The sequence below is a fragment of the Cydia splendana genome, chromosome 8 (genome assembly GCF_910591565.1).
Source record: "Cydia splendana chromosome 8, ilCydSple1.2, whole genome shotgun sequence".
NCBI classification, from domain to species: Eukaryota; Metazoa; Arthropoda; class Insecta; order Lepidoptera; family Tortricidae; genus Cydia; species Cydia splendana.
The window spans coordinates 15,971,374-16,259,731 of record NC_085967.1 but is presented as its reverse complement, the minus strand read 5'-3'; the positions used below and the strand labels follow the sequence as shown (position 1 = coordinate 16,259,731).

Here is a 288,358-nt window from a genome sequence, read left to right as displayed (position 1 = left end):
ACGTGTTCGCAAGAAAAGTTAACCGTTCTTCTGAATTACTTTCAATTGTACAGAATTTTCCAGTTTAAAAATGTTAGAGCTAAGCTGAAAATTAATACTTATAAGAGTTTCCCATCGAGTGCTATTCAAGATTATGCTAATTCTCCAAGGACGTCGGATAAGCGTTTTTTGAAACTTCCTACTTATTTTCTCTATTGTGTCCTGCTGAATTACGTAAGTGTATGATGTCGTAATGTTAGCGGGGTTTTGAACGTGCCCTAACTGACAGCGTATGTCATCGCCCCACTTTATCAAGATGTATTCCCGCGAAAAGGACGGTAGCGTCAGTCTCAGCATTGTCGTATATTCAGTCCAAGAATAAATCGTTTACTCAAGACCTAGTGCGTTTCCCTGTTAGTAATTACATTATACAATACAATACTCTTTATTGCACACCTTACATGGTTTACAATAATGTACAGTAACATAAAATGACTGTTTGGATAGGGGTAACAACAGGCTGTCTTATCGCTTAAGAGCGATCTCCTTCTCCAGACAACCTTTGACTATAATGAAAAGAAGATGCAAAACATTTCAATGCGTCTGCGCGTGCGCTACATGTAAAATTTAATCAAATTCCGTTCGCGCGCAAGTTGAAACGAACAAACGTCTTCTTCAACGGTCAAGTAAGGTAACTGCACTAATTTTGGTAATTTTATATATACCTACCTATATTTAAAATCCATTACTACTATTAATATCTATTTAGTACCTAATTTAATGTCAACATATCTTGTCACAAAAAAGCATTTTGTTGTAACGTGCATATCTAAATATATATTTATTTATTTGCGTAGGTATATCTAAAAGTTATACATTATCCACTAAAATTCTTATTTCTTATTTACTTGCATAATCTACTATATAAGGAACTAGGAAATCTATTAGTTACCTAATGCTCTAAGAATAAACTACAGGTTCATATCTCCACGTGAACTAACCACAAAGGATACGAAGGCTGCGGTAAGTGTATATATATATATATATAGGTATGCAATAGAAATTAGAAACATATCTCATAATCTAAAAACAGATATTACTGCTCCCATGACACTTGTCTTATTTTATATTGGATAGATTCCCTAGTCTTTGCAAGGTTGTTAAAAATCAACTACACCTTATAAAACAAAGTCCCCCGCCGCGTCTGTCTGTGTGTTTGTATGTTCGCGATAAACTACTACTGAACGGATTTTCATGCGGTTTTCACTTATCAATAGAGTGATTCTTGAGGAAGGTTTAGGTGTATAATTTGTTAACCCGTGCGAAGCCGGGGCGGGTCGCTAGTAAGTATAATAAAATTGAGTGACTTTTTGACCTTACCGATTCATAAAGGCAAGCGAGATTTTTACGATAACATGCGTTCATAAAATATTTGCCTTAAACAAACGTCTCCCTTTGCGGCAATCAGCGGGCCTACCGCGAACCACGTTTGACGTGCTGCCTCTCTATCGCACTTGTGAATTCGTACGTAAGTGTGATAGGCAACACATCGAACGTGGTTCGCGGTGGGCCCTCAGCTACTGTTTAGTTCTCACATTTATAGCTGTTCACTATTAACCGACTTTCGTAAAAGGAGGAAATTCTCAATTCATGCGGGTTCTCAGAGAGCCAGATTCAGATTCAACGATTTGTTACGATTTTAATACGACGTTGAATATCACTCACGCTGATTAGTGCATGAGAAATGAAGTGAAAGTCGTGCGTGAGATGCGCGCCAATCACCAAGATGTACTTCATGGTCGTATCAAAACCAGCTCTCAAAACATAACAATTTGTTAAACTAGAATGGACCTCCTGATCAACTAAGTATATAGGTAAACCAGAAAGTTTTAACACATTCAGCGCCAAGAACCCGACTGTCGGGTACACTGTTCGTAGCGACTACGCGCTCCATACGGCGAAACCGTGGCTACGCGCTACGAGCGTAACCCATAGCACTTAGTGGCAATGAATGTGTTAAGTCGTGGAATGGGGTTCAATTAAAATGTAGGTTAAAAGATTAGCTGCTATGTAAAAGTTATAAGGATTTAAATGAGTTTTTTTGTAATTAAAACCAGTTATGACTTAGTTATTAAATTAAGTAATATATTGTACCTACGCTCGAAATAGGCAAGATTGTTGATATATACCTTGTACATATTTATAGACTCTGTTCGGAAAGATAAGAGTCGTGGAATGTATTGGGCCCCAATACTTACATTCCACGATTCTTCCCTTTCCGCACAGACCCTAACATGTTATAACTTTTTACATCATTTAGACAATAAATATTATCTTATTTAAAGAAATGTTTTCTTAAAAGGACCTAAATCTAATTGAATTTAAATTTTAATTGTTTTTTGGTTGTTAGTAGACATTGGACATTGATTAGTAGTAGTACTAGTAGTAGTAAACACTTTATTACACAAAACAAGTACATAACACAGAGAGAATACAGTAAATGTGTACAAAGGCGAACTTATCCCGTTAAGGGATCTCTTCCAGCTAACCTTTAAGTATCTTTTTTTGGTTAAATAATTATATTATTTTTATAATTAAGTACTTACTACGCAATCTACGCATCCATGAGCGTACTAAAATGCCATATAATTCCCGCCATCGCATAAATGATGTAGCGCACGTACAATACCTACTCGTGATTTGGAAATTACAAGCACATTGGCACCTTTTACGACGCTATTAAATTAGCATTTACTTTTACCGGCCAACAGCTTTTCTAATAGCGGCGTCAATTACGGTTATTTAAAACACATACATTTGCGTACACGCAAGCATCGGCATAGTTCAGAGGGGCTACCGCGAAAACCGAAATTCGCAAATTGCGGGGATCTTTCTCTTTTACTCCAATGAAGGCGTAATTAGAGTGACAGAGAAAAATGCTCGCAATTTGCGAACTTCGATTTTCGCGGTTATAGCCCAGTTCAGTTCAAATATACTTTATTCATGTAGACCAACAAGCACTTATGAATGGTTATTACATATATATTATCTTAAGCTAATCATCGGAGCATTTTATTGATGTTAATATTATTCCATAGTAATATTGGATTATTATACAGATCAAATTTAATACTAAGAATTTAAGAAAACGATATGAGTCGTCATGTATAAAAACCGGCCATATGTGTGCCGAGCCACGCATAATGCAGTATCAATAGCTTCCTATATGTATAAAAAAAAACAAATAACAATAAATAAACGATTTTATTAAAAGATACATTTCTCGCCTTTTAAAAAAGATACAAAATTTAGTTTTTTTAAAAAAACGTCACCACACTTTTTTACAGAGTATACTTGAATTGGCTTACTATTGGCAAAAAGAATAGATAGTATAGAGGGGTCCTGTCATTGTAAATTTTGTAGTCACTGTAAATTTACTGCCATCTATCGACACACGACTAAAACTCAAAATGAAAACGTATAAAGTTATCAAAAAATCTATATATATAAATGCAAGTGTCCTGACTGACTGACTGACTGACTGACTGATTCATCAACGCAGAGCCGAAACTACAAAAGATAGAAAGTTGAAATTTGCACACCAGATTACATTTATAAAGTGTACAAGAGATAAGAAGCGATTTTGAGAAATTCATCCCCTAAGGGGGTTAAAAAGGGGATGAAAGTTTGTATGGGGTTAAAGTTTTATTTTAAGCTAGGAATTTGAAACTTCGTAAAAAGATATATTATTAAAATACAAGAAAACTAATTTCAGCATTTTTGAAAATTCATCCCCTAAGGTGGTGAAAAAGGGGTTGAAAGTTTGTATGGATATCAAATATTTTGTGTGGGTAAGTGCGGGACTTGAATCTTTGTATTTAGGGATATTATTAGAAGACAGGAAAAGTGATTTCAGCGTTTTGTAAAATTCATCCCCTAACAGGGGTAAAAAGGGGTTGAAAGTTTGAATCCATTACAAATGCTTTGAAACTTCTTAGAAAGGCATAATAGCCGATTACAAAAAAAAGTAATTGCAACGTTTTTGGACATTCAACCCCTAAGGGGGTTAAAAAGGGGATGAAAGTTCGTCTTGAGGTGCAAATTTTATTTTTAGCTAGGATTCTGAAACTTTGCAAAAAGGTATTAAATTAAATTACAAGAAAACTAATTTCAGCGTTTTTGAAAATTCATCCCCTAACGTGGTGAAAAAGGAGTTGAAAGTTTGTATGAATATCAAACATTTTTTTTTTCCAGCTTTCAAGCTAGGATCTTCAAACTTGGTAAAAGGGCATTAACATTATATTAAAAGTTTGTATTATAAAGTTTGCATCGTTGAAAATTATAGGTACTCAATATGTAAAATGTTCAAGATTAGAGTCCACGCGGACGAAGTCGCGGGCAACAGCTAGTGTTTATATATGATAAATGATTTTATTATTTTTATATCATTTTGATCCATGTTCATTCACTGATATCTAGGTGTTAAAATTGTTAAATATGAAACGGTGTCGTCACGCCATCTAGCCGAGGATAGGCTAAAGGTGTGTGCGGCATCTATTCGAGAATGACTTTTACTTGAATTCCGAGGCACGTGTTTTCCTTAGACTTTATTCGTCTTTTGCTATTGGTAATAAATGTAATAATATCGATTTTTTGCCGGGTGGTACTTCATATGAGAAAGCAGGAAGATATCCTCCATACCTAAAGAACGTGAATTTCAGAGCACTAGGTGCTTATATTGCAAACTGCTGTAAATTACTAACTGAAATAAAAGAAAACATATAAGTCCTTATACATACTAAGTAAAAGGACTTAGTTAACTGGGTATTTGCACAGTTAAGTGTTTATTTTATTCAGGTACCTACCTAGTTTTAAGAATCCACGGTCATTAAAGGGAAACTTTAATTAAGTGGGCATTCCTTTGCAGATTCGCTGAGAAGTAACCTTTTAAAGTAAGGAGATTCCAAAAAGGACTCCTTTAGCGACCTAAAGTTTGTTCACATTTGCCCTGTACGATCGTAAAGTTAACAGTTTGACTTGTATACAACTCAACTCGACTTAAAACATTACTCATAAAACTCATTAAGCTTGAACGTGGCGAAATTGAGTTTACAGAACATTAAAAGGAGAACAGAAAATTAGAAGGATACCGTAAAATGGGGTGATTAGGGTCAAAACTGAAATTCAAACCTCGATAAAATTTTATTTTTACATATGAAAACTGAATGGTGTATATAATAAGTGTTCCGGACGTTTGTATTTTAGTTTTTATTTTATTTTGGGTAGTTCCATTTCATAACTTTGACGATAAAGAGGAAAACCCACCTCACCCCGTACTGCCTCGTATTTGGGGTGAGAGGGCCCATACAACCAAATCCAGTCGCCGTTACGACGCGGTGTTGACACATCTTGTGTCGACACCGTCTGTTTCGGTCACAATTCCAGTCGCAGAGTCGTCGCCGTGTCGACACAGTTACCAGAAATGGGGAAGGGTCGACACATGACACAAAGTGACATAAAGTGTGGTCGCCGTGTGCACACATTGTTTCGGGTTTGCGACTACTTTATGCCAAAAACATTCGTTCATTCGTTCATTTTGTTCCTGTCAAATGGAAACTGTCAGATGGAAAAATACTTAAATAAAAATAAGTGACATTAATACGCCATCTCTAAAACGGATTACAAGACGTAATTATATATTGTTTGCATTTATATTACAATATGACTTAAATTATTATGGGGAATTAAACTGCTCGAGTGATTTGATAAAATAAGTGTAATATAATCAACGCGCCACCACATTGTTTTAGTTTAGCCGGAAATGAAATTGTTTACTTCTCAGTGCCTGTGTTCATAACTATATTATTTGAAGCATTTTTAGTACTTCGATGCGTATACTATACTTAAATAACAGAAATAACGCTTTACATACTACGAAACTTGTTAATTATGATGTATAAATATGGTTTAAGGCTGAGAAATATTGCAGTCACAAAGTAGTTGCAATGTTTCGACTTTGTGTCGACTCTGTGTTGACACATGACACGCGCTGTCAAAAGTAATAACAAAGTTACTGGTATGTTACTGGATTTGCAAAATGGCTCCTTGTGTTGATTTGTTTTCAGATATTCTCAAAGTGTAAAAATGCCGTGGTCAGAGATGGGCATTAATCGATTAACTGTTTATTCGACTAATTAATGGAATAAAAAAAGTTAATTCTCAAATTTTAATCGCGATTAGTTTAGTCGACCTAACATAGATTGAAATTGAATTAATCTGAATATTAATCGAATAAATTATCGATTAAATCTCGATTGAAAGTTGACAGGGGGCCATTTTTGTACGTAAAAATAATAGAAATGTCTTGCATGCAGATGGTAGCAAAACACTTTGTCATAAAAGTCGAGATGGGTGTCGATATATAGGTTTTAGGGAGTGCCGATTTCGAAAATAATGACCATTTTGGAATCCGAAATGGCGGCCATGCACTGTGTCATAAAAGTCGTCATGGGTGTCGTTTTATACGTTTTAGGGGGCCCCAATTTTGAAAATGATGACCATTTTGGAATCCAAAATGGCGGCCATGCACTATGCCATAAAAGTCGTCATGGGTGTCCTTTTATAGGTTTTAGGGGGCGCAGATTTCGAAAATGATGACCATTTTGGATTCCAAGATGGCGGCCATGCACTATGTCATAAAAGTCGTCATGGATGTCGTTTTATAGGTTTTAGGGGGCCCCGATTTAGAAAATGATGACCATTTTGAAATCGAAAATGGCGGCCATGCACTATGTCATAAAAGTCGTCATGGGTGTCGTTTTATAGGCTTTGGGGGGCGCAGATTTAGAAAATGATAACCATTTTGGATTCCAAAATGGCGGCCATGCACTATGTCATAAAAGTCGTCATGGGTGTCGTTTTATAGGTTTTAGGGGGCGCAGATTTCGAAAATGATGACCATTTTGGATTCCAAGATGCCGGCCATGCACTATGTCATAAAAGTCGTCATGTATGTCGTTTTATAGGTTTTAGGGGGCCCGCTTTCGAAAATGATGACCATTTTGGAATCCAAAATGGCGGCCATGCACTATGTCATAAAAGTCGTCATGGGTGTCGTTTTATAGGTTTTGGGGGGCGCAGATTTCGAAAATGATAACATTTTCAATTTAAAAATGGCGGCAATGCACTATGTCATAAAAGTCGTCATGGATATCGTTTTAAAGGTTTTAGGGGGCGCAGATTTCGAAAATGATGACTATTTTGGATTCCAAGATGGCGGCCATGCACTATGTCATAAAAGTCGTCATGGATGTCGTTTTATAGGTTTTAGGGGGCGCAGATTTCGAAAATGATAATATTTTCAATTTCAAAATGGCGGCAATGCACTATGTCATAAAAGTCGTCATGGATATCGTTTTATAGGTTTTAGGGGGCGCAGATTTCGAAAATGATGACTATTTTGGATTCCACTTTTATGACAAAATACGTAGCCGCCATCTTGGATTATAAAATGATCATCGTTTTCGAATTCTGCACTCCCTAAAACCTATAAATCGACATCCGTGACGACGCAAGTTATCTTTATTTTCAGATCTAACAAATTGCTACAGAATACAAAGGACAAAAAAGAAGCGAGGAGGTAATGAAACAAGCAAAAATACAGATGATTCCTCGACGCAATTGGGTGATTCTTAAATTGTGTCCAGATTTTTTTTGTCATAAAAGTTTATATTTTTCACATATTACTCTCACAAGTTCCGTGACATTTCGACCTTGTAATTTTTTAAGTAAATGTTTTTGTTTATCTATGAGGATCTCACTAGAATAGTATAATCAAGGTATGTTTATATTTGATGAATGAAATAGTAACGCAAAAAAAATATATATTTGTGTCTTATATTCCTGCCGAAGACTTTTATTTTACCTTTTCCTTCTACACAAGTTTGGCCAAGTAATAAGAATTTAGGGCTCTCAATTTTATTTTGACTTCTACAACAGTAAAGCTATGAGGCCATGTTTGGTATCGTTTTCGTATAAATTCGCAGTACCAAATTTAGTTAAGGTATCACATTGACACCATTCCGTAGTAAAAACATATAAACTTATTAAAATACTTTCTTTTAAACTCCTCTTCACGCTTAAACTGTTGAACAGTTTTAATTTAAATTTGGTACACATATATTTTGATTCCCGAGACAGGATATAATAAGTTATCTCAAAAATCATCCTTTAAAGGTGTGAAATGAGGTGTAGGGGGGAATTCAGAATTGACTTCTTGAAGTTAATACTGTTTAAGTTTAGGTTTGAAGTCATGTTTTTTCATCATTTTTAACTAAATCAAAGATGTAGACCATCCCAAATTTCATATAAATCGGTTCAGCGGTTATTGATTTCCCGTACAAATTTCCACGCCACTTTTCACACCTTCAAAAGATGATTTTGGTTATAAGATCTATCCTATGTCCTGTCCCGGGACGCAAACTATTTCTATACCAAATTTCAACGAAATCGGTTCAGCGGTTAAGCGTCAAGAAGAGTTTCAAAAAAACCGGCCAAGTGCGAGTCGGACTCGCGTATTAAGGGTTCCGTACATTAAGTCCGACTCGCGCTTGACTGCAAATTTCTAATAGGTTTTCCTGTCATCTATAGGTAAAGAACTATTTTGTGTATTCAGACGGACATACATACAGACGCACGAGTGATCCTATAAGGGTTCCGTTTTTTCCTTTTGAGGTACGGAACCCTAAAAAGATTTATTTTTATTTTGTGGAATGGTGTCAATGTGATATCTTAAATGGATTCAGCACCCCAGATTTATACGAAAACGATACCAAACACGGCCTAGCACCTTCACTGATATAGATATAACAAGATAAAATTGAGAGCCCTAAATAAACTTTCAAGAGCGGATATCTCAAAAACTATTCAACATATCGAAAAAATTGACTGAATAAACTTGTAACAAATTAAATTAACTTTCATTTTGTATAAGTGGCCATGTCGCTGAGATGCATAGTTTCCGAGATATAATCGAAAAACGGGAAAATGGGACCTTTAAAGCCCCCTCTCTCCTCCCCGCTCAAGGGCTACGGCCGGGGACTTTTGATATGTTCACGTCCTAACTTGTCAAACCGAGTTACGTAGTCAAAAATTGTGTTCCGAGCATTTCCCTCTACAACTTTTGGAGCATTCGTTGCCTGACCTAAGTAGCTTATTGAATTTCTTTAAAAACTTTTCTGTAAAAGGTTGACGGGTGTTGGGTGTTTATATGGTTTTGGTCGATTATTATCATTTGCATTGCCCATGATGACTTACTAGAATTACGAGCACACGAGACACTAATAGTAGTTTGACAAACCTTGGTTTTCAAGAGGTATTTTATATTGACATTTGCTGTCACAAATTTGCTGTCAGATTTAGTCGCAAACCGCACGCAAAGTGCACACAAATGTGTCGACACCTTGTTACGGAAAAGTGTAGACACGGCGACGACACTTTGTTTCGAAACAATTCTAGACACATTGTGTGGACTCTGTTACGACACATCTGACATTTAGTTACCACTTTGTGATTCTGCGACTGGAATGGTTATATGGGGGGTTTTCATACAAAGGTGATTTTGGATGATTAATCGTTTTTTTTTTATTATGCGTATTACTATAGCTCCATTTTAAATTGGAATACATTATTTTTTAGCAGTAGCCTTAAAATCATACTCACCCCGTTTTACGGTATAGATTCTTTCATTTTTTTAGTCCGTTAGCTTATTTTTATCTAGTGACTTTGATTGACAGGATTCCATCAAACAAAACTGTTTAAAATTTAATAATACCTCTTCTGCAGCTTCCGAGCTGCTGAAAACGAAAAAACTTAAGTAAAAGCATAATGAAATCCATAAATCTTGAGGCTTACTTAAATATTCTAATACTTCACCATTTGATCTGAATTCCTTTTTTATGTGATCTGTCAAAAAATCTAGATCAAATTCATAACCTGATTACAATCAGAACACATTAAGCCTCCGTTTTTTAGGGTTCCGTAACTCAAAAGAAAAAAACGGAGCCCTTATAGGATCACTCGTGCGTCTGTCTGTCCGTCTGTCACAGCCTATTTGCTCAAAAACTACTGGACCAATGAAGTTTAAATTTTGTACACATATGGAAGTCTGTGACCCAAAGACGGACATGTAATAAAAACAAATGAATTTTAAGCATAGGGGGCACTCCATATCGTGTTACATATTAAATGAAAGGGCTTAATTTGAGGATCTCAAATATATTTTTTCTATAATTTTATATGAAATAGTTTAGAAGTTATTTAAGAAAATAGGCAAAAAATTACCATTCCTCCCCCTTAACTCCGATACTACTGGGTATAAAATTTTGAAAATTAAAATTTAAAAAATTATTTTAATTAATTTTTAAATTAATTTAATTTTTAATTATTTATTTTAATTTTATTAATTTTTAAAATTTTGAAATTTTGTCACCTGTAGATGACAGGAAAAGCTATTAGAAATCTACAGTCAAGCGTGAGTCGGACTTAAGAAAAAAAACGCGGTTCGGCTGTTTTAGGGACACAGCCGTAATGGTTTACGTGAAACGTGGTGTAACGTCGTGAAACAGCTTTTGCGAAGGCCGAAGGCCGAGCTACGCGTAGGGCCTCTGTAGGGACTCTTTGAAACGCACGGCCGAAGGCCGTGTTGCGGGAGAGTAGTGCTCAAATACAGAACAATTATATACCTATAGTAAATACAAGTGTCTGCGAACAATGCGAAGGTGGAAGGCCCTGAAGGCCCGGAGCCTCTGACATGTGCATGCTTCCTGCAAAGAAGATCGTCGATTTTGTTCTATCTTTTGTTAAGCGATTGGGCCCGATACCTATAGATTACTGGAAAAACGTATAAGTCTGCAATTAAGCGTGAGCCGGACTTAAGAATAAGAATTGCGGGTAAGCTCTATCAGGGCCACAACCGCAATTGTTTACGTGAAACGTGGTGTGGACAGATAGCTAGTGCGAAGGTCAAAGGCCAAGCTCTGCGTTGGGCCGAAGGCCTGAAGCATCCGAGAGAGGTGCGCCTCCCACGTAAGGTCGATGGATGAGCTGTAGGAGGTTAGTGCTCAAACAGAACAAATAATAATAACAAATAATTGGTTTAAGTACGAGTAGCTAAATGAGAATCAGAGGGTATACCGAAGTTCGCAAATTACGGAGATTTCTCTTTTACTCCAATGAAACCGTAATTAGTGTGACAGAGAGAAATGCCAGCAATTTGCGAACTTCGATTTTCGCGGTTATAGCCATAGCCCTGTTATATTGAAATAACAGAGATCCGCCTAACCAATGCAAAAAAATGTATGCACTATTTAACACAATACTTGAACAAAATTAAAAAAAATATTGCGTAACTATCCTCTGATACATATTTATAGATTATTAACTATAAGATATATTAACTCAGATTTATAGACGGGTCTAACGCAAAATTTATTCAAAAATGTATTTATTTATGTGTTCAAAACGCGGAAGTTTTAAATATTATATCCTCTGATAGCTCAGTTAAAAAACACGGAAAAGCCGTGGCGTGCCCCTAGCCAGCCGTGTGTGGAACAATTGAATGAACAGTTGAATGTACTTAAGAACTTCGCTTTGCTCGCTCGTTCGAAAATGTGTGCAGTACGGAACCCTTGGAACGCGAGTTCGACTCGCACTTGACCGGTTTTTTCTCTTACAGGGCAGATAATGCCTCTAATGGGTGTGATAAATTCCAATAGACACATTGGTACAATGCCTCAAGGGCCTATTTTAGATTTAAGATAGTTATTAATTTAGTTTAGTAGTACCACTGTTAATAGGCATTAAGTCAGCCATTGGTACTTATAATTTTAAGTGCAATAAAGTTTAAATAAAAAAATACATATCATAGTGTCATAATAACACTGTTTTAAAAAATGTATTTATACCAAAAAATTGGTACTTATCTCAATATTGTGTTAAGGAACAGTACAATCATGTACAATACAATCCCAAATGACCCCACTCTTTGACCTGGATCGCAGACCTCATTCCGGGCGTTGATTTGACGCCCGACGCCGCTTCATCAAATCGAAACCCGATGACGAGGGATCAAAGGGACACTCAATCCAATTTGTATGGTTTTCTATAACTCGAAAGAGCTAAAATGATTTAGGTGGAGTAGACTGGATAAAGTGTCGACAGATTTTCTCCATTGGATAGAAAAAATATTGAGACTGGAAGTTATTTTATGGTATGGGTTTGGGTAATAGGTACTATATTCAATACTTTTAATTACAGTTTAAAAGCCCTAACATATTTTAATAGCGATTAAATTGTAATTTGAGACAAGAATATCTTTGAAGTTCAGGCATTCGCTGGATAAAATCAAAAACTTACGCAAACTCACGAAAACTTACGAAAATTTATGTCGCATATTTTATATTATGTAGGTTATGATATGAACAGTGATCGTACATGTTCCAGCAGAGTGGCGTTAACGGGATTGGTATAGATAAATTCAACTGAAATGGTAAATTACGGTTAATATTAACGTAATTAACGCTAATTAATCATTAGGGTTGAAATTATTTATACCAAGTCGGTTAACACCACTCCGCTGCACCAAATCGATTCGCGTGGTGTTAACGGAATTGGTAGGTATAGATAATTTCAACTGAAATGGTAAATTAAGGTTAATATATATATCAACGTAATAAACGCTAATTAATCATTAGGGTTGAAATTATTTATACCAATTCCGTTAACAACACTTCGTGCACCAAAAATGCTGGAAGATGTACGGTTATGAATATTTCTGGTTTAAATTAAACATTTTCTTGGTTATTGTATTGTTTGTACAAACTAGCGTAGAGACTTCCAATCCCTATCGTCTATGAGACAAGGTCTGTGCCTAGCGAAAGGAAATATTTAGACTGATGATGATGATACTGACATTGACTATATAAAATTTAGTTTATAAGCTATAAATAAATAGTTGGCGACCGAATACCGTGGAAGCGACATGAGGCCCCACTTTCAACCCAGGGGTCCACCGTCCACGCTTTAATTCATCCTCATATCTTTCATCTATAAGGTAATATTTCTACGCATCATTGAAGGACATGGACATCAAAAACTTGGGCAATAAAACGAACGATATAACATGATTGTGAATGTTTGTAACTTTATCAATATTGCCGTTTAACGCCCACAATGGCCGCTGTTCCAGAATTGCTATGCGTCATAAACTAAATTTGATACATCTCTAATAACCCCTGAATCTAAAACGCTGCGTAGGATCATAAATGTTGTTTTGAACATGAGGTGATTGCGTCAGTTGTGTCAGAGTAGGACCATTAGGAACTCTTGAAAAAATGTACGATTCTCCCCTTATTACATATTTTAGTGGAACTTACAATTTTCACCCCCAAGTGGATACCTGTAGAATATACGAGTATAAAACTTGATTACTTTTACTGTATAAAGATGCGCATTAACACCGCTTGGTTGTTCGCATCGTAAGAAAAAGGTAAAAACTGCCCGCATTGGTCACAATAAGTAGGCACAGTTTGCTTACGAAGGCATAGAAATCGTAAGGTAATCCCGCACACCCTACACCCGACATCAATCTCGTCTGCTTGACGCAAAGAACGACGAAACCACAAAAATCACGCTCTAACGATAGCTAATGTATTCCTTCCGAATCAAAATACCTACAACCTCACCAGTAGTATAGAAGATCAAAATAGGCAGTTAATAACGGGAAACGTACTAAAAACGAGGAAATATTAATATAATAATAATTTATTTCAATTTCAGAAACAAGTTTGTATTATCTTTCGAAATTCTGCATACGCCCCATCAAAACATGTGCGACATTTCGCTACGGAGAGTGCTACGCCGTAGCAGCTGATTTGCATGATCATGTCATATTTCGCACTGCAATATGCATGATCCTTGACCTACGTCATGATTGCGACATGTGTATGTTCCAAGGATTGCATGCTACACTGAACCGTAGCCGAATTAACGGTATGAACGTTGTTAGCTGATACAATGTTTATTTATGTCAACCAAACCGAGTTTCTTCCACCGCGAATGACGTGATATTTTAGAAGTATTTAGATTTAAAAATATGATATCACTTCAATATGTGTCAAGTTTTGTTATAAGTATCCACCGCACGAATTATCGCTTCTTCTTGGTCGCATCCATCATGACTGATGATCGTGGTTGGTGGGTTTTGTTCGGGCACGAACACACTCTCGCCATCGATTCCGGTCCATCGCTTTCCTCACCACGTCATAGAATTTCTGAGATGGTTCCTCGCCTTTGAGTTGGTCAGTCCATCGTGCTGGTGAACGGCCCCGTGACCTTTTGCCATCAGTATTACCAACAACGATTAACCTTTCCAAACTTTCGTCTCCCTTTCTCATTATATGGCCAAAGTAACTTAGGAAGCGTTGTTCACAGATTGTGGACAATCGCACTTTCACGTCGAGTTCCAACAGTATGGAGTGATTCGTGCGCTTAGCTGTCCATGGTATTCTCAGCATACGCCTCCAACACCACATCTCAAAGGCATCGATCCGTTGTTTTTCTCTGCTTTTGATTGTCCACGTTTCGGCTCCATACATAAATATTGAATTATCGCTACATAGCTGAAAATACCTTCTACGCAGTGTTGCCAGGGCTCTGGAGTCATAAGTTACGTTTCGTTTCCCTAAAAGTCACGTTTTTGCTGCTAAAGTCACATTTTTATATTATTGTATTGTATGGGTAGAGTAAGACCAAGAAAAGTCTGCAGCGGATTTGATAGCCCACGCAGTGCAAGTGTCATTTATACGTCATAATTTCAAGAAGTTTGACGTTTAAAATAACACGTGCACTGAGTGGGCTATCAAATCCGCTGCAGATTTTTCATGGACTGACTCTAGGTAAAGTTGGTCAAGCAAATCATGTCAGTAGAAAAAGGCGGCAAATTTGAAAAATGTAGACGCGAAGGGATATCGTCTCATACTTAGAAAATTTGAATTTCGCGCCTTTTTCAACTGACAAGATTTGCTTGACCATCTATAAATCGATTTTGTCAGAAGAAATTCAGAAAATAATATATTTCAAAAAAACCTAATAAACTTATATGATTTTTAGGGTCCCGTTCCTCAAAAGGAAAAAAACGGAACCCTTATAGGATCACTCATGCGTCTGTCTGACTGTCCGTCTGTCACAACCTATTTTCACGGAAACTACTGGACCAATTTAGTTGAAATTTGGTAAACATATGTAAATTAGTGACCCAAAGACGAACATGTAACGTAAACAAATGAATTCTAGGCATGGGGACTATTTTTGGGGGGTCAATGAAAAAGTTAAAAAATAAATATTTCAAACTATATCGTGTTATATATATATAACAAAAGAAAGAGCTAATTTTGAGAATTTCAAATATATATTTATTATAATTTAAAAATAAATAGGTTAGAAGTTATTTAAGAAAATAGCCAAAAAAATACCATTCCCCTTTATCTCCGAAACTACTGGGTGGGTCTAAAATTTTGAAAAAAATACACAAAATAGTTATTTACATATAAATGACAGGCAAACCTATTATAAATGTGAAGTCAAGCGTGAGTCGGACTTAATGTAGGTACGGAACCCTTGGAATGCCAGTCCGACTCGCACTTGGCCGGGTTTCTTTTTGAAAGCACTCATTTAACACATTTATATCATTTAACACAAAAATAATAAATTCTACCGGCAAACATAAGAAAACAACTCAAAATTTGTATTTGATTACTTTGCCTCACATGTGGATAAAATGCAACTCTCTTATCAGTTTTTGAAGAATCAAGAGAGCCTTTACCAGCTTATGTGGTGTGAAATAGCCGACCGCAGATTTGTTTTGCAGTAACAGACAAAGAAAAATTTAATTGAACGTATGGTCGACGATATGTTCCAAACATTTACGTTGATACGAAATCTTAATAAAAAACAATTATTTTATTAATCAAAGTTTACTTACCTATCTATCGAATCGTGAACGAATTCGGAAAAAATATTGTTATCTTCACAGGTAAATAAATAAAAGCGCGAAGCGTGAATTCACCGGACCCAGTCACATGAGTCACAGTCAGTCAGTGCGAAAGAAAAGTTTACACTGTTTACATTGTTCACCGCTCGCGCCACTGTACGACCGTGCTAGTGCAAGCAGCGGTTCATTTAATGGCGTTTCTACTCAACTTGCGGTATTCATTATTCATTAAACTTAATCAAAAGAAAATAAAAAAGTATATGCGTAAATAATTTACCTCCGGTCCCACCGGATAAAAATAACAGTTTTTAAGCGCTCAAAAATCTCAAAATAGATGCAGTGAAATGAGTAGTATAGATGTCGCAGTCAAAAGTGTGAACTGGTCAAAAGAACTTTTAACCGACAAAAACAGGCAAAACTGCTTTTGACTGAGCATGTTGGTCAAAAGTAGTTTTACCTGAAAATCATTGGTTAATAGTAATTGTGACTGTTACTATCAGTCAAAAGTACTCGCAGAGATAGGTAGGTTAGGGTTATTTTTTTTTGCACGCCCAAAAAACGAAGCTGTTCCCAGAGATAGGTAGGTTAGGGTTATTTTTTTTTGCTACGCCCTAAAAACGAAACTGCTGCCAGAAATAGGTATGATTTTCAGTTAAATAGTTATTTGTACAACAAGAGATCAAAGTTTGATATTTCTTCGAGTGCTTATTTTGAGTCCCGTGCAGGCGAAAGATTCTATAATAGATTCACGAGCGTAGCGAGTGAATCTAATTTAGAATCTTGAGCGTAGTAAGGGATTCAAAAGCGCACGAGATGTAAATTACTTTGATCTCGTGTAGTACACAAAATTTTTCACCCTAAGCAGTGAGAACATACCTAGAGGGACAGAGATAATAGAACCCAAGTATATCGAACTTGTATTAGACCCCGCATGTTGAAATGACATTTGACTATAAAGGTCACTTGAATGTCATTTTGTCTCACTCAGTGAGCAAAATCGCATTTTGCTCACTGAGCGAGACACACCCAGTGAGCAAAATGCGATTTTGCTCACTGAGTGAGACAAAATGACTCAGTGAGCAAAATCGCATTTTGCTCACTGTTTTTAAGAAGCAAAGTACCCTTGTTCGAGCTGCTGAGGTGAAAACTACTTTTGACCAACATGCTCAGTCAAAAGCAGTTATGCCTGTTTTTGTCGGTTAAAAGTTCTTTTGACCAGTTCACACTTTTGACTGCAACATAGATACAGACTAAAAGAAATGAATCATTACACTGAAAAAAAAATAACTACTACTATCAAACTAAATGACACCGTCATGTCAAGGTAACAAGTCTCATTTTGCCACGACTATTATAATACGAGTAAACATGATGGTGGAAGTAACGTCAAGGTGTCCGTGCAAGTGTCAACTTGGGTGCGTTCACTGCGTTCCTAAATAATACGAATTGCAGAACTAAACTTGTCAAAAATTCGACTAGTTTAAAAAGTCACAAAAATTGCCTCAAAATCGTAGGTCACGCACATGTCACACGAGAAGGCGAAAAGTCACGAAAAATGTGACTTTTGTGACCATCTGGCAACACTGCTTCTACGCGATATGACGTAGCGCTACGTGAATACGCGCAGTAAAAGTTGACTATCAGGCCTATTCGGATTTCGAGATAATCACAAGATCTTGAGACGATTTAGAGATCAACTAGATCTACATTAGATATCGACTAGATGTGACTTGGATATCTAAGTCATAACTTGTGGAAATCGTTCAAGAGGACCTCCAGAATCGCGGAAACGTCAAATTTGACATATTTACTTACAAATATCTTTAAATTATCCGTATCGTAACTTGTTGAAGTCTAGTAGAAATCTAATTCATTTTCCGAATCGAGCCGTATGCTTGATGTGTAATGTAGTTTAACATTTTCGACGCCGTGTCAAACACAAAAGCTGTCACTCGGACGCCTCCGCGACCGAAGTGTCAAAACTGAAATTGAACATTATGCATATGCACGTAGGTCTATGTTGTTCTGTGGTCTGTGACCGATTAATCGGTCTTTGGCGTTGGACCTGTGGTGCGGATATATCGGTCATTAGCGTCCAAAAGGTTAAGGTCAAGTCGTTCAGTGACAGATCCAGGTGGTTATGTATTTGGTTGGTTAATCAATAAATATTATAACTACCCAAAAATGTACGAATTATTTGTTTACTTTTATTTAAGTACCTTAAGATACAGAGTATAATTATATTACCCCACCCCTAGGCCCCACCTATTCAGATAGTAATTTCTTGTTATCAATTTGTTATATTACATAGATATGATCTGTCAGCTGTTAACAGAAATTGAAGAAAAATAAATATAAAATACCTAAGATATTATGGTCCACGTGAAACCTCGGCCACACTACCTAAGTGACTAGTTCGAAGGTAGATGTTAATCACATTATAGCAATGTAATTAGTACAATTATACTCTAGAGAATCGTTTTCGTAGATAAATTATCCCTTCGTTTGAAAAGGAAGAAACCCCCGAGGGATCCACGCTTTATCGAGTTCGGTTGGGGCCCTTAAATCTTAATGATATTACCCATGAATTCCAAATACATTCCGGATATTTTTAGAACCGCGTAGCAAAAATAATCTGTTGTAATTAATCTTACGATGTTGACTGTATTTCGATTTGATTTGTTATTAAATATTTCCACCTAACTTAAAACGTAACTTTGTTAGACTTAAACATACAAGTTAAAATAAAGATGAAATGAAAATTCTGCTCAAATCAAACCTTTCGAAACATTGAGAACATATACTTACTGAACTAGACTTGTTAGAAACTTTAGTGTATTGTATTGTATATGTATATTTATGTACCATACTAGCTCTGTTTAGCTGCCTTCCTAAGTCTGGTGTAAGCTCACGTATTACAATATCTTACAATTTACCTCAGGTGCCGGTGAAATAGGGCAAATTAAAAGTCTCTGGCGAGCTGATTGTTCCATAAAATGTTGTTTTTATTTTTATTTAATTAATTCTATACATATTTATAAATTGTTATTCATAAAGAGCGCTAAATAACTCAACGCAAACGCAAATACATGTATTTTTTGTAACTTTTTTTATATTGTCAACAACGAATATTTCTATGAATTTACATAATACCCTTCTCTAGCGATAGAGCAGCAAATAGCCAATTTCCAGATTTCTATTTTCTCGGTAGACCCCCTGGGCCTTGGCCGCTGGGAAGAATATCTCGGTAGCTTATTATCACTTTGATGATTCGCTACTTCCTATCATAAAGCGGCAGTTTTATGGCTACTTTATAACCCTATAAACTTAGTCCTTATCCGTAACAATTACGATGCATTGTCACTCTATATGATGACACATATAATCTTCGTATCATAACTGCGATGTAACTCTAGATATTAATGCAATCTTAGTAGTACCAACTACCAACTGAGTGATCGCCTCAGATCAACCAAAACAATTGTGATCTCTGATTGATTACACATAGTTTTCAATAACCGTTTCAATAACATCTGCGTTCGGTGAAATTGAACATCTGTCAGTGCCGACAGGGTAGATTGGAAGCGATGAAATGCGTAGTGAAACTTTGAAACTTTTTACCAGTATAGTGAAGCTGATCTGACCGAAAATGCGTAGCGAAGCAGTACAACTGTGCGCAGCTGAGCGGAGCGAGAATGCGTAGAAAAATGCTTTTAGACGAATGAGGGCTGAGCGACAGATGCGAAGCAGAAATAACACATCTACAGATTATAAAAATTGCTTGTCCACATAATGGATGTGAGCAAGCAATTTTTACGCACGCATTTTTACTGTTTTGTGTTTAAACAAAAGACACCGCATACTCCCCTAAGCCCATCCACGTGAGCTGTGCAGAGCATGGCTAGAAAAATAAAGTAGATATACGAGTATGTACCTACACTACCTACATATAATGTCCAAGAGCACGGCCAGCAATCTTCGCCATTGAGGTTTTTCTAGCGTAATTCCAAAATGATAAATCCAAAATTACAGACATATTTACACGTTTGTACGAGTAGGTGTATATTTTATTAGATTAGGTACCTACCATATTATAACATAGTAAGTAGGCAAAAACAAGAGGAGGCCTTGCAGAAAAAGTTCTAGGTAGTTTTAGAAATTCCCAAATATTGATATCTAACATAGCTACTTACAATTAGTTATATGCTTCATTATTAATGGAATGTATCTTTTTACTCCACGAATGATAATATTGCTAATCAATATCCCTCCCTATCCTACCCTATGACATATATGTAACTATGCATTTAATTTGTAATACTCATGGTTATACCTATGAACATAGTGGACATTGCGGTTGTTTCAATTGGAAAACCACAAATCATATAGGTACACGTATGTTCGTTTGTAGTCATATCACTAGTACCTAATGTTAATCTAATTCATGAACAGATTGCTGTACCTACGTCAGTAACCGGCGTCGATTAGTTTTAATCAAATTGCTAGGCGTTGGCAGCTTGGCACAAGGACGATACATCCTTAGCTGACCCGCCTTAGCTCTGTGTATTGTGTCATTTTATGTTCGCCATGAATGCATACATTAACAATTATGAGCAGTAAATGGGTATGAAGCAGAAAGTAAGTACAAAAACTAAAGCAATTTTTGTGTAATAATGAATAGTTACGTAAACTTGTACGGGGTGGGGATAGTTTGGAGCTATTGTTACAAATAAGGAAAAATGCCTACTTCAAATCAAAAAGCCTCATGTTACGTGAATATAGGTACACGTTTTTCTCAGCTTGTTTTTATATAGGTGCCTAAGGTAAACGTACTAGTGCTCGACATGCTAATGCCCAATAGATGACACTTTGCTGTCACCTCTATTGGCAATGACTTTAGTTTCAAGATGACATGTACTTAGGGTTAGCAGATGACAGGAATTTTCCTGACATGTTAGGAATTTTGGCCGTTTGTCAGGAATGCGGCCGGAATACGAAAATGTCAGGAATTTGAGTAAATCAGCAGACTTTTCTAGTATGTACCTAAAAGGGACATTATTCAAATTTACTTACATAAATCCAGACTTAATAGACAGAATTTACTTACATGTATCAAGCATACATAGATATCGCTTACGGCTAGACCCCCCCGTCGCTGATATGAGCGTCAGGAAAAATATTCGCAAATCAGGAATTTTGTCAGGAAATCCCAAATTTGTATCTGGTAACCCTACATGTACTGGAACCGCGTCGAGCACCAGTACGTTTACCTTACCCCGGCTACACACGTTAACTATAAATCGTAGCGATTAATCTGTGCAGTCCGATTTGCGCAGTTTTATCTACCGTGTGTACCTATGACAAATCTTTACGATAATCGACAATGATTTGTCATACACACGGTAGATAAAACTGCGCAAATCGGACTGCACAGATTAATCGCTACGATTTATAGTTACGTGTGTAGCCGGCATTATACGTCCCTTTGTCGTTTATCTTTTATCGTAATACATGCCATCGTGCAGTATCCAAAAGAATATTTGACTTCCAAGTCATGACCGCCTACGGCATATATTTAAATGTTGTTAACATTTGATTTAACAAATGGGTCACTTTTGTTACAAATCACACGCTGAATAAAAAAGTAAATCTTTATGGAATCGGACAGTATTGTATTCTAATGACTATTCGTTAGGTACAGTCAACGGTAAAAATATGGATGTACAAATCATCTCAAAAATATGTCCCATAACTCTTATGTCAGTGAATTAAGAACGGGACATATTTTATGAGTTTGTCTACACCCATATTTTTACCGTTGACTGTAAGTACATGTTCTTTAGTGGGTAGGTACAGTGGCGGATTTCCCCTAAGGCACAGTAGGCCCGGGCCTAGGGCGGCAAGATATTGTGGGGCGGCAGCAAGGAGACAGTCTATATGTTGGTGCTGAGACAGTTACTACAAGGCCTGGGGCCTAGGGCGGCCAACACTGCAAATCCGCCACTGGGTAGGTACCTATTAACAAATAGTTAAGCATAGACCACTATTTTCAGGGATCGTATCATTTCCTACATGTCCTACTGCTGGGCAAAGGCCTCCCCTCCGGTTAAAATAAATTAAATTAAAGATTTAATTTCCATATAACAACATCAAAATCAAGAATATCAGAACTCCATAGGAATAGAGTAAGGTGCAGTTTTGTAACTTCGAAATCGGGGTTCCTAATTTTGAAAATAGCGATTGCAGTAGGTAAGTGTTGCCGAAGCGTGAAGTGATTTTAGATTAGTAGATAACGATTTTGAAAATTACCCCGCCTTCGAATTTATCCCAACCATATGCGACCATATGCACCTAAGCATATGGTACCTAGACAAGACATATTTATGAAGTCGATTTAATATTTAAATATGGGAATCCCAAAGTAAAGTAGGTGTATTTTTATAGGACAAAAAACGGCATTCCCAGAACGTGAACGGACTTTATTTGGAACTTAGTAAAAGCATGGCCTAGCTGTAATTCTTGTCAATTCATGATGTTCACCACAAGCTGCTCTAGCCATTATCCATTAAATGTATGTTTAATTTTCAGAAATTAAGAATTTCATCTCGGATAGATCTCGGGTAAAAAACTTAGGAGATTCAGAAGACTTAGGACTCAACGTTCCAGGGATAGGTAACTACTACAGAGAAGTCAAGCCATTTACAGTGCGATATATATCATTTGCTTTTTATTTACTAGCCATCCGGGATCCTAACCAAGATGACAATCTTTGATAGAAAACGCTGTCAAAATTTTACATGTGATAGCCATGTTACTTTTCGTAGCATCTGTCATACTTACATCGACGAAACGAAAAAATGGATCAGTTTTTCACTAGCTCTTTTATTTTAGTTTAAGTGCGTCAACGGTATTCTACGACCTACGTTGCCATGAGTAAGAGAGAATAAACACAGTAGGTATTTCGATTTTCAATTTTCACTTAAACAGCAAAAATATGTATCATCAACATCTTGATGCATAACTTACGTCCAAATTCTAGTATTTAATAAAACGTCGTATAGGCCTATAATAGCGAAACAACTGACGCACGATCGGAAGTCGGTAACCGATAACACGCCATAGAATGCTTAAAAGATACTTAATTTCGAAAACAAAGATAAACCAAGATAATTCCTAATCATAGTACTCACTTATAGCTGTTTTGGTGCGCACGTTCCGCGAGTAGCACATAGGGTGAAGGATGGCCCAGTACCGGTCCACTGATACAGCTACCAGGCAGAAGATGCTGATGGTGCAGAGCATCACTAGAAGCGACACCGTGAAGAGGCAGGCATGCAGGTTCCGTGGAAGCCCCACGGAAGCTAAGATCGCGAAAGGGATCCCCAACAGGCCCACTAATAAATCCGCCACTGCCAAAGAAACTATGTAATAGTTAGTGCGACGTCTCAATCTCCTGTCCCTTCTAAACACATGTATCACCATAGCATTTCCGATTATCGCCACTAAAGCTACCAGGATCTCTAAAGTCGTGTAGGCCGCGTACAGCTCCGGGGTGGGAGACCGGTGCCCAGGCGCTGCGGTTGTCGCTTCAGGAAACTCTGTCACCGCTTCTGCCATACCGTCAACTTTTTGGATTTAACCCATAATTTCACTGCTTGCGAAACAAGTCGCAACTTTAAAAACTACACTGAACTATTTAATCACGAATGTACAGTTTCACAATAGGTTTATATAGTGGAATGTATATTTTCATCGTAAACTTTCGCCGACTTATCGTGCGGTTATCGTGGATCACGAAGCGCGGAGCGCGTGTCCCGCCCGCAAGTCTTCCCGCCACTGCGGCAAGCGCGAACACGCGCCCGCCGGGACGCACGCCCGAGATCACTTGTTGCCATTGCAACCGTGGATGTTGCTTACGAAATTACTAATGTTATAGGAACATGGTTTAGAAAAGGGACATTGTTATTTTAGCAATTGGCAACGAAAATCAATATGAAAGGTAACAGATATTGGTAGATTCAATAATTTCAGGCCGTCATTTCCTCGGTAGCTCTTTACAAGCGGAAAAGAAAAGTTCATAGTAAATTCAATAATCTCGACTTTGAAATAAATTTTATAAAATTATGCCTTGCCTATGGACATATTAGGGGTTATCTATGATTTAAACATGTATCGCCTGCCTACTTATACCTACCCTACCTACGTCGTCAGCATCAGCAGATAATTATTCTGAGTAGAAACGAAAAAACAAATTAAGGTGCAGTTTCTGAGAAAGACCCAGCCACCATTTAGGCAGCTGGGGAGCTGCCTATGTAAGGACATAAACGCACCAAATACACGCAAAAGCGGCATGATGTAGCCGCTTGCACAGTCGTGTATCAATTTCAAACAAAAGACAAAGAATCCTTTAGGTACGAAGTAATTACGCCGCCCAGGACTTTTCCGTGTAAAAATAACTGTCCTGTAAAAATAACTAAAAACCACACAAACACAACATCATCTTTTACGTAGACAGTTATAAATAGAAACTAAAACAAATATATTGCTCGGCGACAAAGTACCTGCGGCCACGTAAAATCATAAATTCGAAAGAAAGCGGCCAGAATTCCAACTCGTATTAAGCGCAGGCGGGGTACTTGTAAATAGAATCTAGGTACTGAGAACAAAATATGGAACACAAGAAAGATGTATCTACATACGTCAAAAGCACCGTAGATAATATGTTCCAGTAACTGATAACCTGACAATCCCTCATCTTTTATTTATCATTTTTAAGGTCGGCGCAGTAACCCCGCGACCGTGATTTGATTTGACGCCGACAACGATATTTGATGGGTCTCGACGCCGATGACGCATACAGATGAGCGCGAGGCTAGCAAAAGCATAAAAAATCGGTTTCCGATATTAGGTAAGAAATCACAATATTAAAAATAATATTTCAGGAGAATTAAAATTGTGGGCTTTGTACTCCAATGTACTTTTGTATGTGTAATGTACTTTTATACAGAAAAGACAAATGTGAACAATATGACTGTAAATACATAATATACCTACATGTCATAGTTATGATGCATAGTCGAAGTACGTAATACGCATTGCAAGTGTTATTTTATACGTCATAATTTCATAGAAAATTTATAATTTCATTAAAATAACACTTGCACTGCGTGTGCTATCAAAATCGTTGCAGCTTTTCTCAGTAACTTACGTGAACTAAATTACACGCAAGTTCTTGCTAATAGTCTACGCCTTGCGTAAGGCCCGTCTTTACGTATAGCTGGTTTATTAGTGCACACCGTTGTATGGGGACCTTGCACTTTGAGACTATGCGCTGAAACTTGGCACAGTTGGTTCTTAGCTGGTCTTGAGCAGATACAGACCGGGAGACATCGAGAGCCACCTCTCATTTAGTGGGGGGGAGGGGGCGAGTTCGACGCTGCCGCGCTTCACTTGGAGCAACATTTCTCTAAAACTATACCTATTAGGGCATTTGATATATCATTTTCGGATAAATTAAGGATGAGGAATCAATTTTTTGAACAAAAACAATGCACTTTCTAACAAAAAAAAAGCATAAAGTAGAAAAGACTAAAACACGTATTTTTTTTTTATAATTACCAATTTTTTTTAAAGCGTTGCAGAAATCTGAAATAAAAAATATAGTCGTAAAGCTACACTTATTACGTTTAAAAAAATATATGGTTTATTGTACAAATCTGTTGGTAAATGGGAGATCAAAAATAATATTAAGCGTGGGTCAGAGTGATCTCATATGAAGGTGGGAAAGTTTCTTATAATTTGTTCTACAATCGTTTATTTTTTTTTAGTTTTTCGTAAATAACTCGTAAACGTTAGCCCACAGCAAAAAATATCTTTTACGTAAATCATCTGTTTCAGATTTCTTATAATATAATTGCTACTCTTTTTCGCTAGGATCAATATTAAAAAAAATATTGAGGGGAGAAAATAAATTCTAGGGTCCCCTTTTTTAGTCATTCGTAAATAACTCGTAAACGATGGCCAATATCAAAAAATGTTTTATTACATGAATAATTTACATAAAATTTCCTACACAAAAGGTCATTCAAACTTTTTCGCTAGGATCAATATTAAAAACGATATTAAAAAGCGAAAATAAATTCTAAGGTCCCCTTTTTAAATATTGATCCAAGCGAAAAAGTTTGAATAACCTTTTTGTAGGAAATTTTATGCTAATTATTCATGTATAGAAATATGTTTTGCTATTAGCCATCATTTACGAGTTATTTACGAATGACTAAAAAAGGGGACCTTAGTATTTATTTTCTTCCTTTAATATCTTTTTTTAATATTGATCCTAGCGAAAAAAAGTAGCACTTTTTTATGACAAATCTGAAATAGATTATTTACGTAAAAGGTATTTTTTGCTATGGGCTACCGTTTACGAGTTATTTACGAAAAACTAAAAAAAATAATCGATTGTAGAACAAATTATAAGTAACCTTCCCACCTTCATATGAGATCACTCGATCTGACCCACGCTTAATATTATTTTTTATCTCCCATTTATCAACAGATTTGTATAATAAACTATATATTTTTTTAAACGTAATAAGTGTAGCTTTACGACTATATTTTTTGTTTTCAGATTCCTGCAACACTTTTTTTTAAATTGGTAATTATAAAAAAATCAAAAATACGTTTTTTAGTCTTTTCTACTTTATTCTTTTTTTTGTTAGTAAGTGCATCGTTTTTGTTCTAAAAACAGATTCCTCATCCTTAATTTATCGGAAAATGATATATCACATGCCCTGATAGGTATAGTTTTAGAGAAATGTTGCTCCAAGTGAAGCGCGGCAGCGTCGAACTTCGCCCCCTCCCCCCCCCCCACTAAATGAGAGGTGGCTCTCGACGGCTCCCGGTCTGCATCTGCTCAAGACCAGCTAAGAATCAACTGTGCCAAGTTTCAGCGCATAGTCTCAAGGTGTCGTGCACTAACAAACCAGCTAGTAGTAATATAGACAATGTCAATGAGTCTAGAACCAAGCAATTTCTTATTAACTTTAAGATGTCTACATGATATCAGATAGATTCAAACAGGATAACGAGCCGAGACCTATAGAGCATAGCACATTCGCACAATAATAGGACGTCACGTAGGGAATTCGAGGTGGATGAAAAAGACATTTCAGTAGGTACCAAAAATGGTATATTTCTGGAATATTATGCATGGGTACATTTTAAACAAGATAGACCTCACAATCACCAAAATATATTCTCTGTAATAAATAATCCAGCATTAAGTTCACAATGTTCACATGAGCCTTAGGTATGTACTTTGAGTTCAACTCATATTTAACGTAAATATAAAAAACCGGCCAAGTGCGAGTCGGACTCGCGCACGAAGGGTTCCGTACCGTTACGCAAAAAACGGCAGAAAAATCACGTTAGTTGTATGGGAGCCCCACTTAAATACTTAATATCTAGGAGACCGAGCTTTGCTCGGAAAACATACAAAGGTTCCGTCACACAGGCGCGTTTACCGGGCGGGGCGTGAGCGCGACGTGAGCGTTTTATATGTAAAAGCGGCACGCCCCGCTCATGCGCCGCCCGCAAAACGCGCCTGTGTGACGGAGCCTTAAAAGCTCAAAAATGCGCGTTTTCCAAGAGATAAGTCTCCCAGTAAGTAAGTAAGAGAGTGGTCGGAGTAAGACCTAGCTAGATCGATTTATCGCCCCCGAAAACCCCCATATAGCAAATTTCATCGTATCGTTAGAGCCGTTTCCGAGATCCCCGAAATAAATCGTCAGGTGACAAGCAAAAGGCACTAATTACTAAAAAAAAATAAACAAAAATCGACCTTCTTTTAGTACTAATATGGCTATGAACTTGTGGTGGTACCAGGGGTGCGAAACTCCTGACTTCGGTCAAACTCGGCTCCGCTCGGCTCAGCATTGCTCCGATCAATTATTAGGGTTGGCACCACTTGACTTCCTTTTGCGTGCACGACCACAGATAAGATAATCACTTGATTTTTGACAACCCTAAATAGCCGAAAGGGATAGTGCCATATATTACAAAGGGACAGCATGATTCGACCCTGAACCGCTGTCAAACTTCGTTTTTGTAGGAAGTTTCCTTTCTGTACGGTAGTACTATTAATTATTCTGTGGTGGTACTTAGTGACTTTTGCTTGTCACCCGACGATATATATAAATGAATAAATAAATATACAAGAATTGCTCGTTTAAAGGTATTAGATTTCATTTTGTTTTTAGTATTTGTTGTTATAGCGGCAACAGAAATAAATCATCTGTGAAAATTTCAACTATCTAGCTACCACGGTCTATGAGTTACAGCCTGGTGACAGACAGACGGACGGACAGCGGAGTCTTAGTAATAGCGTCCCGTTTTTACCCTTTGGGTACGGAACTCTAAAAAGCATTATTATTATTTTATTATGATAGACAGAACAGGTACAATATTAATTTATCATTAACATATTCATCAATCGCCGAGGAAGTTGTCAGAATTTAAAGGAAATTCCATTATAAATTAATATGTTGTAAACCTTTTAAATGCTACGACAAAATGCAAAATAAAAATTAAATGGGTGTTTTCTTACATTCAGAACGATCAAGGGATTAAAGGGGTTTCTATATAAAGTGACCTATTTTCATTTATTGTGTTTACCTAAAACAAGGGATTAAAAGGGGTTTCTATATAAAGTGACCTATTTTCATTTATTGTATTTACCTAAAAACGGCTGTTTAGCAGTCGTCACAAAACTATTAAGATCACTATTCATCAAAATATCGCCATCATCAAAAAATTTAAAATCTTTATTCTACCTCTCCATCGCTCTTGCATTCGACCAACAGAGAGGCAGATAACGTTTTTCGCTTTTCAATGTTGGAAGTCCGCCCTCTGATGGCTCTGATGCGTGGTCGTCAATGTTAAACATCGGCTGCTATTTAACTGATCACAAGATTTAGTAAAATTTAATACCAAAAAAATATATTTTAGCACCCTAAAATAATGAATGATCACCAAAATTATAACACCATTTTAATGTGAAATGATTACCAATTTTATTACATTTTAGTATCCTTTTAAAGGAAATGACACCAAACTAATCATTATTAACCCAAAAATTGTAAATGATTACCAAATTTCAAACCCCATTTTAATGTGAAATGATAACCAAATTTTTACATCTTGCTATCCTATTAAAGAAAATGACACAAAAATAATCATTGTAAACCCATAAATAGTAAATGACCACCAAAATTAGAACTCCATTTTAATGTAAAATTATAACCAAATTTTTAAATCTTGCTATCCTATTAAAGCAAATTACTCCAAAATAATCATTGTAAACCCAAAAATAGTTTATGACCACCAAAATTTTAACCACATTTTTATTAAAAATGTGCAAATATTTCAAATAATACTATTAAATTAATTAATCCACTTCGTCACCTTTTTCTAGTAGCATTTTATTTCTGTAACAGTCGCAGTTCTAACCTAACCTAACCTACTTTTCTAGTAGCATTTCGTTTCTGTAAGGGTCGCAGTTCAAACCTAATCTAACCCACTTTTCTAGTAGCATTTCTTTTCTGCAAGGGTCGCAGTTCAAACCTAACCTAACCCAGTTTTCTAGTAGTATTTCTTTTCTGTATGGGTCGCAGTTCATACCTAACCTAACCTACTTTTCTAGTAGCATTTATTTTCTGTATGGGTCGAGTTCAAACCTAACCTAACCCACTTTACCAGTAGCATTTTTTTTCTGTAAGGGTCGCAGTTCAAACCTAATCTAACCCACTTTTCTAGTAGCATTTCTTTTCTGCAAGGGTCGCAGTTCATACCTAACCTAACCCAGTTTTCTAGTAGTATTTCTTTTCTGTATGGGTCGCAGTTCTAACCTAACCTAACCTACTTTTCTAGTAGCATTTATTTTTTGTATGGGTCGAGTTCAAACCTAACCTAACCCACTTTACCAGTAGCATTTTTTTTCTGTAAGGGTCGCAGTTCAAACCTAACATAACCCATTTTTCTAGTAGCATTTGGTTTCTATAAGGGTCGCAATTCAAACCTAACCTAGCCCACTTTTCTGATAGCAGTTTGGTTCTGTAAGGGTCGCAGTTCAAACCTAACCTAACTCACTTTTCTAGTAGCATTTTGTTTCTGTATGGGTCGCAGTTGAAACCTAACCTAACCCACTTTTCTAGTAGCATTTCGGTTCTGTGAGGATCGCAGTTCTAACCTAACCTAACCTACTATTATAGTACCATTTCGTTTCTGTAAGGGTCGCAGTGCTAACCTAACCTAACCCACTTAACTGATAGCAGTTTAACTTACTTTTCTAATAGCATAATATAGAATGGCGCAAACGTGTTGTGGAGGGTCGCAAGTTTTGTGATGAGACCTGGTTCGCCACACTCGCTGACAAGAGACAAAGACGACAACAAGGTGTCTCAGTACCGGTATCCGCAAACTTCTCTTGTCAGACCTGTGGTAGACCATGTCGGTCTCGCATCGGTCTATTCGGCCACCAAAAACGGTGTTTCTCCGGTGTTACACCATAAATCGTCTGCTATAGACGAAAAGGCCTATGAACGAAATGCTACTAGAAAAGTAGGTTAGGTTAGGTAGGTATGCGGTGCGGGGTATGGGGGGTTGAGCGGGAGGGGCTAATTTTGGCATCAGTTTACTTTATTTGGTAATATGTATACATTTTTTGGTAATCATAGTGGTTTATTTAGGTGAAAATATCGCATTAATTTGGTCTTCAAGATTTGGTGATCATTAATGATTTTTGGTGGTCATTCAATATATTTGGTATTTGAATACAATTTGAAGGGCAGTCGTAATTAAAACGGTGGTACTTTTGTATTTTTAGGCCTTATTTTTATGGTGTTCAATATTTTTTTTTTGGTAAGCATGTTTTTTTTATTTAGGGGCTGTCCATAAATTACGTCATCGATTTTTGACCCCCCCCCCCCCCCCCTATAATCATCCAAAAATCATGCTTCAAATGACCCCATTTCCTCCTACTTCATGCTACCGTCATCCGATGTCCAGACCCCCCCCCCCTAATTTGAAATGACGTAATTTATGAATAGCCCCTTAGGGTACCAAAGTATTTTTTGGTGGTCATTATATTTGTAGCCTTAAACATCATACCATACCTACATACATTTTTCACAAAAGTGACAGTCTGACAGGCATGGTCTAATTAAAGTAATTAACATAACTTCAAGTTAAAATTAAAATGCTCTGTCAAAGGATGCAAAATAATTTAATACTATGGGCATAACCTATCCACCAGGTGCACAGGTATCCCCATGTCTAGTAGCCTTGCCCTAGGCATTGAATCTAGAGTGGGATATAAATGTAACATAGCCTCCCAACAAATCTCACTCAATTTTGGTATACAAAGCCAAACTTTATACAAAATATTATTTCTACTAGCCGCATCCTCTTTAGGCTCAATACCTCCGAATACATACATGCAACCCTGTGAAGTCACTGTAGACGAATGAAAATATAGAGGGTTTGGTAACACAGTCTTATGCATTTTATACCATTGCATTTCCGACAAATTAAGCTTCCATATATCTTCGAACACAGAATTACCATCAGATCCTCCTGCTACAAATATTTGAACACCAGTCGGTGTGTCTATCTGGACAGCACTGTGGCATTTTCGTGGTAATGGGGCCACAGCAACTCCCTGGGTGTCATCAGCTTTCGGTGTTAACATAGACCATGTTCTAGTTTGTAGGTCAAACACTGGTAGCTCCATAAGTTCAAAGGCCCATTCACCTGTCCCACCCCCTATTATGTATAATTTGTCATCAACTCTAGCAACTTCATGTCTGTACCTTCCTATAGGCTCTTCTTCATCTCCGGTGCCTACAAAAACTGACTCCCAGACCAATGTTCGGAGATCTAACCTGAAAATAAAATAGTAATATTAATTAAACCTGAAGAAAACCAGACTAATCCCAATAAGGCCTGGTTTGCCTTCTGGTGTGGAATTTTGGATGGTCAAATGCACCAAATGGCTGTCGCTTTCGTATAAACTAGTGCCTATGCCAATTCTGGGCTTAATTGCCAAGTGAACCTCTGGCCCCATGAGCCGTGGCAAAAAGCTGAGATAGACTATAATGAACACTAGGAAGATGACAATGGTATAATAACATAACTAATTGCTTTAATATTATCAAAATGCGCAAAGCAGTTAAAGACATAATCAGTTATATTAACAATATTTACCTGTATATGTCACTGTTGTAAGCAAAGCCGTTGGTGCCGCCAATAGTATAAAAATGTCCATCATGACATAATATGGCCTGCCCATATTGTCCCGGTGGCTTTGTACCTGTTGCTTCCAACACTACCAGCTTAGCATCACCTGGACTCGCCTTCCATGCAATCACATCATTACTACACTTGTTACCAAATGGTGCACCAGTACCTCCAAATATCTAAAAAATAAATGTTACTTTCAGTCAAAATCTGGCACCTTGTCAGTAGAAAATACCTTGACGTATAATATCTAAGGACTGGCCTTACAGGCAATAAGAATGGGGAATGAATGGTGCCAGTACAGCAGTGTGACACCGCTACAATGCAATTGGTTGATGAGTTCGCATCACGCACGCGATTGGTCGCAACTAATTGTGTTAGGCTGCACGATTGGCTCGAATTCGTGAGTGAGTGACACCGCTGAACTAGTACAATTTTTAGTGCCCGTAAGGCCAGTCCTTAGATATAAGATGTCAATGAGAAAATAAGGTATCATGATCTGATTGATCTGGCATCAAGACGCAAGTAAAAACTATCCTTATTGGTCAACCGACAAACTGAGATTTTTCACATATGGTAGAAATAATTTTAGCTATGATACAAACCATCAAGTATCGGCCATTCATACACATAGCGTTAGATGCTAACTCTTCCGGCATATTCTCCACGACTTCATGTTCCGTCCATCTGCGGGTTGCTATCGAATAACTCCAGAGCTCTTTAAAAAGCGGTCGCTCCGGTGTCCAAGTCGGATTTTCTCTCTGTATACTTGTTCGAGGGAGTGAAGGGTTATAACCGCCAAAACAGTAGATATTTACGTCATCGCATGCTATTCTATGTCCACTTCGGGGTCTGGGACACTCTGCACTGCGAAACTTTACTTCAATAACCTTAAAAGGTTTGAAAACAAAGTCTCTCCTTGATGAAGTCATTACGCCGACTGTAACAGCATGTAGATGGCTATTTTGGCTTATAGAAATATCGAATATACCTAGTAAAGAATTAGTAGAACTAATTCAATCTATAAGATCGTCAATCACAATATTTTATCGGATAGGTTTACGATATTATAACAGCAATCAGCAATAATGAAAATTCCGATTTCACAAATATGAACATGAACATGACATTTGAAAAGGAGTTGATGTTTTCAAAAATTTGCAGAAGCTTTTCATTCATGGATTGTTTCAAATTTAGCACTTATGACTACCCATTAAAGCACATATTTGGAAGTCAAGTTAACTAGAACATTAATTAAAATAGCGCAATAAGACAATATGTATTTCTAACTTATTGCGTATTGCCAAGTTTTGTTTAAGCTGACACAAAAAAAAAATACATTAAATGATTATCTTTAGAATTTTATTAGCTACGTGCACGACTGGCCTTAAAACTTACAACAAATCGCATGCGATTTTGACACATTGCAGACAGCCGAGAGGACCGCGAACCACTTCGTTTGGCTCTAGGGTTGCCAGATGGTCGGGATTTAGCGGGATTCTCCCGATTTTTAGCATGTGTTCCCGATTCCCGACAAAGTGAAAATTGTCCCGAAAAACGGCTTCACGTTATAAAACAATAATTTCATGTTCCAAACTGTCCTCGAGCGAGCGAGCGACCCGCGTTGATAGTTAGGTTTTTTTGTTTGTTCAAGATCTCAAAGAATTTATACTATTTTTATATAAAAAAGTCTATGGGCAGAGCAGCAGACGTAGTGCCAATAATATAAAATATCGTTGTTTTTAATACAATTACTTTAAATTGAATGTCTTTTTTTCTCGACTTAAGTCCCAAAATCCCGAAAAATTCATATTTTTTCCCGATAATAGCGCCTTTCGATCTGGCAACCCTATTTGGCTCTCTATCGCTCGAACTTGTAAGAGCAGAAGACAAGGAAAAGAGTTGGTAAAGAAATTTTGATTTTTGCGATAGGCCTCATAAGCGTCATAAGCCCTCTACTTTTAAATAAGGTCTTCAATCTACAAATGAGGCGAGGGCATCCATTCAATACTGCGCCAGTGTTATAATTAGTCTAGGGATTATCACCCCATTACCCTTCCATGACCCCACCAAAAGTGATGAGTATAGAATGCTACAGCTACTGACAAAATTGGTTTGCCAGGCTATAGAAAGAAAGGCAAACAGCGAACTTGTAAGCTTAGTTATCGCCTGATATGCCTAAATTTAGGAAACGTTGACAGTGAAGGACTAATCGTAAGCCGCAAACAGCTTTCAGGTAGTTTTAATAAAATGAAACAATAGCATATGCAGTCACATTTTTATTTCAATAAACATCACGATACATGTATGTGTTTTTTAAAAGTACAAATATAATGTAAACATATCACTACGTAACTTTGTTAAAATTCCAGTTCACTAATTCGACAGGAAAATAAATTAACTTTTAGTTAATTCGTTGCATAAGCCTTTGGTTCTTGTCGTTTTAGCAAGCTACACACAAAAAAAACCACAAACATTATAACACAATTTATTACCGACCTAACAAAATAAGTATTACACCAATTGTTACTAAAGAATCTTTATTTATTTTTGAAGCAAAAATTAAGATTTTACTTATTTACTTGAAAAAAAAGCGGGAAATGCTCACCAATGAAGGGTCCCAAGAAACAGCTAATTGTTCTATTTTTTTATACATATACATTATGTAAGCATGTTATTATTGTAAGTGAATAATAGAGAATCTATGCAGCGCGGTGCATACCGGTGGCAAACAAAATTTTATGCTTAGACTTCTTGTTTTTCTTCCCAGAGGACGGAGCCACGATGTTGGACTGCAGGGCGGCCTCGATGGCGTCGCTCAGCACCAGCGCGCGGGGGGCGGAGCCCTCCTCCTCCGGAGGCGGCGCCGGCGGAGGAGTCGACACGCGCCGTACTCGCCACGTACCGGAGGTGCCTGCCATCTGAAAAATACAAAGGAAATATAAATATGGTGTGATTGGTAAATCATACACTATTTATTTAGTTATCACGAAAAGCAGTTATGGTATGAATATGATGTATTCTAGTACACGTTGACTAAACGAACACTTAATTTTTTAAATTTTTACTTATTCATGATAAAGTGCGACCATAATACGCTGTCTCATAATAAAAAAGAAGTTGCGGCCTAAGGGTGGTATTTCATTTGTTCAATATCTCGGTCCAATGTCATTGCGTCTCGCTCTCTCGTTGAAAAAAATGCGAGACAAAATACACATCGGACAAAGAAATTGGACAGGTAGAATACAACCCTAAGATAAAAATATGTCAATTGATAACGCTAGGGCCGTTCCGTACTCGTTAGATTATCAATTTATTTAATCATATGGCATTATTATAAATCTCGATCGACAATACTAATCTACAACAGATTATCAATCGATGTATTTGTAATAAGTGAGAAATACTCGTACCTTAGCAAATGATAAACCCGACGAAGCCGTCCCGCCGCTCGGCGACGGAGTGGGGTCCGGCGTCGGCGTCGGCGTCGGCGTCGGCGGCAGCAGCACGGCGTCGGCGGCGGGCGGGCTGGCTCGCGGCGGCGGGAAGTGCTCGGAGGAGGAGAAGTCGGGGCGCGGCGGGCCCTCGGCGGCGCGGCGCCCCGCGCGCTCGCGGCGCCGCTCCTCCCGCGCCTGACGAGCGCGCACACGGGCACGACGGTCTAGCTCCTCTGCAACATTCAACAGCTCAAATTCATTGCCTTCCTTCGCATACCCATGAACGGCACGGATTAGGATCTATTATAGTGTAGATAATTTTAAAGGAAGTCAATAAATATTGTAAAATTTATTTATAATAAACAGTTTAAATTTTAATTTTTTTTTAGTCCCTTGGTCCCGGCGGCAATGTCGAAACTGTGCGCGCGGCATCTAAACTGTCATCGCCTCCCATTTCTGACAAAGTATGAAATGGGAGGCGATGACTAAATTTGATTTATTTTTTACATGTTTCAGTAGCTGCCATTCCTCAACCCACCAATAGAGCGGCAGCTGACGTCTATGAGGGTTCATCATACATAGTCGTTAACCACTATACGAGTTATCACCCGGGAGGCGATTGGTCATGGAACTCTGTTCCTGGCTGGCGGTCAGTTCCTTCTTAGATTTAATATGAACCGAAGGGAAAGTGAAACCAAAATGTGTTAGCTACACTAGACTCAAAAAAGCATGTTTTTGATTTACAATAAGTAATCAATAAAGGATTAAAACATACCTGAGAAGTTTTTGATCGCAGCTTCAGTGACATACGGTGGATTGAGATCTATTTCCACCATGTCAAAAGAGCAATTGAGTGGCAAGTGGGCAGCGTACGGCATATGTTTTCTGGTCTGAAAGGAAAAAAAAAAACAATTACATGATGGATTATTTTTTAATATTACCTCGCATTATATCACAAACCCTCTGTTAATCGTTTCTAATATATTTCGTACATTTATTCCTTCAGGTCCTTATTGTTGAAATGAAAACTCTTGTTACTTACCTAATTCATTAAAATTAAAGTAGAAAATGTGAAAATTCCTACCGTGAGAGTTTTTCACGCGAAGGGTTACTTTTTATTAAATTATTTACAAGAATAACTATTTCTATGGTAAAAATTTCATTGTTGTGACAAGAAAACTTTTAATTCAATTTTATAGCCGGTCAAACAAATTCGTCAGTAGAAAAAGGCGCGAAATTTAAAGTTTCTACATGGGACGATAAAGGCTGGCGTCCATTAAAGTCGAATCGAGCCACGTTGAATCGAGTCGCATTTTTTCCGTGTGCGTTCATCACAGACGAATCGAAGCGAGTCGAAGTCACGGGAGCCAGAGGGCTTACCGTGAACCACGTTCGACGTGTTGCCTCCCTGTCACACTTACGTACGAATTTACAAGTGCGACAGAGAGGCAACACGTCGAACGTGGATCGCGGTAGGCCCTCTGTGCTGAGGTCGTGTTTGTACAGTTTGTCGATGATGGATAGTTCGGACGAAGAAATGCTATTGTTTCAAATTCTTTTTGAAGAAGAAGAGTGCGAGAGAACAAGTAAGCGACGAGTGCACACTGGGTACACGATATAAACAAGAAGCGGAATATCTTCGGCGAATTTCACCATTTATATTTGGATCTCATAAACGACCCTGCTAAATTTTTAAATATTTAATATTTTTTAATAATTCTTCGTTCATTTTGAACCTAGATCCGAAAGTACCTAAACTCAAAAACGAAACCACCCGTCATCAGTCATCCGCTACCCCGCGTCCACTGAGGCGCGCCGAGTCGAGTCGAGTCGCAGAAATTCGCCTGACGAGCAATGCGCGCGGTAGATTCGAATCGGCGCGCCGCGGCTCTTCGTCAATGGACGCAGTTGCATATAAAATATAGGAGGCGAATTATTGCGATTCGATTCGATTCGCCTCGGCGAGTCTAGTGGACGCCAGCCTTAACCCTTCACGCCTAATTTTTTTTTTATTTACCGCTATTTTCTAGTGACGGAAATGGCTTGACAGAGTATATTTAATTTCTTATCTCGTTGTTGTCTTACCTGTTCAACAAGTGATAATGTTTCGCGATGCAGAACGCGACCGACGATGGTTGTCGGGGCGGCCGCTAGCGCACCCCACGCCGCGTTGAGCATCCGCACGTTCAGACTGTTCAGAAACACTTGTTGGCCGTCGGCAGCTGTTAACATAACAAATATTCTACAAAACAACCTTACCACTAACTTGGGTGGCTCATGAACCGTGAAAAACTTGGGGTTTTTAACCTTTTGAACGCTAAACGGCGCATCCATTTGCCGTACCACTTTCGCCACGGGGGTAAAATTTAGTTTTGTGAATAAATAATGCCTACCTAAAAGTGGGGTGTTTTTCAGTAGATTTTCATCAAAAAACGATCGACGTCAAAAGCAGTCTTTGGCGTCGTTGTCACGATTTTGCGTTGACGTCAATTGCCATCTGTGGCGTTCAAAAGGCTAATGATACATTAGTTAGGAAAAGTTTTAATTTTCAACTAACTGAGCATAGCATAAATCTGTTGCACACTGCTTAGCCATCAACATCTATACCATATAGATACTATAGATTCTATAGTAATTACAATAAATTAAGCTTCTGTACAGTTATTTGAAGCCTATTTAATATTTAGAGAGCAAAGCTGTTTGTCAGATGACGAAACGGTTCACGATTGGTTGACCACTACTAGAAAATGTATCCTACAGTTGCACATAAATTCATTGTAAAAATTGTACAAGGTATAAGTTTGCTTACCTTGATAAAAGTAGAAGTATTTAGCTTGATTCTGCTTGTCAGCATCAGTTAAAGAGGTATCTTTGAACTCTTCAGGATCCTCAGTGCAATCAATCAATGGGAACTCTTCAGGTTGATTTTCATTTATGTTATCTATATTGAACTCAGGTGCGTCTGGATTTAAGTTGGACCCAACATCAGTCACCTCTAAATGCTGCATTTGTTCTTGTACAATATCTATACAGGCTGCACCTTCTTCAGTCACATCAAACCAATCCACCCTGTTTTGATTAATTTCTTGTTTCTCGTATACTGTTGGAGCTTCGTCTAAGACCTCTTCTTTAATTTTAGTGACATCACATTGTAAATTAATTGACTCTTCTTTCACCTTTAGCAACTCTAATGCTTGTTCCATAAATACAATTTCAGTTGTATCTATCTCTGCTAATATTTGGTTTTCTATTTCTTTCCTTTCCCTCTTCAATATGTCACGCACCTAAAATTGAATTTTAATATTAAAAATAAAATTTAGAACTGGCAAATCTACCATCTTGTTACAGATATTTATTTAGTTTAACATTTCGACACCTTTTTCAGTAGCATAGAAACATGAACTGATTTCAAATTTTCTAACTAAACACTTGCATAATATTCAAAACGTCAAAATCCGTATAAGGAAATGAAAAACTGGCTACACCAGCTAACTTTTTTATTCGCAGCAAGATGTAACCAACCATTGTATCACAAGAAATGAAAGGGTATTTACCTGTTGTTTATTAGCAGCAAAGAACTTGGCATATGGTGCATCATTGATACAATCAAGAGGCAGCACTGCTGCCGCCGCGTCCTGCGCCTGCCCGCGCGGCGGCGCCACTTCCACCACCGTGGAACCCCGCAGGCGCCGCACCAAACGCATGCTTATCTGGAAGGGACATTAGACATTACGTAACAGATATTAACAATTGGACATAAGTAAATTAGGAATGTTGATGGATGAAGTACAACATACTTTTGTTTTAAGTAGTCAAAAGTGAGGTTGAAAAAAATGGGTTTGTAATCTCTCAATTCTTAAGTCACTCAACCCAAGTGTCAAGTATGTACTAGTTAGGTTCATTTTGTGTTTGAAATGAGCTACATGGCACTGAAACTGAAACTTGGTAACTGATAATATGTCGATGAGATCATAGTAAGATAATGTAATCAAAGAGTAAGAAATTATTCTACAACCAAATACCTATTATCTAATAAACGAATAACCACAACATCAAGTACTAAATCTTAAATACATAACTAAAAAATAAAATAAATAACAAAAGATATTAAAAAATTTCAAAACAAATTAAGTACAGTCGACGTCAAAAATATGTTTACATTTTTTGCCTTATTACAAAGGAGTAAGGTGCAAAAGTGTAAACATATCTTTGACCTCAACTGTACTTAATTTTTTTAGGTTTTGAGCTAAAAAAACTAACTAAATCCCACTCCCACTCCTACCCCCACTCCCACGCCCACGCCCACTCCCACTCCCACGCCCGCCCCCACTACCAACTCAAAATTTCATTTAAATCGGTTTCAGCAAATCAAATTTGACGATATACCGATAGCAGCGCCACCTATCGGGTCCAATTGGTACCATCCATGTATACTAAAACCTTCTCTGCATCAAAATCGGTTAAGCCTAACGCGAGATAATCGAGGCCAAACATACATGCATACGGGTATTCTATTCTATAAAAGCATTAGTACCTCCTCTGCAGGTGATTCCCATTGCACCACCCTTGTTGGCTTCATATCTTTGACCTGAAGAGGAGCATGACAGACTGGGCATGGCGGAGGTTGCTTCTCATGAGTCTCAGCGTAATGCATGACGCAGGGCCAGCAGTAGACATGGCCACAGAGACCGGTGCGGCCCGCCACTGGAGCTCCGAGGCAGATAGGGCACTCGGTGCTCCCAGTGCTTCTAACCACCTGTAAAATAAAATCATGAATAAAGATAACCTACCTATAGATTAAAGTAGCAAAATCATCACAAAATGTAATAAATAAAATTTAAATGTTACAAACCATGTTTGTAAGTGATTTTAAAAATGTATTTATAGCAGTCAGTGGCTTCACCCAAATAATTAAAATTTGTATATCAAGGACAAAGAGGTATAAACAAATGCTTACAATTTCTTCAATTTGCTCCCACTTGATAGGCACATCAGGGTCCAGTATGTTAGCCCTGTAGTCTCCATCCTCTTTCACAACAAACTGGCAACTAGAAAAAGATTTACATTGAAATAGATTTTTCTGACCTGCTAGCATGAGTTGCATTCTTGCAGGCAACTCCATACATCTTGTGCGACTTCAAGTATGGACTCGCATGCGAGAACGCAACTCATGCTAAAATATTTTGGGAAAATATTTTTTTTATTCATATTTTTATGTCTTAAATATTTTGGGAACTCCAGCATTTATTTTATATCAAAAATAATAATGTTTTGAATATTGTATAACTTACTAAGCACGCAGATAAAGATCATGACTATGCCTTTGAGCAGTTCTCTGGACACCATGACGTCGTGGCACTGGATCTCTTCTGTCTGTACCCCCGCGGGGAGTATACATGAAGTTCAGCAAATGGTTCCAATTTTGCTTCTTGCTTCCAGGTGCATACACAGACCCTATTTCAGGGTCTTCGTCGTCTCCTAACCTGTATCAACAAATAAGAAACATTTAGAAAAGCATACAATAAAGTTCATGGTATAGATCCCACACATTTTATAAACTATACAAGCCTGAACATACTAAATCTCAGAAACTACTTTGAGCATGTGAGGGTGTCAAGCTCTGGTAGCAACTGAAAATGATGGAATAAGAATTGGTTGTGTAAAAAGCACTTTTTGACTGATAATGTCACTTATGTGCTGACAATGCAATAACAAAGCACCGTTATCAAACAAAGCACCTATAAAATGCAGCTTTTACACAGCATATAGGTATTACAAATTTACAATACAATTTATGCATACTGCATATAATTGTTTGAATGTTTACCTGGCGATCTCCGCTCCACCCAAAGCGTAGTTGGGGGCCCCGCGAGCCCGAGGTCTCCGGTCAATTTGACCCCGACCCCTCTGCGCTGGTACATTCTTCCGATTAGGCTCATTTTTAGGAGCGCTACCAGGACCTTCGCGTTTTTTGTTGTTTTTTGGCCAAGGTTTGTGCGTCAATTCTGAGATCAAACATAAATAATCAAGTCACCTGACACAACATGACATAAGAAAACATAACAAAATGTCATCGTATTAGAACCTGTGTGACCTTCATCTTTTGTACTCACCCGTACTTTTTTTACCATCGACGGCCGAAGCCCTCGATTGTAGCTGAGAAGAGCGATTGATAGATTTCTTGTCCATTTTGGATTCTTCCAACATCCACAAAAACAGCTGAGCGGGATGCTCCCCGGGGAGATGACGATTTTACGTAAAAGGGCGACATTTTAGAAAGCCATGTTTATAATCCGACACAAGGAAAAAAAATAATCCTTTGTAGAAATACACTTTACCTAGCGGTAATGGGTTGCTGCAAAACTCTTTACGCAAAAAAGGGAGTAGATTCTACTCCCTTTCGTCGATTCCGACGAAAATATTATAAGAAACTGCGGTTCACCGCGTGCCGCTAATATGGCGACTACACCAAAATTGGGAGGGCCGTGTAGTATGATTGCGCACTTCCTTAAAAATATTTAATTATTTTTAAAGTCCCGCAAATCTATTACTACATTTATTTTTATAATAACTTTTATTTATTCCTAATATTAATATATTTTAGTGACACATGTTCTTTCAATTTTAAAAAGTAATACAATTGACTACATTTCTACAAGAAAAGTTTTTGTTTTGAATTTGTTGTGTTGGCAATATGTTGGTAAAAAGTGCGATCCGGCTGACGCAACTAGGAACAAAAAAAGGTTTTGTATGGACTTCAGTGACCTAGCCATAGCCAAAAAAAAACAAAATAAAACGTCAGTGCTATTCATCTGTCAAGTCAACTGTCAGCCACATTGCTTTGTTGCTTGTCATGGCGGTTCGTAAGTTTTACTTACGTATTTCTTGCAATTTCTTTTTTAAAAGCCTTCGTTATTTTCCAAAACAGTCAAACGTGATAAGAACATACAGTGAGTCAATAGATTTTGTTTAAATGCCACCGAAAACTAAGTTGTTTCAGTGCGAAATATGTGGCAATTGATACGCTCGCGAAAATCGCAAAAAAGGAAGTTTATGGCGAAATTTCCATTAGATGAAGACCGGTAAGTATTGCTTTAGATAGTTTTAGGCTTATTTTGGTGTAGCAGGCTATAAACACATCGAAAATAGAACATACAGTGAGTCAATAGATTTTGTTTAAATGCCACCGAAAACTAAGTTGTTTCAGTGCGAAATATGTGGCAATTGATACGCTCGCGAAAATCGCAAAAAAGGAAGTTTATGGCGAAATTTCCATTAGATGAAGACCGGTAAGTATTGCTTTAGATAGTTTTAGGCTTATTTTGGTGTAGCAGGCTATAAACACATCGAAAATTATATATTTCATATCCACTTTCATTGTGAACTAGTGATAAGACAACAACAAGTGACAAGTATCGATAATGACTGCAGCCTAATTTTTTATCAATGTAAATAAAATAAAATGAGTGAATTTCCTGGTATACAACATGACTATAATTATTTCTCCGAATATTTTTAGTGGAAAATTATTTATCATCTGTGCATTAATGGAATGGACATTATATTATATATTTTTGGAATCCAGTAATAGGGGATATTACTGCAATGTTCTGCCGCCAGAGTGCAGTACTACCGACTCCAGTAAATTCATAGACTTATACATACTCTGCCTGCCTTAAACTGTTATTTGACAAGTGTTCGCAGACAATAAATTATTATGACATTGATGCATCAAGGCGGTTTGTTAACAAGGTCCTAAGTACTGGTAAGCGCGAAAATCGAAATTTAGTTATCTGCCTTTTTATAGTAAGTAAGTAAGTAAGTAAATCTTTATTGCAAACCATGGTATTATCGCTCGAATATGCAAGAGTGATAGAGAGGATAACGAAATTTCGGTTTTCTTGTTTCGCGGTAGACCCCCAGATTGTGACAGATAGTGGTAGTGGCGCTACCTACGCAGAGTTTTGCGTGATATTCTCTATTATTTAAGATTTTAACCTAAAATATAAGAAAAAGTATGTGTCTCTGTTTTAATTATTAAATGTTTTCAGATGCAGGCAGTGGCGCAAATAAGTTGTAAAGGAAGACTTAATTTTATTATTCAAGAATATTATATGTATATAGAAAAAAAATCATTTAATCAGGTGAACACACATTTTCCCCTGTTACCTGTGGACCTTCGGACCGTCGGGATGTATTTTAAATTAATTATATTAAATTAAAAAAAAAAATCATTTTACATATTTTCATTTTAACAAATAAAAATCGTGTTCACATTTAAGTCCAACCATGTATTAGTCCACTAAAAGTCCACACTATATATAACATACGACTTAAATGTGGACTCGATTCTAACCTGATTTACAGTACGAAATTTGTTGACAGGGGCCCATGTCCCATGGGACCCTCCCCAATTTATCGATATCGATAAAATACGCAAGCGTGTGGCATACTACACTATTTAAGTCTGTTATGTTGGTATTATTGTTCTTTGACAGTTCTTTGTCATACATGTTGGTAATGATTGGAACACCAAACATACACAGACTAATCAAATCGCTAGTATGGAAGTCCCGTCTCTTAAAACGTAGTGATTATATTCTCTTTTGTGCGGTCCAAATCGAATCAAATTGATTTGTATCAGTGGTGTTATAGCCGGTCTAACAACTTTGTTACTAGAAATAGGCGCGAAATTCAAATTTTCTATAGGAGGATTACTCTTCACGCCTACCTTTTTTTTAAATTTGCCGCTTTTTCAACGGACGGAAATGGCTTGACAGACTATAGCTGAATATTGCTGGAGACAATAGACTTTTTTAAGATTTTTTTTATTCGGACAGCGAATTGGCGGGAAATTCACATTCCACGATTTCATTCTTTCACGTACGTTGAAGAAGTTTAAGTTACCTTAAAAACAATATCTTTATCATCATTATTTTGTCTCAGTTTATTGAAAAAAGTCATACGATATGGAAAACGCAAAATTACCAATTGAAAACGCTCATGAACCGACTGAAGAAGCTCATCAACCGGTGGTAAGAAATATATATTTCTAAGAAAGATTTTTCTAAGATCAATTTTTTATATGAATAAAACACTTCGTACAGTTATCTATAATAGCTATTGTCATCACTGTCAATTTTGTCAAATTGAATTGGGTAAACTACCACACGTTTGCTATAAAAATCCTATCATACCCACATTGCTACTTTTATGCCTTGTTGTTGTTGTAGTGCATTAGCGGTAGCACCATGAGTTCCCAAGAGGAGGCAAACAAACCGAAAAAACGGCATGCAACGTTTGCAGATAACACGATGACTGAAAAAGAGCTTTCTCAAACTAGCAGGTACCAATTGAGTTATTATTATTTCATAATTATAGAGAAGTCAAACAATTAAATTGTAGCAATCGCAACATGCAGGCGTGGGGAGCGGGGCGTGAACTACGCGACCAAAACATAGTAAATATAGTTCAATAGATCATTATGGCTGCAATGTTAAGACGAAACGGGAGCTGAGCTAAAAGTCAATTTTGAGATTTCAAGCTGAATATACCCGTCGCTCTGACGGGGCGTGAGAGACTGTATTTGTGTGTGTAATGCACGCACACAGATGCGTACGCTTGCACCCGCGCGCGCCTCATTGCCGACAATTTGCAATGTTATTTTTCGTGCGTTACTGCCACGAGGCGTTCACTTATTACTTACTGTGTTGCGATTGAATTTTTTGACCCGGCTTACGTTTACGGAACTCGATAATCTTTCTACTACTGTGACTTGGCTTTGTTTACTTGACTTTGCTGATCAGCTTATTGTTTTGGACTCCGTGAGTTGTGGTTACCTATTGGACCGCACGCAATTCATCTACCTTTATTCAAGTAATTAAGCGTAATTAGCCGAAACCTTTATAAGAGTGTAATTCATAAGAAGTACATAAGATATAATTTATGTACTGGTTTGCTGTTAGCTTTTAATTGTATCACTTTACATATATGTTACTCAAATAACTAACACGGTTACACTGTTGTAAGAACATTATTTTTCAGGTAGGCCTTATTATACCTACTATAGGCCTTATTACCTCCTAGTACCTTAGTAGTAGTAGTACTACTACGGAAATTGATTCAAAGACTCAAGACTGACTTAAGTGGCAGTAGGGTGTAGGGTTTTTTCTAGGCTTAATGAGTTCGCTGAAGCTTATTTTTTATACTTAGCGCACAGAACCACTAGTTTAACAGTATCAGCTCTAACCACATGTCACCATTTTGTCCTTTACGTAACAAACTCAGGGGCCCAGAATATCCGATGTACCTATCAAATCAAGGTTCTGTACCAAATAAGGCCCGGTTATTATAGTTCGTTATTTTTTAGCATTAGAAAGAAGGTAAACAATCATGACGTGTCTTTTTATTAATAATTATTGAAAAACGCTTTCAAAAATTAGTTTATATTACTTATGAAAGCAAAAGAATATAAAAAAGTATATGATTAATACATACATACATACATACATACAATCACGCCTATTTCCCGGAGGGGTAGGCAGAGACCACGGATTTCCACTTGCTACGATCCTGACATACCACTTTCGCTTCCTTCACATTCATAACATTCCTCATACACGCTCGCCGGTTTAGGGTGCTCTTGCTCATTAATATGATTTATAATTCTAACATATTTGCTATGACTTATTTTTCAATGGTAATTTTTAATAAGACATGTCAAAATCTGTTACCTTAATGCAAAAAAAAACGAACTTTAAGCGTGCTAACTTTCAAAATTTCATTTTTTATAAGATAGTATAAGTAGATGGGCAAAAATTTTGCGTCCATGTCCACCAGTGAGTAAGTGATTGAGATACCTAAACATTTAACTTTATAATGTAAAATGATATAATCTACTAACCTACTCGTTTAATTTCAGGTAGGTTGAATAAGGAACCAAGTAACCATGGGGAGGAGCAGTATTTACTAACATTTTCTTTTTGGGTCTTCAGAGTGTATCGTTTCCTTTTTTTGCACATATTACACTTAAATATATATTTTCTGTGTAAACCCTTACGTCTTTCAATGACAAGGGCAAGATCAGCAAATGTACAATTTGTATGATCGTGCCTGATATTTGAGATCACAGAAAATAAATATTTTAAATCCACTATTCTGCGACCTTCTAAAATTTTGTTTTATCATGATTCATGATCAAAAAGCTCGGATTCAATAGTCATATCAAACGTCGATTATGCAGTTGATGATGAGCTTGCATTTTCTACCATTGGTGCTGCAAATGCATCAACCGGTGGCGATAAACTTTGCCCTCTTGTAAAACAAATTACTATTGTGATTGTGTCCAGCAAAAGGCCAAAATTCGGTTTACTTTCCTGTTTAAAATATTACTAATTTATTCATATTTCAGATTAGGTACATAGGTAACTGTCTGAATGTTACAATGCCAGCTGGCAAATTCTATCACATTTGTTTGTTTGGTAGTCATGGTAACATTCACTTACATTGATATCCTTATTAAGATCTGTATCTTATTATCCAGACCTTAAAATATTGCCACCGTTGCCCTTTAAAAAAATTCTGTTTAAATAATTGGCTACTCAAACAATGCTTCTATAGTATAAATAATGACTACACAAAAATGGGTAGTATTGTATATAATGCACGAAATAAGGCCCGATTCTTAAGCGGGTTTAAATTTTGAGGCCATGTCCGCTAATACTATAGACAAAATATCAAGTTTAATAAACACAAAAAAAAAACATTGATGGGCCTTATTTTATAATTTAGGCCTTACTTTGTAATTTAAAGTAGAGTTAGGCCAAGAAAAATCTATAGCGATTTTGATAGAACACGCAGTGCAAGTATTATTTCAAACGTCGCTTCTATGAAATTATGACATATAAATAACACTTGCACTGCGTGTGCTATCAAAATTGCTGTAGACTTTTCTTGGTCTTACTCTAAAATATTCTTTATTACACCACAAACATAAAAACAAATTTAAAAAAAACCGGCGAAGTGCAAGTCGGACTCGCACACGAAGGGTTCCGTACCATTATTTATAAAAACGGTCACCCATCCAAGTACTGACCCCGCCCGACGTTGCTTAACACGTTCACTGCGTTACGGGGACTTTTGAACCCCGTACGATGTCATCATTCAGTGCGGAGGCTAAAAATCGTGTCTACTCGCTGGTGCGGAAGCTGTATCTTGGATATTTTTATGACTACGATAAAAACAAATATACATTTGAGTTTCTTGTCAAAAGTATAACCAAGTGGTATATTCAGAATATACGAGGTCTCAGGAACCCCGTACCGACCAGGGAACAAATTTTGCCTTCTAGTGCGATACGGGTTCCAGTGCACCCCGTATAGATTTTAGCTGGCCCGTACGGGGTTATGACCACAAAATTACTAGTGCAGTCAGCATTGCAAGACTTCTTATCGGTAAATTAAAAATAATGCGTTTGGGAAGCATGCTAGAATGGTGTTATTGCAAATGTAATGTAGTTAACAATTGATATAATTTAGAACAAGTAATTATACTTCACGACATAATCATATCACTGAATGTTACGTATTTTTGACTGCTGCTCAGTAATCAATTTTGACACCAGTCAGTGCCAAACATGTTGTGTCCGAAAGTGACGTTTTTAATATTAAAACTTTAGCTTTCAATCTGAAAAACGATATCTAGTTATTAGGTACTATAGTAAGCGCTAACATATCGTTTGTTTTATTTCCCATCACTATTGATTTATGGACATAAATAAGGTATGTGCGTTACGGGGTTTGCTAAGCCCCGTAGTTTTTCAATTTTAGTGCGATACGGGGATAAAATAACCCCGTCCTTTCATTTCTCTATAATTTCATACGTTTTTATCGTATCTACGTGCGAAGGGAACATGACGTAGGTAATTTCATAATCTTTAAGTTTGTCAGAAAAAAAATTAAATAATAAAATATTTCAGGACTTTATAGGAGTTTTAAGATACTTGGGTGTACGGGGCACTTTTATACCCGTAACGCACCAAGGTGTAAACCACTACGGGGCGGATTAGGCCTCGTAACGCACTACATTTTAGGTAAAGGATTTGGCTTGCCGCAGTGAACGTGTTAACTTCGGTCAAAAATCACGTTTGTTGTATGGGTATGTATAAAATATTTATTTTATCCTGTTTTTAGTATTTGTTGTTATAGCGGCAGCAGAAATAAATCATCTGTGAAAATTTCAACTGTCTAGCTATCACGGTTCGTGAGATACAGAGATACAGACGGACGGACGGACAGCGGAATCTTAGTAATAGGGTCCCGTGTTTTACCCTTTGGGTACGGAACCCTAAAACCGATTTACAATGTAGATAAAGGTAGCAACAGGCGGTCTTATCGCTGTTAGTTCTTATTCTTCGTTTGTTTAGCATTACAGTGAAGGTGACGTGTCTTTTTTAAGCATGCAATCGTATAATTATTTATTAGCTTTTTTTGTAATAGTTATGTACTTAGTGGTTAATATTAGTATTTACTATTTTTTTTTTCAATAATGCTTAAAAACGAAGTATAGACATGACAACCAAATATTAACGCCATTGTAGGGCAGGATATACAGAACATGAATCATTTGTACTGTCACGCTCCGTGATTGTTGAGCCATTTAGGGTTCTAGCTAAATTGGACATTCCATAGAGCACGAGTAAGTATGGAACAACCAATTCAGCTAGGACCCTAAATTGCTCGACAATTACGAAGCGTGCCTGTAGGTACCTAAAAATTTTGTTAACCCATTTTAACCATGCAATAAAATATTTTTGATTTTGATTTCTAATTTGAAATATTAGAATCAAAAAGTTCATAATAGATTGTATATCATAACTACAAAAATGTGTTCCCTACTCTCAACCCAAAACCCCTTGTATCTTAGGATCTAGATATTTTCACACAAGACGGTTTATCGATAACTTCTTACATCACTAGATTATCGACATTAAATGTCGACTATTGCCCATCACTTTTCTGGCTGTGTACGTATTTAGAAACTTGACTCCGCCCCTAAAATTAGTGCGATAGGGACAACTGCAGCTGAGGCGAAAAATCCTGCGTAAAAATGACAAAAATCGAGGTTTCGTAGTCCTCTTTTTCCTCCCCCAAAACTTAACCAATCGTAACCAAATTTGGAAATCTAAATGATTATGAAATTATCTGTGTCGGACCGTTTTGCTTTTTTGGCTAATTGATATCAGTTTTGAATACCACGCCTCTCATTGCGGCATAGTCTATTAGGCCATTTTGGCCGTTTTTGAAGGGCTCTAGCGCCTTAAAAAACAAAAATATCAAAAAAAGCAAAACGGTCCGACACAGATATTGACAATATTAATCTGTGTTGAAAAAATCATTGCTCTAGCTTCAAAAACCACGGAGGAAAACGAGGACTACGTTTGTATGGAGGAATGACCACTCCTGTTGGCTCTTAATTAGGGAATAATAGGTAGGTAGGTGGCAGTCTCTCACAAAAGGTAACCTTTTTTGTGTACGAAAACCTAAGTTATCAGATGCCTGACGTGCACACTTACCCTGATCTTTTGGTTGAGTATGACGCGATAATGTTATTTATTGTATTACAGCTCTTACAAAGAAGCTCTGAGTCAGCCCGCGCCAGGGATCTCCCACCAGCAACGTCTGGCGTGGTTGCAGAAGCGACGCGGCCCCGGTTTATGGGTACGTAGTAAATCAAACTAAAATAGTTAAGGGTTAATCTGCACAGTCGCCATCAGATATATCGGAGCGGCCAAGGCGCTCACAAATATCTGAACACGCCTCTATTGTCAAGGCGTTAGAGCGCGTGTTCAGATATTATGAACACCTTGGCCTCTCCGATATATCTGACGACGTCTACCTACTTGTCGAATATGTGCTACACAATGATAGATATTATATCAAAAGATTTTTGACAATTAAACTAGCTCATATGAACTGATGAAGGCTTTAGGGCTTATTCATTTATTACGTAAGAAACAACTTTTGTATACCATCGCCCCTTAATGTAAGAATAACTTTGTGTAAAAAACATTTCTAATACAAGCTTGAATATTAGAAAGTCTTTTACAGTACATGTGGTCCTATTTTCCCGCACTAGTGCGTAAAATAGCACTTTTCGTGCGTATGTCAAAAGTATAAAGGGCCATATGTACAGTCGCCATCAGATATATAGGAGCGGCCAAGGTGTTCACAATATCTGAACACGCGCTCTAACGCCCTGACAATAGAGGCGTGTTCCGATATTTGTGAGCACCTTGGCCGCTCCGATATATCTGATGGCGACTGTACTGTAAAACGTTGTACGATTCACGTGCGAATAGGTAATTCGCTCTTTTCCGCATTGTATCGTAAATAACTATTATTTACCAAGACGATGCTGACGAGAACAACTCAATAGGTTGCGGTATTTTATTACCTACAGAGTTTCTCTTTTGTAATCCAGGTTTCAGCTCAATCAGCCATATGTGATATAAATTAAAACAGTTTAGAAGACCTTCATAGCCGGTTTAGACTCTCGGCTCGCGGCTCGCCTCGCGGCGCGTCTCGTGGCTCGCCTCGAGTGGCCTTGAGCGCATGAGCCCGTCGAGCTAATGATTACACTCTCGCCTCGTGGCTCGGCTCGAGGCTCGTCTCATGGCGCGTAATCTCGTCGAGCTAATATATTTTAAACACTAACGGCACGGCATAAGGTTTATAATCGAGTGACAAGTCGAACGCTAGTGTGAACGCAAGCGCGCGTCCCGCGCGAGCCCTTTTGACTCGTGCCCAAAAAACCGCTCCTCCACGCGAGCCAGGCGAGCGCGAGCCGAGCCGCGAGACGAGTCTCGAGCCTACCGTTCACACTCACGTCTCGTGGCGCGGCTCGCGGCTCGTCTCGTGGCTCGCGCGAGAGTCTAAACCGAGTATCATAAGAATATTACAAATCAAATAAAAGCTCGTAAAAACTAAAATTGCCAACATTGTCGCAACCGCAACTTTGACTGTACTTGAGGGTTTCTTTTATTTTTTGCCATTTTATATTTTGTCACCTTTTTTGCCACATTTGTGTTATTTCTAATCAGGATGATTCACGAGCCCTTTTCATCCTTATAGAAGAAAAAAAGTGTTCTAAAATTTCCATATATTTTTCACACTTTCCTTTTTGTTACCGCCATACAAAGTGTATGGGGAAAAAGTAACACAATAGGAAAAAACTCTAGGATATTTTTTTATCCCATTAGGATCGAAAGAGCTCGTGATTCTGAGTAGAAATAACAAAAAAGTGGGAAAAAATATTCATAATAAATAAAAATGGTAAACAATAAAAGAAACGCTCACTTAGACATGTAGCTATAAATTACTTTGATCCGTAGTCAACCATTACCGAATACATAATAATAAAATGAATGGTTTACTCTTAGACAATAATCACAAAAACATTGTATTCACAGGTACAATGCGACGCGTGTAACTCCTGGCGTCGTCTGCCGCATGTTGTTGACTCCCATCAGCTGCCGCCTAAGTGGTATTGCTCTATGAATCCAGGTAAGTCAGAGTATTAAACAGGGCTTTTTTCCCCCAATTACGCGTCTGAAGGGGTTATTACATTCGTCTGTTTTTGTTAAGATCCGTATTCACTAAACTTATATTGACCGGGATATGGACCCTGAAGACCGGCCGGGTGACCGGGGTGATGGGAGCTCGAAAACAATACAAAAGGTCATCACGGTTTATATCCCGGTCCATAGAAGTCTAGTGAAACTAACCGTGTATCATTCAAAACTGTTAAGATCCGTATTAACAGAAAAAAGTATAAGTACATATACGTTGTAATTTATAAATACATGTAAGTATGATGTTTCCCTGTCCCTCTCAGTAGTAAGATAGCTATAGTAGCAAATAGTTTTACGACGGTTTAAGGTCTACTTACACGCAACCAGGGATCAGTTTAATCAAATAGAGGCATCTGGGTGACGCATGTTTTGAAGTTTCTGACCTAAGAGTCCTACTAGAATGGCTCTTCGTCTACTCGGTGATAATAAGTTTGGTAGCATTATTATAAGCATGCTATTAAAGCTTTATGAGATATTTTTTTATAGAATTCATTATGTTGTTTTGTTTACTTCTCAGTTTACGACGAAGTTACTTAAAATGCTTATGGTTTGTAAGACATAACTAATTTTAATTAAAAACTTTCGCAACTTTCAGATAAATCTGTAGCAGACTGCTCCGCCCCGGAAACTCCCCTGCGTATATCAGACGAAGAAGACCTCATCCACAGCGAGTACTCGGCTGGCTCGCTGGTGTGGGCGCGGCTGCCCGGCTGGCCGTGGTGGCCCGCCATGGTCGACGACGAGCCTGACACCGAGCAGTTCTACTGGCTCGACGGTTTCTCCGATATACCGGTAATGAACCACTTACACCCTAGACCTGATCATAGCGTGTAAGCTCGCTGGTGTGGGCGCGGCTTCCCGGCTGGCCGTGGTGGCCCGCCATGGTCGACGACGAGCCTGACACCGAGTAGTTCTACTGGCTCGACGGCTTCTCCGATATACCGGTAATTAACCACTTACACCCTAGACCTGATCATAGCGTGTAAGCTCGCTGGTGTGGTCGCGGCTTCCCGGCTGGCCGTGGTGGCCCGCCATGGTCGACACCGAGCAGTTCTACTGGCTCGACGGCTTCTCCGATATACCGGTAATGTTACGCCACTTACACCCTAGACCTGATCATAGCGTGTAAGCTCGCTGGTGTGGGCGCGGCTTCCCGGTTGGCCGTGGTGGCCCGCCATGGTGGATGACGAATGACGAACCTGATACTGAGCAGTTCTACTGGCTCGACGGCTTCTCCGATATACCGGTACTGTTGCACCTTAGACCTAATAACAGCAAGCACTTAGTTCGCTGGTATGAATGCGGCTGATCGTGGTAGATGGTGGCCCGCCATAGTATATCACGAGCCCGACACCGAGCAGTTGTATTGAGTAATGGCCAAAAAAACTGGTGTACTTACATTTAATTGAACATGAACACCGCTACCAAATATATAATATTGTACCCTGATCACAAGTTACATTGTTTATTAATTTAATATACACACCTATATTTATATTATATGTGTATAAATTTAATAAGATTTGTATTTTATTCAGACACATTACAACGTCGTGTTCTTCGAAGAGAAGGGCGCCACACGGGCTTGGATATCTCCAGAAAATTTGGAGCCTTACACTCAAAATAAAAAGAGGTTCCGAGGTCCTTTAAACTCCAAGCAATACAAGAAGCGACTAGAACGGGCTATACAGAAGGCCGACAAAGCTGAAAAACTTCCTGTGGCCGATCGTTTAGCCAAATTCAGCTTCATAAATACCTACAAAGGGCCAATAGTCAGTCCGAAGAAAGTAACCAAAACAGAGTTAGAGATGTTCCAAAAGAAGTTGAAACGTAAATTCAATGTTGACTTTCCTATTGAAGCTACTTCGGACTCTGAGGACGAGGAATCTATTCAAGCGCTAAGGGAAATAAACAAAAAGAAAAATGTTATCCTGATTGGTACACCTCGAAGTAAAAAGGCTAAACAATATAATACTTCTAATAAAGATAATGATAATGCAGCCATGAAAGCTGTTTTAGAAAAGCAGGATAATGAGTATCTTAAGCATAATGAGGAAAATAATACTAACGGGGAAGAAAACGGACGAAAGCCTCCAACGGAACAAGACATTGAAAAGAAACCTAAAAAGATAATTGACTTTAAAACTCCTAAAAAAGGGTCAGATGTTGTGAAAAATACCACCAATATCAGCTTTCCAAGTGCAGCAACAACTAATTCTCAAGAGCAATCGTTTAAGATACCAGATTCTATGGCTACTGAAATCGGAAGCACACCGACATTAAACTTGGGATCGCAGAATGGTTTTGATAATGGTGAGAAACATAAGTACATTTTTGTTGGTAAATCGCAAATGTAAAGCATGGTGAGACACTTAAAACATAGTAAGGTTTTGGCGTTTTATTGAGTTAGGGGCTATTCATAAATTACGTCATTTCAAATAGGAAACTGGGTCATTCGAAGCATGATTTTTGGATGATTTTAGGGGGGGTCAAAAATCGTCAAAAATAGATGACGTGATTTATGGACAACCCCTTATTGATATTATAGGTGATATTAGGATTATAGGCGGTTCCGCGGCCAGCTTCCTGACACTGCGGGGCTGCCAAAATGCATCGCCAAAAATCGAAAAAATCGTCAAAAATAGATGACATAATTTTTGGACAGCCCCTTATTGATATTATAGGTGATATTAGGATTATGGGCGGTTCCGCGGCCAGCTTCCTGACACTGCGGGGCTACCAAAATGCATCGCAGCCATAATTAGTTTTTTTAAATATATATTTCATAATATTTGATAATATGTACCCAGGGCCGGATTAACCCTAAGACAAAGTAGGCCTACGGCGGGGCGGCGGGGGCCTCGGCTAGGGGGCCCCGGCGGCTCAGAGCGCACCAAAAATTTTTTTTTTTCATACGGTCAAAATTCACGCGTAATTTTTTTATTCTTAATAATAATGAGTATGCTTTGTTATTGTTATTTTTTCCATCCATTCTTTAATTCAATGAAACTGTAATAAAATTGAAGCAATACGTTTACGGGGCGTATATGCGTACCTGGGGCCCGTTTCTCAAAAGCTTGTAACTTGTAATACAAGTGGAAGTCCCTTTCTAACAAAAGCTGTCAAAAAGTGATATCCGCTTTTGAGAAACGGACCCTGTTGTAAAGGTTTCCTGATAAAATGTTAACATTTACTTTTTTTCGAACAACCAACAACTTCTGGGTTATTTCGAATTACGAGGACTATTAAAGCAAAGAAAAGTGTCCCCAGTTTTTCATACGAATTTTGGGTGTCAGTTTAGTGACGGTCCATACAAAATGTATGTATGTAAAAATGCGTCACAAAAGTGACCTTTTTTCGACGATTGGTTCATGTCAGAGCGCTGCTTGCTTACAGCTCGGCCTTCGGCGTCGCTTTTTAAGAAATATCAACATTGATTTCAGTAGCTTGGCCTTTTGCCTCGCATGAAAGCTCACTTCGCTAAAAGACGCTTCGGGCTTGTAGAGCAATGCGGAGATTGCTGAGCTCGACCTTTACTTCAGCCTCACTTTTTACCTCAATTTACCATTGGTTTGTGTTCCTCATCTCCTCTACTTCAGCTTAGCCTTTGGCCTCGCTGCGCCTAGCTCGGCCTACGGTCTCGCTTTTTAATACAATGGACATTGGTTCGTGTCTGTGCTCAACTATTTACCTATCCTGTAGCCTGAAGCACGGTTTGAGTTCGCATGAAAGCTCGCCTCACTGGGGCACTTCGGACTTTTAGGCCCAGGTGAAGATCGGTACCCGGCCTGGCCTTTTAACAGGCTTTCACAAATTGCGATATTGTTAAAAAATTTCGCGCTCGCTACGCTCGCTTTTTTGGTAGGTTTTTTGGTTGACCCTCTATCTACATGTTAGCTTGACTGGTGAATGAATACAGTTAGACCAAGAAAAGTCTGCAATGATTTTGATAGGATACGCAGTGCAAGTGTTATTTATACGTCATAATTTCATAGAAGTTTGACGTTTAAAATAACACTTGCGCTGCGTGTGCTATCAAAATCGTTGCAGACTTATCTTGGTCTAACTCTAATAATTTTAACATATGGAAATTCTTTATTACTAAATTGATTCTAATCATGTGGCTCGGCGTTTTGTCTTATGGTCGGACACGCTGTTCAGCCTCGCAAAATATTAACTATTGAGAATATCAACTTTGCGGCACTAATTGAGCGTAGCCTCGCTTAAATTTTTCCATTAGAAGTACTTAGATAGGAAAGCGACGCGAAAGGGCTCTCCCCATACTTGACGCAACGCGCAATCGGCAAAAACCGATGGAAAAAAGCTTTATGTCCAAGCAATAAGAGCGAAAAAGATATCGTTCTGACTAGACTCGGATCGTCTCGGCTGAAGATTTAAATTAAAAACGCAAACTTATTTCACTGTACTGAACAACTGAACATGCTGTATGCAGAATTGACTGTAAGGGGGCCCCGAGCCTTGCACTGCCTAGGGGCCCCGACCAGTGTTGGCCGAAAGTTAATGCAAATTGAAAATGCTGGCCATTAACCATTATAAATTGAATCGTAAACTGTAATCGTCCGTTACGGTTTAAGGTTCAATTTATAATGGTTAATGGCCAACATTTTCAATTCGCATTAACTTTCGGCCAACACTGGCCCCGACATGCTTAATCCGGCCCTGTATGTACTTATGCTAGTTTATTTGTAGGCAATAGTTGCCTAAAAATAAAGATTTTTCATTTGATTTAAATATATATGTTTTTATTTCAGATTCTTCAAAAACGTACGTACCTGAAGATGAATCAGATCCTGTAGTTATTACTCAGGATTTCCAGATTCGCGTGGATACTCCAAGCAGTGACGATTTTGACTTTTAGTACCTACAGTTTTTCAAGGAATTTCTGTAATATTATCGATTTACTATTGCTTGATTATTGTTCAAAAACCATATCTTGCTCTATGTAGATTGATTTTTAAACTTATTTTTTACCATTAAGTTGTACAATGTTAAACTTCACGAATAAGTAATAGTCGGAGAACTATATCATTCTTAAATGAAATATCTGCCTTTAATATTTAAGTAACAACCGCACTGGCGGTACAAATGATTGTCGATGTCGCTGACATTTTGCAATAATTTACTTAAATAGGGTCACTACATTAGAAATACATATAGACTAGACTAGAAGCTTTATTGTATACAGTGAGTACCTAATTTAGGCGAGTTCAGGTCTATATAGGTATTATACCTTTTTTTGCGTGTTACATGATGCAAATGTAAGCATTAAGTTATTTCTTGATAAGTTTTACTTTTTATCTCTAGATATAAATATTAAAACTATATAAAACATTTATTTACATACAATATATATACAGTGGTACTACTAAACGAAATTAATAACTAGCTTAAATCTAAAATAGGCCCTTGAGGCATTGTACCAAGGATGCTGGCGGCATTTCCTCGCTGTATCGCAATGCTGATACGTTGTGCGAGGTAGCCGCCAGCTCTTCGGTCACCAGTTACGTCAACCAGACGCTTCGCGATTTCTGCGAACAACTTATGCGCGCTGGGACCCCATGGACCTAGAGTTTCAACACCAAATGGTACAAAATGGTACTCTCTACCGAGGCTCTTATATTTAAACTTAAATATTAAAACTTAAATTGGCAATTTGATAAATAAAAACACGTGGTGAAATTGAGACTTGCAGTACTTATCTATTACTTGTTAGTTGTTAGTAAATTGAAACCCAACGTAATTTGTGAGTGACCCCTTAGTTGCATCTGCTAATGCCTCGGCCGGTCTTAGTGCTAATTATTGTGTACCTAAACATTGATAATTTTGTAAAATTCGCTATTATTATTATTTGTTTATTTTTTCCGTTTTGGATGATGAAAAACTGATAAATTTAATAATAAATATCTGATGATATGATGCACGTGAAGTATTCTAAGTATATTTAAAAATATTATTTAGTAATTTAAGATACGTAAGTATCTTGAAATATATTAAAGATTGTTATTAATTCAGCATAAACTTATTTTAATTAAAGATGCTCGGGGTAGTTCTTTTATTAGTGTGACAAGCGATTTACATTCTCGCGCGAGCCACGAGACGCGAGTGTAAGCGGTGGGCTCGCGCCTCGTCTCGTGGCTCGCAAGCTCGTCGAGCCACGGACCTAGAGAGTAAACCGGACAGAGTACATTAGCCAAAAAGTGTGTCCACATGAGAAGTCAAGGTGGGCCGTTGCATCTCTTTCTAATTAGGGTGACCATAAGTCATATGTATGTGGGATATTAGGATAACATTGAATATATAGTTTGGCCAGGATCTTAAGGATCTTTTCTTATTCGTGCATAGTTATAGAGAATCATACTGTATTTTCGCTGCACTAGTATTATGGCCTGAAAAGGGATGGATATAGTTTTTTTTCTCTTCTGTAAAACGCTTCACACAACCTTAGGCACTTAATTTAGTTGTTCTAAAAGCTGTTGCTAATAGGCGCACTGGACCACGAACATGGTGGATCGTCAGGAATGTGGTCCGCCGTAACGTCTGTCAAGAACACGGGTATGAGTGAGAGAGATAGAGAGACAGATATGGTGACAGAACCAGAGGGTCTACCGCGAACCAAGTTTGACGTGTTGCCTCTCTGTCACACTTACGTACGAATTTACAAGTGCGACAGAGAGACAAAATGTCGAAAGTGGTTTGGGGTAGGCCCTCAGGGCAGTGGGGGATTTACAGTATTTGCCGTCCTAGGCCCCAGGCCCTGTAGCAAGCACTAGACGCCCCTTTCTCAGCACCCATCATATAGACTGCCACCCTAGGCCCGGGCCTACTCGGCCTTAGGCTAAGCGCGCACCACGACTTTTTGTCGCGCGATAATTTAGTCGCAGAAATGTAACGTATGAGTTTATATGGCAGTGCGCGCATATGCGACAAAAAAATCGCAGCGATTTTAAAATTGTGATTTGTCACATTTTTCCGCGACTGCTCGCGACGCGATTGTCGCAAAGTGAATTGCAGCATACGGAGTTGTATGGCCCCGCGCGCACTGCGATAATAAAATCGCACCCGGACCTCAGTCGGCATTTCGCTCTCCAAGCGTCAACATGTCGGAACCTGCTGCTGAAGACGCTAGATGTTGACCATTTAATTATGGAAATAGAAGGAGATCACCTTTGTGGTATAAATACTCAAAGTCATACAGCGATCGCATATTAAAGGGGCTATTCATAAATTACGTCATTTCAAATTAGGGGGGGGGGGGTCTGGACATCGGATGACGGTAGCATGAAGTAGGAGGAAATGGGGTCATTTGAAGCATGATTTTTGGATGATTATAGGGGGGGGGGGGTCCAAAATCGTCAAAAATCGATGACGTAATTTATGGACAGCCCCAAAGACAACGTTTCATGACAAACGACTGGTACGAAATCCATGTTGAGAATGAACAAATCGTCGACTTTTTCATCGCAGTGCGCGCAGAAAATTCACTGCGCGCACTGCGATGAAAAAGTCGCGTTTGTCATGAAACGTTGTCTTTAATATGTGATCGCTGTATGACTTTGAGTATTTATACCACAAAGGTGATCTCCTTCTATTTCCATAATTAAATGGTCAACATCTAGCGTCTTCAGCAGCAGGTTCCGACATGTTGACGCTTGGAGAGCGATATGCCGACTGAGGTCCGGGTGCGATTTTATTATCGCAGTGCGCGCGGGGCTATACAACTCCGTATGCCGCAATTCACTTTGCGACAATCGCGTCGCGAGCAGTCGCGGAAAAATGTGACAAATCACAATTTTAAAATCGCTGCGATTTTTTTGTCGCATATGCGTGCACTGCCATATAAACACATACGTTACATTTCTGCGACTAAATTATCGCGCGACAAAAAGTCGTGGTGCGCGCTTGGCCTTAGAGCAAATCCGCCACTGCCTCAGGGTCGCGTGGATCCGCTACGCCCGTTTGTTATAGTTTTTAACTAGGACGCTTATCACTGAAGCATAAATTAAATTAAAAAAATAAATATCATTTATTATCAGGCGACTAAGGCCCATAGATACATACCTTACAAACTAACATACGTACAATAGTAAAAATCTTACAAGCTAAAAATTATTTCGGCGTCACCGAAAACCATAAACACCGAAGTTCGCAAATTGCGAGCATCTTTCTCTGTCACTGTAATTACTCCTTTATAGGAGTAAAAGAGAAAGATGCCCGTAATTAGCGAACTTCGGTGTTCACGGTGGTAGGCCATCTGTGCGAAAAGAGAAGAGTCGTGAAATGTAAAGAAACTAGTGATGTGCCGTTCCCAGTAAATTTTCCAAAGAGGGTAAGCCCTCATTCGCACGATCGCTTTTTCAACGCGCGTTAAAAAAGCGCGTTAGAATGAAACAAATGGAAACATGTGTATTTGTTCACACGATGGTGGTGGCGCTTTTTATCAAGCCTTGTTTTTTTTTTCGACTTTAAGCGTTGGTCGTTAAATCGAATTTAGCGTGTGAACGGATTCAACCCCTTTTGTAACGCGCGTTGAAAAAGCGCTCGTGCTTATGAGGGCTAAATTCCCAGTAACGTTTCTGGTATCGTCCCAAAAGTCAGTAAATTACGATAAACTTCTATTTTTCTTTTATTATCTATGTGTTTTTTTATTATTATAACTATTTATAAATGTGTCTGTAATGTTTAAGGACTTTGGATTTCAATTTTTGCAATTATTTATTCTGTATTGGCTCTCATTTCACCAATTTAAACATGCCGAAATAAATACATACCTATTTATGAAGACTTACGTTTAAGTACGTAATAAGAATTGTGTAAAACCATAAAGGAAGTGGTAAAACTGGTTCTCATCGTGCCGACATCATGGTCACCCTAATGAGTTTGACAGTGTCTAACTTGTATTTTTATCGTAAAATGTAATAATTGTGGCTTCCTTGTGAAACGATATTACACAATTAGAAATTATTTCACTCCCACAACCTTTAACACAACATTTCTTCACCATTTTTAAGAAATTTTGCATTCACGTGTTTTGTAAATATGTCATCAGGTTAGGGATACCAATTAATATTCAAACTTACTACTACAATGTCTACCATATCAAAATTAGTGTTTTTTATTGTTGTGCACATGCTTGGTTAAATCAGTTAATAATATTGACATCATAATTATTTACAAATTTCCTAAAAGATATCAGAACCGTACTCTGAATATAGCACACATTGGCAACATGTGCGAGTGAGACACCGCGGCCCACCTTTGCTATCTCAAGTGGACCGTTTTCTCTGTACTGGTACGAACGTCTTTCTGGCTCTGTGATAAGGTTCAATTTAGTATGGCAAAAAAAGTGACAGTTCACTCCTTCTTATAACTCCATGCGTCGAGCTAATATATACTTGGTCAAGCAGATCTTGTCAGTAGAAAAAGGCGGCAAATTTGAAAAATGTAGGCGCGCGCGAAGGGATATCGTCCCATAGAAAATTTGATATTCGCACCTTTTTTTACTGACAAGGTTTACTTGACCAGCTATAATTTAAACACTAACGGCACGGCATAAGGTTTATAACCGAATGACAAGCCGAACGCGAGTGTGTCGAGGAGAGCCACGAGATGCGCCGCGAGCCGCGAGTCTAAACCGGCTATGACAGATATAGTTGCTCGAAATTAACGAACTTCGATTTTCGCGGTTATAGCCCTCGCCTTCGGACTTTGTTAGTACTATTATTTATGATGTGCTTTGGTGTCCGTCCGTATGCAAACTGGCGTACCGGACTGCGACCTTGGTCCAGTCCGCTTTTTCTCTCAGTCTCTTCTCTATTCTCTGCTTTTCTCTATTCCTTATCTCTGTAAATTTTGTCCTTGGCACTTTCGGCCACGACACCAATCCCTTCACAAGCAGTCGCTGGTCACTGTGGCGACCAAACTGTGTAATTACTTTAAAAAAAATCGTCTTAGTAAAAAAGGCGGCAAGTTTGAAAAACCGGCCAAGTACGAGTCGGACTCGCGCACGTAGGTTTCCGTACCATTACGCAAAAAACGGCAAAAAAAAAATCACGTTTATTGTATGGGAGCTCCACTTAAATATTTATTATATTCTGTTTTTAGTATTTGTTGTTTATTATTGCGGCAACAGAAATAAAATATCATCTGTGAAAATTTCAACTGTCTAGCTAGAGTCAGACCGTGAAAAGTCTGCAGCGATTTTGATAGCCCACGCAGTGCAAGTGCCATTTTAAACGTCAAACTTCTATGAAATTATGACGTATAAATAACACTTACACTGCGTGGGCTATCAAATCCGCTGCAGACTTTTCTTAATGCAACTATCACGGTTCATGAGATACTAGGCAGACGGACAGACGGACAGTGAAGTCTTAGCAATAGGGTTCCGTTTTTACCCTTTGAGTACGGAACACTAAAAATGTAGGCGGGAAGGCTCGATCTCCCATTCAAAATTTGTATTTCGCGCCTTTTTCTACTGACTTGCGAACTTTTTTATAAAGCCCCTTCACACTCATACGCGAATCGCGACGCGAAGCCGCGAATGCGAGTGTGGAATCGATGGAGCGGGATTAAAAGTCGCACCCATAAGTGAGAGCGAGAAACAGATATCTCTTTCTCGCTCTCACTTATGGGTGCGACGCACCAAGGTCGCGGTGCGGTGCGATAGTGTGTTACGGCCTTAAGGTGAGTGGAGCCCTTAAATCCGTAAGAGACTACCGCACCGCACCGTATTTATTTCTTTCTCGCTCTCACCACAGATTAATGACATGTAGCTGCTGTCACTTACGGGTGCGGCGCACCAAGGTTGCGATGCGGTGCGGTAGTCAGTAATGGCTTTAAAATTGAATCGTAAGTCCAATTTAAATTTAAAAAAGATTAACCGTGAAATATAGTCTATAATCCAAGTCTATAATATCTATGGATACTCTTTTTTTCAGTCGGAAAAGTCAGATGGAATAGGTATTGGAAAATTGAACAAACTTTTCTTTATTACCGGGCTTTTACAATAAAAGTCTGTGAATAGTGTTTCGATAAATACCAGCTATTTAATTATTAGACTCATACCGGTGTCCAATATATAATGGCGACTCTCTCTTTTGCCAAAAGTTTGGTTAGCCCAGGTAAGATAGTGTTATAATTCTTTAAATTTACCATTTCAGTAGCTTATATCATTAATTTATCGATCTTAGGACTTAACTAATGCTACTTGCTCAATACTTGTAATATTAATTTATTTAAAACAACATTTCTATCTATATCAGAGTAATGGCTAAGGTTGTGATTATTATGTAAAACATCAATCAACCTGAGTGTTCTTTAAGGCATTGCAGTATTATAATATATAAGTATCTTAATTAGCGACTATATTTTTGTTTTTTCCATTGTTTTCGGACTATTTGTGAGGCTAGATAATTTTTAGGTTAGGATTATTGATTTTATATTAACTGCACTTCACTGAAATCTGTATACATTTTCAGCATTAAAGATAGTTCTAAAGCAAGGGCAATGTTCTCATCTCAGAAATACAGGGTTTCCCGGCCTTAGCCCTTTGAGTATTGTGCTAAGAAGAAACTATGCAGAGAAGCAGGTCTTTGAGAGAACCAAACCTCATTGTAATGTTGGCACAATTGGTCATGTTGACCATGGAAAAACTACCCTAACAGCTGCCATTACCAAAGGTATGTTCCTTTTCATATGTACATATGTACACCCAAGGCCAAAAGTATGGAAACAAGCTTATACTTTGATAGAAAAGTGTGATTTTATATTATTCATTGACGATTTGAAAACGATATGGTAAAATGAATAATAGAACATTTGAATAGTAAATTACTCAAATGCTGGCTATGATAGAGAGGAGGATTTTTGTATGGTGTCCATAGAGAAATTAGCCCTTTTGAAAAGACTGTCCTCAACTATCATCTTTGTCCTAACTTTTTTTTATCTTTTCAACAATATTTTAGGATATTTTGATATGTAGTGGGAATTTTTAATATTTTGGGGTTGCCCAATGCAAATTTTAGGATACAAATATACAACACAGATAGATACATGAGACATTAAATAAAACAACATTGTTTCCATACTTTTGGCCTTGGGTGTATAAAGGTGCACCTATTACATTCTTTTAGCTAACCCACACATTTGCTTCTTACGCTTCAACTTTACTCAGCTTATCGGAGATAGGCCAACTTGACCCATTATATTATTGCATTAGGCCACTATGGGGCAAATAGCTTTAAAAGCCCAGCCAAATCTTAAAAAATGTTACTGGTGGCAAACATATACATGTTATTGTTCAGAAGTGGAATTACTTTTTGTAATAATAGTATTACTAAATTAATTTTCTCAAAATGGGCTAGCTGGTTTGATTCACCATTGCTAGGTGCACTTTACACAGCCTAACTTAAAAACTTAAGCTTAAAAATGATTAAAAACCTTTTTATTTATGTTGGTTTAAACCAACTCAAATAATAGTGATGATGGTGGTAACTTGTCATCCCATCATCAAGAAATGTTTATTATGTTACAGTATTATCCGATCTCAATTTGGCCCAAAAGAAAGGTTACTCCGACATTGACAATGCTCCAGAGGAGAAAGCTAGAGGCATTACTATCAATGTGGCCCATGTGGAGTATCAGACTGAAACCAGGCATTATGGCCACACAGACTGCCCTGGGCATGCTGACTACATTAAGGTTTGTGTTTGTAAAAGACTTTTTTATTTAAATACTAGATCCTACAGGAGTATAATCAATCTTGTTAACAAAAGTCTCTAATAAAATACAAAAACTATAAAATAATAATAAAATGTATGCAGCTTTTTCAAAGATTGTCTAAACCAAAAATGTTGTTACATATCTTCGCTCATGTTATTGTCTTCAGTTACTGCGATAGTTACTCATGAAATAAAACTATTGAAACGGACTATCCGTTTTAATCTTTCTTCTTTGAAAATCTTTGAAATGGATAGTCCGTTTCAATAGTTTTATTTCACACATGTTATTTTTAATACTTTTTTTTCTTTAAATAGCTTACTTTGTTTAGCACTAACACAAAAGAAAGTGTGAAAATTGAATGGAAATATTCATGACATCCAAAACATGACCATGACATGCTAAAATCCAAATCAAATACTAAAAATAAAAATAAATCATCAATCTTTTCATTTCAGAACATGATCACAGGCACAGCTCAAATGGACGGCGCCATCCTCGTAGTAGCCGCCACTGACGGCGTTATGCCCCAGACCCGCGAGCACTTGTTGTTAGCCAAGCAGATTGGCATCCAGCATGTAGTGGTGTTCATCAATAAAGTGGACGCGGCTGATCAGGAGATGGTTGAGCTGGTCGAGATGGAGATTAGAGAGCTGATGACCGAAATGGGATATGACGGTGATAAGATTCCAGTTATTAAAGGTTGGTATTTTCTTAGGTTCAGATTAAGATAGTACACTCTTTTCCTACAAATTCTGTACAGATCATTGACTATTCTGTGTCAAGCAATTATTTTAAATGACTTATCAATAGGAAAAATTCAAAAGGTCTTTGCCAAGCACTAGTCTAAATGAACCACTGTGCTGATTAGAGACATGAAATTGACTAGCCCCCATTTATTCCTAAAATTGACCTGGAAATGTCACAGCCTACAGTGAGCCTAGCTAGCCCTTTTTATTGACAATAAATTAACCTAATCACCATTAACTTACTGTAAAACTCTAAAAAACGCATCATCTTCATACAACCAGCAAATAAAAGCTCTCAAACTGTAGTGTCCTAAGTAGCCTATCTATATCAATCTCTCTAATTTCAGGATCAGCCCTCTGCGCCCTCGAAGGCAAGAGCCCCGAAATCGGCGCCGAAGCCATCACAAGTCTGCTGAAAGAAGTGGACTCCTTCATCCCCACACCCGTCAGAGAGCTGGACAAGCCATTCCTCTTGCCTGTCGAGTCCGTGCACACGATTCCTGGACGAGGCACTGTTGTTACTGGACGTCTGCATAGAGGTAAGACTCCCAGCAAAGAGGCCTCTGAAGTCATAATAACAACACACTGACTAATCCTAGCCATTTTAATTTGATTGAATTATATCTCAATATCGGTGATAATGATAAGCAATGTAACATGTGAAATCTGAGCCATACTGTTCCTTCCAATAAGTTGAGCAAATGCAGTTCCCTTCTAATTCTAATGGTGTTGTTAAAGTCTGATATAACAACTAGTACAATACAATAATAAAGCGGTTTACACAGCACACACAGATGACAGAGTTGTAAAACGCTATAGATAAACCGTGAGCATTTTTTACACAGGGCTCTTTTTTGTAGTGTGTTTATAGTTGATAAAGTTTTATCCACCTCAAATATACTCCAAATCATATGGCATATGTATGATATGAAATATTTATATACTATATAGACAACCTTTTGAAACCCATGTAAATTATATTTTCAGGAGTATTGAAGAAGGGTACCGAATGCGAAATCGTAGGCCACGGCAAAGTCATGAAATCGACTGTCACTGGCGTCGAAATGTTCCACAAAACCCTTGAAGAGGCTCAGGCCGGTGACCAACTCGGTGCCTTAGTGCGTTCCATCAAGAGAGAGCAGATCAAACGCGGTATGGTCATGGCTAAGCCCGGAACCGTGAAAGCGCACGACAATATCGAAGCAGCGGTATATATCCTCAGCAAGGATGAAGGTGGCCGGTCGAAACCATTCACCTCGTTCATTCAATTGCAAATGTTCTCTATGACTTGGGATTGTGCGTCGCAAGTTACGATTCCTGATAAGGAGATGGTTATGCCTGGGGAAGATGCGACGTAAGTTTTCTTATTTTATTAAAAAGAAAATATTAGTCTTATCTTATTTTATTAAAGGGTAAAAATCCGTCGGAAGTTGCAATTGAGTTGAAATGTCTATACACTTACATCTTTTCTGTGATAGCGCCAAGCATGTTGACAACATGGTGTATGCTTATAACTAATAATATTCAAAATTCTTAGACAATTTGACTTAATATGTGATTTCATAGACTTATCGTATCTAACAGGAAAATAATATTTAAAAATACGGTGCGTCCAGAGGGCCTACCGCGAACAGTTATCTTCCTCTTTATCGCACTTGCATTATTCAAGCGAAATAGACGCAGACAACGAATTTTCGATATCTGCGCCAGGCCCCCAGATCTGGCAAATGCGCCACTGGCGTGCCATTTGTGATTTCAGCATTCTTCTTCATTTCAACATTTGCGTAGACTAGAGTAACTAATTAATTTAAACTTTCAGCTTACAGTTGCGCCTGGTAAAGCCCATGGTATGCGAGACCGGACAACGCTTCACCCTGCGTTTAGGCGACATGACTCTCGGCACCGGTGTCATCACGAAGATCAACAAGAACATGTCAGAAGACGACCGACTCAAACTGATGGAGGGCAAGAAGGCCAGGGAAAAGGCCGCTGCCAAGAAGTAATCAGCGATATTATAAGTTATAGTAGTTGTTAAAATTATATGCTATGCATTTAAAAGTGTAAAAATGTAGTCAATAAACATTCAATATGGCTATTCAATATTTTTTTCTACGTCAACATTTGACCTATTTAATCCCGTATATACATATCTGAATGTCGAGTAATTTTCAAAATAGACTGATGTGTGATAGACTGATTTCGGAATTACCTGTATACCTTATGTAATGTAATCAATGTAATCATCTGTATGTAGACGAGACAAAAAAAAACGGGGATAGGATAGTTAGCAAAAGATAAATACTTATTAGTTTTATTATTCACTAGAATCTCGAGACCCAACATGGAAAGAAACTGGAGGTTCTGCATTTCTAGATGTCTAATAAATGTAGCCTTCCTTCTGTCTCAAGAATGAATACGTCCGATCTTAGAGAAGCGTCCGATAGACACCTCTATCCCCAAAATCAGTTTAGTTGTTTTGTCGCTCCGGTGGAACACACTACGCACAGTCTGCTAAATTCGTATTATGCCGGCTACATACGTAACGATAAATCGTAGCGATTAAACTGTGCCGTCCGAACTGCGCAGTTTTATCTACCGTGTGTATGACAAATCGTTACGATAATCGACAACGATTTGTCATACACACGGTAGATAAAACTGTGCAGTTCGGACTGCACAGTTTAATCGCTACGATTTATAGTTACGTCTGTAGCCGGGGTTAGCCCTTCCTGTAGTCTGGTCTGGGAAAACGATTGTGTGGAAAACTCTCGGAAAACTACTCAAAATTATACATGGATATACCCTGAGAATTTTGTGCAGGAAGTCTCAGTACATTTTACCATCGAAACTTTCGCTTTCAAAATATGACATCATTGTTCCAAGAACAAACGCAACTCAATAACGCGATTCAGATTTTTTACTACACGGAACAGCACCATCTACTGTTTGATTTTTGAACTACATGTATGTGGGCGTCATTACCTCAAGAATAATGTTAATAGCGCGATTTAGGATTTTTACTTCACGGAACAACGCCATCTAGCGAGTGATTTGTGACCAATACAACTTCAAGTTAAGAGCCCATCAACGTGCACACTAGCGCCACTGCTAAATAATCGTGATTATTTAACGAGTTATTTAAAAACCGGGCAAGTGCGAGTCGGACTCGCGCACGAAGGGTTCCGTACCATAATGCAAAAAAAAAAAACGAAAAAAAAAACGGTCACCCATCCAAGTACTGACCACTCCCGACGTTGCTTAACTTTGGTCAAAAATCACGTTTGTTGTATGGGAGCCCCATTTAAATCTTTATTTTATTCTGTTTTTAGTATTTGTTGTTATAGCGGCAACAGAAATACATCATCTGTGAAAATTTCAACTGTCTAGCTATCACGGTTCGTGAGATACAGCCTGGTGACAGACGGACGGACGGACGGACAGCGAAGTCTTAGTAATAGGGTCCCGTTTTACCCTTTGGGTACGGAACCCTAAAAAGGGGGCCGCTACGTACTGTATTGTGTATTTAAGTACCTTTTGAATACATCAAACTAGTTTTTATGTTGCTGGATTCGTCAATCTATGCGTCCAAAGTTAAAACGGCCGTTTTTGTTTTGAGGTCCTAGTTCGACGAATTCAGCAACATAAAACCTAGATTGATGTATTCAAAAGGTACTTAAATACACAATACAGTAACGTAGCGGCCCCCTTTTTTAAATACCTGTCGTTAAATTTAAATAATCATAATTATTTAGCATTGGTGTGCACGTTGAAGGGTTGAAGGGCTCTTAAGGAAAATTTTACCCAAAGTTGATCGATTGTGTTCATTTTGTATTGCAATAAGCCTATTTTTGTATTGCAATAAGCGGAATCGATGGCGAGAGTGTTCGTGCCCGAACAAAACCCACCAACCACGATCATCAGTCATGATGGATGCGACCAAGAAGAAGCCTTTTTTGGTCACAAACCTCCCCTTTGATGGTACGGTAAAAAAAAACTTGTTTCTTTTCAAAAGTTTATTCTCAAAAATTCTCCACAATTACAGTGAAATATTGTCAATCCTCAGAGCAAACAAAGCATCTGAGATTTCAAGATTAGTAAAGGATCCTGACCACTCCAAGATACTCCTAACCAATACAATAATTTATGATATCAAATATTTCACATGTGTTAACGGCCTGCAACATACTTATGGCATGTACTTATTGAAACTTATACATTAAGATTTAGAGTGGTTTACTGTCACAATAAAGATCACAAACAAGAAAAATACATATGGTACAATTAATGATGGTTAATTTGTTTCAATTAACACAATAAAAGCACTGTGTATTTAGATAATTATAATCAGCAGAAAACTAATGGAATGAAAATTTTATGACAAAATTGTCTTTGAAACAGTCCTGTTTATTCATCCAATCACATCATTTAGAGGGCATTTCATTTAACAATCTTCGATATTTACAAATCTTCATCTTCATCCGGCAGGGCAGTGTCTTGAGCTTCTTTGAGATCCTTTTCGATCTGGTTCTGCCATTGTGGGTCCATGGTGACTTCTGGGGGCACGAGCGCAGGCATAGCCACAAATTCTAGGTTGCCGTCACCGATCAGTTTGCGCGCCAGCCAAAGGAAGGGCTTCTCGAAGTTGTAGTTTGACTTTGCTGAGATGTCATAATACTGGAAGAAAAATAAATTTGTTACACCCTTCCCTTAACACCTTCACTCCGGGATCAAATCTATTCGACCTGATGGGGATATGGTTGATTGCGATGTCAACTAATGCCATAGCGAACACGTTAATCAGTCAATGTCTTAAGAATGATGAATATAACTGACTTGACAATTGTCCACAATAGTTGTGCCATTCTCAAGAACATTTTCTGTTTTATATGGGGAATGTTCAGCACAACTATATCCACAATATTCTGCAAAGAACCTACACCTAAGAAAGAAGTCTTATAATCCAAACTATACTAAGATATTATCTTTAAAATGTGTATACAAACAAAGATCACTGCATAACTATGGTACCTACTACCATTGGAATAATATTGTCAACAATGCACTAATATTCTAAACCAATTTAAATGTGTTTAACAAAACATGAAGCTTACCTGAAGATTCTTTTTCCTGTGGAAAACAATAGTTTTCGCTTTGACCTTCCTGTCTTTAATGTCAACTTTGTTTCCACATAAAACAATGGGGATGCCTTCACATACGCGCACCAAGTCTCTGTGCCAGTTGGGGACGTTTTTGTAAGTGACGCGAGACGTTACGTCGAACATAATTATGGCGCATTGTCCTTGAATATAGTAGCCGTCTCGAAGACCTCCGAACTTCTCTTGGCCGGCTGTATCCCATACATTGAATCTAATAGGGCCGCGGTTCGTGTGAAAAACAAGAGGGTGCACTTCGACTCCAAGCGTTGCGACGTATCGCTTCTCGAACTCTCCAGTCAAATGTCGTTTGACGAATGTTGTTTTGCCAGTGCCGCCGTCGCCAACCAGCACGCATTTGAATGTGGGCATATCATCAGCCATTTTGATTAATTTATTATTTCCTAGTCCTGAAAACAGTAAAAACTTAGCATGAGTCGGATAAGAAGATTCATACGATGACTACACAATGGCCAGCCAAGCTTACACCACTATTTTATTACTCACTGTGTCGTTATTAAACAATAGCTATTATAAAACAGACTTTAATTCGTTTAGAGTATTGAGTTTTAATTAGAACTTATTACACGGTTAATCTTCCAAATTTAAAATTGTTTCAAGTTTTCCACCAAATGGCGCTCAACTATCCGCACAGGAATTTAGCCTAATGGTACCGAACACTTGAACAAATTACACATAAACTACATATCATGGGTCACAAATAAATATCAGAATAAAAAGCTTGGCACTAACTGATTATAAATAAGTAAAATAAAAACACAATTTACCGAGATTGTGTAAGAAAACTGCGATTTAACTTAACACTGGCAAAAGTCGTTACGGCTCACAATGGCGTCACTGAACTAGACGGAAGAATACTTTGACACCGACAGGCGCAATGACACTTGTAGTCATTTGAATGTCCCTCAAAATAGTGCAACACTAAAAGAATATTAATAAATGCCATAAAAAAAAATCCTAATCCATCTTTAAAATAATACTAAATTTATGGAAGTAAATTGTTTTAGCGTTTTTCATTTGATTGCAAGAATAAATTCAACAAGTATTTTGCCTGATACGCCTCTTCCCTTCTGTGACGTCAGAAATTAAGCGCCATCATCGTGCATACGGTCCAACTACAACTTATGGAAAAATGAGTTTACCTATTAATATAATTAGAAAAAAATTCAAGTAGTGCGAAGGTAAGACAGAAAAATGGAAAAATTACGTAGAAAATGATAACCTGTACATTTTGTTATATGCTGGATACTAATGATACTATACAGAGATTAGTACTAATGTAGTACTTAATGCTTAGCTTAATGTGAACAAATCACTTAGAGGTTGTTATCGCGTTATATTGCTATCACTTTCGGTTGCCGCATTTACTACATGAATATTAATTAAATGTATGGCATTGAATCCTATAGTTTCGATTGATAGGTCACAATAATAAATTGTAACATCTGGGTACCGATATAATATAAGACTTTATATTAATAATCTAAGATATTTATCCTAAAAGTGTTGCTTGCCTCTTTTTCTAACAAATAGGCATATGGCAGACCCAAAGACTAGTGATAGCCTAAGCGCGCACCACGATTTTAGTTTTTGCGACACGATTTTAGAATCGCGCTGTAATATATCGCAGAAAATTCACTGCGCGCACTGCGATGAAAAAGTCGCGGTTTGTTCATTCTCAACATGGATTTCGTACCAGTCGTTTGTCATGAAACGTTGTCTTTAATATGTGATCGCTGTATGACTTTGAGTATTTATACCACAAAGGTGATCTCCTTCTATTTCCATAATTAAATGGTCAACATCTAGCGTCTTCAGCAGCAGGTTCCGACATGTTGGCGCTTGGAGAGCGATATGCCGACTGAGGTCCGGGTGCGATTTTATTATCGCAGTGCGCGCGGGGCCATACAACTCCGTATGCCGCAATTCACTTTGCGACAATCGCGTCGCGAGCAGTCGCGGAAAAATGTGACAAATCACAATTTTAAAATCGCTGCGATTTTTTTGTCGCATATGCGCGCACTGCCATATAAACACATACGTTACATTTCTGCGACTAAATTATCGCGCGACAAAAAGTCGTGGTGCGCGCTTGGCCTTAGTCCCTACCTATTCTTAAGGCCAAGCGCGCACCACGACTTTTTGTCGCGCGATAATTTAGTCGCAGAAATGTAACGTATGTGTTTATATGGCAGTGCGCGCATATGCGACAAAAAAATCGCAGCGATTTTAAAATTGTGATTTGTCACATTTTTCCGCGACTGCTCGCGACGCGATTGTCGCAAAGTGAATTGCGGCATACGAAGTTGTATGGCCCCGCGCGCACTGCGATAATAAAATCGCACCCGGACCTCAGTCGGCATATCGCTCTCCAAGCGCCAACATGTCGGAACCTGCTGCTGAAGACGCTAGATGTTGACCATTTAATTATGGAAATAGAAGGAGATCACCTTTGTGGTATAAATACTCAAAGTCATACAGCGATCACATATTAAAGACAACGTTTCATGACAAACGACTGGTACGAAATCCATGTTGAGAATGAACAAACCGCGACTTTTTCATCGCAGTGCGCGCAGTGAATTTTCTGCGATATATTACAGCGCGATTCTAAAATCGTGTCGCAAAAACTAAAATCGTGGTGCGCGCTTAGGCTATTACCGCGGATTGTGCGGGTCGACCAATCGGACCATGGGCGGACCGGAAGTGAGGACTTGATCACATTCACACACACATCACATTGACATTGACAGATTGGTGACATCTATAGATGACATTGACGTATATCAAGCGTATTTGCGTTTAAAAAATATCAAATATTACAATATAATAAATCTATTGCTTTTTTATGGCCCACTGGGTAAATGTATAGCAATAATAAAGAAATAACAATACACAGACGAAGACCTTCTGAAGGCATTGGCGACAAGACTCGGCAAAGCAAGCCCCTTTCAATTGCTTGAGACAAAAGAGGACGACACTTTATCGAATAATCTCAGCAAGTATGTTTATGTTCATGTAAGAGCGCTAAGTATCGGCATGTATATTTTATTTATACCAAAGTATTATTTCTAAAAATCAGATAATTTATTGAACTATTTAAAAAAATGTTGTATTTTCCTGTATTTTCCATGCATTTTCGCCAGATTCTTTTTTCATCTTTTGTCTATAATGTTGCCGCACTAAAAAATTAAGTTTCGTTTGGTTCTTGCGTGGTGGCGTATCGATTTTTGTTGAGTGAAGTCAGTGAAGTGATCGTAGTGTTCGTGTCCTTTAATTCCTTTATTTTAGTGACGTTTTTAGAAAAATATCTGTGAATGGGATTGTGTAACAAGATAAAACGTTTATTTGGTGTGTGATTTTCCATTAAGGATGACGAAGGACAGGTTAGCGGCGCTTCAAGCGGTAAGTTTTTCGTCTGCTTAATATAACCAAAGGTCTTCCTCATTGGCCATGAATTCGCGAAAGAATAGCATTGAATATGGCATTTATGATAGCGTTTTTGTGGGTCATAGTTTCTTATACTCCTGCATAACATTGTTTGTAGGATATTATGCAGAAATATATCAAATTCTTATTGGATTCTTTATTCTATTCGCCCCACCCCTAAGATTTATAATACTGGTGATATTAGAGTGATAAAATGTACCGAAATAATACATTTTTCGGTTATTACTAGGGCAATAACTTATTGATTCTTCATAAACTTGGCATGAAGATGTTCAGGTTGGTAACCTTTGACAGGACTTGGACAAGATATATGGGAACTTGGAAACATGCCTTAAATTCTTTTAAATAAAGTTTAAATCATGCTAATATGACATTAGTATCCCGGATTTATAATACATGTTTCTGAATATTTTGGCGTACTACTCTCCAGGTTTTCCTGTACAACAACTAAAACTAACAGCTAAGTCCATTACTCTGATTGAATAACATTTAATTGGATTATCACCCATGATGCTAGCGTTTATTAGCATAGAAAGCTTTTCATATTTAAACATTGTAATATTAGATATCCAATCATTATACTATGCTACCTAAAAATTAACAATACAAATTATTCAACTCTAAACAATATTTTAATCCTCTCTAAAATACTGTACCTAAATCATAAGCTGCTGATGGGGTTTTTATGTTTGTTTTTAGTTCTTTACTTTTGTAAGTACTTACCTGCTATTAGAGTCCGTTCAGAAATAGAAGAGTCGTGGATTATGTGAGAACCAATACATTCCTCAACTCTTCTCTTTCTGCACAGACTTGCAATATATTTATTAGGCAACATTGATCAGATGGCAAATAATAAAGTTATAATTTGTAACTGGTAAAATTTTTGCCATGCATGCAATACTAGTTCCTAGATTGCCTGGTGATGCAAAAAGAAAAAGTATATACAAAACAAAAACATGCACAGTTCCGGTCGCTGATGGATCATCCGCAACTCCGATACTGATTTGCATTAAAATCATAGAATTTTAGCCAAACACAAGGCCTAGTTAGTGACATAATAACCGAAAGTTTGCTATTTAAAGGTTCCGTCACACAGGCGCGTTTTCCGGGCGTGGCGTGAGTGTTTTATATGTAAAAGCGGCGCGCTCCGCTCACGCACCGCCCGCAAAGCGCGCCTGTGTGACAGAGCCTTAAAGCATCTTTGTACACCTTTACAAATACCGTGTTTTTATCAGTGCTACAAATACCATTTAGGAAAATATACTTGAAAGGACTTTCTTTGTCTCTCTAAAAAATAAATGATTGTGAAACTGTGATAAAAACATTCAATATTATCAGTACTTATAAAATTAATTTCATTTATCACAATTATTTTAATTAATCGATTTCGTAAAGCGAGTACATAAAACATTCTTTACTGTAATTGCTGTGAATAATTGAGCCATTTTTCCTAATTTCAAAAACTCGTAGTTAATTAAAATGACGTGTTTTAGATATAAAACCAATTTTTTTTATAAAAAGCATTATTTACACGATTCAGTTCGTTGTTTTGCACTAGTTGTTACGACCATGGGCACCAGATGACAACAGTTCAATTATTTTTAATACAGTAATCACTCTTAATATGATCATGTTTAAAACGTTTTCCCACGTAGGTAATACATACATCTTTTTACCCTGGCCACACTTCTTTGGAGCATTCCACGGGCTGTACCGTAAAAACGCATTTTATTTGCTGTATTGCGACTTTTTTTTCGGCATTTAAAGCAGGCGATTATTTTTCTGTGCATATTTTTGACCATTTGTCATAGAAAAGGAAACTCTTACACCTACAAATCTTCAGAAAATTCGCGTTTGTACGGGACAAGCGGTAGACAATTTCATGGAATACTTCCCTTTACATCCTTTATTTCGCAGTCAATATTTCAGCATGTTTGTTGCGGTCCCTTCAGATTCTTAAGTGGGGTTTTACTGTAATATGCTGATTTGTAAGTTTATTATGAACTGCAAATAGAAATCTACGACAAATGATTATACAAAATCAACATATCGTTGTAGTGGCATTGTTGACTCGGTTATCAGTTTACGCGCCATCCGGCGGCTATCAATGCTGACTCATTGAAAATTTGCATCATCAAAGGCTGCATCACCTTACATCGTACCTACTTGGGACATCGTTAACGAAGCTGTCTACGCTGAAAAATCCGTTGACGTCATTACGCTTTACCTTGTGAGGTCATCTTAAATAGATCTAAGTATGATTTTTGTCCTTGTCGGGCTTAATGTGCCTACTTAAAGTGAAATAAAGAGCATAGCTGTGTAAACAAGCTATTACTGTTGTAAAAATGCGGGAGAAAAAGTTCTTGCCTTTTCCGGAAGTTAAGGACACGCTAATGGATTCATATTTTACAACTTACCTATTTGGGAGTAGAAATATTGTAATATTGTGTGTAACGCCGAGAAAACATGAAAAATAATAGTATCATTTAACATGTTCTATAAAATGTGTTGTTGCAAAGTAAAGTATTTACACGGGTGAAAGCAACTATTTCACCCTTGAACACTTCACTTTCTCTTCGTTCAAGCGCAAAAATATTTTGGGTTCAATGGGTCACTTTCAACCACTGATTAACAATTTACTAGTTGACCTCATATAAATCCGTCCACAAACTATATAGGTATAGCTGCTTAAGCTCGACGTAGTACCTATACAATAGTACCTACCTATTCAGCGGTAATCACGACACTTTGTCGTTTAGTTTTTCGCTACATAACTACCTGGAAACCCATGTTATTATCGGCTACGACGTAGCACTACGACCGTAGCTTGGCGGTGAATTAGATTTTTTTTTTTTAGCCGGTAGAATAGTTGTTTCCTACCGCCCGTGGAGTTACCAAATCTTGACATTTCCCGACAGTTATTACTTCAAAAATCCGCCCATAGATCCTTTATTCTAAAACCTTTCCTGGGCCATTATCTCCTTAACTATAGTGTTTAATGTGGACCCCCATCACAACTCGCCACAATACTCTGTTTCTAAAAAACCCTGACACTCGCCACGTCCGACTGACAAAGGACCCAAAAATCCTGACGTATTGCAACCCTACCCTACCCCTACGGTAGTACCCGAGATTAGAAATTTTAAATCCCTTAAGAGAGAGATTTTAAAATCCCTTCCAATAATTTATTCGGTTGGTTGAACTAGTGACGAATATACGTAACGTAACTAACGTACCGGCCTTAGTTGGCGCTAACAATCTCCTAATTGGACTACTCGCCGCCTAATTAACTATGTAGGTACTTACAACTTGATTACGCGGAGCGGAGGAGAGGCCATAGGCTGAAACTGAAATCCTTAAAGGGTCTGAGTTTTGACTCACTTTATAATTTATATAAGTTAAGTTTGTTAATTTATATACTCAATTATAATAGGAAGACAGAGGCTGGTTGATGGCTAAGCTCAATATTCTGTTTATGCCCGTAAAAAATTGCTTAAACTTGCTGAACGCTCACTAGCAAAAGTGGACCAGTATCTTTACCACGAGTTTGACACTGACATATTCATTAGCGACTGCGTAAACTAACTCACAATGCATCTCCTTGTGTTTAAGAGATTTGAAAACTATTGTCAACAAAATACGAGTAGGGCGTGTGCAGAAATTTTGAAATTCACCTCTCTCCCTTAGCTTCTGCTGCTGAGAGTAAGACGCAACTGAAACTCATCATCATTCGCTTGCCCCAATCCCAGGATTCACTTGAGGTCGGCGCAGCATGTCTTTTTCTTCCATACTTCTTTGCCGCCCGTCATCTCATCATTCACTAGTGTTCTGTCTTATCTTCACTAGTAGGAAACGGTCCATCCAACTTTTCCTTGGTTTTCCTTTCCTCTTACTTCCTTCTACATTCATTCGTAATACCTGTCTCGTCCCATGCCTTTCATCCCTCCGCATCACATGCCAGTACCACGCTAGGCGATTCGTACTTTTCTACTCAACTGAAACTTACTAACTTGTTAATAAAATAACGCCATTCATTGCAGAGCGTCTATGAGTATTTACAGTAAAAATATGTATGAAGTAAGTTTCCTAATTGAGGTGACGCATAGTAATGACCTTCCTTAGTGTTACATGCAATGCAACGTGTCCGAAAGAGGTTAAAATGTTTTACAAACTCATTACGTATGGTATGGATGGCTATTGCAATTTGCTTATCTCCAAATATGTATTTTGAAACAAAATGTAACTTGCACAAAAATGACAAAAATTCGTGAGCAGTAATACGAGTACTTGTCAGTAGACTCGCTATAGCCCAAACGGCGTTATTATACAATACACATGAACAAATCTTATCAATTTGGTGTAACATTTTTAATTTGTTAGAGTAAACTGATGTTTCCGGGTTGTATTTAATGAGATTATAACGTTGGCGCACACTCGCGTATAGGTACTATAGCGTGTATCAATTAAAGATACTCTGATTTCCAAGGTTCTACTCCTTTTTGCAGAATAATCTTTGAATGGCAAGATATTTATTTAGAGCCAGCTCTAAACTTACGTACCATAATCTTTCTATTGCTATTAATTTGTTACTATGCCAAACACAAACGAACACAAATATAATACCTAATAAGGTGACAATTGTGATAAATGATCAATAACTTTAATATTACCTATGTAATAATTTTTGGTAATAACTGCTTTGGGGCTGCATTTACTTACATATAAAAATACAAAAAATTGGTTATCAGGACTATGTTAGTTTTTGTAGTGATTTGATGTAGGCACAAACTCAGATAAGTGAATTTTATAATTCGATATTATCTAGTTTGCAATTCTTCCATGTTTTTTTTATATCTATATTCGTTTACCATCGTCGAGTAAGCAGAGTACAAGCAAGCGAGTAGTTCGGAGCCAGGTCGATTTGTTTTGTGTAAGATGACACGATATTTGGAAAATCCCTGTAGACATCCTCGGAAAGCTAAATGACACGAGAAACATAAAAAAATGTGACAAGGAAAATGAGACTATAATTTGCTAGAGTTTACTTATTCAAATATAATTTGCTATGTAAATATAGCAACTTCGGCCAGAATTAATTTCATGTTTAATATTAATATATGCAAATCCCTATAAGGTGCAACAGAGAGGATATGCTGAAAGCTGTTCCCTTGTTTTGTTCAAGGATTTTATATGTGTTATCGTTACATCGGTGAGTTGATTGTCCGATAGTGACAGATGATAAGACAGTTGACAGTTGTATAGAATCCCGAGGTTGCATTACACAGGAATCACCAAAAACTCGACTTTACTGTGTTTGTACAAAAGATAAGACTTTCGGCCTGAACCGAGTAATGTCACTTCTGATCTGACGAGGTTTTCGATATTTTTCGAACACAATTTTCTTATCGCCAGTTTGGTCGGTTACAAATTGAAAAAACATTCAAATTACGCAATATTTGGAGGGTTTCTCCCGTTAAAGCTACTAATACCTAGTTTTGGGGATTTTTCATCGTAAAACCTGAGTCATAACTTTCTAACCGCTTAAAACTTAACAAATATGATTATATTTTTTATATCCAGCACAGTAGATGCAACGTATAATATGATAGGTATGTAATAATAGTAATAACAGTATCAATTCAGATTACAATATTTTTTTTTAATAAGATTTACTAGCGACCCGCCCCGGCTTCCCACGGGTTAACAAATTATACACCTAAACCTTCCTCAAGAATCACTCTTTTGATATGTGAAAACCGCATGAAAATCCGTAGAAGTTTTTGAGTTTATCGCGAACATACAAACAAACACACAGACTTACGCGACTTTGTTTTATAAGATGTAGTGATATAAGTACCTGTATCCCCAAAAGTGTAGGTATTATACTGTATTTAAAATAAATTATTTTCTACCACGTATGAAATAAAGCACCAGATAATTATTAGAAAAACACAGATAGGAGTTATTTTTACACACAAGTTCTATTTAATAAATCGGATAGAAATATAAAAAGTAGGTGAGTTGACCGTGACGTCACGATCACGATGTAATGTTTCATATAAATTCCATATTCGCAAATCGTTTTGACAGTTCTAAAAAAGTAACTGATTTGACTAGTAGGAAAATACCTTATTGCCTAACTACCCTATTTTACGATTATCCCAAAGTTCGGCTGTATGACATTTCACGGTTACATATCAGAATACCGAAAATCGATTTACCTAATGTTGAATCACCTATGCTCGTTTCACCTATTTTTTTAAATACCTAATGACCAATTAACCTAAGCTCATAACACCTAATGAACGAATTACCTATTGCACGTTTCACCTACAATTGGTTTACCTAAGCTCAGAATACCTATGCTCGATTTACCTAAAGTTGAAACACCTAATACTCGAAATACCTAAAGCTAATATACCTAATACATGAAACACCTAATGTTGATATACCTAATGCACGAAATACCTAAACTCGGTATTCCTAATGATCGAATTGCCTAAAGTTAACATACCTACTGCACGAATTACCTAAAGTCGGTATACCTAATGATCAAATTACCTAAAGTTAACATATCTAATGAACGAAATACCTAAATTCGATACACCTAATGCACGAAATACCTGAACTCGATGCACTTAGTGAACAAAATATGTACCTAAAATCAAAAATATAATTATTGTTTAGTAGAATATTATTAGGACATAAGTACTTACAACATTTGGTATAAATTTTTTAGCCAAATCATTCAATTGACTTACTATTTTTTATTATAATATAAGGGCTAGTCATTTGCCAGAGTCGAGATAGGTGCGACGACGAGCAAAGCGAGGAGGAGCGTGTTAGGTTAACTGCGACCAAACAGTGCCAAAACCGACTTTTATTTCATCGTCATGATGTTAACTTACAAAAATTAAGTTTTTGATAAGATAACTAATTTTGTATTAGTCTTCAGAAATCATTCTACTACCTAAAAAGTAGCGTTTCAAAAAGTGTATTTTTAAGTTGTTATCCAAACAAACAGTTTCTACTGTAAGGTTGGGAAATCATACGATTTATTGGGTGGAGTTGCCACTTGATCATTCGGCACAATGATATGAATTTTGTACTAGGTATATAGACTTTAGGTATTCCGTGCATTAGGCATATCGACATTAGGTAATGCGTGCAGGAAGTATATCAACTTTAGGTATTTCGTGCGATAGGTTTAACAGTTTTAGGTATTTCGTCCATTAGAGAAATCAAATTTAGGTACATCGTTCATTAGGTATATCAGCTTTAGGTGTATCGTCCATTAGGTATATCAGCTATAGGTGATTCGTGCATTAGGTACAATAGCTTTAGGTGAAACGTGCAGTAGGTAAAACGTGCATTAGGTATATCGTGCATTAGGTATTTCGTCCATTAGGTTATTTAAGCTTAGGTATTATAAACTTAGGTCAGTCAATGTTTAGGTAAAATGATTGATAGGTAATTTAAAAATAGGTGAATCAAGCATAGGTGATTCAACATTAGGTAAATCAGTTTACGGTATTCTGATATGTAACCCATTTCACCGATCGCCGTTATAAAAGAAAGGGCAGCGGTATCAAGGTTGCTGGGGAAGGTTCAAGTGCTCGTCTCACCTGACGTGACGTCACCGGACGTCCCTGCTCATGTAATGCAACAGCTGATTCACATTGTGTCTATATTTAGCTCGCGTTTACTCTCTAGGGGAGGAAGAATTACATTTCCGCCTGCATTAGACGCGTATGAGAGAGATGTTACTAGGGGCACAGTATACACAGTACTGTCAACGCCGTGGTTAAATAACTTTTTTTTTAATGTTTTAAATAATATGTGTGGTTAATGTTGAACTCCTCTTTTGACCAATAGAAGATCGTCGTATATGACATATGTATGACAATTATTTCAGATTTGGTTGTCTTGTCCTGAACACTATGAAGATTGATTTTGATCCGGCAGACACATTCGCCATAGGTTTACGTATCTTCTTGTTACTCTTGTTCTTTTGTTAATTTTACATCTGTCCTCTATTTGGTCAGACCGCATAACACCCCTGAGGCCACAAACATTAACCATGTAAATCTCGTAGCGTTTCTTTCTTAATTTCTAATGTTTTTTAACTTTAACCCCTTATTCATAAAACTTAGCATCCTTTTTAAAAACTTCTGTAATTTTTTGTATTTTTCTAACAAACAGAAATGTAAAAATGACGGATTATCAACGGTTTTTTACATTTGCCAGACGCCATAACACTAATCTAAATGTACTTATAGGTATTTGTACTCTTGAGAACCCAAAAAAAGCTTGAAAACAACATGCATAAAGACCAATAATTTGAAAAGTATGATAAAAGTGTTTCACGAACGCGGAGCTGAAGCGTATCGTATTCAGTTCACGAGCCTGAACGACGCGCCCCGCAGCGAAATCTATAATAATTCAATTTATTCCTCTTGATGTTGCTATCGTGCGTTCTATGCATTATTACTCTTCGGTTAGTTAGTGAACTATCCCAATACCCAACTTTATTGATATTTGCCAAAGGATTTCTTGTAGTTGTAAATTGCCGACTTTTATTTACTTGTACGTAGGTACCTAAGCGCAAAATAAAATGTGAGGAGTTTATATATTACTGATTGTCAGAGACGACATTATAAGATTTAATTATTCAATGCAATATGTGTGTGTATAAGCGTGTGTGAGAATAGAATCGGCGGTAACTTGTGTGCATTGCTAGGCTCATGTATCTGTGCTAATGTTTCTGGCATGAGTCCAAGTCGAGCCTACTCGACGGGGTCGCTCGTGGTGGCTGCAAAACTATGGGACTAGCTTATCTATGCCAAATTGGATCTGGGTGTTTAAAATTGTACCATCAAGTACCTAATGTTGGCAATTTACGGATAAACCTCAAGCTCATTCAAGCGTCTGTCTATTGCAATATTCAGAAACTAGTTTCCGTATGACCTAGTAAAGTAAACTGAATTTTGGTATTACAGTGGCAACCAAAACTCAATTGCAACAGCGAGTACTTTAAATATTGAAACGCCTGAATAGAGCGGAGATGGATTTTCTAAATCCCCAGCGGGGTTAAGCGCTTTTGAATAAATTTAGTGATCCGCTGAAACAACACTCAACGTTGCGTTTAAAAATGCATTCATTTTTTGTAAACTTGCCATGACACTTTTTCTGAGAACCGCTTAGTTATTTTAACGAAATTACCTGAGTAAAGGTGGTTTTACCAGGAATTTCCTCAATGCTCTTTGCTCTTCCACTCTACTCGTACGTACCCGCATAGTTTCGCGAACAAATCAGAAGAAATAGTAACAACTAACAAGTAACAAGAGTACCTTACCTTTTTGTATCGTAGCAATAGGAAATCCATGATCTCTTCATCACCCCTCCGGGAAACGGGCTTCCATGATTGTTCTCGAATTTACCGTGTTTAATTAAATGCATCAATGTTGACATCGTTGGAATTGGAAACGTATATACGTATCCCCGTTCCGTGTCGTGTAAACCGATACTATTAGTCAAACCCGATGGCACATGTCGATATCCGGTGAGACCCAGTTCTGGGACGCGACGGCTGGTGCTCATCTGCTTGTAGTTTGTACATGTATTTATGACGAATCGTAAAATAGGGCTTGGATTAAACGATGGCTGGTGAATTGATAGGAAAACTTCTGCTTGAATATGATAGCGTTTTTAATTATAACATGACTGTTTAATGAATTACTAACTTCTGAATTGATACAGAATCTCTTTCCAGTTATCATTTGTACTTGCTATTAATCATTAAAGATTTAACTAACCTATCAAATAAGTCTGCATGCTTGCTTATCTTATCTTATCTTATTGTTTTCGGGGGCCCTTGCGGATACACTTCGACCCATAGGGATCTTTTGTGCAGTTACCCCCTAGAAGAGATAGTGCATGCTTGCTTACTGCTAATACGATATGTATTGTTAATGTATAGTTATTAATTGTTGTCCTATAAGTGAATTTTTGTAATTTCTTTAGACAATAAATACTCTTTAAGCCGAGTTCTCAAGTTCGATGTGTTGTTGTTGCTCTCAATTTACAGTAGGTATTCCATATTCATTTGATGCCATATACCTATCTAGATACAACTAATACTTTCTACTTCTTAACATATGCCAATAATAACAAAACCATTCACTTCTAATAATCTTACAGCGAAATGTTTCATATATTTAAAGTAGGTATTTTATAAAATATTCCGACACTAGGACATTGTTTGTTTTCTTATCGTGAATGAAATCATCTCAACTGTTTAGGATAAGGTGATAACAAACCAATAACTCGAGTGTAAGGCAATAAATTCAGGTACAACGTATCAAAATGCCATCTACATTGCGTCCCGATCCTATCGCAATAACGCGGTCGCGATGGGCATTTTACTGTCGAATATTATATTGTTAATGGTTACACCCCCACGACGTATCGAGAGATCTAAAAAGTCAACATTTTAGGGTCATATTGCACATCACAGTCAGGAGAGCAAAGTTTCCATTGACTTCTTTAAGGATTTTCAAGCGTTTCTGCTAATCTAGAGACGTAATGTGGGGCTTAAAACGAGATCATAAATTAATTTAGTTTATCGTCAGTCTAGCGAGAAACTTGGCATGTTTTCAGATACCACAACTTTTTGTGTCACATAAGAACTTGGCCTAGTTAAAACATTTATGTTTTTGGTTTAGAAAGCTCAGTTTTAGGGAAAAATATAAGGAAAAAATTGTTATACGTTTATATTGTACTCTATAAAGTCATTTTTACGTAATAGGTATAAGTTTCTCTTTCCCAAGTGACTTAAGTTAAGTAGTATAGTTTTTTATTAATATAATTGTTTTCAGATGATGGAATGTCCCAAGAAAACCTTTTCTCTTTCGAGGATAAAGCGGAGTAGGCTCTCACAGTTTTGCTTTGTTACTGAAGTTTTTCGAAGTGGTTTCCAGTGAAGACGCTTTGTCTTTTCACAGTTAGCTAGCTGTTAATCGTATTTTCTGGAACATACTTACCTACTTCAATTAGCTGTATTATTGCAATTCAAAGGTTTTAAACAGTTTATCAAAACTATGGTCAAATGCAATTGTTACGTACTCTAGAAATACAAGAAGCGGCTAATAGTAGGCCATTGTAACCATGCATAATGTAGCTTCGCTCGTTAGATGAAAAAGTGCACCCACAGTAATTATGTCACTACCTGACTATCTGACTTCTCTTGCCTGTTGGAACCTATCTTATCCTATTTCTAGAGTACCTATATCACACGTTTTTATTCAGGATTAGTAGTAGAAAATAAACTTTCATAAGCTTAACAAAATTAACCTTTGCTCATGAAAGCCTTTGTTGCAGGAAACGCTTACCTAACCGAATCCTGAAAATTAATGTTAAACATCATCCCTCTGTATCATGTTGTGCTAATGGATAATCAATCAACATTCGATCAAAAGCTAATGAAACATAATGTACGTAGCCAGTAATAATATAAGCGAGAGGTGTTACTCGCAGTTACGGGAAAATTTATTTCGGTACGGGTGCGCAAAATAATGTTTTGAGGAGCGGTTCAGTGGAATAGTGAACTGCAGTGTCTAACTATACAGGGTGATTTCGGGGTCGTGGAGCAAGAGAGCCAGACGTCATACAGAATCCAAAGATGAGCAGATGACAAGTAGGAAAAAACATTTTTGCATACAATTTGGTGACCCTACTCAATGTGACGTCTTGTCGCTTTCCATACAGCGTATGTCAAAAAAGTCATAGGGTGACCATAATTACTTAGTATAACATTGATTTTACTTGAAAAATAAGAATAATTCAAGTACTTATCTTTTAATCAAACACTACCATATGATAATGTGGATCATTTACAGAGTCAGAAAAAGTGGTTCTGGATCACGACCCCGAAATCACCCTGTATTAGTTCAACTCTGTGTTTAATTTTCGCTTCGGGAGTATTCATTGCCGCGCACCGGGACTACCGAGTCATTTACATGCGGTTATATTTTGAGTAGTTTATGACCTAAAAAGCGCTATAATTTCACTGAAAAGTTTTCACAAAATCCAAATCGTTTATGGCGTGCCATTGTGTGCACTTGGTGACACATAATAGCACTTAGCAACTGACAGTTAAATTGATCGGGCTGAATTTATTTAATTATTAAGACCAGCTCGTTTTTGCCTTTGCATGCCTTTTCAATTTCCAAATACTATAGATACCTACATATCATAAAACCCTCATAATTCTGTCCTACTGTATTCTTGATATCGGAAATCGACAAAGCTATTTCCATATTCTATTTTCGCGGATCGTATATATATCTAGCTCGAGAATGAATCTGTTGTCGTGGTTGGATATATTTTTTCTCTACATTCATCTGATAAGGATTACCACGGCCGTGTTTTATAAAGGCTTTTAATCTGTATTCTCTGTTTGTATCTCTTTCTAACTACCATATTTGTAAGAAAAAGACACAACAGCGATTTAAAGTTTATATTATAAAACGCGATTTTCCCTCTGAGATTTTTGGTAATTTGTTGGGCATACTGAAATGTCAGGAGTTTTCAACGATTTTATTAATTAGGTACTGAAGTATATACAGGATGTTTGGTACATCGTTTGCCAAATTAAAACGGCAGATAGGTTGAGTCATTTGCTATCTACTCATGCCTAGAAAAAAAAATTGGCCATGGTTTTTTTTACTACTGCGCAAGTAAAAAATTGAAATTTACGAAAAACTGGCATAGAGCTGAAAAAAAACGTGCGCAGAATTAAAAATTTCTAGGTCTGGGAGGATAGCAATTGACTTAACCTATTTGCCGTTTTAATTTGGCAAACGATGTTCCAAACACCCTGTATACAAAGTAATTGTTACAGTAAATAATTTTAGAAATGGTTGAAGTGCTTACTTTATTTTGATCTCATTCTCTATATTGTATGTAGATAGTAGACCTATGAATCTTATGAGACGTATTTTCCTCAAGATTCCCTCCCTAATAACGTTACATGGAATACTAAGAATTATGTTAGGGTTTTGATAGATTTATTTAACTATTAAGATTTTTCCTATAACTTTCAGAATTTACTTAGGTATATGCGCCAACTCTACTTGTACTGTACTCGTATTCCATTATTCAGAGCGGGTAGGAGACGCGGCGGAGTAGCAGACAGGTGATAAAGGGACCGATTCGTTGTCAGGGACAATTTCATAAACGTGCCATACGTATATACTGCCAATGAGGACTGGGAAATATAGGGGCTTTCAAGCCGAAGGGTTTGGTTTTAGAATCTGCGGATTTACTGTTGACGTCCCCAGAGTTTTTTTTAACCTATTGACGTTTCTTTTATTAATTTTTTAGTCTTCGTTTAAGTTGTTTATTATATGAAATGAATGTACAAGTTTTATACTTTTTGTACATTAAAAAACGATAGAAAATACATACACATGCAAATGGTCACCGAATTAGCCTGACGACAGAGACGGAAGTTAGTTATATTAGCATACCTACTCACACTCGAACACTATCGATATACTCATTGGCAAAAAATATAAGTACTGAGCAAAACAAGTGTAGGTAGCAAGTAGGAAGTTCGCATTAAAAACGAAACGTCTGACACTTCTGTTCTGACAGAAACATTCCTTTCCTTGCAAACGAAATTACCTTCATAAAGTTTCCAGTTTCGTTCTTCTGCAAACCGCACAGACCATTATTACGTGTAAACGTCGTTACGCCCGTTGCACTGCTCATTTGTAATTCACTGACGTACAAATTCGGTGCTAGCGCCACACCAGCCACTGTATTAGGTTACAAGTGGGGCGACTTGTGTTCGCGGAAGAACCAATGTAAGGCTACCTTGAGGTCCCCAACAACTACGCGTAATCAGAGAGTTTACTGATACTGGCGCATCGGAACTTTCGACTCACCCGTAGTCGGTAAGGGGCTAGAATGATACCCCAGTTGCAAAATATACGTCCGGCAGTGTCTCGGAAGTGTCAAGCGGGCGGGGTGGCTCCGGGCATAGTAGACGTGCATAGAGTATTCCATCTTCCGACAACAACGGGGGTTGCTGCCAAAAACAAATTTCGCTACCCGTTACAAAGGCACCCCTAGATTTGACTGGGACTAGTAGAGACATGCATTGTGTCTGCTCGTCATATGATACGTGACGTTAACAGGAATTCCTAAAGGTCAGAGATAGGTTACTGACATTGTCCCTACACTGTGCCTCAGCTCCGCTTACGTAAGTTCTGCGGCAGCGCGCCGGCCGCGGCCTATCAATGCTCCACGTCCACGTTCATTCCATTGTCGTACTTAGGTACATGCTACATTTCTTCGTTTCGTCCCATTTTCATTGAGATCTTATGTGGTTTAGTGACATAGTTTTGCCACACATGACGACGTCATTATTAGTAGTTATTAGTTACTGATGAATCATATATTTCTTTATAGCACCGTAAATATTTTGTAAGAAAAGTGACGCTACTTAATATTTAATTAAAAATACGGAGATATAACCTAATATAAATATTAGGTTAAAACGCTCGAGCATGTTAGGTATAGGTTCCACATTGAAAAATGATCGAGCAATTTATCAATACGATAGTTTCCAAAACGTTACTTGATTCTATGATATTCAAATTGGCACACGACGTATTTAATCATAATCATAATCATTTATTCAATGCATCCATGGTAAAATAGGTACTTGCATTTAATAAGTTGGATCTTAGGTTTTTCCGTTGAAAGTTCCTTGGTTTTCCACGGCCATGGCCCCACCTATTTACGCGTGTTTTGGGTTATGCAACTCCTTTGGTTCGGTCCCTTGATTAAGATTATTCCGTTCACGCAAACGGGGTCTACCGGCAAAATAATGTGCTAAAGGCTTGGGCCTCAGGCAAAACGGTGCTCGGGTTAGAGAAAGTTTTTGTCGATTTTTTCGATTACGAAAATTTGCTCTCGACCTTGTGTGGGCTGATAATATAGTCATGTTCTTGTTATCACAATACAAACGCGCCGAAATTCCAGAGGGCCTATCGCGAAATACAAAAATCTAAATATCGTGATCTGCCATATCTTTCTTGCATATTCGAGCGATATAGAGGCGGATAAAGAAAATTCGATTCACGTTTTTCACTGCAGTGCCTTAGGTTACGTCTAGTCCCGAAAGCGAAAATTTTGAAGGCTGATTGCAAGGGGGTAAAATAATAGTACTAATAACTTTGACACAGTTATTTAGTTAGTAGGTGAGATTCAATAAAAATGTGAATGTTATGTTTAGTTTCGCACTTCGCACGGCAACAAAGCCATTAAGTTGTTTGTTTTTGTAGCACTATCTTTTTGTTCTGGTCCAACGCTTTTGTTTGAATTTTATGAAGCGTTATTTTGCTGCACCGTTTACACTGCTGCTATAATAGCATTTCCTTGTATTACCTAGGTCGTGATCCCGGTATAAGCTGCTTAAAGTATCAGAAGCGTTGAGTTTTCTTCCAGTCTGAGGTGGACACGAAAATAGCGTTCACGCGAGATTAAATCTCGTTGACATTTTTAGCTGTATATGTATTAGGTACTTTGTATTGTATTTTACTAGACTATGAAATACAGATTTCAAAGTAGAAAGCTCTAGGTACTGGTATATTTACCGAGGTAAAACGAAAAATTAACCGGGTGGTGTTACAGTCGAGTACCTACATCAAATGTTTGAAGATGGACTTCATACTTCATACTAATAAAGGTGTGGTAGATAACTAGATATACATAGTATTATAACTAGATATAGTATTGTAATATTTTGCGGACGAACCGGTATAAGTAGCACTCAGACTAGATATAGTTTTTAAGTAGCTCTATAGGCCACAGTTAAAGTAGTTTGCCTGAGTGCTTGGCTAGTTATGTTAGTAGGTACAGGGCCAAAGCTCCTGTAATGCGTCTGACACCAGACAGAGGAACATAATTCTTAGCAGTGGCCGGGTTTAAGGGGCCGTAAACAAGCGCTCGTGCGGCTACGTCAGCGCCGGGCTGCCCCTCGTCGGCTTTATGACTACCCGTAAACCGCGACCCGCGTGAAACCGCTTCGTTAAGGTCGCTCGTTCGGCTAGCGACACGCAATCAAATACCCTTAATATCGATGTCTTCAAGCTGAGAAGAGCCTAATAATAACCCTCCCACATATACTCAAGACAACACGTAGGCCGCCATTACTCGCGAGAGTTTAGTCAGATGGGTTTAATATGTTTTCGCAAGTAAACTCATAAATTTTATTGCTACTCGCACCCGCACGTTCGGCAGCAAAGTTTGGAACCCTTTCATCGATTTATTTAGGCTTTTATCTACGCATGTATCACAGACCTTATCTATGATAAACATTATTTTTGTTCTTTGGATAGGGTTGAAAAATAAATTTTTATTGAGCCTACGGATCCTCATGAAATAGGCAAATTAATAAAAACCCTGAAGAATACGAGATCCGCTGGAATCGACAACATTAATGTTAAGGCGCTTAAAACTATAGCCAATGAAATAGCGGTGCCGTTAGCTCATGTTGTAAATCTGTCATTAGAACAAGGCCATTTTCCTAGCAAGCTCAAGTTAGCAATTATAAAGCCTTTATTCAAGAAAGGGAAAACGACAGATAAAAACAACTATAGACCGGTAGCGCTTTTGCCAGTTATATTAAAAGTTTATGAAAAGGTCATGTACGGAAGGGTTTTAAAATACTTAAATAAAAATCGCATCCTCTGCTCAGAACAAAGTGGTTTCCGTAAAGGGAAATCAACTACACATGCTGCATTTAATTTAGTTTGCAATGTACTGGATTCATTAGAAGCAAACGACATGGTTGTAGGCTTATTCTTGGATTTAAGTAAAGCTTTCGATTTCGTAGATCATTCAATTATACTTAAAAAAATAGAAAAATATGGCATAAGAGGGCCCGCATTGAGATGGCTTCATAGCTATTTATCAGACCGTCACCAAATAACTAGGGTTCAATATACATCTTCGACCGATAATTCTAAGTTAACTGTCGACTCTGCTTCACGTATGAACCACAGTGGAGTACCGCAGGGCAGCATATTAGGGCCACTCCTATTCTTGCTCTATATAAACGATTTTCCTACCTGTATTAAACACCGCTGCCTTTTGTTTGCAGATGATACAACGATAGTTATTAGAGGTAAAAACGACAATGACCTGAAAGAGAACATAAATTCTACTCTGATTGATGTAGGTGATTGGTTAAATCGGAATGGTCTATGTATGAATGCTTCAAAAACTAAACTAGTTCGATTTGCTACAAGAAATAGTAAAATGATGCCATTAAATATAAAAATGGGCACTGAGCAAATCGAAGAAGTAGCACATACAATTTTCCTAGGCATTGATGTAGACCAGTATTTAAATTGGAAACAACAAATCGACGTAGTTTCCACTAAAATTAATAAATTTATTTATGCCATAAAAAAACTGAAGCGAATGACTTCAGACAAAACTGCGCTACTCGTTTATCATAGCTATGTTGCTTCTGCACTTCGTTATGGAATAGTATTATGGGGTAATGGCACAAATGTAAAACAAGCTTTCATAGCACAAAAAAAATGTGTTAGGGCTATAGCGGGGGTCAAGTGGTCAGAGTCATGTAGGCAGTTGTTTAAACAGTATGGAATCCTGACAGTTCCGAGCTTATACATCTTAGAGATATGTAAATTCGTTAAATGCAATTTAGAATTATTTGATCAGAAATGTAACATTGGAAAGCGCACAGTCACACATAAAGCTTTAGTAGTCCCAAAATGTAAATTAGAAGTGAGTAAGAAAAATTGCTACTACATGGCTGTTCGTATTTATAATGCACTTCCTATGTCATGGACAGAGTTGCCAAACAACAAATTTTTCTCCAAGTTAAGATCCTTTCTCCTAACTGAATGTTTTTACAATACGAGTATCAATGATTTTTTTCTCAAGATAGAACAATTCTAACGCTTGACATGTGAATGATACCTATCTTATGAATATTGACCTTAATAACAATGTAAATTATAATAATATTTAATTGACATAGTAATTAATAATATAGCTAGTAGGTAATAAACAATAATGTTGCTTTATAATATTATGATTGTAGGGTTGAATAGCTTTTTTTTTTTTTATATTATATGTATTTTGTACCTTAGACATTTTTTAGTTTAATCTTAAGGTTATTTGAACTGTACTATATGTATTTTAGGAATAAGGACATTGTATACCGTAAACCGGTTGATTGTGACACTCTCTAATCAAATAATATTGTAACATCTGTATACTGACATTGCACAATCTGACAATAAATGATTACTTACTACTTACTTACTATGGTGGCCAACGAAAAGTAGAGTGCCCTCCATTTGCTGCCTTACATCTTAACTAATCACTCATCGCGTTTAGAAGTCAACATATTTCCATATTTTTATCTGCAAAGTTATAACTTTGCCGGAGAGGATTTTATATCAATTTTGTTTGCCAATGTTTTATCGGTTCTGACTAGTCGGGTAAATAATTTATAATGATTTCCCAGAGGGCAGCACAAGAATACCTTATTTGTCTTCAGTACTCGAGGAAAGATATATGGAATATCAATATCGAGCGGCCAGTTGCCTAATGATATAAAAATACTTACGTAACTTGGGAAGAAACTGAAACATCTATTAGGAACTTCAGTCTTAGTTAGATAACTTAGCTTAGAAGGTACCTAGTTACACAAAGAATTTCCGTAGTAATTTTATAATAGAAGGTAGCTTAGTGTATAACTTAGATTAGTTTAAATAGTCACAAATCAGGCACGCTCAGCCAAAAGTTCAACGACATCGTAGTCTTGTAATTCATTTTGCCTGTAATCACAATATAACTACTCATAGTATTTTTTCCAAGCATGCTTACGGGTAACAGCCACTCTTAATAAACTTCCCTCCAAGCTTGATGAACGCCTCCCATGAGGCGATAAATATATATCTACTGGCCGTGCTTTCCCGAAAAGGTCTACAGACCCGACGCTTTATCCAACTAAATTATGTAAGGCCTGAGACTATTCCAGGTTGGTTTTAGCCGTCAGACATCACGTAAGGGTATGACGTTAAGCCAAGTCGGGATTACTTTGCTTAATATCGTTAGACGACATCAAAACGATGCCTGTATTCGCCAAACAAATTATTTACTGGTGCGTGGAGTAAAAAGCACCCGGGCACCTGTTGGGACTGGGTAAACCGGGCACAGATTTGAGGGAACAGTCGAGTAGGGGTCGAGTTGACCCAGATCCGCGTAATTTCTGCCCGTTTAGTGCGCGCCCTCCATATTACGCTTTATATTGTTTCCAAACTTTCGCTTTCGTTTCGCTATCTCTACCTCGAATTGGATAAAAATAATGTCGAGTGTTTACTTTTCTTACACAAAGAAGTCATTTCCTGCCTACTTTTAGTTTCAAATTAAAGAACAATAGTGAATACAAAAGCGGCCGACGCTGTAGTGAATTGTGTACCGAAGGTCGACTTGCAATATCGATTTCGTTTTCTATTCCATGAATTTGCGTCATTAACTAGATTTTATTCAATTAAGTCTACTAATTTCGTGGTATTATATCTGCTGCGTTTCGTTTCAATAAACGTAGTTTTAAATCAAAACATAGGTAAGTACATATTCTGCATGCAGCAACATAAGTCTAAACTGATGTTATATTAGTTTGTTAAACATAATAGTTAAATATTTAACTATTTGTGATTTTTTACCATTTTGAAACCTAATTTCACCATGAATAAAATGTCGACAGATGTTGCGATTTCTCGCAACATTTACGCCCATCCATCAATCGCGAGTACGGTCTTTAAAGCTTCTTGCTTCTGATTTTATCTTCCTGTGGTAAACATTCAAAGTATATTCAAACAGATATATTTTACGATGTCAAGTGCTTTTCATAAAGAGTATAAATGCGGAGTTAGCATTTGCTGCTATATAATTGTGACATAAATCGACGTACGGTTCAGGGATTTAAAAAATCTCCGCAAGGCTATTTCCGCTTTAATTGAAACACACGTCCCCGGCTTAAATGCTGAATCCGGTTTTGCGTATGAAGCCAGCTCCCGGGTTGCTGGTTGTTTAATAAGTTTTCGTTAATTTACAAGGTAAATAACCAGAAGTCGTTAAAATTTTCCTGAAATGAAAATTCATTTAATTAATCTCACTGCTCAAGTCGGGGGTTGCGAAATTTCCGCCGTATTTCCCGGTTGTTGTAGAATCTTCTATTGTAGAAATTGACTAACTTTTACAAGGTCGAACACGTGCTTGAAGTATTTTTGTGATAACATTATAATTTCAAATTTGCGCGACATTAATTGTATCTCGGTAGCTCTCGGATACTGGGAAGTGATAAGAGAGTTGCTATTCCTGTCGCTTATTTGCCAGAACGCCATATCAGCGAGTCGACGTCATAGAATCTGGCTCAATTGAAATACGTGACGTGACTCCCAATTTGTTAGATAGCTACCCGCTTTAACTGTAGATGAAAATAGTCCCGAGCTCTATGCGATTTTAATTAAGGAATTACCTACGGTTTAGACAGTTGGAAATTGTTACAATTGTGTGTTGTGTACTTTTAATGTGATAGGTTTCCTAGTAGCTATTACAGAACTTTCAGCACTGATATCAATGGCGTACATACATCTAGAATAAGGAGAGTTGCTGTATAAGAACTTATCCTAACAACAGGAAACACTTTCATCTTATTATTTTCTGTTTACATTTTAGGTCATGTACCTACTTTTTCTTCAATCTGATGCTCTGATCTTTAATAATTGCTTATTAAAGTAACAAGAGAATGCGAGTAATTAAGCTCCACAATATGTCTCCTTAAATGCTTTATTATCATAATTAATCCGTTTAATAACACCAGAGTACAACGGGGTGTCCTTTTAATGGCTTCAATTGAGTATAATGACTCATTTAAAAGATAGTCTGTGTGGTGTTTTGATTGACAATGTGGGCAGCCACTGGGCAATATCACTTGCTCATAAAATGTAGCCGGACCCCACAATTAGATTACTCGTAGCTATGGAGAGATCAGTGAAGTGGTAATGTAATCGTTGCCAGTGGCAGCGCCTTTGTCTGGCCCTGCGGCCGTGACCTCCTCCAAATTACACCGCCTCGGGATACCTACAACTGAATGGCTCCTTGGTGAATTCGTAAATTCCTAACAAGGTTTGACGTGAAATTACATTTACCGCACAATATTTGCGAAATAACTAAAGACGACAGTTGACGACCGCGCGAAATCGCCGTACTACAAACGTAGCCCTCATTTTTCTCTCTGGATATAAACATTATTGAAAATATTTTGACACAATTTACACGTCCCATCCCATTTGTACATACCGCAAGTTTGTCTATCTGACCTGACCGGAGTTTTCCTCTCATATACTCGAAGGTTAGCTGGAAGAGATCCCTTATAGGAATAAGTTCGCCTTTGTACTTCCATTACTGTAATTTATTTTTGTAAACCTGTGTTGTGTACAATAAAGTGAGTACTTACTACTACTATTCGAATTTGATGTATATCAATCATAGCTATGACACCCGCCCTACGTTTGATTTTATTTGGAATTTTTATTATTATAATAGGAGCATTAAAAAATTATAAAAATAACTATGGTTAATATATATCAAAATATGTAAAAATATTTTCCATAATGTCAATATATGGAGAAGCGGTAGTCCCGCTTTCCTCTTAAAACTTGATTCATAGCGTGATACATAAAAATATGCTTTTGCTTTAGCTACCGCTGAGATATTTTTATGGACGCGTACATTGATATAAATGTAAATCGTTGTCTACCTTTTATACCAAGATGTACGAAAATATCTCTACCCTCCTTTATAAGGACAGACGTCCTGTTTAATTTATTGTTTTAGGAATACGGGCAGATAAAGCAATCTGATTTAGTGAGCTTTGTAGGTCCGTATAACTCCCGAAGGGATCAGGTACAAATGTTTCAGGCGCTTGTGGTTACGTATTTATAGTGTCCGCAGTTACAGTAACGTGGGACTATTAACAACCTTGAGCAGTTGACTGACCGGTATTAAGCTAGATATCTTGCTACCTGTGAAACTGTCAGTAATTTAACCATGACGATGAATTAATTTACCAATGTTGGGTTGGGTTTCACCACGTTACAAAATGAACGAGAAATAAGTTCACGGCTGTCACCTCTGAAGACTTTAGGAATTTAGGGCTGTTAAGAAGAGACTGTAGTTTTTTAAAGCATGTCCATAGGCTACAAGGGGGTTGTATTGTATGCCATTCGGCGTGGTATAAATGTAGACGTTATTCAAGTAACACACGTTGCTCCCTCTAAAGGTTATCAGTAAAAAAAATGATACAATGTCGCGGCAGTAAAAACAAGGGCTTTATCTACATGCCCTCGTTGTTTGCTCTTGAATTTCCGTGTGTGCTGATAACGGCGAATATAAATGCGTTTTTCCTTCCGAAAAAAGCTCCTACGCAATCTTCCTCTGTTGTTCCAGTAATCCTTGGTAAAAGTGTAGTAATGCTTTACAAGTATATATTCAATCTATTTTATTACACTACAAGAATTAGACTAATATTATTATGACAAATTCAGAAGTGGGATTTACATTGTATAGGTAAAAATAATAATGGTTTACACAGTAAAAAATATATATATTTTAACTGCGAATGCTAGTTTTAAAATCCGATAAAGTGCCAGATTCTAATACTGTAAATCAAAAACTATTGATGTAATATTTAATTTAATAAATTCCCAAATGTGTAATTCGTTTACAAAACACGTACTTAAGTCATATTAACACCCATAAATTTCTCTAACAGCCCAAATTAATATAATATTGTCTCCACCCCACTATTGATTTGACTGGATCAGCCTAACCAGAGCCGTGGCACAAAGCGCTTTGGCCGAATTGGTCGCTTCACCTCCCTTATTCAAGGAACAACAATGGCCTGTGTTAATTAGCTGCTATCAAGTGCTAGTAATTGGGTCCGTTAATGGAACTCACGGTATTTAATTTGGAAAGCCCTCCATTATCGTGACACTGTTGATGTGCCCTTGACCTGTTCTTTCGATTGCTCTCTAACATGACAGTTTTATTTTGCCGCGGCTTATTATCGACCGTGTTAGTTTGTTAATAAATTATGATGTGGATACAATATTTCTTACTACCGGTTGGCGTATTAAAGAAAAACAACCTTTCCGGTTGAGCTGATGTCGTACAATTAATTTCAATACGACAATTTTGGTTTTCTGCATACAAACGCCTGAAACGCTACTTTACAAGTAGTAACATGTTACCATTGTAATGCTGAACACCCCCTTAAACGTAAAATCTTTACAGCAAGTACTGTGATTATAAAAAGTTCGTGTCTATTATAGAATTTTTCAAACAGCTGGGGAACAGTGATGTATAGTGGTATACAGTGATGACATCTCAAAAATTTGACGAGATTTTGCGTTTCAAGACTTTCAAGATTATAAATTGCACGATTCTGAAATTCACTTGCAAGTGATTCTGATTTTTTGCGCACGATTTGAGCTAGTTTGTAATAACATACTTGTCGACTACGAGGATGTACCTATCTACGTGAGAATGAGGTATAATCAATTTTAGCATTCTAATTCAGAACATACAATGCCAACTATTTTAGGTCTCTAGTGCACTGATTAAAGACAGGATATTCGTTCCGTCCGAGCCTCGTCGTCGAGTCGCTTTATATCCGCACCGGAGACCTCTGTGGGGGACGCGGTCGGTCCGCACAAATTGAATAATGGCCACCTCTCTTGTAGTACTAAGTGGGTTCTATTTTGTTGTACGTGCCACCCGTGTTGGGCCGTGCCTACGTTCTTAAAATAGCACATATTTTTGCGAAGTTAAGCTGTACTTTATATGTGCCCTAATTGAGTACAACACATTAGCTGCTGTCTATAAAGTAAATGTGTAAACAGGATAACAATAGATGGATAATGCGTTGTATTGATTTCTGGTTATCAAAGGCTGTGATGACTTGCATACTTTTTCAATGGGATTAATGTGAAGTTATTAAAGTTATAGTTACATATATATTAAAGTTGTTACAGTATTAATGTTGTTTACAAACACTAGAATATTTGACGATGAACTTATTGCCAAGATTCAACTGTCCGCCGAAATAAGTATTTTTTAGAAACCGTCAGTCTAATAAGTATCTCTTTCCCATAAGCTCCACGCCCTTTAACTGGTTATAAAATAAATGATGATGTATCCACAAAATCTGGATTGATTCTTAAGAGTTAATTTTTTTAAGGATTTTTTGCTTTATATTTAAACTGTTTGTAATCCGACACTAGCCGTCGATATCATATTTCACGTTAACCGATCCGTCAAACATAATCGATGTAAACCCACCTTTAACGTATGTTTTCCCTCTCCAGGCGCAAAGCGACGATGACGACGTCGGCCCCGACGACGTCAACGTCGCGGTTGAAGAGAGCCCCATGACCGAATTCTTCGGTGAGGTAAGTTTATACAATACACATAACATGACACAAATAAGAGTATCTACGTGCAAGGAATTGCGAACGGGGGCCGTAGCTAAGATGAAAATCGTTAATCAACAAACGCCAATCGAAAGGTAAAAATCTGTCGGGATGCGACGAAAAGTCACGTCATTATTTCCATACATTATTAAGTTTCGATTGGCGTTATCTTTATGTAGTGTTAATATAACTTTATTGGGACATATCTGTTATAGGTGTAATACCTACCTTCATAGTACAACATCAGATGTGGTGAACCACGTTAATACCTTTTTGACCGACAAGGGGATGTGACCGTATTCAATGCATATTTCAGGGATATTCCATATTTCCATAATCTGTCATACAGAATGTTGTGTTAAATTTTTATGTTGTGTTAAAATAACTTTTTTGGGACATAAGAACATATGTGTTATAGGTGTAATACCTAGCTTCATAGTACAATATAAGGTGTGGTGATGGTTCACCGTTAATACCTTTTTTTTCCGACAAGGGGATGTGACCGTATTTAATGCTTATTTCAGGGATATTCCATATTTCCATAATCTGTCATACAGAATGTTGACATATTGATTTAAACTAACACAATTTTCACAAATAATTTATGAAACTGAATCGGGACTTAAACGCAGTGAATGTTGATATCATTGGTTAGTTATTTTTTATGTACTCAGCTCAACAAAGTGTGCAAAATGTGTGTCAGAATTTGTACGCGCTTCTTTATTCAATATATTATTATACTTGAATGACTATTGTATACATTATCTACCATCTGCTTTTGCTATGTCATTGATAATAAAGTAGCAACCTATGTCATATCCTGTTTCTGTAAGAAGTTTCCATAGGATTTATCTTTGACATTAAGACACAATCAAGTTACTTTCACCTTGAGTTTATTTTATCTCAAGGCTCGGGTAATGGGTAACGAAGTAGGTTTTCACTCTTAAGTACATTCTTTCTTTTTTCCTGTTCGGTCTATATGCAGCCAACAAATTAACTCAATGTCTATGACAAGTACAAAAGTTTCGTAATAAATTACGAAACTCTCAAAGTAATTCAAGTTGTTGACAAGAGTGTCATTAATGTAATAAAGCGCTGACAAGTAGAACGGTCGCTCCCCGAGTAAGTAGAAAGATGAGATTAATATAGAAAATAATATCTTAGGGAGCGCACATTGCACACGGCGACTTATCGTAGGGAAACAGTGTACCTACTTACTTTTTCATTGCATCGCTAAGTAGCTACTGAATAAGATAAACTATCTTTTTTGGGACAATCTTACACATGTCGGCCTAGTCCCGAACATAAAGCTATGCTGAATCGAATCTTCGTCTCTGCGAACATTTTTAAGTTACATTTTAAGCCTAACAGTAATAACATGTCTACAATACAACCTCTCAAGCACAACACAACCTACAAGCCTCTTATTGCTTCCGAAAATAAATGTTAGATATCATTCTCTGACGTACGATATCATATCGCTGGCCCAATATTACAGGGTTCTATGTTTCACTTTTATCGAACTGAAATTTGAACATTGTCATAGTGACATTAAGTCGAATTTCAACTATCTTGAAAATGTAACATACACTGAGAGAAAAATCACCACCAGGAATTAATAAACAGTTCTGTACTGGGGGAAAAAATGAAGTTTTAGTAGTAATCATGGAAGTTTCACTATTTCTGTAAAATTTATTTATTTCTACACACAGCTCAGTAATACTAAATCTAATTTCAGCAAACAGACTTTAGTAATGGAGCATTAAACAAAGTTCAGTATTTGTTACAATCCATTTTTATTACTACTAAAATTCTCCGATTTTTACTAGTAAAGTTTGTGATTTTTGGAAAAAAGCATGTGTGATTTCAAGTTATGATTTTAGTAAATGTCTCACTTACATAGTTTTGTAATATCTAAAAAACGAGTTCGCGGGAATAACATTACCCCATTTAAAATAACAATTCAGTTGTTACTATAGCGACATTACAAAGTTTACTGGTATTTAGTAGATAGACTTGTTGTGTTTATGTTCATTGTTGTACCAATCACTAAACGAGTTTTGTAATACCAACACAGCTACTTGCTACGTTCATTTGGTTAGAGTTAGTATTGTGTCGGATGTCGGGCGGGCGTGTCTCGTGTCTTCTTTGTTTAAAACATACTTAAGTTAAATAATAAATTTAGGATATATTGTGGGCCATGGACATATTAACCCGCGACCTACTGTGTAGTTGGGGTCTACAGGAATATATTGTTCTGCAACTTCGAGCTAGCTGTTGTTATTCTAGTGATAATGACATCAAAGGTAAATCTAAACTGTTTGCAATTCCAACCTCCCTAGCACAGGTGCGCCGCGAGAGCATGTTGCGCGCGTAATAACTACTAGTCTCTTTCTGACTGTATGAATAAGAAAGGAATGGGTAGAATATCTCGACAGGCTTTTATAGTGCCTCTTTAGTACAGAGATATACTACCAAATGCTTTTTTATTCATAGAGGAGGAATTGCAAACAGTTTAGTTTTTGCCTGTGACGTCATTATCTCTAGAATAACAACAGCTAGCTTGGAATCGCAGTACAGTTTAGTAAAACCTATGACGTCATCGTCTCCGATATTGCTAAAGCACGCTTAGAATTACAAAACGGTTAGTTTTCACCCATGACGTCATCACCTCCGATATTGCTAAAGCACCTCTCGGAATAACAAAACCAAATTTCTGAAATTACTCTAGCATACTTCAAATTACAAATATAGAAGTTGTATTTCCTACTAAATGGAAATTGCAAAAGTCAATTTGTTCCTATTAGTTGACTCTCCTTGTCCCCGGATTAAGTTTTATTTTTGTAATTCTAAGTGTGTTTTTGTTAGTTTTTTCTCTCAGTGTAGAACCCTGTAATATTGGGCCAGCGAATATGTCTACCTACATGGAACTTTAAGTGTTATAGATATTCAGTAAGCGTTACAATACGGATACACTTAATTGAACTTGACCTCGCATTGGCTTTGTGGGATGCCCGTTCTTTTCTTTTTTTTTTCTTTTTCAGACTGAAAATCCTGACCGTCAGAATTTATTTTCTTCATTTATGCATTGGATGTATCAACGTGGCAAGAGAGATACTCGTAGCATTGCCGAGTTCTCAAATTTTGTAACCAATGTATGTAACCATAACCAAGTTGTATTATTAACAATGTGCCGCTTTCATTCTAACATGTGTTCAGTGCAGGGTTTTATACGTTGAGTCAAGGATAATAACTTAGAGAAGAGTTGTATAAGATAACTTGTCAGGCGCAATGCATGCTCTACATGTAGCCACAAAGGCTCTTGTGCCCAAGTTCTACTCTATGAGTGAACTAGTTTCTACTGCCTTTTTTCTACTTTGTGTTTGGTTATATAAGTTATATTATATCAGGATTATATAATAGAGCGCGCGACTTTTGAACTTAAACGACACTGTCGTTATCATGGTTTACCAAAAGTAGGTAGAATTATTGAACATCTTTTGCAGATTCACACCAAAGTATGTTTCTGACTATTTATAATTACATTAGTGTTTCTTTGGTACGAATTTACGAATATTACTGATTTACTGACTAAAATTTATGATTTAGTTTTAGATTAGGTACTTATTAAAATTGTTTTACTTGTGGGTATTGAATTTTCTTTGATTTTCCGACTAGATTCTTATAATCCTTTCGCTGAGCATGTCCATTTCCATTTAATATATACATGGTGAAGGGGATTTATTTACATATATGATTTAGGTAGATATGCTGTATTTTATAAAGTACATATTTTTAACTTTGATGAATCTCAAAAACATATGCAATTGTTCTAGGTCATGTTATGAAACTTATAAAGGTTGTACATATATGTAAAAACAGCACATAGTTACAAAGCAATAAATAGTGCAGAAATGATTTGGACGCTCTCTGTTATAAACAACGAGACAGCTCAATAGCCGCACTACGGCATTTGGACAATTGGGTCGCAACGGCTATAGTAATCCTCTTACGGGACAAGGATCCGGAAAATCCAACAAACTTCCTTATTTGACAAAATAGTCCCTGTTTGCAATATAAATGTTTATTACCTACTCCGCATTCGCGGTTACTATTTGTCAACATCAAATATTTTCATTCAACTCCACAGACCGTAAAATAGCGTCCCACCAACGCTTTCGAGAGGCGTTACGTTTTACTTGGCAACAAAGCCCGCGGACAGGAAACAGGAACTATCGAGAGCCTCCGATACCGGCAGTAAACACATGTTTTTGCAATCCGTGAATATCGGCAGCACCACACGGCACTTTTATAAAAGTTGCAGCTTGTTGCTCGCCATTGTTTCACCGTTGTTCTATTGGACAACATGTTTATTGTTCGTTAGCGTTGTATTTTGTATTACGTGAGCTCGTCCACCAAGTTATACATTTAACGTCTAACTCAGCCGCATTCGCGTGCCGAGCACGTGTCGTGTCGATGTTTTGAAACAGAAAAAAAGCAATAAGGGTCCGTTTTCGTCCCGCCGTTCCATCTGATTAATGGGTGTGGCCGCAAGAATTTTAGCTGGCTGATGTTGATATCGGTTGCTACATTTAAATAGGCACTCAAAACTCCTTTATTAGCTCGATCCATTAAGATTTCTCGCGATTCAGCTTCTCGCTAACTCATTTCTCAATTTTGACAATTATTATTATCGGATCCATTTTTAGCAACGTAAAAGAAAATGATTTTCTAGTGACTTCTTTTTATGATCCTTTGAAAAGCGTTCCTTTTCATAAATCTGCTTGGTGGTGTGTGAATGGGGGACATAATAAATGAGCAAAATGGGTGGGGTTGTCAGCGGGGGTGGCGAGCCAGATTCTATTGCGACATTCAAACAATACGTGGCCCTCAATTAGTGTTAGATGGATGATCATACATGCTCTTTTCGCGCCATTTATTTTAACAATACCTGTTAAAGGTCATAAAAACTGTTTCAAAGTATCTAACTACAAAATTTTATTTGTATATTGAAGAATTGATTCGTTCATAAAAAGTAAGGGCTTTGTTATTTTTGTTACAAAACACTCGAAAGTTTCGTGGCGAAAAATTTATAAAAGTGCCGAAACTTGAGCACAAAAGAAAGTTTTCCTTCTCGTCTACAGATACTCTGTGATTCGTCATACTGTTTTTTATTTGGGATATAGAAATTGTTATGTTTTGTGATAACTTAACAGTTACATCTTTGATTACTTTGAACAATATTACTCCACAATCTCGCAATATTATTTTATTTCGTGACAAACATTTCATTTCAATTATTCACACCCATCAAATTCTTGTCTAAACATACATTGCTAAGCTCCCCCATACGTATAAAGTGTATACCCGCGTATTGTTAATATTATAAACGGCCCCGGAATTTTCTTGACAAATTGTAATATGACACGTTGTAAGAAAAGTCGATAAAATTCAACGTCCGCCTTTCTCGTATCAAAATTCGCCATGAAATTTCCGGACCCAGGTTGTAAAACTGACTTATTCTCATGAAACAGCGTGCAAACATAATGTAATCCTGTTTAACTTGTAGATTTTGTTTACATATTGTTTGCTATTTTCGTGCATGAGCTGCGGACTAGGATTTACATTAATTTCAACATTCACCAACCAAAGTTAACTAGTTACGCTAAGTAATGAAACGATTGCCCACTACATATGAAATAAATGCACCAATGCAACTAACCATAAACATCAGTTGCTATTTGACAGAACTTATCGGATAAAAAACCTGACTAATATAAATTAACTAATCCTGAAATTAATTTAGGTGGTTAAAGGTAATAAAAAAATGTGTGCAGAGGTATAGACTGTTCTAGACTGACTATATATATAAATATAGCACGTACTTACTGGATACCAACATGCAACAGATAGTTATCTACGTCACGCTATAATTAAAATTGAGGACATACGGACGAATCAATGAGTCGTCCATCAATTAGATAAGCTTGCTAAAAATTCGGGTACTGTTCAACCCAGTTTCGCCGGCACATTTGTAACTTTGTAAAGTTTGTAACAACCTTGCCGTAACCTCCTCTTCAGTCAACCTGTCTTGCCTCGCGACAGGCCTTCGCTATATCGTTCCTCGTTCCAATCTATGCAAAGGACGGCGCTTGTTCTTGTATTGAAGCTAGGCCTTGTTAAACACTTTAAATAAACTGCTATGCAGCATGATTACAAGATCTCGATAGTTACGTGGCTTCTGCGTGAAATTTTCAGTCCGGGGACGAAATAACATTTGATATTTAACTTTTAAGAAAACTGGCCTAATCCCAACAAGGCATAGTTTCTCAATCTTAAGTTGAAGTGAAAAGTCAGATGGCAGTTGTAAAACATTATCATAATATTGCGAGAGATTAGGCCTGAAATAGTTTATAATTACGCGAAACGTTTCATTTTAATAACAAAACTTCCGTGAGACACAACGAACGTCATTATTCATAAATTGTATATACAGATGTCAATCACAATAAAAAAATCGGGCAAGTGCGAGTCGGACTCGCGCACGAAGGGTTCCGTACCATATAAAAAAAAAAAAACAAAAAAAAGCAAAAAAAAAACGGTCACCCATCCAAGTACTGACCACTCCCGACGTTGCTTAACTTTGGTCAAAACTCAGTTTGTTGTATGGGAGCCCCATTTAAATATTTATTTTATTCTGTTTTTAGTATTTGTTGTTATAGCGGCAACAGAAATACATCATCTGTGAAAATTTCAACTGTCTAGCTATCACGGTTCGTGAGATACAGCCTGGTGACAGACGGACGGACGGACGGACGGACGGACGGACGGACAGCGAAGTCTTAGTAATAGGGTCCCGTTTTACCCTTTGGGTACGCAACCCTAAAAATCAACGAAGTTCAAGTGAGACTGTAACCCACATCTTTGGATTGTCGGATCTTTGGATTGGAATAAAATATTTAACAATTAAGTGAAAGGTCATTATTGATATCACGGAGGTAAAAATCTAACAATTCGTATGTACGCAGTCCAGGAAATGTAGAGTATGTCTAATAATTAGTCAAGTGTGATTTGCTTTTGGGCGTTAATGTTTACCAGCCCTATTACTTTGATGAGGTAATTCAGTAGGTACAAAACGTGACGGAAAATTTGATAAACGGCAACATTCAACTAACTGAAAATGTAGGAAGATAAAACTCGTACAGCGAAACTAGCTGGGCAAAATCAACTGATTGCATTACGCTGCGCTGCCGTTGGCTCTTACCAAGACATGAATCCATTTCTCTAAAGAATAAAAACGTAATTCATTTCATTCACAATCATATAGTAGTAAAATGATTTATGTGGATTTGCTTTCTGCATTTTATAACAAACAAATATGCGCAATTATCTGGTTGCGTTCTCAATTATGAATCATTATGAGATGTAAAAAGTTTTGGGCCTATGTATTTATTTAGGAATGTAGAGATTGTAGAGTCATACCAAGCTAGATATCCATAAACAAAAAATATCAATATAATGAAGAAAATTCCACTATTCCAGTACATATTACTAAAAAGTCAAACTCTGAGAGTCACAAGGCTCCGGGCGGTTGACATAAATAGTATTCCTTTTATATGATGGATGATCTACGAGATGGGAATATCGTCACGTCACAGAGAAATAACGTAGCAGAATACGACCTTCACACACCGCACTAGTTTTTTGTAGCGTATAGAAATGTTTTGTTATCGCCTTGGATTATACTGGAAGATGCTGTTTTTAAAACTATCCACCTGAAAATGGAATTTGAATTCATTAAATATTCAATTAAACGTTGGTACCTTCTATAGATGTAAGTACATAATTTGACAGTTTATGTGCACTGGTCACGCGAATTAATGCAACAACAGGTATATTATCAAGCGTAACAAAACTCAAAGTAGCTAATTATTAGCATTTTTTTTGTAACTTTACTCATGACTATGCAAAGATGAACCTGAAGACACAACGATAGCGAAGGACAGGCGAGAAACTTAATATTTGCAGCTCTCTCGTGGAAAGTACTGGTTGATTATGTAATCTATTTAAAATTACTTACTGGTTTAATAGGATATTTTGTAATACCTACACTGAGAAAAAAAACTAACAAAAACACACTTAGAATTACAAAAATAAAACTTAATCCGGGGACAAGGAGAGTCAACTAATAGGAACAAATTGACTTTTGCAATTTCCATTTAGTAGGAAATACAACTTCTATATTTGTAATTTGAAGTATGCTAGAGTAATTTCAGAAATTTGGTTTTGTTATCCCGAGAGGTGCTTTAGCAATATCGGAGGTGATGACGTCATGGGTGAAAACTAACCGTTTTGTAATTCTAAGCGTGCTTTAGCAATATCGGAGACGATGACGTCATAGGTTTTACTAAACTGTACTGCGATTCCAAGCTAGCTGTTGTTATTCTAGAGATAATGACGTCACAGGCAAAAACTAAACTGTTTGCAATTCCTCCGCCCCTAGCAAACGGGCGCCGCGAGAGCATGTCGCGCGCGTGGTAGCTACCCGTCTCTATTTCTGTCTGTATGAATAAAAAAGCGTTTGGTAGTATATCTCTGTACTAAAGAGGCACTATAAAAGCCTGTCGAGATATTCTACCCATTCCTTTCTTATTCATACAGTCAGAAAGAGACTAGTATTTATTACGCGCGCAACATGCTCTCGCGGCGCACCTGTGCTAGGGAGGTTGGAATTGCAAACAGTTTAGATTTACCTATGATGTCATTATCACTAGAATAACAACAGCTAGCTCGAAGTTGCAGAACAATATATTCCTGTAGACACCAACTACACAGTAGGTCGCGGGTTAATATGTCCATGGCCCACAATATATCCTAAATTTATTATTTAACTTAAGTATGTTTTAAACAAAGAAGACACGAGACACGCCCGCCCGACATCCGACACAATACTAACTCTAACCAAATGAACGTAGCAAGTAGCTGTGTTGGTATTACAAAACTCGTTTAGTGATTGGTACAACAATGAACATAAACACAACAAGTCTATCTACTAAATACCAGTAAACTTTGTAATGTCGCTATAGTAACAACTGAATTGTTATTTTAAATGGGGTAATGTTATTCCCGCGAACTCGTTTTTTAGATATTACAAAACTATGTAAGTGAGACATTTACTAAAATCATAACTTGAAATCACAGATGCTTTTTTCCAAAAATCACAAACTTTACTAGTAAAAATCGGAGAATTTTAGTAGTAATAAAAATGGATTGTAACAAATACTGAACTTTGTTTAATGCTCCATTTACTAAAGTCTGTTTGCTGAAATTAGATTTAGTATTACTGAGCTGTTTGTAGAAATAAATAAATTTTACAGAAATAGTGAAACTTCCATGATTACTACTAAAACTTCATTTTTTCCCCCAGTACAGAACTGTTTATTAATTCCTGGTGATGATTTTTCTCTCAGTGTACTCGTACTTAGAAATTATTTCATAATATATCGTCAGGTGCACGAGTACACTGTTACTTGACTGGTCCCGTTTCTGAGTCGCAAGTGTAACTTATAGACTAAAGGTAACATTCCATTTCTGACCGCAGCTGCTATGTCAATTTCCATAGTAAAATGAATGACAAGACAATGAATGACAGTAACGTCGCAACAGTAGTGAGCTGTCGTTGGAAATGGACTGTCACGTTAAGTCTGCATTATTATATACATTGCCTGTGACAGCGGCACATTCGGCAGCGATTCCTTAACCCCGTACACGACACGCCTTTTTCTTGTTGTCCCGCAACTTTGTCAGTCACCTGCCATAATACATTACACAATGAAGGCCGCAAAAATATCTGACTCGATCTTATTTGTAGAGCCATAACAGCGTGTCACATACTTTTGCGGCCTACGAAGAGTAACATACTATTGCAGGTACTTTGCTTTTCATTTCATCCACTTGTTCAGAGGTTTTAAGAATAATTGCCAGTAGGGTGCCATGCGATCCTTTTCCATTGTAACATCTATTGTGTATTGTACCATGGTTTGCAATAAACGATACTATACTATACTATGAAAAAATACTGTTAAGTACTATAAAAAATTATAATGTTCAGGATATTACGGCCTGCAAAAGCGAACGATGTACGGCTAGCAGACGACAACTTTGGACTTAGCTTCAATGGCTTGATTGTCAGTATTACTATAGTCAGATTTCTGCACTATTATGTCCTCTACCTACGCTAAAGATGTAGTAGACATTCGTCGCGTCAACGTGATTTCTTATGCGCGTTCCCCTAACCCCAAACACTTCGCGTCGGTCTCCTTTCGTGCCGCGAATACGCCGTGCGTTTGCGTTTTCATTTAATCCACAACTACTTTGCGACATAAATATTCACGGCGTGGCGGGTATTCATCGTAATCGTGCAGTTCATTTACATGTTATTATGTGTGATGAGCTAACGTGGACTTACTGTCGTATCCTCATTTGACCATCAGTCTCGATGTGGGCAGATTTCTTTACATATGAATATCATTTTCTATAAGCTTCCGCCTCATAGTACCTAAGCGGGTTCTGTAGACTCAAAGAGATACATACATTATTTATCATAAAAACCTTCAATTACAATTTTTTTTCCACTATGTCATTTGTAAACAAAAGTGATCTACACCACACAGGTCAAGAGCCAAATTCCGATATAGGTATTGAGAACTGATAGCACAGTAATCATTATTTTGGGATATACAGAATGATGGAAACCGGCCTATCGCAAAGAAAACCAATTCATACTTACAAGGGAGTCCCCCGATTATTTATGCATGTTCCCAGTAAAGGTTGGAGGGATTATATGCTACACTTGAAGTTAACATTCAACTCAACCAAACTTGCAGGTATTTAAATACTTTAACTTACAAAACCGATGCTCAAATGGGCCCACAGCCTATGAGCGTACGCCACGAACACTGGATGGAGCTTTGAATAGAGCGTAACGCTTATGCGGGGCGAGGACAGCCCACTGAAATGTAAAGGCCATGTATTCCCATAATTCTCCGGCCATCCAATGTAACAAGACCTCTAAGTCCGTGACAACTGTGGATAATCAGAGAGCACGCGTGTACTGGTTCCTTTGAGCCTCCGACTCGTCCGAGCTAGATAAGGAATGGCATCAAAGTTCTGTGGAGATTAGTCCCAAGCGTTGCAGAACAGGTTAATTACAGAGTCGAGCTCGCTTGGTTGAGGACCGGGACCGCTCTGTTTAAGGAAATGTCAACTGGAGTTCCGTTCATACAAAAACGTTGATTTTACGGCTTTTGCGATTCATAAAATGTACATGCCGGAAAATGTAAATTGATATTTGCTTAAGAGAACTCTTCTTTCACGTCTTTATTTTATTATCTTCATACTTGCTTTTTTGACTGGGTGCCGAAATTTGGGTGTAACCCAGGGGACTGTTTGAGAGAACCTTTAAACATACAATCATGACTATTTTTACTTAGATAATAATAATGCCATTTTCTGTGATCACGTCTTTTGTTTTGTTTGTAAATGTTAGTTTTTAAGCAGGCCACTGACGAGCCTTTACAATGGATGCCGTTACAATGGATTCATCCAAATGGACGGCATCCTAATATTAAACATTGTACGTTTTTGACATTCACGGACTGATTTTGGAGTGCAGCCACGCTATTTGGACTGTTGGAAGGCTCGTCAGTGGCCACCTTTAGGGTTCCGTACCCAAAGAGTAAAAACGGGACCCTATTACTAAGACTCTGCTGTCCGTCCGTCCGTCCGTCCGTCTGTCACCAGGCTGTATCTCATGAATCGTGATAGCTAGGCAGTTGAAATTTTCACAGATGTGGGCGAGTCCGACTCGCACTTGTCCGGTTTTTTTTAATGTATGAACTAATTCCCTAAGGCCCACTTGCACCATTCCACTAACCCGGGGTTAACCGATTAAACCTGGAGTTTCCATGGTTACCCATACAATTTAACACTAGGTTAACAGTTTAACCGCTTTACCCCAGGTTAATGGGATGGTGCAAGTGGGCCTTAAATCTTATAATAAGAATAACAACAAGAACAAATCCACCAGAACCAATCCCCATATTTCTGCACTGAGAGAAAAACCAACAAAAATACACTTATAATTACAAAAATAAAACTTAATCCGGGGACAAGGAGAGTCAACTAATAGGAACAAATTGACTTTTGCAATTTCTATTAGTAGGATATACAACTTCTATATTTGTAATTTGAAGTATGCAAGAGTAATATCAGAAACTATGAAATTGTAATCAGAAGTATGCATTTGTGATACCCGCAACTGCTGGTTTTGTTATTCCGAGAGGTGCTTTAGCAATATCGGAGGTGATGACGTCATGGGTGAAAACTAACCGTTTTGTAATTCTAAGAGTGCTTTAGCAATATCGGAGGCGATGACGTCACAGGTTTTACTAAACTGTACTGCGATTCCAAGCTAGCTGTTGTTATTCTAGAGATAATGACATCACAGGCAAAAACTAAACTGTTTGCAATTCCACCGCCCCTAGCACAGGTGCGCCGCGAGAGCATGTCGCGCGCGTGGTAGCTACCCGTCTCTATTTCTGTCTGTATGAATAAAAAAGCAATTGGTAGTATATCTCTGTGCTAAAGAAGCACTATAAAAGTCTGTCGAGATATTCTGCCCATTCCTTTCTTATTCATACAGTCAGAAAGAGACTAGTAGTTATTACGCGCGAAACATGCTCTCGCCTCGCACCTGTGCTAGGGAGGTTGGAATTGCAAACAGTTTAGATTTACCTATGATGTCACTATCACTAGAATAACAACAGCTAGCTCGAAATAGCAGAACAATATATTCCTGTAGACCCCAACTACACAGTAGGTCGAGGGTTAATATGTTCATGGCGCACAATATATATATCCTAAATTTATTATTGAACTTAAGTATAATTTAAACAAAGAAGACACGAGACACGCCCGCCCGACATGCGACACAGTACTAACTCTAACCAAATGAACGTAACAATTCAGTTGTTTAAATAACGAATGTTAGTGATTTTAGTAAAATTTTCTAACCTCATTTAGCAATTGCAGTCAAAATAAATGTAAACACAACAATTTTGTTTTGTATGAATCAAAACGTTCGTTGTGTTGGTATTACAAAACTCGTTTGGTGATTGGTACAACAATGAACATAAACACAACAAATCTATCTACTAAATACCAGTAAACTTTGTAATGTCGCTATAGTAACAACTGAATTGTTATTTTAAATGGGGTAATGTTATTCCCGCGAACTCGTTTTTTAAATATTACAAAACTATGTAATTGAGACATTTACTAAAATCATAACTTGAAATCACAGATGCTTTTTCCAAAAATCGAAATCTTAATTCGTAAAATTCGGAGAACTTTAGTAGTGATGAAAATGGATTGTAACAAATACTGAACTTTGTTTAATGCTCCATTTACTAAAGTCTGTTTGTTGAAATTAGATTTTGGATTACTGAGCTGTTTGTAGAAATAAATAAATTATACAGAAACAGTGAAACTTTCATAATTATTACTAAAACTTCATTTTTTCCCCCAGTACAGAACTGTTTTTTTTTAATTCCTGGTGATGATTTTTCTCTCAGTGTGATATTAATATGACGAATTATTTACTTATATGTCTTACATGTATTGGAAGTTCCGTTCCTCCGTCGCTCAATATCTATTTTTATATGGACGAAACGCCAGCTCAGCATCTCCTTCGGCTATTTTCTTCGTCTAAACAACGTGAGAACGTGACCTATATCCGCTCTTTGACTAGGTTTATATCAGAGTGCATTATACGCGGAGTCGGTTCCCACGCACTGCCTCAGTAGTGATTACGTTATACGTTGCTTTATTGCGCGAAAATTGCTGTAAACTGTTGAGTGTTAACCATTCATGTGTTTACGTCATTCTCGTCTGGCTTTGCTGAGTCAATACTGAATAATCTTGTTTTTGTACATTACGGCCAGTCCGGGCGAATAATATGCTCCCACTTTTAACTAATTTTCAAGACTATGTATGCATATGTATATTTACGTTTTTTTTAGAAGAGTCGATATGTCACCTACCTACTTATATTTTTTAGTGCTATTAGCATACAATAGGTTGTTTAGTACAATTGAAATGTTTTAAAGTAATAATTAACTAACTTTCGTTTCTGGTTTTCTTTTTTATACTTGTAAGGTATTTAATGAAAATAAATCTCTTCCTTTAAGAATCAGTCAGAAGGAAGCATTTCAACAATTTTGTTACAGACACTAACCACGCCCTCGTCTAATTCCCGTCTTCCCCGGGGTTTTCCTTAACGGGATACAGGGTTTTTTAGTGATGTTAACAAACCTTTAACGCGCCCGGGATTCACGCGGCGCACATAAACGAAGACTTATGATATATTTATTTAAAACACGTTCAGAATACACAGGAAAATTCTCAAAATTCCTACGGGGCTAAATAACGGCTGGTGAAATTAAAATATGCTTTTTGTTTCGGTTTATTTCCGCAAAGCCTTTTAGCGCTCTACGTGTGTTAAAAAGGACGCGAGGTAACGAAGCTCTGTTTATAGCAAAATGTTAATGTTTTTGATTATAGGATGTTGTCGTCTCTCACCGTCATCGTTTTACGTTGTACTTAATTAAAGTTAAGATGCTATGAAAAGGCTAATGAGTAATGGTGTGCCCTCAGCTGAGCTCACGAATGAAAATATCGTTACATAAATCATCGTCATACATTTCGCAACTCATGAATAGTATAAACATTGCCTGACTTAATTAGAACACATAAGAATGTCGTTAAAAGAAATATACTCTGGTCACACTAACTTTGCACAAACTTGGTGGTAAGAATGCATACAATATCCCTATTAGCACAGAATAAATAATAGTACCTACTAGCTACAGAAGACTCACTCTCTAACAAAACGCGTCTGTTACGATCAGGACAGATATGGCCGCTAGGTGGCGACAGCGCCATGCGCGGCTTATGGCTAGCCACCAAAATTGGTGTGGAACGGATGTACTTTTAGCTACCTGTAGCAAAGCGACGAAATCGCGGAGTGAGCCACGCCTGCTATAAGCTCCATACTTGACGTAGCAGTTGGCATGAAAACTTACCGTGGTCCGACTCTAACGCTTGTACTGAAACCGCTGACGCAACGCGTAAACGCCTCGCACCAAAGGTACGGAAAAACATGATTCATATCATAAGTAAGTTTTGGTGTGGTCAGCTCAACCCTTTATTGTATTTTGTTTCGTTTATGTAGCTTTGGAATATTTCACAATGTAATTGCTCGATATAATCCCTAGACTACGAAGCGCCAATTTAATACAGCTAGGCGTGAATACCCGCCGCTACAAAACATTATGGTCATTATGTGACTGAGCAAATCGTGCGGTAATTCCTTTGAACATTGGGTAATACATTGCTTGTTGCGGACTTGTTCTTTATCAGTTTTAACTCAAGTAAATAAGATAAAATCGTTTTGACGCAACATGTCACTGGTATCTTCTGAACAAATGTTTACCTACTATAAGTGCACATCCTTGAGTGTTCCCTATCTATATATTCTACTATTTAGCTATCTATGAGTTACTTCACATAATACTCATGCATTACTCTCAAATAAGTCATATTCATAGAATCTTGTCTTGCAAAACTGAAATAAAACTGGAACTGGAATAAACTGGAGGCCTTGGTCACTTTTTCTTAGTATATGACATTTATTTCAGTTTATAATTTATATAGTAGTGTTTCTACTTGATAAAAACAAATTAAAATATTTTCTGAAAAATAATTTAATTTGTTCAAATACTTCATAGTATCTTGTCTTGCGTCTGAACTCTCTAACTTTCACTGACTTTACGAAACCTACGACCTAGGGTCCTAATCCTAATCAAAGTTTTCAAAGCACATATAAAAAAACGCTGCGTGTGCTACGGCGTAGCGCGTAGCAGCATTTTTCATATCGTCGGGCGACAAGCAAAACTCACTAAGTACTATCAAACAATTTAAGTAACAATGCACTTTATTGCACTTGTAACACGGTTTATTGTCCAATAATTTCAATGATGTTAGTTAGTGACATTTGCTCACCCGACGATATTTGAAACTAAAGTCCCTCTTAGACTCGCCCGTGACGCAGGTGTTTCGTGATACATATTTGATCAAAATAAATATGAGTGTAGATCTGTTGGATTATTTCAGTTAGCGTTAATATGTTTTTATAGTGGTCACGAACAGCGTCTGAATCTAAAATTGGTGAAACGATTGCAAGCGTATAAAAGAAAACTTTTATTAAGCGGCAAAGATTTTTTCAATGCGTACCAACTCCCGGACTTCTGAACCGGATATTGGATCGGGCGTTTTTCCTCCTAATGCGAAAAAAGTGCTAGGATCAAACACAGGTTCAATCTTTCCAATCAAATTGTTACAGTGGTTCCTTATTGCGATCGACTTGTTAAGACACGACTCCATTTCAAAAAACTGTTTCTAGTCATCAATTTCCTCTAGTTACACGTCTGTGAGTTGCAAACATACAGACTTAGAATATAACGGTGTTGTTTCTTATATTCGAAAGTGTATGAAAGAGAAACTAACCGGTCTATCATGAAAATTCGATTATTGTCAATTAACTCTCCAGTCTCCACACATTTACTGCCGTCTTTACATTTATATTGTAACTTTAATAGTCCCCTGCGATTCCTTCACTTACGGGCGTAGTTGCTTTGAGCGATGATGTTCATCGCAGTTTTTAGAACTCATTTGATTTGGACTAAATTTTACAAACTATGTTTCGGGCTAAGTGGGTTTCTCTCTCCCTCTCCCTTTCATAGTCGGAGAATTCAGTCTCTGCTCTTTCTTTCTCCGCATTCAAACATGATAAGCTCTTCAGTTGGCCGGGTTTTGGAAGCCGTATAGTAAAACTCATTATAAAACGCTATTGATGCTGCATGCCGCTCTCGCACTTATAACAATAGCGGCGAGGTTATCGCGCGGCGTCCGATAGCGACTATCGCAGTAATCTCATTAATTGGTGAATCACGCGCAGAACCGACTTATCAACACGGAATGTACACTCTGCGTCAGATAAATAACTTGAAAGATCCAGTAAACAAAAGATAACCCATTTAGTAAATAGAATCCTGCTATTATCCATGATGTAATAAGTTTTATCTACACACATATCATAAACTCTCTATGATGCCTTCAAAATTCGTAAATAATGGCCCACATTACGATAAACTGTTTTGTTACAGCAAATTTCTTATCTGTGAAAATGTGGTAATAGCTTCAGTACTATATCAAAATCGATTTGGTAATGCATTCAAATTTCGAACATCTCTGAAAAAAAAGCAATTTGATTTGACCCCTATTCTAATATCAGTCGAGATGACGTTTTATTCGAAATCAAATGACAATTGCATACAATATTGACAAATCTCGCATGTAAGTTGCTATCGGACGATATGGTAATCGACCCCGACTCTAGTTTGTCTCTGAATTTAAAAAAAACTACGGATGCGTGACATGCGTGAAAAAAGTTTTCATTTGCCGCCATTTGACGTACAGTTTATCTTTTAATTAGTTTGTAAGTATAAATAATTTGTTTTGTTGTTTTTAAAGTAACTATAACAAAAGTTTCGTGTAAAATGTGCGATAAAGATATTTCGGAGACGCCACCTCATATCCGCGAGTTCCGCCAGAGAGGAAAGTGCCCCAATGTCGGCTGTAATATGAGGTTAGTGAATATATCATAGAAAGTTTATAATATGTGTGTAGATAAAGCAGTGTATGTAACTGTACATAATTAGGCATTAAAACACTCGTGTGATACTATTATGAAACTCATTTCATTCGTTTCATAAACCCACACTCGTATTTTAATGCCTTTCATTATGTAGCAGTCACATAAACTACTATTAACACGGACGCGAATATAACTCATGATAACGGGGTCTTCTGGCAGTGCGAGTTGCGCCAAACTAATGTGACAAGTGGAGTGCTTATAGACCGTCGATTTATTACGGATACCATCTTCAGATCTAAGCTCTTACAAACACAAAACCATTCAGACGTAAGACATCAGTTAATAAATTCCAGAGATATAAGTGTGAATCAGCATTCAAAATACAATAGAACTGGGAATCTCTAAGAAATTTTGCAGTGAATAAGTTAATGATCTACTTCCGTCTTTATTTTAACTGGCATACCAGTTCTAAGGACCGACATAAGTTGACTTCATGTGTCATAAATAGTCATAATTTAAATCGCATGACTACGTTGGGTCTAGTTTATCCTCATGTTCTGTGATGAACATTGATAATGATAATTAACCTATCTTAACATCTGAATTGAACACTGACTGTACAAAATGACTTAAATAAAAAATATAAGATCATTAACCCGACTAAGGTTGTTTCCACAAGCATAGACTGCTAAAGTCAAACCCTTTTCGTCCATACATAGTCGGATATAAGAACAGGCGCATGAGGAAAATTTGAGGAAAGAAAAGATAAGGTCGCATGTTCGGCAGCACAAGTGTTGCACGGAAGAAACTTGAGCGAAATTGCGTTATCTTGGAACGTAATTTTCTTATTTACTTGTCGCTAAGTAAGTAAGAGTAGGTATGAAGCAGGATATTGTGCGTGCCCTGTCGATCCAGGTTATCGTGTAAATTACTATTATAGATGTAGCTATAGTCTCTCTCATTTATTTCTTGCATAGAACATGTCTGGTGTAGTAAATTATTGTTAAAAAAAATAGATTATAGTACTTTTTATGATCACTTGATCTGACATCGTTATCGCGGTTGCAAAATATTATACCGTAAAAATTCCACTACGAATTCGACCACATTGATTATATAAATTGCCAGATCTGAAATTGGCTTCACGGAATTTTAGCTCGGTATTATTTGAGTCATAGACATTTCCATGTAACGTCTGTTACTATGTGGCTGGTTAAAACATTGCCGTGAAGGGATTGGTTTTCAAAAACCCATGAAAGATCGGCACAATCTTCCACTTTTCTGACGTTTTCTAATTTCGGGTACTTCCAATTCGTTTCAGAGAACTGTAAAATAAAAAAAATATAGATACTTATACCTATTCAAATAGTATCGGTTAAATATAATTTAATTATAGTATAAGTAGAATACATACTGATTTCTTGTCTGTGCAACCGTTTCGCTACCAACTAAACTTGGTATAGTTTAGTAGGTATATTAAAGCCCTAAAATAGGCTTCGCTTCGCCGCAGAACTTGAGATACCAAACAACTGTTGCTCTTTTTAAGTGAAATATACTTAAAAGTTACCAAACGTAGAAAGTTCCGAATTTACAATACGCAATACGTACCTAAAACAAAGCGACCGTGAACTAAGTTTCACGGACTTAGACTGTTTGTTTGACAAATTGGCAAAATAAATTATCAATTTAAATCTAGCAGGAGATCTAAGGTCCCGTTTTCTAAGGGGACCTTGCATTTTGGAGACAAAGCAAACCGCTTGGAACAGGTGTTTCTGGGGGTGGCCTGAGCTGATTAAGCCCGGTTGCCAAGAGGTTCCCCCCAGCAGGTGGGCAGGGGAGGGGGGAGAAAAGTGCCTCCGGCGCGCCTCACTCTAAGCTTAATATCTGCATACATCTCGCAAATATATCAAGTTTGGTGTCATTTTCGTATAATTCGAGGATTTAGAATTCATTTCTGTGATTATGTTTTCACTCACCCATACAAAAAAATCGAAAAATTCAAAATTCCAAAAAAATCTTTAGATTTTTTTTTCCAAAATTCTCTACAAAATGTATACTATGAGGATTTGCTCTAGAAAAAAAATACCTGTGAATAGCCCAGTTATCCTACTATACAGAATAGTAAACTTGTCAAACATTTTTTTTCATAACTCTGTTCAAAAAAAATGTTTTGTGTCGCGCGGCGTACCTGCATTGTAAGAGCGGTATGCAACGTTTAGGATTTTTAAGTATGTTTAGATGATTTCTGATAAGTTGTTATTCTTCTGGTGGTAGATTACATTAATAAATGACTTCTGGACGTGATATATATATACATATATAAATTAAATATATAAATAAAGATGTTGGGAAAACTTTCGCTAATAGAGTTAAGTATTATAAATGTGATAAAATTAACATAGGAGATGTTTGACAAAAAATGCGGGTTAAAATAATATATATATTGTTCTTAATTGCCATTACATGCCCATGGGACTGTGCATTTTAGGTTTTTTTAACGCAGTTGCACCTCCTTACGCATTTTGTTTTGCAGCGGCAACGATTAAGCTCTAAACAAGCAGCAGCCGCCGCAGGTAGGCTTGTCCATATGGGCTCCCAATAACCATGTTGTTTGGACCAGCCCCAGTGAGCAGGGCATGGTGGCTGTTGCTGAGGAGCTATAATCTGTCCCCAAACATAGACCAAATCCTACACCGGAACATGCGACACAACTGAAAACCGCCGTGTCGCCGAAATAGTTTTCAACCAGGTTGACAAGGTGCAGAAAACCCTAGAGGAAAAGCAAACCGCTCTATGTGCGTTCCTTGATGTTGAAGGTGCTTTCGACAATACGCACAAAGACCATACTCAATGGTATGAAATTAGAGGGAGTAGACGAAACCACCAGATGGGTACATAGCATGCTCTCGAACAGAGTAGCCACTCTGACCATCAATACTATATATAGAGCATGAATTTTATACCACTAAAGGGTGCCTACAAGGAGGCGTTTTATCCCCACTATTATGGACCCTAGCAGTGGACCAACTTCTTACAATCATGTCAGGCCAAGACTTTGATACACAAGGATATGCCGACGACCTTGTAGTCATCGTCAAAGGCCCTTGCCTCAACACAATATCCAACCTAATGCAAGGAGCTCTAAACACAATATTCAAATGGTGTAGAGAAAATGACTTGTCCATTAATCCGAGCAAGACTGTAATAGCCATTTAACCATTCACAAGGAAACGGAAGCTCGATAAACTCACAAAACCAAGACTTAATGGACAAATAATACCGTTCTCGGCAGAGGTCAAGTATCTAGGGGTCACCTTCGACCAAAAGTTAACTTGGAACCCTCACCTGAGAAACATTATACAAAAAGCGAAAATGGCCATGTGGTCATGCTGTCGAATGGCAGGAGCAAGATGGGGCTTAAGACCCAAATTGCTATGTGGTTATACACAGCGGTAGTGAGGCCAATTGTCACCTACGCCTCCGCAGTCTGGTGTAACAAAACCAGCCAAAAGACAGCAATAGACACTCTAAACAGCCTGCAACGCACGGCTTGTTTAACAGTAACAGGCGCCTACTCCTCGACACCGGGAGCGGCCCTAGATGCACTGCTGGACATCATACCACTCCACTTGCAGGTGCAAAAGGAGGCCAAGCAATGCGTCTACAGAATATACACGCTAAACAGGCAAAAATGGCGCTTTCAGGCATTAACCAATCTAAAGGCCTGGGTTTTCGCGAATATAACCCCTAGCATGCCCACTGATGACACGCACACCAAATGTCATCTCACCAAACTGTACACAGTAGAAATACCTCCTAGAGACAAATGGGTCAACAACCAAATGTACGTCGAAGAGGGAAGCCACATCTGGTATACAGATGGTTCCAAGAAAGGCAATGATGTAGGATGTGGGATCTATGGTGAGAGATCTAAGCTCAGAGCTAGCGTCAGCATGGGCACACTGGCCTCAATCTTCCAGGCAGAAGTCTTCGCCATCAACAAATGTGCGGAGATCAACCTGGATAGAAACCTAAGACACCAGCATATCTACATCAACTCAGAGAGCCAGGCTGCTCCGCTGGCACTAGAATCCCTTGAGTCAAACTCAAAACTAGTCCAGAACTGTAAAACAAACCTAAATGCACTGGCTTACTCCAACAAAGTTACACTTAGATGGGTACCAGGGCACTCCGATATTAACGGAAACTAAGAAGCGGACGAACTTGCTAGAAAGGGCGCAGACACACCCCTGGTTGGCCCAGAACCGTTCTGTGGAAGCACAAAACGAGATGCATATTCTCTGCTCAGCAACTTAGAAAAAACGAGAGCAATCGATTGGTGGAAGTTCGTTAAAGGACAAGAACACTCGAAAGCTCTGATCAAAGGGTTCAACAGCAAAACTGCTAAGGAGCTTTTAAGACTCAAAAGGCACAAAACCTGCGCGGTGACCAGAATGCTGACTGGACACTGCAAGTTGAACAAACATATGTTTCAAATTGGCAAGAAACAAGATGCAAGATGCAGGTTCTGTCAGGAGTCAGAGGAGACTGCAATGCACATTCTCTGTTCTCGTGGACTACTAATGTCAACAAGAAGTACCTATCTATACTCTGTATCTTTAGGTATTTAAATAAAAGTAAACAAACAATTTGTAAATTTTCGGGTAGTTATAACATTTATTGGTTAACCAACCAAATACAAAACCACCTGGATCAGTCACTGAACGACCTGACTTTAACCTACATTATTTAATCATGTAATGTTTTCATCTACCCTCAACTGGCTTAAGGAGCCATTTGAGGGTAGATTTTGTTTACTTTTATTTAAATACCTAAAGATACAGAGTATAGGGCGACACGTAGTGCAACCCTATGAGGTACAAAACATTACGGCCCAAAGAAATTGGAACTTTCTGGATGCAACGGGCATTAGTAATGAACTTAAAGGGCCGTCACAATAGATCAATGCTGGTCAATGCGACACTCAAAGGCCCACAACACCACAATAATAATAATAATGTCCCGCGGGGGCAGCTTGTGGCGAGCTGACGGTGAGTGGCGACACCGCGGACCCCTATTCCAGAGGGCCCTGTCATCTGGCCCTCGCCTCTGTGCTTGCCTTGATTGGCCGGCCAGAATGGAGAAGCAAAAGCGGGACCTATGCTCCAGGTTGGAAGTGTAAAATGTCATAACGCCGGCGGCCTGCTGAACGGATTACCGGGATCTGGCTACCGCAGACTCACCTCTCGACAACCTCACAGCCACTCCAAAGTGTTGCCCAGTTGTCGCACTGTGCGTGCGGCCATTGCGGGGCCCACTCAATGAGTTGGCGAGTCACCACCTGTCATTTACAATTTTGAGACTGATTGTCACGGCAGATGTCCGCTAGTCTCTCCCATAGCCCATTATCCAGTCCATCCAACTTTCAAATCTATAGCCCATGACCTTAGTTCCCATCGCAGCACAAAAGTGCTGCACTGCAATAGTCTTTGCACCTGGCGGGGACCATCTCCGGATGTATCACATTGTGCGTTCGGGGATAGTATCCACCACATGTATCCCTTGCTTTTAGATTAAAGTGCCTTAAAGGGCCTCTGCGCTGTTGGCTTTGGCCCCACGTACGCCTCCCAAAGGTCCGGGACCCCATGGTCCCGAGATATGGAAAAGACATACAAATAATAATGTTAATTTTATCACATTTATAATACTTAACTCTGTTGGCGAAAGTTTTCCCAACATCTTTATTTATATATTTAATTTATATTTGTATATATATCACGTCCAGAAGTAATTTATTAATGTAATCTACAACCAGAAGAATAACAACTTATCAGAAATCATCTAAACATACTTAAAAATCCTAAACGCTGCATACCGCTCTTACAATGCAGGTACGCCGCGCGACACAAAACATTTTTTTTTAACAGAGTTATGAAAAAAAATGTTTGACAAGTTTACTATTCTGTATAGTAGGATAACTGGGCTATTCACAGGTATTTTTTTTCTAGAGCAAATCCTCATAGTTTAAATTTTTTAGAGGATTTACGAAAAAAAAAATTAAAAGATTTTTTTTGAATTTTGAATTTCTCGATTTTTTTGTATGGGTGAGTGAAAATTTAGTCACAGAAATGAATTCTTCATCCTCGAATTACACGAAAAAGACACCAAACTTGATATAGTTGCGAGATGTATGCAGATATAAAGCTTAGAGTGAGGCGCGCCGGAGGCACTATTTCCCCCCCTCCCCTGCCCACCAGCTGGGGGGAACCTCTTGGCAACCGGGCTTAATCAGCTCAGATCACCCCCAGGAACACCTGTTCCAAGAGGTTTGCTTTGTCTCCAAAATGCAAGGTGGTGGACCTTAGATCTCCTGCTAATCAGCTTGTTCCTACTTTGATGAATTTATCAGTACTTACCTACTCAATCAATGATTGTTTTGATTTGAGCCTACGACTTGGGACTTTGTGAGCACACATTGATAAGGTGAATATGAATAAAGGCAGTTTTATATATGCTAAGATTTGCTATGCTCGATGTACTGAATGACTCTTCTGTGATGGATCTTGTGGGTCGGGGGCTACACGCAATTGATAGCATCGTCAATTAGATGAATTCTTACCTCCTGACTAGCCGTGCTAGATTTCATTTAAAAATTAACAATGAAAATCTGCTAGTGTTGAATGACTTTTGCATACGTTGTTCCGACATGGCTTAGGCTCCTTTCGCCGGCTCCTATATTTGGCATGCTGCCAGGCAAGGTTTGCAACCAAATTTAATGCTAAATTGAGCCTCAAAAGCACTAGTTGACTCGTGGAATTTCGCTACATTTAGCGTAATTAATGTTATGACTGGATATCGAGTGCTTGCCAACGGTCGCACTGTTTTAATGTGCAAATGTGCAATGTGTGTTTTAATGCCAATGTGTGCTAGTATAATTGCTGTTCTCTGTGAACTCATATTATTAAACACCCATAATGCAAAAACCATAAACAGAATGACCGCAAACAGCGTAAAGCCTGCGTTATACATGTTAATTTTAGTTAAGGCGTGTCCAGACGAGTCTATTTTTCGCCAATCTGGTTAAATTGTCCGATAAAAGGATCCGCAGGCCGTGCGGATGCAAACGCCAATTTGGCTCGCCGATTATGACCGATATTACCGATAAAATGGGGTCCAGACGCAAGAATACCAATTTGTGACGCCAGTATTTTCGTCATCTTAAATGTAAAATTGGTGATTAAGTTGGAAATTGACGCCAATTTCATTTCTGATCAAATCGGTGGATTTGATCACCCCGTCTGGACTCCACTTTTATGCTCGATAGTTAGTAGTGGTCTGCGGCTAAAAAATAGCATGCTTACCACGCAACTGCTTAACATATACGACGTCGCCACACGGTCACCCCATAAAGAACAGTTTTACTTTCCACAATATATGTATTAATACGGTGTCAGATGGTTTGGTGCATGCAGCCTAGCCCTTAATACTCTTTTTAACACGTTTAACTCAGGCTTTTGGTTTTCAAAAGGCGTCACTAGATTTTCACATTATGTTGCTTTTGATTTATATACTCTTTATTCATTTCTCATCTTAAGTTAGGTTATTTATAATATGAATATAAAAGTTAAATATAAAAACACTTACAAAACATTAAAAATTAATATAAACACATTATAAAAAACCTAACCTAGGGTGCCGCCAGCAGCGGGGCGGGGCCCAAGCTACCGGTGGTCAGGGCCGCAGAGAGAGGAACCGGCGGACTATCCGCGCCGTGTCCAAGATCACCGCCTTCTGCATCTGACCCTTGATCCAACCACCTAGCAAGAGTCTCTCAAGATGTTGGTCGAGACTCTTCGCTATTAGACCGTTCACTGAAACGACTATCGGGACAATGATCGTCGAATCAACATCCCACATGGCGGTTATCTCGTGAGCCAAGTCTAGGTACTTACTGGACTTGTCCTTCTCGGCTTTCACGAGATTCTCATCATGGGGGATGGTGATGTCAACGAGCACGGCCCGACGTTGCGATCGATCTATTATCACGATGTCAGGCTTATTGGCTACAATAGTCCTGTCAGTGATGATAGATCGATCCCAATAGAGCGTGGCACGACCATTCTCGAGAACAGGCGCAGGTAAGTACTTGTAGTACGGTACTTCGCGGTCCACAAGGCCGTATAGAAGAGCAAGTTGCTGGTGAATAATCCTGGCTACGAGATTATGTCTGTGCAAGTACTCGCCGTTAGCAAGATGAGAACAACCGGAAATGATATGCCTGAGTGACTCTCCGGGACGGCGGCATGCCCGACAAATGTCGACCGTACCGTCCTTCAGGATATATTTCCGATAGTTGTTCGTCATCATCACTTCGTCCGCAATTGCACAGGCAAAACCCTCGGTTTCTCCGAAGAGGTCCCCGAATCGTAACCAGTTCACCGACGCGAGCAGGTCCACGTCGGGTCCCGTGAGGGCCTTGTAGAACCGCCCGTGTAGCACCTTACTCTCCCATGCCGCCTTGCGATCCGCAGTACTTAGTACCACAGGTTTGCGCCAGTTCTCGTTTGCCAAGGAGAGCGGCGTTAGGTTCCTGTCTACTGCCACCACATCACGATGCATCCCACACTCGTTGTTAAGGAAATAATTCCTGAGATTGTACACCTCGCGGTTGTGGAGATCCTTGGCATTTAGGAAGCCTCGGCCTCCACACTTCCGTGGGATGTACAATCTCATAACTGACGAGCGTGGGTGTAGCATGCGATGTGTGGTGAGCAGTGATCGGACCCTCCGATCCAGGGCGTCCAGCTCGGTCTGAGTCCACCTTAGTATGCCAAAGGAGTATGTGAGTAGGGGCATTACCCAGGCGTTGAAGGCGCGCACTTTGTTGCCTCCTGACAAAAGACTGTTAAGGACTTTTGTAAGCCGACTGAAAAAGCGCTCCTTCACCGACCGTCTAATACCCTCGTCCTCAATACCCAACGACTGTGACATACCAAGGTATTTATAGGTTTCTGATTCAGAGATAGATCTGAAAGACATTGTCTCAGAGAGTTGTAAATTTCTTGAATTTACAACCCTCCCCCGCTGTACATGCATAACCGCACATTTATCGACACCAAATTCCATGTTGATGGCACTACTGAAGACTTCGGTGGTTTTCAGTAGCTCCAACAAGTCTTGGCTATTTGGTGCAAATAATTTGAGGTCATCCATGTACAGGAGGTGAGAAATGACTTCACCCTCTCTCTGAAGCCGGCAACCTAGTCCCAAATCCTTCAGCAGGGTGCTGAGGGGATTCAGAGCTAGGCAGAACCACAGGGGACTCAGACTGTCGCCCTGAAAGATTCCTCGCTCAATCCTTATAAAATCCTGCGGGCCAAGGCGGTCATCCCCGCCTCCTGGTTGACGAAGGACTGTGGTCCACTGCCCCATACACGTGCTTAGGAAGGCTCTCAAAGCTGCATCAACTTTATACAACTCTAAGACCCTCCCCAACCATGAATGAGGCACCGAATCATAGGCCTTCTTGTAGTCAATCCAAGCGGCTGAGAGGGCCCCCTTGTTCCGCCGGATTTGTTGGCAGATGGTCATGTCTATGAGGAGGAGCTCTTTAGTACCACGGGACCCAACCCTACATCCATTTTGAGCGGAAGCCAGAATATTGTTTGCAACAATGTGCGCGTTGATTTTGCTCTCAAGATGGATGTAAGGAGCTTGTATAGTGTAGGCAAGCATGTGATGGGTCTGTAGTTCTTCGCTTCCGTGGTACTACCGGACTTATAGAGCAGGAAGGTGACACCAGTTGTTAAGGAAGGTGGGAGAGAACCAAGCTCGAGGGCTTGTTGAAATTGTGCTGCCAAGCGCGAGTGCGAGCATCGGAACCACTTTAGCCAGAAGTTGTGCAATCCATCCGGCCCAGGACTTTTCCAGTTCTGGGCCGTGCGGATGGCACAACTCACGTCATCGGGGCTGATGGTGACTGCCCCCATAGGTTCGATGGTCTCGCACTCACGCTCGACAACACTCATCCAACTCCCCTCGGTGTGTCCGACAGGCACCGACCAGATGCTACGCCAGAACTCAGTCATGGCAGTAGCATCCGGCGGCTGCGTGTCGGGCGTACGAAGGTTGGTTTCCTCCCACTTTCGGTACACCTTCCTTTGGTCACTTTGAAAAAGGCGATTCTGCTGGAATCGATCCACACGCTCTCTGTAGCGGCGAATACGGTTTGCCCATGCATAGACTTTCTGCTTTAGAAAGTCGATGCGCTCTGTGACATTGGCCATGTAGTCGCGGGGCCTGATATCCGTCCCCGCGAACGCCTGATTCACAAAGCGCATTACTCGGGGGCGATTGTTGCCCCCCCTGAAGCAGATCAGCTTTGCGATGAGAGTCCTAAACGAGCTGATACGTCGCTCGATCCGCGCTTGCCATGCAGGGACACCTCCGACGATCCTAGGTGCACGTTCAGCGTCCGGAAACTTGACGCGAGCAACACGGCACGCCGCGATGGCTCCGCAGTACATGATCGAGTGCGTATCATCTAAATCTTTACTAGTCCGTAAATATGGCTCTAGTAAAGCGTTTAGGGCTCCCATTAGCGCTAGATTGCGTCTATTCATAGGCAGACGTGGTAATCGTGGCCTAGAGTTGGTTGTGGCGCGATACTGCGTAATCGCCTCTTCCAAAGTCCTCCTCAGTTGCTCATTAGCAGTCGTACTCACATTCTGACTCGCGAAGTCCCCCTCGTCGGTACAGAAATCAACCCGTGGCGCCGCCGGTGCCAGGTCGGGTGCGGGCACCGGATCCGGCGACGTGGCGGGTAGATCTCGCACCGAGGTGGAGTCCGCGCGAGCAGAGAGAGCCTCCTGGCGAAGCCGATCAAGTGTCGCGTCATCCAAGCGCTTTAGCCGCTGAATGACGCGCACCTGATCCGATAATCGCTGCTCCGACACGGTGATGGTGGGTTCAAGAGCCTGAAACAGAGGCAGTATTCTTGAACGATAGGCGGATAGCTGTGTTCCCCCCTCTGTAGCCCCATAATAGGCGCGCATGACATTCTCGTTCATGGTTCGAGTCCATCGCATGCGTCGCACTATACCACCGGTAGCGGGAGCCGTGGGCGGGGCAGGATGTCCCGCAGGCCCCAAGCGTGCCGGCAGCGGTGGCCGCCCTCGTCGCGCAGGTGGTCGTGGCGGCGGCGGCGGCGGCCCGCCCTCGTCACTGAACCCGTCAGTGTCAGGCGGCGTTGCGAACTCGTCGCCTGACGACGATGTGGACGAGGAACTGGACGGGGCGGGCGGGGGTGGTGGTCGTGCGTTGTTAGTCGACTCCGCTGCACGTCTTTGACTCCTCGTAATCATTGTTTTCATACGTTATACGTTTTACCGTAATATTGTGTTGACCGTTTTGTCAAACAAACGTCATGTCCGTGGCGTGTGTATAAAATTTGAGTTACACGTATTATACTCCGATATTTTATGTTTCCACATATTCAGCCAGGTCGAAGGTTCATTTGATGGCAAAATACACAATAGTTTTAACAATAAAAACGTATAAAAATATAATTATAACAAATAAAATTTACGAGACGTCTGTCATTGTCAGAGCGGTTTTTTTTTTTTTTTTTTTTTTTTTTGATTTATATTATTAATAATGTCAAGATTGTCAGCAAGTTATTAGTAAACATCACGTATTCCAATAGTTGTGTAAAATCAGACATATTCCAACCATCAATTAAACACACTTATTATTAAAACCAATAAACTATGCACTGGTGGAAAACTGGTTCGTAATATTTGATATGGCTGGCTGAGTGCCAATTTGTATATATATTTTTATATATATACCACACAAGTCGTCATAGTATTTGCTGGGCTGAAAGATAAAAGTCCGTACCAAACACCAAACCCCATCTGCATTAAAAAACTTTTGAGCTCGATGAGTAATTAACTTCATTCATCGCGTTTTCATCGTATGCACGAGAACCGGCCAGCGTGCGTCATGTTTTCAGGCGAACTAGGGTAAAACAGCCGTACGATCAGTTATGATATGATGCACATTTCACGTGATTGACAATTACTATTGACCGTTTTCAACACCGATTAAAGCTGTGAATCGGAGTTACTTGATTTTCTGATTGAACAAATTGACAGGCGCCATTGAAGCAATCGATTGATTATTGTTTCAGTACGTCATTGACAATTATTTCTTATTATTGTTTCATTTTTGTAGAATATGGCCCTACTGATAAAAGATAAGAATGCTAAAATTAACGGACAGTTTGAATTTTATGTATTTTATACATATTTTTATTATCAGTTCTATCTTTCTGTACACTTACTTTTAAGCGAAATTTTTATACATATTTTTATTATCAGTTCTATATTTCTGTACACTTACTTTTAAGCGAAATTTCATAAATGATTACTTTTTTTACATACGTGACAATCATAATCGTCTGGCATTCGCAATTGATCCACTCGAAATCCGTCGCAACATTGGAAAGCGCACTGAACATTCGATTTGCCCAAATCATCCAGGTTCATTTAGTGATTGGAACCCGGGTGTTCCAATCCAATCTTAACTATGCTACATAATACTTTTGTACATAAACTCGCTGACCTAATTTCAGCTTTTTACGCTCTGTAAGAGCACAGGTTTTCAATGGGAAAACAAAATTGATTAGCACCCACGTTGTTAATGAAAGTTTAATGAAGCTTGAGAACTGAAAGTGATTTCTTAAGGCCGATTTTAATGCGTCTTAATTAACAAAATACTTTTACTTGATTGATTATACGCTATTTATTTATCTTTGATTTTAGGTAAGGCTTTTTATAAATTGAATATTCAAAAAAATTACAAAATATGTACGCATTACAATAAAAAATCAAGGTTTCCTTCTGGCTTTGGCAAAGAGTGTAAAGACGGATTTTAGCTGCTTATGATAATTTTAAGCTTTTAACCCTTTAACCGCCGCTTGCGCAGACATATGTATATGTCGGTTATAATATTCAACTCTACACGACAGCTATTAAAGTTCAAAATTAAACAAAAATGTTTTATGACATGCAGTAAGGGGTTCAAAAGGCTTGTATACAAGATTTTATATTGTTTAGCTGTCTCCCTGTCTCTATTAAAATTAATCAAATATTTAAAGTTTAATTAGACCAACTTACCGTTTTCCAATCGAGCAGAAATTTAGCATACCCAACGTTTACAATGTATTCTTATGGTACCATCAACCTGATATGATGAAGGCCGAAAATGGTCAACTGGTCATAGAGCCTTTCAAACGGGTCCATATTGGGTTGCATACAAGTTTAAGTCATATCTTTGATGCGCATAACAACTTGTGTCATAATCATCATTGCGCATATAAATAAAAAGTCATATTATATTGTGTCATACATTTTTAGCCATAATATTTGATGACATACTCAGCAGTTGTCATATATTTTTTGTGCATTTAGGTTTTAATTGTAATGAATCAAATGTCATACCAACTAAAAGCATTTTTGTCGATACTTTTAATGTTTTTTACGTATAACGTTTTGTTACTTTTGTAGCATAATAATTATCAACCATAATGGTTTAAGGCATACTTAGTTATTGATAGCCCTAATCTCCGTCCAAACACTTAATTCGACGGAGCCCCGCTCACCCGGGGCTCCTATTTCTGCGTAGTTTGCCCTTCGGGCATCTAAAGAAACCTAACGAACCTAACCTACCTACTATTTGAATAAATCTATATCTATGATTAATTTCTTTTATAAAACCGTTTCTCCTAGTGGAGGGGGGGGCTCCTCTCCTTGGGTCTCCTCTTTTATACGGTCTTTCTGTGGTTATGATTATGACTAAAGTAATATTTGCTTCACAACCATACATATTTATTGTTCATGCTTGTAACATTTACGAAAAAACATATTATGACCACTAAAAATATGACTTATTTTTTTATGTCTATATTAATACTTTGCACTGCAATACTTCGACCGAAAAACAATTATGGATATCAAGCAGATGACTTAAAATTTTATGCGAATTAAATTAATGACCATAAAAAATATGTCATAACTCATTTATGACAAAAACCCAGTTATGCTCAGGAATAATTCTGACTAAAGATTTTTATGACTTACAATTTTATGCATAAAGTGTTATGATAATTAAAAATATGACAAAAGTTGTTATGCGACCAGAGGGAGTCCCCTTTCAAACAAGGCGACTTTATTGAGTTTGGACTCGGTGTATTAGAACCTTGTACCTAGTTGAAGAGAAAAGTTACAGTCTGAAAACCTGTATGAGAAATAAAACTATTGCGCTCAAATATTTCCGTAAGTAAGGTAAACGATAAGATACAGCGTTTTATTTAAAATACGTGTTTGTTAACAGGTGGAAGAGATACGGGAGATGATAGACAAGATTCAAGCAAACGTGGAGGAGGTGAAGAAGAAGCACAGCGCCATCCTATCAGCACCGCAATCAGATGAAAGTACGTACCTATATCTTCTTCTTTATATTTAAGAGCTGTGCTCTTGTCGGTGGAGCAATCTCCAACTCGTCCGTTGGCAGAGCCAAATCCTTAACCTTCTGGTACGACACGACCTGAACCTTTTCTTTTATTTGGTTGAATTAATTTATTCTCGGTCTTCCTCATCCTCTCTTTTCTTCTATTTTTCCTTCTATTATGTTCTTTAGGAACACATCGTGTCGTAGCAGATGTCCAATTAGTACTCCTCTTCTATTTTCTATTGTCTTTATTATCGTTAATCCTATCTAGAACCTATATAACAATCTGCAAATACTGCAAAGGGTACTTTTTAGAGTTGTTTTTAATCAAGCGCTTCGGTAAAATATAATATAAATAAATAGAGTAAACGTCGATAAAACCTCTTTGGATAGACCAGGGCTAGTTGCACCTCGCACACTACCAACGAACTGATCAAATTCAAAGTAGGTACCTAAGTAGTTCAAACTGTTCAAAGCTGGCGGCATCGGCTGCCATCCCATAGAGACCTGTTAAACTTTTCATACATGCATATTTGGTGCAACCGTCTTGCATTAAAAAACACACGAAATAACATGGTATAATAATATACTCCGCCTGGTACTCTATTCCGAGATTCGCGTATGACCTAACTGACACGACACGGGCCTACGTCATCATGCTGTTTACAGGTTCTCAAACTTTAAAATGTGGGAGAATTTTAACCAACGGTGAAAATTATTTTAACGGCATTAATTTTAAGTTATTCATGTAGAAACATAGTAAAATAAAACAAATCTAATGTATTAAATTAAACTTTATTTATCTATACAAGACAAACGTTTGAAAAACTAATTCACAGTTACACATTAATTACCAAGCTTACGGCGTGAAAAGTTTGGAAAACACTGCGACTGCTGACACTGAGCGAGAAGGAAATAACAATTAACACGCGTTCGACAAGGATGACGGTTAGGGCATGAAGTTATCTAGATCCGAATTGTCAAATGTGACAGCGCTATCCTGTGTTGTCAGTAGTGTAAACAGAATTACCCGAACGTCTGAAATTTCTGTCGTGAATCGGAAGATATTGCTAACGAATAATTAAAAATGACGTGTTATTGTAAAATTTAAGATAAAATACATATAAATGAAAATTATAAAATTATAAAGAAATATTTTAACTTATTAACCATGGGTATAATGTACCCATGTAACATGTTATCTTGAAATAAAGTGGCAATGTTATTGTGACGTAGGCCCGTGTCACTCTGGGAATAGAAGACCATGTTTTATTAGACCATGCGAAATAAGACACTTTTTCTATGTAGGTATTTCGTGAAATTATCAACATGAAAATACCACAAAAGGAAATTATGCAGGCGAGGATTACATGATTTGATTACTTAACACTCTCCTTCTAAAGTTGCCGTTTTGGGGCCGACTGAGTATGCTAATTATAATTAAGTATCTTAGACTGTTTTTGAGATACATGTGGTTCGTATACGTTACGTGTAGGGAAATTTAAGGTTTTATTTATAATGGTTTTGCTTTTACCCGAGAAAATTCATCTCTAATAAATCCTTTAGATATGTAATTTACTCACACACATCACACTGTTGAAAGTTTCAGAAAATAATATTTTTTTATGTAAGTACCTAGTGTACCTATATATACGAGTTATCTGTTGACGCGACGTCACGACCTAGGTGGCCTAAGTTAGTTGATCGGGATAGATCGAAGTTGGTGGCATTTGCAGTGCGGGGGCGTTCGTATATCTGCGCCGTGGGAAGACGTGGGAGTTAGCGGGATCGTGCCATTCCATGGAATACTTCGTTAGACTCCATTAACTGTCCTTGTTGATCAGTTTGGAGGACGAAACTATAGTAAAATTTCCAACTACTTTAGTCATTAAAACTAAGTTTTGTGTGAGTTTTTAACGGCAATGGTGAATTACCACAGTGCTTAAAGGGCAACAGCTATCTTAAGAATAAATAAATGAATAAATATTAAATTTATACATACATTTTACGCAAATCGAGATTTATACAAATAAAAGTGTGCTGTACTATGTTATTAACTACCTTGTTTACGAAATGACGTACCTAACTTACAATGTTAACAACATTTCATAATTTTAATGAAATATGTAGATGGGTATCATGCAGCGTAAGAGTTCGTGTAACGCTAGAACGCTACTATAATTACATATGCTAATGCCTCTATTGAAAAACTACGGCGGTAAATCTACGTAAGGTCAGACGACAAAGATGTGCAAATAATAAAATAAAAACTATATATAATAGAATACACATAAAACTTTAGTTTCTATTGTTCTACACTATTAAGTGAAACAGATATCATGTCAAGATTTTGTGGCTCTCACGATAACACGGCGGCTAGTAAACGAGATGTAGCTGCCATAGATAAAGGACATATTGTCTGGGAATTTGATGTGAACAGGAATCCAAGCAGCCACTCGTTATTTTCAATTTTAATTGTTCCAACGACGTTTGATGACTTGACACACCTTTTAATGTCGTCGCATTCACACTTTTGACTTGTGATAGTTGACATGTACGGTAGTTATAATAGCTTCTTGGTCTGTGTTTGCTGTGAGTAAGTTTTCTGATCAATACTAGACAATTTGGAAGAGTATTAAACATATACGAGAAGAAGGCGGGGGCGGCGTCTCGGCGTCGGAGCTGGCGAAGGCAGCTCACCGATGACGCATCGCTGACTCAAACCACATGTCGATTACCGAATCAAACTAAATAAAACGGCCATTCATGCTCTACGAGTACGCTCCGTCCCGTAGCACATTAGCGCATGTTGCGTGTACCTATATATGTATGTTTATAGTTATAGCAATTAGCAACTATTCACATAGTATGTATTACAATGAAACGAGCTTTTGGAGTCGGCGGGCATCGGCATCGCCCTCCCATGCAAACCTCTACTCCCCATTTTACCCCCATTGGGGATTAGGTACTTCCGGGGTAAAATAAAAAGTGTCGTATTTATATGTTAAACCGTAACTGGGTTAATTGCGTGACCATTTTATCCAAATCCGTATATTCGTTGTGCCCTCTAATTAATTGTCATAATATTAATATTAATATTTCGTGTAAAATCACCCGATCGACTTTAAGCTTGAATAAACTTGGTAACGTCCAGCATGAAACGTCGGGCACAATATTAATATAGGCATAACTCATATTCTATTGTGTAGACAAAAATAGATATATAAATCTTACCCGGGTTCCATATGTATAAAAGATCCCTTGTATCATCATTTATAAACAACCTAATAAATATATAATGTGATATCCCTCGACCCATTTCACGAATAAGTGTACCTAATAAGTCCTAATCTAATTTTGTTGCTTATACACGAATTCGCCTGTTTTACGGTTGACGATAAACTTAGCCAAATTTAACGCTGTTGTATTTGTACTCGTTTTATGACTAATGAGTGAAGGTTTTGTTGGGGCTGATTCTGACGCAAGATTAGCTGGAATTAACGAAAGCCCCACGGCGATGAGGGCGATCGCCCCACGCCCTTGCGCCCACCTCTTCTTTTTAAGGGCCTTTATTCTCATGGTTACCAACGCGAACCAATCTAAGCATGACCTCGAGTACTTACTAGGTATGCGAAATCGGAAATTATACTTGTACTGGTTACCCTGGGACGAATGCTCGGGTAGTGGTTTCAAGCAAGTTCGTAACGCGCTGGGAACGCTTACCTACCTGACTTTGAATTTTCTCACCTAAAGTACGAGTTAGTAGGCAATAACTTTGACTTTCGCACATAAATTTGACGCATCGCTCGGAAGTTTAAAAGTTATTCAGTTGTATATGTATGTAGGTGATTTAAGTTTAATTGTGGTTTAATTGTTTGGATCTTCAACAAAAACACAAAAGTTAGAAGCGAGAAGAATTTCGCATATTTGTTACGGCTTAATCTTACTCGTGTTATAACTGCACTTCAGCCACTCCCCTAAAACCACCGCAGTTTACTATTAAACTGGGCGACTGATGTCAGAGCTCAGAGGAGTGGTCAATGGCCAACAAATTATTGAATTCCTATTTCAAAAGCTTGAAGAAATATATGACAGTAAATTAGTTCTGGCTTGCCCAACTGCCTTGTTTTGCGTCACACCACTGACCGTAATCGCCGGTCAGTTTATAATAAAAAAAAATGTATACCGCATGTTCTGATACATTAATGAAGGTGCGAGATCGTGATCTTGAAGCGCTTCGCGACAATAGCGCGGTCCCTCCAGCAGTGTCACGATCACCAATTGACCCGACCTAAATTGCCTCGAACAAGCCATCGTTGCCTGTCGTTATATCGAACAAGCTGACGATAACTTTTTACACACTTATTATAACCGACCTCATTCCCCGCTATGCATTTTACGTATCAAACTAATATCGCTGTCGGATCAACTATATGTACCCAACAAACAAAAATTCCTCCTGTAGTGGCTTAAAATGCCAAAAATAATATTCTTATATGAGCCATATTATCACTAATAAGGGTGCATTTGGGCACAAATTATAAGGACAATTACCTTATATCCCCCTTGTAGTTGCTTTATTGTAAGCTTTCTTAATCTTGTACGTGCTTTATTATGACACGCAACAAGGAAGTCCAACTTATAATAGCAAGGAAAGTGCTCTTAAAAAGCTAATATACTTGTACAAATCATATTGAAAGCATTAATAAGGGCAATAGCCCTTATACACGTTTTGTTATCATCAGATTTAAGGGAGTAAAACTCATAACGGCAAAACAGAGGCTCTTAAAAAGTCTTTGGGATTTATAACTGTGCGTTTATGACTCTGCAATAGGTATTTTTTTCTTAGTGGTTTACTTTTTTTGTAACAGTTTGACAATAAATTAACAAGGGTCATCCATTTTGCTGAAATGAAATTGAATTTTTATATATAGAAATATAGATTACCCGAATATTTGCATATTTATTATGAAAACTGTGTGGGAATTTAATTTCATGATAAAATGTGATATGCAGTGTGTTGTATTATCAACGCGCCCTTGTATTTAAGCGGTTTTGTGCTAAAAGTGTGGTTAATTATTTTGTCATGTTTTGAGCAAGGCCATTATAAGAGCAAAAGGAATTAGCACATCGTCTACAAATACTCTATGAGAGTTAAAACTTTATAATAGCAACAGATGTTGCTTATGATTCGCCATTTTACATATAGTTAGGGTTCCTTTCTCACAAGTGAAATTCCATGCCTATCTATGTACTCATGTAAATTTTCCATGTCTGCATATTATACAATGGTAGTATTTCGCGGAAGTTGTCAAATTTTTAAAATCAAGAGGTCTCAATTTACATAACATGAGATGGCCATGGAACTGGACACATTTTATACAAAGAAAAAGTTATAATTATTGTAGACATCCAACTCATCCAAATTTACCATTACACGTTGTGATTGGTCGTGAATACATAAAAATTTAGCAACAATTGCAACAAGACGACCGGTCTGGCCTAGTGGGTAGTAACCCTGCCTGCGAAGCCGATGGTCCTGGGTTCGAATCCCGCTAAGGGCATTTATTTGTGTGAAGAATACATTTATTTGTTTCTGAGTCATGGTTGTTTTCTATGTACATATAAGTATGTTTATATCGTCGCTTAGTACCCATAGCTAGCTATGGGTATAAGCTATGCTTAGTTTGGGGCTGGGTCAATCTGTGTAAAATGTCCCATATATATTTATATTTAACTTACTTTCATATTCTGTCAAAATTGTAAAGAGAAACAAAATACTCATGTTCCATAACATGATCCTCTACGGAACCACTGCTGATAATTTGATATCAGATTGTTCTAGATTTTTTTTTTGTCGGATAGGTATCTAATAACATGCTCCTATGAGTCAAAAAGCGTCATAGTTATCTTGTGCATTACCTTTATAAGAATAATTGGCCACATTAAAAGCCTTTACACTGCTTTGAATATTATACAGCTAAAAAGCAATGTAACCAGCCTCTATAAGAACAAAACATTTTGAACCCTTATTGTAGCCATATTAATTGGATTTATTAACGTGTACAAGGCCAAATTATAAGAATAAAAGTAGTATTAGCCAAATCTTCTTATAATGAGCCTCTATAAGAACAAAATATTATGCACCCTTATTGTAGCCATATTAATTGGATATATTAACGTGTACATGGCCAAATTATAAGAATAAAGGTAATATTAGCCAAATCTTCTTATAATGAGCCTCTATAAGAACAAAACATTTTGAACCCTTATTGTAGCCATATTAATTGGATTTATTAACGTGTACATGGCCAAATTATAAGAATAAAGGTAATATTAGCCAAATCTTCTTATAATGAGCCGTTAAAAGGTACCTTGACATAATGAATACTATTTTAAAACAACTATGAGTGTTTAACCCTTATAGATTTAATTTTATAAGGATATTTTGTTTGTTGGGTAGGTACTTGCTTTCTCCTTGAGCAAAAGTTTTATGCGTTCCCACAAACTCAATTTACATGAAATATAATTGGTATTAATGGTATTGTATTTTCATTTCTAAGTGGGATTCGTACCACCCTCTTAAGCTAGCACGCTACCGTATATTCTTGGTATTAGGTTACATTATATTTCTACTGAAAGGGGTCATCCATTAATTACGTCACACGAATTTCTAGGTTTTTTGACCCCCCCCCCCCCCCTGTCACATTTGGTCACATTTGGCAAACCCCTCCCCCCTAGTGTGACGTCACATTTTTTCTACGAAATCGCCAAATCGAATTAAGTAAGTACCTAAGTATTATTAATATTTTATCAAAATATTTTTGACGATATAAATATTAGTAATTTTATAACCCAAAACTGCTTAGGAAAGAAAATTAAAAGAATAAAAACGATTATCGTTTTAAAAACTTGTTATTTAAATGTACAGCGAATAAAATGATTAAAAAAAAAAATTTCGGTTACTGATGAAGTTAAAGTGACGTCACAAAGTTTGTGTCTCCCCCCTCCCCCATGTCACAATATGTCACATTTTCTTGACCCCCTCCCTCCCCCTAAACGTGTGACGTAATTAATGGATGACCCCAAAGTACAGAATATAGTCATTATAATGATTATCACGAAATAATGACTATTATTATAGTCATTATTTCGTCGATTACTCTATTAATAACGCAGTTGGGTGCGTGGGAGGGTGGATATTTATTTCCATTTATAAAAGGGCGATGAATATCTCTTGGAGATGTTTGACAGTTATTGATGTTATATTTACCTACTAAGTTGCTGAGTTTGTTTTAATATTGATATATTTGTTTTTGCTACAAGATTTCAACTCTATTCTCACTTCATAGAGGTTGAAATTCGCTGAAAAAAAGGAGCGCTGGTAGCCTGGCGGTAATAGCGTGCGACTTTCAGTCCGAAGGTTGCGGGTTCAAACCCCAACTCGTACCAATGAGTTTTTCGGAACTTGTGTACGATATACTCGTATCATTTGATATTTACCAGTCGCTTTTCGGTGAAGGAAAACATCGTAAGACCTAGTTTCCCCTCTGGGTTGAAGGGTCAGATGGCATTGGCAGTCGCTTTCGTAAAAACTAGTGCCTACGCCAATTCTTAGGATAAGTTGCCAAGCGGACCCCAGGCTCCCATGAGCTGTGGCGAGACAACGCAAGGAGGAAGAGAGAGGTTGAAATTCAAAAGAACCTTTCCGACTAGAACTCTTATTTTTAAAGACTACCTACCTGTCTTTCAATTCAAAGTATTCTTTTCAAATTTAGATATCTAATTTGTATAGTATGTTGTTATTACTTACTGCTTAGTGAGAGCGACACATTTTTCGGTAAGCAATCGCAAGTAACCTTTGTGAAATGCAAGGGTATAGAAAACTAGGTTTACGTCAACCGTTCGAGAATTTTACTACGGAAATAGCGATTCAATTTCGTATATGGGCATCTCTGAAATGCCTGGGCACATGCTAACTTCAGCTCAATCCCGTACCATAGAGAAAAAAATACATGGAGTGCTCACTCCATACATCAGTTTTGGTACCAAAACGACTATTATTTTCGTAGTCGACATCTAGCATCGAGTAGCGGAATTATCAGTACTGCTACTTGACAATAGATGTTGTGACGACCGAAAAGTCTAATGTCCAACAATTTTCAGCTAATATTATAACCTGATTAAGCGGAACTCTATTTTCAACTCCTTCTGCTTTTAATATTAGTTGTAAATTGTTGTTCGATACAATTTTCGTGAGTCGCGACGCTTAGACATCTTATCAAGTAGCGGAATTATCAGTACCGCTGCTATGCTAGATGTCGACTACGAAAATAATAGTCGTTTTGGGACCAAAACTGATCTATAGAGTGAGCATGAAGCACTCTATGTTTACTATATTTCTCTATGCCCGTACTGTGGGAAAATGGCGTGCTAACGTTCCGCGAGGGAGTCCTGAAACAACAACGTTACTTCTCGTGAATGCTTTCTATACTTGATAGTTTATTGTTGAGTTAGTGGCTTTTGTCAGAGTTTTCAATCTGCTCTTCGTGTACATTCAGCGTTAAATAGTGTCGGCCATAGAATTAACATCACTGTCTATTCGACGTGGACTGACGTTGTAATTTTCCTATGTAAGTAGTAGAGTGGGTCTCTAGGGGGCATATTTTGAACGCGTTGTTCTATTAGATAGTATTGCAGCTGACTGTAGTTTATTATTATTATAATATCAAGTACCTATCAAGCAACAGTAGTAAAACAAACCTAGATTGACATAAAAAAAAGAATCGTATTAACAAAGGAAAATGAACTACGTATTCCTGCAGTTTATTAGTTCAAAAGTTCCTAAGGGTGGTATTCGACCTGTCCAATTTCTTTGTCCACTGGGTATTTGCGTCTCACATTTTGCTTAGTGAGAGCACGAGCACTCAAATTGGTCAGGTGAAATACCAACCTAACGAACACATGTTTATGATTTGCTGCCCGTTTTATACGGAAAGCAACAGTCTTAATCCGATTAAGTTAATTAATGTGTGTAAATTAAAATAACTTCGTTATTAAAATAGTTAATTTCAGTAGTGAATCCATTTCATTAAGTCCATTCCATCCATTAAATTCTGGCTTTATTTTATTTGCTAGGCTGATGAGCAACCGCAAGCGTCGTTAATACGTTTACAGAGTTGTGAATATACATTAACGTGCGAGTAAATAATGCTTATGTTTCACGGGATTTGCAATGCTGTGTCAAAAGCTTCACCGAGTGTGGTTAATAATCTTTTTATATTTTACAACTGGGTTCAGTTCTGTTTACAAGTAGCAAAATTTACATATGCGAAAAATATCATCATCATAGTAAAGGTTTACTGGCCGGTTCACATTATTCCAGTAGCATTCCAGTCCAGCAATCCAATCCAGTGCTGGAATGCTACTGGAATAATGTGAACCGACACTGGAATGTACCCATTCCAGTGACTGGAGAGACCGTCAACTTTTCATTTCAGCTCACCCAATTCGGCGCGTATATTGTAAACGATCCCAGACTGGAATAATGTAAACGATATGCTCCAGTCCAGCACTGGACTGGATTAGCCCGCTGGATCACTGGACTGGAATAAGTCGTCGGGTCGAAATAGCTTACTTGGCTACAGTGAATGTAGTATTTATCTTGATTGTGGATCGGTACTAAGGCGATTCTGCTTTCTCAGCGGACAACTGTCTACGAGATATAGCTGCGTATTTCTCCAAGTTTCAAACAAACGTACCTACCGTCCGACTAGCACAAAGTAACAGCCGTCTGCATAATGTTTTTGAACCGACTCATAATTCTTATGGAAATTGCACCCCAATCTGAAGATTTAGGTAACTCTCAGACATAAACAAACTTTGCTGTATACATGACAGCAAGTACAATATAGTCTGTCTATTAGGGTTTTTAATGCCAGCTTCGAGTGGATTGATGTAACCTATTCATGTCCAAAAATAAAAAAAATTTATGCTACTTTATAAAACTCGCAAACGGACTTGACGTTACTTTTACTGGCAAATTTTCACGAATATAAAGTACCTCACGTAATTTTCACATTTAATTGTGCTACTTTATGTTTTTAATGAGCCACGTAAAGGTAATTCGGCTCATTACTATCTACTATTTATTTGTAACGTACCAGTACTGACAATCGTATATTATTTGGTTTGAAATAAAGATAAAATATACATATAAGGTTAAGAACAAAGGTCCTCAGATTCACAGTCCTAAGATTAATAGTCTGCGTAAGCTATCAAAGAATCAGCATTACTTTTAATGACCTCGTGAAACACAAATGGTAAATTCATTTCATCTGTTATCATTATTAAATTAGATCGTGATTAAACGGATTCGTTATATCGAAAGAGATGTATTTATAGTAACACGTTTTATTTTCGGCGGGCTGGCGGTGAAAAGGAGATCCATATAAATCAGCAAATATTTGGGATGATTCTCTATAAATAGACAGTTTACCTAGTAGAAATGTATTATTCAGAGGTTTTAGGCGTGATAGGTATACCTACTCGTATACCTGTTGTGATGACGTTACCGACGCCTGTCAATGGCTGATCGTATTTTGTCATGCGATCGTTTACTTGGAGAGGAAATGCGATTTCCGTGTCCTCCATATGAAAGCGGTTGAGTTTGAGTTTAGGCAGTAATAGACACTTAATGAAATCGTGAGCTGTGTTGGTAGGGGCAGTATTCGAGGTTTCCATTTCAAAAGGAAAAATAAGACTCGAAGTAATCATGCCCGAATTGCAAATATAGCCATATATGTATATGTTATCTATACTGGTCATTTTATGCTCTCTAGTTTGTTGTGTTGTTGTTTTTGTGTTTCGAATAAATAAATCATTCGATCTTTTCATTCATGTCATTATTATCAATAGCGGAGAATTTCGCTTTTGGAGTGATGAATCGCCAATACAAATGCAAAGTAGGATTGTTTGCGATTATATAGGCTAATATTATATACTAAGCTCACAATTCACAAAAATAAAAAAAATAAAAAGGAGCTATGAATAAATAACTAATTGCATTATATTGTAATCTGTAGATCTCTATACTTATCGGTCATTTTCTCCTCAAAAAGCTACGGTTCTTTGTTCGGGTGTGTTTGCGTCAATCTTGAATCAGATAGGCTTTTCAAATTATAAAGCCGGCTTAGGGTTCTGCAGTGATTGAGGGTCTGGTCTCCCTCGGGTCGCGGCGGAATATATTGCGTGACGCTGGTGCGGCATTCCATGAAATTGTCTACCGTTTGTCCCGTACAAACGCGAATTTTCTGAAGATTTGCAGGTATAAGAGTTTCCCTTTCTATGACAATTGGTCAAAAATATGCACAGAAAAATTATCGCCTGCTTTAAATGCCGAAAAAAAAGTCGCAACACAGGAAATAAAATGCATTTGTACGGGACAGCCCGTGGAATGCTCCTGGTGCGGTGCGTGATGAGTGGAAAAATCCCATTATCGTTAGCCGCCATCCACACCTGCTCACTGAATAAATAACAGATGGATTCACTATTAGGCCAAAATGATTTACAACAGTACTTAGGTTCGTTGTTCATTGGGGCTCTTAAAAAATGGGGTGTCTTTAGCGTAATTATTTACAGTAGAATAGTAAATAAGCATGCTGCTTTAAATTCTAGTCCACAATGAAAATTTTTATGAATGCGAGGTGTTCAAATATTTTTTTTATTATAATGGTTACTGGAACAAAGTACAAAGTGGCTCAGAATTCAAGTACCTAATGCAGAATATAGAGAACTGTCTAGTTGCTGCCAGCTCCAATAAACTAGTTGCGCGCGTTCTGAATATTGCATATTCCTAACAAGGAAACTTTTGCCTTAGCTCTATTGTTCATTTGAGACAGCAATATTGTTGATAAATTGCTCGGGATATACTGATACTTTTTCATTATTGTCGATTCTGAGCGTTCTTACGTAAAACTCGTAAATTTAAGCATAAATCCTGGATCAATTGTGGTCGTGTCGATGAGTTAAGTTAAGACGTCCATATTTCGAGAGCTGAGCGCCCGGAGTTCATCCGAGTCTACAGCTTTGGCGTTAATATGAGGATGAGTCAAATCTTTTATATAAGCCGATAACTTCGGCCCGGAATCCACAGCCGCTGGGAGTCGGCGATGTCGGTAATTTTTCTCTCATTTGCCGTTATCGACGTCGAGCTTGCCTGCCGGTGACAGCGGGATTTATCTTATTGCGGAAATAAACAGTTATCCATTTATCAGCTGTATCTAATATACTTGACACCTAAAAATGATTTAAAATGTCTTCAATATTATCTCCGTTATTTTTTCAATTTACTTCCTTGTGGGACTACGGCGTTTGCGAAACCGATTACCGATGTTACACAAAGTTTGGCCCCGAGGCGAAGGTTCCGACCTGTCTGGACGACGCGTAATGACTGAAGTTTCTTATCGCCGAACGTGCACTGAAGCGCTCTTGTAGTTATTTGTGATTACTTGTTTGTTGCGATATTGTCAACTTGTCACCAAGTACAGTACATAAGCGGAATAGGTTAAGACACTTACGAAGTATTCAGGATCGAAATACTACTCCTAGCTCAACTTATTCATACTAAATCAATTTATTTTGCTAACGTACGAATTAAGTAGTGGTCTGAAACTTCTGATAAACTTTAACCCTAACATTTCGTGTCTCATTTCAGAAACAAAGAACGAATTAGAAGATCTCATGGCTGATATTAAGAAAACTGCCAACAAAGTCAGAGGAAAGTTAAAACGTAAGTTGGATTCACACGTACAAATTTCCATTGTCACTTTCACACATTCTCAAGCGAGAATGTACTTAACCTTGTTCCTGGGAAACTTTCAGCAAGGCTGTTTTAGCCTTGTGAGAGGTTATGCTTCCCTTTATTAATTAGTTCAATGTTTTCCTGGCGCGCTGAATTCTGTGGAAGCGTGTCATAAGTAAGATTAAAATAGCTAGCGTGGAAAAGCTTGGAAGCTTTTCGTTAAATGTCTGGAAACATTCCTCCACAATGTGAGGTATTATTGTTTAAATGCTGTTAAATCCAATTGACCAGAGTTATACCTAATTGGATTTGCCTGAAAATACACATTCTCCACAGACAAAGAAACTTCCTCTACACAGAAATTGCCAAATAGGTGTACATGCACCACTTACTTCCTTTGTGTACAACAGCGAAACTTAAAATTTGACATTCAACGCGGGCATCGCAGCTTATTGAAAACTTTTAGAGTACGTTGCTCAATGTTTTCGTGCCCTGAATGCTTTTTAATCTTGACCAAAATTTTCATTTTGTTTTTTTCATCTGGTCTGTGATTCTCCCCCAGCTTCGCACAATAATTGGTAGTTATTTGTATGTATTTTGTATACAAGAAAGAATTGTACTACTTCTACATTGACTACAATCCACAGACATAGAGCAGAACATCGAACAGGAGGAGCACTCTAACAAATCATCGGCGGATCTCAGGATAAGAAAGACACAGCACTCGACCCTGTCTCGCAAATTCGTCGAAGTGATGACCGAGTACAACCGCACGCAGACGGACTACCGGGACCGGTGCAAAAACCGGATACTGCGGCAGCTGGAGATCACTGGCCGGAACACCACGGACGAGGAGCTGGAAACTATGCTGGAGCAGGACAACCCCGCGGTCTTCACGCAAGGGGTCAGTACTTCTTATAGTTTTAGTACCAACTCTAATCTAGCGTTAAGTAACTTTTGGCTTCAACTTCGGGCTTTAAGTAACCCATCCAAGTGTTGATCAAGTACGTCGCCCTCAGATATATCGGAGCGGCCAAGGTACTCAAAAATATCTGAATACGCACTCTAACGCAATAGAGGCGTGTTCAGATATTTATGAGCACTTTGGCCGCTCCGATATATCTGATGGCGACTGTACAACCCGACGCTGACGAACTTTAGAGACAGACAAGAACAGCATTCAGGAGGCATCTGGGGCCTATGTCACCACGGTGACACTTGACACTGACAATTTTCTGTCAATTTATGATAAGTACGAGTAATAACGGTACTTAGCGTCAATATTTACTTGTTGGACCAGCAATGTACGGCGAATTGCCACTGTCAGGTGACAAATGACACCGTGGTGAAACAGGGGCCTGGAGAGACAGATGATAGAGGTCAAGATAATTCTTTCCCTTTATTCACTTTAATAGCGACAGCGACCCGCCCCGGCTTCGCACGGGTTAACAAATTATACACCTAAACCTTCCTCAAGAATCACTCTATTGATAGGTGAAAACCGCATGAAATTTCGTTCAGAAGTTTATCGCGAACAAACATACAAACACACAAACAGGTACGCGGCGGGGGACTTTGTTTTATAAGGTGTAATGATAGTGATGACATTCTACACACATGTACCTACGTCAATTTAGGGTAGGTAATGTTGAACTCCCTTTTACCAAACATGATCGCAGTACCTTCGTCGAGACGAGATCTCCCTTTTCCAACCTCATCCACTTTGTGCGTTTTTAGTTATTTAGATAGATTTACTGCATCGAATCGTCAGTTTTTCACATAACATTATTTTTTTATTTACGCTTTGGTCAGTTGTATTTCTCCGAGCCGTAAAGACTAATGGACTTTGATATAAAGGGCCGTAAGCGCAAGTCACCTTCGTTAAAATAAGTGTATTGGGGAAATGTCGCTTTTCCACGTCTACAAAAAGCGGCCAGCCCCATTTTTAACGTAGCTTTTTACTCCAAATATTTAGAGCTAAATTTCTTCTTCATTCATAACATCATTAATGTCCTTATTAGATTGTATAATAGTTCTCCAGGACCATCCATTGACGCAGGATAGTCAAATTAAACATAAATAACTAATCTTGAGCATCATATTCATTGAATTTAAACTGTTGTGAGACATACTAACATTGAATAATTTTACGATACACGGCCGTCGTGAACGCTGCTCGCACTGTTAGTGCTTGAGAAAGGAGACATAGGCTCTCCGAAACACGTCGCGCGAGTGACTTAAAACAAGTGAGTCTAAACCGTAAAATTATTCAATCATATTCATTGTTAAAACATCTAAAATTACACTTCAAAGTAAAATTGATGAACAAAGGCACAGAACAGAATTTGTGTGCACGTCTCGTAACGGCATTGTTGACTGGATTCCCAGTACTTTACTGCTTGCCGGCAAAATAAATATCCACCGCCCGTTACTAATATTTAATGTTGGCTCTTTACAAGTGGAAACGAAACTAACGACGAAGCTCCGCGCCGCACGAAAATTCGTACGGAAGTAGAAATCGATGAGTCAAGCCTTTAGAGCCTCTGGGAATGTCGCCAGAACACTACATTGTGCCCTTGAAAAATATGCGGATAAGTTGTAGGTTCGAATCCTGGCTTGTATGTTTGTAATGTTTATATTACAATAAAATGAGTACCATACAATTAGGTACTCTTCATTGTACACCTCAATACAGAAAACAATACAAAGAATACGGAAAATTAAGAAGAGTAAACAACAGGCCGTCTTATCGCTAAAAAGCGATCTCTTCCAGGCAACCAAGTTTATATGCCAAATATCATTATATATTTTTTGAAGAATAACTTTGTCATAATTAAATCACACTATTGGAATGCTTGCCATCCGCAGTTGAATTCTTTTTTTTATATTAGCCTGTTTTAGTGTCCCACTGCTGGGCAAAGGCCTCTCCCCCTGATTTCCACAACTCCCGTTGTAGTGCCTTCTCCGGCCAGCCACTGATGAAGGCGTCTATGTCGCGCAGTTGAATTCATGAAAATAAAAAAAGTTAGACCAAAAAGCTCGGGGCTTTGGTAAATGAGCAGATCACGGCATCATTCAGAATGCAATGGATGCAGTCGGGAAAACGTAAATTGTGGTGGATAGATGATATTCAGTCCTCTTAAAACACAATATTTCAACGTCATTTCCATTTCCACGCGTACCAACTGACCCACATGCACGACGGATAATCTCTAAATGGCCTTAGCTGCAGATTGCAGTACACAATGCATAATGGCTGTTCATTAAAAATGTTCCCAGGTGCAGGCCGTCAATGTAGGTCGGGCTTTAGCTTTTAATAAAACATACTTTCTGAATCAGAGTTCTGCAACTAGCAAAACTGGCAAATTACCTTTTGCGGAACAAATACAAGGTTCGATTGAAATTTCCTCGCTGCAATTCCGAAGCGTGATAAATTGGACACACGCTTTTATTGAATTACTAGCAATCTGTTGGAGCTTAAAATACTCACGACGAATTTATATGAAATATATGTATTTCACGCGTGTATAAACTAGGTTGCTGTGTTACGTGTGCTATGAAGTAATACATAACAATTACGCAAATTGACTGCAGCTACTTTGTAATTAGTTTAGATCGATAAAATACCTGTATCGAACGGCATCACAGTTGAAACGGGGAATCATGCATGAAACACATTTGTGCTAGCATAATACAATATTCATGATATAGTTAAGTCACCCTGTTAAGTATCTGATACAGTTTTTGTTGACGTTTTTACGTTCAGGAATAATGCTTACAATGAAAAACTTATAGGTACTTACTAGTAACGGGGAAATGATAATGATACCTACCTATTTTGCTTGATAATTGAATCGTTATCTATTTATATTACATTCTAATAAGTCTAATAACAATAAGGTACAATTGTAAACTAAACAATAACACACATCTCATATTGAACAAAAATAATCGTCCTTTAATTGGATGGTGTTTAGCAAAAATGAGTCATCCCACATCCATTTTGCAATAAAATGTCAACTTTAAGCGTCAATTTATTGAGTTGACATCTTATTGAGAAATTAATGTGGGTTGACACATTATTGCTTAACAGCATCCAATTAGCCTTTAACAAAATTCTATTGCGGTTTTGCACTACCGATATTGACTTTTTTTATTAATTGATTTGTTCATTTACTTTTTTATTTTACTACCTATTTTTGCTAAAGGTAGCACAATCTTTCACCCCTTTGTCAACTACCAACAAGTAGTACGATCTCGTCATTTATATTATGATCCCGTTTATCGGGCAAGACATGATACTCGAACAATATACCTGCACTTTCTGACATCGCTCGTTACTAACAGAAGAGCGCATTAAATCAATTCTGCTCGGCAACCTCAACTCTGGCTTAACACAGCGGTTCTGAAACTTTTTTTGGCGACGGAACCTTTTTAGAAAGCATAATATTTGACGGAGCCCCAAATTAAAAAATGTCGTTTGACAAAAAAGAAACTATAAACTAACTGAACTAACTGTGGACCAAAGATGTAGGAGAGCTGGTTATTGATTCGTTTTCGCATTTTCTCGCGGAGCCCCCACAGAGGTTTTGGAGAGCCCTATAGGGGTCCGCGGAGCACACTTTGAGAATGACTCTTAACATATTTAAATCCCGTTTCCAGATAATAATGGAGACGCAGCAGGCCAAGCAGACGCTGGCCGACATCGAGGCGCGGCACGCCGACATCATCAAGCTGGAGACGTCCATCCGCGAGCTGCACGACATGTTCATGGACATGGCGATGCTTGTCGAGAGCCAGGTCAATCACACACACATACACACTAATAAACAGATAGCGGCAGTTGGAATAGCTATACTCTGTATGTGTATTTAAATAAAAGTAAACAGAATGTACCCTCAAATGGCTCTTTAAGCCAGTTGAGGGCAGATGAAAACATTACATGATCAAATAATGTAGGTTAAAGTCGGGTGTTTCAGTGACAGATCCAGGCGGTTTTGTATTTGGTTGGTTAACTATTATTAGTTACGTTTATACGTACAAATATATAATAACTACCCGAAAATGTACAAATTATTTGTTTACTTTTATTTAAATACCTAAATATACAGACTATAATGGTATTGGAGCAAGACTGAGTGTGTTTGTCGAAAGATTTAGATATTTATAGATCAAATTGAATCAAATTGAAATTGAATTGCATACTTGAGGTAGTTTTAACACGGAATACTGTGGCTAGTTTGTTGATAATCTTGAAACCATTATTTTGAGCTACTGGAAACGTAAATTACTAATTATATTAATTAAAACAATTTTTTATGACACTTGCATGAAAACAGGACCATATCATGACATGGCAATGATGCAACTTTCAATGTCAAATATTACGTAATAGAGTTTAACTAGCTATAAGAAGAATAAGATAACTCTTTCCGCCATAAAAATAATTACAAACATCCGGCCATCAGAGCCATCATATTCTCTACGGGTTTTAGTACGCCCCTTGCAATACCTTGCTTACTGAATACTTATGTCTTGCTGTAATACTGTAAGGGTCGGTTGTACCATCCGCACTTGACATACTGATTAACGTCACCCGGCGCGCCGCGGCGGTTTACTATGAAACTTTCCATATAATAAAGAGTTCGCTAAATTTTTATGTATGGAAAGTTTCATAGTAAAGCGCCGGGGGGCGCCGGCTGACGTTGATCAATCTGTCAAATGTGGTTGGTGCAACTGGCCCTTAGTCTAATAAGTTCCTGATCAGGACCCAGAGTCATTACTTCGACACATACCTAAGTACGTGAAGTGGCAAAGGGACTACAACTATATTTATACCACCCATGATGTCACTGACTATTGAAGGTGCAATGGTATTATAATAGCTTATTAGAAAAGGAATGGATGTCCTGTCATGTATATGGATATACATGACAGGACGCGATTAAAAGAAATGCTCTTGACCTGAGAATTACCTTTATTCTCTTAAGAGTTGCACACAAAATCTACTGCTTCGTTTAAATTAACTTGTTTGCTACATTGTCTGGAATTATAACTGATCGTGGATGCTTTTTGCTCAGTCACTTTGTATGGATGTTGGAGGTATCCTCAGTTGACTCGTCGTCAACATTGCACTGCCGAAACATCAAAGTTTCGTTGCATATATGGTTTTGTACATCGTAAACTTCACTATTCAAGAAAACGTTTACTATTGTTCAAAATGACAAAGTACTGAGTAAGAGAGATTCCTCAACTATGAAATAAATACCGCAGCATACAACACCGGTAATTGACATCAGCATATAAATTGTGTAGTACACGCAAGTAAACGATGGACATGTATGTTATGTTTATGTATGTTTCTACAATTCATTGCCGATTAACATGATATCTGCTGACACGACAATGTTAAGCACATGCCTAGATTAAAAGCAACTGTTTTTTATGGGTACATTAGTATTTATGAATAATCAAATAAACAAGTTCCTCTGGGTGCAGGGAGAGATGATCGACCGCATTGAGTATCATGTAGAGCACGCTGTGGACTATGTCCAAACTGCTACCCAAGACACAAAGAAGGCCCTAAAATATCAGAGCAAAGCTCGACGGGTGAGTTGTCATCATTCCAGTACCAGCCATTCGTTGCTAATGCGTTTTTTTGTTTTGTTTGTCCCCCGTCTCCCCCTCCGATCCCTTTCCCCTGTTATGTTGCGATATGTTTTGTGAATGGTTCAACTCCCACGTTACCTCGCATTTTGTTTTCGTTACATCAATCGGTGATTGGTTCAAACACCCCCGCTTTAACTGTTGTGTGACAATAACTGTTCTACTCGCTGTCTCTAACACTGGATGGAAACGGGCTAACCTCGATTACTAACTGTTCTTTTGTCATCGGTGTGTGCGTAATTTGCCTTCGGTATTTGGTATATATTATTCTTGTTATATAATAACCACTACTAATATTTACTTCTCACATTTCATCTTAACGTGTTATTATGTAACAATATTTTCGATGTGTTGCAAGTTTTTATTTGTCTCGCCTCGTGTACGGTTACGGATTAACTTGTTTATATGGCAAAAATAAAAACTTGCACAAAAACGTTTCTAACTATTAACAAATTTTCTTACATATAAAATTAATATTAACTCTTATATCTACTAATGTAACACTAAATGTCTATTGTGGTATCACGCGTTTTGGGTGTCGTGTCATGTCTGTGGTATTCTCCAGGGTGTATTTTATTTCTGGCTATTCATTTTATTTACTACCTGAACTGGACTAATTATTCTAGCTAAAATTCGGTTGGTTCCTGTAATAAAACTCACACTGGGTCATATAACGCACGTTTGAACCAATCCGCGAGCCCAGTCCCCCTCCCCGCCGCCGCGGCTGCCCTTAGCGCGCGCAGGGCGAGCTCGTGGACCGCATCGAGCACCACGTCACGCAGACGCAGGACTACGTGGACACGGGCAACGTCGAGCTCAAGAGTGCCCACAAGTGGGCCGTCAAGGCGAGGAAGGTAAACACCGAGCCTTACACACAACGGACGCCTAACGGGGACCCAGGGGCCAACTAACGCGACCGCTATGAGGATCTAATGACATCTCCCCTTTCTCATTTTTCTAATCTCATTTTGCACGTGCATGGAACCACACGTTTGGACGAGAAAAATTGTCTCGTGTCGCAAGCACGATTTTATAGTTTTAATTTTTAACAAGCAGAAACGTCTGCGAACGATGCTATTAAGCTTAGAATAAATTTAAAAGTGGAAAATTACTGTCTTGGGTGAGACCCACCCAAGACAGTAATTTTCCACTTTTAAATTTACGATTTTATAGTATTTTGTGAATACGTTTGCCGATAGCCAGAATATTTTAAAGGTTCATTTTATTTGGCAATTTTTCATTTAATGTTAATTATTGAAGGTATTAACAATTACAATTGTTTTTCATGTAGCTTGCTTATAGAATCAGTGTTTTAGATGCAAAATTTAATCGGACACAAATTTGTTTATCAAAGAATGTTGTTGACGGAATGAGATAAAACAAAGAGTTAAAAACAATCAATTACTAAGTAAAACTCTACTAGAACTGATAGAATTTAATGAGGTATATTTTTATTAGCCCTTTCAGTTCTACTTATGGTATTTTTTTACGTGTTTAACAGAACGTAAAGTGTAAACTTAACCCTCCTGACTCGGTCATGTTGGCCAATCAGATACATAATACCATAGATTCTGCCATGTTTTTAATCTTTTGTATCTCATCACATGACATTATATCATTGATTGAATGACTGAGTCATCGTACGGTTTTATTTATTTACATTTTCTTAAATATGCAAGAATACCCTAGAATTCCTAGATGAAAAAACTGGAAAAATATAGTCTATGAAAATTTACTATAGTTTGAAACAAAATTGTGTTTGATTTTAAATTTATGTCGCAATGTGGTTGCAGCGGTGACGGTTATATACGTACAATGAGCTTATTATCTATAAATATTTATGAATAAATAACGACCGAATAGGTACAATCTTTATTTTCATGTTAAAAAGCATGATTAAAAATGTTACTGCTTAAATAATATAATATTAGGTACTCACTTTCGGACACAGGCATATTCATATGCGTATTAGTTTTGCACGGCTCCAATTATTTACTTTTTCTTGGAAATCGACAAGAAAAACGTCAATTTACATACTTGAGTTCAAGCAAATGTCGATTTAAGGCAGCATTAGTTTAAATAATACATATTAGTATTTTAAAGTCCATATTTTAAAATATTTTCGGATTCATTTTTATTTAGTAGTTAAAATTGTTATTTTTATCATTGTAATAAATGCTAATCAACAAATCCCTAACCTTATCGTGAATTACGAAACGTGTCAATGGACTATTATTTCAACTATTGCTGCCAATACCAGCCCAAGAATCCAAACATTTATTTGCCCGACGCCCTTCAGCTTTTCGCAGTTACACTGATTTTATTTTCTTTTGTTTTTCCCTTGTCATTGCAGAAAAAGATCTTCATCATGATATGCCTCGCTGTTACGCTGGTTATCCTAATAATTATCCTCGCTGTCACATTGAGTTAGACAAAAGAAGTGAACCACGGGCCATGGACACACGCGTTGTCATCACGAGGCGATGATATTCGCCTGTATACTGTTTAATTTTATCATCTTAAGTCATTAAGGTAACGTTCATGTTACTTGTGTCGGGTGACGGTAGATGGTGCAAGGGTAGACAAATGATGAGTTAGTAAATTTACGGGTTGATTAGAATATTTACCTTTATTGTTTAAATTGTAGCTACCCAAAATAATCCGTTTGGGTTAGTTTTCAAGTATTTTCGACAATTTCAATTACAAAGTCTGCCCTATTGTCATCTACAAAGACATCTATGGAGATGTCAATGTTATTTTCATCACACTTGCTGAAAGGGTGACATTTCACACTGTGGTGTAGTAAGTACCTCTTGTAGGAATTATTACTCCCAAGGCAGTACATTTTTTTAGTTATATCACTAAGCATTGCACCAAACGGTTTGTCATCTTTAAAGAGTTCGTAAAATTTTATGTATGGAAAGTTTCATAGTAAACCGCCGCGAATGGTGCAACTGGTACTAAGTCATGAGACCCAAGGAGGTTTAATAATATCTTAATTGTTTCATAAATTCTTGTACAATGCGTTCTGCCAGCTACGATGGTTAAGAAAAGTGTTTATTTCTAGCAAATGTGATGAAAAACATTGTGTGTAACACGGACGATCTTTAAATTGTAAACTTAAGTCTTGATTGACTTTCGTTAACAATTTTTGTAATATCGCCCTTATTCCACAATGTATTTATTACTCATAATGAACGGTGCTACCTGAGTAGGTTATTCAAAATAATCTGATCGATCAGATGCGCTTTTTTCAGTTCTACCACTTTTCCAAAAAAAAATATTATGTACTGGAAATTTCTCATGGATGTCTTGTCGTTTCCGTCTGTCACAAAAGTACCTATAAATTCACAGACTATGTAAATGTAATTTACTTTTCAGAAGGCAGGTTTATTTTGTGATATTCCACCAAGAAAAGGCCGCAATGTGATTAATAACTTCTAATACTTTTATGATGCCAATATCGTACTTGTAAAACGAATAACAATTCATATGGCGCAAATCCTGTTAAATATACGATAATATATATATTATACCGTTCACATTGTGGCTGAAATTAGTAGTTATTATATCTTGTTTACTACTGCCTCTTACTCGAATTGTCATTGCTAAAAATTGATGTTCGGTACCTAATAAACAATTTTAAGACAATATAATGCGAAGTGCAATAATATTAAATTGTGCTTTAGGTTAATCGTCGTTATAGCTTTGCTATGTTGCCAAGGATGTCATTCTGCAAAATATAGACAGCGAAGGGTTTGTTGGAACAGATTAATTTCTTACGAATAACGCTGTCAAGAATAATTGTAGTGACAAAAAAAACCATGTTTTAATTTCTCAGCCTGTCAATGCGGTAGAAAAATATTGTCCAACAAACACTTTGCTGATAGTAGCTTGCAGAATAAGGACCGGTTGACATCAGGCGCTTTTGTACCTAATGATGTTAATATAGGCACATTTCGTTAGACAAAAAATACGATTTTAATCGGCTAACAATAAAAAAAAACTATGTAAATACAATCGTATACTTGTTAGATTTTGTTAGTTAAACATAAAAACATCACAATTTGTGACCGGGAGTATTTTAAGTAGGTACATTAACTTAATAATTATTCATGCTTCCTGCTGTTGATTTGTGAACAAGCTAAAATAATTTATTTAATATATTAATGTAATCACGCACAAATCTAATAAGTAGATCAAGTTAGGTATTTATTCGGTATTCCTTAATGAAAATTGTTTTTTCTCATTGTCTCTTTTTTTTTCACTAAAAGTACATTGTTGTACTGTTATGAGGGATATTGAGATTTAGTGATTAGTCAATATGTTTAGATTTTGTTGAGTCAATCACTATGAGATCGACACCAGTATTGTCTTATATTAATAATTTTAATGTTTTGCATATCCTTCTATTGATTTAAGGAATAATAAAAAAGCAAACGAATTTAAATAAGTGTGGTTTCAGCTTATTTGTTAAAAGATTATTATACTTACGTGGCACAAGTCACTTGTGTAAATAGGTTAGAAGATCTGTTTTATTTGGTCTTATATTCACAATTGCTAAAAATAAATTATTTCATTACTTATATTTTATATTCTATTATATTTTTTAATTGCCGATTGAGTTGTAGTGTAGGTTTTACATACATGTTTAGCCCTGTTTTACCAACGTATTCTGTTATTAATTTGATAGATATTTAAAGTACTGTTTCATATAAACGTATTGTCTTGCTAAACTGCATTTAATTAAACAGCATTTTTTCTTAAAATATATTTAAACAAAGTATAATTTCTATGTAGGAGAATACAGTTTATTTCTTCTTTTCTTGAATATCTTGTATTATTATTGTTAACTTGTGATTAACAAATAAATTATGGTATATTGTTTAGCTGATAACTTATTTGTAGCTTTACAAAGGGCTTGATAAAGGGGCCCACTGATTAACAGTCCGCCGGACGATATCGGCCTGTCAGTTGTTCGGAGCTGTTAAATTTTTGTTCTAACTGACAGGCCGATAGCGTCCGGCGGCCTGTTAGTCAGTGGTAGGCTTAAAACATATTCACGTACAGCTTGTCACGCATTATAAATAATTAATCGAAAGACTGTGAAATATAATTTAATGCCATTCAACATTATTGTTTATTATTAGTTACTTAATAATAACGTTAAATTTTTATTAAGAGGTTACGTCTTAATTTCGCTAATATTATTGCCCGTGCAACGGGCGCGGCGACCCAAATTGTTTATACAAATTATAAATAAAGAAACGTTTTTAATGTTTACTCAAGATGTAAATAATTATGGTAAGAACTTTTGAGAATAACATTATATTTATTTTATTTCTTTTTTATTTTATTTTAACTCTCCCGTTTCTAATACGATACCTAATTGTAAGACCGAGGCAAAGGACGCACCCACTTCTGATCATTCATAGTAGATAGCGGTTTTTATTAGTTTCCACCGTTTAATTATTTATAATATTACGGAGAGGGCGGCGCGCGGCGCTCGCCCCGGACATGTCTAAAGCGTAATGTTGCATGCTCGCCGCCGGCCGTCTACAGAAGAAGATAATGATCCTAGTGTGCTTGCTGATACTGGGGCTGGTGGTCGTCGGCTACGTCTCCAGCTACTTCTACTAGCTCCTCCGACAAATGCTCAAAGGTAACTCGCCGCCGCGAGCGCCCGCGGCCGCGGTGGCGGTGCGCCGTCCGCCGCGGCCGCGCCCGCTCGCTCCCACTACTAGATATCTAATAAGTGTTGTGTTTGTTCAATGTGCAGAAGAAGATAATGATTCTGCTGTGTCTGCTCGTGCTCGCCCTACTCGCGACCGGCTACGTGTATAAAACCTTCTTCCTTTAAACGGTCGAACGGGGCCCGGGGGCAGGTTTGCGAATATTTACTTGGGCTTCATAGACGGCATTCATAATTAGAGTTTTTGATAATGAATGAGTAGAGGCTGTGCTGACATCGTCAGATTAAACGTTCATTATAGTTACATTATAGCAAACTTAGAATCTGTCTTGATGCGGCGCTCATATTGGATCAAAAATTGTATTTGGTCCAGATTAGATATATGTTCTTATAAATAAATAATTGGGGTTGAAATTAATGAAACAAAAATCCGTTTTAAATTAATAATTGGAAGACCAATTGACGTTACAAAAGAATACTACGCTGAACGTAAAACCACCAATAAATCATGTATCTACACTGTGACAGCATATTCACATTCAAGTCACGGCTCACTGATTTTTTTATTTATATAAAGTCCGCTTATCTTCTGAGTTCTGGTGTCTTCCGAGTTGATTAGATCATATTATGACCGGGTTCAAGTTTTGGAACGTAAATATGAAATTGAGTAATAATATGTGAGCCTTGATTTATTAATTCGGCGCAATACATCTGAGCTTTAATTTTCATTGCGAATATTTTTATTTTTCTAATACTGTCATTTACTATGTATACTTCACATTCGATTATTACAACTAACACGATACTTAACGTTTAAAGAGATGTAAAGCGCCGAGTGAAAATATGTAAACACGCCTATCGAGTCTTAACTGTATCCCATACAGTATCATACAGCAGACAAGCATGAACATACACGAGTGCTTTTAGTTTTTTTTTTACTTTAGATTAGGGATTGACAGACTAACGCCTCAATATTCAGTGTGGGAGAGACGTGCAGTGGTAACTTTGCCTACATGATTGGCGACTGCGCTCTCATCTCAACATGTAAATAGCTTCACTTAGATGTACAAATCTACCTCCTTTAAATTAACTCTTGTTTTTAACTTTTATGTATAATGAAGTATGTACAATGTAGAAATAGAAATTATGACAACCAAATTGAATCATTTACGTATGATATCATGTGGGCAAGTAATTAAATGAGCAGATTTTATTACTACGACGATTAGTATGATTATATTGGACAATTTCACAAACACCACAAGCAAGAAGATGTTTTTTTTTTGAGTTTACAAAATATTAGTAACTGTATATAAACTAATTCGCCTGACATGAGAACAAACCACACTGAGTTATATTTGTGCATGTTTTCGTGCATTTTTTACCAATCATTAGATTTTTTTTTGTAAAATTTTAAAACAAAATTTAGACTCTTTATTTTACTGCTCATATTTAACTGCCCAGTCTATTACTAGACACTAACTACGCAGTCTTAATTACTTTGCTGCAAAATATTCCTTCTATAGCTATAGTAGTTAATTATGTACCTATCCGTATTTTGGATTTTTACTCTGGCTGACTTTTCAAATCCATGCACTTTTCTTATCCCGCACCGTATTTAAGTACTACATATACCAACATATCTGAGTCTCTGGAGATCGGGTTATTTTATTTGTCCGAGTAGCGTTGAATGTGTTAAATCTTGAGAACTTTCATTTTGTTAATTACTCTTCACATGTCGTCGCATGGCGACCGTGCCATTTATTCAGTTAAGCTTTACACGACAATAGAAAAACCCGCTCTGAAATGAAATAATATTTCTCTTTATGTTATGTTAAATGTTTTCTGTCCTTATAACTTACACAACCGAAGCGGTCGCATTATACATTCTACTTTTCACAGAAACATCCATCGATATCGATGGTCCGTCTGGTCTATATAAATTATAAATCAGTTTGAGTTCCATTAATCTCTACATTTTTAGTCAAAATTAACTTGATCTGAAAGGGTAATTCAACTTAACCGGTTTTACTTATTTTTAGGGTTCCGTACCTCAAAAGGAAAAAACGGAACCCTTATAGGATCACTCGTGCGTCTGTCTGTCTGTCTGTCCGTCTGTCACAGCCGATTTTCTCCGGAACTACTGGACCAATCAAGTTGAAATTTGGTACACATATGTAAGTTTGTGACCCGAATACGGACATGTAACGTAAACAAATGAATTTTAAACATGGGGGCCACTTTTGGGGGGTAAATGAAAAAATGAAAAAAAAAATTGTTCAAACTATATCATGTTACATATCAAATGAAAGAGCTTATTGTAAGGATTTCAAATAATTTTTTTTTATAATTTTCGAATCAACAGTTTAGAAGTTATTCAAGAAAATAGACAAAAAATGACCATTCCCCCCCCCCCCTTATCTCCGAAACTACTAGGTCTACAATTTTGAAAAAAATACATAAAATAGGTCTATACCTATAAATGACAGGAAAACCTATTAGAAATGTACAGTCAAGCGTGAGTCGGACTTAATTACAGTTTTTAATCCGACCGCTACGGATTTTTTAAAGAGATTTCACTCACGTTTTACATAAAAAATACATTGTTAACAGTGCCGGATTACTTAGAGTAGTAGTTTTCTTAGAGTAATTGGTGATAATTTTCTGATAAGATAATCATATTAAATATTTAACGGTCTTACCTACTTACGAGTAATTGTAAGGTCAAATTAAAAAAAATGTTAAATTGAGAGCTAGCTTAAAGTTTTTTGTACTCGTCGACTTTAATGGTTGAATTAATAAAGACTTTGTAACCAATAAGCAAAACAAGCACGTGCTTAGGGCACCACGTTCAGGAGGGGCACCAAAATGCCAGGTTGAAAAAGGTGAACAAATTTTAAAATTAGGGACAGACATCGTTTTTACCACACGATTTTTTTTAGCTGTCCAAAAGCTAATTTGCAAAAATAATGGCGCGTAATTCTTTGGGAAACAATCGGTAGCAGTAGAAGAGTCGTGATTACATGCATAGATTCGATTTCAACCCACTCTTTTGCGGTTCGGCGTTAGGTCTTATGCGAGGCCTTATGCCTTAATTACACTTGGGCGTGGATCCAAATCCAAGCTTTCCTCTTTCGCAGCTAGGCCTACTGCCTTTCTCACACTTCGCCAATTCAATTCCAAGCTCTGCTTTCTTGCATATTTTATGCATGAAAACAACCTCGAATATCGAAGCCTAAGAAATATCGAGCCCTATGCGAAGCTAGGCTGATAGAAAACTGTCCCATCCCTTCTCTGTATGAAATCCTGGATTCGCGCCTGGTTGGGACTAAAAGTAAAATTGCGTTTGTATATCGAAAAATTTTCGCGCTCGCTTCGCTCGCGTTTTCAATTACTTTATAAGGTATGATAAAGGTGACATTCGGGTGGCGACTGCAGCAACATTACTCTGTTGCAACGTTACTGCTGCAGTACTGTCAACTTCCGTGATAAAATGATGTGACTGATTTCCATACTAAAAGTAAAAATTTACAACTGTCTATCATATTGCGTTTTTATATCGAAAAATTTCGGCGCTCGCTTCGCTCGCGTTTCTATTACTTTCTAAGCTATGGTAAAGGTGACATTCGGGTGGCGACTGCAACAGCATTAGGTACTCTGTTGCAACATTACTGCTGCGGCACTGTCAATTTTCGTGATAAAATGATGTGACTGATTTCCATTCTCAGCTGTAACGCGGCAATGAACTTCTCTCAATTTACCATAAAATCAATGTAATCTTGATGACCCTAGGGAGAGGGGGCACCTAGAAATCCTTAGGGCATCAACATACCTTAATCCGGCACTGATTGTTAAAAATTGTGTAATATACGGAACCCTTGGAACGCGAGTCCGACTCGCACTTGGCCGGTTTTTATAAGATCAGTTACCCGAACTTGTTGCACGAAGACTAAAATTTAAGATATTTAAATAATAAATTAGTTAGGTATATTGGCTATTGCATCGTTCTTACAACCATATTCAATGGATGTTTCCGTGTTATTGAACTACATATTAATCTACAAACTGTTATTATAGTTTAGTCTTCATGACATATTGTGTTTGTTAGCCATCAGTTCAATGTATGGTGGTAATGGGACGGCCATGCTTATTTTAATGTGCCATTATAAGGACTATCTTATCTCCACTCTTTCTTAAACCTGTGGAAACTCTGATTCTATTTACTAGATAACATTTGAAAGACTTAACCCGTTCCTTTTGCCGCACATGCAATTTTTTTTAATCATTTTTGTTTGTAATCTGTCTGTTTTTTGTGTGGCAATAAATGGTTTCTTATTCTTAATTAATAGTTTTAGATCCACCAACGTACGTTGAATTGGTGGCTTAAATCGATATATTTTCTTCGTGTCTTAAATACTTTTCTAATACTATACTGTACTTACATCTATAACTAACACTTCCACGAAAGTTTTCCCATGCTGTTCAATTTCCACCACCCAAACTATTTATCTAAATGCACTTACTTTTTTTACATTCGGTGAGATAACATGATTAATTGATAGGGTATTTCTTGTAAAATATGATATATTGCGTATAACATTACGCCCCGACGTGTGTGTCTTACCGCGTGTGTACGCTTGCAGGATCGCCATGCAAAGGATCATCGTCGCGTGTGCCGGCGCCTGCGACCCGCCCGCCTGTCGCTGCTTCGCGGCGCTCGTCAGTAACCATCGTAACGTTTCATTTGTTGCCACTAGTAACGTTCAAATGTATTCTTATCTATAAACACATGTTAGTAATCAGCAAATCATTGTGGCTTCTAACACTTGCGACAATGCTACGCGATGCGAGTTTTGGCTCTAATGTCAAACCAGCCATATTTATTTACATCCCCAGTTGCCCAAACGTTTATAATGCGAATGTTTCATACGCAAAATTATAAGGTTGAAGCACGGAACATAATTAAGCATTTTATTGGAACGTTTGTGTAATGGGGCAATAGTTATATGTATAATTAACAGTTAATCCACAAGTTGCATACATTCTTTACATGTAAAATTTATATAGGTACTCAAAATAGGATTTGACTGGACATGTTAAGATTTAAGAAACGTCACACAGTGATTTCTGTATCCATTGCTGTGATTGTCAGAGGCTATTTTGTGTGCATACTGAATCGTTCATAAAATGCATAAATTAGAAAGTATTACTCCACTTGAATATAGTTATAACGTATACTTATAGTTCATAACATTATCAGAAAAGGAAATATTTAGGCAGTCTATTTTTGAATGTCCACTGCAGGCTTCATGTTAAAGAATTATAAAAGTAAACACCATTCTGTGGAATAAGTTTAAAACGTTGGCTGACTTGAAGCTTAAAAGCTTCAGTTACGATGTTCGTAAACTTGCCATGAAGATAGTTATGATTTAATATCGTAATCGTATCTAAGATAATAGTAATCAGATATTTCTACAAACATAAAATCAAAAGAATGGCAGTATAACAAGCGGCGATGCCAATCGAAAAATGTAATCAGTATTTTTAACCGAAGATTTGTAATAACCACAAAACGGACGATGTTCAAGCATTAGGTGTAGATATTGATACTTCGCCAAATAAGGCTCGATTAGGCCGAGGGCCGAATATTGTAGGAGGAAATCGTGTCGTCAGGAGGAGGATGTTAGTGGTGGTGTCGATCGCGCAAGTGGCCTAGTCCAGCTTGGTTGCTTGGAGAGGAGGGTAGGCCACGGCGCACAGTACAAACAGAGGTGGTGCGGCCGCGCCGGTCCGCTGGCACAGCCCGGTCGCTGGCGGAGCCCGGCGCCGCCGCGCCTCATCAGAGCATATCGCGCCGGCGTGCCGTCGCCGTAGCAATAATGATATTCGATTACAATTGTAAAATTGTTTTTAACTTTCGAATGTGTGATAGTAGATGCAGTTGTTGTTTAGTTAACTTTAACATTATAAATTATAATTAATGAATTGTTATTGTGGATGTAACTTTTAATAAACCGTAAGAGTAAGTAAACTTCATAAATAGACACTCGTTTAAATTGTCTCGACGCTTTCAAATCAGAATCGTAGTTGAAAATTAAATTTGGTTTCTTTCTTACTCTTAAGACCCCTTCATTGTACAGTAATCCATAATGTATCTACGTAGCTGGTGTAGCTAGGATATACATTTTAATAAATTCGAAGTACCAGTCTTCAGCGATGCAAGTAGGTACTTATAGGTATTGAAACAGTATTTTGTGTTCGTAACGTTACTTATATTTTCCTAGAAAAGAAAACACTCGAAAATATTAAGCACCAACACGTATTAGCATTCTCCTAAGAAAATAAGTGTAATGTTAAAGAAACCTGATGGTTACAAAAAATGTGAGAGTGAAGGTGACCACTGAGCAGTGCTTGATCGTCGCGGTTGACAGAGAGCGTCTAACGGCCCTAAGTCCGCCGCCGGCGGCGCCAAGCCCTCTAGCTCGACGACCAAGCAAAATTCTTGAAGTGCAGTTGCGTATGGAACAACGTAAAGCAATGTTAATTTATAACTAGTTAACATAATTAGATTTTTATCCTTAAGAGTAGGATTTCATCTAGTTGCCTTCGTAACCGTAGAGAAATTAGGTAATTCCTTTTCTCTCAGTAGTTTCATTATAAAGTGAGGTCAGTCGCATGTTTCCACTCGCCAGTCAATTGTCCCGCTTGTCTTCCCCGCGAGCCGGCTCCGACACGGCCCCCGACCTTACATCGCGCTGACACTAGCTAGATGCATCTCAACTCATCGTATCTTAGGCTAAGTATATTATATTATTGGCCTCGTCGGGCCCCCTCGCCGAGGCCGCGTACCTGACACCAAAGTAAAGTTAATGGTAGTGACTAGCGGTGCGCTAGCCCTGAGCCCTGAGCCCGGAGCTGAGCCTCGAGCCCGCCGAACACATCGCACAAGTCACGCGGAGACGCTCCCGCCGCGGGACGAGGGGCTTTGCGGCGCAAGCGGCAAACCTCTTCGCTCCCGAGTAGTGTTTTGTAAAATAAAATGTTAGAGTAGGCATAACCAAACTTCTAGTCGGCTTTCAATGATCTTAATAATCTGATAATATTAATCGTAATATTGCAGTTGTATTCTTCGGTTACTAGTGTACATAATGTGGCGTTCTCGTGTTCAATCAGCCGCGCGCCTCGCGGAACCGCACCGTCCGATTGTCGCACGACTATCGCGCGTTTATTGCTCGGTTCGGACGCTTGTGAGGCACGGCGGCGAGCGTTCTAACAAAATCTCAATCTTATCGTAAAGCATAGATATTTTCATAATCAATAGTATGCATTGTTGATTGGATTGCTAATTTTGTATAAGTACACAATTAGTATAGTTTATATACTTATGTGTCAATTCATATAGCATTTTATTACATTAACAGACGATAGCTAGTAAGTGTTAAAGGTAATCCAGACGTAATTACAGTACTATGTTTATTAGGCTTCTTTGGAGTTTTTGTTCCAATGTGACGTTTTGGGAGCGTTTCTGTTGCGTTTGTTATAGAGGCGGGAACGCGCCGGCCGCCCGCGCGGGTCCCGCCCGCGACAGAGGCGCTCCACAGTTTATTAAATGTACCTACTACAGTACTACATATTTATGGGAAACAATGTACACGTCTGTAGCGATCGTAAACAGGATTTAACCTACAAACCAGTCCTCTAAACATATTTGTATTTTATCTTCTCCATAATTGTATAAAAGGAATTTAAAGAGCAACGAAGATGATGAATAATATTAGGTATCCTGATGCATTTCCAAAAGGTTACTCTAGTATGATATTTATTATTTATCTACTCCTCATAGAAATATGACTATTTTAATACGAGGTCAACAAATTTATCGCGGCTCTTGTTATGCTCCGAGAAGCTTGATTCCTTGTCAAGTTTTAAGACTAAGTAAATCAACCCCATTCATACTCTTTTTCTTTATAATTAAAAGTCCATATAGAAAAATGGCGCCCATTTCGCGCGCTTTTTATTAGGTACCTTATACTACCCCTTTTACGAACTGAAAGAGGTTTCAAATGTTCAATAATGTTACCAAATCGAATTTTTCGGAGTTTTTGCAACTCAGCCAGGAAAGTCTAGAAATCATTCAAATTATAGGGCCGCTATTTATTGACTAGTCTAGCTACAAACAATTCACTAACTACCATCAGTTTTGGCCTGAAGGTCCCTTTTATTAAGTACATAAGTTATACACCCGCTCAACTGCATAAACATCCTTTTGCGATAATACCACATTAAGGCACATCTCAGGCACATCGCTTGAACGTGACTTAATGTGACATTTTCAATACCTAATGAAATGAGTTTATGCAATTGGGCCATAATATCGCGTTGTAGGTAGGTACCTATTCGACATTCACCTGCAAGTGTTCTAAACGACGCTATAGTCTAGATTCCAATTTCATTTCATTATTATACGCTGCTCTAAACACAAATTAAAAAAATCACTCATTGGCAGTGTTAGAAGTTTTACCCAGTATTATAAAAGCAATGTTATATCCACTTACAGTGCGGTTAAGGTGCTCTTCTATTAGGCAGCGACTTTTATATTACTTAGTAGGACATGCAAATTTATGGTACCAACTTTAGTATAAATCGCATTTGACAAAAAATAATTAATTGTCGTGTGCAAAGGTGTCCACGATAAAGATAAAGAACCCGCTGAAGGATAATTGAAAAAAAAAATATCGTTTACCTTACAAAAATCATAACATAATGCAACTTACCCATTACTCCCGTTGCAACACTAGGCGCATATACATATTTTGATACAATACCCTAGATTGATTTGAACCCTGGTCCTAACTCAGTTGTATAAAAGTCTGTGTTTAGCTGTAGTGCATATTCACAGTCTGCTCCGCTTTTGGCGCGAGCTATTCGGTTAGGGATGGGTACGAAATATAGCCAGTTTGCCTGCTGGGCAAATAACCGGTAAGAAAGTTAATGCCCAGTGGGTAGAGTGTGTGTGACGGCCTGCCTCTACCCCGACTGCTACGACTCCCGCAGTCCTTCAAGAGTTAACGTAGAGTCGCTAGACTTCAATTCGTAGGTAAATGTTTATAAAACTTTCAACGTTCTCTCGATTTGTGCTTTATTTCCGACTATTTGATGTTGCTTCGCGTTAAATGATGTGAGACATTAAAAATATATTAGAGTTTATATTTATTTTAAAACATGTTATTTTTTATACTTAGTTTAATCAAAAATGTTGAAATAGCATAGTTCCGTTTTACGGAAGTTTCTTGTACTTATATAAGTATTTCAAAATTTATATCAAAATTGTATTCCTCTTAATGATAAAAAATCGTCTTGTAATCTTGTAAAGGAACACTAAACCTCCTGAAATTGTAACAGTTATAAAGTATTGTATTATGAAATTAACAGTGAGATTCTGGACACATGTAAAATTCAAGTTAGATTGGTTTTTATAGTCATATTCTGTACGTAGGTTATCAATCTGAAGTTCTCTCATAATTATAAAATAAACGGTGTTTTCTGCTGTAATACTTGTTTTATTTCAAAGCTCATTAATGCTTAGTGCCATTGCATTAACCACAATTAAGTAGCGGACTGATCTACGTCATGAGCAGTTAGCTATGAAACTTATCATATAATAAAAGTTAGCGATCACTTTTGTTAAATATTTAAATATATATAAATATTTATATATTTAATATTATTCAGCCCTATCATCAAATCATCATAATCTTAAATCACGTGCATCTAATGATAACGGTAGCAACAGCTATTATCATGCCGATATCGATTTAATCCATGCCACAAGTCGTAACATTACATTCTTAGAAATACAATTGATATAATGCATCTATTAGCATTCATTTGTCGAGATTTCCAACAGAATTGATGATAGCGTAACGTAAGGTAATCCCATAGAAGTTTGTATGCAAAGGAGCTAAGCGTATAGTATTGCTGAATGTACCTACGTCAAAATTTAAATCTATTGAGGCTAGGTAGAGTTAGACCAAGAAAACTCTGCAGCGAATTTGATAGCCCACGCAGTGCAAGTGTTATTTTTAACGTCAAATTTCTATGAAATTATGACATAAATAACACTTGCACTGCGTGGGCTATCGAAATCGCTGCAGACTTTTCTTGATCTAACTCTATAATGGTTACCAGGCGGAGTTATAATTATATAGGCATAGACAAATCTACTATACTTAATTCTCTTTGATATAGGTATGTAATTAATTTAATCGAGGACCTTTTCGAACTTAGAGGAATTACTCCGAGTTTTCGAACGGTATTTGCTTCCTAATTTGTGTGAAGTGAAAAGGCGAGATACCAAAAAAAAAACTTTATACTCTGGCAAACCCATTTAAGTCAGTAGAAAAAGGTGCGAAATTCAAATTTTTTCTCTAGGAAGTAACCCCTTCGCGCCTACATTTTTAGTCGCCCTTTTCTACAGGCCGTAAGGCCCCATTCGCACGACAGCTTAAAAAGCGTTGCGTTAAAACCCGACGTTGGCTTTTTTTTACCGTTTCCAATATTTGTGTTCATATGAACGCTTAAAAATCACTTGTGAGTCGTAATGTCACGTACGCATCTCAGCAAAGCCATACTTTATTTGCTATTACGACGTATTATTTGAATATAGCTTGAATATTTCAGGAATTTGTAAGCATAAGTTGACATTTTTAAGGTGAAACTAATAATAATCTTGACGATTGACACCAAAAATTGACACTTGACAGCCAACTGACAGCAGCGCCGGCGCTTTTTTAACGCTTGTGAGAACAGATACACGGAGTTCCGTATGCTCTATTAAATTTGACGCCAACGCTCAACGCCGAAAATCGAACAGTGCTCGATAAAAAAGCGCCGCGCTTAAAAACCGCCTTCGTGTGAATACATACATGGTTATCCATTGGTGTCATTCAAACGCTTTTTTAACGCGCGTTGAAAAAGCTGCCGTGCGAGCGTTCGGCGTTAAAAAAGCGTTTGAATGACACCAATGGATAACCATGTATGTATTCACACGAAGGCGGTTTTTAAGCGCGGCGCTTTTTTATCGAGCACTGTTCGATTTTCGGCGTTGAGCATTGGCCGTTAATTGAATTGATCATACGGAACTCCGTGTATCTGTTCTCACAAACGTTAAAAAAGCGCCCGCGCTGCTGTCAGTTGGCTGTCAAGTGTCAATTTTTGGTGTCAATCGTCAAAATTATTATTAGTTTCACCTTAAAAATGTCAACTATGCTTATTAATTCCTGAAATATACGTCGTAATAGCAAATAAAGTATGGCTTTGCTGAGATGCGTACGTGGCAGTACGACTCACAAGTGATTTTTAAGCGTTCATATGAACACAAATATTGAAAACGGTAAAAAAGCGCCAACGTCGGGTTTTAACGCAACGCTTTTTAAGCTGTCGTGCGAATGGGGCCTTACTGACGGAAATGGGTAACCATAGTTTTTGAATTTACCGTTTTTTTTTTCTTACTCTATTCTTAAAGTGGTAACACAGTATTACACCGCACCGTGACCTTGGTGCGTCGCACCCATAAGTGAAAGAGAGAAACCTCTTTCTCGCTCTCACTTATGGGTGCGAGAAAGAGATATCTGTTTCTCTCTCTCACTTATGGGTGCGACGCACCAAGGTCGCGGTGCGGTGCGATAGTGTGTTACGGCCTTTAGTGAGATAAATCGAGTAGTGTCAAGTCGCCTTAAGATATAATGTTACCAGAAAACAATTTGTCACAGAGATGTCAATGTCACTTAGTTATCTGTGGTAAGTTCATGTTTAGAATGCGTGTATGCATCATTTCGGTGCCTAAATCATTTTTCTTGGACAAAGTTGCTTTTACGATCTTCTAAAACGACTAGCAAATAATATATAACCATGAACGCACCACCAACATTCGAATCCTTCCTTTTATACGAAGGAGAACAAAAGTAAGTATCATCAGTTTATATAGTATAAATGCTCAGGAATTTAATGCTTTTACGATGTATATAACATATTCTCGTGTTTATTCTAGAGTTCAAAAAGAAGAAGATACGAAGGTAACAAATGCCGCAATATTTACTGTCAACAAAGAGGACCATACTCTTGGAAACATGATTAGACAGTAAGTGCTTAAAACATTTTATTATATTTATAAATTAGTTGGTACTCTACTACACTAAACCCAATGTGCAAACCAAATTGGGATGATTATTACTGTATATTGTATCATATACAAATGACATTCTCAATCTAAAGGTACCATATTGTCCACATTATAGATAATATTGATTGTTGCTTTACAAGCAAAGTTGTGTTTCACACCAACACTGTGTGTGTGTTGTGTTGTGTCAACATGTTCTAAGAAGTGTAATGTTGAGATCTCTAAACATCAACTATGTTTTGTTTACAGTCAACTGTTAAAAGACCCGAAAGTGCTGTTTGCGGGTTACAAGGTGCCCCATCCCCTGGAGCACAAGTTTGTGCTGCGCATCCAGACCACCTCCGATTACACGCCGCAGGAGGCCTTCATGAACGCCATCACCGACCTAACATCAGAATTGTCTTTATTCGAAGAGAGATTTAAAGTGAGTAATAAGTAGGCTTAGGACTTTTCGTATCATACCATGGTTCTAAAATCCTTGGAGCCGCTAATGAAACATTTTTAGGTCAACTCTATCAAAAAAGCGTCTCTAAGTGTCAACTAATTATGTCAATATTTTTTAATTTTAAATTGCGAATGAATTTGCACTACTCACTCACACGGGCATTAAAGAGGATGTATATAACTAGATAAATAATATTGTAGCATCACATGTGACCAGTAATTAGTATTATTATATCTCTTCTTCTTCAGTTGGTCCCTCAATACTGAGGATCATGACATCATATCCTTCTGTTGTAGACCAGGTTCCTCCATAGGGTTCTGTTCCCCGCTAATCGCATGGCCTCGTGCAATTTTATTTTTTAGTATTATTATATAGGTTTATGATAAAATTAATTACGTTTGATTAAAATGAACTCAGTAACGATGTGACAGTATGTATAAATCATTATATTTAATATGACATCATACTTTTTGACTTTGACTTCGATAATTTCACATATGGCGGCTCCAAGGATTTTAGCTAGCATGGTATGCTATGAAAAGTCCTAAGCCTAGTATTAAGATAAATCTGTTGTTTTATTTTTCTTTTCCAACTTTTCATTTGGGTTATTCCAACCCCAAATTCCAATTCATGACCCCCATGGACCCCCCTGGTTCCGCCCTTATGCATATTGTGCTTAACTTGCAAGAAGTGACTAAAATAACGTTATGGTTAATTGTTACAGGAAGCCATTAAGGAGAAGAAGGATGGATTAGATTAAAAATATAGAAATTAATATCTTTTATACCTATTGTAAGTTTTAAATATATTTCATGAATTAAGAAATAATATGTGTATACTCTAACACACCCACTTTGTAAGTAGAAAAAGGTACGAAATTCAAATTTTCTATGGGAAGTTAATTGTTCGCGCCTACATTTTTTTAATTTGCCGCCTTATTCTACTGACAAGGTTGGTGTGCCAGAGTATATTTTTAATTTAAACATCCAACCCAACACTGAACTTGGTGAATAATGATTAGTCAGATAAATAATTAATTTATATAACAATTTTTAACAACATTTACTAGTACATACACTATGCCAAGTGTATCACTACCTATATAAATGTATGTATGTCTAAATTTCATCTAATTTAAGATTGACCCTGAGGTAATGAAGCTCTTGAGCTTTTAAGGTAGTTGGGCAGGCATTTGTTTGTAACTCCAGGTATAACCGGTTAACCCTGGGTTAGTGGGATGGTAAGTGGCCCTCACAAGCATAAACCCTGAATACATTACACTTTTTTTTTTTGGGAGGCGTGTATTAAGGATAACGTATTCAGATGTTACTGCCATTTATTGACCAATTATATTGAATAAAACAATAGAAATAAAATTCAATATTAATTTATTGCTTATACAAAATCTTAAATTTGGTGTTTCTTTTCTATATCTCCATAAAACAACAATAAAAGTTATTAGGCTATGAAGAATATTATAATAATCATGATTGTGATGGAAATGATTTAAAATGTGCCATGAACATATCTCTATGTGCATTATAAACCAGATAACGCACACGAAAAAGTACCATTCACCTTGTAATATTAAAATAAAATATCATGCAAATGTAGCTTAAACATTAAAGATCAATGCTTTATTTACAAATATTAGTTAAAGATTTAACAAGTAAACAAGTCGTACCAAAAAAGTTGGTAAACGATAATGAATAAATAATTCCCAAGTAAGGATTAACAACAACGGTAACATTAAAGCTAGGTGCAATAAATTATGTGTTAAAACGTCTCCTCCTCATCACAGTTCTCCGTCGCGTGCCCGAACACTGTAACAAACAAATATGTAAGTGTTATAAATGTTTCATATCTAGATGGAATAATAATGCCTTGGAATTTCAGAGATAAAATTTGAACCAGTTGCACCGATCACACTTGATAGACTGATCAACATCACTCAAGAGTAAATTATAGAACATTAGGATAAATTTAGCGAACATTATAACAGTGATAGATTGTTTAGTGCAACCAAACCTAAATATAATAATTATTTAACTTGCAATGTATGTATGTTCGGGTCAAATCTTGCAAGCTAAATTAGACCCACTTCGGAGTATTCGCTTGATTTACATAAATACATATATTTCCTAAATTGGGTGACAAAGCAATAATATGGCACCATCGAGCTGATCTGATCATGGACACAGGACCTCCTACTTTATAGGAAGTGTGTGATAAAACAACGCAACTGATTGTGTTTGTTAGCATTATCTCGATGACTATTATTTGTCTGTTGAAAGAAAAGTACAGTCAGCGATAAAAGATTATATCAAAAATGAAATAATTGTCAATAAACGTGCGCGTCGAATACGTAGCAGATGTAGTAGGACCTAGTAGGACTAGTAGTTACCTTCACAGATGTCGCAATAGGGTCGGGGTGGCGGAGGCGGTTTCTTGCCGGCGGCGGCGGCCGGGGCGTCGGGCGGCGCGCCGGCGGCCTGGCGCGGGCACTCCTCGGTGTCGTGCGCGTCGAACACGTCGCAGATGTCGCACCACAGCCGCGGCGCTACTGCTCGCGGCTTGCGACCGTTGCTGTCACATACAAATCATACAATATAACAAATGACTATCTTGAAGTAATCACTGCGCAACTCCAAGAGAGCAAGAGTAGTTGGGAGGAGACAAATTTTAAAATTATAACATTTTTTTGATCCTTTACAATGCTGATCATGGATTTTATAAACAAGTAAATCGTAAATCTTAAGGGGCTACCTCACGCCAATGACCTTCGATCTGAATCCCTTAGTTTTCTTATGTTTTTTGTAGCTTATTATATTAACAGCAACGGCTTTAAGCAATATAGTATCCCATATTTACTTCAAATGTAATTAATTGTCTTTGAGATATTTGGCATCAAAGTTGAACAATTTTAGGCAAAAAAACTGGTTTTCACGTTTTTCGAGACGTCAAGGACGAACCCAAATATGTAGATTTCGTACATGTAAGATTCTTCACAGCAAACTAGATACGAAAAAAGTGTTTTTTTAGACAATGTTTAAAAAATACATAAAAAGATAAGTATACATTTCTTTCCCGGAGATAAAAAAATGGAAGAACCGATAGCCATTTGTATTATAATTCTATCTGTAGTGCAAAAAAAGGAGATACGATTCAAAACTTGTTAAAAATCGATGAAAACTTCGGGTAGCCCCTTAAAGTGAAAAATACTTTTTTTGCCGTCCGTCATCGTATAAAAGGGGTGTTATAAAACTTATAAATTTAACTTCATAATTCATTTTTTTAGAATTTTTAATACATTTTTACATACACAACGGCAGACAGGATTAACTTTTCTGTATGTGCCTAAAACGGTGCATTTATGTCTAACAATGTTACTAAAGAAGAATGTCACTCACAAGACAGGCTCATCGGGTGCTCCGCCTTCGAGCACCTGCACTCGCGCCAGCAGCATCTCGTTCTTGCGCTGCATGTCCACTATCACAGAGTTCAGGAACGACACCTGGCCCTCCATTTCAGCCTGCTGTTCCACGCTGTTGGAACACATTTAAGGTTAAAAATGTTGGTCTTCAAACAATACTTTAGAATGTAAATGTGGAAAAGACCGTCTACAAGCTCTTTCAACGCTTGTAACTTTTGCTTTTGTACACATACTCCACTTTCAGAAGGTCAGAAAAGCAGAATAATCTCTTCCGTTCTGACTGCGTCTGAGCGAAGTACGTATAGTATACAAATACGTTCTTGCCTTATGGCGGTCTTTCGGACCGGAAATGTTATACGCCGGTCTGCTCCGCATTGACCTCACAACTGGAAATTTATAGCCTGGATCGCATTCTTTACAAGGATGTTTAAATACTTAGTTAAATAACTCTGACGAATAAGTTTCAAGTTGAAATGTTGAAAAAATGTAGGTTATAAACGAAATAAAATGCGTTTGTCCGGGATAGCTCATGGACTGCCCTTATGCCTGGGCCACACTAACGGGAAACGCCGTTGATTATCGCGATAAATTCAGTGTGGCCGTATGAAAGACGTCCATTATCGCGATAACGAACGGCGTTTCCCGTTAGTGTGGCCCAGGTAAAAGACAGACTCTCAAGGCCCCTGTACACAATGGGCCAGCGTGGGCCAGTCTGGGGGACGCATTTATGCGTTAGAGGGAGCACGTGATATTGCTATCTCATTCTACCGCATGGCTGCGTCCCTTGGACTGGCCGGCGCTGGCCCATTGTGTACAGGGGCCTTCACAGTTGTGGCATCCTAGAATGCTTACTTTTGTGCAGGGACGTCGCCGGCTCCGTGCAGCCCTATAGCGTTGTTATCGTTCTTGTCTCGAATGTCCTTTTTCGACGCCATGTTTTTCATCATTAATACCTTCTCTCTCTCAGCGATCTCGGCTTTGGCTTTAAGATTCTGAAATGTAAAAAGTACCATTAATTACAGTGTTTCTTCTGTGAATGATAAATTATTTAATTAAATAATAATTTTGCGAGTACCTTCACATCTTCTTGGAGTTTTGTAATGAGCTCTTGCTTTTGTTTCAATTCTATCTTTCTTTGTTCCACCTCATTCTTCAACGCGTTGATAGTGGTCTCGTTCTTCGATAAGGCTTCAGAGGTAGTTTTCCTAATAGCTTGCAACTCTAATGTCAGTTTCTCTAACTTATCATCCTTCTCTACACTAGCACTCTGCTGAACTGTCACTAACTCTAACTTATTGTTTAATTCTACTATATTATTCTCTGCGTCACTTAGTTTTTTTTGCAATGCATATTGCTTTTCCATCTCCACTTTAACTTTCTCTTTGGATTCCTTCAATTCTTTGTCATACATTTCTACTTGAGCTTTTAGGTCGTGTTTTGCACGTTTGGCCTCCTTCTTGTATTCCTCGTACTGTTTTTGCAGTTGCTTATTCAAATCTTCATAATTCGTCTTTTGGCCTTCATTTATACTTGTTAGTTGCTTAATATCACTTTCCGATTTGGCAATGATTTGTTGCAATTCAGTCACCCTTTCTTTGGCATGTTGTAACTCTTCTAATTGTTTATCTTGTTCTTCTACACGATTTTGTAAAGGTTTAACGGTATTTTTTAGAGATTCTGTTTCTACTTTATATTTTTCATTTAATTCTTCATTTTGGATTTTCAATTCAGCAATTGCTTTATTTAGGTTTTCATTTAATGAATTCAATTCGTTTTCTTTTGCTGCACAGGTTTGGATTTCTTGACTCAGTCGAGAGATTTCGTCTTCTAAATGTTTAACCTTGGTGGAATTATTTTCACTCTTCTGATTTTCATTTTGAATTACACTCTTTTGTTCTTCTAAGGCTTTGTTAAGGTTGGCGTTAGCTGTAATGTTTTCATTTAATTTCTTTAAAGTTTCTTCATGTTCTGTTCTTAATTTTTCTAACTGGGCTGATCCTTCTTGATATTTGGTTTCAATAGTGTTTTTGTCTTGGTTTAAAACAGCCATTTCTTTTCGTAAAGATTCTAACTGGTTGAGTTGTTCCCTTAAAACGGATTCTTCGGCGGAAGAATTACTAGCAAAGGCTTCATATTGCTGCTTCAAAGTAGAGTACTCTAGGGTACTTGCATTAAGTTTTTCTTCTAGCTGTTTTTTACTTTCTAAAGCACCGTTGAGTTCCCCGTTAATTTGTGCAATTTGGCGTTCTTTTTCAGTCACTATTTCTAAGTTAGACTTCAGGTCTACATCTAGCATTTCCAATTTGCGCGAAAGTTCCTTAATGCTGTTTTCTTTTTCTTGTAGAGATTGCTTTAACTGTTCACCCTCGCCCCTACTTGTTTTTAATTCATCACTCACAGCACTTAACTGGATATGAACTTGTTCTAATTCTTTCTCATATTGGCTCTTTTGATTGCCCAGTTGCAAGTTCATGTCGTTTATAACTTTTTGTAATGAATCTTCATTCTTTCTAGCTTCTTCTAGTTTATTATTCAACTCATTCTGGGCTTCAGTTAATTGGTCTACTTTTTCCATTAACGTGACTTGTGATGTAGCCCCGTCAGCTTTCAAAATTGCAATCTCTTCCTTATACTTCTCAATATCTACGTCTACCTTTTTGCACATGATTTCGTATTCGTTGTTTAGCTCTTGTTCTCTAGTTTTCAGAATAACGATCTCTTGCCTTAAATTAGTATTTTCGTCCATCAATTGATCAGCCTTAGATTCCAATTCTTTCATATGATTAGAGATCTCATTGGATTGATTTTCAAGTTCTTTAATTTTACTGTCTGCCAATTTCAGTTCTTCTATCCGTTCATCATTTGATTTTACTAATTGACCACGTTCTAACGAAAAATCTTCTTGAAGCTTAAATAGTTGTTGTTTCAATTCTTGTTCCATTCTACCGTGAATATTAGCTGCCTCGCGCGCTTTATCTTTGAATTCTTCCAACGCCTTTTCTGATTCTTTAAGATGCTGCGACAGTTTGTTAAATTGTTCATTAGAGTCAGTCGCCTGTCCTGTAAGATTCATATATTCACCTTCGATTTTATCTTTAGATTTCTGCAAGTCTTCACACTTTTCCAAAGTACTGGCAAGCTGTCGTTTAAGTTCACCGATCTCTAATATCAATGCAGACATTTTATCTTTTAACTCGTTATTGACTTGAGTTAGTTCATTTATTTGTTGTTTAAGACGTTCGTTCTCTTCTTTCGCTGCCTTCAATTCATCTGCGTTGTGCGTAAATTGCGAGTTGAGAGTATCGAGCTCCACTTTGTTCTGATCTAAAGTTTGCTTATGATTCTCTATTTCTTTCATGAGCTCTTCTATTTTTGAATTACGATTATCGATTTCTTTCTTATGTTCTTCTGCAATTTTGCTATGCTTGATATTAAAGTTTGCCGTAGCCTGTTCATAATCGTCTTTTAATTTTATAATTTCCTTGTCTCTTTCGTGAATGTTTTGTTTGTATTCGTTTATAAGTTGTTCAGTAGAACTGGAGGAGTCACTTGATTCGTGAAGTAATTTTTCATATTCCCTAGTTTTGGCGGCTAAGCTTTGCTGTAATTCTGCAATATCTGATTTGCTCTTTTCATTTTGTTGCGTGATTTCGTTTAATAGGCTTTCATACTCGTTGACTTTTGCTGCGTGCTCTTCCCGGACTTTAGCGATCTCTTCTTGCAAGACTTTACAGCCCGAATCTTGTTTTGTCTTCGCTTCTTCTAATTGCTCCAAATCTAATATTTTTGAGCTGAGTTCCATTTTGAGCTTAGTTATTTCCTTATTCAGGTTCAGTTCGTGCTCTTTGCTTGCCCCGATAACTGAAAAATGCAAGATAATTTAATTAAATACATGCGCACAGCAGTGCCAATCACTACGGTTGAAACTAAAGTGACGATAAAGATCTCAAGATTCGAAATCCAGACTGCTACTAAGAACCTAATTCTAGTTATCACTTCTGCAATGACTAAAGAAGGGACGAAAATGTATAAACCAAATCGTACCAGGTAGGGGCTAGTAAAGTACCTAATAAGGAATTTAATGCCCGGCTGAGAGAAAACATACCTTTATTCAACTCATGCGTCTTATCATCGACAGAAGCCTGGAGTTGCGCTAGTTTTGCATTCAAGTCAATGACAGTCTGACTGTTCTCCTTATTCAGCCTTTCCAAGTTCTGTTTCTCTGATTCCAGTTTGGACTCAGCCAGTTGCAGTTTAGCGGTGAGGACGGATATTTGAGTGTCGAATTCTGTTTGTGCGATGGAGATTTTAGACTTGGCCTCGGCCAAGGCCTTTTCAGCCTCGGCCTTGACTTTGGAGAGCTCCTCGGACATGCTCTTGCCGATGGAGTCCTTCTCGCTGTCTTTTTCTTTGAGCAGGGCGTAGGCTTCGTCCAGGAGTTTTTGAAGCTCGGAAGACAATGCTGTGGAAAAAAACAAATTAATAAAATATTATATTGATAAAAAATATTATGTTGATTGTAAACGGGTAGTGCATTCATTAAATAACCGTCTAACATTGCGGAATTTATTTTGTATCACTTAAGCCGTCGTATGCCGGAGCGCGGATCCGCGTACGAGGAAAATATTAGAAAAAAAAAATCACGGCACACGAGAGGTTAATTCACCGATATAGGGTCTGTGCGGAAAGAGAAGAGTCGTAGAATGTACACCCCCTCCCCTACATTTCACGACTCTTCTGTTTCCGCACAGACTACCTACACTCACAGGGCTTACAAATTGAGACTCATTAGGATTAGCGACCAGAAATCTAAACGTAAATTCAGAGTAGCACTCACTGTGGGCAGCGGCGAGCTCCTCGCGGTGCTGGTCGGCGAGCGCGGCCAGCTCGGCGGCGCGCTGCTGGTCGCCGGCGCGTAGAGTGGTCGCGGCCGCGTCTGCCCGCGCAGCTTGCAGCGCCACCTCTGCCTCCAGCTCGCGGATTCGCTGGTCGCGAGCGAATTTCTCGGCCTGCAAATATTATAATTTTATATTATTTACTATAATAATAATAGCTATTGCCCGCAGCTTCATCCGCGTATATGTAAGTCACTGAATTGCTTCTCCCTCTCCCCCTGTTAGTCTCGTATTAACTTGCAAAGCGGTTTTGTTTTAGGAGTATGATACAAAATGCAGGGTGGCCACTTTCTGGAAAACCGGGAAAAGTCAGGGAATTTCGCTAGTCATGGAAAAGTCAGGGAATTGTCAGGGAAATTTAATGGAGGTCAGGGAATAAAAATTGTCTCTGTATGTACATAATATAAGTACATAATAAAAAAATAAAAAAATATTAATTTTACCATCTGCAAACATTATATTATATCTACTATAATTAGTCTAACGCATTCACTGCCAGGGGGCGCGGCCTAGGAACAAACTTGTATGACGGTGGACGCACATTTGCGTCGGGGGCAGTGAATGTGCTAACCTGTTCACTTTAAAAACCCGCAAACGATGTACAGATAAGCCGTTTGGCACACGCATACCTACTAGAGGTCAAAACAAAATTTTTGACCCGCAGTTCCTAAAAATATTTCCCTTAGGAGGGGAGTGCTGAGTCATTGTTTTTTTGTATGGGAAAGAAAATATTTTTTTTTTCAGAAACTTATTGTGTGTGGTATCATATGAAAGAGCTTTTTGAGGCGATTCTAAAACTATACCACATCATTACATTTCAGCCATTTTTTTATGATTAAAACAAAAATAATTTTCAAAACATACCAAGTTTGAGCTTCTCCAGATACGATACGATATGGCTGATTTTTTATTTGTATAATATACCACAAATGATACGTGATATCCTCACATCTAACCCTAATAAAGCAATTTTGAAAATAATTTCATTTAGTTTTTTTTTAATTTTTCAATAATACTAAGTGAATACAGTCCTACTTCAGTACCTATTTTACGAAACTTAATGGAACTGTACTGCAGATACGGTGCATATTAATCATAAAATGATACGTAATATCCATATATCCAACGGGAAATACCTCTTTACTACAGTTCCATAAGTCTCGTAAAATAGGTACTGAAGTAGTACTGTGTCACTGTAATAATGAAAAATTAAAAACAAAACTAAATGAAATTATTTTTAAAATTGGTTTTTTGGGGTTAGATATGAGGATATCGATATCACGTATCAGTGGTATATTGTACAAAAAAATAATAAGCCATATCGTATCTGTTTCTAAATTTTTTTTTATCCCATAAAAAAAACAATGACTCAGCAAATTATTTTAGGAACTGCGGGTCAAAAATTTTATTTTTACCTCTAGTATGCGTGTGCCAAACGGCTAACCTGTACATCGATTTGCGGTTTTCTATGATATTGGGGTCGTACGTCTGACGCTAAATAGGTTAATAATAGGTAACGCTATATCCTACCACGGCAGTATAGACAAAATAAATATTTAAAAAAAATGATCCACGCGGCTCGTAATGCTCACTCCTTGTACACGGAGCAGCTACACAAAAGGATGGAAGATTTAAGTCCAGAGGCGAAAATCAGAGCAGAAAAAAGAAAAACTGCGGAAATGGTCAGAGAACTAGAAACAAAAAGGCGAAAAATTCTCGAAGGAGCTGCCAAAGAAGCGTTATTGGAAAAACAGATTACCAAGTTGCAATAGATTTTGTTATTATTTTATATCAAAAAATTGTTTCAGGCCTTGTATGTATAAGTTACGCTTATGGTTTAGTATGTGCAGTTGTGCACTAGTGCTGCACTCTGGCGGCAAAACATTGCAGTAATAAGTACTCCCTATTATTTTTTATCGGGCTATTCGTTCAATCATGTATCGAGTACGACCACGGTCTTTAATATATAATGAATTTTAATTTCTTTTTTATTTTGCTTTATTAAAACAAATAGTTTTTCTTAATAAACTGCTTAAGTATTAAGTAACATCAATTTCCAGGACATTGGGTGTTGAAAGCCCCTTAATTTGTGTATAAAAGCGGTTTTATTTCATTTTTTCCACGATTTTAACAAGTCTACAAAATTTTCGGTTTCGACAAAAAAACATGTTTCGGTCGGACACTAAAGATTTTTAACCGACTTCAAAAGATTAGGTTTCTCAATTCGTCGCTTTGGTACCATAATACGCAAAACGTTGAAGTCTAGTACTTACTAATACGATTAAGGTCGGTATAAAGTGTTCCCTTTAGTATTTCTCGCTGAATTATATTATATGATACATTTAATATCCAATAAATTCAGTAGTCCTCTGTACTGTTTCAATTGGTTTTTCCTGTACAGCTTTCAACAAAAATAAATAAATTATTGGGTAATTGTATGAACTGTTGTATGAACTGTGATAGCAAATTACAATTTATAAATACAATGAAACAGTACAAAAACGTCACCTGACGTAGGATGTGAACCCACGACTTCCGTCTAACTATGCTTTCGCTCTTACCAACTGAGCTATTCAGAGTACCTAGGTACTTCTTATTATTTCCGTTTTTGTATTATTTCATTGTATTGATAAATTGTAATTTGCTATCAGATAATTCTGCAAAAACTCAAAAATGTATTCCAATTATATATTTTATATTTATTACATTTAAGATTATGGTCAGGGAAAAACTTGAAAAAACGCCTGGAAAACCGGGAAAAGTCAGGGAATTTTGGTTATAGTAAAGAGTGGTCACCCTGAAAATGTTACTTTTAGACATTAAAAACTGACCGAAGTGATCCCATAAGTGTTCCGTGAACCGGAACACTAATAACTAAAATTAAAGTTTTCTTACCTCCATAGCATCTTTGTATTTCTGTAACAAATAAATGGACACCGGTTAAATAAAATCCTTCTACAACAGAGAACAATCGCACTCCAATGGCATACGAAGCTAATTTCGGTCTTGTACCTAATCTCACGACTTTATATTATCGTAAACAATATACTAATTACACTAGTACCTAATTACACTCAGAAAGTGACTTCGTTATAGTTAGAATGAGTTATAGTTACGTTGTAGTCCTCCTTGTTGATGTTTTCCTCTTCGTGTTTGAAGAGCAGATCCTCTACCCTCTGTTTCTCGTCTTCTAGCTGCTGCGTCAGACGGTCCAGCTCCGCTTTCAATTTGCCGTTTTCAGTGCTTGTCTGGAACAACAAAATAAACTATAAGCTTTTGGAAACGATGCGAATACGTGTAAGTTCTTCAAAATAATAATAATGTGAAACTTGAAGGCACAAGTATCTACTATATTTGACGACCGGTCTGGCCTAGTCGGTAGTGACCCTGCCTATGAAGCCGATGGTCCCGGGTTCGAATCCTGGTAAGGGCATTTATTTGTATGATGAGATGATACAGATATTTGTTCCTGAGTCATGGTTGTTTTCTATGTATTTATATATTATATATATCGTTGTCTGAGTACCCACAACACAAGCCTTTTTGAGCTTAGTCAATTTGTGTAAAAATGTCCTATAATAATAAAAAAAAAAATTGTACAGTCAACTGTAAAAATATGGGTGCACAAATCATCTCAAAAATATGTCCCACAGCTCTTATGTCAGCGAATTAATAACTATGGGACATATTTTGTAACGATGCACGTTACTATAGGTACCTATTTAAATTAAAAGTATTATTTAATTAACACTTAACATATTAAATAATTATAAGCTTAACATTTTGATTTAACAATATTATTATGTTAATTTATGAAATGAACGTAACGTTTCTGTGCGCGAGTGTACTTTCGGCCGAACGACCGGTGTCAGCAGTTTTGCCCTTCTTAAACGACCGGCGAATAATTAGAATAATTCGTCTTAGAGAATGGCCGTGCCGGCTGCGTTCACGAGCCTCGCGACGTGACCCTACACGCGCCGGACGGTCCTCATCTTATTTAAAACTAATTTGCGATCTAAGTTTTATCGAGAAATTTTTTAATCGGTACAAGTAAAACATAAGCAATTATGCAATTGCGTAAATTAAAACGTATATAAGTTCCGTCTTGCACCCCGAGTAAAGGGGTGCAAGTTCCGGACTCAAAACCTGGGCGGCGCGGTATCTTTGCTCCCGGCCGGCCGCAGAGTACCCCAGGACGCAGAGGCCTCCGTCCACTCCAGCACCAGCGGGTCACGGCATCTTCCCACCGTTCCCCGACAACCCGGAGCGGTCCAGGCGCGACCAGCTAGCGCGACAGGGGAGTACCGTCCCTGCCACGGAACCAGACGGCCATTTTTAATAAAATAACGGACCTTTACCACGGCCCTCGCTCGGCAAAGTTTCCTTAATTTTTTAGAATAAATTATTTATTTGAAAGCGACTGGGTGTTTTCCTTGACCACTCAGCCCTAACCGCTACGGACTACCTCAAGCATCAGGAAAAGGGCTGATATTCTAATCTAGTATCACTAACGGACCATTTACTTACGTAGGTATTGGTCATTCCTGAACATACGATTAAACGATTATGTTGACTGTTGTCGATAATCTCATACAAATTTTCGCCCAAACTCAGCCGGGAAACCGGTTTACGAGTAAATGCGCCTTTAAGCTGTCTCTACCTGTGCGGCTTCCTTCTTCAGCTGCTCGAGCGCGGTCTCAGCGCGGTTGGCCTGCAGAGACACCTTGGCCACCTCCGATCGCTCTAATTCCCGCTCTCGCATTAGCCGCTCCAAGTGATGTTGTTTTTCGCGAAGCATCTCCTGTTATGAATAGTTAAACATGATAAGAAAAACTTCAACTGAAAATTAAAAGCTTTGGGGTCGTTTTTTCTACAGTCGCCAATGAAGATCAATTTACGTAGGTACCTTAATTTTTATAGGCATTGCATGAGCATTAAATTATTAATGTCGCTCACATAGAAAATAAGAGATATACCTACTTAAATAATGCAGTGACCTTCATCATAAAGATCTATAACAAATTACACACATCGGTATACTTAATAAGTACTACATATTTTTATAAATACAGCCATTTTTACATCAAATCTTATCCAAAGAGAGAACAACTTAAATTAATTTCGCGGCTTGAAATCGTGAGTACGGGTCGTAAGGGTCACAGCGACTCATTTATCTCAAATTCATGTTTTCGTATTTCTAAAAGGTTCAATTAGTCTTATCATTTCATCCGTATTCACGATTTAAGCCGATCATTATCCTAAGCCCCAAACAGGATATTGTTCGTTCGGCAGTTCTTGATTGTTATTTTCCTCCCGATGACGCACCTGGTGACCTCAAAACAAATTGGTCCTTCACACACTTTCCTGACTGCATCTGTTAAATAAACCATCGAAGACACACATTAGTAGAAACTATTCCCCGATTCTGGCCCCACCTCTCAGTGGTCACCGATCCTGACCCCAGGGCCGATCCACCGCCCCCGGTGAACCTAAAAAAAAAAAAAAAAAAAAAAAAAAAAAAAAAAAAAAAATAAAAAAAAAAAAAATAGCCCCCCATTTGAATTGATTGCGCTAGGTCTCAGCAGTGCCCGGCGCCTCCTTCAGGTACTTACGAAATACGCTAATTAAACAATACACCTTGCTCACCACGGTAACAATAGGCTTATCGACCCTTTTCTATTGTTCGATCTCGACTCGGGCGCGTTATTGTGTTACCGAGAATACTACCTGGACCCTTCACCCACCGACGTCTTCATTCATGCCTTCTTTATGTGTGTATTATACTGTAGGTGTTTGTGATAGGTATTAGCGATAGGTATTTGCAATAGGTATTAGCGATAGGTATTTGCAAAAGGTACTTATTTGCGATGCATTATCTTATTATCTTACAACCTCTTGGAGCTATTTCGATTTATAAGGAATACAGTTCTAACCTAACCTAACCTAATTAGATTTTAAGATGTAGCCTAAACTAACCTAAACCTTCTTTTACCAAACCTAACTTGACCAAACCTAACTAAAATCAACCTAACTTCTCATTTCAAACTAACCTGCTTTCACCTAGTCTTCGTTCAAGTTATGTTTTAACCTAAATACCTAAACTTCTTACCTATCCAAACTAAAGCATCCTACATATCGTATACATACTTACCTATATTGTACATATTGTATTGTGTTATTTTATTTAGTTTTACCTATTTCTAACTCATTATTTTTGTCTGCGATAAATGCAATTCAACCTAATGTAGCCTTTTTTATTCTTAAACTATTCTATCTTCTTAAACTTAGTATGTAAGTATGTCTCATTATCTAATACTATATGTTTATTTTCACATACATTTTTATGTTCTTTGTAACACGATAGAAAGTAAACTCGTAGCTACTTGTTTCTTTGTATTATTAAAATAATAACTAGGCGTGTGAGGCATTTCTTGTGCACTTGTTTTCATTGTTATAACAGCTTAATTGCTTTATTGATAGACGTCTATTATATTTTATGCTGACAATGGATTATTATGTGGATATAATTTGGGTTTGAGTACAGGGAGCGTCTGTTTAGATGAACTTGTTGAGACATGTTACTTTGTATGATTTAAAAAAAATAACGAGACGTGTCAACTGGTTTCAACATGATTTAGTCTAATACGTCGGCATTTCTTGTGTGTTGGTATTCATTGTTATAACAGCATAATTGCTTTATTGGTAGACATCTATTATATTTTATACTGACAATGGATTTATTGTTTCCTATTATGCTTTTGAATTTGGGTTTTAGTAAAGAGAGCGTCTGTATTAGATGAACCTGTTGAGACATGATTTGAACGATACTGTATCCTGCTCACTATCACAGTATAAAAGCCGAAGAGAAATGGCTTTGAGTAAGTATTACTGTCGTGGCAGTCCTCTGTATCAGAGCTCCTTGTATCTACTGCAGTATATAGAAATATAGTGTTAATTCAACAGTGAAGTGTTTAAGTGTTTATAGAAAGACCCAACAATGGATGTAAGTATGTCTTTTATTACCGTAACTTACTTTGTTTTGTTTTCACTTGTGTTCTTTGTGTTTTAATTATCAAGATTGTAGACAGTGTGTAAATTATTGTTTTATATTGTTTCAGTTCACTGAAAATACTTTCAAGAACTATTACTACCCGGATGATAATAAAGACGAATCAAGCGATGAAGAGGGTACGCTTGGTCTCAAAGTTAAACAAGCCATCGCAAAGAAACGTTCAGGAAACAATATCGATAGCTTCTTTGAACGACCTAAAAAGCAGTCTAAAGTTGTGAAACGGTCTTCAAATGTGAGCAAAAGTTCACCAGACGGTGTTGCAAACTTGTCATCCGGACAAGACGACGGGGCCTATGCATCACATTTGATTAAAATCGAGATATATGATATGCATAAAATCAAAAACGTCCCACCCATGGAACACTGGAAGCATGCGGACTTCAGATTGAAATATTTTGCGTTGGAAGACGATTTGGAGCTACAAAATACGCGAAATATTATTTATAACATAACAAAGCAATTAGCTTCTAAGGACAGTAGTGTGAAATATTTTATAGATAATAAGAAACAGTGATAGTTATAATTATTAATGATAGTAGTAGCTTAATGATTGTGTTAACGTATTTCTCATTTTTTACCTCTCCTTAAGTACATTTTCCATGTAACAGATTATTTTTATTGTATCACATTACAACAAGTTTTAATTTAATACTTCTCATTTGTAAAGATTACAGTCCCCACTCTTAGAAATCTTATACCTGTAGTCAACTATTTAAATGAAAGAAAGCACTGTATGATTTCTCATTTCATAATGGACTCTTTGAGTTGTGATGTCTACGATCTTGAACTTATCAGACTCTGTGAAGAAATAGAAGAAAATGAAGATCTATGCGAGGCTGCCCGTCTTGTGAGCCAACTACATCGCGAGGCGTAAGTAAAAGTATTCCTGTTCATACATGTTTATAACTCTTAACCAGTACCTGTTTAACAAAGGATGGGTTCCTCATAACTTGTTGTGACCAGAACTTATTGTTAGGATAAACGTGGGGTGGGAGAGTGCTGGTTATATAAGCGGGGTATCTCGAGTTCATATCATTCAGTGTTTTGGTGCCGTGCTTGTACTGTGATATCCTTTTCCTTATTATCATATAATGGTGTTTACTTACTATCATATTGGTCTCACTTTGCCTCGTGATAAGATTGAGGAATTAAGTAAAGAATTTATTTTAGCATATTTTCATAGAAATATAAGAATGTGGTATATATCAAACAAATTACCTCACTCGTTACTGGAAGATTCTGATATTATACCGTATTATACACCATGTGATGGGCATATCAAAAATTCCAAGGGGAATACTCAGTCATCAGATGTGATTGATGGAGTTTTGATGATGCGGGCCTATTGTCAGCAGTGTCGAAAAGACTTACGTTAGTATATACAACCAACCGTTTTAGTAAATATTTTTATTTTATCTGACATTAAGATATTTATGTTTATTATGTATTGTTATAGATCTTCTCAAATAGGACGGGGAGTAAAAAGGACAGCTGCAGTTTTGGAGACCGAAGAATTCTTGGTCAAGAAAAACCGTTCAGCAGCTGCTGAACCTGTAGCATCAACATCATCCGAACCAGTTCCCGATGTCATTGTGAGTGCAAATAATAATCATGAAATTGAATGTTCTGTGTGTAATAAGTTTGTTTCTAAAAGATATTTTAAAAATCATTTAAATAGTAATCTTCACAAAAATAATGTTTTAAGGGCTGACATTGAATGGGTTAATGTTCAGTTAATTGAAAATGCTTTTAAGAATAGGGTGGCCACTTACAGAATACTATTAAATGAAAATGTTCACCAACCATTTACTCCCGAATCCATTTTACTAGGAAATAAAGATAAAATCTTTGCATTATTGGATCGTTCCCTCACTGATCACCATGCTTTAAAAGTAAACTTTATTTTGAATGCGGATTTTACCCAAGAGAGCAAACAAGTAAATAATACATTTGATTTCCAATTATGTAACAATGTAGTTGATGTTAGCAGCGACAAAGATGATATTTTCGAGTCAGTTGTTAAAGATATATTAACAAAATTATTTAACTTTGAGAGAAAAGACAGTGGATGGAGTTTAGTAAAATTTAATTATCTAGATGTCAATGTAAACAAATTTAATCCATTGCGTGGTTCTTCCTATATCGAATTACCACGTGATATTCAGAACAGAAAAGCAGTTATTAATGTAAAAAATAATGATCATGAATGTTTTAGATGGGCTGTATTGTCAGGCTTGTATCCACCTACAAGTCATCGTTCAAACACTACGAAATCGTATATAGCGCATAAAAATAAATTAAATTTTAGAAATTTAACTTTCCCACTTAAGGTTGGAGATATTCAGAAATTTGAAAAAATGAATGATATAAGTATAAACGTTTTTGGTCTTGAATACAATTCGAAAAGTAAAAAACATGACGTAGTAGGCCCATTACACTTAACAAAGTGCAAAAAAGCTACCCACTTGAATTTATTGTACATATCCAAAGACAGTAAGGGGCATTATTGCTATATCAAAAATTTATCTAGGTTAGTATCTAAACAATTATCAAATACACAGCATGCTGCACATATTTGTGATGGTTGTTTGTCGAACTTTACAACTCGCGACAATTTAATGAATCATCAAAGAAACGATTGTTTCCATGTTTGTACACATTTACCTTCAGAACAGGATAAAAAGAAAAACTGGTTCAATGAAAACGTTTCCTCCAATATACTTACTTTCGATAATTATGAACGTAAATTAAGGGTACCTTTTGTTATTTATGCTGATTTCGAGGCCTTTCTAAACCCGATTCAAACAGGTACAATTAATCCTACTACATCCTCAACAACAAATGTACAAAAACATGAGGTATATAGTTTTGGATACTACATTAAATGTTCTTATAATGATAAATTGTCAGTGTACAGAACATATAAAGGCAAAAATTGCACCCAGGAATTTATGAAGTATATGGAACAAGACTTAAAGGCTATTTGTAGGAGAAATACTTTTGTAAAAACTCCATTGCCTTTATCTAATGCAAATAATGTGCATATTGCTCAGAGTAGTACATGTTATATTTGTGATAAAAATTTAAACGAGGATTCAGTCATTTCCTATAATTACCATACTGGTCTTTATGAAGGAGTGGCACATAAATTTTGTTCTGAAAAATACAGGGCACCTAATTTTGTACCTGTATTTTTCCATAATTTGTGTAACTATGATAGTCATTTTATAGTGCATGGGCTTGGTTTGGCGGAAGGCGACATTGAACTGATTCCAGAGAACAAAGAGAAATACATTTCATTTTCTAAGAGCTTACAAATAAATAATCGCACAATTAAATTGAGATTTGTCGATTCACTTAAATTTATGTCCAGTAGTCTTGACAAATTGGCAAAAAACTTGTTGCCTGAACAATTTCATGAATTAAAATTGAATTTTTCATGCGAGGAGGATTTTAAACGCTTATTACGAAAGGGTGTCTATCCCTATGAACACATGTCATCATACGATTCTTTAAACTTAACAGCTCTTCCCTCTAAAGATGATTTCTTTAGTTCCTTGTCTGATAGTCACATCTCAGAAGAGGATTATGATCACGCAAAAGATGTTTGGTCTCATTTTCAATGCATAAATATGGGTGATTATTCTGATTTATATTTAAAAACTGATGTTCTATTACTAACTGATATATTTGAAAATTTTAGAAACCTTTGTCTTAAGACGTATGGATTAGACCCCGCTCATTATTATACTGCTCCGGGATTAAGTTGGGATGCAATGTTAAGAACTACAAAAATAAAACTAGAACTCCTAACTGATATCGATAAAATAGCTTTTATATCAAAAAATATTCGAGGTGGCATATCACAATGTAGTAATAGATACGCGAAGGCTAATAATATTTTTTTGGAAGATTATAATCAAAATATCCCATCGTCATTTCTTATGTACTTTGATGCAAATAACCTTTACGGGTGGGCTATGTCTCAATGTCTTCCTACCGGTAAATTTGAATGGGTAAATACAGATACTGACTTTAATATATCTGATGACGCTGATCATGGTTTAATTTTAGAAGTTGATCTCGAATACCCTAACGAGTTGCATGACTCTCATTCAGATTTGCCATTTTGTCCTGAAAACGTTTGTTTGGGTAATTCCAAAGAAAAAAAATTAATTCCTAATTTAAATAAAAAAACGAATTATGTCATTCATTATAGAAATCTAAAACAGTGTTTGAAGAATGGTTTGAAATTGAGTAAAATCCATCGCATTCTTAAATTTCAGCAGTCTATGTGGTTAAAAAGTTACATAGATTTGAACACCCACATGCGATCACAGGCATCATCCGATTTTGAAAAAGATTTCTTTAAACTAATGAATAATTCAGTGTTCGGTAAAACCATGGAAAATGTTGCAAAACGCGTAAATGTCAAATTATTAAATCACTGGGAAAATCGAGGAAAAACGCAGGGGGTTCAATCTTTGATAGCGAAACCTGAGTTCCATAGTTTATCCATATTCTCTGAGAATTTAGTGGCCGTTCAATTGAATAAAACTAAAATATTTTATAATAAACCGATTTATCTGGGATTTTGCGTATTAGATATATCGAAAACTTTGATGTATGACTTTCACTACAGCTACATGAAAACCAAATATCCAGACAACCTTAAGCTTCTTTATACAGATACTGATAGCTTAGTATATCAAATTTTCACGGAAAATTATTACGCAGATATAAAATCAGATCTTAATTTATATTTTGATACATCTGACTATCCTCCTAACAATAAATATGATTTGCCGTTAATAAATAAAAAGCGATTAGGGTTTTTCAAAGATGAAAATAATGGTAGAATTTTAAAAGAGTTCGTAGGTCTGAGATCTAAAATGTATACCTTAGATGTTGAAAAATATGACGAGAATGATGAGAAAACTGAAAAATACGGTGTTTTATCAAAAGCCAAAGGAGTCAATAAATGTGTTACAAAAAAATTTACTCTTGACAATTACAAAACGTGTTTATTTAATAAAAATATGCAACGCGCTCAAATGCTAAGATTTAAGTCTATAAAACATATAATATTCACTCAAAAAATAAATAAAATATCATTATCGCATGAAGATACAAAACGGTACTTATTAGAAAACTCTTCTGACACTCTAGCGTGGGGTCATTATAAAATACCGCAATAATGAAAAAGTTTCAAAGTTGTAATATAATCACACAGAACATTCGAATTCCAAATTATTGTTTGTACATTGTATATTTTTAAGGTATTACTTGTAAACATGTAAAAAAATGTATGAATTTTATTTTATTGTATCTTTTAAGGTATTTTTGTAAATATGAAACAAAAAAATAATGATAAAAGTGTGATCATAAATAATAAAAAAAAATTTACGTAATCATTTTGTTTTGTTTTTTTGTCTACTATATCTGAGTTGTTTAAATAGTAATCATCTTTCTGAATATTACCATTTAAAGTCCATCCGTTAACATATCAACACTCACCCACACACATACACACATAGACATAGATTACGATATTTAATAATGATTCACTTTTATCATCCTTTCACCACCATTGTCGCAGGTCCTAGTGGGTGTGGTAAAACGCAATTTGTTACAAACTTTTTGAATAACTCCAAAGAGATATGTAATGTTGAATTTGATGAAATTATTTGGTGTTATGATGAAATGCAACCTCTCTACAATCTGGAAAATATAAATTATAGTCAAGGAATACCAGATTTTTCAATTTTTGATGGGAAGAAACCTAAACTTCTTATTATAGATGATTTGATGAGAGAATCGGATGGACGAATCGTTGACATTTTTACGAAAGGTAGTCATCATAGAAACTTAAGTGTTTTTTATATTACACAAAACGTATTTCATCAAGGTAGAGGTCAACGTGATATTTCATTGAATACAAGCTACATTGTATTTTTTAAAAATCCCAGGGATAAAACTCAAATACGCTACCTGTCACGACAAGTTTACCCAGAAAACTCAAAGTTTGTGGACGAAGCCTACAAAGATGCTACAAAGGAGGCTCATGGTTACCTCATGATTGACCTGAAACAAAATACAAATGACATATGCCGTTTTAAAACAAAAATATTTCCGTTTGATGGGCATTGCACAGTGTATGTACCTAAAAAGGGGTTTAAATATGATAAAAATCACCATATTTTAGTCAGTTCTACATGATGCATGCAAGAGTAAACACATATAAACATTTACTTGAAGCATTGCAGTTGCTTAAACCCAAATATCGTACTGCATTACTTAAATCTTGTGACGATGAAGAGATCAACATTATTTGTGAGTGCATTTATAACGTCCTAAATGGGAAAATTCCATTAGAAAAAAAAGAAAAGACGAAACTAAAAAAATATAAAGATATTTTAAGAAAATTAGTTTCGAAAGGGAAACATAAAATAAGAAAAACTGTTATAGTTCAAAAAGGAGGTGCATTTCTACCTATTATTTTAGGTGCAGTTTTAAGTGCTTTAGTGAACTCTTTATCATAAACAAAATGGAAAACACAAAAAAAATGTTATTAGTTGAATCAGATTTTATTGAAAGGCTGAAACGGAATGAGAGTCCACCCGAAAATTCCTCATCTCGGCTAGATGGAGAGATGCAAAAAATCCTTAAAAGTAAAATGAATGATCGCGAAAAGTGGACGTTATATTCTCAAGCATTACAAAGATTTCTACATTTTATTGAAACAGATCGAAAACCGTTTAGAATACCCATCGTGATGGAGGGGGTAGATCAAGTCATCAACGAAAGTAATGATATTATAAAAACAAAAGTGAACAAAAAGGAGGAGATTGAAAATAATGAGTCAGTTACAGATAATGTAACTGAAGCAGCCACACCGTCATCGTTTAATACACCACCTGGCGAAATAAATCAAGAACTAATGCCAATTAGTCCGTCAAAAATTATAAACATATTACCTAAATCTTATGAAAAAAAAGCTCGAACGTTGTTAGATTACATTGTTTCAAGTAAACCGAAAATTTGGTGGAAACAGACTGGTGAAGTTGTTATAAATAACCAAACCATTCAAAATAGTAATATTACTGATTTGGTAAGCGACACCGTTAGATGTCTTAAACGTCCTAAGCCAATTGGATGGGAAGTGTTTGCTTTACTTTTAAAAGATATCGAAGTTCCTAGGTCATGCATAGGTAATCCTACAAATTTAGCATTTATTAATGGTACTCCTTTGATTGAACCCTTTACCCCCTCCACATCTGTGAAGACGAGAGCCTCAACAGATAAAGATAATAACACTTCTACGCCTCTTGCTACACGGGAGCAAAAGCGATCCGGAAAGAAAATAGAGTGGGAAAGATGGACTCCTTATTAGATATTAACAGAATCTATTATGACGTCTCTAATCCAGCTGGCTATAGCAGTTTAAATAATTTATCAAAGGAAATGAAAGGTCAAATGAACAAAGAGGAAGTGAAAAAATGGTTACAATCTCAAGATACGCACACGCTGCATAAACCTATTCATAGACGATTTACTAGAAATAAATACATTCTCTCGAACTTTAATGAACTTTGGCAAGCTGATTTAAGTGATATGAGTACTTATAGTCAATATAATGATGGGTACAAATATATTCTTTGTGTTATTGATGTGTTCAGTAAATATGCTTTTGCAAGAGCCATGAAGAAGAAGGATTCAGCAACTGTTAAACAATGTTTTGAAAGCATATTTACTGAAGCCAACTCTGTTCCCCGTCACATCCAATCTGATAAAGGTACAGAATTTGTTTCAAAGGCGGTTAGAGATTACTTTAAGAGCAAAAATATTAATTATTATACCACTAATAACCCCGACATTAAAGCAAGTATAGTAGAAAGATTTCAAAGAACACTTAAAATGAAAATGTGGCGTTACTTCACTCATAAGAATACATATAACTACACAAATATATTACAAGATCTTCTACATTCTTACAACCATAGCTATCATTCTAGCATTAAAATGCGCCCAGTTGATGTTAGCTCTAATAATATTATGACTGTTTGGTGTAATTTATATGATCGCAAAAAAGATAGGCAAATTTCATTAGAAACTAAAAAACTAAATGTAGGTGATCATGTTAGAATCACTAAATATAAGCATGTGTTTCAAAAAGGTTATGAAAGTAATTGGAGTGATGAAATATTTATTATTGATTCGATTATTAACAGATCGCCACGAGTTGTTTATACAATAAAGGATTTAGAAGGTGAACCCATCATTGGTACATTTTATTCTAAAGAATTACAAAAGGTAACTTACCTCCCCTCCAACGAGTATAAAATTGATAAAATAATACGCTCGCGTCGAGTTGCTGGCAGAAAGGAAATACTAGTTAAGTGGCAAGGTTATCCTAATAAATTTAATTCTTGGATACCTGAATCAAACTTAAAGAAAATATGAGTGAAAATAGTTTTTATCTAACTTTGTTAAGTAATAGTTCATCAGATTACTACACGGATAACACGACTGCACATTTCTTAACTAAATTACCAAAGACCATTAAATTGGATGGAGAATGGGTAGTTGGGTTGGTGGAATTTCAATATCCTTGTTCCATGTATAATGTTCAAGAGCACGAAAACATCATTTATTTAAAGAAAAAGGTGTTATCACCCACCGACAAAACTACAAAAATAGTAGATATAAAAACTCATATACCAGCCACTACATATGATAATATAGATCATTTTCTTCAAGCGTTTAATGAAAACCCACAGTTAAAAAATAACGTGAAATTTCGATATGATGGATTAACAAAACTGGTTGGAATAGCAACAACAAATAAAGAAATAACATCTATCATTACAACTCCGATACTAAGTCTGCAATTGGGTTTTAAACCGAAAACAAATTTAAAACAAAATACATTAGGAAAAAGCCCTGCAAATTTATATTTAGGTTTACCATCTCAAATATTTGTTTATACTGATATAATACACCCACAAGTAGTCGGAGATGTTATTACTTCATTACTCAGAATAATACCTTTAGATCCAACTAAGTTCATTTATGGAGCTTATAAAACTCACATCTTCTCACCCGCTCATTATGTACCAGTTTTACGAAGAGAGTTCGATACCATTGAAATAGATATAAGAACAACGACTGGTGTCAGAGTACCATTTCAATTTGGATCTTCTTGCGTGAAGCTACACTTTCAACGAGTAAAATGATTTACAACAGATCGTCAGTCTCTTGTCCTTACGAACATTATTATTCACACCAAGCCGGCTCTGGGATAGGTATTGTCTATAAGGGAGTTCCATATCAACGAGGACATGGTATAGGCAGTTTTTTGGGTGGACTATTTAGATCAGTGCTCCCTTTGTTATCTAGCGGTTTAAAAACCATTGGAAAAGAAACCTTAGGGGCAGGGGTTGGTTTGTTAACTGATATGGTAAATTCTCGTCCTATGGATAGTTCCATTCGATCACGATTTAAGGAAGCGAGCGCTAACCTAAAAAGAAAGGCTGATGAAAAAATTGATTCTCTCATGTCAGGATCTGGGTATAAAATGTCGAATAAAAGAAGAGAACCGCTCATTACTCGAAAAGCATCGCGACGAAGAGGAAGTAGAAATAATAATAAAAATAACGATATATTTTCAAGTTAAATAATGTCATTTCTACACAGTCATTCATGTGAATGTGCAAAATCTGAATTAGATATATTTGCCCTTCCATCAACTCAAACAAGTATTGAAAGCGGACATTGGATTCATTACAAACCAATTTCATCTTTAAGTGATGATGGCCCCATTGAATTTCAAGTACCTGGATCAGGAGATGACTACATTGATCTATCACACACAATGTTACATATTACTGCTAAAGTATTGAATCAAGATGGGACAAAATTAAAAGCAGATGCCGGAGTTGGACCCACCAATAACTGGCTACATTCCCTTTTCAACCAACTTGATGTATATTTAAATCAAAAACTCATATCACCCCCAAACAATACATATGCTTACCGTGCTTATATGGAAAATCTTCTCAACTATGGACCGGCAGCCAAAAAAACCCATCTTACTTGTGGGTTATGGTATGAGGATACCCCAGGTTTTATGGATACCGTTGATGCCAACAACAAAGGATTTCAGAAAAGACTAGAATTTATCAAAGAGAGTAAGGAAGTGGAAATGATTGGACATTTGCATGGCGATATATTTAACCAAGAGAAATTCTTGATAAATGGTGTTGAATTGCGTATTAAGTTAGTCCGATCAAAAGAATCATTTAATTTAATTTGTCATCAAGATAAAAAACTTAAAGTACAAATAACAGATGCTAGTCTCATTGTTAGAAGAACAAAAATCAATCCTAGCGTTTTGTTAGCCCATCAAAAAGTATTGGCAACAACGACTGCGAAGTACCCCATTACGAGAGCAGAAGTTAAGGTTCTCACAATACCAACAGGGGTCCAGGGTAAAACATTGGATAATATATTTCTCGGACAAATTCCTAAACGCTGTATTATTGGATTTGTATCAAATTCAGGTTTTAATGGAAATTTAGCTTTGAATCCATTTAATTTTCAAAATTATAATATGAATTCATTTAGCTTGTTTGTAGATGGTCATGAAATTCCTTCTAAAACATTACAACCGTCATTTAGTTCTGGTTTAATAGCGGCGGCATATCACACCTTATTTTCTGGAACTGGTATTCATTTTCACAACGAAGGTAATGGAATAAGTAGAACAGATTATGGTGGAGGATATTGTTTGTTATGTTTTGATTTAACCCCTGATTTATCTGCTAGTTCAACTTCACACTGGAATCTTGTTAGACATGGAAGTGTTCTGATAGAAGTACGCTTTGATTCGGCTCTAACTAGCACCATTAATTGTATCGTGTATGCAGAATTTGACAACATTATTGAAATAAACAAAAACCGTGATGTATCTGTAGATTATAATAGTTGAAAAACATAATTATATAAATACAATGTTTTCTTTCGTTTACTTTATTTTGTTGTAGTCATTGTTTGCAGCATCATCAAGACATAAATTGTTATTAATTAAGTAATTATGGATACTAATGAGATTCAATTTTGTATGAAGAAATTAAACCCACTTTTTGAATCAAATGTTTTTGCTGCTAACAAAATACCTATTTGGGTCGATCTACCTGTCTTTATTGTTAGTAATTTGGACCCTGACACGAAACCAGGCTCCCACTGGGTTGCCATACACATTGATGTTACTGGTATAGGAGAATATTTTGATTCCTTCGGACGGAAACCTTCAGGTTACCATAACTTATTTTTAAAAAGAAACACCAGACAGTGGTTTTATAACAATAAACCTCTTCAAAACCATTTTACTTCAGTTTGTGGTGAATATTGTCTAGTTTATTTGTATTTTAAATATCATGGAAAAACTATGACAGATATGCTAAGTTTGTTTTCTGATAATTCTGTATGTAATGACCTTATATTAAGGAATATGTTTAAAACATTTTTTGTGAAATAAAATAATACGTGTACTTAAATAAGATTTTTTTTATTTTTTCATATAAAATACCTAGACCTTTTAAACCACACATTTTTTTTTAAATTTTATTATTTACAAAATATTTCTTAACATTCTTTGTTACTTAAAAAACGAGACGACACAAAAAAATCTGTTACATGGAAAATGTACTTAAGGAGAGGTAAAAAATGAGAAATACGTTAACACAATCATTAAGCTACTACTATCATTAATAATTATAACTATCACTGTTTCTTATTATCTATAAAATATTTCACACTACTGTCCTTAGAAGCTAATTGCTTTGTTATGTTATAAATAATATTTCGCGTATTTTGTAGCTCCAAATCGTCTTCCAACGCAAAATATTTCAATCTGAAGTCCGCATGCTTCCAGTGTTCCATGGGTGGGACGTTTTTGATTTTATGCATATCATATATCTCGATTTTAATCAAATGTGATGCATAGGCCCCGTCGTCTTGTCCGGATGACAAGTTTGCAACACCGTCTGGTGAACTTTTGCTCACATTTGAAGACCGTTTCACAACTTTAGACTGCTTTTTAGGTCGTTCAAAGAAGCTATCGATATTGTTTCCTGAACGTTTCTTTGCGATGGCTTGTTTAACTTTGAGACCAAGCGTACCCTCTTCATCGCTTGATTCGTCTTTATTATCATCCGGGTAGTAATAGTTCTTGAAAGTATTTTCAGTGAACTGAAACAATATAAAACAATAATTTACACACTGTCTACAATCTTGATAATTAAAACACAAAGAACACAAGTGAAAACAAAACAAAGTAAGTTACGGTAATAAAAGACATACTTACATCCATTGTTGGGTCTTTCTATAAACACTTAAACACTTCACTGTTGAATTAACACTATATTTCTATATACTGCAGTAGATACAAGGAGCTCTGATACAGAGGACTGCCACGACAGTAATACTTACTCAAAGCCATTTCTCTTCGGCTTTTATACTGTGATAGTGAGCAGGATACAGTATCGTTCAAATCATGTCTCAACAGGTTCATCTAATACAGACGCTCTCTTTACTAAAACCCAAATTCAAAAGCATAATAGGAAACAATAAATCCATTGTCAGTATAAAATATAATAGATGTCTACCAATAAAGCAATTATGCTGTTATAACAATGAATACCAACACCAAAAAAATGCGGCACGTGACAAACAGACACTTTCTGTTTTTAGGGTTCCGTACCTCAAAAGGAAGAAACGGAACCCTTATAGGATCACTCGTGCGTCTGTCTGTCTGTCCGTCTGTCACAGGCTATTTTCTCGGAAACTACTGGACCAATTAAGTTGAAATTTGGTACACATATCTAAATTAGTGATTCAAAGATGGACATGTTCTTTTTAAAATTTTAAAATACATAAGTTCGAAGTTATTTTAGAAAATAGCCAAATAATTACCATTCCCATTCCTTTATCTCCGAAACTACTGGGTCTAAAATTTTGAAAAAAAAAATACACAAAATAGTTCTTTACCTATAGATGGCAGGAAAACCTATTAGAAATGTGCAGTCAAGCGTGAGTCGGACTTATGTACGGAACCCTAGAAAAGCGAGTCCGACTCGCACTTGGCCGGTTTGTTTGCCTTCCGTCTCTTTGTTAAAACATTATTTTCGAGATTCATACTGAATTCGGGTCATGCGTTACTTCAGCGAGTAAGATAATCCTGTCACTGTCGAGCCATTATATTTTAGCCTTTGTTATAAGTATTACCTTACCTTACCTGATTATAGAAGCATATATTACCTTACCTGATGAAGTTACGTAATGAACTGGTTTACATTATTTACATAATATTAAAGTAACGTTTGCTAGATGTTATCTAAGCAATAAATAGATAATTTGTCCCATTGAACAGCTTTAGATAACATTGATAGGATAATGGACCATTAAAAGCGATACCGAATGAGTCGTAAAATCTATTTAATATACAAAGCTTTGATGTTGCTTGAACGTATTTGTTAGGTACATTGAGAATCATAAGCGGAGTTTGGAGTGAACTCTATTAAATTAGTATTATATGTATTTGTAAGTATAGCGAGTACCCCCCCTTACTATCAGACGGCCTCTATACTTTTTTACCACCGACGTGGTTTTCCAAAAGTCTCAGTGCATACCTCACTTTATGAATGGAATTCATTCACTAAAACCTACGGCAGTTTAGCAGCTGGGTGTACCCAAACGTGTAATATTACGTTCACCCCAGTGCGAACACCAGTACCCGACATTCCGTCCCCTACCGGTGTCGGTATAGGTACGGATAGGGTAACGGGGGTGATACCTTTTGATAGGAGTAGACTATATAGTTAGTAGTCTGGAGACGTTTTCGGATCAATAAGCCTGCACTCGGCGGTGCGCTCAGAGCTTGCCAACTTAGAGCTTATCTCACTCGAAATTCGCTACGTTATGTTACTTTATTTTTGATTCGCTTCTGTCTGTAGATAAAAAATTAATAAATGTAATAGCTAAAAAGCTTTATAGCATCAAACACACATACCATATTTGTAGGTTGTGATGTCTGTTAAATGAAATACGACCTTTTAATATATATTTTGAAAAGTAAGGTAGACAAGCGAATCCGAAAACTTTTAGTACCTTTAAGAATCAACCGGCGAAATCATAAGATGACGCGACATAATGTATTCTGTATGATTCATAAAGAACAAATTAAATTATGAGAGCTGAAGGAACACCTAGCATACCTTTTCCAGGCTTAGGCTTAAAGTATCTCAGGTTTACAAAACGATACTGGCAAACCACACCAGCAGGCATTCGCAATAAAATGCCAGGTTCAAACCGGTCAATGATTTCATATACTTAAGGTTCACACGTGCGCTCGTAAAATTCAGAATCTTGTCGATATCTATGTAGGTACTAAACCCTTGCTAATATTATGAATAGGAAAGTAACTCTTGTCTGTCTGTCACCTTTTCACGCCTAATCTATCCAAATCCATCCATCCATCTGGGCTATCCAAATCGGTGCCAACATAGCTTGGTCTGACTCTATCTATTTTATAGCTTTAGCTATTTACAGTCACTGTGGACTGCACAATGGAAAGGGGAATGCACAAGCACAATGCACATAGTAGACCGAATCTTACGCGGGTGGAGCTGTGCACTCAGCAAATGTTGTTATACCTATGGTTTAGTAATAGAAAACTTTGCCAACCTATTAATGCTCGGTTAGGTTCTCATAAAACTTGACGGCAAGTTCGTGAGTGCTCATATTCCTTTATGGCGGTAATATATTATTTAAGACGGTTCGTTACTGCTATGTTGGGTTCATAATGTATGTACAAAGTATCACGGTATGCTTTTGATAAGTTCACACAATCAATCATGATTTAGGTAATTTTAGCTTTATTATTAAGGCTCTTATTTTCCGTTCGTTATCGGCTCGGCAATTTCTACCAGCTTATTTAGAGTCAGACCGTGAAAAGTCTGCAGCGATTTTGATAGCCCACGCAGTGCAAGTGTCATTTTAAACGTCAAAATATTCTATGAAATTATGACGTATAAATAACACTTACACTGCGTGGACTATCAAATCCGCTGCAGACTTTTCTTGGTGCGACTCTAGCAATTTTAGATTTTATTACTTGAGTGAGAGATGTTATGTTATGTACAGTCAACTGTAAAAATGGGTGTACAAATCATCTCAAAAATATGTCCCATAACTCTTAGGTATGTCAGTGAATAAGTAGAGTAAGAACTATGGGACATATTTTCTGGGGGTCTGTTGTCGTTATCCCCGTTAGAAGAAGTTCCTTTGGCTCTAGATTCATCTCACACGGGAGGTCTAGACCTAGCCAGTCAAGATCAATCGGCTGTTGTGTCCACTCAGATGGCCGCATGGCGAGTGTCCTGGGGTGTAGGGGTCTGTAATCGGCGGAGCACGACTCCCATGTCGGCTGTGGAGCTGACTAGGGTTTTGGCACCGTGCGGATTCATGGGCAACGCACTTTGGGACGCTATATCAGCTTGGTATCCCTGATGTGTCAAAGCATCCCAAATGTGAGGCTCCGAGGAGGGTGGGGAGCCAAGCTGCTGAAAATTTCACTGGTGGTTTATGGACAACATAATACCAAAAACGACGGAAGGAGGAAAAGCCGGACCCGTACGGGATGAGGCAAAGGCGCATAGCGCAAAGGTTGCTGCACCAGCACTTAGTGGGCCTGTCCCTGACAGGAACGCGAGAGTAGGTAGCGGTAAGGTTTGGCGGTCCGCGAGGACGGAGGACGCGCACGGCGCGAAAGGCAGAGGCCATGGTGGAGCAGGCCACTCCAAAGGTACCACTCGCGCCGAGCAAGTTCCCCCAGGGGGACCGACTAGCGCAGGTGCCGGAGGAGTAGGCAGCGGAACGATGGCCTACTGCAAGAGGCAAACGGGAGCACCGCTTCCAAATCCTGCTGGCGTTGCTCCGGGCGCCCTCGACAGCGCGGCCATGCCTAAGGGCGTGGACGTGCAGTCGGGTGGAGGAGCCGCTAAATCCAGGAGGCAGAAGAGGCGTGCGAAGGCGCGACTTAGAACGGACGCGGAATCGGTGGCCGGACCCTCCACAAGTGGAGCGGGAAGGCCACAGAATAAGAGGCCACTGGGGGCCAGTGGCGATTCATCTCTGCTCGCTGGTGACTCCAAGAGAGCGAAGGTAGGGGGATCGTTCGCGGAAGTCACGGCGAGCGAGAAGATGGCCATCGTCCCAGTGGCCTTTCCTGCCGAGAAAGTGGTGCAGGAGCATATGCCGGCCATCGTAGGAGCTCTGCTACGATCTCTTGACGAGGCCGAAGAACCAATGCCCGACATCACACTCGGCAATCTCGTGGGGGGCGCGCTCAACGTCACCTGCAAGGGGAGGGAATCCGCGGCATGGCTCAGCACGGTAATCGGAGATGGAGAGATTGCCGGGCTGCGCCTGAAGGTCGTGAGTGCCAAAGATCTGCCGAAACCGGTCAAGATGGCCTGGAGAACGGTGGTCGATGGCACTCAGGACATGGCGAGAGCCCTCAGGGTGCTGCAGAGGAGGAACCCTAGGCTGCGCACGAGCGAGTGGAAGGTAGTCGACACCGTGGGGTCGGGGCCGAGCACCAGGCGAATCGTACTGATGGACCGGGTGTCGGCCGCCGTCATCAAGGAGGCCGACTACGTTCTGCACACAGGGCTCGACACCAGCCACTTCAAGCTTCTGGAGGAAGCGCGGGAGCAGGGGCCTGGGGGGGCTGAGGTCGAGCCGTGTAGGGAGGGGGGAGAGGGGGGGGGAGGTAGCCCAGAAGGCTACGGTCGCTGTGGCGACAGGGGGGGCCCCGGAACGGGAGGCGCCACCAGCCGGTGACGCACCTGTGGAGGTGGCGGAGGATCAGTCGGAGGAGGCCGGGGGCATGGTGCAGCTAGGAGAGGACCATGCTGGACCGCGCATGTCTCGAGCATCGTCACCGATTTCATCGATGGCGGGCTCAGAGGATCTGCGTGGTCTGGCGGAACTCTACCTGGAGGGTACCATGTCACCCATGTCCTTCGACGACACGGTCCAGGAGGTGGCTGCTGATCTCAGCACCACCAAACAATAAACGCCGCAATGGAGGGCTTAAGGTGCGTACAGATTAATCTCCAGCACAATAAAGCAGCCACTGCCCTTCTGGCTAAGCTGTTAAAAAGCGATAAATTCGATATTGCTCTTATTCAAGAACCATACATTTACAAAGGCGAGATAAGAGGCTTAAACGGTACTGGCGGGACATTGTTATATGTTTGTCCTGAGAGTACTATGAGGACATGTATCTATGTTAAAAATGGCATTGACGCTCTGCTTCTACATGCTTTCTGTTCCAGGGATCTGACTACGGTCAAGATCCAAAACAAGGGGGGGGGGGTAAGGCACTAATCATCTCATCAGCCTACCTTCCCTACGAGGCAGCGGATCCAATCACTGGGCAACTGAGGGATCTCGCTGCTTACGGCAGCCAGGCGAACACCGACCTGATCATCGGCTGCGATGCAAATGCTCACCACGTCATCTGGGGGAGCTCGGATATCAACAGAAGAGGAGAGAAGGTACTGGATTTTCTGGTAAGCTCTACTTTACAACTATTAAATAAAGGCAATGAACCGACATTCGTCAATGCAAGGCGGGGGGAGGTTATTGATATAACGCTAGCGTCCAACAACGCGAGTAATAAGATTAGCTCATGGCATGTCTCTGGGGAGATTTCTTTATCGGACCACAGATATATATGCTTCAGGTATAAGACTAAAATCCAATTAGAAATTATACGCAAACGGAATCCCAGGAACACCAACTGGTTAGCGTTCAAAAGCGACCTGGAGGTGGAACTGGGAGACCCTAAAGGCAAGTTAAACTCTATTATTGACATAGAACTTGAAACAGACAGAATAGCACAAGCTGTCTATACAGCTTGGACAAACAACTGCCCGGAAAAGAAAATCCTGGCGAAGAAGGTGCCCTGGTGGAACCCGGAGATTGCAAAACTCCGGAAGGAAACCAGGGCTGTCTTCAATGATGCTAAAAGGACCAACGACTTCGAGCATTACGCGCGAAAACTCACGGAATACAGCAAAGCTGTGAGGAAAGCAAAAAGGAAAGCATGGATGAACCATTGCGATCAAATCAGGTCCATACCGGAAGGCATGAGACTTACAAAGGCACTAGCTGCAACGAAGTCAGTTCCACTCACTTCCATTAGAAGAAGTGACGGAAGAATGACTGAAACGGGGCTAGAAACCCTCAAAGTTATGTGTGACACACACTTCCCAGGCTCGATAATACATCAGAGCGTAACGGACGATGGAACCGGTGCAATGGAACAATCCATCAGCACGACCAGATACAACTGGGACACGTCTAAAAAGGTAGTAGATCACGATAAGATACAATGGGCACTATCCACATTTCAACCATACAAAGCCCCGGGGCCAGATGGAATCTACCCCATACTACTACAAGAGGGCGCCAATGTACTAATACCGCACGTAGGTAGACTGTACAGAGCGTGCATAGCCTTCGGACACGTACCGCGTGTGTGGAGGATGGTAAAGGTAACGTACTTGCCTAAACCGGGCAAAGCAGATTACACAGAAGCCAAATCATACAGGCCGATAAGTCTGTCATCGTTTTTCCTCAAAACACTGGAGAAACTGGTAGACAGACACATAAGGGATGGTCCTCTTAAGAGGCATCCGCTGCACCAATTGCAGTGTGCGTATCAGCCGGGTAAATCGACTGAAACGGCACTACACCTGGTGACAACCAGAGCGGAACAGGCGATAGAGAACAAAGAACTATGTCTGGCCACTTTTATAGACGTGGAGGGGGCATTTGACCGCACCACGTATCAGGCAATCAATATTGCAGCATCTAAACACGGCATAGAACCAACAATCTGTAGATGGATTGGTACTATGCTAAATAGCCGACTAATAAAATCCTCCCTTATGGGAGATGAAATATTAGCTACGGCCACGAAGGGTTGTCCACAGGGTGGGGTTCTCTCACCAACTCTCTGGAGTCTGGTAGTTAACTCACTGTTGGAAGAACTAAACAAAGGCCCAATACATACGGTAGGGTACGCAGATGATTTAGTGATTCTTGTAAACGGGAAATTCCCGGGAACAGTATCGGAAATCATGAATAAAGCACTGAAGCAAGTGGAGAGATGGTGCAACTGTCATCAACTCTCCATAAACCCAGGCAAAACAGTGGTAATACCGTTTACCAGGAAAAAGACCCTTAATGGCATGAAGCAGCTGAAGCTTTATGGAAGGGTACTGGAAATGTCCAATGAAGTGAAATATCTAGGCGTTACACTAGATAAAGAGCTGAACTGGAGAAAGCATGTCGAACTAACAACCACCAAGGCACTTAGAGTGTTTGGAATGTGTAGATCGGCTTATGGCAAAACGTGGGGTCTAAACCCAAAGGTACTAAGATGGATCTATACCATGATGGTAAGACCAATCATCTTGTACGGATGCCTGGCATGGTGGCCAAGGACACTAAAGAGCACATGCAGGGATGCCCTTATGAAAATACAAAGAACGGCATGCATGGCTATTACTGGCGCGTTTAGAACGACGCCAACAGCGGCGATGGAGGTACTGCTAGACCTCTCGCCGCTACACCTAGTGATACAATCTGAGGCCCGGAAATCGCTACACAGGTTGACCCTAACAGGCCTCTGGAGCGATAGCAAGCCAAAGACCAAACACACAAACATGGAATGTGACAATTTCATGAAAAGGATTACGAACATGGGCTGCGATAAGATGCAACCCAAGTTTGTGTTCCATAAGAATTTTAACGTTAAAATTCCAACAAGGGCTGAGTGGACCGAAGGTCTTGAAGCACCAATCTCTGATGAAAACGACATCATATGGTACACAGATGGGTCTAAGACAGAATCTGGTACGGGGGCAGGCATTTATGCAAATGACTTTAGTAGTAGTATAAGCATGGGCAATTACGCCACTGTCTTCCAAGCCGAGACATTCGCTATAATTGCCTGTGTGCATGAGAATATAGTTAGGCGAACCCAAGGGAAGAATATCTATATACTCAGCGACAGTCAGGCCGCTCTCAAAGCGCTCGAAGCTCCCAGAGTGGACTCTAGACTGGTATATAATGGCGTCCAAGCCCTGAACCAGCTTGGAAGGCAAAACAGAGTGCAACTGGTATGGATCCCAGGGCACGAGGGATTCATAGGCAATGAAAATGCAGATGAACTCGCCAGAGCCGGATCTGTAAGTAACCTTATAGGTCCGGAACCATTCGTGGGGCTCTCACAGGGAACCATCACAACGGCTATTAAAGACCATACCAAGACCAAACACCAGGAAGAATGGGATAGTCTGACGGGTCTAAAGCATGCAAAGCTCTTTATGCAAGGAATAGACTCCGGCTGGAGCAAAAAGCTTTGGAAACTTAGCAAAAGACAGCTCCAAATCATAACGGGGGTGTTTACTGGCCATTACGGGGTCAAAGGATTTCTGGCCAAGATGGGACACTCTGACAACACCGATTGTCGTATGTGTGGCGAAGAGGAAGAGACAGTAAGACACTTAATGTGTGAATGTCACGCCCTCGCCAGACAAAGAATGAAGGACTTTGGAGCAGGATACCTGGAACCAAAGGACTTAAAACGCTACCCATGAGCTCCATCATCCGACACATGGATATGGTGGGAAAAGCTCTTGAGTAGTTGACGGATCTCTTCTAGGGGGTAACTGCACAAAAGATCCCTATGGGTCGAAGTGTATCCGCAAGGGCCCCCGAAAACAATAAGATAAGATAAGATGGGACATATTTTTGAGTAAGTTGTCTACACCCATATTTTTACAGTTGACTGTACCTACCTGCACTATTAAAACAAATAGATTTTTACACAAACTGCACCAGTAAGCGTAGGTACTGGTAAAGAAGCTAAGCATACACGGGCTGGATTAAACGTAATAGGATTTTCAGGCTGACTGCCTCGTAAGTAGAGACGCTCAGTTCGAATTTCAATCGAAGTTTTAATACCTAGTTTATCCATTACAGTGTCGCTAAGTGCAAAATCTTGTAGCTATTGAGAATATGGTAATGTAAACATTCCAATATATTATGGTAAGGATCTAAATACCTATTGTTAACGAGAAGTACAGACTAGCGTTGTTTAGTTCATGTTTAATCGAGATTGTAGTGATTAGGTAACTATGAAGTTTATGTAGTGGAATTCCTTGAATGTCATGGGACCGTTTGCTGAGTGCTTCGCTTGTGGGAAACCAGTATAAAAGTAATACTAAATGAAGTTCCTACTCAGAGTGTGCATTATATGCATTTCTATGATAGTTACCTAAGCACGAGCTTTGTTCGGCATACAAACACTGCTGCTACCGTGCTTAAAGATTTGAAGGGGACTCCCGTTTTCTTCGTGAAATACAGGAAAACATCCCATGAAATAGCTAGATCAAATTTTGCCTTCATACCATACGCCCCTGTGTCAGCTTGTACAAGTAGGTACCTACATTGTAATTTTCATCGCAGCGTCACTTTAAAAACGAATATATGTAGGTTTTAAATTCACGAGGGGTTTTTTCGATAAAAACCGTTATTGCCGTTACTGTGTAGGTTTTCAAAGCGATAGGAACAACCGCCCTGGCTTCAAGCCAGGATCGGCTCGTGATATCGTCCTGAATTCGCCGCAACTTTTGCAGCTTGCAAAGAGAATTTCTGTTTGGCTTTTATTTTCGAAAATTAAGTAAGGTAATTTACCGACGTCACTTAGTTTATTCAACGACGCGCCGTCGAAATTATACGAAGATATATTTTTACACAGGCTTTTAAATTTAAAAGGTATAGCTACTTATGCTATCAGTAGGTACCGTGGTAAAACAGGTGTGTAGCTGAACGAAAAGCCATATAATAGTAGGTACCTACCTAAATTCTGTCAAGGGCGTAAACACTAAACAATGCGTGCGGAGGTCACCTTTGGCTAGACTGATACTATCGAACTGTTTCTATTAGTGGTGCGTATACTGCGTACATTCCATATTTAACTTGGCCTATAAATACCCAAACCCATTTAAATTACCAACACATTTATAAAAACCACAACATAAAGACTTTATAGGAGAGAAACATTCAAAGGAAATTGTGTCTTGGATGGAGTTATGAACTGATTAAGTGATTAGTTTATTTATTTATTTTGAAACCGTGTGTAGTATACACATTGATTAGCACTCTCATTAATTTTGATAAATGTGCTCATTACTTTGCACCACGTTCATCAAGAGTTGTTGCAAATATTATCGTGAAATAAGGTTGAATGATCCTGAAATCATTATAGGGGACTAATACTCATGTGACGTCGGAATGTTTCCAGAATTGCAAAAATTCCACTTGGAAAAATTTCGGAAACTTCTCATATTTTGTATGGAAATAGAAATTTTCCATTTGTAAATGAACGCTTCCTTTGTTTTCTGTGAAATCTCCGATAACTTTTTCAACTTATCGGAAAGTTTCACATCTATTTATGGGACCGAAAACACGTTGGCTTACCTTGTCCTATTTATTGAGTACTTATGTATTTATATATCTACTATCCCAGTCTAACCAGATTAGTTTAGCCGCAGTAGGCACCTAGTTGAATCAGTGTGAATTGACTAATAGAATAACCGCATATCCTGTTAACTGTCCAATGAGTGACGAATGTCCCTTTGTGCAGTGTCACGCAGCTGACGTAAATCTGTACCGTTTCAAGGCAAAATGATCTTTGCCAACAGACACGGGGAAACGAAATGACAACGTTTTAGATGAGACCGATAGTGCTAAGAGGAACTTCACCTTGTTTTTATAAAGGTTAAATATCTGGGAGACCGAGCTTTGCTCGGAAAACATATAAAAACTCAAAAATGCGCGTTTTCCCAGAGATAAGACCTAGCTATATCGATTTTTCGCCCCCGAATACCCCCATATAGCAAATTTCATCGAAATCGTTAGAGCCGATTCGGAGATCCCAGAAATATATATATAAATAAATAAATAAACAAGAATTGCTCGTTTAAAGGTATAAGATTAATAATTACAAAATAGTAATATAGAGTAGACACACACACACCGTTTGATATCTAAAATACCAAAATTACACATAGACACCGGTATTTGTGTAATTTTGGTATTTTTTTGATATCAAATGTTTTGTTAAAATTTTGGCCAGGTATGTCTGTTTGCCCGTCCGTCCTGCTCAGCTCAGTTAGAAAGCTATAAGCTATAATCTGGTCATCGATATAAAGGAGGAAAAAACGATATAATGATTTAGAAAAAGCAAATTTATTTTTTTATTATAAATAATTGTATCTAATTACAAACATTTTAAAAACTGTTTTCGTTCATTGCATATCACATTGAATTTAAGTTGGGAATAAGTGACAACCTATGAAATCTATGGTGTTAACCTAATTCAGCACTAAAGACGACACATTACCGTTACGCCTGTAGGCAACTTCCTGCTTACATAATGGGAAAACAATACTTTCGCTACGACGTAGCGCTACGAGCGTAGCATAGCAGCGAACGAGTTAAAACATTATTACTGGCAGAATAAAGTTACATTTCCCTATCCAGGGACCACGTAATCGCGTGTAATCGAATGATGTAAGTAGCAGGTGGCAGGTAACGGAATGTCGCAGTGTTACGGCGAGCAATTAATTCAGTTTATTACCCACTAGGGGCCAAAGGGTCAGATTGCTGGGTCGACTTTTCCGCCATTTCCACTGTGGTTGGTGACAAAGTTAGGTTATAAAGATAGATAATATATTATTAGATGTTATAAATGAATCGTCTCTAATTCTGCGCATTAAGAAATTCAGTATTGATTTAAGGAGAGAGAAGGCAGGAGGAAGTTTGAAACCAGGTACTTATATCCCATACAGATTAACACAAGAAGTAATAATAAACAATTTGACTTGTCAAAATTGAATTTACAAAGCTAGTTGTATTTACGGTGCTCCCGCATCCAATTCCAATCCTTTGCCCAAGCAAATACCTACATACTCTTTCCTACAAAAGTGGCGATTTTCTATTTATGTTTTTAGAAGCAGACGAGCATGCCATCGTCTATAATAAGCCTTATCCTAATACACACATTTCTCTTGCGCGAATGCTTGATTAAAATTTAATGTAAAAGGAGCAAATTTTGCAAGTGCACCCATCCCCACTATACTATCTATGTACAAACCAAGCTGACGGCCGGGGTAATAAAACTTTTCATTCACACTTACAAAAATCAAGAATTCATATTACTATCTGATTCACTCTTACGACGTCTGGGGTCATCCCCAGACGTCACTTTGGTTTGTAAACCAGATACGTACTCGTACTATAATAACACACTTACGTTAACAATAAGTATTGTGCGCTATGCACCCATTCAGGTTAACTTTTTATGCTATTTTATTAAACTTTCAATTCAACATATTCAAAGATTCAAAGATTTATTTGTTCAACATAGGTAGGTTACAAGATGTTAAATAAATGTTTCAGTATCACTATGTCGTGCCTATTGGCATACAAATTCAATAAAAATACACACTCTAATCGTAATATCACAGATAAACAATAATAGTCAAAACAGGGTTATCACATGCAGTAAATCTTAATAGGTAATTAGAAGAAAATAAAATCTTAATATTATGTGATAATAGTGGTCAGGATCAATAATTACAAGTCAGTCAAAAATTCTGTTATAGAGTAGTATGCTTTCTCGGTAAGGAAAGCTTTTAGGTTTCTTTTAAAAACATTATCCTTGTCCTTACATGCTGTTATATTCTCCGGTAACTTATTATATATTTTGTGAGCCATTCCAAGTATGCTTTTTTGTAAAAATGCCGTTTTACTTGGTACTTTTTGCAAAGACTTTAGTTTGTTTTGCAGGCGAACACTTTTAAACTTACTAAATAGGTTGTGGTTTGTATTTACAAAATTGGTCATTTCGTATATATACAAACATGGCAATGTAAGTATTTTAAGCCTTTTAAATAATGGTTTACATGGCTCACTTTCTTGGACCCCGCAAATCGTTCGTATGCATTTCTTCTGAGCCTTAAATACAAATTCTTTATTGCTGGAGTTTCCCCAAAAAAGGATACCATATCTTAAATTAGATGTGACATAAGCATGATAGGCGGTTAAAAGTGTCGATTCGTTTGCGATTTTTTTCAAATTGTATAAGGCGTATGAATATTTACTTAATTTATTACATATATTGTCAGTTTGTGTTTTCCAAGTCAACTTATTATCTATACTTAATCCTAGAAATTTTGTTACGTCCGTTTCATTCACTTTATGTCCCCTATAAACTATGTTTAAACTAGTGGATTTGGTTCTTTGCTTAAATGTCATAATATTGGTCTTGTCCAGGTTTATTCTAAGATTATTGTTATCAAGCCATTCTATAATAGTTTCTAAGGTATTATTAATGTCAGTTTCATACGATTCTACATTATGTCCAGAAAAAATAATGGTGCTATCATCTGCAAAGAGAACCATCGGGTGTACCGTGGCTTTAGGCATATCATTAATGTAAATTAAAAACAATAGTGGGCCCAACACACTTCCCTGGGGTACCCCATAACAAATGTTCCTAAAGTTAGATGAGTAGGTTTCCTCTTTTTTCGTACTGGGAGATATTCTTTTAATTTGTGTAATTTGTTTCCTGTCCCTCAAGTAGGAACGGATTAGACTGAAAACATTACCGCGAATTCCATAAGCATGTAGTTTGTCTAAGAGAATATTATGGTCAACAAAGTCAAACGCTTTTGACATGTCCATATATAAAGCGCATGTAGGGATTTTTTTGTCCATGTTATTGATTACCTTTTGTACTAAATCAAAAATTGCCAAATTTATCGATTTTTCCTTTCGAAACCCTTTTTGTTCGTTTGCAAATAAGTTTTTTTTTTCAAAGTAATTATAAAGACTGTTGTATATAACTTTCTCTATGATTTTGGCAAAGACAGAGATTAACGCAATAGGCCTGTAGTTCTTCATGTCATATTTATCCTCCTTTTTATAAAGAGGTTTCACAATGGATACCTTTAGTTTGCTAGGAAACTCACCATGCTCAATACATAAATTTACTATATGGCTGAGTATAGGAGAGATAATGTCAGATGTTTGTTTTATTATTTTCGTATGTATACCATCGTATCCAGTGCTATTAGTATTTTTTAAAGAATTTATTATTAGCTTTATGTCATCAGGATTAGTCGGTTTCATAAATAGGGAGTTAGCATAGTATGTCATTGTTTTCTTATAGTTATTTTTGTTGCTAGTGCTATTATGAGGAATAACAGGACGAACTTGGTCCACGAAATAGTTATTAAATTCCTCTGCAATATCTTTAGGATGTGTAACTGTCTTTCCATTGGATACAATTTGCTTAATGTTTTCAGTAGGGTACCTAGCCTTAGATGGGTTAATAATTTTCCAGGTGGCTTTTGTTTTATTCTTGATTTTATTTATACTTATTTTTATTCTTGATGCTGAAATAAGATGCCAATGAAATGAAATATCCGGATTTTGATATTCAACCAAGCATTCGCGCATAAAGAATTTACTAAACACCAGTTTTCATAAAGATCCGCTAGATCTAGAGATTAGTAGTAATTTCTAAAAAGGTATTGATTAATTTACCTAAGTTGGATCTCACTATGATGTGATGCATCTTTATGAAAATAAAATGTAGTTGGAATAAAACAACAAAAAGTTAATTCTTATCATTTATTTACAAAAAACAGTTATTCCAGTCGGGATAATGCAGGATGGGAATAAATACACAACACTGTTCAATGTATATTTTATTAAAACGAATAAACTAGGATAGTTTATTAATTAAATGAATCAAAATCCACATGTAATGCTTAATGTTTATTTATAATTAACAATTACTAACTAAGTTATGCTAATTTAGAAAATATTAATAAGTTAAAAGTGAAAACTAACCTAAAAGCACGGGAATGCTAGAGTCCTAAGTGAGAACTTAACGTTATGAATATCATCGTCTTCTTACAGGCACTGGTATTTTAATAATATATATAAATAATAAATAATTTAACAAATATGATTTCATTGCACCCAACAAAAATGTAGCGCATGATTTTACCGTGATTTTAAATTTAAATAAATCGATTTTGTAAAACATTCGTTCGTTTCTGAACTCTACAAGTCTCTACCCATATCGTCCTAATAACGTCAGATAATTTAGTCAGTACATTCAACAACAAAAACGAAATCTACTAATCTTTATTCAATTCACACTAATAAGTTGCAATGTATCCACAACTCACTGGTGAAGAGCGTAGCCTTGAATTCGTCTCAAAACATCGGAGACGATATGAGATAGAGTACTTAAGGCATTCAGATATCCCTATCCCTTTTGGGGAAAACCCCACAATTCAGAATATCACAGGCTTTTTTAAACAAGACGTAGCAATTTACGTATACATCGGTTGAAAACATTAGTGTAACTAGTACTAGCAAGGATTATTGTAAAAATGGCTGTATTTTATTTGTACTTTGTGTGCGTGGTAATTGACGTAAGTCTAATTACTATTCGGATAGGTTTCTATAGTTAGCTTTACATTATGGACAGTCTAACAAACTACACCTGAAATAAATTTAGGTTAGCGATTTAGTTTCTTATTAGAAACACAATTTGTTTAGTATCAAAATTACATGCTCAAATTCAAACATGATTGTAACAATCAAACAAGCTGTCGCTCTGAGACAGTAATAGATGGAATGGAAGCCCCTGGTACCGCCGGAGCGGCATGCGATAACAACTAGCGTGTGCTTTACGACAAAAGTTGGTTGAATTTAAAGTTTCTTTCACAAAAATTGCAACAACTTTCCTAATATATCAAGGTAAAAAAGTCCCTGCTAACTAGAAGTATTCTAATATTCCAAGAAACTTTAAGCAACCACAACTCGGCCAATGACGATAGTGGATGTTACCGTCTTAATTTAGATCCAGATGCTTCGATCGATTTTCCTCTCACAATGTCTATCACTTTTGAAATAAAATATTTCAATGATGATTGTCAATGTCAGCATCAAAATTGGGTCTGAATCGGTCAAGTAGGTAAAGAATGTCTTTTGGCGCATAGCACACGAAAGGCGTGGACGTCTACCGCGCGGCGATAGTGGGGAACTGTACCTGCAGTGCGTTCTTCGCCGAGACTGGGGTGGACGACGCTCGCGGCCCACCCACTCGCTGTGCCGTTAGTGACAGTGCCAAAAACATGGGGGAAACCAAAACAACAAGTTAAGGAACTATGCTACACCACTCGTCATCTATTTGCGGCTTCGGACACTTTCTAAGTCAACTTAGCAAAATTTTAAACTAGAATAAAAATTGTTCCTCATTTGTTTGCGGATGTTACCTTGCCATAGATTTGTAACAGAAGTGACCGTAACCGACAAATAGGATTCTATACGACGGAAACTGCCAATGTATTGAATCAGATTCGTTATTTGATTCAATATAAAGGCAATTTAGCATAGCTTTAGTTTATACCAACAGAGAATCGCGAAATGTAATGCAATGTTGGTACAAAATAATCGGTGAGCCATGCACAGTCGTAAGGAAAAGTGGAGATACTTTGACTGTCCATATGATACGAAGCTATGGAACGACAAAGTATGAAGTTGTTATTTTAGCAGACACTCAAACTGCCAAAACAGAAATATGTACATAACAAGCAAAATGATTGAATGTCGATGTCTTTGGTATTGCGAGTGAACTTAGTCAACTACGAAATGAGCTAATGATAAGAGATCTTTCAGAGATTTGGAATAGGTACTATGCGCAAAAGAAATGAAGCACATTTCCGTGTTTATGTGTTCTGCACACCAAATATATTAAGTTAGTTACACAAACATATCTAAGTATAATTTGAACAGTCTTGCCACGATTGGGAAATCTTAAAAATAATATCACAGTCTGAAATCATAAGAGATGTTCTGAGGAATGTCTACCGCAGTCTCTTCAGGGATCCCATTTAAGTGTCATCAAGATTTATACAGACAGGCTGCGAGATTGCAAAGAGCTAAGTTCCAAAAAATATTCTTTACAATCTCAAAACAGAGTCGGATCTCGACTTGACGTCTCGGGTCCCAGGTGTAATATTGAGATAATGTAACTAACATGTGAAATAAAGCAACTACGAATATAAGCGGTCGAAATGATTAATGACAAATGATAATATAATAAAACAAGCTTCTTTTCGATTCCCTATCTTTATGTCATATCTAAAGATAGCCAATCGACAACAAATAATAAGTGTAAATTAATAACAAAAGGACCAAACCGAGGGGTGCCACTACAGACAAAATAAAATCGTATTAATCAAACTATGTCCATGCAAACAATAAGCGCACTCTACATAAATATTATGACCACACTCGTACGCGTCGCCCCCGCGAACATCGTGTACCTATGCAGATAGATACGTGTCACTTCGCTCACCGGACTGTTCAATATTTGAGACAAACACTACAACAACGTTTCTTAAGAGGACGGAAATAACCGTATATCAAATACATTTAATACGTGCAAATAGGAATACTGATATAGGTAGTATACGAGTTTACTATTAGGCGTTCAGATATACACGATGTTGGGGTATGAGAACTGGAAGGGCGACACGCAGGAGTAGTGGTAACTCTTCCCGAAGCCCGAGAAGTGCGTGTTGGTCGGCGGCATGTCGACGAGTATGTCGGTAGCGGCGGTCCCGCGGCTGGCCCGCGTCACGGCGGCCGGCCGGCCGCCCCACCGCACCAGCTCGCCGCCGCCGCCGCGCCCCGCCCGCGTGTCGCCGCTCGACACGCTCGCGCCCGACCCGCTCGACACGCTGCGCCGTGAACGCGGCGACGCTATGCTCAGCGTGCTCTCCGAGCACCGCCAGGATTTGGGCAGCGTTTCGCTCGCCCAGCGGCGAGGATTCAACTCTTTGCTTTTAGCGTCGCGCATTACAATATCGTAGAAGACCTTTGGGTGTGGAATAGCGATCAAGGCGCAGTGGTCTATGTCGACGTGTTTGACGAGGAGCGTTTTGTCGAGCAGGCTAGGCACGCTGCGGTGAGGCGCGACACGGCGGGGAGTGGTACGGCCGAGCGGCTCGGCTGAACGCGCGCGCGGCTAGCCTACCTGAGCGCCGAGCGCCGTCACCCCGAGCCTCACCCCCGTCGCGCGCGAGGACGCGATCGACGTGCCGAGTGACGTGAGGGATTCGCGCGAGTTGGAGCGTCTCATTGGCGTCATGCGGCCGTTGTTGTTGTGGATCGCGCAGGCTCCAGGCTTGCGGTTGGAGGGCGAGCGTGATACCTTGGCGATGGGTGCGAACAAGCCAAAACGAGGCGCGCATTCAAAGTACCTAGAAAAGAATAATTATTAAAAACCTGGATTTACGGACACTTTAGTTTACTGCATATTTTACCGATGTACCTCTTTCCTTCAACGGAGCCGTCGTTCTTGCCGATCGGGTCGTCAAGTTCAACACCCGCCCAAACGCCTGAAGCGAATTCGGTAACGCCAACATATTTCAGGGTACCAGCTTTGCTCCCGCGACTGCTGGATACTATGACTCTGTCTCCGAGGCGAAGTTCCCCGTTTGTCGTTGTCGAAATGGATGCATCTAAAAAAAGGATTAGGTACATACTCAAATTATCGTCAATAATGCTTTGTTCTATTTACAACTGTTTTTCAAAATATAAGCCTACACATCATTACTGCCTCTTTGTCTTAGTCAATTGATAACTATTGACCATCTGTCAACAATTAAACAAGGTGATATTTAACCAATCTATTCAAAAGTTACCTACTCCTTTGTCCTAATAAATCACTCTACAAGTAGGTAGGCAGTGATCACTTTTGCGACATTCCAAATAAAATATATGATATATTGCATTCATTTAGCTTGGGCCGCCACTGGTGGTCCTTGTGAGCCTTTTTAAGAATAAGAATAAGAATAATATTTATTTGAAAATAACCATGTACTTACTCATTTTGCTGCTGACCACGCTGCGCACGCTGCCGTTGGGCGACAGCGTGCGGCGGTACCGGCCCACCCCAGAAGGCGGGCGCTCGAACACGCTGCCCGCATCTGACGTCGGCGACCCATCATGTGTCGCTAGCGGGGAACGCGTCAGTCGCGTCAGACGAGAGAACACACCGCGCTTTTCCGAGCATTGGAAGTAGCGGACGCCAGCCACTGATCCGTCGTTTTTGCCTGAAAGATAGAACATTTTATTAGATGCTCTGATGCTGATGGCTTCGTGGATGCCCGAGCGATCATAGAGAAATCGTAGAGAATGAATCAGAGTAACCTGAGACAAACTAGGTCTTATGAGGCAAGCCCCTTAAAGGAGAAGACCGGGATGCCTTCACACAGTTTAAAAAGGGCCAATTATCAAAATAACAGATGAGGCCAAATGGTCAAATATCCTCCGACACACGGTGGTCTATGTCGTGATCTTACCGATGGCATCGTCGAGCACGATTCCCGCCCAGTCGCCGGGCGCGAATTGTGTTTCTCCGATGTACGCGATCTGGCCAGGCTTGGTGCCGCCCACCCACACGCGCTCGCCGATAATGAAGCTGTCAGTGTCCTCCGTTAGAACAACACTGTGGTCTGCAAAGTCAAAACACATGCTTATGTTTTTGTAAGGTGTCAGTATCGAACTAATGTCCGGCCGCCTGATACGATTGTCAACTTTTTTATTGATAGTTATTGTGTTATGAACAGACATAAAACATTTTGTGGAAAAATAACACTTTAACACTTCAACTTAGGACGTATCAGTAGGTACGTCACCCTAAGTAAGTAGTAGTTTCTGATCTAAAAAGGCTTCAGATTATAGGCACCTAGGTAATATTCGATATGTGACATCGTATAAGGCGCTCAATATTACGCCGGTATAAACCTTTTGAACGTTCTCGCAAGAATACCTAATAGTTTTAATAATTTAATACCGGAAGAAAGTCTTAAGCATCTCATTAAGTTGAAAATGCCCAGGCAGTAAAATAGCGGAAAAGGCTTGACCCATTTATGGGCAGGTTTATGATGTGCACACGATTAGAATAATCGTAGGCGTATGCGTGCAAGTGCAACGGTCACCGGGGTTGATTTGCATTCTTGTATGCACGCCATGTGCGGGCTTTCGCTTCATTCATATTGCATTCAACAAACTGCAGTTGACTTGAAAAATATGAAGTGTAGTATAGTATATTTCAGTAATAAATAACTGGAAGGAATAGGCGTCGTGTGGCGTCCATGGAACTCGATTACCGATTGTATATTACAAATATTAGAGTAGGACTAGGTACAGGTCGATAAAAATAATAAGTATCCCGACACAGACAATTTCATTCACTTATTCAAACTATGTTCTTGCTATCGAAATGCTCATTTGTGCGAGTCGCGGTTCGTGTTTGTTCAAGATTTTTATGGTTCTAAACGCCTCAGTGAATAAGTCAAATAAGCATACTAAATCAGGCTTCACTATACAAATATTTTACTTAGGACGCCACACTACTGACAGAGCATCGCATCGCTACATATCATAACTGAACATTGCATAACACTAAAACACAACAACATTGCAAGCAAATTGATCATAATCACCGATGAATACTTGGAACATCTATAATGACGAGTATGTGGCTATCGAGCGTGCGTGACTTGCATTGCAATTTGTAATAAAAAATTGTTCAGCTTCAAGTTCCACGATAAAATACGTTTCCAATAAAATATGGTTTATTACAAGATACACTTTAATAGATAGTGATTAATGCAGCTGACGGCTAACAATAAGACCTAATGAAGGAGGTCTGTTTATGGTCATCGACTAATATGAAGGGTCTGGGCCTACGCTACTTTGTCTGTGGGTATACATACCTACTAGTATTTAACACTAGTTTGTCGACATATAGTTCGCTTATTAGGTATTTCACAAACACATGCTAAAAAGGCATGTTTCCTAAATGGTAAATCAAAATGAAAATCTATGTGAAAAGTTAAAACGATTTGCTAATATCAAGAATATCTTACTAAGTAATTTAAGTGTATATTGGATTTTATGCCAGTAGCGGAATGACAACTGATATAATCATGAAATCGATTTTATAGTGGAACTTGAATTTGTGAATGAAGTGAAGTGCTGTTACCTGAGGACCTCCGCAGGCCGGCCTCGCTGAGGCGCCGCGGGTGCTTCTCCCACAGCGCGTCCATCGACGTGACGCTGTACGTGCTGCTGGCTACCAAGCGACACACACACAACCATTAGCTACACACAGACACAGATGAGTGGAACTCACGACACAATGGGTGCATTCCAAAAACGGTAATGTGGGATTTTTAGTTATGAAACTGTATTTTTCTATTGAATAGACCATGTTGTTTGAATTGATAACCGTTTCTAAAATTATAGATTAGTAAATTAGTCTTTTGTTGATTTAATCTAGAGATTACCTTGGTAATTTTAGCTGTATATTTATAATAGTCTATTCATGCATTGTTAAACCTGTCTGTTATGAGAATTTACACGCGCAATATTTTTTTGTACAGGTATTAGGTATTACTCGTGTTACAAAGATTGAGCAGCCTTGTCATGTAGAAGATTGACTTCGTCACTGACATATACATTGTGTCGAACGATTATGAGCGACAGCCGTGGCGCTTGTAAAAAGAGCAAAATAATCAGCGTTACAGTTCGGCCGATAGACAATGTGCTGTTAATTGGGACGGTAAGATTTGATGGGGGGTCGTGGGCGAGCTAGCGAGCGACTCGACTTGACAACGCGGGTTTGTTTATTGGGACATAGTGTTACCAATTGATTATGTTGTTTATAAACAATCGATCGACGATCGCGCCGCGCCTTGGTGAAAAAATATTATGGGTTACATTTTTAGTTAGTCCAGATCATCGAGCGTTATGGACACACGTTTAAACCTACACCTCAAAAGATTCCACCACCGTCTGATGACATGAATACAGAGCTCTCTATCCTCCACCTAATCACAAGTGCCTCTAAGAAGGAATAGGACTTACTAGATGCCTTGCGATGTGAGCGCGGTCTGTCGGGCAGACTGCTGGACACCTCGTCCTCCTCGGCTTCTATGAGGTCTTTAGATACAAATAAAAGCGTGACATCATTATGAACAAGTGAAATTTAAAATTATTTACAATATACAGTGATTGAGTGATAGATGTGCGTGCCAAACGTCCATTTCAAAGCATGTAGCATGCTGTGCTCTCATGCCATCTTAAATTTTGAAATCACTCTATAGTGTTCGAGCGTGAAATGAGATTTTACTCACCTGATAAATGTTTTCGAGATAAGTCGTCGCTAAGCTTCCTCACAGCGTCGGAGCTGCCGTCTATGACAACAAAAATAACACGTAAAGCGGAATGATAAAACAATAAACATGCTTAGAGAAAAACGATATAAAATGTATTTTAAACTTCAATGTCAGACAGATAACTAATAACAAATTGTCGAGGAAAGCAAGCTTTTGTCACTTTTCAACTTAGTTTCAAAGTTATGATCATATAGGTAGGTTTAAGATAAGGTAAAGCATTGCTTTCTGCGACTATACAATAAAATGAAGGCATTGACGCGTATAATATGTGAGGCTCTATGTTATGATACATGGTTGTTTGCAATTCATATTGGGCAGAGTTCGATAAAATCATATAATAAGGATTGAGGTAGGTGTGGGAGACACCCACTGCCTACCTCGCTGGGCCAGTCTATAAAGGGCTTAATATCATTGGTGTTTAGAGACACGTGTGCCATTAGTGAATAGAGTAGCGGTGGCACGAGCCACAGCTGGCACACGGACACGAATGAGTAGGCACGCACCTATAGGGTTATCAATGAGGTAAGGAATTTTCCGAACATATCAATTTTTTAGGTCACTTTTTGAATGTTACCTAATTGAAAAACTGTTTACAATTTTTGCTGCGTTTTGAGATTGGAACATGAAGTCATTTGTCATTTTACAACATAACGTTGGCTAAAGGGACCCACTGATTACCAGTTCGCCGGACGATATCAGCCTGTCAGTTATAAGCAAAATTTGACAGCTCGGAACAACTGACAGGCTGATATCGTCCGGCGAACTGGTAATCTGTGGGACCTTAAAAGAGTGTAAACCAGCTAAATCTATTTTTGAAAATAAAGAATTTTATAGGTACCTACTTTGATATGATTTTTGTATATCATGTTCTTTTCCATATTGGTGAGCAATAAAGAATATTTGTATTGTATTTTATTGTATGATACCTCTTAAAGTTAAAAAATAATTAATTACAAACATGGATTTAGCAGGTTTATACTCTTAACTTAACCAACGATAATGTTTTTTGGTAGAGTCTGTGCGGAAAGAGAAGAGCCATATTTGTATTGGTTCCCTTACATTCTACGACTCTTCTTTTTCCGCACAGACTATCACATGGTTTAAGTAAAAATAGTTTTAGCTCCCCTAGTGCCTCGACAGAAAGTTTATAGATCAATCTGGCATTTCATCAGAATCTTAGAAATTAAATAGTTGGTAACCCTCACGATTCGTTGCAAATTATAGTGGGTGATAAAGTCATAACTTGGTGTCTGTTTATTCTTGGGACTATCACGGTATCCGTTTAGTTCTGCTTCATTACACTGAAACCGCGAAATCTAGTCCAATATTACTAATATCTTGTTCATAAACTAGATCTCTCCGACGTAGTATTTAGATATCGTGAAGGCACCGAACTAAGGCTTGGCATGATTCATAGCTATTGATTCTAAATATTGCGTGAGAAGATAAAAGTCTTCAAGAACCAGAACATTATTAATTTGCTAAAAACTTGTTTTGAATTAGACATTATCCATGTCGATATATTGCGTCTCTATTAATTAATATGAATGGTGTTATTGGCAGTATATCGTTTATGGCAGATGGAACGCGGAATAAATTTATAAATCATTAACTATTTCGCACTATTCACCAATGTCAAGATATCTTGACGATTATACGGGTTTACCCCAATGGTGCTGATGACCCCAATGAAGATATCTTTAATTTACTGTCGCACAGCTAAACTTAAATATCCAGGATTAACACCACATGTCTCCAATAAAAATAAACGCACTTTCCTATACTCAAATACTTTGAAACAGACTGTAGGGCGGTCCCTTCACGATATTTAAAAGAATATAATACTCTGCAGGAATACAGCTCCTGCTGTTAAAACCCTAAGAGCTTCATTTAAATAGCCGATTGTCTTTTGTTTTAAGTGAAATGTGAACATGAGAAGTGATGAGACTGGCTTCACTCACAAGTCCGGCGGAGGTTGTGATCACTGATCAGATTCAGGCTAGAGTGACCGAGGAGCCGGCCGGCGGGTCGAATCGCGTGTCCGGCACTGAGCCCAGTTAATCACAAATCACAACTGCGCAGCGACACCGGCCTTGCGGCTGCGCGTGGGCACGCTAATCATAACTTGGCTCATCACGGGCCCTACGCCCGGAAGGTACCTACGCGGAAACTGCACTAGAAAGGCTAACTGGATCTAATGACGGGTTTTCACTCTCATTCTGTTACTCTATACGCACATGTCATATAAGAAGCCTCACAAATTGCAGCATCTCTCTGTTCGTAGGTTAACTTTCCGTAGGTATGTTTCTCACCTTTAGATGGAATGACGCACATAACCAAAGTAATTTGCATACTCAAACTACGTGTGAATTACGACAAAGAGACGTGTCATTTCAAAAGCCCATATAGTTGTCAATGACTAGAGTTCGCGATTATACTTATGTAAGATATGGTCCGATGGAGCCAAATGTTACCGAAATTGATGCCTTGAATAGCCTAACCAAATCGCATAATATGCCTTAATCTGATTCATGGCTATTAACGAGAGGATGCGAGTGTGAGGAAGAGAGACGTACTCTAGGTAGGAGTGGAGGAAATCAGGGCAGGATTATCTCCAATACTTATTAGAAGAGAAGTGCTCAACATGGTGACAATGATTGTAAGTAGGCGTAGGAATTCCTTAAGTTATAGTTAACGGTTTCATATGCACCAAATATTTCCATTTTATAGTTACTCAACACGCCAGGTAAAATGATTTTTTTTTCAAATAATCACGTTTATCTAGTATTTAGATAAAAATAACTATCTACTATTGCGTGGCTTACAGATTGCGTGGAAGTTTGAGTTCCCTCGTAGTTATTAATAAAAGTGAATCAGTCACAATCACTTTGTTATCGACAAGAGTCAATAAATGCCGAGGTATTACACTGCGTTGCAATTGCAAACAGATAATTGCATCGCACAGCTATACAAGCTAAATTGATAATAACAGGGAACACAGCATTGTAATCATTGTCTGACTATTTATACTTAGAAATAACAAACCATTATGTACACCGAGACCCGAGTACGGTACTCAGGATTTATATGAGTAGTTCTACTGACTTCTGACATCTGACTATTCTCACCTTTCGACACTGCAAATGGAGACTGATGAGGGGTCATCCATTAATTACGTCACACGAATTTCTAGGTTTTTTGACCCCTCCCCCCCCCCCCTTGTCACATTTGGTCACATTTGGCAAACCCCTCCCCCCTAGTGTGACGTCACATTTTTTCTACGAAATCGCCAAACCGAATTAAGTAAGTACCTAAGTATTATTAATATTTTATCAAAATATTTTTGACGATATAAATATTAGTAATTTTATAACCCAAAACTGCTTAGGAAAGAAAATTAAAAGAATAAAAACGATTATCGTTTTAAAAACTTGTTATTTAAATGTACAGCGAATAAAATAATCAAAAAAAAAATTCGGTTACTGATGAAGTTAAAGTGACGTCACAAAGTTTGTGTCTCCCCCCTCCCCCATGTCACAATATGTCACATTTTCTGGACCCCCTCCCTCCCCCTAAACGTGTGACGTAATTAATGGATGACCCCTGCTGATTGAATTAAAAGTCGTTAAATGATGCAATTTATCATTGTTGTAGTTAATAAATAACATAGTCAGGTCGCCTTGCCATCCAATAATAGCATAGGTACGATTATATTCCTAGAATTGAATAGTGCAGTGCGCGCTGCATCTGTAAATTTTCACACAACCGTACATGCTATTACTATTATACTAACTTTACTCTTTGTGCTATTACATGATAATAAACTTCAGAATACTGAAGACTTCCGCACCACTCAATAACAGCCAAATATACCTACCTGCGCTATTAAATAAAATTGACAAGATTATCATAACAAAAAGGCGTTATATTACACGTTTGTCTGGCAATTGTCGGTCTGCTATTGTCATGGTAAAAAGACATTCGTCATTGTAACTGGCTGCGTACTCCGGGACGGGTTTTCGTGTCGGATATCAAAACGACAAATTGACTGGAATATATTAAGATTAGCGAGCTTATTGTATGTTTATGTTACACAATTTAATGAGAACAATGATTCATGAAATGATAAAAATATAATGACCATAACGTGTGTGATGGCAGGTGACACAATGGAACAACGTGGCCAATCCCACGCTAGTTCGTGCTCTTGTCTTCTCGTAGTGCGTGGGTGACCTACTCTAGTTCCGAATACTTCCCACCCTCCACAATAACATAACAAATTTGATGCCACATATATATATTTTTTATGGCTACAGAAGAAATAAAATACGCCTATAGTTTGGCAGAGTCCATAAAACAAAAAATGACCACCCAGGGGCTATCATTAAAAATTACTGCGGCGGAAAATATGGTTCGTATATTAACTATGTATGTAGGTACATAACAACAACATGCTAATACGATGACATGATGTCAATTTTATGCGAACATCTCCGTTCGCAGAAATGATGTAATTGCTATAAAAGAACTTACATTATTTGTAGATTTAGTTAGCGCTTGAAGAGCGAGACGTACCAAACAACTTGAGTACAGACCATGCTTGAAAACAAAAGTCGGGGAATGACATTGTGTTTTGTGGTCAAGTTCAAGTTTTTGTGAGCGAGTTGTATGCTAATGAGGTGTTGTTTTGCAAAACATCAACGTATGAAATCATTTTGACATTTTTTCCTGAAGTAGAATATTATTTAGATGCAGCAACAACAGCTATACTCCAATTATATCTAGTAGGGTCATACGGCGAATGATCTAATTCGTCAATTGAGGACAATTTCGCGCTCTGCTCTCACGTAACTGATGCGATATACGCTTTGTGGAACAGCTGCAATTCTTGATGCCAATTACTTGACCAGCTGCTCGGCCACGTGAAGCCAATTTCATTCAAAGATTTTCCAGCAATCACTTCATATTAAAGAGATTAAGCGTGAAATTTGGAGGCGACTGTTTTCGTTAATTGTATTTATTAAGCGCGTATTACATGTGTATTTAATAATATAAAAATAAGTATACCTAAGTTAATAAAGAAATTACTTTCATCCAATTGAGATGGTTGATGTAAAGTTTGCATCAAAAGTAACGGGTCAGACTACGCGTCAAGTTTTTTTTAATAGCTTATCAAAAATATATAAGTCCCTGTATATAGAACAATTACATTGTGACAGATACTTTAGATCGCGGCCTGTAGAGATATATCCTTATTTGGAAAATAATTCCTGGATAGCAAGTACTTTTGGAGGGTGATTTCATCCGCTACCTACTATTGATGCTGACATTGACAATGACAGATATTTCACCAATCACACAATAATTTTCAAAGCTTTACCAAGTGTACTTTGAACATGGAAGCAAGATAAATATAATTATCTTTCTAATAATGAGAGCATAAAAAGTTCAGTAGCAAAAATACTCCGCTCCGACCGAGTTGGCGCCTATCGTACTACCGCGATCCAGCAGAACGGAACGGTGCCCCGCTGCGACAGATGAAAAACAAGATACATTCAGGCCATATAAATAAACATTGGTGATTCATACCGCATTTCAGGCAATCGTTTATCGAGCCATTATCATAATTGAAATATTTATTGAGGAACATGTGACAACCAGTTAAGGTTGCGTACTCGTAGGTCTGATACGAGTGACTCACCCTGCACCGTATGGAGACAATGCAGTTCGGAGCTCAATGTACGCGTAAACAGAAAGACGATAATTTAGCACCAAATTTGGATGTATTAAACAAAAAGCTATTTCATGAATCGAAAGGTCTTGCAACAGCCTCATGTGATGCTGAAAACAAAACGTTGTTTGCAAGTACGGAATCGAATTTTATGTGCACTCCATACAATGTTACAAGATTTACAGCCTCTTGCGTCCGCAGCATTAATTTATAGGTTTTCGCAAAGCATAAATAGCAACAAAAGATGTGGCGTCCTGTCATCTCTTTATACAATGAATATTAAGTAATTCTCTCGTCTCGAAGCTTGCGCAAAACAAAATGGAGGGTTATATAATAAAGGATTTCTAAACGAAACAGTATTTAATGCACCTGTAGTAAGTGAACAGTTACATAGAGGGATCTCCCAGGGGTTAGGTATTTGGATACTGTTGTCCAGTGAAAGTTGTTTGGAAGTTAATGCAACCAGCGCGGATAGCGCGATGTAGGCTATTTCACGGATATACACTAGCGCCATCTTTTGAACGCAGTGACAATGAAGCAATAAATGGGTGACTAAATGATCTAATGGCCCGATTAATTGGCTCAGGACGCGGTATGAGTGATGGGGCAGGCCCTCAACCCGTGTAAGGCACGAAAGCGCTCGGCAAGCGGCTCACGTCTGCCCCTACGATAATGGGTACTAATGAGACCGCGCCATGCATCGGAACCACTCTCCACACCTGCGATAATTAATCCGAAATCAAACTGCCGTTGGAATACTAATGTGATTTATTACTCTCATAACGATAAATTAGCACGATCTGATGGTAGTAGGGACACTTAATTGGAACTAACAGTAACAGAGTAATGAGTTAGGTATCCCGCGTGGTACTTATACGGTAGGTATTTAAGTATTAAACATCATGTAAAATGAGATACGTAAAATTGTTGGGTATGTTCAATAGAAGAATTCATTCCACTTTAACCACTTTGGTTAAATTAAAGAGGTCCCTTTCTACAAAATGTACTATTAAATACATGATGTAATCTTTGAAGAATTTAAGCTATCGGCCGTACTTGTGGTCACCCTCAACAGTTTTTTCAAACATAAGTATCTACGAGTAACTAAGCAAATCCTCATATAAAAAGCTCTACACATACCTACGTAATATTTGCTCAGCTAGAGACGTGAAAATTATCTCTCTACACATACTAACAAGTGCTTGCCAAATAACGCCATAAAAAGCCCATTATAGGCGCAGATAACATTCAACTTTAAAGTGAGACTATAACGACAATCCATTACGGATAGAGATAATCGTCGCCAATACATCACGGATAAATAAAATGTAACATCGATTTGATAAAGTGTCAGGCGTTAGCCCGACGGGAAAGCGTGGTGGCATTATCAAAGGTGATAAATGTTCGTTGCAGTTGTTAGAAGCAACCAGTCACGAAGTAGGCAGTTGGGCGCGTGCAACCGTCTTCTTTGTTTCTCACGGCTCGGTTGCAGAAATACCGTGCAGATCGTTATCTGCGTCGATGATAAATGCATCCAATAACTAGCTTGCAGGCGTAGGTATCATTACAGCTTACATTTCATACCTAATGTACGAAATTTATATGAAAGATAGGGATTACGAATGTAAAATACGATGTAGACGCGAAAGTGGGCGAAAATGCGCTTAAATTTCGAAAGTGTCTAGGTAGCATAAACTCCACCTAACCATATTGTTGCCTAACAAAATTTAAATCACAAGTTAATATGATGGCGTGGACGGAACTGGGTTTTTATATCCATCATGGTGGAGGTATGTTTGCATACGTGTTTTGTAAACAGAATGAATCAGCGTGACTACATACGAGTACACGGGATTTTAGAATTGTACCGGACCAACTGTATACATAAAACTTGAGGTGACGCCACACGCTAGGCGTGTCAATCGCGAACATTCTTGACGAACTGGCTAGATTCTAGGATTAACATATTCAAATTTCTTCTTAGAGATATTCTAGAAATCTGCAACACAAATGTTAAGCTTGCGATCATGGAGTTTCCCAAGCTGACGTCGCCTTGAACTTGCGATGTAAACTAACACTGACGTAAGTGCGTTCAATAAAGCAGCAATTTACACTGTAGCACCTGACGCCGCCTACGCGTCCAATACACACTCGATTACATAAAAGTTTGACAACATTATAAAGATTATCCTCAATTTGGTCCTCATTAAAAATAATTTTTGGATGAAACATCATCTTAAATCGATTTGAAATAAGCATGTTGTGCGCAGTATTTGCGTGAGGCCCTAATGAAATTTTTATACGATTCAATTCTCAACACTTAATGGTCACTAACGCATAAACACGAATGTCTATAAGTAGCTATTAATAAGTGGATTTGTATGGAATATAAAATACATGAAATTTACGGGGGCGGATTGTCGCCACTGAACCTAAATGACTGTTTATTAATGTTAAGGTGAACGCGTACGTTAAACCGCTGCCGTCGAAGGAATTATTCAAGAGTTCACGCCTCTGCATCTCCCGCTTAATGAATGAACTCGAAATATTAACGATGAAACACAAGTATGCGTAACTGATAATCACATGTAATCTCTCTATCAAGTGCGATTATCACGATGTCCTATTTCGGCTTTAACGAAGTTTGTGATTACTCAATTTCCCTTATGAACCTAGATAAATTGACTCGTGGAGATATGGAGGCGCTATAAATCCAGCTAGATAACGCAATCAAGCGTACTGTTATTATCGGTTAAAGCCTAGCTTTAGAAAGGCAGATTACAAAATGAAAGCTCTCGGCAGTAATCGAAATTACTAGATTACTATAGGTTCAGGGAACATGACTTGGGCAGAAGTTGAGCATGGGGTGCGTTGTGTAAGCAAAACATAGCTTTTTTCCTATTGAGCAGTCAAAAGGGAGGCTGGATAAGTAGGTTGAGTGCAGACGGGACGGCGCCCGAGGCAAGTACAAAATGTTTCCGGTTCCAACGGCCCAGCCTATTTCGCAAACTGTATTTTTAGATGAAATAACATTCTCGAGTGGAAATTTAATTTGTGCTGCAGTGGAGTGAAAATTATTATTATACCTACCTATTTATACATATATGATATTGATATGTTAGGCCAAACAACAATTTTAATAGCAAAAAATAATGGAGAATCATAAGACAAGTTGACAAAGGATTTAATTTGGCCATTAGCATGAATAAGCAAGTTATATTTTTATGCGCATAGTGATCTGGTGATGTTAGTAATAAATTCATATTGATGACTTACATGTATCCGTTATTGGTACATGGAACAGGCCATTATTTGTGTAAGTTATGGCCTTAAAATGTATTAACAATAAAACAACGAACAATAGGTGAATAAATAAAAACGTCGACATGAGCAGTAGCAGGCATCGTAATACGCAAAAAGAGCTTGTCAACCGAAAATACATACATACATCACAATATTTTGTGAAGCAAATTGTTATTGTTCGTATGCGACAAAAAAACTGGTTTCGACCGAGTTTTGCATTATTCTTGGTCGTGACAAAAGGAAAAACAAAATGGTTGGATGAATCCGAGGTTCCGACTTTTCAAAGGCGTTGTGGTACAGGCACTAATACCTCAGGGTATTGAGCATAAGGAAAGGTGGAAGCTAGCGGCCTCCCACGGAACACTGCGAAGGATTATCGGTACGTGACTGGGATTTGATAATGATGATCTTACTGTTTATGAGGAAGGATGGATTTGTAAAATGACGGAAACAACCTAGAGAATTCACGGACAAAACATGTATAATATCACGATCGCTGAAATCATTTAAACTTTGTGTAAATAGTTCTGGAGAAACATATATTACATAACAGATATAAAACAATCGTAGTCGTATTGTGTTGTGTTATTGGATAAAATCTCTACACCTCTGACAAGCAAGCAACTCTATTGAATGTAAATATAATTATCAGATTCGCCTTCTAGAAACATACCTACTAAAGGTGTTACGGTGGTATTACGCGAAGTTACAATTCAGATTAAAAAATATAGGAAGTTACATACGAAGTGAAAGTAATAACAATCAGCAAATAACTTTCAGCTAAATTCATTACCTACATTGTTATTATTAACAACGAAGTATGAACAAAAAAAGCCTGTTTCTTTATATGTAACATTTTTTTATAGACGCCTACGTACAAAATGTGGTGTATACTGTAAAAAAATGTTCTAAATTTAATGATCGGAAGCTGATCTGAGGACCTACCGCGAACCACGTTCGACGTGTTGCCTCCCTGTCACACTTACGTACAAATTTACTAGGGCGACAGAGAGGTACCTAACACGTCGGACGTGATTCGCGGTAGGCCCTCTGATCGCTTAGTAAATTTACATCGACTCATTTTTTTTCCGAGTCTTGGCCTATTTTTATTGAGTATCTAATTATGGATTATAGTTATAAAAAGTAAAACAATCCACTGGAACGCATTAGGTACCTATAATGTGTCGCTCGCGGATCACTCGGATGTCATTTATCATGTGCGTACCGGCGCCGTGGGCGTGATGATGTAGCGGTCATCTTGCTCGCTCACATGGACCCGGACAAGCTTACAACTAGAGATGCATCGGATATTCGTTTACTATTCGGTATCCGGCCATTATTTTAGTATCCGGACGGATACCGTATAGTGACCTACTATCCGGCCGGATACCGGATAGTAACATTGCTTGATTTCGGAGTAAACAATTTGGATTTAAGATACAGTCACGGTCGTAATCGTACTCGTTTATTATTTTAAAACAATTTAAACATTCAACTGGCTTGCACGCGCACTCCTTTCGAACCTAGAAATGAGTCCGCGCGATAGGGATTGCATACCGGATTGATTTTCAATCCGGATTTTGGCCTCAATCCGGTTAGGTATAAGGATATTAAAGTTAATTAAATGACATATTTTTCAAGTTTTATGCGTTATATGAGAAACAAAGGGTATTTTTACAAATGTATTCATAAAACAACAATTTGAAGTTAATAAGAAATAACTTTTTAACAATAAAATAAAAGTAAGTATTAAAAAGTGTCACATAGTCGACCTCAATTTAAAAATAAAATTTGAAATCTAAGTCATTTATTAATTTTATTATATTTTTAATCATTCACATTCTGCTCAAATTTATACGTTTACAATAAAAATATAAATGTTATTAGATTCCAAAGCCTGTTAATGGGATAATTATGGGATGGGAAATGGAACTCCTTGAAAGGACAAGTTTTCGTAACTGTTCTTTGATGGAATTATTTGTAACGCTGACATCCATTCTAGTAACAAGATATTTTACTTTTAACCAAAATTGTATGAAATGCGCTGCAATATTATCTTGCTTTCATTTTTTATCCGTGAAAATAGTTTTATAGCCTAAATCACAAATAAATAAATAATTCACGAATAAATATTTGGGGACAATTTTATACAGATCGACCTACTCGTAGCCCCAAACCAAGCAAAGCTTGTAATATGGGTACTAGCTAGCTCTAGGTAGTACTACTAGGCGACGATATATATACGTATAGTATATTGATAAATACATGCTTATATACGTAGAAAACACCCATAACTCAGGAACAAATATCTGTGTTCATCACACAAGTAAATGCCCTTGCCGGTATTCAAATCCAGGACCATCGGCTTCATAGGCAGGGTCACTGAATGGTCACTACTCACTAGGCCAGACCGGTCGTTACAAATGCCTTCCATGGCATCGCCATCCTTTAATTTTTACTTCTAATTATTTAAGTAATCGTCGTATCGTGCCGATTCGTGCCACCAACATCAAAGAAGAGGAAATCCCCTTCTGTTCTCAATCATCGTCATATTAAATATCTTCTTATTTTACTAAATTTGGATTTTTTCATTCGTTCTTTATTCTGTTTACTTCTTTCTTCTATCCGTCGCCTTTATCTCACCTAAAACGCGCAGTGGGTGTAGCGTGCGGTCTTTTTTCTATTTTCCCGGATCCGGTCCGGATCCGGTGATTTCAACCGGATCCGGTAGCTCCTAAAAAGTGCCGGATCCGGCCGGATTACCGGATCCGCCGGACCGGATTGCAATCCCTACCGCGCGAACGTCCACGAAACAGATCAAACCTGCACTAATTGCATTAATATAGTTCCGCCGGCCGAATATTCGGCGGCCAGATACCGAATATTCGGTCTGACCATCGGCCAAACAACTATCCGTTGCAACTTGCATCTCTACTTACAGTTCAATTTCATAATTAATTTTAATCACATTTTAATTTTGCATGTAAATCGATATCGCCAAGGATCACCGACACGTTCGGCTCGGTCTGATACGCTCGAGAAGAGTCGATATCGGTGTGAAATCAAAACCCTGGTTCAAGGTGATCTGTGGATATTGATTTGTGGTGACAAAAACAATACATGCAGCTATTAAATTACGATTAAAACGCTTGATATAATAGGATGGATGGCATCGGGCATGGTAGTCACGTTGTCGTGATACACCTGTTCTGCAGTTTGGTTACGGTTGACAGAGAACAATGCCACGGCGACCGGGTATATTGCGTAATTGAGCAATTTTCACGCGAACATCGTCTCAGATAAGGATAAGACACGGGAAGTCGCTTGTCGTGCCTGAACGGTCTTATTTTGAGACGTCAAAATGACAGAATGGCTCCGGAGAGGACTTAGGAGGATGCAGTGACTTTAACAATGTTCATCCGTTTAAAAACAAAATTGAACTTTAAAAAACAGTGACATTACCTACAGGTAATGTGTTGCATTGCATTACTAGAATTCAATCAAAAGGTAGGTGCTGCACGCGACAATCATGACGTGTGTCACGCTAGAGGCATTGGAAATCATAAAGAAACGTGAAATTACGTAATTGCCAGTAGGATTATAAATAGAAACGTCGACAATATCCACACAGTTTACTTAAATTTGCCTAACAATAGTTAAGACTTAGAATAAATTGACATGCGAAGATAATTCTACACGATTGCTGGAATGCCGCGGGATCATTAAAGTGGAATATTTATTTATTATTTACTTGTTATGGGTTCTAAGGTCAGGATGCAGGTACGGTTGCAACGTGCATTGCCATGCCGGTGTCCAAACAAGGCTAAGTGCGTTGGAAATTGCTACTGTTGAGGCGCCGACTAGTTGAAACACTACGTGACAGAATGATTATAGGTGTAGTGGCCCAGAGGTCACGGTGAACATCTCACAATCAATGAGGGCTTGGAAAACTAATGTCGACCACCAGCGCGCGAATTAAGTTTATTCTTAGATGAAATGCAAATAGCTTTTGATGTAAGCTAATATAAGGTTGTATAAAATAAAAAGTTCGGTAGATAATAGACGAAATATAAGCGTAGGGCGTTCGAAGAACAAGGACAAGGGCAAGGTCGGAAGAGGGTGGTTCAAGGGGACTACACAAAAACTACAGGCGCGGCCTGATAAAATATTCGTAACTGTTACATAACGGTTACTTAACTTAACGACTTTGATAAATGAAGTCATAAAACTTCGACGGAATGCAAACTATATAGCTTGTTTTGTTTCACTCAGCATACAATGTTTTAATAAAACTTCTAGAACGCATTAAGATTCATACGAATTCAGAGCAGTATTCTCGCTAGGTATAACTGAGATCACATTTCTTATTTATAAGTTGGCACTACCTACTTATTTACTAACCGCAGTTTTGATGATGTTTACTTACAATTCCTTTTGAGTTGCTCTACGATTTGAGATTATGAGAAAATTATGCCAGCTACATGAAACAACAAAGTGTTCGGTTTTTGGTGTGCTGTAATAGATAGCTGTCATTAACAGCTTGGTAATCTTCATTATTCAGTCTAAATCTTTCCTAGCCTTCTCGTATTCAAAAAGGGTATATAAATACGTGTCGTGAATTTAATTGCTTTTATTTGTTTTAGGACTAACTTAAATATTTCCGTGCTCTGATATTAGATTCAAGACCTGTCAAGAATTTATAAAAAAATCGGCCTAAAGTTATTATTATGTTAATAGGCTTTAAGGGACGCCATTGTTGTATTTATCACTGGTATTACAAGGTCATTCACATACATCCTTTTCACCATGATACATTTAAAAATAATATCAGAGACCTAGCGAATATACGAGTATATTTAGTTTTCCCTTTATTAATCAATATTGTCCAACTCTTTTACATTTTAATCTTAATACAGATTTAGAATTGCCTTCTTAAAATACTAAGAAACATAAGCTAAACTTGCGGACGAAACATAAACTTATGGAACTGGTTGGACTAGACCAGAACGGGAAAACGAATTCACATGACGGAAACAGGAACACACTGTCGCATCTAGATACTTAGATATGGCACATGAAGAAGAACCGTATTTGTACTGTAATGTGCTTGTGTAATGTAATTTCATCAGCCCCATTTAACTCGCGAGTTAGGCTTTGTAGCGCACTGAGTATTCACTCTTCATTAGCACAATTGCCGACTGACATGCTACCTCATTAACACAGGCCCTGGATTTAGTCCTACCATTACGACATGTGTCCGTTCCTACGTAATGTTGCCTATTTATTAGTATGTGTTGCTTGATTAGTATGTCTGACGTGTTTTGGGTTTACGTTAGTCGTTGTATGAGCTGTTTGGTGATTATTTTTCTTACACATCCCTGAATTTGCTCCTACCATTTCGACATAATGTGTTGTGTCCGTCCCGACGTTATGTTGTCAATTTATCTTGTTTTGTATATCTGACGTTTTCTAGATTTTTATTAACCGTCGTGTGAGCGGTGTGAGTCGTTAGAAAGATGATTATTTTATAGAGATACCTCATCGAGGTCCTAGTCCTACCACTGTGAAGTGTTTTGTGTCAGTTCTTCATCATGTTGCCTATTTATCTTGATTTCTGTAAGTATCTGTCATCTTCTGGATTTGCGTGTCAGGCGTTAAAAGAAAAAAATAAGTAGGTATCTACTCGAATCTGATGTTTTTTTACATCCTCTTATATAAGTTTGTAATATTGGTATAAGACTACAACAAAAATAGGTACATTTGACATATTTAAAACATGACACATAGGTACTTCACCAGTACAAAACACTGGAAAACAATAAAGGCTGTAATTTGTTTTTATCACTTGTAATGACTTCATCGTATTGCGAATTGATAAAGAGACATTAAAATGCGATGCTAATAGAATCCTTACTTAATAAGAATAATAAGTCCTAATTTTAAGGCTATTTGAAGTAATCCGAAGATGTAATTAACTTCCGATCTACGTAATTTAACTTAAGTCATCAGATGATTCTCGTAATTTTTCAAGGACGAGAGTCGCCATTTCATGTTCTTCACTACCTATACATAGGTATTGTCTTACTTACTAGAGTAAGTAAGACAATACCTATGTAAACTATTAAAATAAAACTGATAGCATTGTAGTATCGCTTATCAGCACCAGTTAACTGAACTGAACTGTTACTGTCCAAATACTGAATGAAAATAACAAATAGAGAAAAGAAAATGCCCAAGAAAAAATTGTAGAGCTAAATTAGAAGCCTTTGAGGCGTCCCGAAAATTACAAATTTAAGACTCACCAGAGAAGCTGATTTTCGTTTCGACCGGCATCTTATTTCACGTTCAAATTCCTGAGCTTGTGTGGTATTTTTTTTAATTCGGCACTGATAATATCGTAGTATCGTGAAGTAGATTTTCCTTGTGATCTACCGTAGGTAGGTTTTGTCGAATGTTTGCGTCGTTGTCGCGAGGGTGTGACGCGCGGATCGCTCGCCCGCTGAGAGTGCACTGCGGCCGGCGCGGCGTCCCACGCCCGCGCCGCCCTCACTGATACGAACCTCTTGTTTTTGTTTCCCCGGCCCTGGGAGCCTTTTCATGAAATGCGAAATTAACGATGGGAGTTTTGCAACTGAATAGATCCCTGGGCTAGGGTGAAATTTTCAATATTCATCTTCCGAGGTCAATAAAATTTGCCTCGAAAATTAATCAATATTGCAGATATATTTCACAATAATTATTTTATTACGTTGTAGTTTACCTACTAAACTAGAAGGACCGATGACCTAATTACATTAATTGTTTCTAAAAATTAATATGAATTTAACTAGCACAAGGGCGTCAATGCTGTCAATTGTTCGTTTCGTAGGCTTTGAAGATTTGAACCCTATCAAATGCAGGCACCTATTACGTAGAGAGAAAATAATTAATAGTCTTTGTTACTATTTTTATTCAGTACCGCTACGATACAAATATTTTGCTATCTTAGTTAATTCAGAGTATGTACTATCGTCTATATTTACTACGAATGTCCTCTATCTTATCTCTGAGCTTATCGGGCAAGAATTCTTGCCTTATAGGTCTCGTACTCATCTACGTTTACCTACAGTGTTTTCATTTGAATTTAACTTTGTAAGACTTGGCGGCCTCTTTGTTAATGTTAAAGTGCTTCAATACAGTCATTAAATAAAACTTGACGATTTTGCGATAAGCAACATATTTTCTCTGGAAATATGCGGGCTTAGGATACCTGTAGTAAAGTCAGTAATCAGAAATAGATAAGCGCTCTATGTCTTTATTTAGTTCGGTGAACTAACGTGAAAATACTGAGATACCAACGTAGTTATGTGTCAAAGTAATGGCGATAAAGGAATTAATGGAATGATCTTCTTTTCGTGCTGACAATACATGTACCTTTTGTAGTTTTCCTGACACCATTGACGGTCTGCCAGTCACAGGTTTCTAACAGGTCATAGAAAGTGAGTTGACGAGGTTGAATGTAAAAGAGCATGCCTTTCAATGTGAGTCCATTCCGGACGTTCTTCATTGCCGCTTGTGGTGACACGTCCGATCGGAGGACACAATTGATTGTTACAGTGTAAACACCTTTCACCGGACTAAAAAACGGACGAGCAAAAGCTTCTTTATGCTAGGTTTACACGTGTTGAGTAGGTATGTGCCTGTAGTACTAATGGGTTAGGTATTTGTCGACTTATTTTATGGAAAAAGGTAGAACAACATTTAGGAGGACTCCGTCAAATTAAAAAAATGGGGGTCCTATGATTTTCTTAAAATAGAAAGTAGAATCATATAATAATGATTTATACACAGTTTGAGTGTGCTAAGTATAACAAGTAACGTCAACAAAGATCGCCTCAACTACAAGATGGTGCATATCGGCACTAGGAACTTTGGAAAAAACTCGTATCTTGTTCTGTCAATCAAAAGAAAAATGTGGTATCTATGTATGGGATGCATATAGAGCTACTGCCTTTCAACTTTGAGTTATGTCAATGTGGCTAATTCCGTCATAGGGACTATTCCGTCCACTAGCGTTTTTCTCGAACAACAAACAAAATTGATAATTTCATCGTAAACCAGCGATTGCTTTTAGTTTCAGCAATCAAAACCAGACGGTTTTTTTCCTACGATTGAATATCAAAGAAATATACGCTCATAGACGGATTAGCCCCTATGACGGAATTAGCCACATTGACCTTACCTATAGTATTTTTCAAACTGGAAGGGCTAGTATTACGCTGATAGATGTCAATTCAATACAATTTTTCAACATTTGGAATTTTTAGGTTATAAATTGTATGGCCATACAATTTACAGCGTATCCTTCCAGTTTGAAAATTTCTATAGCAGTGTGAGTTACGAGATTTTTTCAAAGTAGTGCTGATATATAGGTACGTTAAGGCCAAGCGCGCACTACGATTTTTTGTCGTGCGATAGTCTTGTCGCAGAAATGCAACGTATGTGTTTATATATGTCGGTGCGCGCACATGCGACAAGAAAATATGTATTACAGCGCGATTTTAAAATAGTGTCGCAAAATTTAAATCGCAGTGCGCGCAGGCTCTAAGACCTAGAGCTCTTCGTAAATGCTTTATAATACGGTGTCTGTTCAGTCTGTAATAGTCAATAAGCTCATGTTAACCTATTATGTACCTATAATCAGAAAGCTCGTCTAGGAAACATATAACAAAGCAATAGAGCGGTGCTTATGCAATTTTGAACACAGTAAAGTTCAGCCTATGTAACTTTCACCGAACAAGTGAGCTCCGTGAATTTCAAATTTGAGAAGGTACTTAATGATTGATAATGACTCTGTTTTTGTACAGTCGACGTCAGATTGTTTACATTTTGGACTTAACTCCATTGTAATAAGGCGGAAAACGTATCCATATGTTTGACATCGACGCTACGAAGTAGGATATTAAACTAGACATGAAAGTTTACATTCCACCTGAGTTGATTGTTGACTTCTGTCTGATATTCACGGTCGGTAAATGTAAATACATACAACACACATTGATAAACGAGATATGTAGGTATATGGTTCATCTCGTACTTTCTAGTGATAAAGCGTCAAATATGGTACTGTTAGTTTAGTTTTGATTTATTCTCTCTATTTCCAAACCCATTAGGGCCACTTGCACCATTCGACTAACCCGGGGTTAACCGTTTAAACATTGAGTTACCATGGTTTCCAGTACAATTTGACACTGGGTTAACATTTAACCGCTTAACCCCGGGTTAATGGGGTGGTGCAAGTGGCCCTTAGTGATTCAAGTCGATTTCCAATTCCAATAGAAGTATGTAATTATTTTCTTTATTCGGCACCATCAAAAACGGCTATTACCCAAAAACATTCCAACAGGTTACGGTTCGCCAAATATTTATTTTTACTAATTTGCGCAAGCATCGTTCATTAGCGGACAGAGACAATAAATAAAAGAGACTGCCTATCTCCTACAAAGTTACTTTCAGTACCTAGGGACAAAGCGTTTTGTATGTAATTAGGTGTCCCGAATATCCTATAAATTTTGCACGGCACTTTGACCTCGATGTACTATAACTAGTTAACAAAATAATGATTTTTAAATTCTTGATGTAGTCCAGCGGTCGGCAACCAGCGGCCCGCGAGCCTCCCTGGTTATTTTGTATGTAATATTGACAAATGACAATGTCTGATAAAGTCATAAATATTAACAAAATGCAGCCCGCGTCCACTTCGTTAACTGCTATGTGGCCCTTGGCTGCTAAAAGGTTGCCGACCGCTGATGTAGTTAAACACTTTTTCTGTGAGCAGCTTTGTTTGGGGATAGCTTCAGTCTTTATGATTGAATAGTCTTTACTAGTGGCTAGCGGGCCGTTGACCGATGGATTGGAATCCAAATAATCCTTGACTCATAGTCCGAGTTGACGATAGAGGCACGTACCTGATTTACGACCCATACAAAATGTCCCCAGAAACCTAATAAGCACTTGATACAGACGTAAGGAGGACGGGGGTTTAGGCAGCCTTGGCTGAGATTTACGACATACGTTTAGTATTTAGATTTATGGCTTGACTAGGAAATAGAACAGTATTTCTTCCTGAATAAAAGAGTGTTCCTGTTCCATAAATATTAGAACAATGCCTTGCCTTTATCTCGTATATTTAAAAATATAGCTTTCATGAAAAGTTACATTCATAACTTTACATATTTTAAAATGCCCTACATAAATTATAGCCGCATCCTCTGTTCAGTATAACTTATCTAAGAATAATAGCTAAATATCACAAATAACACTTTAAAGCAATGTTTTTCAATCTGTGTATCGCTACTCCCTTACCTCTGTAATAATTACTTAATAAACAGGCAAACAGTCTCTCAAACTGAACTGAACACATATCTACTGATGATTGAATTTGAGTAAACCACAAATTAAATTGTCTGTCGCTAAATGTTGTTTTCACAGTAGATAGACTTTTTGTTAATAGAAAAAAGCGTAAGCCGATACTTTGAGATATATTTGTTGTGGCTGCGAAGCGACGGAGTGTGACCGCCGGTATTATTTTGCCTCCGGTCACGTATTGTTTGTGCAAGTGACTCCGTTCGCCATATTTATTTAAAAGCAATGCCTAAGCTGATGAGTAAATAAGAAAACGGTGGCATACCTGTTTGATTCCTAACAAATAAACTATAGCATCGGAGGAGTACATTAAGGATATTTAGAAGGGTTTGGTAAATGAGACGCTAAATTCTTTTTCACCACACTAGCTCGGAAAGGCTTACTTTGCACTTTAAAAACTGATAGCAAAGTTGCATTTTATTCACATGTGAGGCAAAGTAATCAAATGCAAATTTTGAGTTGTTTTCTTATGTTTGCTGGTAGAATTGACTTTTAAATGATGACTTTGGATGATAAATATTTAATAACATTCATTTGGATTTGATATGGTTTGATTTTGTTTGATATTTTACATTTAATATTTGCTTCGGGTTGGTGTGGTGAAAAATTTTGTGTTTCACTCGGGGGTAAAATTTGTTTAACCCTCGTGCTTTGAAACCCTCGCAACCCTCAAGATTCCATTTTTCAATTTTGGAGTCTTTCGCTTGCTCGGATATTAGCACGAGCGGTTAAACAACAACTTTGCCCCCTTGTAAAACAAATAACTATTTTACATTTATTGCCGCCTTTCTTAGTTAATCGTAGTAAGTTATATGTGCTTCATGCATGGACTTTCCAGTAAGTGCTACTCCTTTATTTCCCAGTTTGACCAAGTAGGTACATTTACTTCGTCGATGTGGAGCAAGCATTATACGCAACGGTCCGCTAGCTTAACCGTGCAGCGAGCGCATACCATAAAGCATCTCAATAAACCCGATATGTTGACAACGCGAGCAATTTTCCACACCTGCGGTGCGCTGGCGCCGCTCGACCGCCAGACCGGAACACTTTCCAGCAATGGCGTTACTTTGCGACTTGACTATTAATCTAGCAGTACTTCAAAGTCAACTATTAGGGTCTCACATAATTAGATACAAGACAAAACTATTCAACTGTCATGCAGTCTGGCTCTCTCGGTGGCCGGCAAACTTTAAAAACCATCTGATTCTGGCATTTCTAGGAGCCACGCAATATATTTTGGTTTGTCTAGCCGCAAGTGTACTTCTCTAGAAGCAACGTGCTGCTTGCGAGTTGGAGTTTGTCGACCCCTGCTGGGTTAACCAAAGTTAAAAAAACTCACTAAAATGCTATAATTTACGAGGTAACATCTGAGGTCAAAGTGTTGTACGTATGACGTGTAGGTATTATTCCGGCGTACCTTCTCTTCTTAATCGCGTCATAGCATTACCGAAATCCGTGGCGCAGGTATATACTTTACATTCATATCATCATAAGTCGTCGATTTTGGCAATACCACGTTAGCCAATATGGCTATTATATTTCTAACGACTTTCTAGCTACGTTTCTGATAGAAAATGTTATGCGACTTTGGCGCTTTGAATGAATTCTTAATTTAGAATTCGAACTTTGTTTTAATTAGGTAGTAAATATTGTCACTGAGTAACTGCTCTATTCAATTGTTTATGATAGCAGTAGGTAAACATGCTGTTACTTTGCATGCATGTGTTTTGATCTCGACACGACCATGTACCAAATTCTGATTCGACACACCTTTAACTTAATATAAAGCTCTGCTAGAAATACTTCAAAGGTTAAAGTGTTGACGCCAATGTCGTGACGTTGGAGAATTCCATACAGTCATTCCGAAAGTGCCTCTTGAATCAATTTTGATTCTTTTAAGTAAGGTTTGACCTTCGTAAGAAGTAGGTACGGATGTAGTGAATAAAGTACAGCGTGACAGTCCAGCAGTTACTGGAATCACGGGGAAAACCTACATGGTGATATCAGCATACGTAATTAATCTAAGAAAAAAGATACGACAGACTAAGGAAAAAGGTGCTAGTTTAGTAATATAAAATCACTTTTGGATGAGATATAAAGAGATGGGAGAGTATTGTGAAGTTACGTAAGTTATTGCAGTTATGCATCATAAAACTTACACGAAAAATACGTTTAAATCAACACAGACCAGATATATACTATTTTTGTAGGCACTATACCTGTGAATAAAATTTGACTCTTTTTGAGGATCAGCAAAATCAGGAGACAACTATCTGCTTAATACTATTAGTGTGTAAGAAATATAAGATAAGGTAAGCATTGTCTATCACAAGTATGAGAGCAAGCAGGAATCCAGGTCCGTGACTAAATACTAGGTTTAGTACTAGGTATTTTTATTTTAACAAATGTTTTGAAGCTCTCACTAATCATTATTGGAGCCGGAACCGCAACAGACGACTAGATTTTGAAGTAATTAGCGCGTAAATAACTTTCTTTCTCTAGGAATGCTCTATCCATCACTTCATTCACTTCGCTGAGATATAAGTTCTAATCGATAGAAACAAAATAACAAAGGTGTTTTATTAACTAATTTCATCGTAATCTAGTATTCATAAATTGCATAATCAATACTTTCTTTGATGTGGAAGACCGATTGAAAAATACATGATATTGCTTGTATATCAAGTAACATATAATACTGTTCTTTAGCTGACAGGTGTATATTTACTAGGTTTTTTAAATTTAATAATAGAATTCGTAATAAAATAGTTATAATGAGAAACCTTGTCACACGATTATAATGATCGGCGGCGGTATCACGGTCGCATCTTATCACCTGTCGTCATGCGTGACTTTCGCACTTAGGTACATAATTGTTAGAACGTGACAGGCATGACGACAAATGATAAAAAACCGACCATCGTAGCCCTACAGGTGGTCACGAGCTTAATCACAAAGTCCGCGAAATCTGTTAGTGGACACGAATTCGGAATTTTTTATCAGTTATAGCGACATTATGATGTCATCCGGAATCCGGACCTGCGCATTAATAATGTGCTGCAAATTGCAATTGTGGCGACCTTGAACTGAGATTACAGTCACGATTTGCTCTGCACTGCTTGTGGCATCTAGATAAGGCCGACAGAAAGAGTGCAACGGCCAACAATATAATGTCAAATTTAATGTGGTATAAGGTACCGTCGACATTCATGAGATTATAATCGGCCGAAACACAACAAAACAAGTTAGTCTGGTTAGTTAGGGTGTAGGGTGGAGTGTTTCATTATATCTTGATCATTACTTCTTGGTCTTCATCAGCACTTCCTCTTCGTTAAATCCTTTCAAACAGTTGATTGCACGGGGGATTAAAATGGTAATCCAAATTCATAATTATAAATGTTGTCCTGACTTGATTACAAATTGACAATAGGACCAACGGAGGAACCCTTGCCTCAAACAAAAGACTTTTCCAAATCGGCTCAACAGTTTTCGTGAAATCGAGGAATATATATTAAAAAATAACTCGTGAATCTTATTAGTCTGTTAATAATTTATTGTCACTAATTGTATAAATATCATGTCATATCATCTTCCTTATTTTGGCATACACATTACACCCGCGTTCATTCACTCCTGCGTACCATTCGTGTTAGCTTTCATAAAGTTTATGTTTAGGTACTTTACTTTTATTTCCGACTACAGAATACAAAAATCGCTGATCATAATAAAATGGCACCTGAAATTGTGCCACTCTTTATTCTCACGGATTCCACAATGAAAACAAGTATAATGTTTACTCGGGCGATTGTGAAACTCTACATTTGCAGTTATTGTCAAAATATAATTCAGACGTCTTTAAACGTTAAGCAATAATATCAAATTTCATGTCACTGTCAAAAGTTATTGTTCTGCACAAGGAATCCGCATTAACAGCAATAAAAAAACAATAGGTCAGCCGCAAATAAAAACTGATTAGGTAGGTATATCATTGTTATAAGATCTGATAATTCTTAAGCTAAAGCGAAGTGTGAAAGTGACGCATATTATCTTAATCGATTCGGTAATCATTCGAAATGGTTACATATTATGAGATATAACCGCCGCAAAATAAATAAGTGTAATAGGGTGAAAGGTGCCATAACAACTACCTAAAGTAATTTGAAAAAACAGGAAGCAAATGGCGCACAACGTAAAGGCCTGTGCACACCGGCTTGCGCGTGCGCTAAAATGTTGGAGCCGCACACGCACACGTCACGCAAGCGGTGTGCCGTCTCTCATAAGGATCTGTATACTACAATGCCGCACGCACACGCAGCCGGTGTGCACAGGCCTTAATTCGGTTAGGTGCAGGCGCTGCGCGTGCGCTTAGGTTCTTGACATTTTGTGAGAATATCACGCTGTTTTGATTGTAGAATGCTCCGAGGCCGCCGGGTTGCAGGATTACATTTAGCATTTGATTTCAATAGACTTGGGTGGGCCGCTACTTTAATGATAACGACGTGTGCTAACATGAATCAATGCCCTATGTATCGAATAAACAAATAAATAAGCGTATATTGCTATCGGCTATCTAAATGGTCAATATGTTGGAAACTAGCTTTTGCCATTTACGCAAAATCTTAATTGGAGGTAAGAGGTAAGCCGAACCTCAGAAATTAAACTGCAGTTTTGAAATAAGCCTCTTAAAATATAAGGTTTTTGCGTCCCCTATAGGTATACCTTGAAAGCCTATTCGCATAGTTTAAAAGGACCTCATTGGGATTAAATTGGATCAAGGACGAACTATTTGCAATGCATATAATTACCTAAACTATAATGCAATATATGCCACTTTATTGACCAATTTAGCCTGAGAATTTACGCGGTTATTTCAACCAATCTCATGAATTTCATTATATCTGTGGGAATCAGAAAAAGTGTAAGCAAATCAATGTTTACCCCCACTTTCAAAGTCATTACGATCGCAAAAACGGACAGACAGACACTAACCAGACAGACATGTCATGCGAATTGATGGACAGACGGCGACCACAACAAAGAGGTAGAAAGCGGAATGAAGTATTTAGGCGGAGCGTTTCGCGTTAGAAGCGATATTATAAAGGCAAACTGGGAACCAGGTGTTAATGAGTCAGCTAGTTAGCTATTATCAACCGTCGAAACATACCGGCCATTCCGAGAAAACTATATCGGGTCTAAGTTGCGATCTATTTGCAAATAGCGCGAATAGAAATAGCGCGTATTAAACTTACTTATTAGATAAAGTAGTTACAGTAAAGTAAATTGACTTGCAAATAAACAGTCCTATTGCATATTATTCGTAGTATTCGTAGGTGTAGAAGAGAAGAGTAGTATATAGTCCAAATCTTATACTATACGACCATTTATTCTCGCTAATCCCAAAAGTTTGATCGGACTTACCACTCTTACCAGTCAGACAATACTAGGAACTAATTTAATACAAAGTAGGTATAGTTGAAGTAGTTTCGAAGAATAGTATGTAATTGCCATTAATAAAATATTGACGCTGAAATGATCCAATCTATCTACTCTCTATAAGTATAGGTTCATATCATGCCTACAAGAATGTAAAATTTATGTAAGGCTCGCGGTTAGAGTTAAATATTATAAGGCCCAACTTGCACCATTCCACTAACACGGGGTTAACCGGTTAAACCTGGAGTTACCATGGTTACAAGTACATTTTGATACTGGGTTAACGGTTTAACCGCTTAACCCCGGGTTAGTGGGATGGTGCAAGTGGGCCTAAGGCATGTAAACCACGATAACTTACGATTAAACAATGTACCTAGCTGATACTTATTTGCTCTACTATCATAGCGGCTCCTTAAGAGCCAACGGGAGTGGTCATTTCTCCATACAAACGTACTCCTCGTTTTCCTCCGTGGTTTTTGAAGCTAGAGCAATGATTTTTTCAACAAAGATTAATATTGTCAATATCTGTGTCGGACCGTTTTGCTTTTTTTTGATATTTTTGTTTTTTAAGGCGCTACAGCCCTTCAAAAATGGCCAAAATGGCCTAATTGACTATGCCGCAATGAGAGGCGTGGCATTCAAAACTGATATCAATTAGCCAAAAAAGCAAAACGGTCCGACACAGATAATTTCATAATCATTTAGATTTCCAAATTTGGTTACGATTGGTTAAGTTTTGGAGGAGGAAACAGAGGAGTACTAAACCTCGATTTTTGAGATTTTTACGCAGGATTTTTCGCCTTGTCCTTATCGCACTACTTTTAGGTGCCGCTTCCGTTAGCGAGACGGGTATATTTACCTAAAATATTTAAAACTCAGCTCCTGTTTCGCCTTAAGCACACATATTATTGTTGTGTTGGTGTTGTTGTGTGTATATAGTCTACCAAAAGTCGATTGAGGATGCGATTACACTTTAAACCTACACAACGAAGTGCACTTGCAATAAAACGTAGCTCGTTGGCTAATTCGATCAATTGGCTTGAGAAGCTCAGCCTAATCTTCGCAGGGCAACGTTTCGCAAATAAGGTCAACAAGGTAATAGGGTCGGCTCGGATGAATTGGAGGGTATCGGATCGACGATTCGCTAAGTATTTCCTTAGGACACGAACGAAGATATTTTACGTCAACTCGCTTGTTACCGTAACTAAACAGGTTATTCACAGCACATCAATATGTAAATTCAGGCGTCGTTAACACTCATTTTTATTCTCATTTATGTCGATTAAGAATGTCTAGAATATTCTGAGCTTCTATATATAAATTATACACTCGTTATTGACCTTTAGGTTTTGTTATGTTACCATAATACAGCTGCAGTATAAGGTATATATCATTTTCATGAATACTATACCACAACAACAAACTCAAAATTAACTAAATAAAAGCGCTGCGCGCCGTAACAGCTCTGCAAAGTATAGGTATGCCTGTTATTTGCCTCCAAATAAATATACATATAAGCATAAGAAACGTGAATAAAAAACCGGGCAAGTGCGAGTCGGACTCGCGCACGAAAGGTTCCGTACCATAATGCAAAAAAAGGCAAAAAAAACGGTCACCCATCCAAATACTGACCCCGCCCGACATTGCTTAACTTCGGTCAAAAATCACGTTTGTTGTATGGGAGCCCCACTTAAATCTTTATTTTATTCTGTTTTTAGTATTTGTTGTTATAGCGGCAACAGAAATACATCGTCTGTGAAAATTTCAACTGTCTAGCTATCACGGTTCGTGAGATACAGCCTGGTGACAGACGGACGGACGGACGGACGGACAGCAGAGTCTTAGTAATAGGGTCCCGTTTTACCCTTTGGGTACGGAACCCTAAAAATGAGTTGATTGATCTATGGCAGTGTATTAAGTAATCAACATGCCAAGATTGCCAAGTCTATTTTGGTCGGTTTTTATTGACATTTAGATAGCAGAAGTAATAAGAAAAAGTGCTTGGTTCGTGATCGAGCGGCGATAATAGAGCGGATGGATAACCCGGCGCGGCGCCGGCGCAGGGGCGCGTTCTCGTAGCTTACCGAACACTGACCTCAAAGAAACCAGTATAATTGTGACTCGCGACCCATAATCTTATACCTTTAAACGAGCAATTCTTGTTTATTTATTTATATATATATTTCGGGGATCTCGGACACGGCTCTAACGATTTCGATGAAATTTGCTATATGGGGGTTTTCGGGAGTAAAAAGCGCATTTTTGAGTTTTTATATGTTTTCCGAGCAAAGCTCGGTCTCCCAGATATTTAATATGAATTATTATGCATAACCAAATTACTTGTTTAGGTATCTTTCGAGTAACAGGCAAGCAGGTTGTGGTTGTACGTGTATCAAATTTAAATTTAATGACATAGCAAAGTTATTATTCCAACAACTATAAAATTAAGTATGCCACTAGTGAAGGGTTATTAATTTAGGTTAATTAACCTAACTATTAAGGCCGGGTGCGTATGCGTAGACGTGCGCGTTGTAATATACAGTTCCTTATGAGATCCGACACACCGCTAACGTGACGGGTGCGTGCGCGGTTCCAACATTTTAGCGCACGTTCACGCGCACGTCTACGCACACGCAGCCGGTGTGGCCTGGCCTTTATGGCTGTTGTGTTCGGAAAGTCACACTGAAAACGGAAAAATCGCCAAGAAACAAACTAGTCAATGTTTTTGATCTCTTTTCAATCAATATTTTTTTTTGTAGTTCACTTATGATAAGGTTCTTACGAACCACCATTCGGGCGAGGGCGAGAATTCAAAGCGTGGCTATTAAAATATGGGACACTTTATTGATCTAATATCATTAATACCGCGAAAAACAAAAATGGAAAATTCTTCATCTGCCTCTCCAGGCTCTCTAATCTCTCTATCGCTGGAATATGCAAGAGCGATAGAAGCAGATAACGAATTTAGATTTTCGTTTTTGCAGTAGGCCCTCAGAGCATAAATAATTAAATATATAGCGGTTTGACTGAGCCGAACTCTTAAGTGGCAGCAACAACAGCCCAGTCAGTCACGCACGCGGGAGAAAGTGAATCACGAACAATAGAATGGACGAAGACAAATCGGAGGTCCATGACCAAAACACGAATAAGCCATTTCGGGCTCACTTACTAAGCACACAGGACATACATCCTTGACACTTATCTAAATACTGTACTTAGTGTGAGACTAATTAATGTCATTTGTTTTTATACGTCTTACCTACTTCGGAAAATGGCGGGTTGCAATATCAATTATGTAGTTAACATGTCTTTACGACACATACAGACAATTACCAATTATTGACGTGTAATTAATGAAATGAAGTCCTGGACCACCATGATACTGGGCAATGTACATAAGGGTAAATTTGACAACGGGATGATTTGGAAAATCGCAAATTCCTACAAATAATACAACCATCCCTTTCGAATATTTAATGCCATAGGAGAAGTTTTATACAAATGTAAAACAGAAAAAACATAAGAATTTTATTAATTTGTTAACGTCATTAATTTCCATTCACTATTATAGAGCTGGGTATTTTTGCTGATTGTACTTTTAAAAACAATTACGAAAATTAAACGTTCCAAGTAATTGTTTAATAAGATAATAACTGTGTGCATTAAATCGTTTCCTCATACATTGTTTCAAAATAACGGTATTAGTACTATAATAATATTAACGCCACTCATTCCGTAGTACTCGAAGGTCGTGCCAAGAACCGGTATTCAGATTCACTTAACTATAACAGGATTTCAGTTTTTGTTGGGGAGGCCCGTTACCTGATATAAAAACTCTAAACAACTTGCGTTTAGACATTCCGCGCTATTATAATGCGAAAGTTTTGATGTAACAGTATAATATCAGTGGTTGAAAGCTGAACTTTCAACTTTATATGACAATTATGATATAATGAACGTTCTGGTTAAGGATGTAAAAAATAAGTAGTAAATTATAAAGAAACCTGTTCATTTGATAAAAGCTTGATAACAATAAGTACCTGTTTTCTCTCTTTTTAGAAGGTTTAACAACAATTGCCTGACAAAAACTACCCACTCTAAATTTTGGCATTAGATTGCCAATATGGCTCTAACTTCGCCGATCGTACTTCGAGCATTATGTCTATCTCTAATTAAGGATGCGACCAGAAAAGCGCTAAGATAAGTACAAATGATTAAAGGAGATGTAGGGCTTTATATAGACGTGAATTTTAGATTAGTATGAAAAGGACCAAATGTACCAGTCCTTTTCATACATCGTGAGGTGTCAGGAGTATAGTTGTCCCGTTCTCGAGAATGGCACAACTATGGTCAGGAGGTTATTAGATGAAAACACTCCTGGTTTACTTGAAATAGCTTATCGGTAGAATCAGTACCGGTCGTGTCTGTAGGACATAGTAGGATATGTCCCTCTCTTCAGTCCAGTTCTTCAGCCAGTAAGAAGCAAATGCTTTGTAGCGAACATAAAATAAATGCGATCGTGCCGGCTGGTCAGGAACTAACAAAACTAACTAGCCACGCCGCCACAGTAAAAGGTTAAAAAATACCTATCACGTAACAATTATAGCCTAAGCTTATATTCCTACTGTTTACAGTGCTCAGGCGAATTAAACGTTGAGATGAACTAGTTCAGCTGCGATCCAAGAGTCGTTAAAAGTGTGGCTTACCGGTACACGTATTTGTACTGGTTTTTCTTAACGCACGATTTGGCTACCGACTGGAATATCGCTCCTTGTTGACTGTGGTACGGTGAAATCGAGTTATTGCCGCTAACGAAAGGCCGCACGATCGAAACAGACGTCTTTCAGGCGAAACTAACCAGTAGCCACGTCATTGTCACACCACGTTTAGTATGGAAATAACATGCTAATATGAATGAACTATGGAGGTATTATGATAATCTTATCGCAAAACGCGTTAACATGTAGCATAATTAATAATCAAAATCGCATCTGATTTACTTTGAACTTAAAGTGGACAGGCACTGTGGGGCATGATACGCACGAATAAAATCTGTGTAGGAGAATTCAATAAAAGCATGTGGTCATACCTATATACCTATAGTAGCATGTTCGTGACGTTCGGGCATCGTCATCGGGCACGTGACGGGCTTTTATGCATTTGCATGTAAACTTTCCGATTGAAATGATATTATACTAATGATTATGTCGTCCAGTATATTCCTAAATGCTATGTTTCACTTCAGCAAAATGTTACGATACTCATACCTTTAATAATCGACTCTACCTATTAGACGCTCCGAAACGCGCGAGTGACTAAAAATACGTGAGTTAAACCGTAAAATTAGTTTAATGTTACGAGACTGTTTTATTTGTACCTACAAATTGATAAGGTAGGCCCTTCCGGTATCATACCTAAGTACGTTATTCCTACCATAATTTAAACTAAAGTTAACACAGAGTTAAGTTGGTGCATAGTACTGATTTTAGCCATCACTTTAATTCAATTAACTGCACCGATATTATGATGTCTGATCTGATCGCTACAAAATGATGTCTGATAAATATCAATTAGAAACTGCAATTAAGCATCCAATTTAAAATCATCCTTGCATGTTTAATGGCCACAATTACTCATCAAACTCAAGCACAGCAGAACACGATCCACGCAAATTTTAAAGTCAAGAAACTGGTTTCGTTTTATCTGTTCCCAAGGTTGTTTTATCATCGAAATTTAATGACATTCCAATATAACGAGAGCTGAGGTCACCTGCAGCTCATGGGTTAATAATAGTGATGACCTAACACTGCCTTTGCAAGTAAACATATTAAGATTCTATTAAATAAAGTCATCTCTTATCTCTTCAAAAACATAGGTATATATAGGTTTATCTTATCATTTTACACCGGCAAGAATAGATAATCTCCTAAAATATGTGTTGTGGAATTTAATATGAGCTCTGTTTTGACAACAAGTGCATACTGTTCTTTTATCAAAACATGTGCCCGTGAAACTGGGGCAATGTACTGCAACATGAAACTTAACCACATTTCACAGTATTTTGCTGCAAATTTAGATATGTATTGCTAATTTTTTTTGTTAAAGGAAAAGCAATATTTCAAGGCAAAACCCATAACTAATTGTTGATCTCCTATGTCGCATTTTGGAATAGGTAATATTTAAGATAAAATGGATAATTTGTTTATTAACCAATTTTGGAGAATATTTGATCTGACCTAGAGACTTTGTGACCTATTAACTTGATTGAAGATAATAAGAGCACGGGAACAATGAGTAAAGTCAAATCAATCAACATTGTTAACAACAGTCATTATCTGAACTCGAACTCTGCCAATAATTGCTTAATGCCTCTAATGAATGAATGTACACAAAGGCATGAGAATAATGCTGATGATGATAAGCACATCAACTAATTAGAGAAAATAATTAACACCAAAAGCAAAAGTTGGTGTCAATTGCAGTTTGCTTGGTCTCTTTTAGATTCTTCTAAGATCTAGAATTCATAAACATGCCTAATCTAAAATAGATGTTTAAGAAATGAAATTATTGAATAACACTCACCTGTCCTTGGAGAGATGGGGACTGCTGGTTTTGGGGCTGAGTTGGAACACAGCCTGCCAATCTTGCTGGGAGGCTTGAGTCCTGATGGTTTCGGCAGGCTCGAGGGTCTGGTAGATTCTGCAGACTTGACTGAAGCTGCAGCTGTGCTCTGAGATGCTGTAGAGCCGGGGGGAGATGCATCTCCTACTAGCGACGTCGATGACACGGCCGGCTGCAGCGCCGCGTCACTCGCCGTCGTCTCTTGCGGTTCGCTCATTCTTGATTCACTTTATTGATGCACTTCAATTTTTTTTATTGTTCATGAACCTATCTTATCAATCGCCCGCATGTTAAGTTTTCACTGCAATTTAAATAATATTTGCGACGCGACACCGATAAACACGCGAATGCTAAAAATAAAGCAAGTTCCCGCGCAATAGGAGAGGACACGCAATATGGATCACGGCCAATGTTGGTTATCGTAAATATAGGACGTTTCTTTAAGAACTGTTATAATATCTTCGATTTCTTTAGGAATATTTACGAGTAATCAAAACCCAAAATTAAGTGATGTAAACATCACGCGACCGCTTAAAAAAATAAATAACAGAAAACAATACCGTGTTATGTTTTTAATACACACAAAGTCGTTAGCTCATCTTGAGCAAGCTAGCATAATAGAGAAAATGTAACGGCATACCTTGAGGAACTGGAGCACAAAAGTGCTTTCCGCTACCTAGAAAAAATCGCGAGATTTTTACCGCTCGTTGAAATGAAACCCAGCTGAGCTTGACAGCGTTATCAATAGCACTAGCACTGCACAAACATTATTATTTTAATCCATAAACAAAATTCTTTTCACATCTATAAATGTAGTTTGGCACTAAGAGTCATTGAACATTATCGCGGAGTTAAGAAGCACGTAGGTAAATATTTATGGACCCATTATTTAATACCACGACAACAAAAATGCGTTTTGCTGTTCCACCGTCTCCGTCACCGACCGAAAGTTCAAAATTACCACAGATAAACTTTCTCCGTACTCGTTATTAAATATTACTCCGGTAATAGTTAAAAACGCAGTCATTCATAATTTCCAAGAAAAGTATTATGATTTACTGCAAAATTGTTTATAAAATTACTGTTTTCTATTTTTTAATAATTAGTTAGGTAAAAAAAAGGGATAAATCAAGTGGTAAATGCATTTATACATTATTTTTCTCATAGCCAGCAGTCTAATATAAGTCTCAAATAGGCTCCGTCTGTTTCTCCTTCAGCTGTCATTCCATCTGTCTGGTCACGTCACTGTCACTCATCTCGCTCGTCTGTCTTGTATTTTGTGATTGTGTGGTTAGCAGATGGCACAAACAGCAATTTAACGTAGCCATAAGTAATTCAATTAAAAACTAGAATGGAATAAAATACGCAATCAGACCCCAAGAATCCTAAGATGAAGTTAAATCACAAAAGCATCGAAAAGGATGGGTGCGGGTAAGGTTCCTTTACACTGCTAAAATTCCGGCGAATTTTCTATATTTTATCGTTTTAATCTAAGGAAAACATACCTATTTATGATTACAGGAGCATCAGCCTCACTCCTGAAGAGCCAGAAGACATCTGGCACGCGTACAACCTCATTTCTGAAGGAGATATTGTGACTGCGTCTACCGTACGTAAAGTACAAACAGAATCCGCTACTGGTTCGTCTACCAGTAGCAGAGTTAGGACAACTTTGACTATAAATGTGGAGACAATAGACTTCGATACTCAAGCATGTGTGTTACGGTTGAAAGGGCGAAATGTGGTGGAGAACCAATATGTCAAGGTAACTTTTTTTTATTTCATCCATCCTCATCCTAATGTTTGTTAGGAAATTAATCTTACATTATCCATAGTCATAAATGATCTACTGGAGTCCAGTGGCGGATTTGCACTAAGGCCCAGTAGGCCCGGACCTGGAGCGGCAAGATATAAGGGGCGGCAGTCTATAGATGGGTGCTGAGAAAGGGGTGGCTAGTAGTTACTACAGGGCCTGGGGCCTAGGGCGGCCAACACTGCAAATCCGCCACTGCTGGAGTCTAAATAATCCTATGTGATGATTAGCACCATAAGCCAATAGACAAAGAATGATTCCATTATTGCCATGAAATTGATGATGAATCTATGAAATTCTTGACCATAATATTAACAACCATTTTCAGATGGGTGCATACCACACATTAGATCTAGAATTAAACAGAAAGTTTAATTTACAAAAAGCACTATGGGACTCCGTGGCCCTGGAGAGAGTGGAGATGGCATGCGACCCGGCAGCAAACGCAGACGTTGCTGCGGTGGTAATGCAGGAGGGGCTGGCGCATGTGTGCCTCATCACACCGTCCATGACTCTAGTGCGGTCAAAGATTGATATCACTATTCCTAGGAAACGGAAAGGATTTGTACAGCAACATGAAAAGGTATATGATTGAAGTTCACAATATGAATAACTGTTACAAATTATGGACACATTAAAACCGAGATTATTTGATTAGTGACAGAAAATAAAGGAGGCCACTTGTAAAGTGCCACCTCTTATTCAGGAAATAGGTTGATTTTGACCCTTTCCTATTTTTTCGTCATTTGTACTCCAGCCTCTTCAAATATTTTCTATTAATGTCACATAATGCAAATAAATACCTAAAATTTCACCATTTTTAAATTACTGTATCAAACAGTCGACTGTGAATATGGGTATGGGTGCACATCTTATTCAAAAATATGTCGCAATAGCTCTAATGTTGGCAAATGGCAAACTATGGGGTATATTTTGGAGAAAATTGACCCATATCAAAAACACCAAACACTGGACTAAACATACCAAATTCTCAATTCCAGGGCCTAAACAAGTTTTACGAAGCAGTGATGCAAGGAATTCTGCGGCACATAGACTTCTCCATAGTGAAGTGTGTAATTATAGCATCCCCCGGCTTCGTCAAGGATCAGTTCTTCGAATACATGATGCAGCAAGCCATTAAAACTGACAACAAACTGCTCATTGATAATAAGGGCAAGTTCTTGCTGGTCAAAGCATCGTCTGGGTTCAAACATTCATTGAAAGGTATATTAACAGATGTTGATCAATTTTCTTATACATACAACAAAATTAAAATATACCACTGAAAACAAACATTTGGAGTTTTTGTACTTTTACTCATTAACATTATGAAAATTAGGTGTTCAGTGCCAGTTTCCAGAAAAGCAAAGACGTCTTGTGACCGCGTCTTCTTTGTTTTTACGCAATTTAATGTGTATTAGGTACGTGGGCCATACTGAAAGTTTCTGGATTCTGATATATGAGATGTCTTATTTTTTCTAAGTGGCCAGTCCAGGAACTTTCAGTATGCCCTAAGTATTAACCAGAACTGCCGGGCTAGCACATAATTGACTACTGACTATTGACTAGGACTACTGTGATATTTTCACCCTTTGTTGAATATCCAGTTTTTTTATGATTATTTGTATGGAATTAATTTTTTGCTTCTAACACTTATAATAATTTAGTAATCAAAAGATCGAAATAAGTCAAAACGAAGGGCCATAGGGCTATGTTAACAACACAATAAATTATGTAAAAATGTTTTTTATAAAGTTAATATCCAGGAAGGAAAATGGGGACTATGTTTGAATTGAGAAGCGGTTCCATTGTCTTAATCTTTTTCATTGTATAATTTCAGAGGTTCTTCAAGAGCCAGCAGTAATGGCAAAAATCTCAGACACAAAAGCGGCAAGTGAGGTAAAGCTCCTGGAGAGTTTCTACACCATGTTGCAGTTGGAGCCGGCCAAGGCGTTCTACGGGAAGAAGCATGTTGAGAGGGCTAATGAGGCACAAGCGATTGAGGTCCTGATGATATCTGATAAGTTATTTAGGTTTGTATTTCCTTTTTGTATAAAAGTATTGAATCATTTTCTGTTTTTCGGTGAAGAAAAATTGAGAGGAAGTCTGCATAGATTTGTAAACAAATTAGAACGTTTGCATGAACTCGCCCAGCTGCATAAGCTATCTGGGACTAGAGTACAAATACACTTGTTCAATGGGAGGGGTCCTGTGCCCAGTATTGCATTTTAAAATGGTGTGATTGTGATATCGCAAGAAATAATGTAGCTATCTGACTCCCTCACATTAGTGCTTTGTGAAGATTGTAGTGATAGTTTAGTTGTCAAACCTGCGGTAACAATATTTTGCACCACTTTGTGCGTCTTCTTCTTCATTTATCTAAGCTATGGATATAAAGAGTTGTCCCGTTCGCGAGTATGTTCTCCCTTTTGTATGGGAAAATGTTCTCGCTCGAGAATATTTCCCATAGTAAGTTGAGAATGTTCTCGAGAAGGGAACAACTATAGATATAACACAACCCAACTAAACATGTCAATACTCTAATCCTAAACCTTGATTGCAGATGTCAAGACATCCAGAAGAGGAAGGAGTATGTTGCGCTGGTGGACTCGGTACGGGACAACGGTGGAGACGTCAGAATATTCTCGAGCATGCACGTTTCTGGTGAACGTAAGTTTCTATTCACTTTCATTATGTTACCTTTTTACTGTGTTGATTTATTCACATTAAGTAGTTTTGTTTCATTATGCACGATACGTCACGAGCAAAAAAAAAACTCTTAAATGAATGCACGTACGTAGTTGGAATGTACTCGTAGACACTTGTTTTGAGCAAGAGCAAATTGCTTCAAAAAATGGTCCTCTAGGTCCAAAAAATATTTAGTCTGGTCCCTAATATGATCAGGAACACAATGTTAAAATCAACCACCATTCTTTATAGGCATGTTGTATAACTGTAGCATTTGTTTTTACAGAACTGGACCAGCTAACAGGCGTGGCAGCCATTCTGCGGTTCCCAATGCCCGAGTTGGAAGACAGCGACGAAGAAGACGAGGATTCAGATTCGGATTAACTTTTACACATTAACACAATAGTATGTGCTCAATGAACAAACTTTGGTGCAGTCAGCCTGCTAGGCGTTCAAAATAATCTTAGTACTAGCAGGAGCTTAATGTCTATGGTGTGGTCACACGGACGCGGATTCGCGCGCCGCGGCGGTGTGCAAACGGGACATCGCTATATACCTAATGTTCATAGCGCTGTCTCGCTCACACAGCGGATCCGCGTTCGTGTGGACGAAGAGAACATGAGCGTGTATCATTTTCTCAAACTTGCGCGGAAATATTGTCATCATCTCTAGACGACCGGTCTAGCCTAGTGGGTAGTGACCCTGCCTGTGAAGCCGATGGTCCTGGGTTCGAATCCCAGTAAGGGCATTTATTTGTGTGATGACACAGATATTTGTTCCTGAGTCATGGTTGTTTTCTTTGTATTTAAGTATTTATATATATCGTTGTCTGAGTACCAACAACACAAGCCTTCTTGAGTTTACTGTGGGACTTGGGCAATCTGTGTAAGAAAGTCCTATAATATTTATTTATTTATCTTTGTTATAATAGGCTGTGATCATCATCTGTAATTACATAATTAATTACTTGGCCGGCCGGTAATCCCTAATTTCCCGGCAAGTTTAGTAATGTTCTATTTCAAAACATTATCTCATTCGCTGAAGCTGACTGTATTCAAATGTTTCCTTAACTACTATTCAGTCATATAGTGTGATTACAGCTATGGAGATATTATGGTCATAATTACAATTTTGGAACAAAAAGAGATAGCAAATGAGCAGTTTGTACACTATTTAATAACTTTTGTTGTTGTGTAAGCGTTTTAACTAAGCCAAATAATCAGTGGTAACTTTATTGGGCTTTCAACTGAGTGCTATGTACCATCGCCTACACTGTTAACTTTCCATCGGTGGACCTTATTACAAAAGGCATAAGGTCCACCAATGCACAGTTAACCCTTTGGACGCCAATGACCGATATATCCGCACCGCAGGTTCAACGCCAAAGACTGATTAATCGGTCACAAGCCACAGAGTAACATAGACCTACGTGCATATGCATAAATTTCAATTTTAGTTTTGACACTTCGGTGACGTGGCGTCCGAGTAGCGTAGTGAGTGCTTTTGTGTTTGACATGGCGTGGAAAAGGTTAAGAGTGTTGCTGTTTGTACGAGTATGTAGCCTATGTAATGTATATGACACCGTAAGATTGTGAACCCGTTAGTTTACAATCTAACGTAGGTTAGGTTAGGTTAGATTGTAATCTCCCTACCGTCAGTTTATAATTTAACTAGCGATATTATAAACTGACGAGTGTTTACAATTTTACGGTGACATATATACATTCAGCTACAGAAATAAGTAGTTAAACTCCCCTGCAAACAAACTTCTAGGCAGGTAGTTCAATATCTCTGCAATGACTTTGCATGTTAGTACAAATTAAAAAAAAGCGAAAATGGGATTCGAAAAAATCAATTAGGTAGCAGATGATCGATTTCCATGACTAACTTACATTTTTGGGCGAATATTTGCATTTTCTGTTCGTTTTGCAAATGTTCTTTCTAATTTGTTCTTTTTGATAAAACAATCTGTATAGTATAAGCAAAAAGAATAGACAGTATAGAGGGGTCCTGTCATTGTAAATTTTGTAGTCACTGTAAATTTACTGCCATCTATTGACACACGACTAAAACTCAAAATGAAAACGTATAAAGTTATCAAAAAATGTATATATATGGATAAATGATTTTATTATTTTTATATCATTTTGATCCATGTTCATTCACTGATATCTATGTGTTAAAATTTTTAAATATGAAACGGTGTCGTCACGCCATCTAGCCGAGGATAGGCTAAAGGTGTGTGCGGCATCTATTCGAGAATGACTTTTAATTGAATTCCGAGGCACGTCTTTTCCTTAGACTTTATTCGTCTTATACGTATAAGGTACAGTTTTCAAGTCGCCATAAAAATATTGAATTTTCAGTATTTGTATCTCCTTGGATATCACGGGCCTATAATCCCGGTTTTTTGATAGGCTTGCGTGGGGACACAGATCCAACACGTAGAGGCCCCTTGGAGAGCTTTTATGTCATGTAGAACGCCTGCTGGAACCCGTTCACAGGTGCAACAATAGTCAGTCTTTGTTATTATTATATATTTTGTGTCGAAACGTTGTTCTGTTGTTGCTGTCTGACTGATATATTGAACAGAGCATGGACTCAATTGTTATGATCAAACGTACGCATAGTTGTAAATATAATATCTAAAGGCGGGATTCCACCAGTGTGCAGCACAAGCATATTCAGTACAAAATGCTTGCACACTGGTGGAATCCTGCCTTTCGGTACTGTTATCGACTTATGAGTGTACTATAATTATTTAAATATGTAATAATTATACTATAAAATTCAGTTATTGGTTTTTATTCACTACCCTATCATCTGTACCATCGCCCACACTGTTAACTGTACATCGGTGGACCTTATGCCTTTTGTAATAAGGTCCGCCGATGTACAGTTAGGGGTGTTGCTGTTTGTATAGTGTGTAGCTTTCAAATAGAGCTCGACGGCTAATCCTATTGTCTATTGTTAAGTAAAACCGCTCGTGCCACGTACCACAACCACCTGCATAAAAAGTACAGTACTTCGGTTACTGAGTGCCGGCGAGTCGAACGCTACAGAACCAGTCTTAAATGTTTCATCGAGATGCATAATAAAGGCGCGTTATCGGAGAGCGCACCTACACTGGTTTTTTGAGCGTTGGACTAGCCCGCGCTCAGGTGCCAAATAGAATAACTAAGACCCTTTTTTGCAGGTAAGTAGCACGTGCGGTTTTACTTAGCAATAGAAAATATGATTAGCCGTCGAGCTCTATTTGAAAGCTACACACTATACAAAAACAATAATTGAGATTTATTTGCATAAGTGGTAGCGTTGTAGCTGCTGATGGCTCTGTGCATGTCTATTATACTTTACACTTTGGTACATGTCGCGACGTCCTGGCAGCTATCAGACAGATAGCGCGATTATACGAAACAGCGCCATTTAGCGTGTGATTTATATACTAAACAAATCTGGGGTTAAAAATCTATATAGCGCAATCCAGAATTTTAATACTCGGAACAATGCCATCTAGCGAGCGATTCAATTAACCTTTTGGACGCCAATGACCAATATATCCGCACCGCAGGTCCAACGCCAAACGCCAATCGGTCACAGACCACAGAGCAACAAGACCTACGTGCATATGCATAAAGTTCAATTTCAGTTTTGACACTTCGGTGACGTGGCGTCCTAGTGCCTGCCTTTGTGTTTGACACGGCGTCGAAAAGGTTAAACTAAATAATGTGAAATGTAGTTATTTTTGTAGGGATGTATGTGGACCATTGTTAATGAAACGCCAATAACCTCTCAATACTTTATTTAATGTCTAGCAACATATTAAGCCATGGCCGCCTCCAAAGCCTGTATCTTCTGTTTCCGCTTCTCACTTTTCTTGTCTTCCTTGACCTTTTCATCATGCAAACGCCTCTTCTTCCTAAGCAGCCAGATTTCCTTCTTACGGGCTTCTTGGCCGGCCTTCATGCTCTTGTAGAGGTTCCTATGCTTCTTACGGACGAGTTTCTCGCGAAGCCTGAAGGCTTGCTTGTCCTCTATCTCTTTTTGATATGGGTGATCCTTGTGAGGTACACCCGCTGTGACTGCCATTGCCTTTTTCTGGAATATTCATTTTGAGGTTGATTTTAATGATGTCACAGGCGGTTTAGTGCTTGATGATACTTAGTGTAGCTAAGAAAGTTTATTTTTAATTTACAAAATACAGGTTTAATTTGCTGTAAGTTTATGCACCTTCTTCGACTACTTGGACAAATATTAAAGATACAGGTAAAAATATCTGTGATAATTATTTATTGTTTTTTGGCCTTCTGTATATGAAATTATAATAAAAATAGATATGATCGCTTTATTTTATTTTATGATTGCAGGCCAAAGGGTTATTATGGATTAATCCTTTACATAATCACGGGACCATGGGCTCTTGGATATTTGGAAGGCGTGCGTGGGACATAGACCAACACCAACATGTAGAGGCCCCTTGTAAGAAGACAATTTACTCCTAAAAGTGGTGTGCCGATTATCCCTACATCCTAAATTGTATTGCACTTATAGATTAATTATTATTGATTTACTAAAATTATTGTAAGTATTACCTTCTCCTTTGCCAACTTTTTCTTCTCTACTTTTTGCTCATCACCTTCCTCTTCCTCCTCAGAAGACGACTCTTCAGCCACCTCCTCTTGGTACTGTCGGGTCAATGCTTCTTCGGCACCCTCTTCATCTGAGTTGTTCTCCATGTCTTCCTTGTCTTCGTCACTGGCTTCCTCAATATCTTCATCTGAGGCTTCATCATCTATAAAAAAAGGAAAAGAATTTTAAGACTTTGTAAAAGATTTTTTTCAGTCTGTTGATAATATTTGCAATTTTTATGTTTATTTTGTAATAAAGTATAGCACATTTATTATAGCTAATTAATTAAGTAAGATTATAAATGTCTCTCAATGAGGTTAAAATCAGGCAGTAGGAATAAAAATATTCTTATGATTGGACAAACTTACTTTGAGGCTTAAACTCAGGATCATTGAGTGCTCTCTGCTCAGGTGGAATGTACACTTGATCCTTAGTCTTGTCAACAAATGGAGACAAATGTGGTGGCAGCACAGCTCCCATCAAATACTTGTTGATAGGCAGCAGAGCCCTTGCGTTGACACTGTCAAACACCCACTGGGGCTGTATGTAGTAGCGAGAAAGGAACTGCTTGTCCATGCTCGGTCTATCCACAATCTGGTAGTTTATTGACTCGTCTGACTCATCAAAAGTAGCCCCAACAAACATATTGCGGTCCCATGACACCTCACCACCGAAGCAACGAATCAGGAACACCAAAGGTTCCCTAGGGACTTCTCTGTTGATGAAAAACTTTAAGCCTTTGAACATGGTTTTGAGTATCTTTACTTTTTCGGCTTCAAGCTTTGCATCTTCCAGCTTCTGTGGGTCTTCATCTTCTGTGTTGAATATGTCAATTTCTGGCAGTTCTTCTGCTTCATTGGAGCCAGTTACTCTAGCTAGAGACATATTCATGGCTGCGATTCTTTCAGCTACATAAGCTCTTTCATCAATCAGATCTTTGTCTGAGCTGGATGAGAATGCTGCAGTCAGTTTTGGAGGATATACCAAATTCAAGGAGTGGTACAGCTTGAAGTTCACAAAGCCAAGCATCATTGTGTAGAATTCAACAAAGGTAGACATGATTTTGAAGTCTACTTCATCCTTGCTTTGAGGCTGAAAAATTAAATTAAATGTGTTAGAAAAAAAGCTTGCACTGGTCCTCACCACATAGAGGTGCATCCCCCTGGTGGTGGATGGGGAAATGGTTGGTAGTACAGCATAGCTACGATTCTTGGCTAATACCAATGGAATTGCTAACCAGTATATAATATTATTTCATATAATACATAAGATATTGAATGTTACATTCAGTGCCCCATACCTTTAATATTGAGTCTCGAGTGCCAGGAGATTAAAGCTATAAACAAAATATTTATTTTAGTTACCTGAAATGAGAAATGATGTGGCACAATCCAAGTTATAATCTGCCCCTCAATTTCAGCTTGATAATAGTATCCCTTGACTGACACAAACACTTTCCGCAGGGCCTTGGCAGCAATGACTGCATGCATGAACTCCACGGTCAACCTCCTGCACAGCATGGACTGGTCTCTCGGCACCCTCTTAAGTGAAGGGAATGTGCTGAACAGGAAGCACAGAGTCAGGCAGTCATCCAAGTCTCGGAGAGCATCCACAAAAGTAGGGTACCGCTCTTTCACAATATGGTCTATGTTGATTTCTGGGTAGTCTCGCAAGAACTTTCTCATCTGTCCATATTGACGCATAGCCCTTGCTTTGCGGATTTTTTGTTGATACACCTTGAACACAATAAAATGTTAGGCATAGTATAAAAAATGAAGTTCAAAATTAACATAGGTACAATGATGCAATATACGTACTTTTAAATCTCTCAGCTTCCATATTATAGGCTCATGTAACAAGAATTTGATGTCCTTTGTGTGATAGAGTGTTTTGATGCCACCTGCGCCTTGTTGAGCTCTCTTACGGTTGCGGGGTTCCCTGGGATATATTCCTTTCAAAATGCAAATTCGTCGGAAGTCTTTAAGAGAGAGCTGAAGTTTCTTTAAAGCAGCTTTCCTAGTCATAAATTGAGCTCCCTCTCCGGACGAATACTGTAAAAATAGAGGTTTTTATGTGATGTATGCTAAAAACACGTGTGGAATACAAATTTGTTGGTTATTTGTTAGTGCGCTATTATAACTGTGATTATTTGCGACAAACCTTCTTCTTCTTCTTTGACACCATTTTAGTATTTGAATTTGTATTACTTCTCTAATGCCTTAATGCACTTTTATACTGTTATTTAAATTAAACTTTTATTTATTTCTGCAACACGCGCAGTACTTAAAACGTCATTTTGACAAAAGGATCGCTTAGTGTTGCTAGCCAAATAATAAAAAAAATTACAGTTTAAAAGAAAGATATTTGCACACGGCGTAACATACACCTGTTTTAATGTAGAGGATTGGTTCAATTTTGAAATCTTTCGCTTGCTCGGATACCGATATTAGCACGAGAGGGTAAACAACAACTCTGCCCCCTTGTAAAACGAATAACTATTAAAAGTATGTGTATTTAAATATTTAAATCAAAAATTAGTTTTTTTTGCAAACTGTAACTACACGTGAGAAGGGTTTTACTAAAGTTTTTTTACCTTTTTATATACAAAATAAAACTATTGAAACGGATTATATCGCGTATATTCAATTCAAACTAACGTCAAAGGACTGTCTCATTTCAATCATAGACAGAGAGAATCATACTCTTCTTTTCTTTGTCTTACACTAGTACTAGCACCCAAAAGAAAAGGATGAGTATAGTTTTCCTGGTTCTTACTGACTGACAAATTGGTTTGACCAACTATACATCCCGACGTTTAGAACCCTTTACAGCGTTCGTGGTCAACGGGTGACACGGTGAATATAGGTACGCGATATAATCCGTTTCAATAGTTTTATTTCATGAGTAAATATCGCGGTAACCGAAGACAATATTTTAACATACGATTTAGCAAAGTAATAGTTAAACGTATGTAAAATTCGCATTAAATACGATTTCATGCGTTTAGATTGCCGTCTTGGCGTGGTCGTTACCGATAAAATAAGTATGAAAGCCAAAAAAACACTAATCGTAACAATAAAATTAAATCACTCAAATATTTTCGTCTTTTATTCAAATTATAGAGAAACAATAAATTATTAAAGTAAATGCCAATAAATTATTAAACTATATTATTATGATGATGATTTCATTCAGGCTGTGTATTTTCTTCATTAGAGTCTACTGGAGTCGCAGCAGTTGTGGTTGTTAATGCTGCGGCGTGCTTTTTAGCCCAAGCAGTTGGGTCCATCATTATGTAATGCATGGGATAATAGGAAGCAGGCCAATAGGATGTCGGGTACGGAGCAACCGCATTGTTGTTAGCATCCTCGCTACCTACACCAGCATCTTTTAGGACCTTTAAAGCGCTAGAGTAGGCGGCCTGCACCATATGAGGGTACAAGTAATTGTAAGGATATTGAGGAACAGCAGAACCCGAGGCAATCGTAGAAGCCTCTGGCTTGGTCGCTGGAACTGCTTCAGATTTGGGAGACTGAATACCGGCATAGCTGTATGATGAGTAACCAGATTCAGCAGGCAGGCCGTAGGCGTATTTTGCGGCCGGGCCCGTGATTGCGGAACGCTTTTGAGTAGTCGATTCCTCAAGTGGTAGAGCGTTACTAGATAGTGCTGAAAATAAAGGATGAGCAGTAGGCTGAGGGTGTGATCCAGCTGCCAAGAAGTTGACTGGCTGGTCGGTTAACCACTGAGAGCTGACTCCGTTGTCTTCCGTGGCCGCTACGTAGAGGTCTCCTGTAGTGCCATCGCCCGAGGGCTTAATGTAGAGCCCCTGCACTGCTTGAAAATCGCCTCCGGGCCACGCTAAATGTCCCCTGGCTGAGGCAAAAGCCAGTGCGAGTACAGCATATCCTTTGAACATTTTATTGGGCAATTCTAACATTAACTTGGATTATGACTCAGAAACTTATAACTTTGAATGATAACTTTCACAGGAAATGCTGCGTTTTAAAGGAAATGTAAGTGATAATTGTCTTTGTTATATCATAAATATCAAGATGAAGATAGAATATTTCTTAGATTATTCTTACATCACTTATATGATTCAGTTTTTGATTTGTTGACGGCACGTATTTTTGTTAGATGAGTCAATGATAAATTCACGTCTTGGAAAATTGTGAAAGATTTATCAATTATTTTAGGAATGGATAACAACATTGACCAACACAGACAATTTCGTCAGAAATAGCTCCTAAATATCTAAATATATATTATGATACTTATGATATCAATTGACTTTATCTAAAATCTAAATCCTAGGTATTTGTTTATCTAAGTACGCATTTTATTTGTAAACACTAACTCTAGGTACAATACAATACAATACAAATCCTCTTTATTGCATAACCTCAATAAAACATTTACAGAGAGACATACATATTAAATGAAGACAACAAAAGGCGGTCTTATCGCTAAAGAGCGATCTCTTCCAGACAACCTTTAGGTACCTATTATTTTCAACAATTAAACTTTATGTATATGAGTGAATTGCAAAAAAATTGTACATAGTTAAGCACCTGTAATTAGTCTAAAGTTAATTGATTCCATTGTGTTACCAGAGTTAAGCCATTTCTATTTAAGTTAGATGCATGAAAGTCTGTTAGCATATGCTATAGACTTTTATATGTGTACGTATTAAGTACAATAAATACAATTTACATAGTTAATTTTCGTAACACAAATGAATCAATTAAGTTAAGACTAATCACAGCTTCTTAACTGCGCTTAATTACGTACAATTTTTTTGCGATTCACTCATATAACAAGCTACAATCCGCGACTTCTTTTGCGCTAGTTGTGCTGCTAGAATTATTATTTCCATGTACCACTTCCATAGTCATATCCACCCTTTTTTCATTTCGGGATTAAAACTATTCTATCTTTTCCTGGACTCAAACTACCTTCCGTGCCAAATTTCATCTAAATCGGTTAAGCGGTTAAGGCGTCACGAGGTAACATACAGAGTTACTTTCGGGTTTACAATATTGAGTATTAATTTTGCGTAGGTAGGTATAATAATCCATGGACTCTACATACCTACTTATATGTTGCTAATTTTACATACGAAAGACAAAAAGTAAACTACTTGGTGTCACCAATCGGAATATAAAACGTAGCTCGCAATTATCGTCTCTACATAATATGTATAATACGGTTGCAATTTACCTATACTTACTATTGCAAAATGCAGATAAACCCACGCCCACTTTGTTTTTAGTGTTCCGTACCCAAAGGGTAAAAACGGTACCCATTACTAAGACTCCACTGTCCATGTCCGTCTGTCTGTCTGTAACCAGGGTGTATCTCATGATCTGTGATAGATATTTGAAATGTTCACAGATGAAGTATGTTTGAAAGGTAACTAAAACAAGGTTTAGCTAAATACTTATTTAGCTAAACCTCTGTCAAAAATTTCATTTTATGTTTTAAAAACACATTTAAGTATTCCAACTCCAAACAACTTATCAAAATGAATTATTTGAGCTACTAGTAACGCCACGAGGGGTAGCCATTATAGAGTTCCACTATCCATCTTCTGGATCCATCATCAGATCAGCTCGATGGTACCAAATGATTTAATTGCCATCAGTGCAACATATACTTGTAAAGTTTCGAATCAATAGGGCTATTAGAAGTTGGTACCTAAAAGTCGATTTGCGCGATTTTGTTAGTTTTAGTTTAAAGTAAAGTTACCGGTAATAATCTCATGGCAAACATACCTAAATATTATTTTCATCACATTCGCTTAGTAAATGTGAATTTGCACGCAGGTTTAGCGGGAGTTATAGAAAAAGCGTTTCACCCTAGGGAGTTATGAAGTTTCTAGTGTCATAATTAACAGTTTTTTGTCTTTATACTTAATTTTTGTATCGCAAGTGTGATGAAAAACATTGTGTGTAACTCGGGGCGTAATAATATTGCAAACTCGAGTCTATAAATCGCTCCGGCAAGCCGTCGAGATTTAACTTACTCTCGTTTGCAATATTCAACTTACGCCCCATGTTGCACAATGTACTATTACAATGCCAACATTTCCTTACCCTGCAGTTTAAGTAGGTTACCATAACATGTCCGTTTATCAACGTAGGTACTTTGTTATTGCACTTCTGCAAATAAGTAAAGACACCTACGTGACGCACGATGTTCGATTTGAGATCAAAGATCATGATATTGCATTTAAGATATACAGATAAAATAATTATCATCACGCACGTTTCTGGAATGTAAGGCATGAATAGTAAATAATTAAAAAATCCTATAAAGGCACATTGAAAATTCTATGTCTAAGTTTCCCACTAAAAGGTACACCTACCTACCTATTCACTACGCGCGGGATAATATGAAATCTTTTACTTTGTTCTAACTTCGGACCCTCAAAAGTTTTTTACAACGCGTTGTACACATAGTACCGTTAAATAAAAAAAAAATAAAGCTGGGATGGACTTTAAGTATAACGGTAGTGGCATTCAAAGTGAACATAAATAATATACATATTTATATAAAAAACAGGCCACGCTTTCAAGTCACTTCGCGTTAGATTACAACTTTTTTTAGGTTTATAGCATATATATTATTTTATGATTTATAAATTATAATATTTGATCAGACTGTACAACCTGTAATAACAATTTAAGATATAAACTGACATATCATTTATTTATTTAGTTCAATGTCATTATTGCATCATCCAAAATTTGCTATGTTGAGGTACAAGGTGTGGTATGATGTAATAATAAACATGCACACCCTGTAAATCTGGTACAGTCAACAACAGAGCTATGAATACAGGCAAAGTATCAAAAATATGTATATAGTACTTTATTGCCTGTACATTAAGGTCGTGTATACATATTTTTGGCACTTTGCCTGTATTCATAGCTCTGTTGTTGACTGTACCATCATTATTACGGTTGATTTTTTTATCTGTATACCTAGGGGTATAAAGTTGTTGTGTATCTCTTCGTGCTTATATTGATATCCGAGCAAGAGAAAAATTCCAAAATAGAACCACGAGCGTAGCGAATAGTTGCGAGGGTTTCAACGCACCAGAGTTAAACAACTTTGCTATAGAGTGAAGCAACATTTTCAGCACACTAAATGTAAAACAAACGAAAACGAAATAACTATAAGGTAAACGTACTGGTGCTCGACGCGGTCCCAGTGTGATTGCAATCCGGATTATTCGAAGTTCAAAAATCCGGATTTCGGAGCGTTTGAAAATCCGTTTTAAAATTCGGATTTTGAAAAGAAAAAACCGGTTTTTCGGATTTTTTCCCACCAGTACTAATTTGCTCAAAATTAATGCTAATGCGAAATAAAAAGCGGTGCACATGAAGCGGTAACGCGGGAGAGCTATTGCCAGCCGGGCATTGCGCGTCGCGCACTCGCTCGCACCTGTATGCTTGCCCCGCGTCCGCTTTTTTTATTGGCGTAGCAGCCCAAGTAACAAAATTTGGTACTATAAAAGTCCTGAGAACGTTTTGGAGCGTGCTAATTAGTGTTCATGATTAGCACTATAATGGTGTTGTAAACGTTTACAAAACCCCAGATAGGCCCTAGTTTTATCACTGATTTATTCTATAAACATTACATAAAGGCTCTCACGGTGATAAATCAGCTCTATGGTTGAAATGTAAAAGTGACGAGAAACGCTCTTTAGTACTAAAATATAGTGCTGTCTGCAACGTTTATGTCGCAATTTGGAATTATAAAAGTAACCAATGAAACATGTTTATAGTGCTATTTTGCACCGTAAACGATTCCAGTGATCTTTTTTATCATACTTGCGTCGTGGGTGCCTAAAATATTAAATAAGTTCATACGCCATTGTTTCTTGAAGTGACATTTGTATTTAGGTAATAAAAAGGATGTACTAAAAAGCATTTGTGGACCGTTACTATGCCGGTACATTGTTCATGCGAAAATAATTGTATCGATAGAATCATTATGCTGATTTCAAATTTGACAATGCGCTCTCATAATTTTCATGTTTATAATTAAATTAAAATTAATAAAATAAGGACTTGTTCCAACTGTGGCTGCTATAGTACACATAGGCTCCAGCCGTGCCGCTAATGTGCTATTATGGCAGAAAACAGCAGCCATTTTTTAAGTTACGATTTAAGTTATTTAGCAACGTACCAGGTAACTTTTATGGTACTATATAGCACTATAGAAAAACTTTCATGACATTTAGAGAACTCTTCTAGCCTTATAGCGATGTTAAGAGAGCTTTTAAAAAGCTAAAACGTTACGTAATGGTCGTGCAAAGTCCTTTTATAGTGCAGATTGATCCTCTAATAGTGTTTACGATACTGCTACAATACTAGTACTATAAAAGTTACTTTGACGCATCATTAGTGCAAAATAGGTACATAAAAGCATCAGTAAAGTCGTCTATAGTATTAAATAGTACCATAATCGCTTTTTGCATATCTATTACAGTGCAGCACTTTAAAGATTCTTTTGTATGATCCTATAAGCGTTCTAAGAGAAAAATTACTTAAAAGGTCTTTAATCTTATAGAAACAAAACGCAGCAGTCACAATGGTTACCATTATAGGCCTACTATATCACTGTTTGGTGATAAAATGCCTTAGTTATAGAACCTTTTGTTACTTGGGAGTGTACGTATGTATTTTGTTTTTATTATTTTTTAAAGATTTTGTTATTGGCGTAGCAGTGTACGCATTCTGTTTTTTTATTTTTAATAAAAACAACTTAATTTGATTGTTTGTTTCACTTTGCCTTTATGCCACATATTCCTTTCTTAAAATCCGGATTGAATCCGAACTTCGGATTTCGGTCAAACCAAAATCCGAAAATCCGGATTTGAAAAATGTTCACGGATTTGCAATCGCTAGGTCCCAGTACATGTCATCTCGAAACTTAAGTCATTGTCAATAGAGGTGACAGCAAGGTGTCATCTATTGGGCATTAGCATGTCGAGCACTAGTACGTTTACCTTATGTAAAACGTTACAAATAAAATCCAAATGAACACTATTATATATTTATCATTCAAAAACATAATTTTTTAAAGTCAATTCTACCCGCCAACATGAGGAATCAACTCAAAATTTGCATCATGTTAATACTTTCCCACTCTTGTGGATAAAATGCAATTTTCTCATCAGTTTTTGAAGAAAAATAATAGTAAAAAGTAATAGCTAATCTTAGGTGTATGGTATGAAACCGCGACTTATCAAAATAAATCGCCTTTATGAAGTGTTGTTACGTTACCACAGTTTCCCAACACCATCAATAGGCGCCATGCGCGTTCAATCAGTATATTTCTTATCGAATTTCATACTCACATATACTACAGCCTACATGACTTCAGTGTGCATAAAAAAAAACGAAGAGTTTTCCATGTGTGCGTGGAAATGTGCTCCGACTTGCGTCAACATCAAGATGTTGTCAGCGAACGCTACTTGCCCGCTCCCGTGGGCTTGCCATGTTGGCTGCCGATGCGCACCTGGGTTCCTCAGGGATGAGTGGTCGAAGGAGTGCGTCATGGTTATGGATTGTCCAGGTAAAATGTTACAATAAATGTCATATGTCATATACGAAGAAAAGTGAACAAGGTCTCCAGTGCCGAGGGCTGGTATCGGACTAGCGTCCTCTGCTATCGCGGCAGGTTCCTAAAGGTTCCGTCACACAGGCGCGATTTCCGGGCGGGGCGTGAGCATTTTATATGTAAAAGCGGCGCGCTCCGCTCACGCCCCGCCCGTAAAACGCGCCTGTGTGACGAAGCCTTAAGCCCCTCGGCCACCCGAGCCACGGCTGCATGGATCGAATTTTTCTAATTATGTATATATGCAATTTCCTGAGGGCTTATGGCGCCCCCTGTCATGTAAAATGTTGTAGTTGCTTAGCCGTAGCTTAGCCTAGCGTAGGGCTTGCTAAGTTGAGTTTGACTAGAGTTTGACACCGTCACGCGGCACGGCCACTGGGTACTTCTGATCGAAGAGTGGTCTTAGAATAATTTATATGGTAAAAACAAGTGTAGGGAATTCTGAACCATAAAAATAACGTGTAGAAAAATGATTAATTTCTTTTTAGTTTTGACCAACGTTTTGTCAATATATTTTAACCTTTTAGTCAACATACTTGCCATCATACTTAAAACAAAAAGGCATCTCTACTATAATAATTACGGTTCGAAATCGAATGACTAGAAAGGAATGTCAAATGGTTAAAGGTAGAGATGCCCCGAATAGTGGTCGCCGAATACCGAATATTCGGTCCCTATATCTCGGCTAGGGTTACCAGATACAAATTTAGAATTTCCTGACGATTTCCTGATTTCCGAATACTTTTCCTGACATTCCTATTTTTGACGACGACGGGGGGGGTCTAGCCGTTAGCGATGGCCACCCGATTGAGCCTATAGCCGCGTTTTATTATTTATTATTATTTGTATTAATTAAAAAGGTACTTAAAACGACCTTTATAAAAAAAGTCTATCAATTCTAAAAATTCCTGACATTTTCGTGTTCCGTCCCCATTCCTGACAAAAGGCCAAAATTCCTGACATATCAGGAAAATTCCTGTCATCTGGTAACCCTAATCTCGGCTGAAGCGCCGTATATTCACCTAGCGATTATTCGGCACGACGTGCGAACATTTTGAGTCACAATTATTATGAAAAATGTTCACCAACAAAGCACAACGTTTGCTAAAATATATTATTATGTAGTTAGAGTCAATCAAATCTGACCCATGATAAAATTAAATTATTTTGTAATCAACAAATGTTCAAAAAAGGGTCTTCGTTTTTAACAACTTTCCAAGTTACATTGTAAATTAAATATACCTAGTTTTTGGTTATTTTATTTTGTCATTTTTCTTTTTATGCAGGTGCAACAGATATTCGGAATTCGGCCGAATAGTAGGCAACATTCGGCCGAATACCGAATATTCGGCAAATTGGCCGAATAGGCCGAATACCGAATAGTTGCCGAATATTCGTGGCATCTCTAGTTAAAGGGTTAATTCAAAAAAATAACCATATTTTTTCAAAAGTAGGTAGAGTAATACCAAGAAAAGTTTGCAACGATTTTGATACGCAGTGCCAGTTTTATTTTAAACGTCCAACTTCTATGTAATTATGTCGTATAAATAACACTTATGCTATCAAAGTCGTTGCAGACTTTTCTTGGTCTAACTCTAGGTACCTATAAGTTAGGTACTTAACCCTAATGAGAGTAATGGGTTATCTTACCAAACAAGATTTTGAAATGCATATAAAATTAAGATTATCTCTAAAATGTAACCTACAATGAATTATAATAATATTTCAAGGAAAACTGAAGCTGCTAATGTTCATAACAACTTGTTATGAAATGTCTCACGTTAAACCATTGCCAGCATTTTTTCTCACGAACTGTTTGCATTGTGTTTTCATGTTATAATTTACGGAAATATTTGGGTCAATTTATCTTATTTCTCTTCAATATGTTTTTAGGGTCCCGTACCCGAAGGGTAAAAACGGGACCCTATTACTAAGAGTCCTCTGTCCGACTGTCCGTCTGTCTATCACCAGGCTGTAGATATCTCATGAACCGTGATAGCAAGACAGTTGAAATTTTCACAGGTGACGTAGGTATATATTTCTGTTGCCAATATAACAAATGCTAAAAACATAATAAAATAAATATTTAAAAGGAGCTCCCATACTATAAACGTAATTTTTTTTTGCTGTTTTTTGCGTAATGGTACGGAACCCTTCGTGCGCGAGTCCGACTCGCACTTGGCCGGTTTTTTTAATTGGCGTCAGTCATATTACATTACTCACATTAGTCCCATCAATGTTTCATATACCTACTTTCCTAAAAGAGATCAAGATGATGATTAGTCAAAATGGGCAAGAGTATATATCATCCATGATTTTTATCATCCACATTGTGCTCTCAAAGTTTAAAATCAATTAAAGAATGACTCGCGCTAGACCGAGCCGGGGCCGGGCCGGAGCTTCCGGTGCTTCGTTTTCTGTGGAAAGCACCACGTGATCACCTATCAGCCGTCATAGAAAGTGACGTGTCGGACGTCCCGGCCCGGGCACGGGCCCGTTTAGCGTGAGTCATTCTTAAATTGGCATAACTTAGGTAGAGTCTGTGCGGAAAGAGAAGTGTCGTGGAATGTATGCAATTATTTGGTGCAACTTAATAGCTGCTTGGTTTAATCTATTAAGATAAGTTAAACTCAAAGTAGGTACAGTCAGCTTCATATAGTAGGTAGCATCCAAAGTATTCAAATATGTAGTTCGGTACACCATATTATTTGTATGGCGTACCGAACTATTTGAATACTTTGGATGCTACCTACTATACGACGCTGACTGTACCTAATTTTAATCTTTTTTTTATCAGTAATAGAAATATAGTACCTATTTTACATACTTTTGTTATTGTTACCTCTAATGTTCTGCGTAATTCCTTTACCTATTAAGAGTATTTTAAAGTATGTATGTATATTAAACACTAACGCCCCGCTTACTTAGTAGGTAAAGTCAGCATTAACCCTTTAACCGCCAGAGTCTGATATATACGACATTACATATCCAGCTTATTTCGCCACAGTCTGATAAATAAGACAAAGATCTGATTTGGTTTTTACAGCACATTTATAACTCCCGTAGCTATGCCAACCTTACTCTGCATGGTACAATTACTGTCGGTGGCGACACGAGCACGCTCGATCGAAAATTGCTGGCGGTTAAAAGGTTATAAGTAGCGGATCCGACTACGTATCAAGAGTAGGTATTTTTTAATAGCTTGACAAAATAGTTATTTACAATACAAGCACGAAAAAGATAAATTCGAAACGAGTGGCGATAAATTAAAACATTACCGAAGGGAGTGTTTTAAATCGACACGAGTTCCGAATTACCTATTCGTATGTGTATCGTACAACGCGTGTTTTACTACCTACATATGGCCCTTTAAACTTTTGTCATACGCACAGAAAGTAGGACCATATGTACTGTAAATAATTTAATAGCTTGACATATTGTGTCTTTATGTAGAACAATTAGACTGCGACATATACTTTTGAACGTGGACTGTAGAGATACCTATGTCACTTCTTGGAAAAGTAGTTTTCCAGAGTTGCAGATACTTTTCGTGCGTTATTGATGCTGATTGTACCTACTCTATCAAAAAAATAACTGTTACTATAGATGTCACCATATTAGATACGGTTTATGAGATAGAGCCTGCCGACAGACGGACGGCGGGTTCCGTTTGTCATCCTTCGGTTATAGAACTCTGAAAAGTAGATTTATTTGGACGTACAATTTCAATCATTTAATCTAAATTAAAATAAGCATTAGGTATACGTTAATTGAGGTCGATCATAGAGATATGATATTATTGCAATTATTCGTGTTAGATACATAATGTTAAATATGACCCAAAACCGAGTATGCAAAAATAGCGTGTCAACTCATAATGCAAGCTAAGGCATTCGGATTCGATTGCAAAATATATAAATATTAGCGTGTAATGAAATGTGATCACAGTATTTGGACATATCGAAAATGCAGGTCGTCATAGCTTGCGTCCTGTCCTTGGCACTGTCGGGGTTGGCTAAGCCGTTCTACGGCGAGTTCCTGAGGGTACCCCGGTCACATCTCGGCTATGGCGGCTACATCTCGCCATGTGCTGCCGCTGGTGGCTACCATCACGCTATTCCTGCATACCACGCACAGTCCTACGGACCCGTCGGCTACGGGCACGCTCATATCGGTGGCTACGGCGGCGGCTACGGAGGACCTCACTATCGAGCGGACGAAATGGAAGAAAATACTAACGAAGAACCCGAAATGATGAGCTTCTCGGAGATGGAACCTTCAGAGAACGCGCCTGAAGCGAGATTCGTGTCGCTTGGTGGGAGTTACGCCGCGCCGCATGCGAGTTCGTATGGCGCTATTGGTGCTGCATCGCCTGGAGCGGTCGGCGTGTTCCCGGGCGCTCATGTGAGCGGATGCAACGTGCCGCTACTCCTCAGCTGTTCCCCATCAATCGTGCCTGGCCGGATTGTATCCCATGGGTCGTCCTATGGCTCGCACGCCGCCTATGGGTCCTCAGCCATTGCCGGAGCTGGAGTCGGAGCCGGTGCCTACCGCAGTGACTCCGAGGCTCAGCACGACCTGACTCCATCGGAGCAGCCAGCGGCCGAACCCCACACCACCACGGTACACGAAGCGGCCAAGATCACCCCAGCCAGGACTCAGTGAAATTAGCTCTAATTTAATATAGTATCTGTATTAGAATTATTGATTGTTATTTATTTAGATACTTAATACATTATTATTTGAGTTTTGTACTAAATTTGAATATAATTTATCACATCCCTAAACATAAATAGATACTTAGGTACAGTCACCTGCAATAATATGTTACTCTACGAAGGCCGCGAAAATATGTGACATGCTCTTTTGGCTCTACGAATAAGATCGTGTCATATATTTTTGCGGCCTTCGTTGTGTAATATATTATTGTGTACATACTCGTACACCTTATGTGTGGAAGTCTGTTAAAAATGTAGGCTGTCACCCCGGCCACAAGAACCAATCGATTTTAACCTCATTCATCAAAATCAGGGTCCCTAGCCAAGATGCCAATCGTTTGCGCCATAGCGAACGATTTTAATGTCTCTCTGTTGCACTAAATATGGTAGAGTGATAGAGACATTATCGTTTCGTTCGCTACGGCACAAACGGTTGGCATCTTGGCTAAGCCCTCAGGTCATTAGTTTGACGCTAACTACTCAAGTACATATTAAACAGAGTTTATAGTAAATTGGGATGAATTTATTTAGTTTCTTTTAGAAAGCAAAGAAGTAAAAGAAAATAATGCTACTTTACTTGATTTATTAAAAGTTCTAATAAGATTTAAAACGGAATGTACATTGTAATGTACATTGGGCCATACGAGGTTATAGCTACAATAGTAACTTAGATTGTTAACCAAGGGATAAAAGACTCCCAGTTCAGTCGAAGTAGTTTGGCGCTCGAACGCATTGAGACCCCAAAAAATATTTTTCTAGTTTTTATTTTATCTTTTTGTCGGAATATTTCATTTGTGCGGCTATGCCGAGCTCTCGTAAGTGGTGGAAAAATACAAGTACCTACTTATACAATAACTCCCGTTCAGTCTATCGTGATAGAAGGGTACCTAACTACCTACGGAAGCCTACACTCAGCACGGCCCAACATGCTCTTGGCCGGTTTTTATTTTTCTTATCACCGGGGTGTCATTTTTTAGGTGATACAAGATATATAATGTACGCAACTGTACCTACATATTAATGTGTGCAACTTTTGTTATGAAAGCAACCCTGAAGTCGCAGAAAATATAGATCAGAAGTTCCATACTAGTTCAATTCGACAATTGTACGTTCACGCGTACTTACATATATCTTCTATCACCTAAACAATGTCACCCAGTATATTGAGTAGGTATATGTAGCTAGAACTATATCTATCGTGTCTGATATTATAACTAGATAAAACCAGGCTTCAATACGTGCCAAAATTGCTATAAATCCAGTTACACCACTCATTATCTGCGCGATTATTTCCTTAGATCTATAATATATAGTCCTTTTAATTTCATCTCACCATTCACTCTCTTGCATCACAATGAGGCTCGCAGTCGCTCTTGCGTTGGTGGTCTCATCTGCTTTCGCTGCACCCACCGATGACTTGATCCTGAAGGAAAGGACGAAGAAATCTCCATCGGGTTCTCCTTACGGCGTTGGTGGCTCTTATGGCGCTTCCTACGGCCCTCCTTGCGCTGGAGCAGCACCTTTAGCGCCAATAGCGCTATACCTGGCTCCTCAAGGCGCCCCCCACTACAGAGAAGAAGAAATGACTGATGAGCATTCTGGACACGCTCGCTCATACGAAGGTCCAAGCTATGGAGCATCAGCGCCAGCGATTTCGCTGGCACCGGCAGCCTCGAGCGGAGCAGTAGGCTACTTCCCTCATGGAAAGATCGGTCCTTGCGGAGTCCCGCTCCTCCTTAGCTGCTCCCCTAACGTTGTAGCTGGACATCTAGCCAGCCACCACGGCTACGCGGCTCCGGCGTACAAGCAGACGGAGAATGAAGAAACCACTGAATTGAAGGAGGCAATGGAAAAGTCCTGGTCAGAGGCCCAGAGGGAGGCGAATCTGGGTCCTCATCATCACCACTTGGATGGCCTGCATCTTACCGGTGACCACAAGGCTTTGGGAGAACACACGCATGATCACATGTCCGTAATATAATTTTTGTAATGACTAGTTGTCATGGACTACTCTACCTGCGAATGAATCAAGCTGTAAATGTAAGGAGTGAGGCTGCAAAATAACTACTGTGTATTAATTTATTCAATTATTTATTTTTCCTATGAAATAAAGTGTGAATTGAAATATTAATAACTTTTTCATTTCCCATGCTCTTAAACCTCATTGTTTACTTAATTATGAAAAGGGTTGAAAGTGATACGTTTCGACCCTATAGAGTTTTAGTTTCCAAGTATTTTTAGTGTTCCGTACAAAACTTTGTTCACGGAACACTCACTTCGGTCTTGCAAATCAGTTAATTTTAAATAGGAATCCTGGTAAGGGCATTTATTTGTATGATGATAGTATCATGGATGTATCATCATGATACAGATATTTGTTCCCGAGTCATGGTTGTTTTCTATGTATTTATATATTATATATATCGTTGTCTGAGTTCCCACAACACAAGCCTTCTTGAGCTTACCGTGGGGCTTAGTCAATTTGTGTAATAAATGTCGTATAATATTTATTATTATTTTTATTTATTTAAATACCTTACAGACCACACAAACCTAAACACTATTTAGGCGACAAAAACGGCGTGGCTCCGTTGAATCGTCTGGTCTAGAATGAATGTTTAACTCGGGTGAAAAGACTCATTTCATCCCTTGGTTATCTCCTATTAAGTATTTATTATTTTTATGGAGATATACTGGTTACTTATGGTTGCACAGTACGGTTAATTATTATTTTAGTTTATAACACAAACATTTTTTTAAATAGACGATATAACGACTTTTGACTTTTGACCGACTTCATAAAACGGAGGAGTTTCCCTATTCGGTTAAATGTTATGAATTGTGCTTTAGTTAAGGCACAGAATAAATAATAGTACTAGGTACAGAAGACTCAACAACTCACTCTCTAACAAAACGCGTCTGTTACGATCAGCACAGATATGGCCGCTAGGTGGCGACAGCGCCACGCGCGGCTTATGGCAAACCCCATAATTGGGGCCGAACGGATGTACTTTTAGCTATCTGTAGCAAAGCGACGAAATCGCGTAGTGAGCCACGCCTGGTTAAGGCTACGTTAGGTAACTAATGCGCCACATGTCTTATACCGTTAAAGAATTAAATTTCCGTACCATTTCGTACCTTGGGGGTTGTGCACAAATCACGCGAGTGTTTTCGGCTAGTTTTTGATCCCTCCCTCCCCCTTGGTGATATTTGGTGAGGTTTACGGCTACCCCCCTCCCCTACATAAACTAATCACGTGTATTTTTTTGAAATTTTTCCATCCGACCGGTCAGGCCACGCGCTCCAAAATTTCGTAAAATAGACTCGCTATTTTGAAGTGCTGAGTGAAGATTTATGTAATATGTTTAACGAAACAGAGAAAAAGTATCTACTCATGTGGTAGGTATTTTTTCTTAGTTTCGTTCACTGTAGAAAAATACACGTGAGGTCTCCTTAGATCCCACCCTCCCCCAACGTGACCTGTCGTGATTTTTTCGTGACCCCCACCCCCCTATCGAACCTCGCGTGATTTGTGCACCAGCCCTTGTCACAGTGACAATAAGGTACGAAATGGTACTAAAAAAAGTATAAGAGTTCCGTGTTGTTTTTTTGCTTCATAACAAAGATTCGTTGGTAGTATAGGACGTCTAAAGTGTATGACACGTTCGTGCTTCGATTATGATAGCTGATATAGATGGCGCTGTGCGGTGTCGTGCTTTATGCTAAAACTAGTGGTCAAAGATGACTTTAAACCAGCGGTCGGCAACCTTTTAGCAGCCAAGGGCCACATAGTAGTTAAGGAAGTTGTGTGACTTTATCAGACATGGGGGCACGCGGGATGAAAGTGAGAGTGTGTTGCCGACCGCTGCCTTAAACCAATCGAGCCAGTAGTACGGTCCAGGAATTTATAAATTCCTTGACCAAAAACAAAAAAACAACACGGAACTCTTATACTTTAGCAATATTTTTGTGATCATGGCCATTAAAGTATTTTTCAAACTCGATTGGTAAGCTGACAGGTGTCATTTCAATAAAATTTTGCAAGATTTGGCGTTTTTAAGTTATAAATTATGTACCTACATGGACATGACACCTGTCACTCTACTCATCGAGTTTGAAAAATCGGGCACTATTTATAGTAGGTATTTAAATGTTGTAGATGTAAATGAATGCAATTTGGAATATAGGTGTAATTTCTAATTACTATGCTCAGCATAATACTAATTAGAATCAAAAATATTTTTAGGGGGCATTCCATTTATGTACATAAATATACATATAAATTAAATTTTCGCCTAAGTAACTTCAAACGTACTATCTATAAAATTATAATAAAATAGTTACTTAAATTGGTCTTTTATATTTAACTCCTCGTTCTAATTTTGATAGGTAGGTACCTACCTACCTAAGTAAGCGAAAAAATTGCGAGTGGTCCGAAAAGTGGAATCTTGAGCGTTGCGAGGGTTTCAAGGCACGAGGTTTAAACAAACTTTGCTTTTGAGTGAAACACAAAAATTTTCACCACATCCCACGTGAGGAAAATACTAAGTGTTAAACAGTACAAATAGAATCAAAATGAATGCTATTAAATATTTATCGTTCAAAATTATCATTTAAAAGTCAATTTCACCAGCTAACATAAGGAAACGACTCAAAACTTTTTTAAAGATAGACAAGAGTCATCCTGCCTAGGGTTCCATATTTTTCGTTGTGAGGTACGGAACCCTAAAAAATCATTACCAATCTTCGTAACATAGTCTCGTACATTAAGCATAAGCTGAAATAGATGTCATTATATAAGTATACGAATGAAAAAGTGACTAATCCCTTCAGTGGCATGAGCTTTGATGTATAGAGTATAAAAATAATTCGATTTGTTTCGTAGCAGCTGTATAAGTCTCGTAAATACAAATCTTTTTAATATTTTTAGGTAGGTATGTAAAAGTTTGATTGTTTAAATATTTGGATGTTTGTTACTCAATCATGCTTAAACAGCTTATAATTCGGTTAATCATGTAGAATACTAATCCCTGAAATGAAATGGGTAAAATATAGGGCAAACATAAAAATCTGGACAAATCGGGATAGTGGCTATCATTTTATAATTTAACTTTTGTTTTTACACAAATGTAAATTGTTTTTTTTTTAATAATAATAAATCTTTAGCTCTGCTTCCTAAACGTTATACAAATATTAAGTTAGACTTGAAATCGTTAACTTTAAACATATATTTCGACAAGGAAAACTATCTATTTTAAACACATATCTATTTCTGCCTGAAATACGTGATACGGGTTATGTTTCAACGCTATTCTTAGAATGCGGAACGATGACAAGGTTGCGCGGAAGGGCCGCCTCAGCATGTCGCTCACGACTTACCGCACGGGGCACGTACGCTCGCACTCGAGCAGGGGAGGGACGACTAGAACATTTTAGTATAAAGCCATCAAGAGGCTCATCTCCACATCACACAACGGTAGCACACGATGAAGACATTAGTTGTGCTAGCCGCCCTAACGGCGGTCGCCGTAGCCGGGCCCACATACCGGGACACAGACCTCGACATCACCAAAGAGAAGAGATCACCGACTTTTGGGACCCTTCAACATCACCTGCCGATTCAGCACCACCAACCCTACGTGCAGCCAATCATACCGCACCACCTGGGTCTGAAGAAACCTTTGATTGTATCACAACCTTACGGACACCATCACGGCCACATCTTCCGTTCTGAAGAGGAACAGATGGAAACTCACTCATCTGAAGCTAAGGAATCGAAGAAAACTTGCATGAAGGAGATGGAGGCGAAGTGTGAAGATGAAATCTCTGCCAGATCAAGTGAAGTTGAGGGAGCCACTAAGGTAGAGGATATTGATGGAAGCGTATCTGATACCGAAGTAGCACAGAGCTTAAAAATGGCAAAGGAAGCTGTTGATACCTTACAAAAAAAGCTACAATTAGCTGAGAAGAATCCCAGAATGACGCAATGGAAACATGGAGAGTCGGAGGCTGACGGTAACATGCACGAGAACGTTGAAACTGCAAAACTTGCTTTGGAGCATATGCAGCGCAACTTCGGCAACTTGGAAGCTATGAACGTACACGCCAGAGCATTTAAGAATTCTGAAGTACATGATGCGAATTTGAAGCTCGAACCAGCATTCAAGAGTTCCAAGGACCTGAAGACAGATGAGGAACGATTAGCTCAATGGAAAGATGCCATTGATACTATACAGAAAAACGTCGAATTAGTCAAAAATATTGAAGATAGTTTCCAGAACACCGCTCAATCTGAGAAGTCTGCTACTCTTGAAAAAAGTTCCAGTCTTAAACACGAGATTAGCGATAATTTGAAGGAGGGCGCCATCGAACTGAAGAAAGAGAAGAGTTCTGATAACCATATTTCAGATATGAAGACCGTTCAGGATTTGGAAAAACAGTCGTCTGATGTTAAATCAGTCTGGCAGGCACGTGAGAATGAAAAATCACAAGCTGAAGACATGAAGATGGCCCAGAATATGGAGAAAAAATCGACTGATGAAAAATCTAGTTGGCAGGCACGCGAGCAGGAAAAGTCTTTGGATTCCAAGAATGAAATGGAAACTTCTGCATCTACACTCAGCAAGTCAAAGACAATCTTGCACAACACAAATGATCAAGTTTTTAGAAGCGAAAGCAGTCAGTCGGAAAAGAATACTCATATGCTGTCTGTACCAACCGTGAAATCGATGGATATCAAGTCATCTATTTCTCAGCTAAGCCAGCCGAAATCAAACGAAGACGGTGATATGAAACAAGCAAAGCAAGCGCACATTGAAATCGAAATGGATTCTCCTCTAGTTGATACCACCACTTTCATGAAGTCTGCTGAGCATAACAAAGCTGAACAGCACAAACAAATCGAACATTTCAGTTCAAATGGGCATTCTTTACACAAAGAAAATGACATGAGCACTCACGAGCACCAGAAAATGGCAGAGGAACATCACCAAGCTGGACACTCATCTCATATTGGTCATAGTATGAACTCGCAACAAGCTGAACACTCATCTCATATGGGCCATGGTATGCTCTCCCAACAAGGCGAACATTCATCACATATGGGCGGTCATAGTATAATCTCGCAACATGATCATCAGAAGTTCATCCCAGTCATGCACCCCAAAGAAGTTCATGAAATCAGCTTAGACCAACCTAAAGAGAGCAGATTTTTGGATCAACATAAATCTTCAATCTCCACCATGAACGGTAAAGAGGCACATGAGATGACGATGAAATCATCCGATCAACTAGCTGGCCAAAGTCAACTATCCGAAGTGATTGCTAAGCCCTCCGAGCTTGTTTCCTCCGGACATCATTCACAGAAGTTACATTCCTCATTATCTCACGGCGCTCACGGCAAGTCGGCTGAAGATGCAGCCTTGTTTGCTCCGATCGGAATGAACTCTGACTTCAAGGAAGCTTTAGTTCCGAAGGCATGGAAGGAGGCGCAGGCTAGAGGAGCTTATGGATCCGGCGCAGCAGGATTGAGCAGCTACGGTTCCGGTTATGGCTCTGGATCAGGTGCTGTGGGCGTGTTCCCGAGCGCGCACGTCGGCGGCTGTGCTATCCCACTGCTGTTGAGCTGCTCTCCGAACGTTGTTGCCGGCCACTTGGCCAAGAGCCATTCGTATGCTGCCGCGCCCAGCTATGGCGCTTCAGCGTACAGAGGCAGTGACAACCTCAGTTCGCACTCCAAACGCGACATTACGAAGATCAGCCGTCCATCAAAAATAAACCGGACTCCAACCAACAAGGGCCTACAACATAAAACAATTTTGATCACCGATAAGCTTTAAAAACTTATAAAGAACGACTCAAGCCGCTATGATGAAACTGACTGTGTAATTTTATTATTTATTTTTTAGGAAAGATAATTACTTATTTATTAACTTATTTATTTTTTGTATTAAACAATTATAGCAAAGCAATCACAAATAGATAATAAACTATTTACAAAAATGTTATTTCGTTCTTTTACAATATTTCCCTAAAACATTATCAGGAATAGATTTGATATCCTTCAACATGCGCATCATTTGCGATAGGTATTCTTTTTGACGTGTACAGTCACCTACAATAATATGTTACTCTTTGAAGGCTGCAAAAATATGTGACACACTCTTATGGCTCTACAAATAAGATCGTCTCAGATATTTTTGCGGCCTTCGTGTAACATATTATTGAAGGTGACGATGACTGTACCTACACATAAAATCACTCATATAAGAAAAAAAAACAGCGCTATGTAAACCTAAAGATGAAAAACATCACAAAGTGAAGTTAATTACCTTTTTTGTGTAGGTATTGTGTTGCGTTGCAATTCAAATACCTATGCATTGCATTGCAACACAAATTCAATGGTTGCCTAAAACAGTCAAATTAAAGTATCCAGTTCATTTACATTGTTTTTTAATACCACGTCGATGGCAAACAAGCATATAAAACAAATTACCTACTATTATAGTATTACAGTAGGTAATCAGTAAATTTGTACTGTAAAGCAAATAACAGTATTTAAAGTGAATTGAATCCAAAGCCAAGCTAAATATTACAGCATGAATTTTTGATCGTAGTGAGAAATCTAAGTGCATCCCATCATTCATAATTTTGTTACCATGTAATACGCCTACTCTGCTTTACATTCCTCATGTTTTACGAATCATCTCGAATCCTAGCACTTAAAAATATCAAAAACTTCCATAAGCCAACCGTTTTTAATTCCCAATTTTCAAGTGGGACATAAACTTGCACTTGCAGCAATTCTAGCATATTTTACATATTTTACTCAATTAGTTTTTTAATAAATGAAGTTCAATACGGCAGCTCTGCCATTGGTTAGTCCGTAATCCCTCTTGGTTCCCATAGAACAGTAGGTGGCATGCGTAAACGCATTTCCCAAACGTTAATTAAAAAATGGTAAATAAATATAAAATTTATAGCAACTATATGGCGTATAATGAGCAGTCATGTTTTTGAAATAATGCATTGCATCGCAACAATAGTAAGATAAAATACTGGTAACAATGATTACACTTTTCACTGTAGCTTTAAGTCTCAGGTGTGCATTTAAAAAATCATTTAGCGGTCTTAGGAATTTGCAAACGAACAATAACATTTACCAAGTAATTTGAGGAAGGTGTCATTTTAAGTAATACGATTAAGTGCGGCCGGGGTGTTACACTGAAGTCAACGAATCGTGTCATAATCAGAACCATGTATTCTGGAATACTTATTTTTTGTGGAATCCTCGTATTAGTTAACACTTATCCGGCCCTAGTTTATGACTACTATAATCCGAATACCAGAGATGTAGAAGATATAGAATTTCGTGACAACTATCAGAGTTCTGACTTGCAGAGTCCGTGCTTACGATCTCACAATGGTGATGTGAAGTGTTTCTTTTACAACGAGATTCCAGGAAACGTACCTGAAACACCTGATTATTCGTCGATACCAGAGAACCCAATAGAATTAGCTGGAAGACAATTGGAGCAAGATTCTATTTATGAAGAGCATGGTGATTTGATAAATCCAGCAGCTACCGAACTTCTGCCCCAGAATCCTAACTACAACGTCTATGACTACGAAAGCTCTCCAATACGCACGTACATTCACGGTTTGGTTCCTCAACATTCTTCAGCTTACTACGGAGATATATATCCAGCTGTAAATCCAATGCCTTTTAATCGTCTTGCGAGGAGAGCTACAAACTACGAAGAGTTCTTGGCTCAGCTGTCGCATGACGCTCAGATGAACAATATTCTGCCAACAATGTCTTTTTTAAGGACAGCGGGACCTCATTATTACGCACCATATGGTAACGGTCCAGTCCAGGCTTCCTTCCCCCAGGCTGTCGGGGGCTGTTCAAGGCCACTTCTTTTTGGCTGCTCTCCGGTCATTTACCAAGGAGTTATGGCACATAAGGCATACGCATACCCCCCAGCAGTACACGTATTAAACCCAACATACAAGAAGTCAGTGCAGAACCATAAAGTGATTCGCAATAAAGGTAAACCGGCAGCTGATACGATTAATAAAGATCATCGTGAAGTTTCGAAAGAGCCTGTTTCTGAAGATTTAATTGCCAATTAGAACAGAAAACCCAAGTATAATAAGATGATAATTATGTAAAAAAAATATTTTTAACCAAACCAAGTGATAATTTATAGGTACTTAATGTGCACGATTAATTTAAAACCAATAAAGTTAAATATACTCCTATGTACTTTCACTAAATCATGACTTTTATTAAAAGAATCCTATCCTGTGTCATTAACTTTCTTATTCACGAATATACATAAGATATGGTGGTAGTAGTAGGTAGTAGTGTCTAGCTAGCCTTTACCCTTTATTTACTCGTGTTTTAGTAGATACAATAATATATGGCACAATTTAGTCATTGATCATGTTTTTGAAAGGGTTGAAGGCGCTGTAGGTACCTACAGTGCCACGTACCCACCTGCATATGCTCAAAATGCCTTTATTATGCTTTAAATGTGTTTATTATGCTTGTGTATGAAAGCTGGTGACAGTTACTACTGCTATTTAAATTATCAAAACGTAAAATTTGACCTTTCTGAGCATAGTTATAATAGTCACTAATTATAGCCAGCCTTTTATGAAGTAGTATGATACCTTAGGGTATGGTGCTTTACGCACACTAGCGTCCTTTCCCCTGACGCAACCCCCCCTTTTTGCATGAAATATGTCCCGGTTCACAGTTTTTTAATTGTTTTGAGGAAAGTATACATTTTAGGAAAAAAGTGTCAATGAAAGAAATAATCCTTAATAAATTCTTAATAAAAAAGGTCATATTCATTTTTTTTATATGATGCACCATATTCATGTATTACTTTGTCAAAATTCGAAATAACATAGTTTTTACCTAGGGTTCGAAACATGTAACATAAGGAAACCGAATAATTTTAACAGCGTATTCCTGATCATATTTAGATACAAAAATGTCCTATAAACTTTTTTGAAATTCGCCTAGTTTTAGAGTTACGCTGTTAAAATTATTCGGTTTCCTCGTGTTACACCGTGTATAATAAATGAGTTTCGAATCGTAAGTAAAAACTAAAATGTATACTTTCTTCAAAAAATGTAAAATACTGTGAACCGGGACATATTTCATGCAAAAAGGGGGGGGGTTGCGTCAGGGGGAGGGGAAGGGACGCTAGTGTGCGTAAAGCACCATACCCTAAGGTATCATACTACATTCATAAAATGCTGGCTATAATTAGTTTGTCTTCCCCATACATTAGAACACAATTTAACCGAATCATTAATAATAAGTAACATTTCGTCCTGGGAGATCACGTAAAGCATATGGTTTGGACAATATTTACCTAATCCTCCCGAGTAACTACAACGATTTTGGACAAATACTACAAGAAAATTTGCGGTTTGCGAACAAGACGAGATATTACACAAAAAAATCGTACTATGTAAACAGCAATTATATATGATTCGTAAAGCGAAACATCTGGGAATAGTCTAAGTCATTTCTTTTAGTTGGAAAAAAAGTTTTGGATCTGTGCATGGTGGCCTTTTAGAGAATATGGCATGTTACTTACGACAACCCCGATTTTGGTATACAATATAACCATCATGGAGCGTTTCTATCGACCTGCTCTAGCCATATATGGTTCAACGACATGAATGTCCGTTAGGCTTTGGATTTCGGTAGATTCTTTTAGCTGTTTCCCATAAAAATTCACCACATTTGTTCTGTGGATGTTCAAATGAGCAATCATGAAAAGGACACTTAGATGGCATATTTTGGCAGCATATTAACCTTTTGTTTCTTTAAATCGTACCAAGGAATCGGTGAAATAGTCTCAAATTAAGCTCGATAGGCTTGTCCAAATTATATTTGCTAGACGGTATTAAAATCATCATAAAGTCCCTAAAATAAAATAAATGTAAAACCTTCTTATATCAGATATGGCTTAAAAATACCCCCAGATTATACCTTAAGAACATAGTAATACAAAATAATACACACGTCAACAGTTAGACCAGGGTTTATCTGTACCCATAATAAACGATACGGTCCTTACCATTAAATACTAAAATTATTTATTTAAACTTTAATCCTTCCTTCCCTCCTTCGCTGCGGCAATCCATACTCTCTATCCTATACAGAGCTAATCACAACACAACACATGGAGCCGTATTCTGATTGTAATAACAGGTTATAAATTCGATCTGGATTTGTTATTATGGATATGAATATATGATCTTTCATTCTCTAAAGTGATCACAATACAAAAATCAGAATACTATTGGACGTTATATTTCTAGAGACGCATTTTAACTACACATCGCGGGAGCCCGATTCAGATTCAGCAACGGTTTTAGTCGTATTTTGATATGATATTTAAAATTTATGTGTAGTGGGCGGTTTGAAAATGTGATGTCTACCCCAAACTTTTTCATACACTTTTCGTCGGGTAGTTGCCCAAATCTCTGTTTTGACATTTTGATGGGACATCAGTTAGCCGCGACCACGACCAGTGTAACCCGTGTTGTATCATTATCATTATTATCAGCCTACTCTCGTCCACTGCTGGACATAGGCCTCTCCTATTGCACCCCACTGAGCACAATTTGCGGCAACTCTGATCCAGCTCTTGCCAACCGCCTTGCGAAGGTCATCGCTCCATCTAGTCTGAGGGCGTCCTACACTACGTTTGCCGATGCGCGGTCTCCACTCGAGAACTCGTCTACCCCAACGGTTATCGGTTCTACGGCTAATATGACCGGCCCACTGCCACTTCAGCTTGCTAATCCGGTGGGCTATGTCGACGACTTTAGTTCTCTGACGGATGACTTCATTTCGAATACGATCTCTCAGAGAGACACCGAGCATAGCCCTTTCCATAGCTCGCTGGGTGTTTTTTCGCTCAGCGAGAAACCCGTGTTGAAACGTCGGTAAATAAAGGTAATAAAATAAATTCGCGATAGACCCGTCTGTAAATGTGAGATAATTATGTTATTTTGATATGACCTTGAACCTCACGCTGATAGGTGCATGCAAAATGAAGTGACGATCATCAAGGTCATATCAAAACCAGTTCAAAACGGTAAGAAGTTGTTCAATCTGGGACGACGACGTAGCACTACTAGCGTAACTTAGCACTGGATGAAATATATTTTTTGTAAAATTACTTCATTTTGAATAAATCCCAGCACTCGACACTTCCATCTCCCATATTAGATAATTATCTTTGATTTCATTCATAGCAATACTAGCAATAGAGATGAAACCTACTAGAATTAGGGTTATGATTTTATTTTTTTAGCTATTAATGTTGTGTCTTTTGGTTGATTTGATACATAGTTACTCTAATAAAACATGGTCTTCTCTTCCCAGAGTGACACAAGCCTACGTCACAATAACATTGCCACTTTATATAGCGCTATCTCATATTATTATATAGCGCTGTCGCATGATGACGTAGGCTTGTGTCAGTCACGTGGTCGGAAGAGAGTACCAGGCGGAGTATATTATTATACCATGATTTGATACTTAATTTGATAATTTACGAAGGTTTTACTTTTAGGTACGTGATGTGGGTCAAGCGGGTGGCTCATGTCGCGTGTCCCACCATAATAGCGGATGATCAGGGCGTCCACTAGCTGGCCCGGTTGCACGGAGCGGGTGAGCGGATTAACGAAAAATACATAGTATGATGAGCAACGGTAACTGGCGCGGACGCGTGCCACGGATTTAACCTACAAAAACCCGCATACGTGCGCCCGCTCCGTGCAACCGCGTTAGCTAGGGGACGCCCTCAAGGATACATTTTTAACTCTGAAAGACGTTTTTATAAAGAAACCGTAGTTGGTTTCATGTTTTTCAAATGTTTCCAGAATACGACACGTGTCCGCCCGGGGAGAGCATGGGCCACTTCATGCAGTGCTTGCGGCCCATGAAGACCAGCCGCTTCAACCAATCGCATTGGGAGAACTACCCTGATCCGCGGGAACACACAACGGCTAATGATTATGAATATTTAATTTGACGTACTCGCTTTTGACGCCGCGCGCGCATCCCGAAAATGACGCTCGGATGGCTATTTTCAGCGTTAAATTAAATTATAAATAATGAATAAAAATAAATAGTTTTGTATTGGGCAAAGGCAAGAGGAAGGATTATAATTTTAGCAGTTAATTAAGGTATCCTCTTCTTAAGAATCATTTTTATTTCATTCCTTGAAAGTTTATAAACTTTATGAGATTTTTAGGGTTTCGTTGACATCTAGAAACCCTTATAGTTTCGCCATGTCTGTCTGT

General features: G+C 37.9%; 14 protein-coding genes across 31 annotated transcripts in view; 7 read left to right on the top strand and 7 right to left on the bottom strand.

Moving 5' to 3' along the window:
* LOC134792917 (adenosine receptor A2b) overlaps positions 1–23,915 on the bottom strand; it is a 149,356-nt gene extending 125,441 nt beyond the window's left edge. Inside the window, exon 1 of the mRNA XM_063764371.1 lies at positions 23,218–23,915. Coding sequence (XP_063620441.1) covers positions 23,218–23,644 — 427 coding nt within the window. The 5' untranslated portion in view covers positions 23,645–23,915. The remainder of the gene's footprint in view (positions 1–23,217) is intronic.
* Positions 23,916–31,291: 7,376 nt separating this feature from the next.
* On the bottom strand, positions 31,292–33,359 carry LOC134792911 (kelch domain-containing protein 10 homolog). Its single transcript, XM_063764355.1, has 3 exons — positions 32,926–33,359; positions 32,288–32,499; positions 31,292–31,965 (listed from the first exon to the last, which is right to left on the bottom strand). The coding sequence occupies exons 1-3, from the start codon at positions 33,250–33,252 to the stop codon at positions 31,314–31,316; spliced, it is 1,191 nt and encodes a 396-aa protein (XP_063620425.1). The 5' UTR covers positions 33,253–33,359; the 3' UTR covers positions 31,292–31,313.
* Positions 33,360–34,586: 1,227 nt separating this feature from the next.
* On the bottom strand, positions 34,587–42,241 carry LOC134792910 (E3 ubiquitin-protein ligase RNF10). Its single transcript, XM_063764353.1, has 11 exons — positions 41,871–42,241; positions 41,585–41,762; positions 41,049–41,240; positions 40,715–40,805; positions 40,292–40,513; positions 39,312–39,467; positions 38,567–39,041; positions 37,843–37,979; positions 36,533–36,647; positions 35,734–35,990; positions 34,587–35,241 (listed from the first exon to the last, which is right to left on the bottom strand). Exons 1-11 carry the CDS (start codon positions 41,962–41,964, stop codon positions 35,023–35,025), a joined length of 2,136 nt encoding a protein of 711 aa, XP_063620423.1. The 5' UTR covers positions 41,965–42,241; the 3' UTR covers positions 34,587–35,022.
* Positions 42,242–44,724: 2,483 nt separating this feature from the next.
* LOC134793056 (zinc finger CW-type PWWP domain protein 1-like) lies at positions 44,725–57,266 on the top strand. The gene is made up of 7 exons (XM_063764579.1): positions 44,725–44,792; positions 44,991–45,103; positions 50,381–50,474; positions 52,226–52,319; positions 52,983–53,179; positions 53,926–54,700; positions 57,160–57,266. The coding sequence occupies exons 1-7, from the start codon at positions 44,727–44,729 to the stop codon at positions 57,264–57,266; spliced, it is 1,446 nt and encodes a 481-aa protein (XP_063620649.1). The 5' UTR covers positions 44,725–44,726.
* A 6,073-nt stretch (positions 57,267–63,339) lies between these two features.
* On the top strand, positions 63,340–67,974 carry LOC134792909 (elongation factor Tu). The gene is made up of 7 exons (XM_063764352.1): positions 63,340–63,528; positions 63,886–64,086; positions 64,941–65,107; positions 65,584–65,827; positions 66,222–66,413; positions 66,862–67,228; positions 67,694–67,974. The coding sequence occupies exons 1-7, from the start codon at positions 63,489–63,491 to the stop codon at positions 67,875–67,877; spliced, it is 1,395 nt and encodes a 464-aa protein (XP_063620422.1). The 5' UTR covers positions 63,340–63,488; the 3' UTR covers positions 67,878–67,974.
* A 1,895-nt stretch (positions 67,975–69,869) lies between these two features.
* LOC134792908 (GTP-binding nuclear protein Ran) lies at positions 69,870–71,954 on the bottom strand. Of its 2 annotated transcripts, XM_063764350.1 has the most exons (3): positions 71,809–71,954; positions 70,986–71,431; positions 69,870–70,548 (listed from the first exon to the last, which is right to left on the bottom strand). In XM_063764350.1, the coding sequence occupies exons 2-3, from the start codon at positions 71,409–71,411 to the stop codon at positions 70,333–70,335; spliced, it is 642 nt and encodes a 213-aa protein (XP_063620420.1). In that variant the 5' UTR covers positions 71,412–71,431; positions 71,809–71,954; the 3' UTR covers positions 69,870–70,332. The 2 variants fall into 2 exon arrangements, with proteins under 2 accessions (XP_063620420.1, XP_063620421.1); XM_063764351.1 differs by lacking the exon at positions 71,809–71,954 and having other exon boundaries at positions 70,986–71,447.
* Positions 71,955–74,265: 2,311 nt separating this feature from the next.
* On the top strand, positions 74,266–166,087 carry LOC134792919 (syntaxin-1A). Of its 8 annotated transcripts, none has more exons than XM_063764376.1 (10): positions 74,267–74,453; positions 98,984–99,067; positions 102,133–102,243; positions 131,259–131,358; positions 144,091–144,165; positions 144,825–145,081; positions 148,840–148,977; positions 150,676–150,786; positions 156,623–156,728; positions 161,179–166,087. In XM_063764376.1, the coding sequence occupies exons 1-9, from the start codon at positions 74,421–74,423 to the stop codon at positions 156,701–156,703; spliced, it is 990 nt and encodes a 329-aa protein (XP_063620446.1). In that variant the 5' UTR covers positions 74,267–74,420; the 3' UTR covers positions 156,704–156,728; positions 161,179–166,087. The 8 variants fall into 8 exon arrangements, with proteins under 8 accessions (XP_063620449.1, XP_063620446.1, XP_063620447.1 ...); XM_063764377.1 differs by lacking the exon at positions 156,623–156,728 and adding an exon at positions 156,406–156,505; XM_063764379.1 differs by lacking the exons at positions 150,676–150,786; positions 156,623–156,728; positions 161,179–166,087 and adding exons at positions 151,587–151,697; positions 153,197–156,187 and having other exon boundaries at positions 74,266–74,453.
* A 2,255-nt stretch (positions 166,088–168,342) lies between these two features.
* On the top strand, positions 168,343–170,011 carry LOC134793258 (DNA-directed RNA polymerase II subunit RPB11). The gene is made up of 4 exons (XM_063764822.1): positions 168,343–168,498; positions 168,585–168,674; positions 168,963–169,137; positions 169,883–170,011. The coding sequence occupies exons 1-4, from the start codon at positions 168,446–168,448 to the stop codon at positions 169,916–169,918; spliced, it is 354 nt and encodes a 117-aa protein (XP_063620892.1). The 5' UTR covers positions 168,343–168,445; the 3' UTR covers positions 169,919–170,011.
* A 518-nt stretch (positions 170,012–170,529) lies between these two features.
* Positions 170,530–251,469, bottom strand: LOC134792915 (CAP-Gly domain-containing linker protein 1). Of its 10 annotated transcripts, XM_063764359.1 has the most exons (20): positions 251,175–251,469; positions 250,496–250,835; positions 219,001–219,060; positions 218,732–218,806; positions 217,848–217,937; positions 216,160–216,312; positions 215,683–215,910; positions 215,127–215,316; positions 214,830–215,055; positions 212,838–212,894; positions 182,147–182,287; positions 180,603–180,734; positions 180,382–180,402; positions 177,429–177,600; positions 176,697–177,053; positions 173,667–176,452; positions 173,444–173,583; positions 172,569–172,703; positions 171,563–171,744; positions 170,530–170,981 (listed from the first exon to the last, which is right to left on the bottom strand). In XM_063764359.1, the coding sequence occupies exons 2-20, from the start codon at positions 250,749–250,751 to the stop codon at positions 170,935–170,937; spliced, it is 5,448 nt and encodes a 1,815-aa protein (XP_063620429.1). In that variant the 5' UTR covers positions 250,752–250,835; positions 251,175–251,469; the 3' UTR covers positions 170,530–170,934. The 10 variants fall into 10 exon arrangements, with proteins under 10 accessions (XP_063620429.1, XP_063620432.1, XP_063620431.1 ...); XM_063764362.1 differs by lacking the exon at positions 217,848–217,937; XM_063764361.1 differs by lacking the exon at positions 218,732–218,806.
* A 326-nt stretch (positions 251,470–251,795) lies between these two features.
* LOC134792907 (protein pelota) lies at positions 251,796–255,474 on the top strand. Its single transcript, XM_063764349.1, has 7 exons — positions 251,796–251,965; positions 252,056–252,299; positions 252,676–252,930; positions 253,349–253,571; positions 254,188–254,380; positions 254,911–255,017; positions 255,322–255,474. The coding sequence occupies exons 1-7, from the start codon at positions 251,925–251,927 to the stop codon at positions 255,417–255,419; spliced, it is 1,161 nt and encodes a 386-aa protein (XP_063620419.1). The 5' UTR covers positions 251,796–251,924; the 3' UTR covers positions 255,420–255,474.
* Positions 255,475–258,820: 3,346 nt separating this feature from the next.
* LOC134792906 (pescadillo homolog) lies at positions 258,821–261,980 on the bottom strand. The gene is made up of 6 exons (XM_063764348.1): positions 261,825–261,980; positions 261,482–261,715; positions 261,029–261,400; positions 260,033–260,756; positions 259,628–259,827; positions 258,821–259,133 (listed from the first exon to the last, which is right to left on the bottom strand). The coding sequence occupies exons 1-6, from the start codon at positions 261,846–261,848 to the stop codon at positions 258,858–258,860; spliced, it is 1,830 nt and encodes a 609-aa protein (XP_063620418.1). The 5' UTR covers positions 261,849–261,980; the 3' UTR covers positions 258,821–258,857.
* Positions 261,981–262,758: 778 nt separating this feature from the next.
* Positions 262,759–263,598, bottom strand: LOC134792905 (uncharacterized). The gene has a single exon (XM_063764347.1). The coding sequence runs from the start codon at positions 263,581–263,583 to the stop codon at positions 262,852–262,854; it is 732 nt and encodes a 243-aa protein (XP_063620417.1). The 5' UTR covers positions 263,584–263,598; the 3' UTR covers positions 262,759–262,851.
* Positions 263,599–273,228: 9,630 nt separating this feature from the next.
* On the top strand, positions 273,229–274,056 carry LOC134792904 (shematrin-like protein 3). Its single transcript, XM_063764345.1, has one exon. The coding sequence runs from the start codon at positions 273,264–273,266 to the stop codon at positions 273,960–273,962; it is 699 nt and encodes a 232-aa protein (XP_063620415.1). The 5' UTR covers positions 273,229–273,263; the 3' UTR covers positions 273,963–274,056.
* Positions 274,057–279,471: 5,415 nt separating this feature from the next.
* LOC134792903 (ERC protein 2-like) lies at positions 279,472–282,021 on the top strand. Its single transcript, XM_063764344.1, has one exon. The coding sequence runs from the start codon at positions 279,502–279,504 to the stop codon at positions 281,851–281,853; it is 2,352 nt and encodes a 783-aa protein (XP_063620414.1). The 5' UTR covers positions 279,472–279,501; the 3' UTR covers positions 281,854–282,021.
* The last annotated feature ends 6,337 nt before the right edge of the window (positions 282,022–288,358 follow it).

What these genes read in the sequence shown, in the direction of transcription:
- LOC134792906 (XM_063764348.1), bottom strand. Translation starts at nt 261,848, where the DNA reads ATGGTGTCAAAGAAGAAGAAGAAG. An exon ending in GGAAGCTGAGAGATTTAAAA is followed by an intron (nt 261,401 to 261,481) that starts GTACGTATATTG and finishes ATTGTGTTCAAG; the next exon opens with GTGTATCAACAAAAAATCCG. An exon ending in AAAAGTTGGCAAAGGAGAAG is followed by an intron (nt 259,134 to 259,627) that starts GTAATACTTACA and finishes TGAATATTCCAG; the next exon opens with AAAAAGGCAATGGCAGTCAC.
- LOC134792911 (XM_063764355.1), bottom strand. Translation starts at nt 33,252, where the DNA reads ATGACTTCATCAAGGAGAGACTTTGTTTTCAAACCTTTTAAGGTTATT. An exon ending in TGAATGGCCGATACTTGATG is followed by an intron (nt 32,500 to 32,925) that starts GTTTGTATCATA and finishes TTTATTTTTTAG; the next exon opens with ATATTTGGAGGTACTGGTGC. An exon ending in TACAACAGTGACATATACAG is followed by an intron (nt 31,966 to 32,287) that starts GTAAATATTGTT and finishes TTTTATTTTCAG; the next exon opens with GTTAGATCTCCGAACATTGG.
- LOC134792909 (XM_063764352.1), top strand. Translation starts at nt 63,489, where the DNA reads ATGGCGACTCTCTCTTTTGCCAAAAGTTTGGTTAGCCCAG. An exon ending in AACAGCTGCCATTACCAAAG is followed by an intron (nt 64,087 to 64,940) that starts GTATGTTCCTTT and finishes ATTATGTTACAG; the next exon opens with TATTATCCGATCTCAATTTG. An exon ending in GGCATGCTGACTACATTAAG is followed by an intron (nt 65,108 to 65,583) that starts GTTTGTGTTTGT and finishes TTTTCATTTCAG; the next exon opens with AACATGATCACAGGCACAGC.
- LOC134792907 (XM_063764349.1), top strand. Translation starts at nt 251,925, where the DNA reads ATGAAGTTAAATCACAAAAGCATCGAAAAGGATGGGTGCGG. An exon ending in TGGAGAACCAATATGTCAAG is followed by an intron (nt 252,300 to 252,675) that starts GTAACTTTTTTT and finishes AACCATTTTCAG; the next exon opens with ATGGGTGCATACCACACATT. An exon ending in GTTCAAACATTCATTGAAAG is followed by an intron (nt 253,572 to 254,187) that starts GTATATTAACAG and finishes GTATAATTTCAG; the next exon opens with AGGTTCTTCAAGAGCCAGCA.
- LOC134793258 (XM_063764822.1), top strand. Translation starts at nt 168,446, where the DNA reads ATGAACGCACCACCAACATTCGAATCCTTCCTTTTATACGAAGGAGAA. An exon ending in TTATACGAAGGAGAACAAAA is followed by an intron (nt 168,499 to 168,584) that starts GTAAGTATCATC and finishes TGTTTATTCTAG; the next exon opens with AGTTCAAAAAGAAGAAGATA. An exon ending in CTTGGAAACATGATTAGACA is followed by an intron (nt 168,675 to 168,962) that starts GTAAGTGCTTAA and finishes TTTTGTTTACAG; the next exon opens with TCAACTGTTAAAAGACCCGA.
- LOC134792919 (XM_063764374.1), top strand. Translation starts at nt 74,421, where the DNA reads ATGACGAAGGACAGGTTAGCGGCGCTTCAAGCG. An exon ending in TCTCAAATTTTGTAACCAAT is followed by an intron (nt 102,244 to 131,258) that starts GTATGTAACCAT and finishes GTTTGTTAACAG; the next exon opens with GTGGAAGAGATACGGGAGAT. An exon ending in CCGCGGTCTTCACGCAAGGG is followed by an intron (nt 145,082 to 148,839) that starts GTCAGTACTTCT and finishes TCCCGTTTCCAG; the next exon opens with ATAATAATGGAGACGCAGCA.
- LOC134792910 (XM_063764353.1), bottom strand. Translation starts at nt 41,964, where the DNA reads ATGTTGGAAGAATCCAAAATGGACAAGAAATCTATCAATCGCTCTTCT. An exon ending in GGGAGCAAATTGAAGAAATT is followed by an intron (nt 40,514 to 40,714) that starts GTAAGCATTTGT and finishes TTTATTTTACAG; the next exon opens with GTGGTTAGAAGCACTGGGAG. An exon ending in TTGCTGCTAATAAACAACAG is followed by an intron (nt 39,042 to 39,311) that starts GTAAATACCCTT and finishes ATTCAATTTTAG; the next exon opens with GTGCGTGACATATTGAAGAG.
- LOC134792903 (XM_063764344.1), top strand. Translation starts at nt 279,502, where the DNA reads ATGAAGACATTAGTTGTGCTAGCCGCCCTAACGGCGGTCGCCGTAGCC.
- LOC134792905 (XM_063764347.1), bottom strand. Translation starts at nt 263,583, where the DNA reads ATGTTCAAAGGATATGCTGTACTCGCACTGGCTTTTGCCTCAGCCAGG.
- LOC134792908 (XM_063764350.1), bottom strand. Translation starts at nt 71,411, where the DNA reads ATGGCTGATGATATGCCCACATTCAAATGCGTGCTGGTTGGCGACGGC. An exon ending in ACAGGAAAAAGAATCTTCAG is followed by an intron (nt 70,549 to 70,985) that starts GTAAGCTTCATG and finishes TTTTTCTTCCAG; the next exon opens with TATTATGACATCTCAGCAAA.
- LOC134792915 (XM_063764359.1), bottom strand. Translation starts at nt 250,751, where the DNA reads ATGAGCGAACCGCAAGAGACGACGGCGAGTGACGCGGCGCTGCAGCCG. An exon ending in CGGCCTGCGGAGGTCCTCAG is followed by an intron (nt 216,313 to 217,847) that starts GTAACAGCACTT and finishes TTGACTTTGCAG; the next exon opens with ACCACAGTGTTGTTCTAACG. An exon ending in CGTGGTCAGCAGCAAAATGA is followed by an intron (nt 215,317 to 215,682) that starts GTAAGTACATGG and finishes TCCTTTTTTTAG; the next exon opens with ATGCATCCATTTCGACAACG.
- LOC134792904 (XM_063764345.1), top strand. Translation starts at nt 273,264, where the DNA reads ATGCAGGTCGTCATAGCTTGCGTCCTGTCCTTGGCACTGTCGGGGTTG.
- LOC134793056 (XM_063764579.1), top strand. Translation starts at nt 44,727, where the DNA reads ATGGAAAACGCAAAATTACCAATTGAAAACGCTCATGAACCGACTGAA. An exon ending in AAGAAGCTCATCAACCGGTG is followed by an intron (nt 44,793 to 44,990) that starts GTAAGAAATATA and finishes TTGTTGTTGTAG; the next exon opens with TGCATTAGCGGTAGCACCAT. An exon ending in GTATTGCTCTATGAATCCAG is followed by an intron (nt 52,320 to 52,982) that starts GTAAGTCAGAGT and finishes CGCAACTTTCAG; the next exon opens with ATAAATCTGTAGCAGACTGC.